A 288,358-nucleotide genomic window follows, 5' to 3' on the forward strand; every position below is an offset into this window, starting at 1 on the left:
GGGGGTCTTGGATCTTTCTTGTCTTCTTATGTTATTTCTTTTACTAATTACTAATTATGTAAAGCTGCTTTGTGAGAACAGTTGTAAAAAGCGCTATACAAATAAGTTTGACTTGACTCGACTAACATTCACTATTGTCATTTTTTTTGTAGAAGTTAAAGGTGATCTGTGGAATACGTGTATTTTAAATTGTGTAAGCTCTTCTCAGAGATGATTAAGATATGTGTAGAATCTAACACTGATGCAGTGCAGTAAATAAGACAATATGCTTAAATAACCGTATGTGACTTCCTATCCTTTTACGTGCTCAAAGGCTGGTAGGAAGAAAAATACAGGAAGAAGGGTTAGCTGTGTCACTTTTGCACTGTATTGTCTAATGCAGCTGCTGAGAACAGAGGAAAACAGAGCAGGAACATGACATGCTCAGAGACAAATAGTTAAAGCACTGTCTGGTGTTTACATAAGTATGCGTCAAATAGTTCAATATTTAAGATATTTAAGCCAAAACCTAAGTGTGATCATCAGACTGTAAAAAGATTTTTGTCTGATTCAGAGCACAGGCGGGTTTGTGCAGATAAAGGCACAATGATAGGTTTTTGCCAGACAAATTAATCAGATAAAGAGAACTGCTACAGTTGTGTTCAAAATAATAGCAGTCCAATATGACTAACCAGATAATCACTGTTTTTGGTATAAATTATATTACCACATGACAAACAATGTACCAGTTGGTGCAGTAGATTCTTAGAAAACCAACAGACTCAGCATTCATGATATGCATGCTCTCAAGTCTGTGTATTTGAATAATTAATTGAAAGGGGTGTGTTCAAAACAATAGCAGCGTGGAGTTCAATTAGTGAGGTCAATCATTCTGTGACGAAACAGGTGTGAATCAGGTGGCCCTTATTTAAGGGTGAAGCCAGCACATGCTGTACATTGTTCAGAAGAACAGCGAACTTTGATTAAAAAGTTGATTGGAGAGGGTAAAACTTATTTTAAAAAGTGCAGACAATGATAGGCTGTTTAGCCAAAATGATCTCTAATGCTTTAAAATGGAGAGCAAAACCAGAGAGATGCGGAAGAAAACGCAAGACTACCATTCGAATGGATCGAAGAATAGCCATAATGGCAAATGCTCAACCAATGATCAGCTCCAGGATGATCAAAGACAGTCTCAAGTTACCTGTGAGTACTGTGACAGCTAGAAGACGCCTGTGTGAAGCTAATCTATTAGCAAGAAGTCCCCGCAAAGTCCCACTGTTAAAAAAAAGACATTTACTGAAGCGGATGCAATTTGCCAAAGAACAACTCCACTGTCCTAAAGAGAAATGGAGAAACATATTGTGGACTGATTAAAGTAAAATTGTTCTTTTTGAGTCCAAGGGCCGCAGACAGTTTGTAAGATGACCCCCAAACTCTGAATTCAAGCCACAGTACGCTCTGAAGACAGTGAAGCATGGTGGTGCAAGCATCATGATATGGGCATGTTTCTCTTACTATGGTGCTGGGCATATTTACCGCATACCAGGGATCATGGACCAGTTTGCATATATCAGAATACTGGAACATGTCATGTTGCCTTACACTGAAGAGGAAATGCCCTTGAAATGGGTGTTTCAACAAGACAACGACCCTAAACACACCAGTAAACAAGCAAAATCTTGGTTCCAGTCCAACAAAATTGATGTTATGGAGTGGCCAGCCCAATCCCCGGACCTTAATCCGACAGAAAACTTGTGGGGTGACATCAAAGATGACATTTCTGAAGCAAAACCAAGAGATGCAAATGAATTGTGGGATGTAGTCAAAGCATCCTGGGCTGGAATACCAGTTGACAGGTGCCAGAAGTTGGTTGACTCTATGCAACACAGATGTGAAGCAGTTCTAAAAACTGAGGTTATTCAATCCACAGTAATTAAATCCTAAAAAAAAGAGTACATATTTTGAGTTTGTAAAGACAAATGCAGACACTGCTATTTTTTTGAACAGCCCAATTTTCATTTTTTGTTCTTTTCTGTAAAGTAGTTAAAAATTATATACATTTCTTCTTTTGATTTGGAAAACAGTATGCAATGTTCCCAATGCATGGTAATAAAAACTACTATAAAGATTTTCTGCTTTACTAATGTTTTTGAACACACTGCTATTATTTTGAACACAACTGTAAAATGCCATTACAAAGCAGCAAACAGGTATTTGCTGGAGTCCCACAAACCTCAAGATGTAGGATTCTCCAGAGGCTTGCAGTTGTACATAAACATAAAAATGTGACCTCTTAATTCTGTAAATTCAACAATTGTTTTTACAACTGAGGTTTGTTTAATAAAATTCCATTTATACTCTATACATCAACGGTTAATGACTTGAAAATTGAACTGACTGTCATTTTCATCAACCATTTGGGAATTATATAATTATATCATTTATAATATAATATGTATATCATATTATAAATTATAAAATGTATAACTTGGAACACAGTGTAGTTCTCAAAAGATTCTTAAGGGAACTAAACATGTTGTATGACATGACATGAACAAAAAAGTGCAGGAGAAATGCTGATTAGTAGATTTCAAAGCTCCCACTGTGGTGGACCTCGTAACAATACCCTGCCAGGGGCAGGATACTCTCTGAAGGAAAACTTCTGCTGATACAATCCATTGTTCAGTGACAGGTTTGATATAAGAGTGTTTCAGTGCTTTTTCAGAATGTGCACCTGCATTATCTGTGTTATGCTGCATGTTTGTGTTTTCTGTTGTTAAGAACACACTCAGCATTTAGCATTTCATTTGAAAGCAGTTACCTGTATCTCTTTTCTCAGCTGTGTCACTCTGTTTTCTGTTGAGACGTACGGTTACAATCAAAAGTATTAAACTACCGTAGGTTTATTACCAAAATGTTTGCAATAAACTAATCAAACAAGAACAATTTAAATAACTCAACACAGCTAATATAACAAGTGGCTTTTCCACATTCAACACAAAATGGCACTTTTAATGAGTACTGCAGAATTATTTAATGAGAGTTTCAGAATTATTCAACCTACTGAATAGAATCCCTTATAACAGCACATATTTGCAAATCAGATAGCAAAACATAGGCTTCATTAAATGCATCAGGTGTGCTTGAGATAAAACATATCAAAGACCTTGGCTGACTTAGTTTGTTGGCTGTAAGCTTTGATTGCATGTTACCTGGCTAAGTTAGCTGGCTAAACAAAAAGTTTAGAGAAGAGATCATTGCCTTGCAATTATTGCCTTGCAATTATTTGCAAACATCGGAACGTTTGTAATTTTTGCTAATAGACCTAATTGCAATGGAGGTTAAATCATTATGATTGCTTTATAAGCTGCATCTATACTTATACAATGTTCATACTACAGGAGTTTTGAATATCAGTCAAGGAGCTTCATTTTGCCTTGCGGTTGAAGATACTTATACAACAATTAGTTACACTGATGTTATTCGCAATGTGATATTATTTGAGATAAAACACTCCATCTCTTGTTCTATTGCGTATTGCGTTCAGTAAGAGGCTTTATTAAGGCTATTTCAAATGGCTTTTACCCTTTGTCTGTATAGTTACTGCGACTGCATTTCATTTGGGTTGAGACCTGGACTTTGACTAGGCCATTGCAACAGAAAATGCATCTGATTCTTCCTCTGATCCTTCTTCCACATTTTTAAGGATATCCCAATCTAAAATACATCACAAGACATCACTGATATACCTCAATTTTAGTTAATAATGTCTACCAACATAGCTCTTTCCAACCTATGCAGCCAGTACTATTTGCACTCTTAAAATAGTTCCTAAAAGGTTCTTGTCTAAGGTGTAAATCTCTATAAAAACATTTGAACCTTTAGTACTTTAACCATATGGAGTATCTTTGGGTCTGTGGTCTAATTGAACATTGTCATCACTATGCCATCTCGTTAACGTTTCCTTCCAGTGTTTCCCATTAAAGTAGGTCAGGAGTAGGAGTAACCCCCTCTGTGATTGCTGCTATTATGCCATTCACAGAAAACTGTAAACATGTCTGGGGTCATGGTGGGAGAATTACATCTCCCTAAGGGTAGACTTAGGACAGCCTTCCACATTATAACTTATCTCATAATCAGCTCACAGTCGTTTTTTTTTTGTTTTTTTTGTTTTTTTACTGTAAATAAAGAAATTACAGCAAAAAGAAATCTCTGAGACAATAGTGGTAAGTGAGCTGTTAGCCACAAATCTTAATGAACTGAATTCCTCCAGAACAATGTGAGAGACAGAAAAAATCCTAAAGAAAATGATTAGTTTTTAGTATGAAAATGATTTAGTTTCTAGTTATTGTTGCTAAAGGTGGTTCTACAAGCTATTGATTCCTTCTAAATTCATATTGATTCACACATGGCTTTTCCACTTTGATTTCATTTTTGTAAAATAAATAATGACATGGTGAAATCTATTGTGTGTTGTTTATCAGAGGTTGTATATATCTAACATTAAGACTCTAAGGACCATATGTTTTTTTATATTCCTGATATGTAAAACCACAGAACTCAAAGAGGGTGTTTTTCAGAAGACTGTATGTGTGTGTCTGGTCCAGCTGTTTCCTCTGTTCTATATGCAGTCTGGACCAGGTGGCTTTGACTAAGCAAGCATCTAATGGCCTTAATCAGTGATGTCAGCTGGATCATGATGACAGTGGCACTGCCTTAACAAACAAACTTTAAGGATCCACTTGTTGGCACTACCTAAATCCCCACCTAATGAGCACACACACTTAAGGGACAGCATAGAGCTGTGTGCTGTTATTTGGGATGAAGAGGATGGTCTTGTATTGTGAGGATATCCTGTCCTGTCTTATTATTTCCTTTTAGACTATTGTTCTACTGGGATGCTGAAGCCAACCATGAAACCAAACCTCCTCCAACCAAATCTTTAACTTTGTATTCTTGTATTTCAACACTTAAAGCCATGTGATATCTAAAATGTCCAAATGTTCAGAAGAAATCTTACTAATAGCTGGGGCAAACTGTCAACAATTAATACATTTTGATAGCTGGCTATCATATTTTTGCACACTTACGGCAATTGAAGAAAATGGAAGAAAAGGCTACACTTACTGACTACATCATGGTGTTCTCCCACTTCAATTACATCATTTCATTTAATTACCAAATTATGAGTCATTTTTGGGGTGAGGACTTCCTCACATTGAGTGTACCCGAAATGTGAATATAATCTTCCGTTCATGACTAGTAGTCGAGTCATGAGGGTGGTTTCCTTTTGCTTTGTGTTTGACTTCTACTTGGGCATTCTGGTCCCATCAACTAAACACTTTAATGACTTTAGTTAGATGGATAGATGCTGCTTGAGATTTCACTAATGGCATTTATTTCCGGAGGGACTTATCTCCAGGAAGCACATGTGGCTAGAATCTTATTTTTCTCAAACTTGTTGTTAGATGGCATCACATGAAAAAATGTAGTCATCTATTCTAACTGCAGAAGTCTTGCTGCTACTTTTGAGGTCCACAGATTTTTGATAATAAGGTTTGGGGACTGTGAGGGCAATGACTCTTGAGGTCCAGAGGATTTGTTTCCCAAGGTTTTTGTCTGATGATTATTCCATGAGTTTATTTCAGAGTGCTAAGCAGCTGCTTAGAGAAGACTATAGGCACTAGCTGCTGGGAAAAGGTTTTGAGGAGTCTTTAAATAGTTACTTATTACAAGGTCTTACAATTTAATTAATTAAGTAATTAATTAGTTTATTAATTAATTCAATTATTCATTCATTAATGAGACCTTGGTTTTAGCATGGTGCTCCTTTCTATTTTTCACTCAAAAAGCTTGAAAGAAAAAAATCTAATATTTTTAAAAATGTTATATGTTTTATGAAGAATGTTTTATGTTAACTTTATGTCTTTTGAAGATCAGTCATCTTCATCTTAGCTTTTCACAATAACACCTATAATGAAAGCATTAGTAATGGACTGGGTTTTGTGAAAACACAACATACATTTTTAAACCAGTTAAGATGTTCTTAACATTAGGGTATTGTGGAAAACTGAACTTTGATTAGTCACACATTGAGTCATGAAAAAAGAATGTATTACCCATTTCTTATGAGAGTAGCTGATAAATGCCTGTGCCTTGGCAAAGGCTGTTTTTGCCAGATGTTAAGGAAAACGAAACGATATGCTGTTTACTTTTTAATTTCCTCTCCTTTTTTCTTCTTCATTCACTAGGCCAACCTCCACTAAGATTGTGGTCATTTCCTGAGCCCATTAAGCACGATCAAAGGATACTAATTGTAAACTGAACCACTGGAATGAGGTGGTATTTTTCTGTATTTAACGTCTTGTCATTGGTGAGAGCTATGATCTAAACAAATTCATATTATTTTTTTCTATCTATCTGTCTGTCTGTCTGTCTGTCTATTTATCTATCTACCCTTAAATTTATATTGGCCTCCCTTCTGCCAGAAGACAGCAGCAGATCTTTTAAGTCCTGTAAGTTTGGAGGTGGGGCCTCCATGAGCATCACTGAGCCTGTGACCCTGTCGCCAGTTAACCAGTTGTCATTCCTTGGACCACTTTTGGTAAGAACCGCCACAAAACCTGCTGGATGTTTTTGAGATGTTCTGACCAAGTCCTTTAGCCATCACAGTTTAGCCCTTGTGTAAGACTTCCAGTCTGACTGACCCCCCTGACAATTCTGCTCTTAAGTTTCTTTAAAATACTGCCGTCAAATCACTTGTACACTACACGTATGTGTGCATAGTGGTACACACACTGAACTGATCTGAGCTGTTGGTTGACCATTGATGTGTATAATAATAATAATGTTTTTTTTGTTTTTTTTACCTTAATTTAACCAGGGTAGTAATTTTCTTTTACAAGTGAGGCCTGACCAAGACTGAATGAGCTATGATTTGCTTCAGCCTCCACGTCTTGGTTCTGAACTCAGTGCGGATTTAGAAAGAAAAAACTGAAAGAAGTGAGGTTCGCTGGTAGAACAGAGCATTTCCAGGATAGTTTTGTGTAGAGTGAACACGGGTGGGAGTATATCTCATCAAATAAATATAATGGAATATAGGTAATATAAAAATAGATATAATGGGAAGACTACACAAGTGGGAGTTTATTATGCCATGGTCAAAAATGGAAAATACAGACAAACCTTTTTGAGAAAGAAATGTTTAAACACAGTTAAGAATAATGTCTGTTTTAAAAAAGCAGTATCCGATCCATAAAAATGCCTACCACTGGTTTAGATCTGGACATCCCTAATGTATCTATTCACAGTATACATATCACCAGCTCACCTGATTTATCATTAAAATCAGGTATATATTGTTGTATTTTTTAATTAAACCCCAATTCCAAAGGTTTATTAAATTAATAATAAATTAAGTACACTATTTCAGCTGCAATAATTATAATAATAATCAATTGAACAAAAACAATTGAAACATTAACATATAACAGGTAGTTTATTGTGTCTAACACGTCTTTTTGTTTCGAGTGTAATATTTAGTAAAACCAAATGTAAAACCAAAACTGCTAGTACTTCCAGACTTCTTTCTGGTGTCACATAGTTTCTAACAAAACAAAAAGGAGAATCACTCCACCCTACTGGTTTTAATTGTTTGTTACCAATAAAGAAACGGGGAAACAGCTTGTACAGAACAATAAATGTTTCCTGCAATGTAACAGGCAACTCTGCAGAGATGGCTCAGAGAACTCTTTAACGAGTCATTGTATGGATGCACGCTCTGAACCTCGTGCTTTCCTGAGGTTTTCCTGAGTTTCCCAGCCAAACCTATTGTGACCCAGAGCTGTAACTCTGTCCATTGTAAGAAACACTCAAAAGTTCGTGACCATGATGTATCCAAAGGTGTCAAAAGCATTCACATTCATTACTCAGGTAGAAGTGTAGATACTAGGGTTTTAAAAGACTCTGAACTATAGAGGAACTATCTAAAGACTTTCAACTACAGAAGCTGAAGCATTAAGTTAATCTTTTTACTCGATACAGTAAATAACAACAAAACTGCTATGTCGCTTTATGAAATCTTTTCTTTGTCACTATCATTGCTTATGCCAAAAAGCTGAAATCAGTTCAACTGAGCTACCTAGGGAAATGAAAACATAAATAGCCTTCCCACGGTGCTGCAATCACTGCATTTACGCAATAAGTCTTGTCTCCTCAATAAAAGTCATATTTGTGCAGGTGTTGCTGCACAGTAGAATAATGCACCATCATTTCAGAGTTAGATACATCTTCCGTTAGTCTACAGGTCTTTTGTAGTCAAGCGGGGGTTCGGATATGTCTGTATAGCAATCCTACCAGTCCCAGTTTAACAGTGTAACAGTTCTCTTGAAAGGTTTTCTTAATTACATTATGAACTAGTACTAGCACTAGTAAAAGTGTAAAAGTACTGGTTTCAAAGCTACTTAAAGTATAAAAGTAAAAGTAATGTAAGGAAAACAAAGGCCAACAGCTTAGGCCGCGCCACAGGGGCCTATAGTGCACTACTCCACCTGCCCAAAAAAACATTTTTTTAAAAGCCATAATGACTATAATGTTAAATTCACACTTAGAGAAAATAAAGTTTGTTTTATTAAGTATGCCGTTTAGACTAGCTGCTAAATATATATATATATATATATATATATATATATATATATATATATATATATATATATATATATATTGTAAAAGACATTAGCAATGTGCAAGCAAGTTTTGGTGATTCAAGGTTAAAAGTAAAGTCATCACTGTTGTTTATACCACCCTGAAATAAGAGTGGAAAATAAGAGGAAGGAGAGGTGACATTAGTAGACCTAGTGACACATCGCACATCACTCCAAGAATTAGTGAGAGCTTTGTAGAAGGAAAGGGCAACAATAGTGGGAGTGTGTCCAGTGCAGTTTGAAGAAGGAAAGGGCCAGAAACTGCAGCGGTTTGAAACTGGAGTCAGGAGAGAACACATCTATGTGGCTGTTTCCGCATGGAGCATTAATTGTTTGACTGCAGTCGAGTAAGCAGTCCTGGAGAATGGGAAGGTGGCCAGGGCCTGCAGCTGCATTACTTCGCCATGTTGATACAGGATTTTCCCATCATTGTTTCCCTCCTGTTTTCTCCTGTGCTGGAGCTACGTGTCAGCCATAACAAACTTCTGAGTCCAGTAATGTGTTTGAATTGTTTTGTTGTTTTATTGTTGTACTGAGCTGTTTATTAACAATAAACCAATAACATAATGATTCAGTGGTTTTCAACTGACAATTTGATAACTAAAATTAGCTGATGATTTTATGGATCCACAGCTTGACAACTCTAGAAAATGAAGGTTTGTGTGCTGAAGCATGCAAGCTAATACACTGTCACACAAAAACCTTGTATTGCCAAAACAACTTTACAGGAGAAGAAAAAAAACACTTACCTTTAAATGAATGTCATAATAATAGATTTATGATTGTGAAAAAAATATATAGCAACAATGTATTTGGGGGTGTTGAGTTTAGGCGAAATATGACAATGTCTTATAACTAATAAGCTACAAGCTAAAACTAATAAGCTACAAAAACCAAGAGACAGTTACACTCTAAGCAAAGGGATCTGTACCAGAAAAAAGGTTTATTTGACTCATGACTATAATTAAATTCTTTTTGGTGCTATAGAGAGACATTTTAACAGGTTCTGTGTAGAACCATGTTATAAATGTTCTTTTAAAAATTCAAAGCTTCAAAGTTTATTTTGATTTAGCTGTTGTATCTGGTTTTACTACTTCAGTGTTTTCCAACTCAGTTTCCTTCTATATTGAGTTGGGAATTTGTGTTTTAGACACTACAAAGCTAATGTGCACATGGTGGAAAGGCAATAAATCCTGTAACCTTGATAAAGAGGCAATAGGGCTATGATCACTTAGAAAGCAAAGGAGGACTGCAGTTTTGATAAACACCCTCAAACATAATTAAACATCCTATGGGATTTGTGATTAAGAGGAAGCTACTACATATAAAAGAATTTAAAGCTGTGGTAACAGGCTGAATATGTGGTTCAACATCAGGGGCGGAGCCAGACATTTTAAACATCGGGGGCTTAGCCCAAATGCCCATAACCAGACTTCGCCTGACTTCCTCTGACTCTTCTATGTAATGAAGTAAGCCCTCAAGAACAAACACAATATATGTATATATACACACACATCCACTCACCAACCACTAGATGTTATTAGTTACACTTGTTTATAAACCCATTATCCATTTTTTCAGCTGCACTGATCATATAGAATACTTTATGTAATAAAGTACAGAAAGTAATAAAGTTTATAAAGGAATGTATAAACAGAATGATGGCATTCAGGCAATGATCATTGTTGTTATATGTAAATGGCCACCCAGCCCGACCTGCTGGAAGACTGCCCGCTGAGGTCCCCTCTACCTGCGCCAAACCAGCTGCCACCTACCGGTCCAACCAGCAGGCCCACCACCCATAGCAGACCAGCGGCTCACCCGCCTACCACTGCTACCTGTTTAATGACCATGTTAAAACCTAAATGGACTCGTAACTATCTGCCACTATTAATATCACCACTATTAACTATCTGTTGTATCCGGTTTGGTCATTTTTATCATTAATGTTTAAATTGTTCTGACCAGAGGAGGATGGGTCCCCCTTGTGAGTCTTGGTTCCTCCCAAGGTGGGGGGTCTCACTGGGGGTCTTTGATCCTTCATGTCTAACTTTATTTCTTCTTTCTTCTTTGTCTTTTATTAATTACTAATTAGGTAAAGCTGCTTTATGACGACAACAGTTGTAAAAAGCGCTATACAAATAAATCTGATGACTTGACTTGTTTTAATATTACAAGGAGTTCATCAAATATATAGTTTCAACACAGTAACTACATCTTTTGTCAAGTTTATTACGTTGTGGTATACATTCACCTCCACTGCGCACATAGTAAACTTCAACTATCGTTAACCAGAGCTGTATCCCAGTAATTCTGATGTTAGCTAGTGTTCGAAACCTCTAAAGTTTAATGCTAAACATGTCCCTCACTCACTGCTGACTCACCTGACACAGTGTTTTCTGTGGGCGAGGGCTGTGGTTAATTTCTTTAAAAAAAAAATCTATATCCATAGTTAGCTACCTAAGCTTGCTATCAAACAGGTGTTCTGTCGAGTTGTTACCCATTGAAATGTTCTACCTATTAATTGTGTGCATTCACTAACTTTTTTTTGTGCTTTATATAATCTGATCTTACTGTTAATATTTGCTTGAGTGTTTCAAAAGAGTAAACTGCGATTTAAATTTATATATATATAGGCCTCCAAACACATGACCTTTAGATTAGCTCAAAAAGTGCATAGAGAGCTTCATGGAATGGGTTTCCATGGCCGAGCAGCTGCATTCAAGCCTTTACATCAGTTTGGGGATGGCCCCTTCCTGTTCCAACATGACTGAGCACTGATGCACAAAGCAAGGTCCATAAAGACATGGATAAGCGAGTTTGGTGTAGAAGAACTGGGTGTAGAAGGACTGCACAGAATCCTGGTGCTTCTGGAAGAATTATAAAAAAAAATTCCCATTAACAAACTTCAAAAACTTTTTGGCAAACTCTGATATTGGCTAATCATGATGTAATGAAAAGCACCCCCCCCCCAGGGATGTTTATTATTAGTTATAAAGTATGTGCCCTCCCTATTCTAGAACAGAACATATTACCAGCAGGTAGTAAAAAAACAGGAGTGAATTTTAAATGTGTACTAGTGAGAGTATCCCATAAAATGTGCCAATATATTCACTCTGTCTTTAAATATCAACGGGAAACTAAAGTTATTATTCATCTGGCTTTGACACATAGAATGACACATAAATACAATCAATACAATCACGTATGTGCTGTATCACAATTTATTAAACTCTGTGCTCAGACTGACACCCTAGAGTTGACTAAAGGCCTGTGTCTGATGTGCTTTTTTCTATAAGTAGAGGAAGCTGTGTTTTCCTGGTTCCTGAGCATGACACAATTTACAGGAACAAAAGATGAAGTGCTAGACTTTGCTACTATAATCCAGCATCTACAGTCAAGCTGGAAAGTCTGCACACCACTTGCACCTTCTCCAAATTTGATTATGTTACATACTTATTCTACTATAGATTTTGTACTTTTTATGCCTCAAACATCAACACACAATCGCAAATAATAACAAAGTGAAAACAGGTTCTTAGAAAATATATAATTCTATTTTACTGAATAAAATATTTATTTATTTAGGGGTTACATATCTGTACACACCCTTAGTCTAATACTTGGTTGAGGCACCTTTGTCAGCAATTAAAGACCCCAGTCTGAGGTACTGAGAGTACTCTGTAGCAGGTTTTCTTCATTTATCATTTTCAGGTGTTCTTTCATTTATATTAATCTTTCCCTCTATCAGGACTCTATCACCGCAGTCCTGCTGCTGAAAAACATCCCCACATTATGATGTTAATGAAACACTCTAGTGCGGTAAGGATGTTAAAAGGAGGCAATATATTTAAAATGTATTTTAAACACTAAAGTGCACTATTTCATAAAGAAATGTATTTATTATATGGGACTATGTAATTTAAATGACTATATTTAGTCAAGAGGTAGATATGAACAGACTGCTTTAAGCATCAACTTTGTAAAAGGTCTGTGCGTGTTCAAGTGGTGTAGTTTTCATATCTAACTGAACGCTATCAGTTTGTAAAGATAAAAGATTTATCTTCAAATTACACAAAAGTAAAATATGGAGTTCCGCAAGGCTCAATTTTAGGTCCGCTATTATTTACATTATGCATGTTACCACTGGGCTCAGTTATAAGCAGACATGGCGTTCATTGTTATGCAGATAATACACAGCTCTATATATCAGCCAAACCTGACGATAAATTTAGACTAAAGAAAATGAAGGACTGTGTAAAGGATATAAAACTCTGGATGTCACATAACTTCCTTCTTCTTAACAGTGACAAAACTGAGGTTCTCTTTTTAGGTCCAAAAGACACTAGAAATAAACTATCAGACTTAATGTTAGACTTGGCTGATGCTTCCATTATTCCTGGACTAGCAGCTAAAAATCTTGGCACCATATTCAATTCAGATTTATCATTTGAGCAACATATAGATAAAATGAGTAGGACAGCCTTTATGCAGCTTAGGAACATCGCCAAACTAAGAAACTCCTTATCTCTACAGAATGCAGAAAAGCTACTACATGCTTTTATTACATCAAGGCTAGATTACTATAATGCACTTTTGTCAGGTTGTTCCAGCAGGAACCTTAATAAACTTAATTTGGTTCAAAATGCTGCAGCCAGGGTCCTTACTAAAACTAGAAAATTTGACCATATCAGTTCAGTTCTATCAGCACTTTACTGGCTCCCAGTTAAATTCCATATTGACTACAAATTTCTTCTATTAACATATAAAGCCCTACATGGCCTCGCTCCTGAGTACCTGCGGGATCTTATTACATATTATGAACCATCAAGAATACTTATATCTCAGGGTACTGGCTTCTTAGTAGTTCCCAAAATTCTGAAAACCTCAGCAGGGGGAAGAGCCTTTTCTTATAAAGCCCCCCAACTCTGGAATAACCTTCCAGATAATGTTCGGGACTCAGACACAGTCTCAATCTTTATATCTGGGCTAAAAACACATCTGTTTAGTTTAGCTTTTGGTAATAAATGTTTCCCTTAGATAAAGGTTGTAGTTCCAGGGGATCGTGTACACAGGGAATTGTAGTACACCGAGATGCTGGAGCTGTCGTCTCGCTGCTTGCACGTGATCACTCAGGTTTGTGGACGGTGGAGCAGATGGACGCTAGCGTTTCAGGGAGCTCCCGTGTCTGTGTTACCTTCTGGCTCTCTCCTTTTAATTAGGCTGTTATAGTCAGACCTGCCAGAGTTGTCAGACACACTCTGATACTGCTCAACATTCCATGCTCTCCATAAAATCCTCTCAGAACTAACTCTGTCTCTTTACCTTCTCTGAGTAAATGGTCACCCAGCCCAACCTGCTGAAAAATTGCCCGCTGAGGTCCCCTCTACCTGGGTCAGACCAGCTGCCACCTACCAGCAGGCCCTGCCCCCACCACCACCCATGCCAGACCTCCTACCACTGCTACCTGTCTAATGACCATGTTAAAACCTAAATGGATCTGCCACTATTAATATTACCACTATTAACTATCATTACTCTGACCATCACTGCCATGACTATATTAAGTTATACTACACCATGATTATTGAATTATGATTATGATCAAAGCAGTTCAACAGTATAGATGGTTTGGTAACTTTTATCACAAATTTATAAATTGTTCTGACCAGAGGAGAATGGGTCCTCCCGAGTCTTGGTTCCTCCCAAGGTTTCTTCCTCCAGCTCTGAGGGAGTTTTTCCTTGCCCCTGTTGCTGTTCGCTTGCTCACTGGGGGTCTTGGATTCTCCATGTCTTTTTACATGTGTAATTACTAATTATGTAAAGCTGCTTTGTGACAACAACAGCTGTAAAAAGCGCTTTACAAATAAATTTGACTTGACTTGACTTGACTACATATAACCTTAACTAAAGTGACAGAAAGGGGCAACGAAAATATTGAAACGGTTTCCTGTTCACAATAGTGTCGTATAATGCTATACCGCCGCCTGGCGTTGACATGCCTACTGTGTAACGGTAATATGTTTTAATGTTTATGACCACTTAAAGGGACGTCTGTCTCACTTATTTTTGTCTATATCTGTGCCAGCACCATTCTAGCCTATACAAAGCAGCGGCTGAATACATTAAAAATAGGTCGTGTACCACACGTTCATCGCGTCTCCTCACAATGATTGGCTGGAAGAGTTTAGCCTCTTGCACTGGGATTGGTTAGTGCTGTTTGTGGGTATGAGCAACCTGCCAATCCATGCTCAGGAGGCGGGACCTAATAGAAAACGGGTGGTGAAAAAAACAGAACGAGACCTCGGCAATAATGACGACCAACAGCAGGTACAAGAGGACTGTAAAATCAGGTAAAAAAAAAAAAAGACATGTGCTGACGGATGGTTCTCGTGGAATCAACAGAAATGTTTTAGAAGATCATTTTAAAAGCCGTAGTTTGTTATAAAGCATAACACTCTCTCTCCTTTCTCTCGTTCATGAAATGCTGGGCGTCTCCATTTCCACTTGCCTTGGGCATCATTTTTGAATACCTAATGTTATCCGATGCTGTTCAGAGGACGGGGAGGTAAGCTAACAACACTAACTATGCCATCAATTCAAATACAATTAAATGTAGACTGTGTTGATGGTTATTGCTGATTAGTTCTGCATTAGTGCGCGATCCCGATAAGCACACCAATCTCGTCTCCGTTTCTGTCCGAATTGTGCAGAATTGCATTTAAAAATGGGTTACAAATCCGATGGTAAGTAGTTCAATGGAGCAATGTAGGTTACAACAGTACCCCAGGATTGAGGAGAAACAGTCTATAAATAATTAGGTTGTTACTTATGACATAAAGGCTGTTCAGATGTGAATTCATTTTACTGACCCATATATCACAAATCTGTTTGGCCAGGTGATTTTAAAATCTGCTTATATCTAAACAACTGCAGTCTCCTTCACGTCTCTTACATGCTTATTTTTATGTCAGCAAAACTGATGTAATATTACACAGTTCATTCATTTTATAAGTGTGTTGCTGCATTTTCTGTGTGTAAATGAAATAGAAGTACACGTTCTGTGCAAATTGCTGCCACATATAAAAAATATAAAAAAGAAATATTTAGCATGTGCCTGTTATATACATTGTATACCTCTTGTGGCAGAAAGCCATTTACAGGAACCCTTCCCAGTTCTCCCATCATGCTCATGTTTTTTTCCTTCTGAGCAAAAGAACTGACTGTCAGTCAGTCTGTGATAAAAAATAAAATCCAATATTTGTGTGATGCAGTGAAGATTTTGTTTAGTCCTGTGAGCCAGTGGTTGTCAACCCCGTCTTTAGGGACATTCAAATGGTGCACGTTTTGCATGTGTTGTGAGTTATGTTTTTTTGTGGTTATCTGGGGATCCATGAGGTCTGGTTTGTGAACCACTGCTGTAGATACAAGGCATACAAAAAAAACAATTTAAAGGTGTTTAGTAGTGTCATTATAATAGAAAAAATATATAAAAAGTCAACTGGCAGAATTATGCATCTCAAACAATACCATTAAAATTCAGTAAAGTTCATTTTAGTTCATAATTGAATTTAAAAAAGGTACACTTTCATATATTTTAATTACATGTGAAGTGATATTTGAAGACTTTTGGTTTTACTTTTGATCAGTATTTGTAGAATATTTCATTAGATCAAACAGAAAAGGATGTACAATACAGAAATGTCCAACCTGTGATAAGTATATTCATTTATACGATCACTGGGGCTCCTTTACCACAATTTACTGCATCAATACAGCATGGCATAGATGCAATGAGCTTGTGGCAATGCTGAGATTTTATTGAAGCTGAGCTTGCTTTGATAGTGGCCTTCAGATCATCTCTATTGCTTTTCGGCAATGACTTTCTATACCCTTTTTGTGGAGGTTGTCGATAATCTTCTTCTGGTGTTCAGTACAGTTGGGTTATAGAAATTATAACTAAGACATTATGTCTACAATACTTTTTGTAATGATATGTAAACTAGGTGATATTTGAAGCTTTGTACAAATATATAATAAGTTTTACAAAAGTATTGAGACACCAGCTCATTCATTGTTTCTTCTGAAATCCAGGGTATTATTAAAAAATCATTCATTAAAAGGGGTATTCACAAACATTTGGACCTATAGTGTTGTTTTATTCGTGTGTGATAACTATTCTGAGACCCTCTGTTTTATATTATAATAATAAAGAACTGTAATAACATTAGTCTTTGACTAATCACATCCCCTTGTATATCATTTTCAATTGTTTCACCTTGCACCATTTTATGGTGCAAAATGGCAACATAATGATTGCTGCTAAAGGTAATAAACATAATGCTGTGCATATATGATGCAACACAAGTCTGAAGATACAACATGACTGGGACACTATTTTATATAAGAGAATTATATTTGTAATAGGTTAAATGTGGAAGTGCACTGTTTAGAGGGTTCTCTCTAACATTCTCTCCACTACGGTGCTGTAGTGTCCAGCTACCAGAAAACCTCCAGGCTGCCCCAAAAGAGGTGATAGCAGATGATACCAGAATTGTATTTTACCTTTTATACCAAGTGTAGTTTTACAGTTCTGAGTACCAAAATTATTTTAAACAAGCATTTAAAACAGTTGTTGAAACATCCAGTGCTTACAGGGCTGTACCTAATTTAATTATCTGATAGGCAGAATGTAAGTGTTCAGTGCTTCTGTTTAAAAGAAGAACTGTAAATATTGACAGTGTAAAATTGTTTTCCATTACATTGTAGTATTTAAAAAAAAACACTTTCATCTTGACCTGTCTTTCTGTTACAGGAGAAGGGCATCACTGTCACAAACATGAAAGCTTTATTTATGTGAATATGTTTCAATGTTTCTGAATGTTTCCCCAAAGAAGATACCTAAAGAAGTATTATTTGTACTTACTACCCAGTATAGTTTTGGAAATCAGTGCTTCATAAATGAAATTTGGTGTCCTGGGGGTGGAGCTAAACAATTGCATTTATGCAATGGCTGAGAAATCTGGACCCAAACATTTGTTCCTCTAACTAGCTCAACTTAAAAAAAAAGTAATTCTTCTTACTTTTTCCTGGATATAAGTTTGTTGATTGCATTAATGCTAATATATTGAGTCTATATAGTAGTTTTAAGTGTTTTCACAAGCCAATACAGACTAATAATAAGATAATTTGCCTGGGTGTGCACAACATTTTGTCAATCCTGTATGTTCTGTGCATATTCTGTCTTTTTTAACCCAGGAGAAAGAATATGTCGGTTTTGCCACCCTACCAAACCAGGTTCATAGGAAATCTGTGAAGAAGGGATTTGACTTCACCCTGATGGTGGCCGGTGAGAATTGCTGTGTGTTTTCTTGCCACAGACACTTAAGCTGAGATGTTTTTTTATTGAGACTGTTGTTATGTGTGTTTCAGGGGAGTCAGGTCTGGGAAAGTCTACATTGGTGAATAGCTTGTTCCTCACAGATCTTCACAAGGATAGGAAGCTGCTGAATGCTGAAGGTTTGCTATAGATTTGGGAGCTTCAGTATTTCTTAAACAAATCTGTCTACTGCTTCTGTGTCATACAGTCCATTAGTGCAGACCATAAATCCATAGTGTTTCACTGTACTTAAAAAAAGAAACTGCTTGCTGAAAACACACTTTTGAGGTTGCAGCTGCTTTAGCATAATGATATCTATTTTTGTCAATATCAATATTAGTTATTTCTTAGTAGGTACTAATACTTCATTTGAACTCTCACTGGGTTGAGATTGACAATTTCCCCACAATCTTTTTGACTACTAGAGCGGATAAACCAGACAGTCGAAATTACCAAGCACACGGTTGACATTGAGGAGAAAGGAGTGAAACTAAAACTGACCATTGTGGACACTCCAGGCTTTGGTGATGCTGTCAACAACACAGAATGGTACGCAGATCTGCAGGAACCTGTTTAGAAGTAAAATTAGTGGAGAGTAAAAATCACAAGAAAACCTCAGTGCTTTCTAACACTCTATATAAAAGCACTTATTATGTTTGTGGTCTCATTCACAATGTTATGCTAAGTATATTATATATTTTTTGTGGTTGTGACTGCCACACACAGCATCTGCAGTATTAAATCTTGCACATTTTAGCCAACAGCTCATTAAATGCAAATTACACAAACGTGCTAGTTACTGTATCAATGTGCTAAAAAAGCTCTTTTTGTAAATGACAAATTGTTCTATATCTATATATATATATATATCTTTATCTATATATATTTATTATCCTTTTAAATTCATGACCAATGATGTGTATATCCAACTCTCTAGCTGGAAGCCCATCACTGATTACATTGACCAGCAGTTTGAGCAATACTTCAGGGATGAAAGCGGGCTAAACAGAAAGAACATCCAGGACAACCGTGTTCATTGCTGCTTGTATTTCATCCCACCTTTTGGACATGGGTATGCCACTTGATGCAAAACTATTTACTTGTATTTTGGAAGATGAAGGGATTTCCAGGATTTTTTTTAGGAAGATCAAGTATCAGTCAGGGGAAATCTACTTCAGCTTGTCTCAAATCATTATTTGTAGTTATTTAAAGGCATTTGTGTAAAGCATCAAATAAAGCTTTGCTGAGATTTTATTTCAGAAAATCAATTAAAAGCATACAGAACATTCCGTCTGTTTACTTCATACCCCAGGCTGCGGCCAGTAGACGTGGAGTTCATAAAGGCACTTCAGGAAAAGGTCAATGTGGTTCCACTCATTTCCAAGGCTGACTGCCTGATGCCAACAGAGATGAGAAAGATGAAGGACAGGGTAACACTCACACGCTCAAATTTGCATCTTTTTATATGAATAAAGTTAACATCTGGTTACTGATTTGATGCGTAGATTTGTCTGTTTTAACCTTGTGCTGAAGGTGAGAGAGGAGATTGAGAAGTTTGGAATCAAAGTGTATCAGTTCCCTGACTGTGACTCAGACGAGGACGATGAGTTTAAGCAGCAGGACCGAGAGCTGAAGGTCTGTACTGCATTCTCAGTTGTTGTTGTAATACACTTACTGACCCATTAGATAAAAAAATAAAACCTATCCAAGGTTAATATAACACAAAATGTTTGTGGCCAGTTAGCGTGAGATCTTTGCCAAGTGTCTTGTAATTTGTAAATGTTCTTTTAATTGGGTTTTTACGTTTTATATATTTTGAAAATGCTGGTTGCCAGCATTTTATGATTATGATTATGATTTATGTATTTTTCATTTTGGAGCCTTTAAATACAAAGGCTCCAAAATGAACTGGAATAAAATCTTGTCATATTAAGTTTCATTAAAGTTTAGAATTTTAATGTAATTCTGTACATGTGAAATTATTATTATGTATATTTATATATTATATATTATTATGGAAATAGAAGATTTTGTTGCAAGATTTTATTGTGGTTACTTTCAGTTTATTTGTTTCATTTTTTTTAAATCACTAAACAAGTTTAATGCAATTAATATTATATATATTAGTTTAGTTACTACTATCTACCAGTCTAGTGTAATGATGTGTGGTTACTAAGATTTATTCTGTGCTTTGTTTGTCAGGAGAGCACTCCATTTGCTGTGATTGGCAGTAACACTGTGGTGGAGGCTCGAGGTCAGCGAATAAGAGGGAGACTCTACCCATGGGGCATTGTTGAAGGTCAGCTCTGCATCTGAACATTTATATGATTAACTATTATCAGACTTGGACGTTTACAACTTGATGTGTAGGAGAAATACTTGAATACCAATCATTGTACTGAATCATTATAAAATATATATTACTGTGAATAGTTTAGTAAGTAGAAGGTGAACTGGTCTTCATAAGCCATGAAACATTTTATATGGAACATGTAAAGCAAGATTAGTGAATGTGGATGTTTTGTACAGTGACAGGAGTACATATGCAAAAGTTTGGCAAGCCCAATAGATTTGAGCTTCCAAATTGTTTAAGATCCAGCTTGTTGTACTCTGGCTCCTCAAACCCTGTCCCAACAATCAGCAGCCATGTGCTCATCTAAGCAGCTACATAGAATAACATTAAATTGTAAAAGATGAAAATAAAAATGTAATGTTTATTAAAAAATTGAAGAATTGTATTCTTCTGCCTTTAATTTTACATGCCTTTACAGGTTTTTAAGTGTATATATATGTGTGTGTGTTGATACAGTGGAGAATCAGTCCCACTGTGACTTTGTCAAGCTAAGGAACATGCTGATCCGTACACACATGCATGACCTGAAGGACATCACTTGTGATGTTCACTATGAAAACTACAGAGCTCAGTGCATTCAGCAAATGACAAGGTACAGTTCATTATTCCACTTTATCCTTCTTTCGTGTTCAAAAAGCGTTTACTTGACTACATACATGTTCAGTGAGGCTGAAGATGTTTGTAGTGGATTAATATAAGCTTGCATCTTCTTTAGCAAACTGACTCAGGACAACCGTGTGGAGAGCCCTATTCCTATCCTACAACTCTCAACTCCTGATGTGGAGACAGAGAAGCTGATCAAAATGAAGGACGAGGAGGTGGGGAAAAATAGTTACAAGCTTAAGAACTTAACTTAAGAAAAAGGCCATTTCACACTAAAAGCTTATAAAGCATTTTGCCTAATGAAACAGATTCTGGATTAAAATGGCACAGGGAACCTTGACTTTGAAAGAAAGTTTGTTATGGAGAGACAGATGTCAGGAGCTGTGGTCACAAGGACCGCCTAGTGTTTCAACAGATCTTTAGGTAAAGTAGCATTTGTTAATTCAATGTAAGATAAGGTTTCTGAGATAAATTATGTTTTGTTTTCTGAGAGCCCAACGTTTATATGAGGAACAGTTTGAAAAAGGAAAAAAGCTACGGAGAGAATATGTGAACAATGTGTGAAAATTCTGTTCTCTTTTCATTTCTGTCTTTCTTTCGTATATGCAGCTGAGGAGGATGCAGGAGATGCTTCAGAAAATGCAACAGCAGATGCATGAGCAGGATTTGTAAAGTACAGCACTGCAGTAATTTGATGTTTGTGGAAACAAGTAGAAAAAGTTGTGGCAAGAACTAGAAATGAGAAGAAGTAAATTTGTCCTCATCTGCATTTTCCTTCATGTAGACACCCACTCATAAAAGCAGAGAAGACTTAAATGTACAATGTACAATTATAGGCTTGACTGATGGTCATTTTCTAGAGGTTAAACAGGGGTCTAAAATGAAGTTCTATGTCTGGATATAATATTTAATTGCACTTCTTCTTTAGATTGGAGTTTTTGTCATTCTTACACTTGAAATGGTACTTAAGACAAATGTTCATGACAGTTATATTAATAGTGGATTAATTTAAGTGGTTCATTCTTTCTCCTAATTTATTCAGTGAATGCTAATTGTGCATTCTTTCTTTAAGAATAATAGAATAAGTAAGTGAGTGGATGAGATAGAGAGAAACAATGCAAGATCATGTATCTATGTATGGAGTGTGGAGTTCTTTCACTATTTTATTATTATAATTCTTGGTTGTAGTATTGTAGCAGTTTTTTGTGTTTTCAGATAAGCCTAATAAGGCTTTACTTCCTCGACATCTGGTTATATTACACATTGTTATTTATTTACATTTAATATTAAATTGTACATATGTCACACGTATATGCTCTGTATGCTGTAAACCTTTTTATTGGTTGACAACCCATACGGTCAAAATATACCAACAAAAAATTCCCATGCAACAGAGACTGTTTTGTCTTTCTCTTTCAAAGAACCATTTTTTGTCACTCTTTGTATATATTTTCCTCTGATGATAAATAGCTAAGCAAAATGTAATATTGGTTTGTAAGTCTGGTTTGATATGACAGTGTCTACCCTTTTGCACTTTACTACAATCACTGATGAAGAAAAGTTTTGTTTGCCTTTGTTATATTGTTAGATTGCTTTTGGAGATATTTCATTATTAGTGGTATATGGTTTGGTATAGGTTTAAATAATGAGACATTTAGTCAAATACAAAGCATTTTTTTCTGAATATAAAGCTGAAGTCTGCGTTAAGTATTTCATCTGCATGCCAAACACCAGCTGTTATGCTTCACTCTTTTTTTTAAGAAAAATAAAAGCCTTGTTTCACATCTTTCATGGACTTTTGTTAATTTTAGGAAACATATTTTAGTACCCTTGATTTTTGAGGATTGAATTATGGTCCAACTTGTTCCTACCCAATCGTCATCTCTGGAGATCACATAAGTGAACACTATTATAACACCTATTAAGGATTTTTCTTTTTCATTTACAATACTTACTGTGTAACCAAGAATCAAAATGGGAACCCATTCTCCTAAGATCGACACCAGATAATAATAACGATCAAAACATGAATAAAAACAACAACAAAACAAAACTAAATTTTGAAAAAAAAAGGGGGAGGGGGTGTCATAGACTTGTATCAGCAGCAAGCAGACAGCAGGGGGCAGCTCAGCATATAGGGGAGAAAAAAGAAAGGGGGAAAAGATGCGTTTGGGAGTTTATAGCCTGATGTACGGCCTGTAAAGAAAGTCGATTAGATAGACTGCAGTACTGATCAGGAACCTGTGAACAGAGAGCAGTACAGTACAAACGTGTTAGTGTTCATACAAGTTACATCAGCAAGGATAACAGTACATTGGATTGATGGATTACCCGAAAGCTTCAGTAAAAAGGTAGGCTTTTAATCTAGATTTAAACACAGAAAAGTGTGTCCCGAACACCAATGGGAAGTTTATTCCAGAGTTGGGGAGCTTTATAAAATCAGTTCTTCCTCCAGCGTTGACTCTCCTAAAGCAAGGAACCGACAGAAGGCCAGTGTACGCAATGGATTGTATGGTTTAAGAAGTTCCCCATGATATTGTGGGGCCAAACCGTTTAGTGTAAATGCCAGAAGGAGTATTTTATAATCAATACGGAATTTAACTGGTAACCAGTGCAGGGATACGATACTGATACGATAATTACACATTTGTGATTATATTAAACAACGGCAGCCCAGTTAGCTTTCTGTACTTCATGATTGAACATCTAAACATTCATAACTGGAAAACAACTCTATTCAGTGATTGACTTGTACGCTTTATTTTCGTATTGAATTCAGTCATCAATTGGTCTTTATTTGTAACCCTGCCTCTACTGCCTCTCTGCTGAGTCAATACGAGAAGCGATGTCTCTCACTTGGCCTACGTGCACATCTAAATGAGTTGACAGAGCTTTGGCGCTTCTTACAACCACAGCTCCTCATCCGGTAGCAAGAAACTGCAAAGCCAGTCCTGTTAGCGTTGTGGGTCAGGGTGACGAGACTCGTAGTAGAGGAGGCGGCCTGTTAAGCGTTTGTTTACTAAATATAGTGACACTGATGAACCGTTGTTCCATTTTTTAACTGAATTATTACTAGGGACAATTCAGTAGTCGCTAGATATTGGTACCCAATTCTACACCCTTGGAATAGTGATTGCTTTGGTATTCCAGATAGTCTGATTCTTATCCTTTATATTGTTATATTTCTTATTGTTTGTGATTGGTATTGTTCTTTTTTATCTGTACTTTGGAATCTTTGTTTTATCAATCTTATTTTGTTGTGGCCCTTGGATACATTGTAAACGATGGTTCCCCTCATTGTAAACCCTATCTTAAAAAAAAGAATGATGTGATAATGATGGTGATGCTAAAATATAAATGTAATTAACTTATGGCCTTTTTAGATTTTTGTACATGCCAGTTGTCTATAGAAGTAAATATAAAAGTCTAGCAGCAGAGTTGACAGTATGACTAATGTCAGCTGACACCAGAACTCCAAACCACGTGTGTTTAAAAAAAATTATATGTGAGAGAACAGCTAGCAGTTGATTCAGTGTGTTTAGCTCGCATCTATCACACCCTACCTCAGCTTGTCACCAGCAGCGAAGCGATGGAGGAGAAACGGGACCACGCTGGCTCCCCCTTCCTCCAGCGGACCTTATGGAGATCAAGCCAAGCCAAGCCCAAGTTGTCTCTGAGCCCCAAGCCGAGCAAGAAGGAGTTGAAAGATGGACTGATGAAGCTGTTGAAGAAGAGAAAGCAGACTGATGGGGTGCGCCCCATCTCCTCCTCCGAACCAGACCTTCGAGCTACACGTCCAAACGAGGAGCTCGCAGAAGAGAGCAGCTCATCTGGCCAGCTGCAGACCTGGCCGGAACCCAACGGCTCACCTCTGCTTGACTTCACGATCCTCCCGGGGGTCTCCCGTTTGGAAGATGTGCAGGAACAGCTGGCAGAGAATAGCGAGGTGAGCGGTCCATCAGAGACAGGCTGACTATGGTCTGAGTGAAGAAAGCTGGAGTTTAATTTTTTTCTAATTCAAAGTTTAATAAAAAATATTAGGGGCAAATTAATGTTAAATGAAGTTCTTAAGGATTAAAATTCTTAAGGATTAAAAAAAGTCTTATAATTTGACAATAAGCGAAGCAATCTTTTTAAAAAAATCTTGTTGATCTCGTTAGAAAAACTAGTTGGTCTTTCTACTGATTACTGATTCTGTAAAGCTGCTTCAGGTGTAAAAAGCGCTTTACAAATACATTTGATTTGATCTTTAAAGCCTAAACAATCAAATAATCCACCGAATTACCATCTGACCAATTATTACAAAAATATGAAATAACACAGATCATATTTGCTCACAGCACATTTTTAAACAAAGTAAAATATATTGAACGGAAAATTGGTTTACCCCTTATATTTTGAGTTACCTTTAAAATGTTACTTAAAAATGTTTATTTGTTTTTCTGGTGCAGGCAACGCACAGATAATCCACCAGGGGGCAGAAAACATCTGATTTTATTTTTTAATTAATAATTTTATTGAGTTTAAACAACTCAAATATGTATCAAATATGAGGCACGTGGCTTGGGTTAAGCACCTGTTGTGCTCAGATGTACTGATATAAGTAATAGTAATGCTCAATCGGTCATATACCATACCATAAGTGTTGATGTATCAGGATGACACAGAGGTTTAGTTTGAAGGAGTGTGGCGGTTGCCAGGAACTTAAGGCAGGTAACTGGTCAGAGGCAGGTAGCTTTCATCAGCAAATTGAATTAGTTCTGTTTGGGTTTAATAGAGTATAGAAAATATGAACACCCTTCACCGACACTGACCAATGATTAACACGAAGTAGCTCAGCTGATGGTTTAAAATTATGTAACAATGAATGTTTTGTGTCCCTCTAGAATGAGTATTGTTTATTTAAATTTATTCTACTGTTCTTAAAAAGCCCATATAAATTGCTTAACCAATACATTTCCACAGTGTATATGTAAACAAGAAAAATGTGTTTACTGAAACGTTTACTGGTGTTGCTAAGTAGTTGCTATATCGGTTGCTAAGTGATTACTATGGTACCTGAGGTGGTTGCTATGTTTCTAAGTAGTTGTTAGATGCTTGTTATGATGTCCCAGGTAGTTGCTGTCATGATCCACACGGTCTGACAAGAATGGGTGAACACTCGCAGGGGATGGACCAAGGCGAGAGAGTTTATTGATCACAATAAACCGTAAACAAAACAGAAATGCAGCAATGATTACCAGGGATAAGGAGGAACAGAAACAACAACCATGACAACCAATACTGGGCAAACCAAAAGAACACACCTGGGGCTGGTGAGGCACTAGGGCTGTGCTAGCTGCCGGGGCTGAGCCAATACCGCTACTCAGAAACATAAACTTCCAAGCCGAGCTTGGAAAAACTAAAAACTAGGACATAAAGAGTAGCGCTAGTCAGGCGCATTGAACTAGACTAGACAGCTGATCCGGTCCGACGATGAGGAGAGCTAACTGCTGAAACGAGCTGGAGAGTCGCTCACTCCCGGAGCTCCTGGACCCAAGCTCGCTGAACCTATGAAGCTTGGCGAGAGATCGCCGCAGACCTGCAGTAGCTCCCTAATGGACCCTGAGACGAGAGCTGCCTAGCTAGTTAGCTTTCCCTGCTAAGCTAGCTAGGTTGAAAGAGTCCTCTGTACGAGGATGGACTCTACAGACTAGACCGATGAATCCTGAGTCTCTACCGTGAACTCAATAACCAGGGTGCATGCGGTGCACTAAGGGTAATCCTCGGCCACCGGCAGCTGACACTAGCCCTCCTTAAATACACCAGCCCACAGGTGTAACACATAAACCAAACAATGAACAGACACATGACAAACACAACCTAAAACCAAGATGGCGACGATGGGTGTCAACACAAGAGTCCTTTTCAACATAAAAGTCCAGAACATAACTAAACATGACATGAACATGACAAGACTTTGAAGGGGGAGTTCTAGATTGCCTGTGAGCCGCGGCCCGAGACCGCCCCTGGGGCGGGCACGGCGGCGCGGGCGTGACAGTTGCTATGCGGTTGTTGTTGTGGTCGTTGTATTTGCGTTGTATTTGTTTGTATTTGCTACATTCTTAGGTCAGCCTTAAGAATGTAGAAAAACACAGTTTAATCTTGCAGTAAACATAACGCTGGTAGCAAGTTTCAGAACTATGTCTGACAATAACCTCAGTGCCTGCTGCCACCAAATCCTGCTGCAGGTTTTTGCTGTTACTGAGGGCTTTTAACTACCTACCTCTGGTGTGCCTGTGATAACTACCTCTTACTGCCATGTTCAGGTAGTGTAGTCAGTGTTCCTTTAACTTTGAACGTGCAAACCTCCAACTGTATCTCTTGTTCAGTGCTTTGCTATTTTTCCTATCCTTTGCGAAAAGCAACCATCTCTTCTCTGAACTGTTTGGACAACTCTCTCGCCACAGTCAACAAATCCTTAGCCAGTCCGGGTCTTTGATGTGTTTTATGCGACTAATGAAGCCCTTGATTTAGCCTAGCTAAAACTGAACTTCACGTAGGTTGGATTTGAATGCCACCAGCATAAAAAGGTTTTCCCTTCTAATGCATTAGCAGAATGAAATGACATTGTGTCAGCTGGTACACAACAATGACTGGTTACACTTTCAGTTGCAAAATACTACTTTTGTTGATGTCTGATAGTAACAGAAAGTCTTGCAAAAGTAGACACTTGTCATTTCCTATTCCGACTGCACAGAATTCTGCTGCTACTTCTCCAGGCCTACCAGGGGATAATCTTCAATATGGAGGTCAGTAGGAAATATGTGATGATAAGTATGAGAATTTGTTAGCATCTCCTTTGAATACATTAGTTTCACACAATATCTAAATGCATTTAAGCTTAATATGGTGAAGTCAAAATGTGCATAGTCAAATTGTTTTCAGGATCCAGTATGACAAGTTAAACTACCAGGTTCTTGTCGATATTGACTCTCCAAACATTTTGTTCAGATGGGAATTTTGCAGGATCTGAAAAGATAACAGAAAATCTCCTTATTTTCATCAATGCTTTTGATCAGTTTTCCATAGGTGATCAGTTGAGTCAACAGCCACTGTGTCAAAACTTCAGAATTATTTTAAGAAACTGAAACTCAAAATGTAGCCCTAAGATAAACTACAACCTCTTGACAGGTATGGTTACCTATTTACCATTAATTAAGACATGTTCAATATCTGTAACTGTAGTAAGTACAGTATATAGCAATTAAAAAGGCTTTGTCAAGACAGTGTTCAGCTCTTCCCTGGCTATTTACATCACTGGATTAACTGCGACTAATCAAGCTCTATGGTACAGATTAGACACAAACCGACTGCTGTGGTCTAGTTTGCAATGCCACATACACTCCTCTGCTCATTTTGTGTGCTGGCCTTCCTTTACTCATTGCAACTATGAATGTGTGAAAAAGTATTTTTCTGGAGTTGTCCAAAGCTGTACGCTTTTTCTTGGACCTTTGGAAGCATTGAGAATTACCAACATATCCATGGAAATTGGATATGGGTTCTCTTGGTCATGCTCCCCTTGGACTCTGTATGAAAAAGCACTGCTGAATACTGCTGCTTAAGGCTGGAAAACTACTGCATCATCTGGCTGCTGAAATGCTGCTGTATTTTTGGGGTTTTCTCAGGGTCAACGCCTTGTGTTTTTTCATATTCTCTGATGCTGTCACTTCGTATTGGTGAGCATGATATTTTAATTTAGTAACGTCACAAGGACCTGGTGATCAGAATTTGGCACTGTCAAACTGCTGTCTACCTGGTTAAGTGGATAGTCATTCTAGTGTGATTGTGATATAAATATATTATCTTATCTTATTATAATATATTAGATCTTATACATTCATTTATTTAATGGTCAAAAATATTGGTTGGTTTTTTCTTTTAGTCAGAAAAAATAGAAAAATCTACATGTAGGTATAACTGTTGGAATTTTGCTCAAAACATCTCACTTAGTGTTTGCATGCTTATTCTGTGTACATTTGTGGCCACAATTTTTTTATTCTTTTGAATTCAATTTAGAAACAGCAGCTGTAATAGAATTTGCTAGTTAAAGAATGTTTAAAACTTAATCTTAAAACGTAAATGTTTATCTGAAGTCATCTCTGAAGCTCTTCAAATAACCTTAAAATGAAAACACGCAGCACCTTTAACAACTTGTGTTCCTTTTTGACTATACACACTGTCTCATGTCTCATATCCTATGCTATTACTTTGAAAGCAGAACCTAAAGTCTTTGTTTATCTATCATAGCATCTGTCTAAACTGGTTTTGTATTTTATCAAAAGTACAACATAACCCTCTGAAAATGTTATCATCAATTGTGTAACTGCTGCTTGTGCAAGTGTACAAATGTGCACACGTGTACATTACCACACCCTGTAGGATAGACAGGGGCATAGTATGGAGCGATCTGCAAGCATTTTTATTGAACCTCTTAAATCATTATGCAGTTATACACCCATGCACTGATGGTACACTGCAATCAATGAAAAGTCAAAAAAGGTATATTTTAAGTTATAGTTTTATAGTTTAAGTTTACATTTCAAGTAGTCTAGTCTCTAAGTATTGCTGGGTGATAAGATGAAATTGCATTTTCATATCGGGGGGGGGGGCATGGAGGACTGCTGCATCACAATGATTCAAACTCATGATCTCTTGAAAATTTGGCACTAATAATAAATGGTAAAACTTGGAATGACTAAAAAAGAAAAATACCACTAAACATTCAATTTTAATATATGATAAGGTAACCATTCACAGATTTTTCAGAGTAAGGTTAGACGTAACTGTATTTTGTAGGCCTAGTCACAGTACTTTAATATGTTAAAAGAACTACAGACTAAACTATGTTAAGAAAGTAAAAAAAAAATTATGCAGAAGATTGTCTTAAAATGTCTAAGTGATGTGTAGCTATGATAACTGAAGATACATCCTTATGCTCCTTAAGCAGCCCTAATGGCCATTTATCTCCTTACTCATGCTTGTCATGTCTCTCTTAAAAGTGTAAAATATTGTTAATTACTTGAAACTTCATTTAAGCATTATTTACTTAGCAATTTGACCTTGTAGTAATTATTATGCCATTAAAAATAGAGCATGTTCTCAGAAACAAGTAGTTTTTAACAGAGCAGCAAAGTTACGTTAATTTGAAAATTAGTTCTTAAAGATTTTTTAAACTATGCTTTTATGTTATAATTTTGCCTGTCAACTCACACCATCCCTACAATGGAGTCAGATGGTGGCATCTTGTTAAGTGCTAAGTCCTTTGATGGATATAAATGTATAATATGTTTAAATAACATTGACTGGTACTCTGTTAGACTGAGCAAAGAAACCTTAAAGACACTTCAGAAAAAATGTCTTTAAATATTATGTCTCATTTTCCACACTAGTGCAACACTGTTTGACAGCTGCTGATCTAAGTATTTTTTTGGGGTTGTGACAGTGTGAAAGGAGCAGGAAGCCTGCCACTGTTTATAACAAAACTGACTGCACTCTCAACAAGAGATGCAGACTCAAAACCACAGGAAAGTGTGTTGAGAAAGTGAGAAAGAAAGCCAAAACTAGTGTCTATCTTGTAACTGGTTTGTGTACATATGTTATATAAGATATACTTGTTTAAGAATAATGGGTTATTAATGGGTATACATGTGGTTATGTATATAGTAAAGGAATACCTCAGTTTTCCAACCTATTTTTTCTACAACATCTGGATCGTATGGTGTACCACAGACAACAGTTAATGCATTGTCTTGTGTACATTGAAAATAAATGTTTACTCAGAACACACTATGAAGACATTGGGCTTACTCTGGGAATAAGTAAATGAGTAAAGAGTCATCACACAGCAGCATATATATTATTTTATATAAGAGTTTTCAGCAATTGTTGATAACATGTATCATCATTGGCCTTTATTTACCATCACTAATAATGAGATGCAAGGTATTACACTCTTAAACAGTTTTAAGGGTTCTGTATTGAAGGCAGTAGTTCTAGATGACAGCTGGTGGCTATATGACACTGACTGTTTGAATGCGTAGAGAACCTTTCTGAGATAAAAATATAAAAATAGGTCTATATAGCATCAATGTCTTATATAGCATCAGTCATTATCACTCACAGGTATGGCCATTGTGATTGCTCTTTAGATCATTAATATGTATTGGGGACATGTATTCAAACACAGAGAAGTATCTGTATTCAGTATAAAAAACCTAAATCTAAAATAAAAAGGCAATATTAAAGATAAAGTTACTTTTTGCATTTTAAAAGAATACTTATAAGAAGAATATCTACCTCTTAAAGTGTATAAAACATGCAGACTCACCATTAAACCCATTACACAGAATCTAAAGAGGAACTTACCAAATAACATCTTTACAAACATTGACGTTCCAGCTAAAGCATGAGTTGACTGAATAATCAATATGATGATGAGTTATTTATTTCAATTTTACTCAGTTCTTTTGAGGGATGATAAAAACGATCACTTCCCTCAGGAGCGGACATGTTTGCCTGTGCTGTGATAAACCAACACAAAATAGCACATAATTGAGAAGTGGAACAAAAATGGTAAAATGTTTTAAAAATGTTAATCAAATAAAAATCTGGAAAGTGTGATGTGCAAAAGTATTCAGCCATCTTTACTTTGATACCCCTGAATAAAACCCAGTGCAATCAGTTGCCTTCAGAAGTCACTTAATTAGTTAATAGAGTCCAACTGTGTAATTTAGTATAAATATATCTGTTCTGTGAAGGCCTCAGTGGTTTGTTAGAGAACACTAGTGAACAAACATCACAAAGACCAAGGAACTCAACAGTTTTGTGTAGAGGTTTAAAGCTGGATTAGGTAATAAAAACACATCCTAATATCCTTTGAGCATTGAGAAAAAATATTCTACAATTGCAAACCTGCCCAAAGAAATTGTTCCACTTCACAATTATGTGCTAATTTTGTAAGGGGTGGCTCTAGGGCAAGGCCTCCTCCTGCCACCAGGGGGAGCTCACTCAGTAGCGCGCTGGCCTGCCAACACGGCGGCCTGGGTTCAAACCCCGCTGTAAGTGAGCACCACATTACAACTTTCACATATAAATCACTTAAAATCTCAATAAAATACATTTAGGTTTGTGGTTGTAAAGTGACAAAATGTAAATACTTTTGCAAGCCAATGTATTTTGGATTAATATAAGCCAAAGTATTATGTATATTAAGTTGCTTTTTGAACATATTATTAAGTTTAGGTGATGACTGTTTCAATTTTGTTGGCTAAAGCTTTACTTATCATTTTTGTTTCTGTGTTTATAAGTAAAAGAGGTCTGTAGCTGTGGGATAGAGTGGGGAACTGTTGTTTAAAGCACTATGAATTTTTCTCTATTAGTTCTTTGAGTATTTGGTTTTGTTGTTTGTTAATTTAGGAAAAATATATATTATATTGTTTAGGAAAGTATTTATGTCTTCTAGTTTTCAAGCTTTTGCAAAAAAAAAAAATCTTCAGGTACCTGCATAGCCTTTCCCACAAGTTTTTAATTTGAATTGTTGTTGTTGTTGTTTTCTTGATAAAATGTGTTCTGCATCTTTCTTTTATTTGACTGTAGCAAGAATGCCCAATCTCTTTTAATTTATGTTTTAAATTTTATATGTACTGTTTTATTGTTTCTGTGGTAACATGTAATGTGGATCTAGGCTGATCAGTCCAAAGATGGGTCTAGAACTGAATTAAAATTGCCACCAATTGAGTTGGATACATTAAAAAAGTAGGGGTTATCAGTAATTGGACCATAGATTAGCAACAGTAAAAAACATTGTTGTTGTTTTTTTTGTTAAAATTTATTGTGATAAATTGTCCATGTCAATTTGTTTTTATAAATTAAAATAGTTATTCCTTTTTGCCTAGAATTGTAACTGGCTGTAAAAACATGTTTCTTGTAGGAAGCATATGTCTGGTTGATGTCTTACTTTGATCCTTTACTCTTGAGAGCCAGTGCCATGTATGTTCCAACTTATAAATCTCAGCTGGGATATATTAGACTATTAAATGTTGCATGTTTTAGCTGTGGACGAACTACTTGTATATGAGCAAAAGAATATATATTGACACACATGGACAAAATTGTTGGTACCCCTCGGTTAATGAAAGAAAAACCCACAATGGTCACAGAAATAACTTGAATCTGACAAAAGTAATAATAAATAAAAATGCTATGAAAATTAACCAATAAAAATCCGACATTGAATTTGAACCATGCTTCAACAGAATTAGTTTAAAAAATAAACTCATTAAACAGGCCTGGACAAAAATGATGGTACCCCTGAAAATAATGTGACCAAAGGGACATGATAAATCAAGGTGTGTTCACTAATTAGCATCACAGGTGTCTACAATCTTGTAATCAGTCATTGGGCCTATATATATAGGGCTACAGATAGTCACTGTGCTGTTTGGTGACATGGTGTGTATCACACTCAACATGGACCAGAGGAAACGAAGGAAAGAGTTGTCTCAGGAGATTAGAAAGAAAATTAAAGACAAGCCTCCAAGCAGCTTAATGTTCCTATGACAACAGTTGTACATATTATTCAGAAATTTAAGATCCATGGGACTGTAGCCAACCTCCCAGGAGGTAGTTGCAGGAGGAAAAGTGATGACAGATCAAAGAGGGGGATAATACAAATGGTAACAAAAGAGCCCAGAAAAACGTCTAAAGAGATTAAAGGTGAACTTCAAGCTCAAGGAACATCATTGTCAGATTGCACCATCCGTCATTGTTTGAGCCAAAATGGACTTTATGGGAGATGACCAACGAGGATACCATTGTTGAAAACAAATCATAAAAAAGCCAGACTGGAATTTGCCAAACTACATGTTGACAAGCCCCAAAGCTTCTGGAAGAAAGTCATATGGACAGATGAGACAAAAATGGAACTTTTTGCCAAGGAACATCAACTCTATATTCACAGACGGAAAAATAAAGCATATCAAGGAAAGAACACTGTCCCTACTGTGAAACATGGAGGAGGCTCTGTTATGTTCTGGGGCTGCTTTGCTGCATCTGGCACAGGGTGTCTTGAATCTGTGCAGGGTACAATGAAATCTCAAGACTATCAAGTGATTCTAGAGAGAACTGTGCTGCCCAGTGTCAGAAAACTTGGTCTCAGTTGCAGGTCATGTGTCTTGCAACAGGATAATGACCCAAAACACACAGCCAAAAACTCCCAAGAATGGCCAAGAGGAAAACATTGGACTATTCTGAAGTGGCCTTCTATGAGCCCTGACCTAAATCCTATTGAGCATCTTTGGAAGGAGCTGAAACATGTTGCCTGGAAAAGGCACCCTTCAAACCTGAGACAACTGGAGCAGTTTGCTCATGAGGATTGGGCCAAAATACCTGCTGAGAGGTGCAGAAGTATCATTGACAGTTACAGGAATCGTTTGATTGCAGTGATCGCCTCGAAAGGTTGTGCAACAAAATTAAGTTGGGTACCATCATTTCTGTCCAGGCCTGTTTCATAAATTTATTTTTAAAAATAATTATGTTGAAGCATGGTTGAAAAGCCACAACAATTCATGTGTATATAAAGGTTCATATTGATACTAGGAAAGAAGGGGAAGTGAAGTGCAAAGACAAACATGGTGATTAACTGGAACCAAGACTGGTTGGTTGGCAAGCAGACACCTATAATACTTCCTACATTCTAAAGCTGCCATGCTGAGAGGATTACATGTAATCACCATTTAAAATTAGCCACAGCTCCCTCTCCTATATAGAGCAACCTTTGCGTAAAGCAATTATTTGAAGGTTTATTGTTGCTCTACCGTCTCCATTCTTTCTACGTTGTTTGTATTATAAGCAGTTGCTAATTAGACTTTTTGGGGATACAGTAGAAACTGAAATTTAAAATTCAATGTTTTTACCAATAGATGCATTTAATTGATATTATGTTGCGAGATATGTAAGCAACTGGGAAACACACAGCATACAGAAATGTCAGCAAGTGATGGTATTTATTACTTTGCAATAACAATGGGTAATGATTCAGTTTCCTTGCAGTGGCAAGTACACCAAACCAATAAGAGTCATAACACTGCATTTTTCTACCTGTGTAACATAGTCAAACAGTTGTTCTAAATAAGTGCATCTGTCAAATGGCATGAATGTAGTTAATTGGCTGAAAATACAATAATTCATGTAATTCTGAAATTCAACATATCTGTCATTGCTGTCTAGGAAGATTAAATGTCAGTTTTTGCTTAACTTTAATTAATACTCTTATGTATTAGCTTGTGCATAACTGTCTATAATTTGCTTCCTCATATAGAACATTAAAGCGAGTGGACATGATAACACACAGCTTGTGCTGCCAAGATCAGGAATGTATAAGCTGGACATTTTACTGAAGAGAGGTCATAATCTAGCAATAAGAGACAGGGGAGGTGAGTCTTCTATTGTTCATCAAGCATGTCAATACACTAAAAAGAAGACATATTAAAATCTACCTCTAAACACTTCATAATATTATACCATTTCTTCATCTTTAGGATCAAGTGACCCATATGTAAAGTTCAAATTAGGCAAGAAAGAAGTTTTTCGCAGCAAGATCATCCATAAGAATCTTAATCCAGAGTGGGATGAGAGCTTTTGCCTGCCAGTAGAAAACCTAAATGAGCCTCTTTACATTAAGGTAATGGAAAAGCAGTGTTGCATTATGCTTTATAAATTCACAATGGCTATAAAAAAACTGATAGTAACGTGATTTAGATCTGAACTACCCTGTGTCGAGACAGTATGTACTTTTTCATGCTGTCAAATGATCCAACCTGTCGTGTGGTAGTATGTGGAGTTTAGAGGTGTGAGGAAATATCAGTATATCAAAGTATTGTGATATTATATTTTGTAATACTGTACTAATTCTTAAAAACACAGTATATTTTTAATTAGTAGTTTACATGAAAAGATTGACACAGTGTTTTATTTTGTGTTGTTTTTAAACCCTGACCATTAGATAGCAATGTTGTGCTTTTCAACTTTTCTGTTGTAATTTGCTGTCTTTTTATTTTTAAGTGCCATGTGAAATCATATTGCTGTTTCACTGCCCAACCCCCCACTTTGTTATAGAGGGTTATAAATGTACACATGTAATAACATTGTAGTGTTCAACTTCAACATCAGTGAATACATAATCAAATGTGAAATATTGACCAACTCTAAATGTGTCTGATGCAGATATTTTATTTTTGTTATGAAATGATATTTTTATGAAATACCTGTAGATACCCAATTTAAATCCAATATCATTGTGCATCCCTAATGTGAACACCTGACTAACACAAGTTGGTTTCAGGGGGTTACCTTATTCATTTATGTTTTGTGTCATTCATGTTTTCTTAAACTTAATGATCTTTCTCTTCACTTCCATGCAGGTGTTTGACTATGACTTTGGCTGCCATGATGACTTTATGGGGTCAGCATACTTGTACCTGGACTCCCTGGAGCACCAAAGGTAGTAATACATATTTCTGAATTCTGTGCATTTAGGCAGTGTTTGTTAGTCTTTTACATTTAGTTACATATTTGATTTGATTTTCTCGGTCCTGAAAATGAAGTGATGAGGTTATACAGTGATCATCATGTGATGCAGCCCAATACAGATTTATTGCCCGTAATAGTGGATTATATGCTTCAGATGTGATGAAGATGAAAACTGGGTTTAAAAACACTTTGCTATAATTTATTGTTATGGTTTTGTGCAATAGTAATACTCCAAACATGTTTTTCTACCTTTGTTCTAGAATTCATGATGTCAAACTGCATCTCCAAGACTCCCAATCCCCATTGGAAGACCTCGGATCTCTAGAACTAGTGGTTACACTGACCCCTAAAGATGGAGAGAATGCAGAAGTGGTAAAAGCAAACGTCATGCCTCCCCTTGTAATTACGAATACAAAATACTGATTTGTGTGTGTTTTCTGTATGTGTATCATCTTTTTATCTAATACAGTAGTCACACGTCTTATTTTAGTAAAGATGTTAAGCATGCTGTAGTGTAGGGGTGTTTAGTTTAGGACTGATGTGGCTGCATGTTTTCGTTCCAACAATGCAAGGAGCACACATGATCAAATGTTTGATGACTAAGACGTGTGCTCCAGCTTGTTTGGTATGAAAACTTGCACCCACACAGAGTCTTCGCAGATATGATTGAAAATCCCATACTCTAGTACATGATCTGGACAAAAAATCCATATTGCGATTATATTGCTATCTATTTCAGTAAAAGTAGGTTAGTTTCTCAAACAGAGATTAAGCATAGTCCTTTCAGTGAATAATCTTCATTCAGTATACTGTGCAGCCTGGAAACCAACCATAGATGTGATGTGTTTAAAAGCTGGCCTATATTTTGCCTTACTAAGTGAATTCATCTTGTCACCTGAAGAGCACATGATAGGTCTGTGATGCTTAGCACAAAATAAAACATTCAGCTGATAATCAAGTCAAGTCAAGTGTTTTTATACAGCACTTTTAAACAACAGCTTAATAGAGATATAGGTCTGGACCCATTTGAACCCCAAAAGTCAATGACAACAGTAAAAGTGACATCTGACACTCAGCAAAAGCAACAAAACCAGAAAGAACTGACTGCAATGCATTTCCGTATATACAGATGCAATTAAAATTATTTACACCGTATTGCAAATTAGGTTTATTAACAAAATTCAGCTGTTTGCAATAAACCTATCGAACAATTTAAACAACTAAACATAACTAATATAACAGGCGGTTTCTCCAAAATTAACATAAAATGCCACTTTTAATGACTACTGCAGTTTCAGAATTATTCAACCCCTCTGTGAACAAATGTCTGTTGTACTAAGTACAGCACCCCTTAGCTGTTACAACCTGCTGGAAATGTGATGCATAGCAAGACATCAGCTTTGGGTAGCATTCCTGAGAAATCTTAGCCAATTCCCCATTAACAATGGAATCCAGTTCACTAATATTCTTGGATTTACTGCAACCACCTTCTTCAAATCCCATCAAATATTTTTAATGGGGTTCAGTCCGTCAACTGTGATGGCCACTCCAGAATATTACAGGACTTGGTGAGTACTCTGAGGTATGCTTGGGATCATTGTTCTGTTGAAAGGTCTAATAATGCCCAAGCTTCTGTTTCCAGTGTGGGATTCTATTCAGGGGGTTGAATAAATTTGGGATTTCAGTAGTCAATAAAAGTGCTAAATTGGAGTGGAACTTTCTTGGGCAGGAAATACGTGTGATTATTTCCAGAAGATTATTGTGATTATAAGTGTGATAATCTGTTGTAATGGAATAAGGGATTGCACTCACTTCCACTCACATTTATTGAAAAATGATCAACAACTGGAAAATTAACCCTTAATGGAATCCCGTGTGTACATACAAATCCATGTGTTGCTGAAAGATCAGGAGCAAACAATGCAGTAAAAATAGTCATAATGTTCAAATCTGAATTAGATTCAGATTTGTTGAGATGTATCATAGTACATCAAAATCACTTTTTAAAAAACACAGTGATTAGACAGACGTTCTTGGTTTATTCTTCCTCAGAATGAAAAAGGGCTTAAAGCTCACCGCTGGAAGCCTTATGTGTCAAAAGTGAGTGCTTCAGTAGAGAGCAATCATGTAGCATTAGCTTCCTTATCAACCTGATCTCACATAGAATTTGCAATAAGCAATAGTGTTGTCAGTTAGAGTTTTGAATTAGATTTAATAAGTGATTTCAGGAGGAGATGTAATAACCACATGTCTTCCTGACTCACTTCAGTGTCCTTTCAGTTGTCCTTTTCTTCATGGTCCACCATCTGTATTGTACACGTTTCCCTTTTGAAAGTGCCTAGTTTTAGAAGTATCAGTTTTGGAATTTACCACAAGGTAAGTGATTAAGTGAGGAAAATTAGATTTTGTGCCCATCGCCTAAAATGTCCTCAGTGTTGGACCAGTTGCACATCCTTTACCTTCACAGTCATAGCTTTTATGGTAGTGCCACTTGCCCCTTTTGCATTTCTGCCACAGTGGTGGGAACTGAACAATGTGTGTTATTTCTAGACCATGCTACTGACAAGGAGATGGAAACGAGCCAGTAAGGTAAAAAGAGAACTGTAGATTATTAATTATATATTACTATTAATTATATAGAAATTCTCTAAGGATTTCTTGCCCTAAAAATGAAAGGGTCAGTTAAATATATTAGCCCTAATTGTGGATGTAGATGTCCAGTGTAGTTATTTATGTATATGGATTTCAGTACAGGATCTTATAATATTGTATCAGTTATATTGGTATTGAGTTGAAGTATTTTCATTTGTTCCAGAAAGTCCATATCTGTTTGTGTCTCAGCTATTAATGTACTTGCTTTTGTTTGTGTTTTATGTAGATGAATGCATGTATATGCTCTTCTGTTTAAATGTCTGTGAACATGACTGCTATGATGCTTCATATGTACAGCAACAGCAGCAGAATCAACGACTGTCTGAAGTGCATAAGAAGTCTCAGCTGTGGAGAAGCACGGTGAAAATCAGCCTCATTGAAGGTCGTGACCTTATGTCGATGGACCAGAACGGCCTTAGTGACCCGTACGTCAAATTCAGACTTGCCAATGAGAAGTACAAAAGCAAGGTATTTATGGCTGTTCCTGCAAAAACTTCAATATAAAGCATGATGGATTTTTAGGCATATACCTCCTTATTACATACATTTATACATTTCTAAATTAAATGTTCTATGATACATGATGACAGATTTATGAAATGTACCTCCAGATGTACCATAATATTAAGAGCTCTGCTCTGCTCACATCTAAGTGCATCAGTGCAGGATATTTGAACTGAAACTGAAACTGCCAGTAAAATGTTTCTGCTTTTTATTTTCTTGCTTTTCTCTTTTTTTGAGTCAGTTATGTCTATGGTTAGATTTGTTACTGTTGACATTGTTTATTTACCCAATTTGTTTTTCCCATTGCTTCCTGATGTACTTATTTTTATTTTATATTTTATTAGAATCCATAGCTCATTTGCTAAGCACTATATATTAATATGTTAAAGTTTATGAACATCTCATTATCCATTTTGTTTGGCTATGACTGAAGTCACATGTAAAATGATGACCATCAAAGTCTAAAAGCAGCGGACTACTAGCGAGTTTTATGAAATGGGCCCAAGTGTGTTTGTACTTTTTACATCTTTTAGCTTACATCTTCAGTACTCTTTTACTGATACTAAACAAAATATTGGCAGTCACAATTTAGAATATCATCCACTAGAGACAAGAAACTGAACCCAGTAAACATTATGCTATATTATACATATACATTAGAAAAAGTTTACAGTAAGCCTTGTAAAGCATTTCTGTTATACTTTCTTTCTCACATATAAACAGACAATGCCTAAGACCTTGAACCCTCAGTGGAGGGAGCAGTTTGACCTGCATGTGTTTAATGAGGATGGAGGAATCCTTGAAATGTCAGTGTGGGACAAGGACACAGGAAGGAGGGATGACTTCATGGGCCAGTGAGTTAAAAAACAGTGGCATCAGAGTTATATTTTGAGTAAAAATGACTATGCGTATTACTGCTTTTAACAAGAATTGAAATTATGCATTATAATGAAAATATATTATAGGACTAGGTTTAATCCCTATCCATAAAACTGACTCATAATGTAATGTAGTTGAAAGTTTTTTGGTACACTAACCTTGTCCCCGCACTTATTGGCCATTTTGTCAGTTTCATCCACAATTTACTGTAGGTATATGCTGTAGGTATACACTTATTGACTGTTGTTCTGTTGCTATGCACATTTCATTAGCCACATCACTGGACCCACTTCTGACATGACCTTTTTTTAGTACAGCAGTGATGCCAGCAAAAATTTATCAAGCATAGTGGTGTTTCTTCAGTGTTTGGTTAGCAATGCTATAGAATTGGAATTCTAGAATTAGAATGTAAATGATAATGACAAATTAGAATGTAAATGACAAATTGTGCATAGCAGCAGGTGGGCTGCAAACAGTAATTGCAGTAATACCTACAAAGTGCACCTTTGTGGTAGATGTAACTAATAAAATGACTGAAACGTGTAGCTAAAAGTAGTTGCAAGTTTAACTAATAATATTAGTGCATGGTTAATTGCAGGTGTACCTTGGATCTGTCCACCTTGAGTAGAGAACAGACTCACAAACTTGTCTTAGATCTTGAGGATGGAAAAGGCCAGCTGGTGCTACTGGTTACTCTCACAGCCTCCTCTGCTGTCTCTATCTCAGAACTGTCCGTCAACCTTCTTGATGATCCAAATGAGCGCCAGAAGATCATGAACAGATATGTGAGTGCAGGAGGTCTTAACTGCCCATGTTAATGTTCTTAAAAGTATGGAAATGCATTAATTCATAGCAGAATCTACTTCAAACGACTAAAAGTAAAAAAGAAAGAAAGATAGATATATTAATGGATGGATGGATGGATTAACATACCATACCATACCATAAAATACACAGTAGCAAATATTATACTTAGAATCTCCTGAAGGTGTATAAGATGGATTAAGTGTGTTAAAATAAAGTACATGCAAATGTCCAGAAAAGGGCACTAGGGTACTGAAATATATTGAAGTATTTGTTGTTGGCTGTGCATTTTGGCCATTTTTTATTTGAACTGAGAAACATGATATATATTGTGCACCATAAAAATATCTAGTGTGGTTATATGTTTTTGTTAAATCATCCATCTCTGCATTCTGCGGTTCTCTGTTCTGTCTCTCTTAGAGTCTGGAGAGGTCTTTCTGTAATCTAAGTGATATTGGGATTGTGCAGATAAAGATATTACGAGCTGAGGGTCTGATGGCTGCTGATGTTACAGGTAAAAGGTGGAAGGGCAAACGCACCTGCATAGCACTTTGACCAAGATATATCAGAGCTAGAATCATCAGGACACATTGTTAAATGTTCTCATACATATTGTTACAGAACCTAAATAACCTTTTCCACATTCTTTAAAAGCCATTAAATTACTGCAACTGGAAAGAAACATTTTTTAATATCACTACTGCTGAGACGTAGAACTAGACATCATTAACAGAAAGAAGTTGAAAACAAATACTTTTGTTTTGCTCCACTATTCATTAAATATTTAATTCCACAGTATGTTCTACATTAAATTACATTGGATTTACATTTTGTATGGTCAGCATATAGTCTGCACTTTTCTTATTTTTTCAAGATGAAATTATAAAAAAGTTTTCCTCAAATTGTCTGGGTTTCTTTGGGTACTCTGTTATCCTCCTTTAGAGCCACCACAGCGTTGATTAGGAGGAAGCGGATAATAAGGTGGATGGCTGGATTAGGGAACCTCGTGGGCACTAATTTCATGCTCCCTCTAAGTGCTACTTCAGGAAAGATAAACAAAGGCCCTTGTTACGCCTTTGATATTATCATTTGTCTTTGTCATTCAGGTTTGTGCATGTACAGTTGAAACCAGAAGTTTACATACACTTTGTAAAAAAGACATATATGCATTTTATTCACTGTCTGACATGAATTTAGAATAAAATTATTTATATTTGCTAAATGCCAGAATAATGAGTGTTAGTATAGTATTTGCTACCATTATCCGACTATATGACTTGGCTGATTTCTTCTACCTATCACAAGCTTCCAAAGACATGACATCATCTTATGGTCTATCCCAAATTGTTTAAAGGCATAGTAATCTTATATGTGTATTTAAACTTTTGACTTTGAAGAAAATAATAAAAAATGTCTTAACAAATTCCCTCTCTCATTATTCTGGCATTTAGTATATACAAATAATGTTAGTAAGCTTAATTGACCTATTATACTTAGAATCTTCTGAAGGTGTATAAGATGGATCAAGTGTGTTAAAAAAAAATACAAACAAATGTCCAGACGAGGGCGCTAGGTTACTGAAATATGAATTCGACCCAATGTCATCATGGTCACCATTAGAAGAGAAAAATGATGGAGGCTGGCTCTTAGCTGAAAAAGAGAAAGATATCTCAGGCATAGTTGAGCCTTGTCTCCACTATATTCACGGTTTGCTGTTGTTCCATATCCTTGGTAAGTGTGTCAGTGTATGCTTTACAGAACTCTCTTTACCAATAGACACTGACCCATTTAAAAAAAAAGAAAGAAAAAGCAAGCAAGTAATTTACAAATACAAATAATTTTTGTAAGCTTAATTTACCTAAAATGAGAAAAGTTTATTTGAAATCATTTCAGACGAAGAGAGAAGAAAATGCATATGTGTCTTTTTTATATAGTGTATGTAAACTTCTGGTTTCAACTGTATATAGTGTTTGAAGGTATGTCGTTTTACATAAATAGTTTTTACATTTTTAAAGTTTTGAATTTTCAGAATATACATAGTAAAAGATAGATGATTAAAAAACGAATATAATACTAGAATATAATAAGCAAATAAATCATTGCTGTCATGCAAAAACCTTGTATCTGCATTTCTATTTTCTTTTTGACTTCATGTGAATCTGTCAGTTGTCCTCCTTCTATTGAAATTGTTTACTTCTCATGTAAAACTGCAGTCTAATATTAGAAAAGCATTATTTGTGTTTAAAAAGCATTGTTTGTTTTGTTTGTTAAAGGAAAGAGTGATCCCTTCTGTGTAGTAGAGCTGTGTAATGATCGTCTGCAGACACACACAGTGTACAAGAATCTCAACCCAGAATGGAATAAAGTCTTCACTTTGTAAGTTACAAATAACAATACTTTCAATATGACTCTATGGGTATATTTAAAAAAATACCAAAAAAGCATTACATTTTCCATATTCTATTATTCCTTATTGTATATATGTTTTATTTAACAGGAATGTGAAAGACATCCATTCAGTGCTTGAAGTCTCAGTTTATGATGAGGACAGAGACCGGAGTGCAGATTTTTTGGGCAAAGTGGCAATTCCGTTATTATCTGTAAGTCTCAGGCTCTACTAAAATTTTACTAAATGTCAGGCTCAAGTCTCGCAAGGCTTAAGGATTCTACATATTTACAGCAGAATGTTAAAAGTGCAGGCTGCTCACACTATTAAACAGAGCTTGTGGTTGGGTAATCATTACCGGGTTGCCGGTAATGAGCCGTTACTTGTCCGAGTTGGGGGGAGTGATGGGGTGGGGAAGAGGAATTGGGGACTTGCTGTTTGATGCTCCTGCTGTGCAGGGGTCAGGAGGAAGGAGGGGTCCTCTGGGGCTCTGCCAGACAGCAGGCTGTCACGTCTTCTTTCTGCAGATTCACAATGGCGAACAGAAGGCATACGTCTTGAAAAACAAGGAGCTGACAGGGCCAACAAAGGGGGTCATCTTCCTCGAAGCAGACATAATCTTCAACATTGTGCGCATGGTCTTCTAACACTCTGTACTCACTCTTTGTTTCCATGGCATTGTGTAATTCACTAATAAATGCAGCTAATTGCATGTGTTTTTTAACACTGGTCTCCCAGGTGAAAGCCAGCTTGCGGACCTTTGTGCCAGCAGAACAGAAATATATAGAGGAAGAATCCAAAGTATCCAAGCGGGTAAGATATTTAAACCCTGTTCAGCTAATCCAACAGGCTGTCACAATTATTAAAATCAAAGCACAAATGTTTTGGAAAATTTTTGATCACTGAAACCTAGGCAATCGCACAATGGGCCAAGCTGTTGGGGACCAAGCTGTGGCACAGGAGCCCAGTGCTTTCCTCCTTTTGCCCTTGCCCTGCCCTGGGTATTGAATAGAAATGTCAAGCCGACCCTAATGAGATGAGAGGGCCACCCCAGAAGGCCAGCCTGTGGCATTACGGCAATGCACGCCTATTGTTATCTGACTCAAGGGGCTGGAATCAGACCAGTCCCAAAGCTGGGCTTTTATAGGAACAAACAAAATTCACAGCCGTATGCGCTGCTGTGTACCCATGCTGCCACACATTACACACACATACCTAAACAAGGATGCCTGTGAGTGGTGAAAATTATTTTCAAGGTTGTTGATTACACAGGTGTTTGCTTTTTCATTTTTAAGAATGATCGAGAAAATACACTGTATGGACAAAAATATTGAGACACTGTTCATTCATTGTTTCTGCCAAAGTTAAGGGTATTAAAAAGGTGTGTTCTGCTTTTTTTGCAGTTACTTATTCCACTCTTACTAAGGCAAAAGAAAAATGGTATAATTTCTAAGAAGGGAAAAATGTACATTGGCACATAACATCTTAAAATACAATATTAAGACATTTTAAAAAATGTACCCCCAGATTTTCATGTAAGGCTAAAAACAAATGCTAACACGTTTATTCAAAAACAAGGATTAGCAAAGTAGACAATATAATCTTTAATCGTTTTCTTGTGCTGTCTCTTCCTTTCTTGACCTTCACTTGACCTTGACCACACAGCTGCTGTTGCAGAATTTTAACCGAGTCAAGCGCTGCATCATGTTCCTCATTAACGCTGGCTCCTATATCAACAGCTGCTTTGAATGGGAGTCTACTAAGAGGAGTATTTGTGCTTTCCTGGTAGGTGGTGTGACACACAAACAAGCAAACACGTGTAAATACACAAATATACACCCTTGGGCCTTTCTACTACCAGGGCCACTATGACTTTATGCACATCATCTAGATGTGAAATGACATCTTGAAGAGTATAGCTACCTTATTTAGCAACTTTCCTCACAACCTGAGATGCCAGGAAGGTTCCTTTCCATAGCCACTTTTGATTGCTTACTTTTTAATGGTGAATAAGATACGTGAGTATGATGAACCTTTTCAAAATTTTAGTAACCTTCTCAGAAAGTTTTTCACTAAAACCTTTATCTGTAAAAGTGTGTCTTTTAAACAAAGATAATTGAGATAATTGCCTAAAAAGACTGAGATTTCATTTATTTTCTAAAAAGGAAATTGAGATAATGTACTAATAAAAGCGGGTGTAATATGTACACTGTCATAAAAGTGGAAACTATATACACCCAAAATGCCCATCTAAAGAGACTGTAATTTTAATTCTATTTAGTGAATTGGTTAGGGCTCTTGTGGAAGAGTTTGGATGATAGTAGAGTGGGCTCTCAGGGGATACTGGAGCACCTCTTGGACTAAACTGAGTAGTTCTGATCTGGTGTAACCTGCTGCTGGACTCTCGCAGTGCCAGCACAGACACTTTCATTCAGTAGGTTCATTTGTTCAACCATAAATTCCATAACAGCTACTTTCGCCGGCTGCTCTGATATAAGTGTCGTTGCCAGGGCATAAGTACTTGAGTACTTAATACTGCATGCTAAAGATTCAGACTTGACGCTGTACATAAGAAACTATAAAAAGTGATTTGTCCATTCAACCTAACAACCATTCATTCACAAATTCAAAGTATTTATTTGAGTTCAATATACCTAGTTCAATTGCTTATTCCCACATGAAGTGATTGTTTTAGGCCAACCATTTTTTACAGTCTATGACTGATGCAGGGAAATTACACTGTAAGAGTGAATGTAGCAAATTCTCTAATTCTATGTTGTGTAGGTGTTTGTGCTGGTGGTTTGGAACCTTGAGCTTTATATGGTTCCATTGTCACTGCTGCTCTTCCTCAGCTGGAACTACTTCCTGCTGGCCTCTGGAAAAGAAACCCGAGAAGGCACTGTGGTGAGTGAATCAGCCATATGGTTATAAGGACATTGGTCTTAACTGTAATAACACAGAAAACAGGTAATTACATTTGTATATATTTTTAACTACAATGTTCCATGTTCCAAATAAAACAAGTTGTTTTCAATATTTAGTTTGCCAGTTTTATCGGCAGGCATGAATAATTTCCATTTAATATGTTTCATGTGATAGATCATATGCATATTTAAAAAAAAGTATAACTAGAATGTAATATTTAAGTTATTTGAGGTAATTAAAAAAGAAACAACGCAGCTTTACAGAATCAGTAATCAGTAAAAGGACAAGAAATCTACAACATGAAAACCTAAAACCCCCTGTGAGTAAGCCAAAAGTGACAGTGGCTAGGAAAAACTCCCTCAGAGCTGAAGGAAGAAACCTTGGGAAAAACCAAGACTCACAAGGGGGACCCATCCTCCTCTACTCTAACTTTTTTATAATTTGTAAATTATAAGTCACAGAACCATCAAGACTGCTGTACTGCTCAGGTGTGCAACATACTCTTAACATGTCTATTACAATCATGTTGCATTATAATGTAATATAATATAGTAGTGATGTTAAGAGTAATGAGAGAAATGATGGTAAATGGTGGTAATATTAGTAGTGGCAGATAGAGTCCATGTAGATTTTAACAAGGTAGCAGTGGCAGGAGGGTGTGCAGCTGGTCTCGCACGAGTCGTGGGGGAGCCTAGAAGTTGAACTGGTGGGTGGCAGCTGGTCAGACACAGGTAGAGGGGACCCTAGCAGTCAGTCTTCTAACAGGTCAGGCCAGATGAGTGGGCGGTTATTTACTCTGAGAAGGTAAAGAGACAGAATTAGTTCTGAATGGATTTAAGAGAGCAGAGAATGTTGAACAGTGTGGCTGACAACTCTGATTATAATAAACCAAGAAAGAGCCAGTAGCAGAGCTACGTGAGAAATCTGCTTCTTAAAAGACTTTGTTGTTGCAAATAGAAGAGGTGTTATATTTTGGTTCACAGTAAGAGCCTTGCAATAATATGTATGGACATTGGTTTACATAAGACGTCTGTGTAATAACTTTAATGCATCAGTGTATTTTAAATATATATTAAAGGTAGTATTAAGTGAATTTTATACTGAACTACAGGGTATAACAGAAAAACATTCTGCTTAAATAATATTCATTGCTGATTCATGTTTCATGTCATCCGACAGCAAGCAATGGAAGATCTTCTTGAGAAAGAAGATGAAGAAGATGAAAAGGTATTTTTGACTATGGGTCTGAAAATAAATATGTGTAAAGAGGTACTGGAAATAATTGACATAGAATGCCAATAATGTGGCTCCAAAAAGAATTGTGAAATGATAAATATGATAATGAACAATAGAGTGATATCACACATCTTTAAAAGAAAAAAGAAGAATTTGGAAGTCAAATTAATACATACACTTGCTTTCCATTAATTCGGTGGTGCTGAACATTTTAACTTGCTATAGTCAGCACTGTTAGTGTTTATGACTGATCACAGCTGGTAGCTTTCTCTGTGCCACATAAAAAGGGTTTGATTGAAAGTACTCATTGGATTGACCAACAGATCTCAGAAGGTTGATTGTAGATGTACACAATTCAGGAATGTCTCGTGAAGTTATTTCTAAACAACTATATTCCAATTTCAAGATCAAGATCTGTAGAAGCCATTTTAAATATATATAAGCTCCAAATAAAGTTACTGGGTGCTGCATTTTTCTAAGACTGAAACTGTCAACCTCAGCTGAGTAGAAATTGGTTTGGAGCAGTAAAAGTAAGACATTCAACCCCAAGAACACTGTACCAACTGTTAAGCAAGGTGGTGCTAGTGGAACTGCTACATTGCACACAGTGGGTGGAATAATAAAGGAACACTGCATCAAAATTATTCCTCGTAATCAACTAGATGGTTGAAATTTAGACACTTAGGTGTTCCAACTGGACAATGATCTAAAGCATACATCAGAGGGGGTTGTAGAATGGATAAAGCAGACTGACATTAAGCTTTTGGAATGGCCTTCCTAAATTCCTGATCTCAACCCTATTGAAAATATTACGTTTGTGGAGCTTGTGGCTACCAAATATGTCTGGGCCATCTAACCAAATATTAGGAAGCATATGTGTATGAATATTGATTTGACTTTAATGAAGGACTGATTAGATAAACTAGGGGTTGAATGGACACTGTCTGATTCCTTGAGGAGAGGTTCAGAAAAGGTTAATGGTTTACACACACTTTTTGTACTCATTCTAAAGTTGGTCTTTGAGGACACAAATAAATGTATACTTCCCAGATAAACAAATTAGCATATAATACAAAATAATATACATAATAAAAACATTAAAATGTACCTCTGTCAATAGAGATCACCTCCAGGGAAGAGCCATAAGGAGTGTGTGACACATCCTTTAATATAGTCAGTACTTTAGTATAGTTCTTATTTGGTTTTAATTGCACCTGCTATATTCAACAAATCACAGATGATTAACCCCAAGTGTGGCCTCTCCTTTCCACTAACCCTTGGTGCGGCACAAAGGAACCAATAACTGGTAAAACTAAGTCCCTTGGGATGCAGGCACCTTTTCTCTATTCTCTATTCGCTATTAGGTAGAGTTGTTGGCTCTGTAAGATTTAGGGGTAGAATAAAATAATCATTTTACGTTCCCTCTGTCTTCCCAAGAGCTTCCTTACAGATAAAGCCTAAGGATCAATACAGCACTCATTTACATTTACGGCATTTAGCTGACGCTCTTATCCAGAGCAACTTACAAGGTGACTTGTATTACACAGGTGGGCCAATGTAGTGTTAGGAGTCTTGCCCAGGGACTCTTATTGGTGTAGCATACGGTCACCCAGACTGGGAATCGAACCCTGGTCTCCCACATGGTGTAATAGCTCACTGGCAGCTAGTGGTTTTATCTGTTGCGCCACACCAACCACTGCCCAGTTATGACCACAGGCTCAAAAAGGCCTTTACTGTCTATGGGAAATTAATCTTTGGGAAAAGACAATGGCTTTAACATTTTTTTTTATCATTTTACTTGCTTTTTTGGCTTGTTCTCTTAGTCATCTTAAGTCAACTCTTAAGTAATTTATAATAAGAGACATTACGGCAAACTTACCAGAGCACAGGGAGAGAACATGAAAGAACAGCTGCTGTGCCTGTCGTAATAGACAATTTTGTCTCATGCTGCCATGTATTTTCAAGTCAAGTCAAGTCAAGTGGGTTTTATTGTCATTTCAACTACATACAGAGTACACAGTGAAACGAAACAACGTTCCTCCAGGACCACGGTGCAACATAGACAGTGCATACAAGACACAAGTGCAACACAAACAAACAAACAAGTGCGGACAGACAACACAACACAGTACAGACCAGAGAATAATAATTTTGTATATATCAAGTTTTTTTTGTTTTAAATTTGTTTATTTTTGGTATTCTGCTTTTGCCTTCTGATGCTCTTTTTCATATAAATGAAGCTGTGTTGGCACTTGAAGACTGGGTGCTATTGTGTGGCTAACCCTTTCTCCAAAGAGGCACTAGACCTTAGTCACCACCCCATCTCTTCTGCTTCTTATGGTATCACCCTTGTAATCAAATCAAATCAAAGCAGCTTTACTCAATCAGTAATTAGTAAAAACACAAGAAATCAACAACATAAGAAGACATGAAAAACCTAAGACCCCCAGTGAGCAAGCCAAAGAGTTAGTTCTGAATGGCTTTATAAAGAGCAGAGAATGTTGAGCAGTAAAGAGAGAGCCGGAAGGTAACACAGACACAGGAGCACCCTAAAACACTGACATCCATCTGCTCCACTGTCCACAAACCTGAGTGATCACGTGCAAGCAGCAAGATGTATTCATGAACCCCTGGACCTACAACCTTTATCTAAGAGGAAACATTAATTACCAAATGCTAAACTGAACAGATGAGTTTTCAGCCTAGATTTGAAAATTGAGTCTAGAACATTATCTGGAAGGTTATTCCGGAGTCGGGGGGCTTCAAAAGAAAAGGCTCTTCCCCCCTGCTAAGGCTTTCTGAATTTTGGGAACGAGTAAGCAACCAGCACCCTGTGATCTAATGAACCTTGATGGTTCATAATATGTAATAAGATCTTGCAGGTACTCAGGAGCGAGGCCATGTAGGGCTTTGTAAGTTAATAGAATAATTTTATAGTCAATTGTATGTCTCTTCTTACCTGTATTGGTTTGTATTGGCTGTTTCCGTCTGTAAAAGTTACAGAACTATTTTTTTATTTTCTTACTTTCTAGGTTTTTGTCCTGGTGTTGTAACATAACCTAAAGGGAGGCTTTGCAGTTCAATTGTCATCATAAATATTGTCACAAATACTGCTTCCTCCTGCTCAGTTTTCATTATCAAAGGTACAGTGTTCTAAATAATTGCTCAATTGAACAGGATTCTGATAAAAAGGGCTTCATGGACAAGCTGTATGCCATTCAGGACGTGTGCATCAGTGTACAGACAGCTCTTGATGAGGTGGCCTCCTATGGAGAGAGGGTAAAGAAGTGAGTCATGCATTAGAATTAATTATCATATCAGAAGAGGCTTCAGTTAACACAGTTCAGCTTAGAGCAATGCTTTGCTACAGTAGATATGTAGTATATTATTATCTCTGCCCCCCCCCCCCCCCACACACACACACACAAACCTCTTTCTCTCCTCTCTGCAGCACCTTCAACTGGACTGTGCCTTTTCTTAGCTGGTTAGCCATAGCAGCACTATGTGTTGTCTCTGTTTTAGTGTATTTGATTCCTCTGAGATACATTGTACTGGTTTGGGGTAAGCATTTTTGACTACATTGACTGTTTTTGGTTAGTATTGGTAAAATGCATTATGCATTAAAAAAAATAAATCTATGCTTTATGTACCAAGTCCCTTTTGGAAGAAGACTGGCTGTAACTATGCTAATGCATTTTATACAGGTATCAATAAATTTACCAAGAAACTTCGTGACCCGTACATTATTGACAACAATGAACTGATGGACTTCCTCTCCAGAGTCCCCTCAGATGTACAAGTGGTTGGTGACCCTTTACTCAGATTTACCTGAAAGATTATTTACATTACAGTCCAGCACTAATACTGTCAAAATGTCGACAGGCTACTTCTAAATAAGTATGTGGTCTGTTTTTCACAGGTTCAGTATAAAGAGTTCAAGGCAGAAACTGGACAAAGCCCTAACAAGCGGTAGAAAAACATGGGCAGCTGTGTAATGCTGTGTAATGAGAGCTAAATGTACCAAGGTTTTATTTGTCTTACACAAATAAAAAATGTGTTTGCAGATTATACAAAAGGACTGCTGGTTAAACTTGTGACTATTTTACTTGGAGAAGACACATTTGTCAGTTTGCTTTGGAAAACCATGCACAAAGGAAAGAGCTAATGTGTAGTTTATAAATGACTCTGCAATGTTTTATGTTGGCAATCCATGTAAATATTCTAGATTCATAACCAAAAACAGGATATACCAAAGATGTTAGTCTAGAACCAGAACATATGTTTGTTATTGGTATTATTACTATTGTCATTTTATTTGTGTATTTTTTTTTCTTATATTTATATTTCACAGCAATCTAGTATATAATAATAAAATACTATTGTATCATAAACACAAAAATATATCTTGAGCAGTAAACATACAGTAAGCATGTAAGACAGGTTTAAATATTTTTATTAAAATTGCTTACCTGTGAAGGAAGCACACAGCCATTCTAACTGTCCAAAACAAATCGTCTTTGAATATTGTATGTGTGACAACTACTGGTATTATTACACATTCTTATGCAGTGATGTGTTTGTAAACTTGTGACTGTTCGTAAACTTCTTATTTGTGTTTGTGCATGTTTGTCAAGAAACAGTCAAATTATTATCTACTAGACAAAAACAATTACTGAACATGAATCAACCTTGATGTACTCAGGAAATTTTGTTTCTTATGTTGAACAAAATGTGAAAATTAAAAATTTGTCACAATTAGTAAAGTTGCATTAATAAATAATGAGTTACACTACAGTGTTCTTTTTCCATCCTATCTCATTCTATAAATTCATGTTTGTGGATGTGTTTGTGCATGTGTGTATTCTTTTTAACAAAGCTCAGAACAAGACACTTCCAGATTTTACAACATTAACTATACTTATTAAATGTTCTTTTTATTTACAGATTTTTTTTCTTTTCAAGTCATGTTTTCAAAAGGCCATCAGCCATATTTTAGTTCTAGGGAAAGGGGTGATGTTGATATTAAATAAAAAGTCAGTACAATATAGCATTATGAGTACACCCATTTTGTACATTTGGGCTGCTGGCAAGCAGAAGAAATTGAAAACTGATCATTTTTAATTCTCATTAGGCTGCAAAGAGCTGAGAGTCTGCTCTTTCTCTCCTTCAGAATAATGTCCTTCATTGCTCAATGTGTCTGTCCCATTTATTTAATACTATACTTTATTAAATAAATCGGACAGACACATTGAGCATAATGTATTACAATAATGTACTAGCAGCTTAGGGTTGGCTGTGTAATACTACATCTGTGTCTGAAGCAATAGATATACATACACGTGTATATATACTTGTGCAAATGACAAATAAAGCATAGTTGTACCTCACACAAAATAATTGCTCTGGTAAGCATTTAGGTAAGCAGTTTAGGGAATAAGTGTTGTAATAAGTCATAAGTTGTGTAGTCATATGAGCTTATTCCAAGTTGATAATTCTCCTAGTGGGTCTATGAGTTCAATAATAGAATAGAACAAAATTTCATTCACAGATCTTATTCACTCCTGGAGAATAATGGTAATTTATATTTTGGTTTAGTCATCACGTGATCTTATTTGGTCCTGGAATTTTATTTTATTTATTTGGATTTGGTCCTACCATTTTATATTGCATTATCTGGCACCTGTTGTTTTAGACTGCTCAAACAGAAAACTCCTAAAATCTGTTTCTTGAATGTTTCTTGAAACTGATTTTGGCCAATATAGCATTTGTAAATTAAAAAGGAATGGAATGGAATGGAATGGAAGTCGTGGAATGTGCTTCACACAGACATACTCATTTGTTTCTGGTTTGGAAAATTTTAAAATAGTGTTAATAATAATTGCATCTCCACGGTTCCAAGAGATATTCCACCTGAATTACATGTCTGTGGAAATCATATCAAGACCATTGGACTTTAGATTTTGCAGTAATAAATAAAACATTACACATATTAAGATAAACAGGATTCACTGGGTCCCTCATTATTCAGAATAGATGTTGTGATTCACAAAACCTGACTAGTCTTTCTTTATCACAAAACAGGCAATAAAATCCATCATATTTGCCCAGGTCTCTTAAAATACTTACACTTAACACAGCTGAGCACACTGCCTTTGTAAATAGAGTTTTGTACTTTTTACAAGAATATACTAGTTCTGTCTTCTGTCTGTAGAATTCCAGACATGTTTAGAGTCCTGCTTGATGTTTTTTGTTATAATTGTTTAACATCAAATACATTTGTAAATTTAAAAATTAAAAAAATTAAAAAATTAACCCATCATGGTCTAAGATTCTTCTAAGAATCATTCTTTTAACTTTCTGATTAGTGAAACTGAACATTGACATTTATTTACCACTTGTTGAAGTCATTGAGATATCATCTAACAATCCACTTTTTCACAATGCAATTTTTTTCTGACTAAAATGTATAAAGGTTTTTCAAAACTGAAGCCTACATATTGAGGGTTAAGTGTTCTCTATTATTAGTGAAGCTGACCTTAATCCAATCCAAAAAAAATAAATAAATAAAAATTATATATATATATATATATATATATATGTATATATATATATATATATATATATATATATATATATATATATATATATACTTTCAGTCTTAAATCTGGAAGTGAACTTTCTTCAGCAATTTTTTTTTCTTCTTTTTCACAATGTTCTACAGTGTATCTGTTATTTAATTAATTAAAAACTGGACTCGTTTTAGAGGATTGAAAATAAACCAAAATGCATCAGTGATGTCAATTCAAAGAAGAGTTTTATATGCAAAGTTATTATATTCACAGATACTTCCACTGCTATCCTCCCTTTGTGAAACTTCAGCAAAGGCAACATGCACTACATCAATCCAATTGAGCTTTTTTTAACCCTGAAAAATCTGAGCTTGAACTAAAACCAGCTTAATCATTTCTGTTGGAAACAGAGATGTTTAGTTATTTAGATATTTAGAGTTGAAAATACTGAATTTGAAGTTGGAGTTTGTGACTGAAGGGTTATCATCTTATGCAAAAATGTTCATTGGGCTGTAAAATTATGCACCCATTCACACATAAAATCATTATGAAAAGTTCTTATCTTTTTAGTTTATGGGCCATTCCACCAAATGGGTGCCATTTGCTTGTTGAAACTCTTCAGAATTAAACTTAATGTTAAAGTGACATTTAAAAAGAATGCTTAAAAGCGTGTCAACTAATTCCTTTGATTTATTTTAATTTTTTTGGTGTTTGTTTCTCCAACAGAATCTGTAATTCTTGAATTTTTTTTCATCTTCTTCTCTGCCCTTGATTATGTTGCCTAAAACACATGTGCATCACATTAAATAACACATTAAAGTTGTTAAAATGCACAGGTTACATTATCTCTGTTACTTGATAAGCTGAATTTCATACTGCAATTCAACCATGTCCATTTCTATTAGCTACTTTCTAAATACATTCTAACATTTGGTTGTTGCAAAATTCAAAGTTGGGACATTTCCATGGGAATTAACTGGAATAAATTAGAAATCTGCAAAAGATACAAATTAGCTTTTAACAAAGACCTTATATGTAGTTTAATTCCTCCCCTGGACTGGTCATTCCTCCATCACATGAACAGATCATTTCTATAATCAGCCACAACACAGCTACAATACTGCATCCTGAGCTCACAAACTATATACAGTCATGTTTGGATATATTTGATATGTGGCATTACACCTGGATGTGCTTGGTTGTGGATCTACAGTTTGCGTAATTTTAACTGTAAAAATAATGTCCACACTAATAAATCAGTAATCAAGGGATCTCTTTTCACTCCTGTTACTGGCACTCATATAACGAGTAACAGGACTGAGTTTTTAGCATAGAATGAGCAAAAACATGAAATATAGCTACATGTCAAATATGCTAATAGCATATGCTAATAGCATGAGGACACTGAGCACATTATAGTGATTTTTCCAAATGTTGTATTTTAAAAATAAACATATATCATCTAATAATTAATTTAGGTAACAGGACAGAATGCTGAGAATGACCTCCTCACTCATAGTTACAGCATGATTAAATATACAGAACAAAAAATGTCTTCCTTACTTTTGGTCTTCCCTTGGCCATCAGAAGACCCAACTGATTCAACTTCCTTTTGAACATGTAACTTGTGGAATGTTCCAATTCTTTTAGCCATTTGACATGTTTTGTTATTCGACAGGTAAAGATATCAAATAATTTGATATCAAATAATTGTTTTGTCTTTAAAACATCAAAAAGGCCCTGATACTTAGTTTGGTCTTCTTTGGTGGTCCTCATGACAGGTGGTCCTGATGAGACATGGATGAGAATGTGAGAGCATCAAGTTAAAGTTTTTCGTGATACAGAGATGTGGCAATGTCAAACATGGTCTGGTAGAAAAATAGCTATCTATCTTGTACCTTTGTTTTTATTGGATAGCTCATTGCAGGTTTACATAAGTAAATTATTTTAGTAAACTCACAGATTCTGAGTAAGGAGTAAACATATGATGATTGAGATTGAGATGAGAAGGAGACTAACATGACTAATTAGCAGATCTTTTCGGGCAACAGTTTATAGTTTGGATTTGGGTAAGCTTGAGAGAACATTGATCAACTTTAGGACCTTTAGTTAAGTTTAGGACCAATTTTGTTGACCAATTTTCTATTTGTTGCTCTAAACAATCATGATGAACAGGGTTTTGTTTATTTTTTGCCCTTAAAAATAGCCTGTTTTAGACCACCCCCTGTTAAAGGCTTAGCATCCCATTTATAATTCTGTAGTGACACCCCTGTATGACAGCCAAAGATTCTGATTCATACAGTGCTGTGTATAGTGTTGAATTATTAGCATAGCCCAGGGTAGAGTTGCCTCCTGGCATTGATTTACTAGTGCAAATTGGGTGTGCAGTTGTTCATTTCTGATATTCTAGATATTGGTGTATACATCATACTTGGACCAAGTTTTATAGTGACAAATGGTCAAGAAAAATCCTAATTTATTGTTAACTGACAAACACCTTTTTCATGTGTACCAAGATGGCGCCCACCGTGGCAGACATCTTTGTGTGTTCCTCCAACAACCGACGCTATTTATCATTTATTTTAACTTTACATGTACAGTTCTCCTCTAAAATGGTTAGTTACCTTTAGCCTTTCCGATTTCGACTTTCTTTTGTGCTCAGACAGCGCCAACACCAGAAAGCAATGCACTCTGGAAAGAACAGAGGTGGCGGCGTCTGTGTCCTTGTAAACAACAGGTGGTGTTCAGACCTAAAGACTACTAACTGCTGATGGTGAAGTGCAGACTCTTTTTATCTGTCAAGAGAGTTCAGTGCTGTGTTTATCCTGGCTGTATACATTCCGCCACGTGGGGCTGCTGCATGACGCAATCAGCAAACAAGAGACCAGATGCCTTGTTCATTGTTGCTGGAGATTTTAACCACAGCAACCTGAGGACTGTCCTCAGGCTTAATAATTTTGATATCATGCTTTTGTCCTGTTTGTGCCTTTCTGCCTCTGCCTTAGCCCCACTTTGTCGTTAGTGTTCCCACCTGCACCTCCTTGTAGCCCTGCCCTCTTTTTAGTCTCAGGGCTTTCTTGTTGGAATGTTTGTATAAGCACTCCCTTTGTTTCAATGTTTCTTGTCTGGTATTGTGCTTTCCACATCAGTTCATTGTGCATGTTGTACGGCAGGTTACTGTGTATGTTGCTTGGCTTGTTTGTTCCTCTCTCTTGTTAGTTTTTTTCTACAGTTTGGGTTTCTTTATGATCTTGTTTGCTTTGTTTTGTTATTTCTAATAAATTCTATCTTTACATCGTTCTCCTCCTCAAAGCTCCACCAACTGTGTGGAAGCATCAACTCTGCTGTGACTAACTGCTCATTGTCCTCCACAGATGTTGTGATGTGGAAAAAGTATTATTGCACCGCAATTGTTTTTATTCATAATGGAAATCATTCATGTAAAAAGTGTAATTCCCGCTTAAAAATGAATAACTTGTCGCATGACCTGTAAGCAACAACTGCATTCAGTGCTTTGGGCATAAACTGCTGGATTGTGGGCTTATGAACTGATCTGCATTGGGTCAAAATCAGGACTTGACTATGGCACTCAAACATTATTTCTTTTCAGCTATTAATATGTGGATTTGCTTTTGGGTTTTGACCTGGCTAGGTATCCAAATTATGTTAATCTATTATGTATTTCAGTTTCAGCTCATGTACAGATGACAACCTACTTAAATATCCGAAGAAGACCAGAATTTAAAATCATTCAGTAAGCCCAATTTGCTACATTATCTATTTAGGTCTAGCAATAAATAAAAGTTAAATAAAACAATTACACATTACACAAATCTTAACAAGCTAACCCCTACCAGTCACAAATAATTGCTTAGAAAAATAAATAAAAATATTTTTTAACAACCTTATCCTAATGGAATGGGTTTAATCAGATTAAATTGTTTATTTATAATCTTACGAAAATGATTTAGGCTAACTTCACTTAACCCTTTATTTGTTGATCTGTTTGTCAAAATAAACGTAAAAATATGGAATATTTATGGACTGTTCTGTAGATTTACAATTTAAACTCATATTCAAATTGCTAGAATTAAGTTGCTTTTCTATTTTAGCAAAAATAAAAGACAATCCGGTCCCTAGTCTACTGCTCATCTAGGAATGCGGAGAATTGTACACTTGGTTAACAAAGCTGTTTATAAAGTAGGTCTACATTAATTCTAAGTAAGTTTAAATGAAGTGCATGGGCAGATCTTACCACCCCCAACGGATTAAAATATTATGACCAATTTGACATTTACGAGCTCGAATCTCCAATGTCCACGAGATAACGTCAGACCGGCAAGAGACGGATTTGTTTGGAAAACTGAGTGGCGCGAAGCGAGGGAGTTGGGAGTCGCGAGGAAAGGAGACACGAGATGAAAGAGGTTAAACTCAGGACAAATGGACTACTGGAACTTTGCCTTGCACCAGTCACAAAGTGTGTTGTACAGCATTTATACTTCTTTTTATTTTGGGCCTCGTCTGATATTTTTTCTAGAAATGATGTAAATTCTTTGGAAATATATCACTGACATTCAAATAAACAAACAGGATTATCCATCTATCCAGTAGGCATGGTCTTATATTTTGTCATTAGTGACGAGTGATCAGAAAATATTCACTCTGTATAGTTTGGGGAAAATTTAAGAATCTACTCAGCAGAGTTTAAAGCGTAGAAACAACGTTTTAGAAAATGTTCAATTTCTTAACACAGCTTGTTTTTAAATGGGAAAATGTGATGATATTGTTTTGTAAAGAGCTCAAACACAGTGATAAGTGTGATAAGTGTACAGAATGTAACATTTGGGACTGGGCTTACCTGATGTAAAAACCACGATCGCTTTGGCGCAGCTGAACTCGACCGAGTCGACATTCAAGGTCTTACGTTTCTCCACCTGTTCTTGAAAGAAACAGATGTGGTCCATGAAGACCATGGCCCGGTCGGCGGCCACTGGCGAGGGGTGGACCCGGCGGCGTCCAGCAGAGGAGCCATGTGCAGAGGTATGGAGCACTGCGCCGCGTTCAAGACGAATAGTTCACTCTACGTAAGTCTCAGCAGAGACACCTGGTCAGTGATCTGGAGTTCCGCGAAGAAGGGGATGTTCCTGGCCCACTCAACAGCACCGAAGAGCAAACGGGCCGCCAGCTTGCAGATGTTCTCAATGCGCGTAATGTTGCCGGTTTGCACGCACTGGTTGCCGTACTGTGTGGCTGGGTACAGCTCTGCCCGAAGCAACAGCAAGATGAACCAAGACAGATAGCAGTGGCCATTCGAATCCGTTGGTAGGAGCGTATTTAACCGGGTTGGAGTGATTCGGAGTCACTCGTCCTCTCTGAACCGCTGGCAAAAATGAAAAGAAGAAGACACCTTTGACCTCTGATCGTGGCCTTCATAATTCCCTTCATTTTCCTTTCAGTTGTTAAACCTGTTCTTTCTACAGTCTTAAAATAAACAAACAAAAGGTTATTAAAGTGATGCCATGGTTGGTTCAATGAAGAACCATTATTTGATGTTAACGTTCATTACCAATTTATAGGTTCTTCACATTCACTCACGCATGTTTATAACAAAAATAAAGATGTTTAAAAATAAAAAAGGATAGAAAAAAATGTTTCGTTATGGAATTAGAAGTGGTTCTTTTATGGCATCGTGAAAACCACTTTTTAAGAATGTTGTAAATACAGAATTCTAATATCAAGTGTGGACACAAATGTGGAAACAAATAAACACTTATCATTTCAGAAATTAAATACTTTATATTTTCCTGAATTAGGAAACAAAACAGCTAGTGTTGAACGGACGCCTACAATAAAAAAAGATTTCATTTTCAAGCAGACATAAATAGCCAGTGTAAAATTGAACTGAACAGACTAGGTGTTTAAAGCACACTTACAGTGATCTCTGTTCAGATGGATATAGATTTACACGGGGTCAGCTCAGCACTGTAGTAATCTAACTCTATGGTGTTCTTTTACACCAGACACTATCAAACTAGAAGGTAATCAACTTAATTCAACATACTCTTCTTACGCACCTTCCTGCCTCATTCCCACTTTGAGGCATTTTTCGAAGCGACAATACTGACATTGGTTTCGGTGGTGCGGGTCCACAGGGCAGCTCTTGTTGGATCGACACGTAGGTTAAGTTGCGGCGGACGCTCCTCTTGAAGAATCGCTTGCAGGTGAACTGGCCGTAGGCTTACCGCTCGACTTGTCCTCACACACCATACACTTGAGGTGTTGGTTTTGACCGTTCTGCTCACTCTGTCCGGGCGGTTTATGCTGGGCAGCTCCGCTTCTCGAGGGTTCTCCTGCGTGGAGTGTGTGAGACACAGGCGATGCGCTCGAGCCGTCAAGATAACCGTCAAGATAGTCAGACTCTCCTGTGGATCTCTCCACACTTCGACCAGCATGGCCATGTGTCTGTAGACGACTACAGATGTCACCAGTCGTTCAAACCTCTTAGCAAAAGAATTCCCGAAGAAGGCAGCCTGAAGAAGGAATCGATTTCTATCCATACAGAGATGCCGAATGTAAAAATCAGCGATGTAATCCAGTGGGTTAAGAATGAAGAAACTGTTTACGGCTTTCAGTCATAATAACATCTCAGACCTTTGGTTTATAGCCTTAGAATGAGTGGGTCTGCTAACAAAGCGCATCGCAGCTCTATAAGCACATGGATTCTAAAACGAATGGAGAGCAATGTTCTCACTCGACTGATATTACCCGCGTTGGGCAAAACGAATGGTGTTTCCTACATATGGCCACACCTTGCTCTGTGGGCAGAAGCCGTCCACCGTGGCTTTGAAGGACACCCATCATGCCTTAAGCATCGAGGGGGAGGATGCTTCTAGATACTCTGGCACTGTCATTGGCCACTTTAAAGTTTAATCTTTACTTTAAAAAACTTTAAAGTAACATATGCAAGTGTGTGTGCACTACATGAGTGATGCTAAGATCTTCAAGGTCAACATACCATTCTGATAATATTATACAGCCAATCACAACATTATTTCTACCACTCACTATGTATGGAACATCAGAGATAGTCTATCTGCATAATGCTTTCAGTGGCTTTTAAAAGCCACATCTATCCATACTGTCATGAAAAACTGAGCTTTGATGGATCTCGTATAATAGCCCCATTCTAAGATTAAGTTCATTATGCCATAATCTGCCATAACATATACTTACCATTCTTTCATTCACCTTCTTATGTGCTTCTTCTCAGGGTCTCAGTGGGTCCCAAGTCTGCCCCAAAATCAATGGGCACAAGACAGAAATACCCTCTGGACAGGGTGCCAGTCTATAGCAGGCTACTATACACACACACAAGACAATTTAACAAGACACAGGGAGAGCACTTCAAACACCCCACACACAGAGAGTGAAGATTGAACCCACAACAGCTAGGTTCTGGATATATAAGGTTCAAAACTTAAAATACTATGCCTTACCACTGTAAACCACAGCATATATCATACATACATGTAAATACAGTTGAAACCAGAAGTTTACATACACTATATAAAAAGACACAAATGCATTTTTTCTCACTGTCTGACATGAATTTAGAATAATGAGAGAGGGTTTTTAAAGACATTTTTTTTTATTACTTTCTTCAAAGTTAAAACTTTAAATACACTAAGATTACTATGCCTTCAAACAATTTGGGACAGCCCATATGATGATGTCTTTTGAAGCTTCTGATTGGCAACATCTTAGTTCATCACAGATACACCTGTGGATGTACAGGGTGGGCCATTTATATGGATACACCTAAATAAAATGGGAATGGTTGGTGATATTAACTTCCTGTTTGTGGCACATTAGTATTTGGGAGGGGGAAAACTTTTCAAGATGGGTGGTGACCATGGTGGCCATTTTGAAGTTGGCCATTTTGGATCCAACTTTAGTTTTTTTAATGGAAAGAGGGTCATGTGACACATCAAACTTATTGAGAATTTCACAAGAAAAACAATGGTGTGCTTGTTTCTTACATGAGTTATTTACAAGTTTCTCTTTGTTTACAGCCATTGACATGTCGCAGAGGTTAACACGTGAGGAGCGGATAGAAATTATGTTGATGTCTGGTGAACGCAGTACCCGAGGCATTACAGCAGATTTTAATGCAAGACACCCTACAAGGCCACCCATCTCCCATGCTACAGTTTGCAAACTGCTTGCCAAGTTTCACTAATGAAGAAACATCCACTGGATATATATTTGCTACATGATGATGTGTTTCCCTCTTTATGCACTGAAGCTGGCACGTTCCCTGAGTTTTTCCAGCAAGATGGGTGTCAGGTCCGAGCATCCTAGATGAACAGTTTCCTGGAAAGTGGATTGGTCGTCGTGGGCTAGGTCCCGATCTGACCCCCTTAGACTTTTATCTTTGAGGTCATCTGAAGGCAATTGTCTATGCTGTGAAGATACGAGATGTGCAGCACCTGAAACTACGGATACTGGAAGCATGTGCTAGCATTTCTTCTGCGGTGTTGCTATCAGTGTGTGAAGAGTGGGAGAAGAGGGTTGCATTGACAATCCAACACAATGGGCAGCACTTTAAACACATTTTATAAGTGGTCAGAAACTTGTAAATAACTCATGAAAAAAACAAGCACACCATTGTTTTGGTTTCTCCACCTGCAATGGAGAAACATTTCACTAGATATGAAAGAAATGTGTACATATCTAAATGGTTTTTGTCTCCACCTTGCTAACTCACATAGGGTCAATGAGTGAGGTCAGATTAGGGTCAGGACCTGCTTTCTGTTCTATTAGTCCTTGTAAATTGGGTACTATAAAACAATACAATTGTAAATAAGAAAGGGTCTAGCACTACTGACTATGTGCACAGTAAGGCCTGTGTTTATTTATTGACCAGTTAAATGTACTGAAACATTATGAAATTGAACTGTATGAAACAGTCTATTTGCTGTTACAAAGTTTTATTGATGTTAAGATTTTATGATTACATTATGTTGAGATTTTTATTGAAATATTCTCTTTTCCAAACTCTAAAATCCCATAGTATAACTGGCATATTGAGGATTTCATGAGACCAAGCTACGCACCCTGATTTTCATGAAATCAGATTAAATTGATTTGCCTTTCTACTGTATGTAATGCCATGAAGCATCCCATGAGAGCAGCACAGACATGGTTTGCAATTTGTCACCAATTCAGTCTTATATGTCTACAGAGGGACAAGGCTGCATCAAAGGTCATAGGGCCTTCTGGTTCACTGTTTGACAGATGAAAGTCTTTACTTTTTCCCTGGCTGTCAGAGATCTCAAGTGTGGGAACAATGTCTCAAAACAGCACACAAAGGGAGTGTTTGCTCTCTTTGAAAGAAAAATCTGGAATGGATTTAGAATCCTGGTGGTAGCTACCCATTAGATTGTGTAAGCTCTCCCACACTTATAATGTTTGACCTAAGCCCTTTGACCTGGAGAGAGCAGACCAGTTCCCACTTCAGAAGACTGAATTCATAAGACAACTTGAAGGTAACTGAGTGAAAAGGTAAGAGAAACATTTGACATTAATTATTATGTGTCCAGAAAAAAAAAAACGTTTTTTAGTGGTGGCTCAAAGGGCGATGACACTTCCTGAGTGTAGGGAGAACCCAGAGGCAAGAAACGCCACCCAGTGCTACAAAATGGTCTGTCTTTGCAATCATTGTTAACATATCACATAATATCCAACTCAAGTGGCAGAATTATGTCATTAACTTAAGTCATTAAATCATAATGTAGTACATGAATATTACTATATCTGTGTATTGATATAGTGAATGCAATCAAGTGGAATTGAAGTGAACGTATTTCATTGTGTCCAGTATGCCATTTTCCTGAATACTTAAGTCAAACATTGGATGTCTTAAATGTTTTGGAAAATGGTTAAAGACAAGTATTTCTTTGGTTACTGAGTAAGCCAATACTGCCCCCTGATGCAATTAGCTGACTTTGATTTAATTTCCTTTAAAAAATCATCTTCATTTGAAAGTTTTAATTAATAAAAAAAAATTCATAATCAACATAACATAAAAATGTTGCAATGGAGCCTTCCGAAAATTGTATTACCTTGGTCAACAGGCAGATGGCACTTCGGAGTCATACAGAAGTGGAAGCAAAAGACTATTAAAAGACATTTCATTAGAAGATGCTTCGAGAAGTAATAGAATGGGTAATCTAGGCATATCCTCAAGCAAATAACACAGAATTTAGTTCACAATTGTTTCATAATGATCATGAGCGTTTAACAAAACATTTCAATATACAGAAATAAATGAATAGTATGTGTATTAGAACATGACATGCATGGTCTCATTTACTCAGACTCAGATGTTAGTATTTCTTGAGATGCTTTAGAGATGCTTTCTTGAATAGTTTTTTCAAGTCAATCCCTAGTCCTCAAAATTAATCAAAGTTATAGGGAGCATCCCATGAGACACATAGTTCCAGAAATATCCTAACGCCCAATTCAATTTCTTTAATAAAGGTCTGATCAGATAATAATCATATTTCGACCTGAAGTCTCAGTAAAGTATCATTCATTGTAGTGATGCAAGTGTAATGTGTGGAGACTTTAATTTATTAAGGAAGGTAGAGCAGGTGATTTGAAGGCAATTGAGAAAAAGCACATTTTGAAATATTGATGTGAATAGTGAACATGTACATCACCACAGAAAATGAAAGCAGAGCACAGCAGATGTCTCTGCTGATATCAGATTTGCCGTTTTTCTCTTTTCTTTTTGTGTTGTTTCAACACAAAGAAAGGAAATAAACATGTAAATACCAAAGCCTTTGGTATCACGTGTGTGACACATGAGCATTGTGCATGATACAAGGTGCACTTGTATTCCGTTTGTCCTTCTTTTCTGACTATAAGTATTTTTTAGATCTGATACCTTTTTATTACTGTAGTCATCATTTTAAGCATTTACACGTTCTACAGTCGTATATGAGTATCTGAAAATAAAATAACTGGGTCAATTTTTACTGAATTCAGAATTTATTTTTTATTCCCCAAAATCTTTGATGATAGATAATGAAGAACATGTCCACCATGATCAGTAGGAAAGCGGAAGACCCAGCAGTCTGAGCGACCGCCTGCACATGCTCAGAAGGGTTGTTTTTCACATAACTAAACCATAAGACCAGGCTGAGCTCAGAAACACAGACAGCTGCGTTTATCAGCATCTCCAAACAGCCTGCAGTGCTGATCCTAAAGGAACTGAAACATCAATGAGTGTACTGTAACTGCGGGACTGAACCAGCTTGCAGATCTTCTGCATGGCATAATAACCGTTCAGCGCATCAAGACCACTCTTAGCAAGAAATATTTTCTTTTCCTTGTTTTGGGGTTTCGAATCTACACAATGGTGCTCGGAAAGGTGAAGAACTTCTTCGTCAGCTACGACTGTCTCAATGACAGTAATGTCCCCGTTTTTGCGAGTGGGGATTATGTCTCAGGGAGAGTGATCATAGAAGTCACCGGAGAAATTCGTGTGAAATCTTTGAACATTCACGCCAAAGGACTGGCTAAAGTTCGGTGGACTGAATCACGCAATGCTGGTTCCAACACTGCTTACACACAAAATTACACAGAAGAGATGGAGTATTTAAACCATAGAGACACCTTAATTGGACATTACAGAGGTAAGGAGCATTTAGATTTGTGCACTTTTGAAGCGAATGAGCTGATAAATTATGCTCATATAGTGCTTCAATGACGGATGCTCCTCATTGTGTGAATGCTGGATTTAATCGTTCTCTAGCACAGCGTGACTTCAGGCCATAATGCCTTAAACGTGTGTGACTTTTGGTAAATGTTAAAAAATGTCAGGTGGATTAACAGCCTGCAGTGATGGAATGTTTGTTCCAAATAATGGATGGCTACCCCGCACACGGTTGCATATTAAAACTATTTCTTTATCACTCAGTCCAATTTTGACGAAAACATTTGTCCAAACTGGCTTCAAACAATAGCAATACAAAAATGGATATGTTTAACTATACTACAGGAACAGTGGTAGATTCGAGTGCCAAACAAACACCCTGCACATCATCTGACGACTTAACTACAATCGACTGTTTTAAAGCTTAGCTCCTAAAACAATTAACTGTTGAATGAATGTATCTCTCTTTTAAAAAAAAACAATTAAAATGAACATTTCTAAATTCTTTTAATTACTTTCCTTTGTGAGGCAGTCCTGTAAGTTTGTGCCCTTTGTTAGAAGCGGTTTAAACCTGTTCAGAAACTGGATGTGGAGAGGGGGTTGCGCGGGCAAGCCTCTGCGCCCTGATTGGTGGAAGTGCTCGTGTGTGTCGAATGACCTCATACCTGCAGAAGTGTCAACCGGTATCGCAATTTAGTTGCAGTGGTGTGGTTTTACAGAAGGTAAAACTTATGTGGGGAAATATTGACTGTAGCATATTTTCTGTCACACAAAAACCACGTGTCTCCATTTATGTGTAATTTAGTTTTTAGTCACTTTTGGTATAATGTGGGTCGGACAGTTGTTTATTACATTTTAGAGAATTTGATGATAAATGGACAAGTAGAAATATTCCAAAATGACTTGGAATAAAACATTTGACATTGACTACCACTGAAAGTAAGTTTTTTTTAAATATTTTTTTTATTATTATTCCTTTTAGAGATACAAGTTTATTGCATTGACATCAATTCTTTGTCTTTTTCATTATATCTTTATGCTAAAAAGACATTGTTGATATCATGCAATAAACCTGTATCACCTGAATTATAGTACTAGTTTTTTTAAACAATATAGTTTTGATTTGAAAACCATTAATGGCTGTCATGGTAATGTTAGCAATCCAATGCCTTGTTTCGTCATTACACTTTTTCTGTAACCTGTATATTTAATGTGTCACACTGTACTTGAGTATTTACCAATAAATGTCAATAAATTGAAATGCATTTCTGTCTCTGTACTTATTTAAGTGTGAGATTATTTTGGTTTGTTTATGTCTGGAAACATATTTTCCATCTAAAGCTTTTCTTTAAAACCATGCTGCAGCACGCATGGCTGCTCCTTATGGGGGCGTTTTAAACCAATTCTGCTAACTGAACCCCTAGTAATAAATGCATGAGGAAATCCGGGCAGCTGCTTACACCGGTTTGGTCCGGTCTCTACTAGCTCTTGGCTGCCTTTGAGTTTCAGCCTGGTGGTTGTTTATAGCAGAGCCACTGCTGTTTAGGCTGCTCTGGATTGCTGAGGTGACAGCAAAATAAGAAAAAATAATCTATAATAATAAGAGTTTAAAACCTTAATTAAGTAGAAATAATTAGCATCATTTAAAATAGTTATAACTGGTTGCATTTTTTATTATTATTATTATTATTATTATTATTATTTTGTATGCCTCTTGATAACAACAAACTCACTAAAATGTCCTTATTTTATTACAACCCAACGCTTTAATGGAATACTTAACTCACTACACTTTATACACTGCTTAATTTGATCATATATTTAAAAACAAAAAAAACAAAACATCTGTTGTTTGTGCTAAATCATGGGACATTTTCTATACTGTACCTGAAAATGGAAAATATGCTTACAAAAGTATTTTTAGGATTGCTATATAGAATTTGATTTTCCTCTGTTCTAGATGATGACATTGGTGACGAGGGTTTTACTGTGCTTCACTCAGGGCGACACGAATGTCCCTTTAGCCTTGAACTCCCTCAGACGTAAGTATAGCTTATGTTCTTGTTAACACCCATTTATGTCAGTGTTGAAAGATTATAATTTGGACCAAATTGTCAGAAAGAGCCTTAACAAAACTGCCACATGAAGTGGGTGCAATGTGCTGTATCAGGTGAAATGCTTTTCTCTCTAGCATTGTCCTCATTCTCCTGCTAGGCCTCTGGCCACATCGTTTGAAGGGAAGCACGGCAGTGTGCGCTACTGGGTGAAGGCTGAATTACACAGACCCTGGCTCCTGCCCATGAAAGTGAAAAAGGAGTTCACTGTCTTTGAGCACATTGACATCAACACCCCACTGTTGCTGGTGAGAGGAATACATTAGACGATCTCAAAAGGCAGATAGAATTGACGTTGAATAGATAGAATTCAGCAATAAAATAGTTTAGAAACTTATTTCTATCCTTTGTTCATTTTCTTATTTAATTTACAGTCACCCCAGGCTGGCACACAGGACAAAACACTTTGCTGCTGGTTCTGCACTTCAGGGCCTGTTTCACTAAGTGCTAAAATTGAGAGGAAAGGCTACACTCCAGGTAAGAAGCAACAACATAGAAGCCAGTTGTTCTGTCTACATATTTACAACTACATATCTGGTAGCGTTATCACATAGCGTCATATAGCAACTCAGAAGTGTTTTCAGTTTTAGAACTGCAGAAGTATTCTTGCAGGAGAATCCATCCATATCTTTGCGGAGATTGAGAACTGCTCCTCCCGGGTTGTTGTGCCAAAAGCAGCCATCTATCAAACGCAGACTTTCTATGCCAAGGGGAAGGTAAAGGACATCAAACAACTCATTGCTAATCTTCGTGGAGATCCTCTACCATCTGGCAAAACTGAGACATGGGATGGCAAGATGTTGAAGATACCTCCTGTCTCCCCTTCCATTCTAGACTGCGGTATTATCCGTGTAGAATATTCCCTTATGGTGAGTACAAGATTAGGTTTGAAGTGTTCTTATCCATCTGATTGCTTCAGTTACTGGTCAGAAAAGGGTCTAACGTGTCTAATGTCCTGTCTCCACACAGGTGTATGTGGACATCCCTCGTGCTGTGAATCTGTCTTTAAACCTGCCCTTGGTGATTGGCACCATACCACTCCATTCTTTCGGCAGTCGCACCTCCTCAGTCAGCAGCCAGTACAGCATGGCCATGAGCTGGTTGGGTATGGCGTTACCTGAGAGACCTGAAGGTAGATCAGTTCAGAACTTACTTCAATTAAATGTAAATTATAGGTCAGCATGATTCTGGTTTTTGCACAGCAAATAGAATGATACTGTGCATAAAGTATGCCATGAATTTACAAAATAATGAAAATTGCCTTGTCCTCCACCACCTCATTAATATATATATATATTTTTTCCAGCCCCACCAAACTATTCTGAAGTTATCTCAGACGAGCAATTGCTGAATAGTCTTGAGCTCCCTGCGGTGCGGGATGAACTGGAGGAACCACTATTTGCTTATATTCAGGAGTTCCGCTTCCAGCCACCCCCCGTCTACTCTGAGGTATGTTGTAAGTTCAACTTCAAAGATACATTGGAATGCTTTGATCAGGATGTCCTGATTCAGTTTTTTTAAATAACCATTTTGTAGTGTGTTTTATGTCTTATAATGTAGTCTGAGCTCCATGATCATTTAAAACGCTGCCGTGACATCATTACTGGATCAGAACAAGACATTCCTACTTTTTAGTAACGCTGTTGAGACAGATCATCAAAAACGTACTATGGTTCAATGTTTTCAGATTGATCCCAATTCAGAGCGGGGAAACATCATTCAGGAAAGAAGAACTGAAACCTATCCATCTCGCTGAAAGAAGAGAGGACCCTGATATAGTCATGGGTTACATATCTGTTGATTCTAACCCACAATCTGGGTTTGTTCTTCTTCTACAAGGAGATAAAAGGAATCGACTTTGCTTTGTAGAAGTTTGTCATAAGAAGATTTGGCATGATGTGCCCTCCTGGATAGGAGTTTCCTTCCTGATCAAATCAAGCTGAGAGACCTACCTAAGCTGTTGAACGTCTCGAGTAATCCCCTCATCTAGTGATTGGGGACAGAATTTTGAAGGAGTATGGCTGTGCCCTTTAAATCAAGATGGACTGAAAGAAAACCCAGAATACTCTCCAGAGGACAGACCTGGTCCTAATTTTCATTGTTTGCTGAAAGAAATTTCACTATCAAAACAATGAAGTATCTGTGCTTGTATATGGTTCAACAAACGTCAACAAATAAATGGCTTTATACCACTCCAGTACCAAAAAGCACAGAAAGAGAAAGGTGCATTACTGTTTTCATTGATGGTTGGGTCTGTAAAGGTCTACTCTGTGGTAAGACAGATGTTGTAGAGTTAGTTCATTAGCTTCATGTTAAGCTTGAGTTATGAAGCACAGTTTGGGTTTGGGACTCTGGTAAAATGGAGTCTGCATGTGGCAAGATAAGTTTTTGCACATAATGAGCAACCCTGGATCGTCTGCTGCCTGTGAAGGGCTTCGATTTAGGCAGTTTACTCATTTGCAACAAACAATCTTTAGTCTTGTCATCTTAGAGTCATGCAACTGCATTATTTGAAGTGGTGAAAATAGTTATCAGAAATTACTTAACACAATAAAGACATTGAACATGAATGACATACCTTTTTTCTTTCAACTATGACTGCAGGTGGCTGAGGCCTGAAAGTTAATGGAGCTGGCGAATCACAACCTGGACCTAATTTGTCAGTTCAAGTAGTACAATTTAAATGAGTGTCACATTTGTTTTTAAACTCATTTAAATTTGATGATGGCCTAATGGAGTATGACTACATTGGCTTAAAATGATTAGCACTTTTTAGTGAAGGCCAGCTTGGGTCTAAAGAATGAAACAGCAACTGATGACATTAGAAGAAGCAGAGAAAAGTTATGAGTTAAAAGTTAGCAAAATATTTGCTGAAGAGTTTACAGGTGTAGTGTATATTACCAGATTAAGTCATATCACAAATATATATTTTGAGTAATGAATTTAATTATTTTGCTGTGGCACAAATTAACATTTCAGATTGTTGTTAAAGTTTTCCAGATTTAAGTTGATACTTTGTGTGTTGTGCTTTCATTTACCTGGTTGAGAAGGGAATATTATATTCAGTGTTAAATGTACACAGATAAATTTGCGTCCTTTTGATTATGTTTGATTGAATGAGTTTGTATATACTGTTGTATAAGAACTCTTCCTCTTAACATTCTGTTAAATGCAATTCCAAGTAAGGATACAATGTACTGAAAATTATGTTGAATATGTAGTGCGGATAGAAATCAAAATATACATTTCAGTCTGGCAGGTGCATAGCTATTGAATCTGACTTCTATCTGTGCTACCTCATGTTTCAGGGGCTGAAAAGGTCTTACTTGAGTTAGGCTTCTCCTAAAACTCTATAAAGGTGCAATATATTTTTTTGTATGTGTGTCTTTTTACAATTTTGTATCTTTTGCATGTTTTTTACTTTTATATATACATTTGTAGTATATGTATATTATGCCACAATCAATGGTTTGTTGTTCTTGATAGTTGAATAAATAAATACTTATTTGTAAACCGGTTTGGCCATTTTTTTTCTAAACAAAATATAAGAAAGGAAATAAACTGTTTACCTGGGACATCTTCTTGTTCCTATCACTATACTGTATAATGAATAGAAATGTATTATTTCAAGAGTAATTTTACAAATATTTAATTAATGATCACATTTATGGTATGTTTAAACCTGACATCCTCATATAGAACCTGGTAGTGTGTCACTGAGGAGGACATAAGTGTTGTCTTTGCATTCCTCCAGTCTGTATCAGCTAGTCTACCTATGGACCAGATTGGACCCCCAATATCACTGAAGCCTCCAGGCCAGGGCCCTGAACCCTTTAGAATTTTCTATATTTCTGTATATTTCTGTGACCTAAACCTTCAGATATACACAAAACCACAACAAATAAATGAGACATAACACTTCTTTCATAACACACTTTTTGGAAGGCAGAGGCTTTTTCCTGGCAATCCTGCCATGCACACCATTGGTGTTCAGTGTTTTCTTGATGGTGGAATCATACATCGACCCTAGATAAAAAGGGGGAAAGGCCTTTAGTTGCTTTGAAGTGATCTTGGGTTCCTTTTTGACCTCAAAAACTTGTACCAGCCTTGCTATATTTGGTCAACCACTCCTGCTCTTGAAACGTTCTCCATTTGTACACAATTTACGTAAATGTGCAAGTTGTTTTTGTGTATAAATACAAAATACTAAATTCTAGTTTATTTTCTAATGATACATTATTACAATTGATTCCACCAAATAGATCCATTGGATCCACAAACTTTATTTCTTTTATTGCTTTTTTTAAACAAATATCACCACTGTAGTACAACATACACATCCTCCTTCATTTTCTTTATGCAAAAGTTTTAGACACGCATGAGATTATATTTTGCAGACTTATGTAATCCAATGGCTCTAAAAATGGGTGTGTAATTCCAGAACACTTTCATAACTGTAACCAAAGATCAGAGCTAGGGAAGTAGAAACAAGAGAATGTTTCTCCAAGTTGGACTGGGCATGCCTGTTTGCATCTGTCCATTGCTGTGCCTGCCAGAGGGGTCAGACCAGATACACGACACCACGGTTCCTTTTCAGCTGAGTCAGCGTGCAAACCATCTCTTTACACAGATTACTGATGAACCCAAGGACTGCTAAATCAGCTTGCCTTTTTTACTGGTATTCTACATTAAGTGTTTAACCAATCTTTCCTAAAATATAAAAGTCAGCTTTGCTCAAAATTAAGCCTTTTGAACCCAATCTGAACAGATGCAGCTGCTACAAATATAAAAACAAATATTTGCAGAAGTAAGAATATTGCATGACATTTATATAACATTTCTTATGTTTTTCTTTTGATACTTTCCATTACTGTATTTACCCTCATACATTTTGAACAGTGCAACATTAGGCATACTGAAGAACAACACATAATTCATTGGCTCCCAGTTAAATTCCGTATTAAATACAAAATTCCTCTATTAACATATAAAGCCCTACATGGCCTCGCTCCTGAGTACCTGCTGGATTACATATTACGGAACATCAAGATTACTCAGATCTTAGGGTGCTGGCTTCTTACTCGTTCCCAAAATTCAGAAAACCTCAGCAGGGGGAAGAGCCATTTCTTATAAAGCCCCCCAACTCTGGAATAACCTTCCAGATAATGTTCGGGACTCAGACACAGTCTCAATCTTTAAATCTAGGCTGAAAACTCCTCTGTTTAGTTTAGCTTTTAGTAATTAATGTTTCCTCTTGTGAGTCTTGGTTCCTCCCAAGGTTTCTTCCTCCAGCTCTGAGGGAGTTTTTCCTTGCCACTGTCGTCGTTGGCTTGCTCGTTGGCTTGGGGGTCTTTGATCCTTCATGTCTTATGTTATTTAGTTTTTTGTCTCTGTCTTTTACTAATTACTAATTGTGTTAGGCTGCTTTGTGACAACAGTTGCAAAAAGCGCTATACAAATAAATCTGACTGGACTTGACTTGACATAATTCATCATCTACTTGATTAAATTCAACTAGCTAAAGCCTTGGGGGTCTGATTGGGAACACTCCCTTCCTTTTGTTTATCCGAGAGCAGCTACTGTTTCTGCGATAAACAAGAACTAGTTTGGACTGGACTGAGAGTGAGGAGGCCAGAAAGGCAATCCAATAGCCACGTGTTCATCATACAGTACAGTGTTTTCAGCATAACACAGTATGAAATGAATACCAGCCATATCTCAGACAGCAAACTATATGCCATAAACCATAAGTTCTCCACAGCTCCAGATCCATTTCAGTGTCTGCAAACTATAATTACTCATTTCAAGCAGCTGATGACGGCTTTAGGATTTTCTATTATTAGACACACACTAGCTCATAAAATCAGTCAGAAAGTGATTTTCTTTTTCTTTATATACATATTTTCAATGTTTATAAAAAAACAATATTAAGAGCACATCTCTCAAATACAATTCTACACTTTTCTTACACAAGTCTCTTTAATCATTTTGATTTAGTGCTACACATATCCACAAGTTTTCATGCTTGTTATCTTACAGCCAGCTGCAATAAGTAGATAAGAATTATATGTGTTGTAGGTGTAAAGAACCACACTGTCCTGTTGATGTTTGGATGTGTGCTCCAGTCTGACCCCTTTGTCCAGCAGAAGAGATTCAGAAATTTTATTGCTGTACAGTTGATCACATTCTTAAATTAACAACCCAGTATGGTTCTGCAACTTAAAAGAAATATGATGAATGTGAAAGTTTACAGTTTCATCATATTTCACCTAGTAGGATACTTTGGCGATTTAGATCAAATGTTTCTCATACAAAAAAACTTTGTATGTTTGGCAATATATAGATATACAGTGGGGAAAAAAAGTATTTAGTCAGTCACCAATTGTTCAAGTTCTCCCACTGTAATTGACATCATAGGTAGACCTCAACTATGAGAGACAAAATGAGAAAAAATAATTCTGAAAATCACATTGTCTGATTTTTAAAGAATTTATTTGCAAATAATGGTGGAAAATAAGTATTTGGTCACCTACAAACAAGCACGATTTCTGGTTGTCACAGACCTGTAACTTCTTCTTTAAGAGGCTTCTCTGTCCTCCACTCATTACCTGTATTAATGGCACCTGTTTGAACTTGTTAACAGTATAAAATACACCTGCCCACAACCTCAAACAGTCACACTCCAAACTCCACTATGGTGAAGACCAAAGAGCTGTCGAAGCTAAATTGTAGACCTGCACCAGGCTGGGAAGACTGAATCAGCAATAGGCAAGCAGCTTGGTGTGAAGAAATCTACTGTGGGAGCAATAATCAGAAAATGGGAGACCTACAAGACCACTGCTAATCTCCCTCGAACAGGGGCTCCACGCAAGATCTCAGCCTGTGGGGTCAAAATGATCACAAGAACGGTGAGCAAAAATCCCAGAACCACACGGGGGGACCTAGTGAATGACCTGCAGAAAGCTGGGACCAACATTACAAAGGCTACCGTCAGTAACACACTATGCCGCCAGGGACCTCAGATCTTGCAGTGCCAGATGTGTTCCCCTGCTTAAGCCAGTACATATCCGGGCGCATCTAAAGTTTGCTAGAGAGCATTTGGAAGAGTATTGGGAGAATGTCTTGTGGTCAGATGAAACCAAAGTAGAACTGTTTGGTACAAACACAACTCGTTGTGTTTGGAGGAGAGTGAATGCTAAGTTGCATCCAAAGAACACCATACCAACTGTGAAGCATGGGGGTGGCAACATCATGCTTTGGGGCTGTTTCTCTGCAAAGGGACTAGGACGACTGCAGCAGGTCTACCTATGATGTCAGTTACAGGCCTCTCTCATTTTTTTAAGTGGGAGAACTTGCACAATTGGTGACTGACTAAATACTTTTCCCCCCACTGTATATGAGCTATATCAGAATATCAGGACAACAGTTGTCACATTTTAGAATATATGACAAAAAAAAAAATCATTTTAAACTGGCCATTTATATATGGCCATATACATAGCTTTTAACTATATATATATATATATATATATATATATATATATATAATTGTTTAATTCTGTCAATAAAATATAATATATTCTCTGTTGCTAGTTGATTTGCTAGAATAATAAAAATGCAGATTCCATTCTGGAGGTGAAGAATGTCAATGTGACAATCATCACAATCAACAGTTGTAAAAAGCGCTATATAAATACATTTGATTTGACTGCTACATTTCAGCTTTCAGATCATACCATTTAGAATGATTACATAGCAAAAGAAGAACTGAGACTTAATCCAGAAAAGACAAAAAAATCTTCTCAGTTGTACCTCTCTTCTCATATTTATATAACCATTGACTTCCCCCCCGCTTGTCTCCCAGCAAGAGGACACAACCAAGAGCACATGTGGTCTTTAACCTCTCTCTCTCTCTGTGTATACCCATATTATATATATATATATATATATATATATATATATACAGTCATGCCCGAAAGTATTCATACCCCTGGCAAAGTTTGACTTAAATTTACTTTTATTTAACCAGAAGTTATATGTTTGCCTTGAAACGACACAGGCATCTCCCAGGAGATAACACGATGATGTACAAGAGGCATCATTGTGGGAAAAAGTATTTCTCAGCTTTTATACACATTTGAACAAAAAGTGGCATGTCCAAAATTATTCATACCCTTTGAAAACTGTCACAGTATATGGGAAAATCCAAAGTTCTATACCATTCCAAATAGTCCAAGCTGTTTTAAAGCATCCTAATTACCCTGATTCATTGGGAACAGCTGTTTTAATCAACTCAACAGGAGAAAAACAGCAGCTCTCTGCAGTTGGTTTGTGGACAGTCATGGCTAAGACAAAGGAGCTCACTAAGGACCTGCGGCTGTGCATTGTGGCCGCTCACAAGTCAGGAAAGGGCTATAAAGCCATATCAAAATGTTTTCAAGTTCCAGTGGCTACAGTGCAAAGTATTATTAAAAAATACAAGAAGTTCCGCACTGTGGAAAATCTCAGAAGATGTGGTCGGAAGCCAAAAGTGACACCTGTGCTGGCCAGGAGAATAGTGAGAGAGGTGAAGAAAAATCCAAGGATCACCACCAAGGCCATCCTGGTGAATCTGGACTCTGCTGGTGGCGACATCTCAAGGCAGACAGTTCAACGGACACTGCACACTGCTGGGTTCCACGGACGCAGGCCAAGGAGGACACCACTTCTCCAGAAAAGGCACACAAAAGCCCGCTTGACCTTTGCAAATGCTCATCTGGACAAAGAAGAAGACTTCTGGTGTTCTGTTTTATGGTCAGATAAAACAAAAATTGAATTGTTTGGCCACAATGATGTGTGCACCATTTGGCGTAAAAAAGGAGAAGCCTTCAACCCTAAGAACACCATCCCCACTGTCAAACATGATGGTGGGAACCTAATGTTTTGGGGGTGTTTTTCAGCCAATGGACCAGGGAACTTGATCGCAGTAAATGGCACCATGAAAAAAGAGCAATACATCAAGATTCTCAACAACAACATCAGGCAGTCTGCAGAGAAACTTGGCCTTGGGAACCGGTGGACATTTCAGCACGACAACGACCCAAAACACACAGCCAAAGTGGTGAAGAAATGGTTAGCAGACAAAAACATTAATGTTTTGCAGTGGCCCAGCCAGAGTCCTGACTTGAATCCAATTGAGAATCTGTGGAGGGAGCTAAAGATCAGGGTGATGGCAAGGAGACCCTCTAACCTCAAAGAGTTGGAGCTCATCACTAAAGATGAATGGGCAAAAATACCAGTGGAGACATGCAAAAAGCTGGTCAGCAATTACAGGAAGCGTTTGATTGCTGTAATAGCCAATAAAGGCTTTTCTATTAATTATTGAGAAGGGTATGAATAATTTTGGACATGCCACTTTTTGTTCAAATGTGTATAAAAGCTGAGAAATATTTTTTCCCACAATGATGCCTCTTGTACATCATCGTGTTATCTCCTGGGAGATGCCTGTGTCATTTCCAGGCAAAAATATAATTTCTGGTTAAATAAAAGTAAATTTAAGTCAAACTTTGACAGGGGTATGAATACTTTCGGGCATGACTGTATATATATATATATATATATATATATATACACATGGGCTTAGGGCGCTCCCTACTGGGCATTTATATGTACGCTTGCATAATGAGGCAACTACAACCTTACAAGTACTTCTCTTTCTGGTCGACAGAAATGTTAAAAATGCATCATAGGCAGGTATGATAAACTGATGGGTAATTTACATGACAGAAAGCATTAAAAGCAAAACTTGTATAGATCCAAAAAGCCCTCTATTAGTAACAACTAGAAAGACTCCAGTTTAATGACGGGTATCTTTGTATTAGCTAGATAAAGACAAAATATGATCAACTGTAAGGAACAGCAATAATGTTCTCGGGTACAGAACCCAGCTAATATAGCTAACTCATTTACATAACACTACTTTAACAACAACTACGTTGCTAAACAGAGGTCAACTTTCAAGAGATAAGTTGTCAAGTAAAATAAGTTTAGTTTAGTAGTAGTGTGGTGTATTTTTGATATAACTGAACCACCAACACAAAATCAATGTTATGCTGGCCAACAGAGAATCTGTCTGAATGATGTGCGATACAGTGGTTATTTATTAACCAGTGTTTTCAAATACATTTCTTTAGAGATTGGCTATTCTAATTGCTAACTACTATAACAGGTTATGATAGTGCACCCCCCATTAAATACTGTGAAAAAGTTAATTTATCATATTCATTACATGTATTTCAAGCCTTTTGATCTTTAATGTTGATACTGCTTTCTGAGTTGTACTAGTATATAGTAGAGTTGTGTGGTATAGTAAGGAATGCATATTCAACATTCTATAATACATAACAAAATCTGTTTTGCAAAATCAGCACAGTAAATGTTAAGATTCTGGCTGTGATCTGTGTCACTCATCAACAAAATAAAATATGAAGGGGGAACAAATCTGATCTCTCGTAATGTGCTCTTGCACAGTATGAAACTGCTGCAGTGCCACTGCCACTTTATCCTTCTTCATGGATAGCAGCCTGGGCTACTACACAGAAACATGTGCTGACTGTTCTCCAGTTCTTAAATTTGCAATCACAGCTGGCTCTTATGACAAATTTGAGAAAAAAAAAAAAAACATAAAATAAAGAATAATAAAAAAAAACAACAACAAACAAACTAAGAAACCGAAAGCACACAAACTCTATTAGGGGTCCCCAAAGTCAGTCCTGGAAACTCCATGTCCTAACTCATTACATAAGCTTGTCAGTTAATGGGTTCATTTAGGTGTGCTCAATTACGGAAAGCACAAAATGTGCATGGTTGAATCCCTAGGGCTGACTTGGGGATACCCTGCATTACATAATGCACACCTTGTATCACTTGGCTCCAACAGGATGCACTCCATTGCCTATACCTAGATGTCATCTCTGGCTGTAATAAACAAAATGTATCATACATATTTGAAGTAATGTCTCACAGTCACTGCTCTCCGAAGTTTACTGTTCAACCTAGGCAGACTCATCTATTGACGTGGGTAGGGTTAAAATATTTTAATGCTGATGTCAGCAACAAGTGCACCCTAGCGCTCAATCACAAGGAGCACCAGGATCATTTTGAATGTAGTGTAACAGGTATTCTAAAACTCTTTATTATATCATTTTAAACACATAACATTATTATTAATTCCTCAGACAGTGTTTCTATACAGGAAAGTCCTGATGTCCATAACGACTTTACATACCATCACATAGAGCTGGGCAATATGACAATATTGTATTGTATCGTGATTTTGCTATCGTACACAATATGCTTTTATGAGTGTATTGTGAATATCGCCAGTGCCTAAAGAGCACTGATTAACTGCATGTTTCATTACTAAGAGTGTAATCAGTCTTATTTAATTTAATGTAGTGCAGCACATTATGAGTCAAAATCACGATAGTTTACATTAGTATGGGAGAGTATTTGGATAGCAGTTTTTAAACATTTTACACTGTTGGTGTATTGGTGTCTATATATTGCAATAAATTTTGCAATATTGAAGTAAATATCGTCTATCGTAAAAATGTCTTTAAATATTGCGATATAACATTTTTCCATATCGCCCAGCTCTACCTCCACATGAAATCCAGTCCTCCCCACCCACTGCCCTGGTTACATTCTCTGTGAAAACAAACTGCACACTTAGTCATACAGGCAAGTGCCAACACCTTTTCACACAGTCCAAGTTAGCCTTGTGGTACAAGTTCCAAAGTACAACATAATTATTTTAGGTAAAATAATTGCACATACCAATACAGTCCAAGTAAATTATGCTGAAAGAGGTTCCATTTATTAAGAAAAAAATAGAGATAACTTAACAATAATTTAAATGGTGCAATGTGCAAAACCAGAAATCAATCACTTCAAAATCCTATACAAACAAAGAGGAGATTAGACCGATAGCACAGTTTACCCTGATGTCAAGGAAGCATTGTGAGCACTCCCCATAACTTGTATGTGGAAAAAAGAAACTTTTTAGCTAGCTATATAAAGAAAAGATTCAATTCCTTAAAAACACAATAAGCACAACTGATTTGGTAGACAAATGAGCTGACCCGACAAAACTATTTTAATGTGCAGGAATAAGCATATGTGTATAAGGTTTCTAAAAAAAAAATGTGCTGGAAAAAATATTATAAAATGATAAAGATATAGCTCTGTGGATTAGATAAGTAATTGTGTAAACAATGCCATTACTAATTATAATGTCTATACTCAATTAGTAAAAGTAACAAAGAGTAACACACTATGCAGAATAAATAGTTATAGCTAAATAAATGAGTGATTCCATCAGATTAATTGTGACGTTAATTAATGTGCAGATAAGGTGCATATTTTACGTTTGCATACCGATCTCGTGAAGTTGGCTTGATAGCTAGCTAAACAACTTGCACTAGTGCTAACAGTCGCCTAGCGAGAAGGTAGCTAACTAGCTGCCTAACCGCTAACATAGCTACAATGTAAGCTAGTGCTACAGTATGACAAAACATACTTACGTTAAAACAGTCCAAGACCTATTCACCTAATACTAATAATTTTTTTTTTTTTGCAATGGCGCACACGTCCGAAATAAAATTGTTTGTACGGAAATCGCTTGCTAACAAATAGTGCTAGCTAGCTTCTCAGTGTTTGTCTGCTGCTACGGCAACAACAGCAAAGGCTTCAGAGTGCATTTCCGGGGCTTGGTGGTGAATTTACATTACACATGCTCAGTGAAGCTCCTGCTGCAACCAGACAGTGCGATAACAAGTTAAAAATTCTCAGAATTTTGACTTAGCAGTGTATTTAGATTTTTATTGGAGTATTTTCAACCGGGGGAAATGAGCTTGTCGTTAAGGTAACGCTGGTGTTTCACTGGCTTTACGTACTTGGGCAACATTTGCTTGTCGTTCTTTTGGTAAGCTAGCTAGCTAGCTAGAAGCTAGCTAGAAGAGTAACGCTAACGTAGCTAACTGTTAGTTATCTATTACAGCTAGGTTACATTAGCTATCTGTGAAAATAATTAAATTAATTATACATGTTTAGGTTCTGTGATGTGTAGCTTGATGGGACGTTTGCGTGTATTTATGTTTTTCTAGCTAGCTAGCACTATCTGTATTTTAGCTTAATTAGGAAATGCAATGCTTGGTATAAGTGACTAAATCATTATGTGTACTGACTAAGCAGGTGGTCTCTCATTGCTTGCTTAGAACGCCAGTAACACTCTTCGCCAGGCAGATGCTTTACATTTGACACAATTTAGCAGTACATTTACCAGTAATTTCCCTTAGGACTGAACTCGCCACTGATAAGACTAAACGAAAAAAGAGGAGAGAGCTAACTGATGAACAGAGGGATGAGATAAAAGAAGCATTTGAACTCTTTGACACAGACAAAGATAAGGAAATCGATTATCATGAACTGAAGGTAAGATATTTTGTGATTTTCATGTTCTCTTCTATTTTCACACCGAAAGTGTGCTAACATGCACATGTTTGTCTAGGTTGCTATGAGAGCTCTTGGCTTTGAGGTGAAGAAAGTAGATGTGTTGAAAATCTTAAAAGACTACGACAGAGAAGGAACAGGAAAAATAACTTTTGAGGATTTCAGAGAAGTTGGTAAGCTTGTTGTCTGTTTCAGATTTAACAGTGCTTAAAGAATTTGTGAAACAATTTTTAGTGTGATGCAATATTAAGGAGGGTTTATGAGCTACTGTAGAGTTTCCAATTAGTGATAGGTAGAGGGGGGTGCGAGTGATATAATATGGGTTAATGGCATTTTGTCCTGTCCACTGATGCAGAGTAATGTTTTAGAAGGAGGCAAAAGTACTGGGATATGTGTAATAATGTTATATGATGAATTGTGCATTATATAAAATGTACATGCACAAAAAAGGTAAAAAAAAAAACCAACTTTTAGTAAGAGTAGTACAGCAGCAGGGAACAGAGAACCAGAGCCCAATACACTGAATTCCCTGCTCTAACACATCTACTAAAGCTGGTAATTAATTGATCGGCTGAGTTGACTCATGGGTGTTTCAGCAGGAAAGTCACCGAACTGTGCAGGAATACCCTTTTCTGTAATGCAGCATATTGAGACATTGTGGATGTTTGCATTTACTTTCTTAGTGACTGACAGAATATTGGCTCGAGATCCAAAAGAGGAAATTCTGAAGGCATTTAAGCTGTTTGATGATGATGACTCTGGAAAGATAAGCCTGAGGAACCTGCGCCGTGTGGCCAGAGAGCTGGGAGAGGACATGACTGATGAGGAGCTGAGGGCCATGATTGATGAGTTTGACACTGATGGAGATGGAGAGAGTAAGTATACAGCATATTGTCAATGGAGCATGTTGTTGAGAAAGGTCAGAGCTGAAAATCACTCCAAACTGTGTGCGAAGCTGGTAAAAACCCATGCCAGCAGTTTTAATTGTTATTGCAGCAAAAGTATATCTTTACCAAATACTAGTATGTCAGGTTAAATTCTCATGCAAGAAACATTTTTAAGCCATTCTGACAAATAATAAATTGCTCCATCCAGTACTTGGATGAGTTGGGGTTGAGATAGGGTGGTGATCATCCAACATCCTGACCTTACTAATGCTCTTGTTTCTGAATGCAGTTAAAGCCTCACATTAGTGCTCTGAAATGTAGTGCAAAGCCTTCCTTGGCCAGTAAAGACAGTTACCCCAACCAAAGTAGGATGAACACTTGATTTTGGATAGAAATATGAATAGGCAGGTGTCCCAACAATTATGTAGTTGGTGAATCCTTGTTGATGAATAAATGTTAGTACAGCATTATTTGCTCTCGACATCACAGTAAATCTAGTGGTGCATTTTATTAATCTATCCCAATATGTCTTAAATGTTTATTTGAAGATGTTATGTGCCCGTTTTAATTGTCTCTTTTTAGATTTTTTTGCAGTCAAATGAGATTTGCCTAATTTTCTCTCTCTCTCTCTCTCTCTGTCTTTCTCTGTCTCTATCGCTATCTCTGTCTACCTAGTTAATCAAGAGGAGTTCATCTCTATTATGACAGGAGAATCCTGAGCAGGCTGCTTTGTGACATGTCACCGAATACACTGTTGTCCTTTGAGGATAATTTATTCTTAAACAGCATACTAATGTTTGTCCAACATGTCAACCATAATGTGCTGCAGTTCTATTTTGTCTAAGATATGGGATTGTTCATTTTTCTATATGAATATAAAAAGATCATTCATCTTATTAATGTGATTTGCTATGATCGATAATATTGCATTGTAAAAAAAAAATAGCTTTAAAGCATTAGGCAATGTGAATCCCGTCTGCATTGTTTTCCCATTAGTCACCAGAAAAAGTAATGATGGGATAGATTACAATCTTACCATAACCAAGCAGTCATGTCGTGTTTGATGGTAATTTAAGTAGTTTTGATTAAATGAGTCCGGCCACCCATACTTTAATGATGTCCAGATCACCACAATGCAGGCTTGAGCTTCCGCTCTAACATGCCTGATTGACATCATGAAGAACTTTGACCATTAAATGGAGGATATTTGGGTATATTAAGTCTGAAAGGAAAGTTACCACAGCACGCTGGTCCTCTAGCAGATATGTTGTCTGCTCTTGCTTTAATTGCTTATACTGCATTTAATATCAGTTCATATGTATACTAACATGTAATGCTCTACAGTGTTCAATTCAACACAAAAATGGTAACAGTATGTTGTTTAGTGTATTGTAAGGATAAGCACAGTCAAACAGTTCAGTTTGATTTCTGCATTTTTTGAAAGAGTTTGTTTTTAATTTTTATATATTAAGTATTTGAATGTTCTATTTATAGTAATACTTCTGTTCTGTTTTTAAATAAAATTTTGTAGGCAAACACTGCTAAGAAGTAATTCTTCTATAAGATAATGCCATCTATTTTGTGAAGTGCACCAGTCCCTCCTGCAGCAAAACAACCCTACAAAATGATGCTGCCAGTGTTTCACAGTTGGCATGATGTTCGCAGGCTTGTATGATTCCATCTTATTCCTCCAAATGTAACGATGGTCATTATGGCCGAACAGTTAAATTTTAGTTTCATCACCCAAAAACTGAGGTCTCTGTCCCTGTGTGCATTTGCAAACACGGATCTGGCTTTTTTATGTTTCTTTTTGAGTAATGGCTTCTTCCTGGCAGAGGAAGAAGAGTGGATAATGACACTCTTCCCAGACTGGTGCAGGTCTACAATTTTCTTCCTGGTGTCCTTCAACAGCTCTTTGGTCTTGGCTATGGTTAGGAGTCTGACTGTTTGAGGCTGTGGATAGGTGTCTTTTATACAGATAACGAGGTCACAGGTGCCATTAATACAGGTAACAAGTGGAGGACAGAAGAGCTTCTTAAAGAAGAAGTTACAGGTCTGTAAGAGCCAGGAATCTTATTTTCACCATAATTTACAAATAAGTTATTTAAAAACCCTACAATGTGATTTCCTGGATTTTTGTTCTCATTTTTCTCTCATAGTTGAAGTGTACCTATGATGAAAATTACAGACCTCGCTCATCTTTCTAAGTAGGAGAACTGGGACCCAAAGTAATGGCGAAGTAACCTGCTTAAGCCAGTACATGTCCAGCCCGGCTGAAGTTTGCCAGATAGCATATGGGTGATCCAGAAGAGGATTGGGAGAATATCTTGTGGTCAGATGAAACCAAAATAGAACTTTTTGGTAAAAACTCATCTCGTCGTGTTTGGAGAAAGAAGAATGCTGAGTTGCATCCCAAAAACACCACAGCTACTGTGTAGCATGGGGGTAGAAACATCATGCTTCAGGGCTGTTTTTCTGCAAAGGAGAAAGGACGTCTGATCCGTGATAAGAGAAGAATGAACAGGACCATGTATCGTGAGATTTTAAGCCCAAACCTCCTTCCATCAGTGAGAGCATTGACAGCATGACGATGATCCCAAACACACCGCTGGGGCAACAAAAGAGTGTTTCTGTAAAAAGCATTTCGAGGTCCTGGAGTGGCCTAGCCAGTCTCCAGACCTCAATTTGTGGAGGGAGTTGAAAGTCTCTCTTGCCCAGCGACAGCCCCAAAACATCACTGCTCTAGAGGAGATCTGCATGGAGGAATGGGCCAAAATACCAGCTACAGTGTGTGCAAACCTGGTGAAGACTTACAGGAAACGTTTGACCTCTGTAATTGCCAACAAAGGTTATGTTACAAAGTATTGAGTTAAACTTTTGTTATTGACCAAATACTTATTTTCCACCATAATTTACAAATAAATTCTTTAAAAACCCTACAATGTGATTTCCTGTATTTTTGTTCTCATTTTGTCTCTCATATTTAAAAGTGTACCTATTAGGAAAATTATAGATCTTTCTAAGTAGGAGAACTTGCACAATCAGTGGCTGACTTTTTGGCCCCACTGTAATTGTTTAACCCCTTAATGTCAAGCATCTTTAGTTCATTAGTAAAGCACTTAGACACTCACCCTCTTAGCCCATTTCTAATGAGGATTGGCCTACAGTTCACCAATATCCACGGGTTTACATGCTGCAACCACCTCAAGATTTTCTATTGAACTTAAGTCAGGCGACTGTGACGGCCAGTCCAGAATGTTCCAGGACTTCTAACTTCTAAGTCATAATGGACTGTGAGATATTCTTGAGATCATTGTCCTGTTGGAAGTACGATGACACCCAAGCCTCAGCTTCCTAACAGAAGTTATGGCTTGTCTGTTTAACCTAAAAGAAATAACACCATGTGGTAACAAGCAGTTGAACCAGGTTTATTTAACTAATGTTAATATTCTGTAAGCATTCATTACTAATAAAATGTGGTCTAATTGTTGTCCCATTTATAGAAAAAACACAATTGTAATTAATTTATCTGGATAAAAAACAACTTACAGTATACTAACATAATTTTGTGACATTTCAAGTTTGCATATTCAAGTGTATATATAAATACGATAAAAGTTGTATCAAATATTGTACAAAATATGATCAAAGCATTTCTTAAAATTAATAATTTGATAATATATATTTTTTTTACATATTTATTTTACCACATATTTTACATAAAGTACATATAATTGCTGGTATATGTGCAACATACTTCATACTTCATCAGACTCATCTCTGACTCATCTCTGTATGTTTTAAGTGCCCTCCAAACAAAAAGTTTGAAGAAAACATTGAAAGCCCAATATAGCCATTTAAGTCCATGATGAGTGTATGTAAACCTCCCACCTCAACTGAGCCTTCATGTTGCTAAGTTGTTATAGCTAGACCTCTTTTAATATATACTATGTCCAATGCACTCCAATAGAACTAACTTTGTGTTTTCCTCTAACTGAATTACTGCTCTTTCTGTCCAAATTGATATGGACAAAAGGCACAAGATCGGGTAAGACTGACCTTGAATGCCTACCCTCCGGACTAGCTCAACCACCATGCATCCACCTGCATATGCCACTCACCCTCCTAGGGTGCTAGAAATCCTCACCTGTCTGTGACACTCACCCTCCTAATGCAATTGTAAGCCTTCAGCCTTTGTTGCGTTTCAAAGTCTCAACTGCATGTCCTGGAGACTTTAGTGAACAGTTCATCATTTTACCTGCCACTGTGTCTGTCTGATTGTCTGATATCTATCTGTCTGTCTGTCCGTCCGTCCGTCCGTCCGTCCATCCATCCGTCTGTGTATCTATCTTTATTTTCTTTCTTATCGCAAGTCCACATCCATTAATGCCAGGCCTGATGTTGATTATAAAACTTGCATCTAAGGATTAAGAAGAGGAAAAAATAGATGAATAACAAGTCAAAGAGGGGGTTATGCTAAGTGCATGGGCAATGCACAAGTTGTATGCCTTTGAGTTGGCACATGCTCAGCTGTTGAAGACTTGGCCAATTTTCCAGTCTACATGTGAGTCATTCAGTAGAGATGCGCCAGAAATAAACAGCCTTGCTGTTCTTCCCCAGTGACAGACCAGTTCACCCTCATGTGTTTTTTCTTTTGGGTGCTGAGAATGTGTGAGGCGACAGGTCTGACTGGGTCTGTAGGGGGAGGCCTTGAGCTAGTGGCCCATTTTGTTTTTGTAGAATTTTGTAACTATTGAACCAAGTGAAGTTTTCATTTGAAAAGAGTAGACAGCAAATCTGAATTTGTCAAGCATGGTCTACATACAATGCTTTTCTTAAAATTATATATTTTTAATCATGCAGCCATGGAGTGTTCATGTTAAGCAGCCATTGTCTGGTAAAACAGACAAAAAATAAATATACACTTTATGTCCAAATGTTTGTGGATAGCCTATGCATTCAGCTACTTTAAAGCCTTCCCTGGACAGGGACAGGTATACCAACAAAAGCAGCATAAACTTTTTTTTTAATTACCTTTTTATAACTACCTTGATTTTGTAGGAAATAGTGAATGAGCAGGTGTGCCAAATATTTTGTACATATAGTGTCTTAGTAGGAAATAATCAATGAGCATGTGGGCCAAATATTTTGTACATATAGTGTATCCACAAAGTTATTAACAACTCTGTAGTGCGACAGTTAAACGGTTACATTACATTCCTCACATACTTTAAGTTTATGTATATATATATATATATATATATATATATATATATATAAAATATACTGTATACTATGATTTATTCATCATGAAGCAAATAATTAATTAAATTAATATTGTGGTGTCAATTGTTTTTCAAATTAAACAAAAAACAAATCAAATGTTTATAATTTGTGTTGCTACATGGCTGTTATGGTGAGTGATGCTTTAAACAGAAAAACATGCAAAAACAGAACAAAACAGGCCAAACTAAATCACTGTAAACCGACATGAGGGGGTACTTATATAGGGACTAACAAGAAACACCTTTGACTAACAAGGCAGCATGGCTACAGAGGAGGCACAGGTAGTGGTGGCTCAGCAGTTAGAGCGCCGGGATATCGATAACAGGGTTGTGGGTTCAATTCCCGGGCTCGGCAAGCTGTCACTGTTGGGCCCTTGAGCAAGGCCCTTTACCCTCTCTGCTCCCCGGGCGCTGGACCGCTCTGGGTGTGTGTGTACTCACTGCCCCTAACACATGTGTGTGTTCACTACCAGATGGGTTAAATGCGGAGGACACATTTCGCTGTACAGTGTACACTGTACAGTGACAAATACGTGCACCTTTAAGGTAGGGAAAAAAACAGACAGAGCCATGTGCGCACATGGTGAGAAAACCGAGGTAGGTGTGACAGAAGCCCCACAGCTTGACAACTCCCAGGAAGCAGAAATCCAAATGCCCCTGGAGCCAGAAAAAAAGGAGGAGGCCAGAAAAGCACACAGCAAACAAAACAGGAGCACAGACTGGAGGCAGAACAGGGATTTGGACAGGAAACTAAGTGGTTGGTGTGGCGCAACAGATAACACCACTACCTGCCAGTGAGCTACCACAGCAGTTTGGGTGACTGTGCTGCACTACACCAATAAGAATAACACTACATTGGCCCACCTCTGTAATACGAGTAACCTTGTAAGTCGCTCTGGAAAAGAGCGTCAGCTAAATGCCATAAATGTAAATGTAAACTGAACTGGGGGCCAGACAAGAGACGAAACCTGGAGACCTAATGGACTGGAGACATATAAACACAGTGACTGGTACAGTGACTAAGACAAAACTAGAAACAGGCACAGGGATAGGGATTAGGCCCAGTTAGGCCCAGGACTGGCAAAGGTTGAGGTTCAGTCTGAGGGGGCAGCCTGGGCACAGTTCTGGAGGAAGACGCAGTGGTTGGGGACCTGAATGAACAAACATCTTGGGGGCCCAAAACTGGAGCGGAGGTGGCATGGACCGCCGGCAGAGTCAGAGGTGGACGGAACCGCTGGCGCAGATGCCACTGCAGAGACAGGAGCTGGCAGACTGGGCACAGACACTGGAGCCGGGTCTCCTTAGGTTCGAGGAGCGCATGCATGAGGAAGTCCAGATTGACCCACGAAAGAGGATAGACGTGCCATGCGTCCCTATTAGTCTTGCCTCACCGGAGACCAATCTATATCAAACACCCCCCCCCCACACACACACACACACAAATTATCGTCACTCCTTAAGGGGAAGTCATCTGATGAGTTGGGAGACTTGGGGACCTAGTCTTGACCATTTTTTACAGCTTGGTGTAGCAGAGGTCTCCTTAACCTCCCACACATAAACAACTAAGCAACAGGTGGACCCAGAAGGAGGGTACCTTATAGCATACCGTGCCCAGGGATTGCCTGCTACGTCCATTTTTAAGGTCTGGTCATCTACTACAGTGGGTGAAGCTTGGAGGCAGAGGCAGACATAAGGTTTTTAAATAAAGATAAAACTAAACTGAACAGAACACAAAGAGATACAAACTGAAACCTGGTTAGTTTCAAATAGACCACCATTGACCACCATAAGCACAGACCAGACAAGACAAGGAAACACCTGGGACTAACAAGGAGGCATGGCTTCAGAGGAGGCACAGGTGGGAACACCAATTAACAGGAGGGGCTAGGACAGCCAAGAAACAACAGAGCCATGTGCTTCTGAGCACATGGTGAGACAAAACAGAGGTAGGCGTGACAGCGGAATAATCTGTCAAATCTGTCTAACATCCCCTGGATCCCCCTTGATTTTGGAAACCATTAATAAGCAGGTGTCCCAATACTTTTGTCCATATAGTGAATATAAATATTCATAGAACTTTAAAATATTTTTAATTATTCCAAACTACTTTCGGTGTGATTGGTACACTGGGTTAACTACACAGTTTAGAGTAAAACATAATAAAAACCTTTAAACAGTTTTCAGTGCTATTTGAAACACATTTAAATACTAAATAAATAAAAATAATAAAAAAATAATTACAAAATAGCTTAAAATAATTGTTTTCTCATTGACTTTTCAATTTTAAAGGGGAACATTTTGAACAAAGCTGTCTCTATCTAGGAAAAGCGCTTTGGCTTTAGGATCTATTGTTTCAACAGAGCATTTTATTCAAGTCTTTCTGTTTACAACGATTTAAGCATGAATGTATCTGTTCTGGATTTGTTGTAACTGAAATATTTAAATCAAAGAAAGCAGATACTGTCACAGGACAATCATCAGTCTTACATTATCTTATGTTCAAATATTAATATATGTATAATCTTATGTTAAAATATTTGTGTTTCTGGACCGTTATGCAGAAAGCAGAGATATAAATAACTAATTAGATTTGTTCTCTGTACTGTAAACAAGTAGTGTTTTTTTTTGTACTTTTTATTGTGGTTTTAAAATATTGCTTTTACTTAAGTATGTTTTGTACTTTGGTACGTTTTAATTCACATCTGATCCGAAAAAAAAAAACCCAAAACATTTCATGCTTTGTTCCTCTGAGACAAACCATGCTGCTCTCCCTCAGACACCTTGTCAAGTTATGTTCCACTACCCAATGGAGCAGTGAAACAATTCTCTCAACTAATGTGAATTGCTGCTGAAGTCCTACTATACACCTAACAGAGACGCGGGATTAAAAAAAAGGCAGATATCCGAGCACAGTCCACTGCTTAACAGAGAAGATTAAAAGAATACAGAGGGAAAGGGTTGAATGACTACCAATGTCTGGAACTGAGAGGGTGTGTACAAGGACAACTGTGCTATCTGCCACTTGTTTTTTCTCAGTAGTTCGAACTCCTAAGTAAAGCACAACCAGATGAATTTAGTAGATATCCCTCAGTCCTCAGTTGTTTAGCCTTCCTGCTCGCTAGTTAGTAATGAGTCTTGCAGACAGATGTTAAGGTAAGCATAATGATCCCACATCTGACTATGACTGTATATGTTATTTCGTCAGCTGTGTGTAGGTTATATGTACTACTACAGTTGAAACCAGAAGTTTACATATACTATATAAAAAGACACAAATGCATTTTTTTTCTTTCTGTCTGATATGAATTTAAAATAAACATTTCTCATTTTAGGTCAATTAGGATTACCAAAATTATTTCTATGTCAGATTAATCAGAGAGGGAATTCTTAAGGCAATTTTTATTACTTTCTTCAAAGGCAAGTTTACATGCATTTCATTAGTATTTGGTACCATTGCCCTTAATGTATGACTTGGGTCAAACATTTTGGATATAATTTCACAAGCTTCTCTCAACAGTTGGCAGGAATTTTGGTCCATTCCTCCTGACAGAACTGGTGTAACTGAGTAATGTTTGTAGGTTGCCTTGCTCGCACATGCCTTTTCAGCATTTTCAATAGGACTGTGATCAGGGCTTTGTGATGGCAACTCCAAAACATTGACTTTGTTATCCTTAAGCCACTTTGTAACCAGTTTTGCAGTATGCTTCGGGTCATTGTTCATTTGGAAGACCCATTTGCGCCTAAGCTTTAACTTCCTGGCTGATGTCTTGAGATGTTGCTTCAGAATTTCCACATAATGTTCTTTCCTCATGATGCTATCTATTTTGTGAAGTGGACCAGTCTCTCCTGCAGCAAAACATGATGCTGCCAAGTTGGGATGGTGTTCTCAGGCTTACAAGCTTCCCCCTTTTTCCCCCATTTTAGTTTCATCAGACCACAGGACCTGTCACCAAAATATCTGTGTCCCAGTGTGCGTTTGCAAACATGAATCTGGCTTTTTATGTTATGTAATGGCTTCTTCCTGGCAGAGTGGCCTTTCAGCTCATGTCGATACAGTACTCACTTCACTGTGGATAATGACACTCTTACCAGCTTCAGCAAGCATCTTCACAAGATCTTTTGCTTTTGTTCTTGGGTTGATATGCACATTTCGGTCCAAAGCATGTTCATCTCTGGAACACAGAACCTCCCTTCCTGAACGGTATGTTGGCTGCACATTCCCATCTTGTTTGTACTTGCGTATAATTGTTTGTACAAATGAACGAAAAATTGCACTCAAGGATTTTTTTTTAGGCCAGACTTGTGCAAGTCCACAATTCTCTTCCTGATATCTTGGCTTTTTTCCCATTTCCCATGATTTTACACAAAGAAGCAGTGTGTTTCAGGTTTGCCCTAAAATGCATCCACAGGTGTGCCTCTAATTAACTCAAATGTTGCCAATAAGCCTATCAGAAGCTTCCAAAGAAAAAATACATATGTGCCTTTTTATATAGTGTATGTAAACTTCTGGTTTCAACTGTTTATGTGGCTAGTGGTGATAATATGTTCAGTCTGTTGCTCAGTCTGACCTCAGGTTATTGTATTTTAGTTATTGTATTTAAATGTACTTGACTACTATGACAACTTTATTTCCCTCTGGGGATTAATAAGGCTAACCATCTATCCATCCATCCATCAAATTATATATCTATCTATTAATCTATCCAGTTGTTGGTAACTACCTATTAATTACTAACTCTTCCTACTCACAACAAACTCAAAATGTAAATACTGTAAATAATTTCACATGACTATATTGTAATGTGTCATTATATAATTTAGTCTCTTCAAATTTGCAGAACTATAGTGCAACCATAGTTACTTTCTTTTGCTCTTTTGCGCATTTATCATTTTGCAATTTTGTCATTTTGGTATCATTTGCATTTGGTATATATATATATATATATATATATATATATAACATAATAGCATTTCCGATGACAAAATACAATATATACTATAAGTACTATTAGGGTTATTGATAATTATTAATAGTATATTTAAAATCAAAACACTATCAATAATCTTTCTGTGTGGTTTTCTGTGTGGGCTATTAATAAGAGGTCAGATACTTTACATTGGTTTTGTCAGGTCCGAGTCGTCGCGCCCCTCTCAGGGGCGGTCCTGAGCCGCGACCCGCAGGCTCACCTAACCTGGGAAAGAACCTTAGCTTACACTCCGTCAGACCAAACGGAGTTAGATAGTTTAACAAACGATCTATAAAATACCCTTAGATTATCTAATTTATAATCACAGGAACATCCAAATCATGGTTCATATAATCCTTAAAATGCTATTGGTTCGTAAAGGTAAAATATTTATCTTCAAATTACACAAAAGTAAGATAGAAGAGTTCCGCAAGACTCTATTTTAAAAATAAAAATAGAGTCTAAAAATCTTGCCATCATATTAAATTCAGATGTATCATTTGAGCAACATAAAGCTTATATTAGTGGGACAGCCTTTCTATATCTTAGGAACATTGTGAAACTAAGAAATTTGTTATAAACTTAAACTTATCTCTACAGGTTGCAGAAAAGCTAGAACACGCTTTTATTACCTCAAGGCTAGATTACTGTAATGCACTTTTGTCAGATTGTTCCAGAAGGAACCTCAATAAACTTCAACTAGTTCAAAATGCTTACTTCTTATGCCTAACTAAAACTAAAACATTTGACTGTATTGGCCTCGCACCTGAGTACCTGCGAGATCGTATTACATATTATGAACCATCAAGATTACTTAGATCTCAGAGTGCTGGCTTCTTAGTAGTTCCCAAAATTCAGAAAGCCTCAGCAGGGGGAAGAGCATTTTCTTATGAAGCCCCCCCTCCAGATAATGGTTGGGACTTTAAATCTAGGCTAAAAACTACTATATTTAGTTTAGCTTTTGGTAATTAATGTTTCCCCTTAGATAAAGGTTGTAGATCCAGGGGTTCACAGACACCGGGAATTGTAGTCTACTGAGATGCTGGAGCTGTCATCTCACTGCTTGCATGCGATCACTCAGCAGGTTTGTGGACGGTGGAGCAGATGGCCAGTGGTGCAGATGGACTCTAGCGTTTCAGGGTGCTCCCATGTCTGTGTCACCTTGTGGCTCTCTCCCTTTAATTAGGCTGCTATAGTCAGACCTGGAGTCGTCATGTTGAGCAGTATCACACTCTGATACTGCTCAACATCCTCTGCTCTCTATAAATCCATTCAGAACTAACTCTGTCTCTTTACCTTCTCTAAGTAAACGGCCACCCACTCATCCAGCCTGACCTACTGGAAGACTGCCCGCTGGGGTCCATTCTACCTGCGTCAGATCAGCTGCCACCTACCAGTCCGACAAGCAGGGCCGCCACCTCACCACACCTATGCCAGACCAGTGGCACACCCTCCTACCACTGCTACCTGGCCATGTTAAAACCTGTTAGACCATGTTAAAACCTGAATAGACTTTTAACTATCTGCCACTATTATTATTACCACTATTAACTATTGTTACTCTCATTACGTTTACCATCACTGCCATGACTATATTAAGTTATTCTACACCATAGTTATTATATTATGATTATGAATATTTTGCACACCTGAGCTGGGGGTCTTAGATTTTTCATTATGTCTTTATATGTTTTTCATTATGTCTTTATATGTTATTGATATTTTTTTCTGTCTTTTACTTATTACTGATTGTGTAAAGCTTCTGTGTGACAACAGTTGTAAAAAGTGCTATACAAATAAATTTGACTTGACTTGATTTGACAATTTAAGTAATTTGTGTCCAGAGTTTGAGCAGAGTTTAATCAAAAATGGAGGTAGCATTTAACACCCACAACATCTAATTACATGTATGTGTCAAATCAAGAAGTGGACTATACCTGCTCTATTTTACAACATCTAACAGACTATAAAATAAAGTAAGTGATTTATTTAGGAGAAACAGAACAAATGTTAACTTGAATTGATAACTGCAGATGCAAATTCCCACATCAACTGATTATTCACTCCATAGCAGGAGCTTACCTCTGTGTAGTCTATGGTCTATGAAAAGATATGCAATCATATAGTCACACCAAATTAACAACTGTGTGAATGTTAAGGTGATGGTAAGTTGAATTGTTTTGTGTGTCTCATATTGGTACCTCATACTTATACTTATAGCTAGTCAGTGTATTATCTATAGTCAACAGTACAGCTCAAACTTAATAGGAAGTTCAGGGAGTTATGCTTAAAACATGCACACATAAAATATCTGTAATGTACATATAGAGTAGGGCACAGCAGTCTTTTTTTTATAGCAGCTGCCATGTGGTTCATTTGGCATGTCTGGATTTCATTTGAAAACCTCTCTTCTTTTGGTCATTTAGGGAAGTCATAACACTTGTGATCTTAACCCATGTTGGATAATAGATTTGCAGTATGACTGATAGTGTGTGTTGTTGAAAAAAAAAATAGTGATATGTCTTGTAATTACAATTTAATTTGTAGAGATGACCCTTTAATTAAAATCAAGTAATTGCAATTTATATTGCCTTTTTGCACTACACAGGAGAGACACCCTGTTGTTGCATTAACAATTGGTTCTTACATATAAGCATCAAAAAGAGGCTCTCTCTCACACCCACCCTACTTTATCCTATTAATTCTGTCATGTGATTAGTCAGATGTGTTTTCTATCAAATCCACTCACAGCTTGTAGTTATCTCTGTGGGAGGCTTTTAGACATACCTTATCTAATGTAAACAGTCATTCAAGATAAGTTAATTCATTCGCTTTACAGTTGAGTGCAAAACTTTTCTGAGTATCAGATATTTTCTGACTGTGGGTGATACACTATCACAACAAGACATTTAGAGTGATGTACAGCAGTTATTAAGATTAAATTCAGACTTACTTATCATCCATTTCCTTCAGATAAGATTTACATATAAGTACTGATTGAGGTACGATCCTATATGACCATAATGACTATAATCTCAAATAATTACAGCTTTCAAAAAATAAATATATAGCATAAATTGCTTAGAAATATTAACTTTTGCAATGGAAACTCAAAATGTAAATACGATTTCACTTAACTATATTGTAATGTGTCATTATATCATTTAGTCTCTTCAAATTTAGCAAGACCATAGTGCAATCATAGTGACTTACTTAACTTTTTTTGCGCATTCATCATTTATATTTTTTTTAGTAATGAAAAACATTTGCATTTGGTATATAACATAATAGCATTGGTGATTACAATATACAATATATACGATATGTACTATTAGGGTAATTGATCATTTCTGTTAAAATCAATATACTATTAATAATCTTAACATAAAAGAATTAAAATAAAAGTTTTCTGTATAGGCTATTATTAAGAGGTAAAATACTTTACATTGCTTTTTTTTGGTCTGCAGGCCCCAGGACAGTTGTCCTGCCTGTTCTAATGGTAGTTTTTACACAAGTGTGAAATGTAATTTGAAGGATATTAGAAGGATAACCACTGATTTGACAATTTAAGTAAGTTGTGTGTGTCCAGAGTTTGAGCAGGAAGAGGAGCTCTTGTTTTTGTTTACACACTGGAGGTTCTTCCTGGGTCTTCATGGGTGCAAGGTCAGTGATCTGTTACTGCTGAAGCCTGTCAGCTATGTAACCATATGAGAATGTTTGCCCTTTTGACATCTAAATAGCATGCATTTTCCTACTCTAAAGTGTTTGCACTCTGTGCTGTTCCCATGGGTCATCACTCAATCTTTTAGCAAGAAAATTACCCTAAACATGTGGCCAAATCTACACAAAAATGGTTCTACAGACACAAAATCAACCTCCTCCCATGGCCATCTCAGTCCCCAGACCTCAATCCAATTGAAAACCTGTGGGGTGTTCTGAAGAGGAGAGTGCATAGGAGAGGACCCAAGATTCTGGACGATTTAGAGAGATTGTGCAAAGAGAAATGGTCGAAGATCCCTATCTTTGTATTCTCCCATCTTGTGAAATGTTATTTAAAGGGGGTTGTACAAAGTATTAACATCAGGGGTATCAATAATTGTGTCATTCATGATTTCATGTAAAATAATTATATATATTATATATATATATATATATATATATAAATATATTCTTAATTATAAATATAAATTCTTAATCCAATTAATTAAATGCACTTGAATTTAAGGTTGGATATTTCTAAATTTTTTGCATAGTTGTCCTATATTATAAAAAAAAAGAACCCCAAGAACACATCTTAACGAGGTGTGGATAAGAGAAACAGGCCTCTGTGTCACATTATATTTATACCACAGAGAAACAGGAAGTGGTGGATTTCTAATTAAGGGTCCTAGATTCTCTGTTGAACACAATTAAAATTGTGGAGGGCGCTGTATTCTAGTTACCATGTATTGCTGTGTTTCCAGTAATGTCGAGGGGATGCATGGCCTGCATGTTCTGATTGTAAGATTTGTCAGACGGGCAACTTTACACTTCCGAAATGATGGACCATCATTTTGCAACCTAGATATACTATCAGGAACATTTGTACCTACATAAAAAATATCCAGAGGCTGTTAACACTATTATGAAAAAAAAAACATTTCCATTGCTTTATTAAAATAAAGAGGTTTCGAGTAATATTTAACTATTGTCAAAGTTTCAAAATATATTGTGCATGCCCTCAGTCTGATTAAGATAAAAAGAAGCAAATCATTTACATATCTCCACCCACTCACACTGCAACTTTTTGAATGAGGCGTATTCACCTTAGGTTAGTCTTAAAGGTGCAATAACAGAAGCAGCCTGTTTAGTTCTAAGGGATGACAATAGGTTTAAAGAGAGGTTGAAGAATTTTGTGCAAAAATAATTATTACAGTTATCACAATTATGATTTTTTTGGAATATATTCGTTTTAGGGGTGATCAGCATTCAAGCAGGACAACAGGGCAAAAGTTCAAACATATCCTTTTATCACTTGAGGTAGAGATAATATATTTGGTAAGGGGAGTCAATGTTAGTTTAACTAAACAATGTTAATTTAGCATTTGGTCTTAATAAATGATATATAGATATAAGAAAAATACAGTTTGCTGAAAATACATGCAATTGTAAGACAAAATTCACCTGAAGTCATTAATCAGGCGGGGGGAATAAGAAAATAAATCTACTAAAACAACACTGAATTTGTACTTTTGTGTTTGCCCAAATATTAAGTTCATGGTGTAAAACTTTGAGACAAGTTGCTGTGGGTAAACACATGTAAGCCATTTGTACAGTGTAAGATGAAGTCAGATGTTACATAGCTGGAATGTGTCAGAGAGCTTGTTCTTTGACAATATCACAGAGTGAGTCAGTCCTGCAGCTGTTACTCATCCTGATAATGTTTATCTCCCTTTGGATTTGTCTGAAGGCTTGTGTGGCCTTCTCAATGGGTGTCCTGCAAACATCTGACATTATCCAACTACCTCTTTGCATGTCTTCCTGTCTGTCACTGGCCAGTGTAGTTGAAAACCATGTTTAACGAATGTTTGAGAAACTTTGGGTTACATGCCAGATTTTACAGATGCCAAATTTTACATTCCCAGGCACTATTTATCAGTTGTTAAAATAGATTTAAATAACAAGTAACATTCTCAAAGTGTGTTCATTATGTTGTTTAAAATAAAGGTGTCAGTGTTTTAAAGACATTTTTCATTGAGTAGTTTTAATTGAATCATTTAAATGACCATAAACTGAGATATTCTTGTGGGGAAACATATGCTTGATCCATTGCATCCCTTCAAGAAACACATTTTTGCACCTTAATTTTTGTAGTTATATTTTAGAGTATGCAGTTATATTTTAAGTATATAAGTTGTGTCAAATTAAAACTTCATTTCAGTTATAAAGTATACACTTTATATACAATATGCTGTACAGAGAATTTGATACATACAGTTTTTCCCATGAAAAATTGATGTGATATTGCGATATTTAGAAATAAGTAGTCTATTGTCTTTTTGCCATTTTTAATGTACATCATATGATTAAATAATTGTGAGCACTCTCAGGCAAAACAGTGGCCTTCTGCAGAACGCCTGCAGAAAACCTTACAGCACATACTGATATCTTAGTTATAACTAGTCTACAGCATTATGAATGATAAAAGTAAAAGCAAAGTAAAAATGTTTAAAATATACAGTGGAGGAAATAAGTATTTGACCCCCCACTGACTTTAAAAGTTTTAATACAAAAAAAATAAATGAAACATCTCATAATTTTATGCCAGCTTTATTTTAACAAAATTACATGAAATGAGAAATAAAAATTAACTTGAATTTCATTGAAGGAAATAAGTATTTGACCCCCTAGTAAAACATCATTTAAAACTTGGTGGCAAAACCCTTGTTGGCAAGCACAGCAGTGTTTGCACACACTTCAATTTTGGCCCACTCCTCTCTGCAGATCATCTCCAAATTCTTAAGGTTTTTAGGCATGCATCTTTGACTGTATGTTTTGGGTCGTTGTTGTGCTGGAAGACCCATCCACGACCCATTTTCAGTGCCCTGGCAGAGGCAAGGAGGTTGTCGCACAGGATTTTGCGATACATGGCCCGGTTCATCTTCCCGTCGATGCGGTGTTGGCCTGTGCCCCCAAAACATAATGCTTCTACCACCATGCTTAACATTGGGGATAGTGTTCTAAGGGTCATATTCTGTTTTTTTCTTCCTCCAAACACGCAGAGTTAAGTTGAGGCCAAAGAGCTCAATTTTGGTCTCATCTGACCACAGCACCTTCTCCCAGTCTCTCTCGGAGTCATTGATATGTTCATTGGCGAACTTGAGGCAGGCCTGAACATGAGCTTTCTTGAGCAGAGGAACCTTGCGTGCACTGCAGGATTTTAAATCATTACGTCTCAGTGTATTACCAATGGGTTTTTTTTGGAGACTGTGGTCCCAGCTGCCTTGAGATCATTAATCAGCTCCTCCCGTGTAGCTCTTGGCTGATTTTTAACCTTTCTAATGATCAATGAGACTCCACGAGGTGATATCTTGCATGGAGCTCCAGGCCTAGGTCGATTAACAGTAATGTTGTATTTCTTATACTTCTGAATAATTGCACCAACAGTTGTCACCTTCTCATCCAGCTTCATATTTATGGCTTTGTAGCCCATTCCAGCCTTGTGTAGGTCAACAATTTTGTCCCTGACATCTTTAGACAGCTCTTTAGTCTTGCCCATGGTGGAGCTGTTGGAGTGTCACTGAGTCTCTTGGCAGGTGGCCTTTTACACAGGTGACAATTTGGGACAGGTGTCTCTCATGCAAGTAACGACTTCACTGAGATTAGGGTGTGTCAGTGGTCTGTGGGAGCCAACATTAGTCATGGTTTTAGGGGATCAAATATAAGTTCCCTCAATGAAATGCAAATAAATTGTTATTTAAATATTATTTCATTTTCTAGATTTTCTTTTTGATATTCCATCTGTCACTGTTAAAATGAAGCTACCATAAAAAGCTTAGACTGTTTAATTATTTGTCCAAACTTTCAAAATCAGTGGGGGATCAAATACTTATTTCCTCAACTGTAAGTGAGCTGTAAAATAAGGCAAATGAGGAACGCAAAAGTCTCAGAACATCAGACTGCAAAACATCAACCACTCAGTCACACAAGGACAAGACCCTCACAGAACCACCACAGAGCATGTATTATTTGGATGGTAGATCTTTCTCAGCACTGCAGTGACACTGATGTGGTGGTGGTGTGTTAGTGTGTGTTGCATCGGTATATCAGACAGAGTAGTGGTCCAACCAAAACTATCCAGCAAACAGTGTCTTGTGGGCACCATCCTGTGACCACTGATGAATAACTAGAAGAAGATCAACACAAACTATGCAGCAGCAGACATCTCTGTCTCTGATTTTATATCTACAAAGTGGGCCGACGTAGTAGATGCACCTTATAGATGGACAGTGAGGTAATATAGTGTTAAAAACCTCCAACCGCTCTTCTGTGTCTGATCTACTTGAACCAGCACAACACACACTAACACTCCACTACCTCATCAATGTCACTACAGTGCTGAGAATGATTCACTACCAAAATAAGTATAAAGTAAGTATACAGATAAACAGATGAACCACAGTCTGTAATTGTAAAATTGCACCTGTATGATAAGTAGAGCTGATAAAATGGACAATGAGTGTAGGCACAAGATCTCAGTACAACTGAGGTAAAGATCAGAACAGGGTGGTTCCTCCATTGTAAATCTTGGGTTATTCCCAAGGTTTCTTCCTTGCAACTGTTGCTTTTGGCTTTGGTTGTGTTTTGTTTTGTTGACTTTTTGTCTTATTATCAGATTTCTGTAATAAGCATTAAAAAGCACTATACAAATACATTAGACTTGATTTGATTTGATTAAAGTTTGAAAAGAACACATTTGTGATTTATGATGCATGTAACGGCCAATTCAAAGAAGATTCCTGATGACATGACTAATAATTATTGCTCAAAGGTGCTCATCCTGAGTTTGAGAGAGGACAATTTGCTCTGCTCTCTCCAAGTGGGTAGATGACACTCTCTCCCCTTATCACTTGTACAGCGATGTTAGCCAGCACAGGCATCTGTTAGCTGGTGGGGTGGTGCTTGTGACCCAGCAATTTCCTCCAGTGAATCCGCTTGGCAAAAAAAAGTAGTGGCAGCGGTAGTGACTTTGCATGTATCAGAGGAGACATGTGTTAAGCCCTTACCTTCCTTGTGTTGGGTGCTATGGGGAGTTATGTACGGATGGGTTAATTGCCATTACCAAACTGGGAGAAAAAGGGAACAATTCCACATAAAAAAAGCCCTATGATGCTAAACTGTATTTGTCTCTGCTAAATAATGAGAGTTTAGTACATGGAAGAAACAAAGCTTTTAAAATAGTTCAGTACATGGACCATGAACCTCAAACTCTGTTCTTCCTTCAAAAGAAAATCCAGCCAAACCAAAACAAAACTGTAAAACGAGCCAGTTCTAAACCCCCCAAACTGTCACGTAACTGTTATTTACTGACTCATTATATTGAATGAATATTCAATATTTACAAAACCCCACCCGCTAGCAAAACATCAGTGTTCTAGGTGGTATCGGGAGGGTAATTTCTGAGTATGCAGAGAGGCCAGGCAGACTGTGCTGAGAGAATATTGAGAGGACAGCAACACTAACTCATTATAAAACAGAAACAATGTTCTTGTCACAGTGCTACAAAACAATGTTGTCATGCAATGCTATGCTATTCTATGCTAACAATGTTTTAATGTGCTTGTAAAACTGCATCTGAGCATTTTTCACTTACACACCTACTATTTATACATCAAACAACAACTTGAAATAATGAATAAATGTTTACTGTGGCACCTTTTAGAGAACATGCAGTGGGACTCTTGTTTTACTGCTTGATGTTAGGTCGGTTCTTTTGATATTTTTGATTAATCTGAGTGTTTAGTTTGAACAGAATCTCTGAGATAGCAGGTGAGCCTTCTTACTCTATATGAAAACATGTTTAGAGACATGCCACTGAGCAGAGGTATGTGAAGCAGCTCCAGAGCAAGAGATTACTTTACCCTTCATCATGGCTTTCACAGTAACTTCATCTAGTAAGCAGCCAAGCCAGCCTTCAGCCTACAGGAAAACAGCTCTCACCAGATCCACATAAACCTAAACACTCTTGACAAGTTACATTTATACAGCTCTAATTGCTGTATTTTACAGTAGTATTTTTTTGTGTTTTATGTTTTTGTTTGTATTGCACAGGAAAGAAAGCAAAATTGGAATCACATTAAATATTGTAACACCAAGAGTTTGTGTTCTGCTCAATCCTAAAAACATGTAAGTGTATAAATTAATTAAAAATGTGTATATATAAAAGGAAGTTGTGCCTGTTATAAATTTTGTATAAATAAATAGATGCCAACATTATTTAGGTAGGTTCATTCAGACAAATGTATCCCACACATAACTACATCACAGGGGGTGGAAAGATAGACTCTCCAATCAGTAACATATTAACCACCACTTCCTCCTGTCACCCTAAGCCACAATCCTGAGGTATTATCCGTCCGGCCTTCACATGTGGGCGTCCATCCACTACCCACCGTGACCTGCTCCCTCTAACATCTAGTCACAGTGACTTCTGTTAAATCTAGTGTCACTCCGTCTCCTAAATCCTAAATATAAATATATATATATATACAGTATATGGATATTTAAATTGCATTTTATTTTAAATCAAGGTTAGCACAGAACACAAGTTCTTCATGTTGTGTAACAAGACAGATGCTACACAGCACCTTGAAAAGGATGCTGTAAAGTAACTGAACACAAGGAAAACAATACATACTCCATCTATCTGGCACAGATCATTCCAAATCAAGAATAATGTATTTCCCCTGTGTTTTCAGTCATGTACATTAATATAATATGTTTTACTCAAATTCTCAATTTGATCATTTAATCAGATTTTTTCATAGTGAACAAGCAACAGGTCTGGAGTGGGTAAAATTTCTTTGGATCAAACTTCCTTGGCATTTAATTCAGAAAAGAAACCAGCTGAGAGGAATATCCTTCCACATTTCCATAGTGTCAGACTTGTCAAAGACTTTTTCAGCCCAGCCACTGGGATTAGCTTAGAGGTTCAGTGTTGAAGCAGTGTAAAAAAAAAACAAGCCAAGGCACTACTAAATTAATCATGCTTTGGTTGTTTAACTTGTAATGATCTATCAGGTTCCCCCCCCCCCCCCCCCATTTTACCTTTAGTTTTCTGTTAGCATTAATTGTATTCACTGACATTCCTCTTGATTTTCTGATACATTCATGAGAGGTAAATTAGAGTGAGTGCTGTGTTTCATCTGGTCTGAACACACACAGGGTGAGCCTATATGGCAGTGCATGCCACGTCTGAGAAACAGCACGGTTGTTCTTCTGTGTTAAGGCTCTATGGAAAAAAAAAGGTGGGGGGGGCTGGAAAAACCTCAAGGCTTTTTTTGTACAGGTCTTGTAAAAGTCACATAAGAACATGAGCACATAAGAACATTTTATACTTCTATAGCCATGAGGAGGAAGGTGACAAAACACATGCAAATCTGTCAGCAAGATGATGGAATAATGACTGGGGACTGGGGTCTGAAATAAAACAAAAAACTTGACAAACTCTTTGACTGATGATTCAGGGGTGCTCTTGATCTGCCAAAGCTAGTCTGGTTCTCTCAGCTTGCACCCAGGCAGATTGGTGCTTACAGATACTCTTTCCGAAGCAAAAACAACCACTAACAACAACAACAGAAAAGAACAGGAGTTTTCTGTTGGAAGCTACTCTCCTGTAGATGTGTCATGCTGCTGGAGCCCCAACTGGGTGTGCCAGACACACTGTTCCCACAAGCTCCTTCTGGCTCTGATACTCTGTCATTATGCCTTGCCACTGGTGCCACACTCCTCCTAGAGCAGTGCAGTACAGAGTGCCAGGCCAGGGGGGACACCAACAGAGGCCTAGCTCACACCAACGCACCATGGACCTGCCCAACTAACTTGTCCAACCTAACTTTACAGGAACTGCTGCAGTGCAGGGAGGTAATAGCTTTTTCTCATTTTGGTTTAATTGTAGTCCTGTATAAACCGCCAGGCCTAGCACTTTTGCATACTAATGTATGTTGCTTAAATGTTTCTTACCAAAAATTCAAGATGTACTGCAATACCAATGGATTTTCCTCAGTGTCCTCACAACTATAAAAAATCAATGAGAAGAGAACAAAACCCAAAAGATTCACAAAAAAAAAAAACAGCACTGATGTTGGATGTAATCATTTCTGAACATGTTCCATGTAACTGAGTGATTTGTAGGGAACATTTAAGGAAAAATTAAAAGAAAAGGTTTCCTGAAATGTTTCTCAAAGCAAGGTTCCATCATGGTTTTAAACCCCCAAAACTTCCTCAGGGATCTTATACTTTTAACAGTGTGGATCAGGTACACACTTTAAGGCAATTATATTCTCTTTTGGCAGTGGAAAATGCACCTTGTCACACTGTACACATTGTTTGGCAATGTCAGGATTGGCTATTCTGTTCCTAGTGTTTGGCCTTCCAGGTGTTTCTAGTTTTTGGTCCCAAACTCTGAATATGATCCATATTTTCATCCATACTAATCTTTGTTGAGTAAACAGTGCACCTTAACATAGGTTCCAGTAAAACTGCAAAATAAACAAGTTTTACAACATGGAAGAAGTCAACACCATCAAAACATCTCAACAGTGACTTGGAAAGTGTAATTTCCTACAAACCAGCAGGGCCCTCCAGGAACGTATGTTGACCAACCTAGACACATGCTGCACCTTCAGCTAAAATCACATACAGACCAGGGATGTTTTCCATAGAAATTATGTGACTGAATGTCTCCTGTCCCTTCCAGTACTTTTGACATATCCAGACCCTGGATGGATTTTACTTGGTTAGGTAAAAGAAGCTAATGTCACAGTTCTAACAAACATGATTTTTTTATTTGTTATTAAATGTTTGTAATTCATGGCGAATAAAAATGAATGGATGTACCTTAAAAGATTTAGTAGCAGTGTATTCGGGTTACATTTGAAAAAAAGATTTGACAATTTTTAATTTCTATATAAAGTGTGATCTCAGAAGGACTGATCATAGACACATTGCAAGTCAAAACAGTTTTTAGCAGGTGTAATGATCAATTATCTAATTATTTTATTATATAATTATATGTGTTTTCTAAGAAATATGTTGTCTTGTACTGTTTTATTATGAATTTAATTTGTTCCACTTTTACAGCTAACATCAGAATCTGCTTAAAGGGATGTTAATCCTAAACACTTGTGCCAAGGCCGACAAAAGCCTACATGTCAGTGATACTTTGCATCTAAATATATCCCAGATTGACAGCAGCAGGTGAAAGAAGCTCTGCCAGACACTTGCACTGAATGATCAAGCATAGACTGTAGGTCACACTGTGCATGTATGTGTGTGTGTGTCCTTTTTGGGTGTGGTTGGGGCTAGGATACCATCTCTCTTCATTGTGGATTGAGATCTGAACCAAACACAACCCAGTTTTGGGTTTCTCTCCAAAGCCAGCTGGTCTGGCTTTATTTCTTTTTTTATTTCTTTTCTTTTTCTTTTGCTTTCAGTTTTTCTTTTTTTTCAATTACTTTAAAAAAGTTTTTATTTAAGATAGCCCACAGCAGGTGCTGAAGGGCAGTGCTTCCTGGAGAAGAAAACAAAAAGGACTGGTAAGTTTTCATACATCTGATTTTACCATGAAAATTATTCCACCATGGAATGCCGGCGATGAACAGAAAAGTGTGTGAGCTTGAGTGACAGGGTGGTTCAATGTGTGTTCTCTGGGATATATGCAGACCTGAGAATAGAAATAGAATGATACAAATTTAGAGAAGGGCACTGTTTTTTTGGGAACATGTTTTGACCTGGTAAAGAGATATGTTTGTCTTGAAACAGTGCATGCCATCATAGGCTAATATTGTCATGGATGTTTAGAGCAGACACATAAAATTATATTGTTGGAAGAAGTATATAGCCAAGTAAATTCAGAAGATTCAGTCTTTCATTGGTAGCATCTGACTTGTTGACAGTAAAATACAAAAATGCTTTCCTTTCATTTTTACATAATTTGTTTATGTGTAAAAGTTTGTTTAACAATTGTCCATGCCGTTGTTGAACACCAGTGACCAAGTGCAGATGAAAGGGTCACTGCATGTTGAAAGGACATAGGGAATTGAAGTGGTCTACTCAGAACCACGCTTCACACGAAATCAGCCAACTGCTTCAGCTCTACTCTCCATTGCTGTCTTGCATGCCACAGCTGTGGGGAATCAATCAGGAGTGGCAAAGATAATGAAAGGCATATCAAGGGCATTTTAAAAAGCCCACAAAACAGCATGTGCATTGCAACAACCACAACAACCTTCTTCTTTTGCAACCTTAGTTTCTAAACTAAAGATGTATTACATTCATACATTAACCTATTACACTATCGTGTGTTTTAATGATTCAGATTCATTAATGGTGTCATTGGCTAGCATTTTTCTGTCCCTTACTATCAAACAGCACTCAAAACTGAATCAACGCGTATAGACTGATCTAAAGAGTGCTGACAACAGTGAAGTAAAGTGAACTGGGGTTTAGAATGTTACACAAGTATAGATTGGGTCTTGTTCTGTGAGTTATTATTTTAGCTTAATAAACAAATTTAGAAACTTGTTGTCATGACCAGAATACTGAAATGAAATGCACTTTTATGATGAAAAATGTATAATATTAATCTTCATATCACACAGTGACATGACTAGCTCATAACTTCATGCTTTGTTGGACGTTTGGCCTTCTTGTGTCAAAATGCAATTTCAATATTTTATGTATTAAACTATCTTGACTCTATAATTTGTTAAACAGGTTGGCTCAGATAAATGTTTTTAACCATATACATCTTACACAAGCTGATTTAATGTCATAAAAATACACAAGCTGATCTGCCTTATCCTAAATTGTATGTTACATGTTAAATTCTCTGCAAGGGAAGGGAGGTGAAGGTCTGTGTTTGTAAGTGTGTAGAACTGTGAACAAAATTTAGATGTGTTTAGTTTCTGTGTTCGGGATGAGTCCACTGAAAGCTTTAGTTAAGTAGACACAATAAGAGTTGCAATAATTGATCCATGACTAGTTACTCATCAACTTAAGTAGGCATGAAAGTGTAATATTCAAACCTGCCACTGATCAGTACTGATGAGCCATGTTAACTCTATTATGTGCTGTATGTATGTATGTGTGTATATATGTATATATGTATGTATGTATATATATATATATATATATATATATATATATATGTATATATATATATATATATATATATATATATATATATATATATATATATATATATATATAATGTGTGATGTCTTTCAGCACAGCTGAAGGTTTGGCAAGTTTAATGTCTGTTATTTTCTGCATTGTATTCTCTCAGGTGCCAAAAGAAAGGCCTGGATGCCACTAGAAGTAATTTGATGGAGACACAAAAACACTGAAGACTTAAACAGAGGGATCAGAGAGTGAAGTAGTGACTGAATGATATATGAAAGTAGTGGGTAAGATTATATTTTTTTTTATTTGTATTTTATGTTGTTTTATTATGTTTATGCAATAATGTTATAATGTTTATTAATACGATCACTATGGTACACAGACATTGGTCTACAGGTAATGGTAAAGGAGAAAAGTGAAATGGTCAGACGAGTCAATCTCTGACTTATTCTTCATAAATAAATGTTATATAGTTATTATATTTGATCTAACCTAAAACTTTAAGAAGTTATCGTGCACACAAGACAAACAAAATAAAAAAAACATTCTGGCCCCTCTCTCTAGTCCTCATTTGTGATGTTCTCACGGAGAGTTGATCCACCCCTTTCCACTGCAAAAACACCTCTTCCCCCTCCTCCCTTCCTGCGCGCCCATGGCGTGACGAAGTCGTGTCGTGTTCGTGTAGAGGAGTGAGAGAGGAGTGTACACAGGAGTGTAGAGAGGAGTCCCACGTCGGGATCTAAGCCGCAGGAGAATATTGGCACTCTCTTTAAGTCCAGTAAGAGAACCTATAAGCACGTTTAGACGTTTGCAGTTCGGCAGTTCAACAGACGTGGACATACATGATCATGTCCTCGCTTTCCGACCGCTGCTAAACTGTCTCCGCTAAGAACCTTCTTCAGCTGGGCCAACAAACATCATTGTTCGATCAGACTGGTCCCAGAGCTCAGACTCATGATCTGCAGAGTGAGTAAGATTCCGCTTTAAATATCGATCTATGATGCTGAGTCTGATCATACTGAGAGATTCTTCATCTACAAACGACAACGTTTATACAATCTGAGGCGTCCTGTTCGAAATGATAACTAAAGTTATAGTAAACGTCTAAATGTTCCGTATACCAAATACATTCATATTATTAGCAAAAAATAATAACTTTATATTGGCGTAATCTGTAAACTACTGACACTTCAGTAGTTAAACAAACGTTGAGCCGTAATAGAAAATGATGGGACATTTGAAAGGGCACAGAAGATCACTTTATTCAAATAAGCTTCTATCCCTCTACTGATGTTCTGGTTAGAATATCTGTTGATAACTGGCTGATTCTCAACAGCAGAACAGTTAGGGCTAAAACTAGGGTTATAGATATGTTTACGTTCAGGTTTGGAGATAAGATCAGAATAAAAAATAAGAGAGGCGACCTTAAATATGATTTTATGACTTTAAGGTGAGAACATGCAGTTCCAGAGAATGAACAGATTGAGCAAATGCTTTGGCCATAAACCAGAGTTTCTGACTTTACATTTCTATATCAGATTAGACCTATATGTTCAGATCAGCAGCTGAAAGTGTTCAGAGGGTCTTTAAGCCAGGTGTCCCTCACAGCACAAATGTGCATCATTGGCCTACTCAAGTACTACTCAAATGCTGATTGAGACTAGTCACTGCATTATGTGTAATTGATTTCACTAAACAAGTACTAACTGTAAAGCAAAATACAGATTATACAATAATTCCTGACTTTTAGGACTCTGATGTGCAGGCAATGCCCATTAGTTCCATTTCTGCGAAACACAGTGAAGCACAGCAATTCAGCCAAAGCATTAGAGTATAGTACACTCTGCAAATTATAGATTTGAAATCCAGATTGTTTTGTGACAGTTTAGTCTGATGGATCGAGGTTTGATTGTTTATTTTTTGAATCATAGCTGTTTTTATTCTTATAACCAGAGCAACATTTTCTCAGACAATTCCCAAAATGTCAATTTACAGTTCAAATTAGCTGTTTTACATTAAACTATGTGCAAGTTTATGTCTATATTTTTGTCTGTAACTTACTGACCACATTTTTGTATATATATAAAAAAACAGAATAGTTCTGCGTCTTACCTACCTGTTCTTTAGGCCAAGATCTCTGCATAAGCCATACTCAAATCTCAGAGCCATGAGCTGCGACAAGCAGTGGATTTACTTCCGCTTGATAAAAAAAACACCTAGAGATGTCATGAGTTCTCAGTTGACAAAAACAAACAAAAAAAATAACATTTACATTCTTAAAGAAATGTGCAATGATTTATTTGCCATTTGTATGTTAATGAACCATATTTGAAATTCTTACTTCAAGAATCAGATGGGCAACCTCATATATATGCATTTTTGTCACATTGTGTTTCATCTATTTATTTTTTATGTTTGTTTATTTATATTCATCTCATTTTACTATATTTAAAAGCTATGTATATTTAGTTGCATTTAGTATAAATGAATAAAATAGAAACAACTTAAGTATGTTTCTATTGTTTAGTATTTTAGGATCTCTGTTTGATTAATTATGAAAATTAGATTTCAAAATCTGTTTTGATCACTAAAAGAATCAATATTGGCAGCCCTAAGATAGACTTAGCTTTAGTGGACCAAACATAGAATTCTGCAGGTTACCTAAAATGCATCAGTGAGTCAAAAAAGAGAATAATGCCATTTGGTTTAATTTGCTAGAATTAAAGAGGGATCTTTGGATGGGGCCATAGAGTGTTTGTTGGCAAATCAAACTGGTTAGTGGTGGAGTGCATACGTAGCCCACACAATGAGATCACATCTGTGACGCACATCTCTACAGCAAATAGAAGCTGTGCAAATTGGTACTCAAAACCACCCAGTGCTGGAACAGGCTCCCCTGAAAAGATGTACGACAAAGTAAAATGTTCAGAGGTATTGTTAAATCGTTGTTGGCATGGTTGATGTGTAATGTGACCTCCATTACCTAGCAGAGTAGAGAAGTAATTCAGCGCACAGACTGTGCTGAACAGTTTGTGTGTTCATGAGTTAGTATGTTTTTCAGTCTTTTCACTAGTAAATTACATTGACATTCTGTCTGTAGAAATAACCATAGCTCTATAAACCCACTGCTAAGCTGCCAGTGTTCTAACTCTCCACACTGCACTGAGATGAGTGGCAGGATCAGGACATGGATCATGCAGTCTACATGATATCAGTGAGAAAGGCAGATATTCTTCCCTCTAATCTCTGTCCTTGGGAAGTTTGTAGGAGAACAAAAAGGGTGGGGCATAGAGAAGCTTGTCCCCATTCTGGCTCTGATTGATACAGCTGCCACTGCTCTGAGCTATAGTGTTCTCCCTAGACAGACTGCACAGAGATATCAAAGTCCTTATCATGAGAAAAAGCAAAGCAAGAGAAATAGACAGACATTACATCAAGCAAAAAATGCTTTTGTTCACTCATTAAAGATCCATTTTTTTAGATACAGTTTGATCATAAATAAAATATAAAAAAATAAAAGACATTAAGAACATTAAGATCAGTTTTCACATTTCTTTTAAAAACAGTCATAGTTACTTATGTCCTGTAGTGGCATCCTGTACTGTAAGATGACTGTACTTCTGTACAAAATACTTTTGCATGTTTACCCAGTGTTATTTCTAGTCAGATCACCAGTTTCAATCACAAAGTGCTATGTAACACAAAATATGAAACAGTGAGAGAATTAATAAATGTTGTGGACAAATCATATTAAAATCATCTAAACCAATTGCATGGCCATTATTAGCACACACCAATAGTGTGGCCATTGAAACTTTTGGACCTTTTATTGTCTTTCCTCTATGATGTCACATGCGCTTCCATGAGCATCTCTGCAAATGTTTCCTGTCACTTTGTCCATCTGTTTAAGTTGCTGAGTGTTGTGTGTGTGAAGAGACACTTCCTTCTTTCAGAGTCTGCCGTCTGGCAACTCCGTGCTCTGCCAAGAGCACTGATAATGTGCTCCAACATGCACTGACAAGTTCCTCTTCAGACTGGCAGAGTTCCCCAGTGCTTCAGATGCCCTGAAAGATGGTGTTAATGAGGTTATATGCCTCAGTCTCAAAGGTGTTGGCAGACTTGGGCAAATAATCTTAGTCTTAACCCGACTTCTTCTAAAGACAAGATCTTCTGCAGTGTAAATTTAACCAATCATTGTAGAATGCTTCTTAGTTGTTGTTTTTTCACTTTAAAAACAAGTATAATCAATTAATTTGGAGAACCAATTGAATATATAGCATAATCTGCTATTTACATTCCTCAAGGCAGGCTTGCAGTGAGACACCAATGAGGTTTCTGCTCTACCCACACTGAGAGAAATCTCAGGCCAAATGGTACATCTCAAGATTTAGGCTCAATGCTGTATAGTTGTTACTATTATATCTCAATGGCGCTTCTCACAACAGCTTCTGAGATCAAACCAGTGTGAAGCACTTTGCTTGGCTTGGCTTGGTGTGTAATACTCCCTGACCTCAAAATATTATTAATTAAACATTGGGTTGCATATTGCTTTATGGTTATGCACTGACCATTAGTGATCTCCAGATAATCTAACTTGGGGTTTTCTATGTTCAACTTTTTAAATCCAGTCAACACATTTTAATGATTAAATTAAGTAATAGGTGAAACCATAAAAATGTGCTTCACAATAACAAAACAATAAGTTTACTATTTAGAACAATCACTAATTAGAAAAAACAGTCACTATTTAGCTAATAGTCATAATGAAGTATGGTTAATAGAAATCTGAACATGTGTGGTCTATGTGGAGAATCAGTTGTGTCCTTAAGTTGCTTTAGCGGTAGCTTAAGGAATGTTTTAAATCCAGGTTTATTGGATTAAAGGTCCTATCCAGTGTTATCTTGGGTAAAGGTTTGTTTAAAGCTGTACAAGGTGTAAAAGTGCAAAAGTTTATTTTTATTTTTTATATATTTTATTTTTTTCTCACAATTTATTCTGAAACGTATCTTGCCCTACATTAGTTATACATTTACATAAAAATAGAAGATACAGATAATTGGTTTTGCATGACTTTTTTTACCTGGGAAAAATGTTTTACTAGAAGGAAAATGTGAATGGATAGTAATTATTTTATAGATGTGATGTTTTCATGTGGTAGCAATTTTTATGAAACATACTGAAAAGAAGTTTTATTTGCTACTGTGTTCTACTTGCAGTTCTACTGCTTTATAGGCATCGACTCAGAGGTTTACTGAACTTCCTGAGATTTTCATCATTTGATATGGCTTTCAAGTTCAAACGTCGAGCTGCTGTTAAAACATTCCAGTGAGCATGGCATGATTGTTGGTTTCAAACATGCTGATTTGAGTATTTCTAGAGTGTCTAATCTCCTGGGCTCCTGGAACAACAGTCTCTAAAGTTTACTTAGAATAGTGTAAAAAAAGAAAATACATCCAGTAAGCGTCAGTTTTGCAGACAGACAAGTCTTGTTGATAAGAGAGATGGTGAGCAAAAAAAAGGAACCCAGAATGCACAGCATTTCCAACCATGAGGAGAATGGGCTACAAAAATTTGCTGTCACACTGTACACTGTTTTGATTCTTACCTCTGTTGCTTAACACGCATTCTCATTTGCATTGTAGTCTTCCCTTCAGTCTGTTTCCCTTTTATATTGCTGCAGTCTTCAGCCCACAGCCTGGCCTTTAAGCAGACACAATGCATTCTGCACACAAATGCCTATAACTAGTTTAACACCACTCAACACTTTTCTTATTTTTTTGAACCATAGAACAAAATCACATTTTTCAAACCCAATCTCTCTCTCTCTCTCTCTCTCTCTCTCTCTCTCTCTCTCTCTCTCTCTCTCTCTTTCTCTTTCTCTTTCTTTCTCTCTCTCTCTCTGTCCTTTTAGAAACAAGTGCCAGAGTCTTTTAAACGGAGAGGAGTGAGTTAGATTGGGAAGACTGCACTGAGGAGAGGAACGTTAAAAGAAGGAAGGAAGAGAAGAGCATTGTTGGAATAGAATCAGAGCAGAACAATGGGGAGGAAAAAAATTCAGATTGCACGAATTATGGATGAACGCAACAGACAGGTAAGAAGAATGGAGATTTGAAATGGAGAAATCATTTCATGATAACATTTCTCTTCAACTTCACAAATAAACTCATTGAGTTTGTGTGTCTCTCTGTCTTTTTCTTTCTCTCTCTCTCTCTCTCTCTCTCTCTCTCTCTCTCTCTCTCTCTCACACACACACATTGATATAGAGAATCATACATTAGACACATCACTTAGGGAAGTGCCGTTAGCTGCTGATGTCACCATGTCACAAGACTCTCACACTGGACTGAAGCTGCGTGTGTATTCTACATGTTATTATGTGCTACTATGGCTTGTAATGGTGATCCAAGGCAGGCTTTGCTCTTATATGTTGGGAAAAGCCATGATTTAAACTGGTAAACACCCGGGGAACATCTGTGTGTTGTTAAATTAGGTGTGAGCAGAAGAACACTAAAATCTCCAGAACAAGTAAGAAATATGTGATATATTTTAAATTATTTGTATTTTTTGTAGGTTTTTTATGTGAAATAGGATTTTGGCAGCAATTTGTAGTGCTTGTCCAGCTTCACATTTCTGTGAAAATCATGTTTTTGGACACAGCATGGATAAAATTAAAATTAAAATTTATCCTCTAACTGAGGAGCAAGAAAGGAACTGGTTCTTAACCACTCATCAAGCCTGCCCAACCACTACTGAAGATACACTATATGTCCAAATGCTTGTGGACACCCCTTCTAATGAATGCATTCAGCTACAAACACACACAGCTACACACAATCTATTCCCTGTAAAGAAGTATTGCCAATAGAATAAGACTTTCTGGAGCAGAAACCGGGAGCATGAACCTATTAAGACCATGGCTAATGCCAGTCATGGGCTAAAAGGGCATAAAGGCCCCAAAGATTGAGCTGTGGAGCAGTGAAATTGCATTCTCTAAAATTATGGTGCTTAGAATTGAATTAAATTAAATGGAAGTTTAGAAGCTGCAATTATCCACAATGTGCCAGTGTGATTTCAAACCATGCATATGATTATTTCTGTCTGCTATTCCTGAGAGTTGAAATCATGGCGGCTTTCTTGTAGCTCCTAGGAATTTAGATATGTGTATATTTAAAGAGTATATAAGAGTGTACACATTTTTGTGTGAATCATAAATTCCTATGCTTGTGCTAATATAGAATAAGCACAGTGAATTGAGACATCAATGATTTGCCCACAAATATTTCTTACAATGTTTACAAAATGTTGGCAAAAATCACAACCTTGGAGTAAATTGTTGTGGACAAATCAATTTTCTCCTCAAAGAACTCCTCGACAGAAATTTAAAGTGCACTGTTTATTATTTTATTTTATGATTAACTATTTTAAATTCCATGTATTTTGTTTGTATGTGAAAGGTTGCTTTTTTAGGATAGATCAGATGTAGTTTTTTGTTCTATAATCAAGCTAATGTTACCATGACAGCAATTTCACTGCCATTTTCCTCTTGCTTAGTTTAGAATAGGTGAAAACTAGGTAGAAATTTTTATTATTTTATGATACCAATAGAATTACTTCTATACCACATAATGGTAAAATGTGATTAATTACAAATTTAAGCTAATCTTTCCAGCCTATAAGCACAAGCACAATGTTTAGAGTATGAAGTGTTCAACAGAGTGGACTATGGCATAATATGGCCCAGCTTTTTAATGGAGAGAAGCTCAGGACAGAAAGGATAAATGAGTTGCTGTCATCCATCTTTTCCTCCCCTTATTCCCAAACCCAGAAGAGGCTAAGCCAGTGTGCAGGGGAAGCCACTGGGCTCTTCCTGTTATGACAGGAAATGCATTGAAATGTGCTTCCTTCTGACCTTTTCACTCTTTTCCCCATACTGTATTTCACTCATTTTCTCTACCTGTATTTTCTGTACCTAACAGAACTATTAGTTGTCTACAGGTTGTGGAGTGTGCTTATGGCTTCAGCTACACCCCAAACTGCTAAATGTGACATCAGCCCTTTCAGTGCATGTAAAGATGTAAAGATTAATGTCTTTAGTAAGCCGACAGCTAATTTGATATGAAAAAAGGCTGGAGACAGAAATGTAAAATAAAATATGAGAAACATAGCTTGAATTAGACAAGTCAACATGAGATCAGGGAAATATATAGGTTTAAAAAGCAGATTCTACTGAGTGAAAATGCTTGCACACCTCAGTGCTTGTAGTAGATGTGTGTGGACCATGGCATGGTGTGTGTCTGTAATCTTATTAATGTGGAGGTGAAAGAGTGTGAGTGCAGAGGAGTAGGAGTGTGAAGCTCACTCTGCTGGAGTTTGTGGAGACTGTGATGTCTATGTGTGATATGAATCAAGAACTTAAACAGACACATGGACACACACATCCAGTGATGCAACAAAGACCTGCACCACAGATTACTCACTAAAAACATACAATACTCCACAAACAGACATAAGCACACATTCATAGAAAGGCACATACAGAATTCACAATTAACACTACTTTTTACAATTAAGATACACATTTGTATCTTAATATGTATTGGTATAACATGTGGATAGACAAACTAAACAGTATTGGTACAAGGTATTGGTGTTATTTATCATTATAATAAAGGTTATCATCAGATTGTCCACCTCTAGTTAAAAAATTCCACAAAAAAGGAAACATTTCATATACTACACAAAGGGAGTGGTGGTCCAAGATGAACCTTTTATGTAAATAGAGGCAGCTCTCTGTTGTCTGTGTGCTTATGTGATGTTATCAGTGCAATTCTATAAACCCTACCACCAAGGGCCAGTCAATTTATGAGACCTGCCAGGCAGAAGTTTACCTTGAAATTTGGCACTGCATATAAGACTCTAACCAGGGTATCTTGTTAGCTGTTTTGTTTGAGACTGGCTGGGGTTATAAAGATCCCCACAAAAAAAGTAAAGCTTTCAAACTTCAGAGTGTAATGTAAATACCTGTGAATGATTTATAGTTAAACATGGAAATTATATAGAAAGGCCAATTGTACATGTAGATGGTATGGTATTTTATTGAATTGTAAATAACTATTATTGGAATTAGAGCTCAAATGATGTAAACAAAGCCTAATAAATTACTGTTTCCCTCAGGTTACGTTCACAAAGAGGAAGTTTGGCCTGATGAAGAAAGCCTACGAGCTGAGTGTTCTGTGTGATTGTGAGATTGCCCTTATCATCTTCAACAGCACCAACAAGCTGTTCCAGTATGCCAGCACTGATATGGATAAAGTTCTTCTCAAATATACAGAGTACAACGAGCCCCATGAGAGTCGGACTAATTCGGACATTGTGGAGGTGGGTTCCCTTTTGGTAGTCTTTCAGATCTAACTTTTAAGATCTAACTGAGAGTACAAGTTAAATAGCTCTATTAAGAGCCATATTTCAGAGACATAGAGAAAACAGAAAAAGAGTGTAGAATGTGAAACTTGTAATGTACTTGGTGTTTGCTAGGCTACTCATCTTTTTGCTATGAATCTAAAGAGTGCTGGCATAATATGGGTCTTGCAACAGAAGCATGGCACATGGCAGCCTGGTGTGTAAGATAGGCTCAAGGCAAGCTAAAGGAAGGCACAAAGACTTTATCTGATTCCTTCACAGCTTTGTTACGCAAGAGTTTTAAAAGGACAATGCAGGTTACAATGTCCAAGCCAGACAGTCTGCAAAGGGATTTAAGATGTTGCTGGCTCATCACTGCCACCCTTTGTGACATGTGAGCACTTGGAAAGGTCATCCGTCAGGTGTTGCACTCAGACAGAGGTTGCCTGTTTATGTTGACCTGTTTAGTTTCTACTCCAAAACCAAACTGCTGCCATGTTTAGTGGCAAAACCGAACACTTCTTCCACTTGGTAGAGGACGAAAGCCAAGTTGAAGTTTTGGGAGATCGACTTGGAAAAGACCTCTTTTCAATTTCAAACAGAGGAACATGGCTTGGTTCTATTTCATTACTGGTAACTAATATGTGACCACTAATAGGTTCCACCTGCAAATCTAACATGGTAAAAAAACAGCCTTGGGAAATTGTTAACCTATAGAAGTGAATTTACACGGTTGCTATACATTACTATAGGGTACTACAGTATGCAATTATGTTTTGTACTTCGACTTAATTAATGCAGGTAAATTGCTCATGCTGGTGTTGTTTGACAGACCATGCAGAAATTTGAGCATAGCCTGAGGGTTAAGTAGTAACACTTTTGTCATCAGTTGTCATTGGGTCACCTGCTGGACAAAAGAGCAACATGGCATGATTTATGAAACTGTCAGTGTCACATCTACACAAGTCAAATCTTGTGGACATTTTGCCAAACCAGTAAAGAGCAAGGATAATCCCATTTCCTTAACCAGTGTAATCGGTAAATGCTCCTTTTAATCTTTAAAACTGATGCAGTGCAACTTTCCCAACAGACACATACACACTCCTTACACACAAAAGACACTGAATTATGAGACAGGGGGATACAGTGGAAAATGAAAAACTCCATTAATTATATTAAAGGTCACACTGTTAATGACCATCTGCCAAGCTAATGAGATTTTGAAAAGCTTTGTACTTATATGACTGACCTCTTGTGTTTTGTCATGTGCTAGAAGCTCCTGGAGGTGACCACATCTATGGCTTCAAAGTTACTTGTCAATAAACTACATAACCTAATACCTGTAATTTAGTGTGCATGGTTATATTCTATCAAATCTGAAAAAAAAGTTCTTGATCTGCTTAATGCACTGGCTGCACATTAATAATTAATAATATAATAATAATATTAAGATTAATTAATTAAGATTATTTGTCTTTGTGAACTTGTATGCTCTCGCATTCTTTTACAGTGAAATAGTTATTTTCCCTGATTCATAGTTTGTCCATAATACAGGATTATATGTATATGTGCTCATAAAGTAAATACACATCACTTCAACCACTTAGGTTGGGATCCTAATATAGCTGTGACCGCTGGTGCAATGTTTGTAAAAAAAAATTGCCATACAAAGTTGTGCTCAGTAAGATTTACACAAAAATAGGTCCTTTGTTTTGCTTTTCTTTTTTAAAAGAGGGGGAGGAGGGTTAATAAAGGTTTACTGCTTCACTTGGTTACACCTTGTTGTATTTTGTGCTCTTGGCCCAGGACCTGTAGCTATTTATAAAATGGAAGACTTTTTGCATTCTTCAGCCTGCTTCCCTTTACCCCCTTTCCGTCCTCTGTCCCAGCCAGAGAGCAGGCCAAGTTCTCACAAAATGTGAGAAAAGTGCAGACTCCCAGTTTACGAGCCAAGAACCTCCTGTACCCCCTGCCTTTTTGTTGTCATCTATCCCCATTAAACGCCTGAAAACTGTTAGTTTTCTAAAAATAGAACGCAGCATAGCTAAGAATAGCAGCTATAGCAGAATAGGTGCACGCATTCCCCTTGGAGAAATTCTGCCATTGATCAAGAGCAACGGCCGACAGCTCCATTCTTCGCTCTAAGCTTAAATCAAACTTAAGATTTCCCACACTTTTATATTTGTTTGTGAGATCTTTCTCCCCAATTCACTCACTTTTCCAACTTGTTTGGCTCTTCATATCTACCATCTCAGCTCAGCTATGTAACCTGGGAAAAAACAGAGAAGAAATCTGAGTTGGCAGTTACTTGCTCACATTTCAGCTATTGTTTATGGAACTTGCTCCTGTTTTTCAAGTGGCCAACATTTATCCCATTCTTTTTCTCCACCATCATCAGTGAACAATAGCAAGGCATAACAAGGCATTACTGTTACATTCTATAACAGGTTGTAAACTGATCACGAGAAACAGAAAAACACCTTTGTGCAGAAGTCATCACATTGATTAATTGATACTGATTAAAGCCAATGTGAACTAAAAGCCAGTGTGAACTAAATGCCAGAAAGTAGGCTTGTAACGGTTGTGTTGTCTTAAGGGTCAAAAATGACCTGCCATCATGTTCAACAGCAGAGAAAATACAGCTTGAAATAGAATGATGTTTCATCACCTTTGTTCATACGTCCATGAAAGCTGCACACCACCAGGGTACATACATTGTTTTTGGGGGTTGTTTTTTTTTTTTTTACACAAAAGTGTACTTCACAAAGAACTGTCTTTTTTTCTGTGCTGTTTTTTTTTTTTTTAAATGTGACAAAGGAGGAGAGTAAAGATGTTAATTGAGTCAGAAATGGAGAGAGAGAGAGAGAAAGAGAGACATTGTAAAAAGACTTTATTACACCTAACTTCGGGCTTGAGAGCACTGCTGCTTTTGTGATTGGTCCAGAGTTCAGTCCACAGCCACAAAGTCTAGTCCTAGTCTGGTGACTAAAAAATTGGGGCCCCGAGGAGTTAAGCCCATTACTGGACAGTAAGGCAAGATGTTATGGATAAACAGTGGCGCGAGGACAAGCCTGTTGAATGGTCACATGGAAACATAAATATGTCTCATTTTTTTCATGTATGGTCATTCTCAAAAAGGCCCTAGAGGAATGCTTATACAATTCGTTTGTCATCGATTTCCATCAGTGTACCATCGGTGTGCTCTCTCCGGGTAAGAATAGGAAATTCCTATTCATGACATCCCTATACACTCAATTGCACCCTTGAGTGGTTTGTGGTTTGTGGCTGTTAAAAAAAGATGCTTTGATTCATAATTTTAGGGAACTTTAGGAGCATCAAAGTCGTCTGAATTGACTGTGTTGACCAGCTGCTGTGGTTCAGCATAGTGGGTGGAAATGGGCCCTTGGAAGTGGGCCAAAGAGGGCCACATGGTGGCCATGTGACTCCCAGCAAGATGGGAGCCTCCCTGCCTGTGTCTGATTGCACTTATAGGATTTATAATATTAGGACATTTAAGAAAGTATAGCTTATTCACTTTTGGAATAAATACATGCTTCTTAGTGTTAAGTGTGCTGAGGATCTCTAAGTGGGCTTGACCGATGCCAGGTTTAAATATGAAACACGTATTTTGTCCTATATGTTTATATGAAATTACATAAAATATTGCTGGTTACTATTTTGGTTTGGGATTCATGCATGCTCAAAATCACACCATATTAATCAGCTTACATGTTAGCAGAGCCTGACAATAATATTATAAGCTATCATACAAGCCTTTTTTTGGGCTCACTAAGTGACATATCCTCCCTGAATGTCTTCACTGAGTGTGTGTGCATGTGTGTGTTTGTGCGTGTGTGTGTGCATTCTAATATTTAGACCACTAAGACACCGGCACTCTTTAGCTATGCCCGTGTTAAAATTCCTGGTACACAGCAGAACAGAATAGTTTTCTTTTGGATGGAGGTGACGGGGACTACCTTGGGGACCACGCGTGTGAGTCAAAAGAAATAGAAACCGAGACGAGAGAAGGCAAGCAGCCAAATGATCAGTAGCTGACTGCAGAAAGCTCAGATGTCACTGGTATCACCAGCCAGTACACACATGTACACAACCAGTACAGAACGATTTCTCAGCTGAAGGTTAGCGGCTATTAGGCAGTATGTAGGTCATCATGTCTGCATTCTGACAGACATCTATGCCAAGTGGGAAAGAGATGCAAAGCTGGTTTAATTAGGAGCAAGCCTCCATAGAGTTGAAATGAGTGAAAGAGAAAGAAGGAACTGAAGGCCATCTCTCTTACACATTTTTCAGTACAGTCTAACCTATAGATTGGTTTTGTGTAATATCTGCTAGCATTAAGATTAAAAGTATAAGAAGGTTGGAGACTGGAGACTCTGAATACAAAATTCCACTAATAATAAAAACCTAACCTTAACATGATGCAATTGGATCTTTCAATGAAAAAACTGATAAATAATAAGAATATTAAAAGTACTATGATTTATTTCTTGTTTATTTGAGTTTATGAACCTGACAAGCATAAAGTAAGTGTTTTGAGAATCGTCAATAATATAACAATTTGGCATCAACAATCTCTCATTCTTTGAACTGTGAGGAGAACTAAAAACTTAAAACTAAAAACCAAATTTTTTGGTCATAATGGATATGGTCATGCTTATCTTATACTGTTTATATCTATATATCTATATCTATTTTGTGGTTTAAAAAACAAAACAATTCCAGTCAGCATGCCCAATCACACAACTTAACAATGTACATCACAGACACAGAATTCGAACTGTGTTGGCACAGAAGTCAAGCTTTATAACAATGTTTAATTGAACTTAGCCTGTACCACTGCAGGCTACAAGCATTCCTTGCTGCTGTCTCCACCTGCCAGGATGTGTAGTCTAATTGTGTCAGGGGCAGGGCCAGGACAAGCCAACATTATTAAAAAGATTCAGCGCTTGTGCTGGAGGTTTCAGACCTGTGCACTTGGTGTGGTGGTGGGGCTAGGGTTGTGTGTTGCAAGAGTAGAGGGTGGAGGAATCGGGTGTAGGGTTTCTGGGACACAAAAATAGCCTTCTACGGCCATCCCTGGGTTTGGTGGCTGTGATTGGCTACTACTAAAAAGTTCTCCTCCCATCCTTCTAGACTATCAACGTTGGATAAACAGGTGCAAAGCCACTGACAGGTGGCGAGGGGGTCTTGAATAAGTGAAATAGCTGTTGGCCAGCAATACGTCTGCAGGCCAGCCGTCAGAGTGCTGTGGCCTGACAAACAGCTGATGGATATAGCCCCTCATAACACAAGATGCAGACCCACTATCCCACCTAGTGGTCTTGTGGGGGTCTGATGTTCATTCTAACCGCAAGGCTCAACAGGGATGCTTATATAAAGTTATTTTTTACATACACCAGCTGGCCATTATATTTTGCTAATATTTAAGAATGAATAGCCTAGTAGAAAGTAATGCTCATTGTCTGGCATGCTTTTTCACCTTATATTTTCTTTAACGAAATTTATCTTAGATTTTACCACAGCTGTCAGAATGACTATGCCTAGTAATTTATGCTTAAAGAGATTAGACAAAATGCTGCAAAATAGTAACCAGCATTATTTACTCAGTGTTTGATCAAAGATTAAACACTCTTCTGTGTTCTCAGACATTCAGGTTTTTATTCAAATATAGCCCTCAAGTGGTATAATAAAGTTGCTGCTTAGCGAGATGCCACTTTTATTTATTCAGTAGTAAAACTAAACCTTTTCATTTGAATATATTTTCACCATTTTATTAGGGTTAATAAAACATGTATTTTGATCATGGTATTTAAAATGTTGCCTTGTATTAGGTTGTAGTATTTTGACTGATTAATTATTTAATTGTTTTATATCTTGCAGACACTAAGGAAAAAGGGTCTAAATGGTTGTGACAGCCCTGACATTGATGCAGATGATTCAGGCCACAGCCCTGAGTCAGAGGACAAGTATCGCAAAATTAACGAAGACATTGACCTCATGATCAGCAGGCAGAGACTGTGTGTAAGTAAACCTTTTTTTTTTTATCGCTCCCCACCTCCCTGCTTTTATACTAAATAGAGATTATAATATACAGTTTATAGACATATTAGAAGAACTCCTTTCTGTGAACTGCACAGTGTGGATTTATTTAATAGAAATTAGATGGTAACTGTTAATGCTGGGCTTCTTCAAAGAAAGGATTGCAAATTAAGATCAAGCAATTAAACATGCAAATCACAATGTATTGTTTATTTGTATTTATTCTAACATTAATGCTTTTTGCAAAGTTACATTACTTTACCTTTCCTCAGCTGTAAAGACTGTTAAAACACTGCAGCAGCCTTACAGAATCAGTAATCAATTAAACGACAAGAAATAAGAACATAAGAAGACATGAAAGCCTAAGATCCCCAGTGAGCAAGCCAAATGCCACAGTGGCAAGGAAATAATATCATCACATTTAATTGGTCTTAGTAAATAAAGAGGCCCATTAACTCTCAGCAGTTAGAGCATCGGCTTGTTGATGACAAGGTTGTGGGTTCAATACTTGGGCTCGGCAAGCTGCCACTGTTGGGCCTCATTAAGGCCATTCACCTTCCCTGCTCCCCGGGCACCGCAGCAATGGCTGCCCAACAAGGCCATTCACCTTCCCTGTTCCCCGGGTGCCGCAGCAATGGTTGCCCACCACTCTGGGCACATGTGGTCACTGTCACTGTGTGTGTGTGATCACTAGTGTGCATGCGTGTCTGCATAGATGAGTTAACGGCGGATGCCAAATTACCATCTGTGTCCAACACAAATGGTGAACATGGTTGTCTTGATATTCATTATAAAAATACTATTAATGTAAATTAATATTAATTATTCATGCATAAGACACAGAACACTCCTTTTCTTTGCATTTCTTTCATTCTTATCCTTTTTGCTCATTTAACCCTTTCTTGACTAGCAGACAATCCCTTCATCAAACTATGAGATGCCAGTCTCCATCCCAGTGAGCAACCCCAACAGTCTGATATACAGCCACCCAGGGGGCCCCCTGGGCAACCCCAACCTGCTGCCTCTGGCCCACCCCTCACTCCAGAGGAACAGCATGTCTCCTGGAGTCACTCATAGACCCCCCAGTGCAGGAAACACAGGTACTGTCTGTACTGCAGGTACTGTCCTCAATCGGGGACTACAATTAGCACTGATAACAATGCCATTATACTAAAAAGCAAATTATACAGTGACAGTGGGGGCAATCATTTCTTATAAAGGGAACCTAGTACATAGTAATATTTAGAATCACAAGAAAAAATATTTAAAAACCCATAATGTTGTTTTTTTTTACTCTTTTGAGGGGTCCAAGTATTATTTGGAAGGGGCAGTATGTTACTGTGTTAATTGTGCTAGTTTGATAAAGTATATACTTTTGGAATATTGCATTTTGTAATTTCAAAGTTTACAGTTTTCTCTATGCAGAACAATGTGTCTCTGTTGGTATACTACTTGTAATAAAAATAATTGTTTCTTTTCATTTCCATTTTGCCTTGATTTTGTGTTTGTGGTTCAGGTCTAGAAAGGAAAAGTGAGCTTAAGATGTATTAAAACATATTATTCTTCTACCTTTTCAATGACCGTTTGTATAGAAAGTGAGCAAGAGGGCAAGTGAGTGACAGTAAAACAGTCTCTGGTGACATATATGTACAGGGCAGAATCACCTTATGTACCTGTTATTATTGTCAAAAAAATGTGTGGTGGTTGGAGTCCTGTTGACCACAACATCAACCTTGTCATTATCCTTAGGGTGTCTTGTACAATTTGCTTTGTATTACAGAAGCATAACTAAATAAAGACTTAATGTGCTATAAACCATGTCTTTACACCTCCACAGGGGTGATCAAGGATTGTAGCATTGTCTAGTTTGCAGTAAAAGGTTTTTTTTCACCAGCTACAGCAGATAGATCACTGCACTGGCCTGAGTTTCAAATGATAAATAATGTTGTCTGGCTTGTTCTTATAGAGTAAACACAGGAAGAAGGTGATCAGGCATTTCATGTCAGTTTGTTTTATGTCTGCTGTTTTAATGTACTCTCTTGTTTTAATCTCAGGTGGCCTCATGGGTCCAGACCTGTCCAGTAGCTTGGGTACCAGTGCTGGTAAGAGCAACTAGTTTGATTTAAGGCCTGCTTTAGTTTAGCTGTTTTTTCAACACCTTTGTTCACACCTTATGAAATGCAGACTTCCCAAGCATAAAGAATTGACTAATTTTATTGCACACAACCTTCTACCGTGGGAGGTTTTACGTTTATGTTTTTGATGTCATCATAAAACATTTCCAAAATGCTATTTTTAAAATGTTTTAATGTATAACTAAAAAGTATGATTTTGAATAATATCTGTTGGTCTGATCTGTCATTAAATGTCCATACAATATAAATGACAGCTGGTGTTTTCAAATATATATTTTTTGAAATATTGGTGCACTATTGGCCTGCAATAATTACATTTACAATTACAATATATTTCTTACATTTACATTTCTCATGTCTATAGGAAATGGTTATGGAAATCACCGTAACTCCCCTGGTCTTCTGGTCTCTCCAGGGAGCATAAGCAAGAGTATGCAAGCCAAGTCCCCCCCACCCATGTCCATTAATATGGGCAACCGCAAGCCTGACCTCCGTGTGTTGATTCCCACTGGCTCCAAGAACAACATGCCTTCTATTGTAAGTTACTTCTTAGATTAGTGTGTGTGTGTGTGTGTGTGTGTGTGTGTGTGTGTATATATATATATATATATATATATATATATATATATATATATATATATATATATATATATATATATTTATATAAATATATATATATATTAGTGTGTGTGTATATATATATTTGGGTTATCACAATAGATTATATTATGTTAATTTCATAATCTACCTGTTACTTTAATGATTATTCAAATAATCAGAGTTTTAAGATTCCAATATTAATTAACCCATGTAGTCTTTAAAAACACTTTAAAAACACTTTTATATAAATCCACAAGCACATGATCAGAAATAAATTACATCAAAATGTACATTTTAATGTATTTAGTTTTTAAATAGAATAATTGATTTATTGTGTAGTGTAGTCTAAAGTATTTATACATTGGCTCACAAAAACAGTTGCAAGAAAAACTACCTAGTTAAACTGCTCTGGGGATGTTTACTTAATGTGCTCAATACAAGACAGGAACAGTACAACGGTGTCTGTGTAATTAGTTTAGTTTGATCATCCTCTCCTATTATTGTGACTTAGATGATCAAAACATTTATTTAATAATCCAGGTAGTAGGGTGGACTTTTTCTTGCAATTATTAATACATTAATTTATGGCTGAACAGTATCAAAAAAATAAGATCATTTATGATCATTCTTTTGCTTTCACCTGCTTCAGTCAGAGGATGTTGACATATTAATGGTAAGTTGCAGAATTTTGTGTTTCAATGGAAAAAAAACAGCAGTGCAATGAGCTCCTTATGACTTAGGCTATGTTCAGACTGCCTGCCCAAATCCATTTTTTTGGATACGTTTTGATACTTATTTTGGTTTGTACTGTGTCAGTCTGCTTTAATTTGATCTTTTTTTGTGGATTTTGCTGATCAAGGCTTTTGCTTCTGGAATCTCTTGTTTGCTTTGGCTTTGTTGTTCTTGTTCTTTCTACTTTTGGCACATGTTTTTGGGTGGGTGGGGCTTAGAAAAAGGCATTTTTATTATGTTACTGTTACTATGTTACTTATTATGTAAGTGTTAAGTGTTTTACTCCAGTTGACGTTTAACTGTGTCCCCTTCATTAAAAAGCACAAACTATCCTAAAGCAGCATTATTTTACTCTTTTATTGCCAAACTGCTTTAGGTGTTCCCATGAAAACATTGAGACCTCCGAGGGGGTGGCAAACAATGAAGTTGGTTGGCTGTTGTTTAAATTGTAATAGTAGAGTGATAATGCATTGTGTGGTCTTCTTAAGCATTTTGGGAGCAATGTCTATGGATCTATCCTCATCTGTACATTTGTCCTTTCTAATGTCTTGCGCTATCTGTTCCGCAGAACCAGAGAATTAACAACTCCCAGTCTGCCCAGTCTTTGACAACCCCTGTGGTGTCTGTTGCAACGCCCACTCTACCAGGGCAGAGTATGGGAGGATACCAATCAGCTGTTTCTGCTTCATATGGTACAGGTGTGAATAAAGTCTTTTTTTAAACCTTTTTCTACCTGCATATTTTCCCTTTTAAGACGAGTAAGTGTTTATATCTGCCATTTAGTATAATCTTTTTTTTTTTCTTTTTTTTTTAAAAAGCAGTGTCTTAATTCTGTTTCACATTTATTTTAATATGTAAAGAATCATTACTGGTTTACTCCCCTGTAATGCCATAGCCAATGACTACCCTGGGGAGATACTTACAAACATCAAAAGAATACAAACAAACAAATAAATAAATAAATGCATAAACATTGGATGTGTGTTTATCCAGAGCTATAGAAATGCAACATGCAAAATAAGCTAGTGGCTAAATCTCATTAGCATGCTCACCAGTGGGGTCCTTAAACTGGTTCAGTATCGATCCAAAAGCAATTAATTCAGTTGAAAATACTTGCAATAATTAGAATTTTCAAACTGCATTAAATGCAAACTGTGCCAATAAAAATTATGTCCATCTCTCTCTGTCTGCAGAATATTCTCTCAGCAGTGGGGATTTGACCTCTCTGTCAGGTTTTAATGGCTCAACCTCGCTCCACCTGGGCTCCATGACAGGGTGGCAGCAGCAGCATCTTCAAAACATGCAGCACCCAGCCCTCGGACACCTGGGGTGAGCATTACCTCCAGCTTTTTAGTCAGATCACTAACTGTAAAACTAATGTTTTCAGGATTCAAAAATATTAGAGATCTGCAATGCTATTTCTTGTCCTCTGGGTAAGCTTCTGTTATTTCTTTGGAAGTTACATTTTTAGCTTTTTATAAGGCTGTCTGGACAATACACTTTATGAATAAAAGTATTGTGACACCAACAACTTACACCTACAGGAGCTTTTATGGCATTCCATTCTAAAACCACTTTGTGGCTGAGTTATTTTTCCAAATAAATAAAATGATTAAATCAACACATTCATGCCTTTCCATTTACTTCATTTTGCCTGATGCTAATGATTTTATTTCATGAGACAATTATGTATATTATTGTATGAAATAAAGTCTGTGCTTTTGTTAGTGTACACTTGTATGGTTCATCAGTACAAGTTGTTGAAAACAAATGAAATATTACACTAGTGTATTTATCTTGAGATTTGCTGCTTTTGATGTATCACATTTTAAGTATTCAAATTCAAAGCTTACTTTTTTGATCGACAAACAAAAGTACTAAAAATGTTTTAGAACAAATATGTGAGTGTGGGTGTATAACCAGCATTCCTCTCTCCCACAGAAACTGCGCTAGCTCTCAGTTATGCCCCAGCTCCAATCTCTCACTGCCTTCTGCTCAGAGCCTGACCGTCAAGTCCGAACCTGTTTCTCCTCCTAGGGACCGGACCGGTAGTGGTTCTGGGGGCTATGACCAGCCTCCTAATCCCCCTTCCCAGCAGCAACAGCCCTTGCTGGTGGCCCAACAGCCCCTGCTGCATCAGGACTCGGGCCGTTCTCCCGTCGACAGCCTGAGCAGCTGTGGAAGTTCATATGAAGGCAGCGACCGCGAGGATCACCGTGCCGACTTCCACTCACCATTAGGACTGCTGCGTCCGCCCTCGCACGAGGAGCGTGAGAGTCCATCTGTTAAACGTGTACGCCTAGCTGAGGGCTGGGCCTCGTGATTGCATTCACAGCTGCCATAACCCACCAGCTACACAATGAAAAATGAAAGAGATAAATGGGTTCTGTGGAGCCATGCCATAAACAAGCACTACTGTTTCCCTAAAGAACCTTTCAAGGGGTGTTTTTTATGGAATTAAGAAATACATTTTCTTCAAAGAGAAATTAAAAAGTTTTAGTCAACGGGTGTTCTGTTTTTACAAGAAAACAGATATAATTTTTTATCTGTTGTCAGTGATTATTTTATTTTCTAAAAAATAAGCATCCATTCAAAGTTCTTTTGAGAAGTAAAAGTGGTTCTCCTGTGGCATCGCTTTAATGAACGCTTTTTGGTATCTTTATTTTTAGGAGTGTAGTGGTGCCCGCCACCCCTCAGGGAGGGCTTTTCTATTGTGGAGATTTCACTTTTAGTATTATTTTCTCTTTTCTTGTGTGAGTGCTATATTAAGTATTACAGTGGTACATGAGAAGAAGTAGGGCATTTGTGAGTGGAGAGGGTCAGGTAGGGGTGGGCTTGGGGGCATGCATTGCTTGTGCTGTGTGTGTGGGGGGGGTTAGTATATACACACATTTATACATGTGTAAGTATGAATGTATCTATACAAGCATACAGGAGAAAAAAAATAATCTTTTAGTACTCCTGTTTGGTAAAAGCTATGTTTTAGTTCAGTAATATATTATGCATAATTCAACTATTAATTCACGCATTGATGTGTCTCAGGGCTGAGAGTTCTACAAGTAATAAACATATATAGACAGGCAGGGTCAGGCAACTCACACAAGAGGTCTCACTGATGTGCAAAATATGTTACTACAGATATTGTCGTGTTGCAGGTTCAACCTATTTATGTATATAGAGGGTCATGGGTTTAGGGTAAATAACCTGCCAGGATTTGCAGAATTATTTACATAAAAGAAAGAGAAAAGAAATCACACGTTTACGGATTACATACCCAGGACCCAGTGCAAATTACCTTATTCAGTTTATTGTACAATGAAAATTATCACTTATAATTAAACTATTTTAAATGTGGTTGTTAATTTGAGGGTCATAATAACAACGGAGAAGTTCTCTGGACTATGTATTGCCTCTCCCCGGTGGAAAAGATGTACAATACATTTTGCTTATATTTTCATAAAAATGCAGAGCATTTGTTGCAACCTGTTGACCACATGTTGAACCAGAATGTGATTTTAAGTTTTGCCAATGTTGAACAAAGAGGTAAAGGCGTGCGCTCCAATAATAAAGCCATATGAACATTTTAACAAAAATTCAATACCTGCCTTTTTGTGTTTTATTTGTTTATACTACAGCCTTCTTGGCTGCTAATATATGTAAAATACAAGTTTAAAGTGACCACCACGATAGCTTACAGTGTGCTGTTCCTTTCTCATTATGATTATAAATTTGTCCTTTTAGGTAAAATCTGTTTTTATTTCACAGTGTTCCATTGATTCTGTTTATTTGTAATCTACACACCCAGAAATAACTAGATTGATGTCGCCAGCGTGCAGCAATACAACAGGGGGCTTCAGTTATTACGTGCTGTGCTTAAGTGAGCTATATGCAAAAAATTATGGCAATCATATTTTCATGTTTTATTTAATTGTGTGTGCAAAAAAGTAGTTTAAACAAAGCAAAGCAACCAACAGTTTCTTTTACTGACATGAATCCACAACCTCTTACAACCTCCTACTTCTAGTCTCCAAATTTTGTCATTTATTCCAGTTTATAGTAGTTTTGCATAGAGCTACATTTCATACATCACATCATCTTTCTCTAATGTATGAGCTTTACTGTTAGTGTCCATTTAATATAAATAGCTCAATCATTTTAGGGTGCATACATTTTTAAACTTGCTGAGAATTAACTAGTCAAAATGATATTGAGAAATGATCTGAACAGATAGACAAGTTAAAAAATGATTTTACATAATACTCAAAAAACAAAACTTGTTTTGCACGACATTCTATTCACCACCTCCCACTGCAAACAAACACACACACACACACACACACACACACACACACATATATATATATATATATATATATATACTGCATACACACACTAGAGGAAGTGTGTGTATGGCAAGTGTGTATTCCTGTGCATGCACGTGTGTACATTTTCTCATTTTAAAAGACTAGCAATTACTTTTAAAGTTGAGATAATGTAAAGGTATTTTAAGTAAATTATACATATCTAATGTACTTTGTGAGGATTTATTTCCACACCCTCAGCATTTCTGATGGGTTAATGATACCGGCAGTAATATAAACTCACAAAAACTTAACATTTATATCCAAGATATTAGAAAAGGCTGTGGCCCAACAACTCTGCTTATACCTGAGTAAGAATGACATGTATGAGAAATTCCAATCTGGATTCAGACCCAATCAAAGCACAGAGACCGTGGTTCAAATCATACCTAACCAAACACTATCAGTTCGTAAAGTTAAAAGATTTATCTTCAAATTACACAAAAGTAAGATATGGAGTTCCACAAGGCTCTATTATAGGACCACTATTATTTACATTATACATGTTTCCACTGGGTTCAGTTATAAGTAGACGCGATGTTAATGAACAGCTCTATTTATCAGCCAAACCTGACAATAAATTTAGATTAAAGAAAATGGAGGATTGTGTAAAGGATATAAAACTCTGGATGTCACATAATCTCCTTCTTCTTAACAGTAACAAAACCAAGGTTCTCCTTTAAGGTCCAAGAGACACTAGAACTAAACTATCAGAGTTAATGTTAGACTTGGCTGATGCTTCCATTATTCCTGATCTAGCAGCTAAAAATCTTGGCATCATATTCGATTCAGATTTATCATTTGAGCAACATATAGCTAATATTAGTAGGACAGCCTTTATGCAACTTAGGAACATTGTCAAACTAAGAAACTTCTTATTTCTACAGGTTGCAGAAAAGCTAGTACATGCTTTTATTACCTCAAGGCTTTTTTTACTATATTACTATATTTGCACTTTTGTCACATTGTTTCAGCAGGAACCTCAATAAACGTCAGCTTGTTCCAAATGCTGCAGCCAGGGTCCTTACTAAAACTAGAAGATTTGACCATTGATCAGTCCAGTTCTTTGAGCACTTCTTTGGCTCCCAGTTAAATTCTTCTATTAACATATAAAACTCTACATGGCCTCACTCCTGAGTACCTGCGAGATCTTTTTACATATTATGAACCATCAAGAATACTTAGATCTCAGGGTACTGGCTTCTTAGTAGTTTCCAAAATTCAGAAAACCTCAGCAGGGGGAAGAGCCTTTTCTTATAAAATCCCCTAACTCTGGAATAACCTTCCAGATAATGTTCGGAACTCAGACACAGGCTCAATCTTTAAATCTAGGCTTAAAACTCATCTTTTTATTTTAGCTTTTGGTAATTAATGTTTCCCTTGAGATAAACGTTGTAGGTCCAGGGGTTCACGGACACCGAGAAGTGTAGTACACTGAGATGCTGGAGTTGTCGTCTCGCTGCTTGCACACGATCACTCAAGTTTGTGGACGGTGGAGCAGATGGACGCTAGTGTTTCAGGGTGCTCCCGTGTCTGTGTTACCTTCTGGCTCTCTCCTTTTAATTAGGCTGTTATAGTCAGACCTGCCGGAGTCGTCAGACACACTCTGATACTGCTCAACATTCTATGCTCTCCATAAAATCCTCTCAGAACTAACTCTGTCTCTTTACCTTCTCTGAGTATATGGTCACCCAGCCCGACCTGCTGAAGCATTGCCCGCTGAGGTCCCCTCTACCTGCATCAGACCAGCTGCCTCCTACCGGTCCGACCAGCAGGCCCTGTCCCCACCACCCCCCATGCCAGACCAGCGGGACACCCTCCTACCTCTGCTACCTGTCTAATGACCATGTTAAAACCTAAATGGACTCTTAACTATCTGCCACTATCAATATTACCACTATTAACTATCATTACTCTGACATCACTGCCATGACTATATTAAGTTCTACTACACCATGATTATTATATTATGATTATTATATTGAGAATTTCCCCACTGTGGGACTAATAAAGGATTATCTTATCTTATCTTATCTTATCTTATCTTATCTTATCTTATCTTATGATCAGAGCAGTACAACAGTATAGATGGTTTGATAACTTTTATCAATGATTTATAAATAGTTGAATGTGTTGTTACTTTGTCCATTCATCCTTCCTTTAATTATATGAAGCGTGACAGTGCTGTATGCTGAAAAACATCCCCACACCATGATGTTCCCACCTCCAAAATTCTCTGTTGATATGGTGTTTTTAGGGTGATATACCGTGTCTTTTAACATGTGGCATCCAAAAAGTTACATTTCCAGACTATATTCTCCCAGTATTTGACAGGCTTGTCTAAATGTGGTTGAGCATACTTTAAATGCACTTCATCATGCTTTTTCTTTAGAAATAGAGTCTTGCATGGTAAGTGGGCATACAGGTAATGGTGGTTGAATGCATTACGTAATTTAACTATTGTACCTGCTGATTCCTTTCTGTCACTCTCCACAGGTGGTCCTTGGCTCTTGGACAACTCTTCTGAATTCTTTGGTCATGGCCAGTTTGTAATGAATTGATGTTCTTTCTACTTCTGGAATATGGCCGCAACAGTGCTCACTGGAATCTTCAGTAGTTTAGAAACTCTTCTGTTACCAATGCCATCAGCATGTTTTGCAACAATTGCACCTAATGAGAAATATTTTAATAGGCCATCAGTTGAACTAGCTGATAATAATTTGCACTAAGTGGCAGGATTTATTTCTAATTACTGATAGATTTCAGCTGGTGTCATTGTCATTGCATGTACAGCCTAGGAAGTTGCCTAGGAACATGAACAGGAAGCGAACGTATCTCGCTTGCCTCTAGAATTACACTACAAATACTCCTGACTATGAACAGAACTCTTGCCAACCTGAACATGTCACCAACGTGTGAGGAATCAAGGAGCATCAAGGAGATTCCTGAAGATTCAATTCATGGCAACGAATGGTATGAGTAGAACCCCTTAAGTACTCCCAGTCCCAAGTGAAACTCATGAGCAAGCAATGAACCGTGGGTGAACACAAATGAACAGCAATGAACACAAACAATATGGAAGTGCAACGGAAGTCTTTATTTGGGCCTGTGGGAGGTGGCGCGAGATACTTTCCATGGCTTTTTGCACCTCTCTTTCTTAATGTGTTCATTACTTTTTCCCATTACTTACATACCTGGAGTCTTTGTAAGAAAATGAGTTTGGAGGTGTGAACTAGAGCTACTTTGATTGATTGAGCTGATTTGATTCTCTGTACAAGAATGGTGGAGGGAACATTTGGGCCTGCTTTGCTGCATCAGGGCCTGGTCAGTCATTGTGGGAAAGATGAACTCCCAAGCATATCAAAACATTCTATAGGATAATGTGAGAGTATATGCATATCAGCTAAAACTCCAGCATCCAGTACACATACAGTGGGGGAAAAAAGTATTTAGTCAGTCACCAATTGTGCAAGTTCTCCCACTTAAAAAAATGAGAGAGGCCTGTAATTGACATCATAGGTAGACCTCAACTATGAGAGACAAAATGAGAAAAAAAATTCTGAAAATCACATTGTCTGATTTTTAAAGAATTTAGTTGCAAATAATGGTGGAAAATACGTATTTGGTCACCTACAAACAATATTTCTGGCTGTCACAGACCTGTAACTTCTTCTTTAAGAGGCTTCTCTTTCCTCCACTCATTACCTGCATTAATGGCACCTGTTTGAACTCGTTAACAGTATAAAAAACACCTGCCCACAACCTCAAACAGTCACACTCCAAATTCCACTATGGTGAAGACCAAAGAGCTGTCGAAGGACACCAGAAACAAAATTGTAGACCTGCACCAGGCTGGAAAGACTGAATCTGTGGGAGCAATAATCAGAAAATCGGAGACCTACAAGACCACTGCTAATCTCCCTCGATCAGGGGCTCCACGCAAGATCTCAGCCCGTGGGGTCAAAATGATCACAAGAACAGTGAGCAAAAATCCCAGAACCACACGGGAGGTGAATGACCTGCAGAAAGCTGGGACCAACAATACAAAGGCTACTGTCAATAACACACTACACCGCCAGGGACTCAGATCTTGCAGTGCCAGACGTTCCCCTGCTTAAGCCAGTACATATCTGGGCGCGTCTGAAGTTTGCTAGAGAGCATTTGGATGTTCCGGAAGAGTATTGGGAGAATGTCTTATGGTCAGATGAAACCAAAGTAGAACTGTTTGGTACAAACACAACTCGTTGTGTTTGGAGGAGAGTGAATGCTGAGTTGCAACCAAAGAACACCATACCAACTGTGAAGCATGGGGGTGGCAACATTATGCTTTGGGGCTGTTTCTCTGCAAAGGGACTAGGACGACTGGTCCGTGTACATGAAAGAATGAATGGGGCCATGTATTGTAAGATTTTGAGTGCAAACCTCCTTCCATCAGCAAGGGCATTGAAGATGAAACGTGGCTGGGTCTTTCAACAATGATCCCGAGCACACTGCCAGGGCAACAAAGGAGTGACTTCGTAAGAAGCATTTCAAGGTCCTGGAGTGGCCTAGCCAGTCTCCAGATCTCAACCCCATAGAAAACCTTTGGAGGGAGTTGAAAGTCTGTGTTGTCAGCCAACAGCCCCAAAACATCATTGTTCTAGAGGAGATCTGCATGGAGGAATGGGCCAACATACCAGCAATGGTGTGTGCCAACCTTGTTAAGACTTACAAAAAACGTTTGACCTCTGTCATTGCCAACAAAGGATATATAACAAAGTATTAAGGTGAACTTTTGTTATTGACCAAATACTTATTTTCCACCATTATTTGCAAATAAATTCTTTTAAAATCAGACAATGTGATTTTCTGATTTTTTTCTCATTTTGTCTCTCATAGTTGAGGTCTACCTATGATGTCAATTACAGGCCTCTCTCATTTTTTTAAGTGGGAGAACATGCACAATTGGTGACTGACTAAATACTTTTTTCCCCACTGTAAACTGCACATTGCATTTAATTTCTCTGTGTAATTCTGTCTTTTTCAATGCTTCATTCAGGTACCTTGTTTGCAAAATATCTGCATGTTACATTTGTTACATCATAATAATCATTTGCACATCAATTTTGCACTTTTACAAATGTTTATTTGCACATCAATGTTACATATATTTATATGTTCCTGACTTTGCAATTCTGGTTAAATGCTAACTGCATGACAAATTAGAATCTAATCTAATCTAATTCAATCCAATCTAAACAGCAAAACGACATTTGACTTTTAGTATGCATTAGGTCACTAGAGTGATATCTATAAAAGCACTTTTTAGGTACCTTTTAAAAAGATACACTACTGTGCCACAGTTTAAAGGTACATTTTAGTGACCCAGGGTACCTCAGTACCTAAACTGGTGCAAAAAAGATGGGCCAAAGAAGGATTTCCACCTATAGGTAATGTAGCCTTTGTACTTTCTCACTCAAATTTGTGTGACGCATTATGTGCCTTGTGGACACCTACAAGACAAAGCTGTCAAAGCAAAAAAGAAAGAAGCTGGAACTGAAAACCCTTATATCAACCTGGGCAATCAATGGGTGTTTATAATTTCCATTGTACCTCACAGAGGTAGGCACAGGACAATTAAATCACCTCTGAAGAGCCCTGCAGCTCTTTGGTGATTCAAACTGATTGCTAAGAGGTAATCTGGTACTACTATAGGAAAAATATGATATCATCCAAAATAAATAGTTACTATATAGAGCCATAAAGTTTTCATTCTAAATAGTATTTCAAAAGTGCCCCCGACCAGCAGCATGAAATTTTAATTGTTTATTTTATCAAACTTTCTTAGACTGATTAGTTTATGTGTTTTTAGTTTATGTTTTTGAAATCATGTTGCTCATCAATTGCATATGCATATGCATATTCATATGGTTGCTGTTTTCTGATATTAATACATTACACAAACAAAACATACTTAAAAACCACAAATAGGGAAGAGCTTTTATATATATATTTTATTTGTATATGTTTGTATTTGCTTAAGTTAAAAAATTCGCTTATCAGTTCCAAGTAGTCTTAACCACTAGCAGCCAAGACCTAGAGCAAATTTACTGTAAATCCCCAGACTACATTCTAAGAGATACACTGCCGACATCTACTGGAGAAGCACAGAACAGCATTTGTGCTATATTTCACTAGTTTAGTAATAAAGGACATTCTCTAGTACACAATTCAGTAACTGCATCAGTAAGATGTTAAACAAAAAAAACCCAATAACAATAAAAAATTATATAACCTGCGTAAATGGGTATCCCCCTCATGGGGATTGGACTCCAGTTCACAATACACTTGGGTAATCGTCTTCTTTAAATCAAAAAAAAAGTTTTCTATAGGGTTCATGTCAGTAAGTTGGTCAGATTTCCAGGTTTCCAGTGCTAAACGAAGCAAAGCCCCAGAACATAAAAGAGACACCACTGGGCTTCACTTTAGGCAGGGTGTTCTCAGAATATGCTTCTTTCTTCCTCCTGCAGACACACTGATGCATGGGCCCTAAAAGCTTAGAAGAAAACTGGAGACTGGATCTCCAGCATTAGAGTTTATCAATGTGCAGACAGAAAATCCATGGTAAAATCCATGGGTTAGTTGATCAACAATCTGTCAGCAGTCTGATCTAGTCCAAAGAATGCAGATTTGAAGTACACTGAGATGTCAAGGAGGAGGTAAGTTTGAAAGAAGATAAAAAGGGGGAAGGGGGAAGGGTAACGTGACAATATTATCAGGGAAAAGGGGGGAAAAGGGGTTATGCAATTATTAATTAGGGGTTATGAAATTTACACAGCAGGTGAAAGTTGCCCAAATATGTTTAACTCAACAAATCAAATTTTCCTATTTTTAATGCAACTTATCTTACATATTAGTCTGAACAGACCCCTCTCCTAAACTGACCTGCATGCGCAGCAAGCACACATGCTTCAAGTGGAACGCTTATCCAGGGGTAAACAATCATGACTGCTAACAGAAGCAGGCCCACGTAGCCTAGGAGTGTGTATTTGGGTCTTCTGGGTAGTAATAGTTGATTTCTGAATAAATAAACCAGGAGTGTGTGCTTTTACTCCTACAAATTTCTGTCGTTGCAGCTGGCTTTGCCCACACTCTGCATTCTCCGCAACCCATTCAGAACTTTTCCCTTTATATGTTTATTCATATAATGTGTTTTGATATTTACATTTAAACTAATGGATACACTGAAACTCAACCTTGTAACATAGCAAACATTAGAAAGAGTTTAATTACTGTATAAATCCTAGTCTAAAATGTTGCTTTAAAAAAGGAAAATAATTGGTGATGGTATTTGTTCTATTCTATGAATCTTAAAGATTAATCCTTATACCAGCCTTGGACAGAATGTTAAAGAAACGATTACAGGAAATCATTAATGCCTTTCTATGTAGTATGAAAGGTAGTAGAATGTTTAGATATTAAAGCTAGAGTACTTTACACCAGCCTGGAAGGCAACTAACTAAAACAGTGCCATAAAAAGAGGCCAGTGATTCCTAGCAGCCTTTTCACTGTAGAATGTAGAAGTCCCTAAGAATGCAAATTGATTGGTATTTTCAGTTAGTGAGGTCCTAATAGTTTCTATTACCATTTGAGAATAGAGCATTCTACCTCAGCATTAAATGCATACAACTAATTACCAACTGATTAAAGCATTATGCAGTTCTAGTGAGCACTACTGTGCACGCTTCAAGTTCCATATTGTAGCGTTCCTGCACAAAATGACAGAGATGCTATTTTTCCGATTGGTGCTATTTTAAGGTACAACTAATACTAGTTGTACCTTAAAACATCAGCTTCAGAATCACATTGATGGTACGCTCACTGTAATAGGAAGAATAGCGTCTCTGTCATTTTGTGCCGGAACGCTGCACTATGGAACTTGTTGAAGCGGGCAGGGTACTGCTCACCAGAACAGCATAATGCGTTAGTGTATTAGAACATTTATATAAATAGACAGTCTTTGTGGGGGTTTTTTTTAAGTTTTGATAAAGTTTTTTTTTTTTTTTGAAGAAAAAGTAACATTTACAAAAAAGGAATATATGAATGTTTTATCAGGCTTATGTTGATTACCTATTATGATTATGTTGAATTTACCTATTAATTCTACGCCACAGAAAGGGTCATTACACCATGTGACCACTGGGCGAATGTGTGAGGAGGAGAATGGTAGCCTGATGGTGTGGAGCTCCATCATCTCTGCAGCAAACCAACCTGCATGATAACCATCAACATCCGAACCAGGACACTGTGGTTCTATTCTGACTAATCCTATCGGCAATTTCACAAGGATTCTGCGGGCAGCAACTAGAAACACTCAGCATCAGAGAAACAAGAGCTGCAGATTTAATGACATGGTGGCTGTCCTACTGTTTATTTTCATCCGCATCGGCGTGTGTCTCCAAAATCAGAAGACAGGTGAGTTCGATTAAAACTCAGACCTGTCAGACCTGATTCAACAGCATTTGTGGTCACCACTGACATGTCCTTAACCATCCGGAGATGAAACCATTTTGAGAACCCATTCAGCAAACACCAAGGTTGTTACAACGTTGTATTAACTTATGTAGTATTAATTAAGTAACGTTGCCATGTGGTATTATAACGTACCAACCTAGCTTAGAATTCTGGCAGCTAACAAAATTCCAAGGTGCAGTCCCGTGTATCTGTATTGTTTGGTAGAATATCAAATATAGATATGCCCACATTTGTTAATAAAGAAGTATATATTTATTGGGGTGTGCTAATTTTTTCACAGGACTGTATCATTGCCTCAAAATTATAGGAGGCCCTACTAAAGAGTATACCATGGAGTCCATGTTCCATGTGAACATGACCTATTCCTCGTATTATAAGTATTAATTTATTATTGGTCCCTTGGTCCAAAATGGAGAATGAATTTTACTTGTTTTCACTGATGTAGTATACAAATGTAGAACCAAGCTATGTAAACAAAAGTCACAAATGATTTGGCAGCAATAACTACAATAACATCCATCAAACCTTCTGAATAATGCTGTTTGGTGTAACTGCTCATAGATTTCATATGTCTTGCTTTTCTGTCTTGTGACATGTTTTATAGCAATATTCTACAAGAAACTTTATGTTACCATGGTTTTACCATGTTTTGAATGGTTTTCATTTGATTAAATTATTTCATTGATATAGGTTAACATGAGCTCCACATGGGCTGTACACTGGATCCCACTCAGGTTACATGTGGGTTTGTTATAGAAGCCTATGTGGTTAATGCACTGGCTTTTAACTGGGTGTACTTGGGTACTTGGTGGTCTTACAAAATTGTGCTACTAACTGGCAACTCAGTGTTAAACATAAAAAAAAGAATATAGTTTATTAACCAGCCTGTATTAAATGGGTTGTACTTTGTTTTGTTCAAAGATGTATTAAAAATGCTGCCTATTTAGTGACAGTTGAAGTAACACTGTTTAGTAACACTGTTTAGTAACACTGAAGTAATTTGTCACTGGTGTTATCTTTAAGCATTTATTTTGTCATCAATGTATATTTTAAATTGAAATTTTGACTGAATGAAGGAACCTATTTAATTAATAATTTACCAAAATATATTTATTTACATAAAAAGGAAATATGTATATCTTTCATAGACTTAAAGGCATCTTCATATCCCATTTTGTTTAAATATAAATACAATGTTGTGCAATAAATATGAAAATAAAAAAGAGCAAACTAACCAGTAACTGAACAAGCAATTTCACTGAACAAACATCAAGTAATACACTAGAAATTAAGCAAAAACATAAATAAGAGATCATGTTAACCATGTAATTTCTGTAAAGTCTGATAAAATTGCAAATGAATAGCTAAATAAATCTAATGCAAACATTCCTCATCTGTTTACTCTCTTAAATTAACAAGGCAGATGGTAAATTTGTTATCAATTCAAACTTGCCCTTTGTGTAGAAACATAGGGATAAATGAAAAAAATATCCTGTGTTTCTTTTTTGCCAAGTCTGCAGCCCTACACTGTCTATACAGTCTCTGTCTCTGCTGGACTCAGTGTGTAACTTAGTGTGGACTTAGTGTAATAAGCTTTTTAGCATTAAGGGGTTAAATTCATTGATCCATTCATTATGATACAATATAAAGAACAGCTGCAATTCACATTCAAAAGTGAAAAAAATGGCAGATTATAAATTGTATGTGTGTTGTTTTTTTGTTTGTTTGTTTTCTGTTGCAAAGAACTTAATAAAAAAATAAAAATAAATGTTGGTCTATTTTGTCTCTAAGATGAAAAACACACAAGGTTGATAACGTTATTAATTTGTTTGTAATTTGTTGTTAATTATGTATTAATATTCTGCAACAGAAAACAAAAACACACATACAACTTATAGTCTGCCATTTTTTCACTTTTGAATGTGAATTGCAGCTGTTCTTTATATTGTATCGAATGAATGGATCAATGAATTTAATGAAGAATGGACCAATTAAAATACTCTTAAAACCTTTCACCTAGACACCTAGCAACAAATCTAGAGACTTTTTGGATATACATTTTTTGACCATTTAGATTTTTTGACCTTTTGTTTTTCTGCATGGTTTGTTTTCACCCTTTGTGTGATTTGTTTGGACAGGTGTGAATACATTAATCGCACTCGAATACCAACCAAAACAATCGTACTAAGGCACTTGAGAAGGGTCTTCTCTGAGGTGGTCTTGGTCTTGTCCCAAACAAACTCTGAAGCAGTTTGTTTGTGGTGAATACGTCAACAAACTGTCAGGTGTACTCTGCAAGTTTGAACTAGGCTTCCATAGCCAAGTCAAGTCAAGTCAAGTCAAGTCAAGTCAAGTGGGTTTTATTGTCATTTCAACTACATACAGAGTACACAGTGAAACGAAACAACGTTCCTCCAGGACCATGGTGCAACATAGACAGTGCATACAAGACACAAGTGCAACACAAACAAACAAGTGCAGACAGACAACACAACACAGTACAGACCAGAGAATAATAAATAATTGACGGTAGTGTGCAAATTGTGCAATGTGTAATAAATAGAGTCCAGTGAGGTAGTAAAGTAAAGTTATTAAAGTTATTAAAGGTATTAATGTGGTGTGTTGCCTACTACAGCTATGAACAAATGCCATCTCTGCCATTGCTCTATACAATATACACTGGTATACACAGAAGACCTTCTTCCTCTATTTCCTTTCTTGCTTCCACCCCAGACAGGTCTGAACGAAAAGTGGTTTGCAATGACACACTTTGGAGCGCTTACATTTTTCCCTGTGTAAAAACAATCCAAACCAAGGAGAAAATGCAAGTGCAAACTCTTTAACTGAACTCAAAAGACAAGATTATGGTTGTAGTCCAAATGTTCATGAAAAATAAGCATTATAATGAATGCAATTTTCAGGATTTGTTGTTTTTGTTCTTAGAGGAGTGTTATTTAGGAAGTTCATGTATTTAGTTTTAGGATACAATCAGTCAAAGCATCTGTAAATTTAACAACATGTGTCCATAATACAAAAAAAAAAAAAGTATACAGTACCATTACAGCACCATACAGTGTACCATTAGTATTCGGCCAACGAGTTCAGGTTAATTTTGTTTTCATTCAAAGGAGACGTATGTGAGCTCATCCCATGTGAAAATGATGCTGACTGCTTCATCACGTCAACAGATGAGGCTTTGTCATGTAAGTATGTTATTGTCATTGTCATTGTAAAAATCTCCCAGATTGATTCAGTTGTATTACTGCTTAATTTGGAAAGCTGAGTCTCTCTCTGGAGTTTATGGGGCGGTAGGAGTCCTACTGAGTTTATATCTGCATTTTGACCTAAATTCTAAATAGCAGCTGCAACTGTATTTAATTAAATAGTCTTTTATTTAGACAGCTTGTCTCCTTCAAATATTTTATTTGAAAGGTGTAAAATAAGTGTAACGTGTATGATTAATATTAATTTTAATAGATTAATAAACAGCATATTCTTTATTAAATATCAACAAAACATAACCGAGATAAAGGCATTTTTTTATTTTAAGGTGGTACAGGAAAAAAAATATTTTAGTTTTAACTAGCAGCCTTTTGTAAGATTTGTTACAAGTAAACCAACTTGTTGCTAATGTTAGCTTCTCTAAAACTAGGGCATGCCTTGGAAATTGCAGCTGGCTCTGCAAATGAATGACATTGGATGGCCCCAGTCCCGGCTCGAGCTTGTGCTTGTATATGGGCTGGTAACTTGGTTACAGATATCAAAACTTCAGTAAATACTAAAGATGTAAAACAAATTGTATAATCTCCAGAAAAGTACCGTCAACAGAATAGGACGCTCTCGAGCAGACGGACACAAGTTTGAGTTCAAAACACCCAGTTGCAGTGGAGCAGCTTTCTCTGAAGTGCTGTAGCTCCATCAAATACAGTTTGCATGTCATTTTTAATTCAGAACATCAGTACCTGACTCTTGACTGAATATAATCAAATCCTAAATGCAATATTACAAAAATTTGGAAAATTTGTGGAAAGTCTTTTCAGAAGAGTACACAAAGACTGCAGCATGTCTTGATTTTGAGAAAAACAATAAATGAGCAGGTGTTCACAAACTTTTGACCATGTAGTGTACCTTAGACCACATCAAATGAAATGCCGTGTGCTGTCTATTATTATATATTGAATGTGAAATAATTCTTATCTCAAATAGTTTAAATCTATTTGATAACTATTGTTTGGCGTCATGCATGCAGAAACCTTGGCATCATATTATTGTCACAGCATGTTAAGATATATCGACAATGTCTATCCATAAGAAGTAGCTTTTAAAAGTAACTCAGTCATTTGCTGTTATGTTCATGTTTATATGTTATTTTCATAAATAGTGGAAATTGGCTTGTTCATGACATTAGGAAACATGATTATTGTATTGATTACATGGTTTTGTAAGAATAATTATATTACAGGTTACAGGCTACAAGTTACAGACATAAAAGAGCAACAAGAAAAGAAGAGTTTTATGTAGTGGGAAGAATTCAGCTAACTGTGGGAAGACTGTCAACAGATTTTATTTAACATACAATGTTTACAATATTATGTTTTGATACCTTTATTCTTGACATCCCACAGTGCCATGCCACCCAAACCCTTGCCATAATGGAGGACTGTGTGAAGGTGGGGCTGCTTTTGTTGGATATCTATGCAAGTGTCCAGTGGGCTTTAATGGTGTCAACTGCCAACACAGTGAGATGCTTTTGTTTTACCTATTTTTTAACTATTATTGTTTATTTACATAATTGTATGTATTTTGTTTAGTGATTCAGTGTGACAACTGACATACACCATTTTCCCATCCCAACATTCCTCACACTAAGCTGCTTGACTGCCTGACTCTGCCTCACTAACGGAAATCATCCAGTGTGTAAAACTTTATATTATAGCTTAAACTTTTTTTGAGTGCACAGCAATGGCTGACTGCCAGTTTTAAATGAATCTGTCACATAAAGAGCAAAAGAAAATGAGATGTAGTTTACTATGTTTTTTACAGTTGCCAGTGGAATGTATATTGTGTTAGAGCAAAAACCACAAGCTAAGTCACAGTCAAAACAATTAGTCATGGGATTTATTAACACTACAGAGATGGACGAAAACAGTTTAATGAGCAAAACACATTAAATGATGTACAGCATTTTTTATTACATTAGCAGCTCTGGAACAATTTAGACTTTGCTTATGATAAATAATTAAATAACACTTAATATAACCATGCTTCTTTTTCTCCTCTTAGATATTAATGAATGTGAGAAAAATCCTTGCAAAAATGGAGGCATTTGCACAGATCTGACAGCAAACTACTCCTGTGATTGCCCTCAAGAATACATAGGAAAAAACTGTCAATACAGTAAGTATTTGTCTACACTGCATTACTCCTTAATGAACATGGTCCAGTTTCAAATTAGCATTTTATTGATAAGAGCATTTTAACCCTTAATGTTGTCTAAACCCCCTTAAAATGTAATTGCTTTTACAAGATTGACCCCAGCATTGGAGAAATTGAACCATTGCCTTTGTTCATTCTTCCATGAAAGCGGTAGACCACCAGGGTATTTAGATTGTCTTTGGGTCATGTTTAAACTTTAGGGCAAGGAGAGTATACAGAATGTTAAGATCACACAAGGGTTAAGTGATATACGACAACATCTAGTCTGTTCACCATATTATAAACAATGTGTAGGGAATAAACAGTAAATGGGTGTTTGTTGCATGTGCAAAGACGCCTAACTCTATTTCAGGTTTTTCTGGAAAACATTTTAGGAGAGAAAAACAGGAAGGTTCCAGTTGAAGGTGAATGCATCTATGAGCGTAAATTGATTTAGCTGACAATTAGTGTCACACTCTTTCTGTTAAGGTTGTTTTTTCTTCAGGAATCTATATAAAGTTGCAAATTCTGATTATAGCTGGGATCATGCTTTCTAAACACAGTAGCAGAAGCTCCCTGAGAGCCAGTCTGAACAGCCTAAGATTCTTATTTCAATCTCCTTTGGAGAAGTCAGTGCAATCCTCGGGAGGAAATGGCTCAAGCACCCTGCTGTCACTCTCTCTAGAACGCAGGACAACAGATACCGTCTCTGCAGATGGAATAACTGATGGCAATGAAACAAGGGAGGACATTTTAGCATTTGAAAGTGAAGATAGCATCTCTGTAAGTGAAAGCAAGGATGCAATATCCATTGATGAGACCAAGGATGCTGTGTCAAAGGGTTTGAGCCTGCCTGACAATTTTGAGAGCAACCCAGTGAAAGACTGCATTTCAGAGGCAGATATTGAGTCAGTGGCAGGGACATGTGACGACAAAAATGAAGATGTCATCTTAAGACTTGAGGACAAGGAACACTGTATTTGTGGTAATCAATACATTTAACATTTGTTTAACAGTTAACACATTCCTCCATAGAAATATTATTTATATTCCCAGCGACCCTGAGTGGACTTATGTTTTTTAATATGTTTTCTCAGAATGTTCTGGACCTTTAGGAATGGAAGGTGGAATCATCTCTAACCAGCAGATAACAGGTTCCTCCACACACCGTGCACTGTTTGGCTTGCAGAAATGGCATCCTTACTTTGCTCGGCTCAACAGAAAAGGGCTTGTCAATGCCTGGAGCGCTGCAGAAAATGATCGTTGGCCATGGCTTCAGGTAATCTGTGTGCAAACATAAGCATATCTCTTTCAGAAATTAACAATGCGTTTTTTTTGTTTTGTTTTCTTTATAACACAAGAGGTGAGTGTCAATGTATTTTGTAAACTGAAGATAAAAAAAGAGTTTTGAGCATTCGCATTCAGTGTCAGTTTTTGCAGTTGCATAGGGCAGTTATACAGATTTCATTTCCTTAGATTGTCAGACTGACTTTAGATAGCAATCAATATACGTATGCTCATTAAAAGTGGTTTATCAAATTTGTAGTTGTTGATCACTAACATTAAACACAAATGAAGTAAGAGTTTTACAGATTTTATGTCTGATTTTTTCAAAATGTTCCTGATATCTCTTAAAGGCCATCCGTCTATATCCTTAAAAAGTTAGACAGTATATTGTAATTTATGAAACCCACTGCACAATGCTTTTCCATTAGAGCAGGTGATCAATATGGAAATGCAGCTCCATTTAACATTAGCTTAAAATGTGGGCCTTTATTAATCCTAACAAACTCTAGAAGTTTCGCTGTCTAACCATCATTAATAATTTACATCTGTCAAAGATTATGCTAGTTGCATCAAAGCATTCAGGAATTACTTCACCATGATGGTAATTGCTGACAATTTATAAGAAGACACAGAAAGAACAGTGTACCCACCAATGTTCTGAGAAAACATAATGACTTAAGTGCTAGATTCACACCACTGCCTGCTTTGCTCACACCACTGCAGTGTTCCTGTGCTTGCTGCTAAAGCACTAACTTAATTTTAGAAAAAAAAACTGGCAGAACACATATACTCTTGTTTGTCGTTTCAGGTTTGCACCAAATCAGGTTAAAGATTAGCAGTATAAGCACTATGGCGAATTCCACCTCAACACTTCATACCCACTTCCTACTTAACACTCAAAAATGGGCATTGCACTGATACATAGCACTGTTTTATATGTATTTGCTATTTGTTTGTGCTGATTGATTCCATCCTGTCCCATCACAGATAAATCTACAGAGACAAATGAGAGTGACTGGATTGATAACACAAGGTGCAAAACGCATTGGGAGTCCAGAGTTTGTGAAGCTGTACAAAGTGGCCCATAGTAATGACGGTAAAACCTGGAGCATGTTTAAAGTCAAGGACACTGATGAGGACGTGGTACGCCTGACTGCTGCACTTATCCTAGATGTGATAAGCCTGAATAGCATTTGTTTCTGAATGAATACACTATTTTCTAAAGTAAAAAAGGAAAAAAACATTTTTACTAGACTACAGCAATATCTGCAATTAATGTAGATTTCCTTTAGAGAAAGTGTCCTTTAGTTCCACAAGACATGATAATGAACTGAAATTATATATATTTCAAATTAACTTCATGTCAAGTAACTTTGTAACCTGCTTGATAGAATATGTCAGTAATTTTTGTTGTTTATTTAAATAGGTGACTGGAACTACATGTCACCCTAAAAAAATTATTTATTTATCAACAGTGTTCATTTACAGCGGTGTGTAAACCATGCATGTGCATTCTTCCACATATAATATGGTTTATCAATGTATTTTTTGTGTGAGAATGTGTGTACTTTTAAAACTGCTCATGTGCATGCAATATCAAAACCCCTAGCGGTAGAAACATAAAACCAGTGGTAACACATATAAGATGGCCAAACACCTGTTAATTTTCAACCATTTCATCATTATGTCCATATATAAATTAATTTGATTGTGCATGAGCAGAGCAGTATAAGATTAGTCATTTATTGCATACCGCTGTGGGTACACAGGATTGATACATATAATAAGCACAGATTTATCATTATTCAGTTTAATAAAAGATCCATAATTCTGATGTTGTAGTATTTAATTTTTTTATGGAACTTTCTCTAGATTTTCACTGGAAACACTGATAACAACACGCCTTCTGGGAATTACTTCAGCCCTCCAGTTGAGGCACAGTATATTCGCATTTACCCACAAGTCTGCAAAAAGCACTGCACTCTGCGTGTGGAACTGCTCGGCTGTGAGCTTACAGGTCTATTTTTCACATTCCTTAGCAATTAGCCCAAAAAGTCACACTATAAACGTGACTATAGTCGTAGTTAAAAATGTTTTTATTATTTTATCAATAATATACATATATTCATAAATACTCTAATTAAGGTCATGTTTTGCAGGATGTTCAGAGCCAATGGGAATGAAGACAGGACATATTCAGGATGATCAAATCAGCTCTTCCAGTGTTTTCCGGACCTTTAACATGAACATGTTATCCTGGGAGCCAAGCAAGGCCAGGCTGGACAAACAGGGCAAGGTCAATGCGTGGACATCTGCTCATAATGACCAGTCCCAGTGGCTACAGGTAAAAGAAAAACTGTACAAAACCTGACAAAGTTATAATTCCTCTAACATATCAACACAAAAATAATAAAACAACATAAATTAAACAGGTTCTATGCACATACATTTAGACATTGACAATTTGTAATGTTGACAGGTACAATTAATGACTCCATTAGAATCTCAATTCGTTTGATTAAACGTGCCAAGAGTGCCAATATTGCGTCATGGCGTGTATGACCAGACAAGAGGGGATGAACACTCGCTGAGATGGAACTAAAAAGATATTTATTAAACACAAAAGGAGTACAAAACAAGGTGCAAAGAAAACAGGGTGCAGCAAACTAAGGGTCAAAACTAGAACGTAAATCAGAAGGAGACAAAGTGGCGAACACAACAAACCTGGGACTGGGAGGAGCAGGGAGTGACTGGGGATGAGTCAGACGTAACTAAGAAACTCTACAGAGGACGGGGACAAACAAAACCACAAGCCTAGCTTGGGATGCAGGGGAAAGTAAAAATTAGTGTAGTAATCAAATGAAACTACACTGAACACAGACAATGTGGGTTTAAAACAGAGCAATATTCATCTGAAGTGTTACTAAATAGGTAGGCAGGTATGGTACACTGCATGATTTCAGTTCTCACGTTATAGTATAAACCCTAAATATCATTGCTTAATTATGTTTACAGTTACCTGTGTTTTAGATAAAATACTTGCAGAAGCTAATGGATGGCATCATAGTATCTGTGTATTCACCTAGTCCATCTGTTGTTTCTTCAAAAATGGCCCAGTTTGTGGATTTAAAGCAGCTTTGCCGTTTCTCCACTGGTCCAACTCTGCACTGCAGTGAAAACAGGCTTCCTAGATTTGAGTCTCTAACTGTGTGTTGGAATAAAGTGAACAAGACAGTCAGAATGTTGAAGAGCTGCCCATGTGACTGTGATAGGCATCTTTAATAATGGTGTAGCAGTGGTACAGAATGTGACATGTTATGTTGGCACTAAATAGATATTCAGAGATATTTCCAGATTAAACCAATCAATCCAGTCAAGCAACAAAATCCACTTGTCAGTCACATGTTTAATTGAAAATTGGGCAATGTTTTATTGGATCGTGATACACAAAATGCTTTTAATTAGGATATCATTAGTGTTTAAAAACAGTTATAATCTGCAAGTTTCCATACAAAAAGAATAATTAGTCGTTAATTGGATGGAGCGCAGCAATTTTTAAATTAAATTACAAGAACCAAGTATGGTAAGTATTAGTATTTTAATGGAATTCTTCCATATCGGTAGTTTGAAAGTAATGTTGTTTTCTCCCAGTGATATCCATTTGTTTGTGCGCTCTGTAAAGCAAACAATAAAACATCCTCAACCTTAAATATTATACTTTAACCAGTTTAAGAATATGTGTTTGTTCTGTAAACATGTTGTATTTATTATAAGCAGAAATAAGTACATTTACTTTGTAAACATATTTGCATCATCACTAGATCGACCTGCTGCTTCCCACTAAAGTTACCGGAATCATCACTCAAGGAGCAAAAGATTTTGGCCATGTGCAGTTTGTGGGATCCTATAAACTGGCCTACAGTAATGATGGAAAGAAGTGGAATATATACCAGGATGAAAAACAACAAAAAGATAAGGTAAGGTCTGTTTGTCATCATAACTGGATTCTAACAAAAATAGTATGAAATGTTTGAAAAAATGTTTCTATTCACATTGTAAAAAGGAGAAGATAGTAAAGCACATTTTAGGTTGTTAATAGGAACAGTGAAGGTCATGTTGAGGTTGGATTTACTCGTAGGATTGCTAGAAAGGCAAATTAAACAACCCACTACTGTGCTGCAACTCCACAAAAAGTATCAGACGTTTTCAAAGGAATATGTCAAAAAGCTTGATGATTTTTGAAAAAAAAAAAACTTTGGATGGATTAAGTTTAAATAGAAGTTTAACATTTTATCAATTTTAACATCATGGGGTGGAAATCTGCATTGGACTTTGAATTCAACCGCAACAACAAATTACTCCACCAACAGGTACCGTCAGGCCTACTTGCAGTTGGTTCCTTTGTTCTTCTTCTGCGTACAATAGAAGCCTCCCTTAATTCCTGTCTACTCATGTATATCCAAACACAAAGAGAGAGTGTACTTTTGTGGCCTTGGTGACAGCCCTCTTTTTCTTTAAAGTTGAGCTTGCATTTTGTATTTCTGGTGCTACTACCACCTGTTGCCTCAAAAGGAACCTACATTTAATAAGTTATGGAATTTGCACCGTGGGTAGTAATGTTTTAAGTAGATTTTTAGTGTTTTACAATAATGGACTGTAGTACAGATATGTCTACTGCTTGTTTGTTTTCTAATGCTATATTCATAATAATTATTTTTGTCTATCGTTCACAGATCTTCCAAGGTAATTTTGACAATGAAACACACAACAAGAATGTAATAGATCCTCCCATCTATGCTCGGTTTGTCCGGATCATTCCATGGTCCTGGTATGGACGCATCACCATAAGAGCAGAGCTGCTGGGCTGCCCAGAGGAGGAATAAAGTAGACTTAATCTTTGTGACAGTTTTTGCCTTGTAAAATCTCTCATTAATATGTACTTATTGAAATCTACTTTTCACAAATGACAGGCTACTCTAAGCTGTTCGTGTTTGTGTTAAAAGAATGGTTTTAGAATCCATTCCATTGCACTTCTTAGTTTGTAATACAGGTGGCAGGGATTTGTCCTAGATAGTGGACACTGCTTAGAAAGAAATCAATGTACCAGAACATCCAGTTGTGCAAAAGTTTGGAGGAGTGGGAATGTTACAAAGGAGTCAAGATGGAGGCTTTTCTGCTTCGTGCATCGCCTTTGCATCAATGGTATTTAATGGAATCCATTATTCCCTTCTGCCATGCAATATTGCCATAGCAACTGGTGGAAACACAACCCCATGCTTCACAGTTGCCACCAGTGCTTTGGCACTGCAGCTGTGCTTCTACATGCTCATTCATCTATTTAAACTTCATTAGTCTATAGTATTTGATTCAAAATCTGATCTGGCTTCACTTCAAATGCTTATGTGACAAAGTTGCAGGTAAGGTCTTCTTCTTATGACTTTAGAAACGACAAAATGAGAACTCCTGCCAGTCCTCTAAAAGTGTTCCCCTGCCTTGTAAGCATTGTCACAAGGTTTGAAGAGCTTAGAAATTTGATTCAACTGACTTTTACAATGATTTTTTATGTTGTGAGGGGCGGTGCATTTAAAAATGTCCACAAATACAGTTGTATGTATTTACAGACATTACAAAAATCCACAAATACAGTTTTACAGTTTATGTATGTTTTATGTTGCTTCAGAGGTTTTTATGCACCATCGTGGTTTAGCTACAATTATACAACTGAAGAATAAAGAATAAAAACCTAGTATTTCCAAAAAATTGCTGAACTGAAAAACGTTTCCCAAAAATAATCTCTGTGATACTTGGTTATGGATATTATAGTGCTTCTGGGACTGCTTAAATACATTTAAATGCATTTAAGTAGCTCAGGTCTTTTAAGTCTGCTATGATAACTATTTTTATTCATCATGCCAGATATTCTTTATATAACTTATTTGTTTTTATTCATTAATGTTGTGTTTTATTCTACAGAAAGTTATGTATTAAATTAATTATTACTTTACTTTTTTTGTTATTGTCACAATTATAGACAAATACAGTCTATCTATACTAATAACACACTGCACTGTTCATGTCTTTTACTGGGAACATTGAGTAAACATCCACAGTGCATCCACAGTGCATGCTAGAAAAGTAGGAGGACACAACTCTTAAGGAGATTAGCAACAGTCCTGTTTTTCCTCCTTTTGTAGACAGTTTATCTGTCCATTGATTTATATACATTGTAGTATTTTGCAATGCTTTTGTAGCCTTGTTGATCTTCATGCATTTCTATAACATTTCTTCATATTTCTTCTATAAGTTGTTGTCATTGGGGTATGGTGCAAACTTACCAGTCTTTCTTGACAACTTTGTCAGTAACCAGGTTTTGTGTGTATTTATTTAATGGACAAAAGCGCTTCCAATCTGGTCTTCTTAATTGAAACGTCTTTTGCCCATTAGCTCTTGGAGAAGTCTATGGAGGTTCACTTACTTTTTCTAGCCTGCACAGTTATTTACTCAGTGTGCTCATAAATGACATTACAGTACAGTGTGTCTGTTATTAGTTTAGTTTGATGTTTGTTCATAATTGTGACTTAGATAACAATTGACCCACATTTTATTAGTAATCACTACAGAATTCCAGGGTTCATTTATGTTGTAGTACAAACAGTGAAAGTCATGAAAATATGATAATGCATATTAGATAATAGACATTATATATAGGTTAATATCTAATGGAGTTTTTTAATTCTAATGGAGTCATTATTTAAACACCAAGGTTTCCATAAAAACAACACAGGCTTGTCCTTATTTATAAGGACATCATAAATAAGGATAAATTACATCTAATGCAGTTGTATTATTTAAATCAAGTTTCACCAAAAAAAAACAACACAGGTAAACTGTTCATTACAGCACATTCATGTCATGCAACATATTCCTCCCACCTCACAACTCTATTCTCACTAGTAGACTGTGCAGAATACAGTCATAATAAGCCAGAGGACAGAACCCTGAGGAATGACCTGATATACTGGACCAGAATATGATTTATCCTGTGAATTTAGTAAAAAACATTGAGGTGTAGGAGAATGATACATGAATAAAACCTCAAGAACCACAATAGATATAACTACTAATGATTCTAAGGAAGATACATATGGAACTGAAATTTGCACAGATAAAATAGAATAAAATAGTCAATAGAAGTTTCAGACAAGCACAGCACATTCAGTTTTATGCCTAAAATATCATTAGAATATTGATTCTAATTCTGAATTAAATGGAAATTATTGGGATACGTGTCTTATTACACCCATTTCCCCTGTGTCTATGTAATGTGTCTTTCTTTTTAACTATGTTCTAAGAAGTGTTTATGACTGCGGGCAGTCTATTTCAGCCCCCCATGATATGTTATTGCACAGCTCACATTTCTCCAACCTTGACTGAGAACTGTACAAATGGCCCATTCAAGCTGAGATTGTTGGTTTTCAAGGCGTGTGCCAGTTTTTCATTTGAATGGGCACTCAGTGCAGTTTGTGTGTGTTAAACAAGGCGTGCCTATAAATGCTGAATCCAACAAGTTAACATTCTCACCAGCTGGATTAGCTAGACCAAAATAGGCAGATGTAACAAAGTCCTTCCTGGTAAAATGCTCTAAAACCTGTGCTGACTAATCAGGAAATGGATCTAATGTTGAATGATATGCCATGTATATCAGAATATTGGTAATAGTGTTTCACAATACTGTTTAGTTTTACCTGTTTATATATATATATACCTTTATTAATAGCTGTTAGACTATGTCAATGATAACACTAAATGTTATTAAATAGTTATTTTCCTGTTTCCATGCTGGTAGAAAAAAAACAATGTAAGGTTTCTTTTCGGATCATATTTGGCAAAACTTGTTACTGCTACAATTACAATACTATTAAATCATGAAATGCATTAAAGCACATTTTTATTATTTATATACAGACTTTTTTATTATTTAGAGAATTTTTCTATACTGCCCAATAACTAACTGGCTCCCTAACTACTTCATGATACAATAATTATACCAGATTAAAATATTATACCAGATTTTTGCTACTATCCCACAATCAGTTTTTTGTGGGACAGTATCAAGGGGGGGGGGCAACTTTTCCCATTTTAGGGGACTCTTTGTCTGCATAGATATCCTCATGCACTGTCAGATAAAGCATGAGAATGTTTGTCTACTCATTGTTAACAAGATTATGGTTATCTCCTGCTTTGTCCTGACTTGTCTCTAACCACTGTCCCTGACAATCTACTATAGTGTGTTTGACAATACTTGATAAGGCATGCTGGTTATTATGTGATGAATGGGTACTGTAAATTGGTACCTATTGTAAATTCCACTGCTGAGCAAACATGCAAACATTTGGGCACCCTTGGCCAAATTACACATTTTGTCTTTTCTTATTGAGCAGTAATAAATACATCATCTGTAGCTAATCAAACATAAGACTTAATATTTCAAATCCAGTTATTCTGTCTTTCATAACAAAAATAATCTAAACAATCAATGTAGCCTGTGCAAAAGTTTGGGCAACCTATGCATTTCAAAGCAACTATGACAAGGTCCCAGACCTTGATTAGACCTGCAGCATTTCAATACGATTGGGGACTGTCAACTGAATCAGATTTCCAAGCTTTATAAATTATCTCTACTCTCTGAACACGTATGTAATTAACGCCCACAAGGCAGTAAAAAAACTAGAAAACAAAACAAACAAGCATTTTCAGCTACAGTTTCTACAGTGTGGACTGACATTAAGAAATGGCAGTTCAGAGGAACTGGGTAGGTCAAGATGAGATCTGGAAGACCAAGAAAACTATTTTTTGTGGACTTAAGTCAAACCGGATACATTCAGCAAACGTATGTTTGGAGGAAGAAACGATGTTTTGTGGTGTTGACGCTAAATTGCTCACTGGGACATCATAACACTTCAATATATTGTGTTGTACTCAATTCCTAATTTCTGAAACAAGTATGTTTCAGAGTGCGATTTTCGACGTCTGTTCACCGGAGAACCAACCGCATTAAGAATCGATAGACAATCAATCTGATCGGGGGACAGATCGATGGAGAGGCAGCAACATCGGGGTTTTTTTCTAGGGTGTGACGTAGATCTCAGAAAAGAGCTCAAACAGCTTCACTCCACCAACAGCTCCAGAAAGTCTCCACGATCTTCTCTGCTTCAGAAGGTAGGAAACTGGTTCCTCTTTGATTCAGACAGAAGAAAACAGCCGTTCTGCAGGTTAAAAAACCCACAGACATGAATTAATAACGAGTTTTTAAATTTGAATTAAATCTGTGTTTGATTTTGTCCTGATTGCTTCCATCTGAAGGTTAATAGTGAGTTTGATGATGGATGTTGTGCTGTGGTCAAAATCTACAGAGCTTCATTATCTACAGCCCACTTCACAATTTACCTAAAATACTTTATACTTATATGTACCTATCTACGTTTTACCTATAACATGTTATAAACACATCTTCAAAAATCAAAGTTAAAAAAACTGTCGACTTGCGTAAGTAAAGGGGAAGTTGCGGAAGTTTTTTTGTTTGTTTCGATTTTTTTTTAGTCTTATGCTCATATGTTTTCTTAAATATTTTACCCAATTGAAAAATATATTATAATTATATTACTGTGTCATTGAATTTCATGGAATTCTGTATTAATTACATGAACCCATGCCTCATTTCTAACGGCTAACATTTCTTATTTATTACTTATAACTTATTTATTACTTAACTACATAAATACATAAACATACTTAAATACATAAACTGACTTTATATAAGATTGATGTTATAGCAGTTCAGTGGTTTTTGTCTGTGTGGCTGGTCTGAATTCAAAGAATGAATTTCTGTTTGTTTTTACACAAACAACTTTCCCTTGTTAATTCTCAGTGAATTATGAGACACTCAGGCTCCACAAAAACCAGCAAGGGTAGCCCACAAGTATTAATGAAAAACCTGCTTGTGGACCTTCTGCAATAACAGAATGTTTTTATGGGGCAAATAGGGTGGTGAAACAGAGAAACAAAGATTTTGATATATGAACATCTGGAGGGAGAAAACAACTGGTTTAACAAATATTGGGGCCTGCTATATTCAGCAGTGTGAAGAAATTAGACTCTTGAATTATGCCACTAGTAAACATTTATTTAAACAGCTGTTTAGTCTGCTTCTACAAAATGTAACACATTCTTACACATATGAAATGTTTTAATAAGAATTTGTAACAGTTGTTTTGGTGTGCTTCAACTGCTTGTCATCCACGCACAAATAAATAAAAATTAAATAAAAAATGAACTGTTTCTCTCTGGAATTACAGGTAAGGAAGTAGTTTGCCAGTTTACAGATCTTCTTCAGCTTGAGTTTCAAATAGTGAAACACAGTTATCTTGTCACTATGAATATTTTCTTAAAGTCCATTGAGCTTGGGAAGGGCAAACTGTACTTTACCTGGTAGTAAAAAGGCTGCCAGCACACATTAATCCTACAGATCTATCCCACTGAGCTTTCCTTCCCCATCAACAGTGCCATGCTGGTATGAATGAAAATGTATAATTTGTAACTTGAAGCTTTGAGAACTAGGACTGGGGTTCAGGTTGCTTGTTCTTTGAGCTAGACGCCCAGACCCCCTTTGATGAATGGGGCTAAGACTTAGAGATATGAGGACATAGGGTGAGGGTGGGTACAGAAACTTGTCAATTAATATATTTATATGAATCATTTAAGGTCACACACTAGAAGAAACGCGTATTTACAGTGTGCAGGATGCTTGCTTCTGCCCACCATGTGATGTGGCGGGTGCAATATTTGGCCATACTGAGGGGTCTTTGTGTGGGCTAAGGTGGTGTGAGTGTGACGTCAAAACCCACAGAGTTCTAATTCAGATCCTGGAAGGGTGAACTGGAGTGAACTTACCCCATTTACCAAAAGGTGGGGTTTATCCTTTTTTAAACACAGACATTATTTGTAATATATTTGTCAAGATAAAATTTCTTTTTTTTTTTAAATAAACTCCTTGCTCTGAAATGTCAGAAAGTGTAGTGGTTTCTCTCCTAGCTACAATAATGGAGGTATTGAAGAAGTTATTGTTAGAAACTTTGCATGCCAGTTCTGGATAAAGTCCAAACTGTGCTGTTAAGAAACCCAGGTAGCTCTGCTGTGTCAAAGGCTCATTATACTTTTACCACAAAACCCTCTTTTGAATGAGGGTATGTTTCCTCCATGCCTACACAGAAATAGTGTACAGTACAAAATTGGAACGAGAAGAAGTATATATACAAAACCTGATTTTTCATTGTGAAAAAGCACCATAAGGTTTTATTTATGCTGCTGTGATGACACCACTGTCACTCACACACTTCTGACCAGGAAGAATTCGGATATATGTGGAAGGGGTCTTAAAAAACGTTGTGATATAAGAAGAAGTGATATAACCTGACTAATTTCATCATTAAGACAAAATTTTTAGAAGGATGCTGTGATATTGCAATACTACTATTGGAATATTGGGATATTGATCTACTATCAGTTAATTAATAGTAAAATAGAGTTGTTGTATTTAGAAAGTAGAGCTAAGAGAGCTAAGTAGAGCTAAGAGATGTAAGGGTTTAGTCCTATTGTAAGTTTACTTTAATGTAAAAATATTTCATGGCTCTATAATTATTCAGTATTCTAAATTAAATGTGGTAGTAGAAGTTCATGACATCAGTAGTATGTATGACATGTAATTATAATTGTGTGTAATTGTGTAATCATGAATTGGCCTTATGTTGAGATGAGATTGGGATTGAGATTGGGGTTCTTCCACATATGTACATGAACAGTTTCATGTAGCCAAGTGTTTGGGAGTGGTTCTTAAGACTGTTTACTTGTGCAGTCATTAGGGCCAGTTTGCTAGAGCAATGCTAAGAGTGACACTCTAAATATTTTACTGTTCATTGATTAGATAAGAGAATGTTTTGAAAAACATCTGAAATAATCATATTCAGTAAACTAATTGGACAGTAAAATATTTTGATTTAGCTGCAAAACAAACAAAATGAGGTTGGAAAATGACTGATTTTAAAACATAAACCCACATAAATGTCATATGTGGATCAAAGAAGAAAGAATAATACGAGAACAAATGTAAAACATGGGCCCTTTAAATGTCTAAATAAATTGGTTTATCACAATTCTGTGAATGGCTAACTGTCAAACACAAAACAGTCCAACTAGAACATTTCTGTAATGAAAGAGAACAAATGAGATTAGCTTCTTTCTAAAAGAATAGATTATTGGAATAAGTCCAATAAAAGTATGACGACAAAAACATTCCCGAATGTTCTTGAAATTCCCGAATGTACTTGAACAAATGCATGTTTAGGTGCCAGGTTGTGTGTGTATTAGTGTTTTGGGATTATATATTTAGATATTATGGTTACTAAGCCGACTAAAGATGTACATTTACTTTAGTCAGGGATTGTTATCTTGAGTTTCTTGTTTCTGCCAAGTTTGTTCTTGCTATATACAATACAGTGTGAAAGAGGAATATGTTCAATCTTTTGTCAAAAGCATGTTTGCTGTTGACTGAAGTCTAAAAGGGCAGTGTGTGGTTAAGTGTCACCATACAAAAAAACTCATATCTGGCAGTTGTTACATCGTAGATGCCCCTGGGACACTTGGGTGGGAATAATCTCCTGCAGATGTTACAGCTGCCTTAGCACTGCAAGCATATTAGAGCATAGTGCTTTCTTGTGCCTAATATTATTTAATATTATTGTTAATAGTAAAACTCCACCTCTGGAGTGTTGTGCTACAAAAGTCATTTGTGTCTAGCTTTGTTTTTGTTGCTTTCTGTTTGTTTCTGCTGCAAAACCAGGAACTCAGCACTCATTTAATCTGAGCATTCTATAACTTTTCTGTTGTGAAACAGAACACTTCAGTGTGTCATTATAGGTCTTATCAGTGGTAAATTCCTGGTATGCATAATGACTATTTGCAGGCTGGATTGAGGGAGGAGGTGGGAGTGACGATGGGTGAGGGTTGGGGGTGGGGGGTGGTAGTGACGATGGGTGAGGGTTGGGGGTGGGTGCTGGAACCGCTCTGCAGAGAGAACACTGTTGTGTTCTGCTGACTGCAGAAGGTCTACCTGGCACTCTCTGCTGGTGCGTCAGCACTCTGAAATGAATGGGGAGGAAAAAAGATCAATCAGTGTGACTGCAGAAAGAGAAGGAGAGAGAGAGAGAGGGAGAGAGAGCTCACACTTCTAACACACATCTTTTGCGTGGTTATCTGCACATACAATACGCTAGTGGCTAGGAGTGTACATTCTGTAAGATGGTAAGTCTGCTACCCTCCTTCCTCTTTAGGCTCTGCTGTGCTGAGAAAAGACGATGCTGTATCAATATGTGTCTGATAAAGTTTTATAATTGTGAGAAGTGCTGTGTAAATAAATACTCTATTTTCTAAAACTGAATGTGTAAAAATGCAATGCATGTTTAGCATTGGTTTGAAGCTTCAGAATAAAGAGGACATGAGCCTGGCTGGGCAAAGGACAGGGTGCAGCTTTATAGCTTCAACGATTTCTGTTGCAACTTGATTTATGTGTGTCTGGAATTGCACAAAATAAAGAATCAGAGTGGCGGTGACAAGGACATCACGTGTGCTGCACTGCCACTAAAAAACACTGCAGAGGGAAATACAAGGAAGTCATACAGGACTAGTAGTCCAAAGCATGGTCCTCAAGAACCATTTGATATTTCCCCTGCTCCAAACACACTTGATCCAGTACCAGGATTGGGAAACGATGGTCTTTAGAGTTCCCAAAGGCTAAGAGGGCGCACACACACAGTTCTTATTAAAACAAATCACTCTCAAGATTTTATTCTTTTGGACTAATGGTGAAGATATGTCAAAACTGGAATCACTGACTCTGTCATGTTCTTTTTTTTGTAGTGATGTACATTGGTGCTATATAGAAAGATGTTCACACTGCTTCTCCTCAGCTTCTTCTCCCTCAGCCAAGCAGACAACTTTGACCAGGCGTACAGTGACCTGGAGCATTACAGAACCATCTACATCTCAGGTAGGTTGTTGTGGGAAATGTGTTCATGTCTGGTAGGTTAGAAGAAGACATGAAATTAACAAGGGACTAGCAGTAGACATATGAACACTCTGACTCTTGTCAGAGAATGTATTTTAGAAATGAACGTTTCTAAGTTTTAATACAAGAGCTCAATGATTGTTTAGGTCTTAATAAGACTGTAGAGTATTAATAAGCTGTAGTTTTAAAACCTTATATGTCAGGTTTGGATAAATAACAGTTTTGCAATACCTATAATGGTTGACAAATCATCTTGGAAGATAAAAAATTATTTTTTTCTAGTAATCATGACTGTAACTGGAAAATAGTTGTGACCTTGAAATGCAAAACTAATTAATGTAAATTATATTTAGACATATGTTTAGTAACACATATACAAGAATAGAAACCAGTTGTGGCATAAACTACAGGCACAATTACTGGAACTGTGAAAATATTAATTTGCTATATAATTCGGGTAAATGTCTGGAACTGACAAATATAAAGCAAGTTCTGAAAAAAAATACAAACACTGCAACTGTAAAGCTTGTGTGAATGAGGTTAGTGGACCTAGCTTTCCGTAAAATGTTTGCTTTACTTTTTGAACAGCTCCTTAAAACTGCTGAAGGATCTGACACCTCAGTGTTTTAACTGGAAAAACATCTAGAAATCTCTGAATGACGCAAACATAGTGGGGTGGTTCTGCTTTTGCATGATGATTCATACATTTGCATTATCACAACAGCCCACAATAAATTTACTCATGACAGAGCACAGTTTGGAGATGCCTTGAAATATTGGATTTTATGTAATACATAAACAAACAGGGAGCAGTTCTGGATGGATGCTCGCCATGGCCCTCATCTAGGGGTAGATGGAGATGAAGTCAAGAGATTTGTTTATCTGAATTTCTTCATGTTAAAGTTGTTTTTTGCCTATTTAGAAAACAGGATTGTCCAGCAAGCATATAAGTTGTTTTTCAGATATATGATATTAGATTTATATACTTTTAAGTGCATACACACTTATTTTACTTAATTAGACTTAAAATTACACATTTTCTTTAGCCAATCTGAATGATGTATTTTTAATATAACATACAGACATAGGTATGATAATACAAAGGACATGTGGAATACAGTATGGTTCCAAAATTTTTGGCAAAAGGAATAAATGTTCTGCAGGCTGAGTTTTTAATATTAACCATCTTTCTTGTTCCTATGGAACAGGGCCATGTAATTAATTTTACACAGAGCTGGGCTGTCTGTCTTTTTTTTCACTGTCCTCGGGATCTAAATACCATCAAATCAAAATTCATTCTTACTTTTCTGTGTTTGTATTATGAAGCTTTTTTGTTTACAGAATTTAATTTCCTCCTACTTGAATATTTCAGAAAATGGGCCTCGACTCTCTGTTGTGACAGAGCAAGCCAAAGTGGTGTCTAGACGCGGGGGCAATGTAACACTGCCATGCACATTTCAGAGGGACCCCTCATCTGCACCCAATCCCAAACTGAGGATCAAATGGACAAAGCTGACTTCAGACTTTCTGAAAGAGATTGACGTGTTTGTAGCTATGGGTTTCCATAAGAAGAGCTATGGTAGCTTTCATGGCCGTGTGCACCTGCAGGGAACCAGTGAGAATGATGCCTCACTCATCATCACTGAAATAACACTGGAGGATTATGGAAGATACAAGTGTGAGGTTATTGACGGCCTGGAGGATGGCACAGGAGTGGTGTCCCTTGATCTGCAAGGTAAGCTTACTGCAAATGTAGAAGAGTAAGATCAAAGTAGATGAACATCAATCAACCAACCTCTATTTATATTTGGAATACACTGAGGCTAACCCCATTTACAACATAGCATGTATGTAATATAAAACAAGTGATATATAAAACAAATATAAAATAAGAATATAATAATAATAATAATATAATAATAGTTTTAGTTTACGTTTCTTGTAGTACATTCCAGCTTGCTAGTGCACTGTAGCAAAAGCAGATTTTCCCAGTTCAGTAAGGGGTTCTGCAGGGTGATCCAGTCACTGGAACAAGTCTGGTAAGTGTAAGTAAAACTAATATTAGATGATCTGAAAATCAGCATAGATTTTGTTTTCTCAACATTGAAAACTGAATAATGATGGTAAAAAACAGCAGTATTCCACTGCAGCACCAATGTGGTCAGCTGAGCAGTATAGAGTTGTGTTCAATATTTAAAAGTCAACAATGTCATTAATGTAGAGATTAAGTAATATTGGCCCAAGAATTGATTCTTGAGGGACACTCTGCTGTCTATCAGAGGGGTAATTACTGATCCAGTCTGTAGCATTATGGTCAAACCTGATTTTTGTAGGCTCTTTAAAAATAGGGAAAGATCAATTGTAGAAAAGACTGTAATGTATGTAATGTGTTCTAATATGACCATTGATACGTTTAAGAAAATACTGTCCAACCTGTCCTACCTGTCCTCCCCTCCCCTAGCTTCTATATGAGGAGAGACCTCTTATAGCAGGGGTGTATGTATTATATTGGGGGGATGTCTGTATTAGCATCATCAAATAAATGTCCAAAAATAAAATGCTTGGCAGAGCTCCCTCTGATCAGAAATGTGATGATTGTTTAGCAAGATATGAGTAGTACTCTTATTTGTTATTAAGTGAGTGAACTGTTTTTGAAAGGGTTTGTAAATACATGCAATTAGTATGTAGTCTGATATAGATTTTCTAATGGTGGAAAGTACATTTATTCCTCAACTGGAAATATGACTGTTGTCATAGTATGTCCAAAATATCATGCAATTGCAATATAAGAATTTCTGTACAGTACACTTTTGCTAGCGCTGACCACACCTTCTCAACAGCTGTGCTAGAAGGCTGTGTTCCCCATTCTGATGGAATGGTGTAGAACTTTACTATTGATTTTACCTCCACCATTTCATAACACAATTGGAGCCCTTAATTTGATTCGGTTGAAGATTGACCTGTATTATATATACAGGTGAAACTGTTCAAAGTATGTTCAAATAGTTTGTGTCACAAAATTCAATATTTTCCTTAATGTGACCCTGATTTTTATATGTGGTTGTAGGTAGAACTACAGTTTTGCTGAAATAATTTGCAAAATGGAAGCATTTAGAAACGAGCAACTCAGCCATGTAAAGTTACACAGCATACAGTATAAACTTCATATTGTGACATATCAATATAAGTATTGTAAAATTATATGTTTGCCATAATTTGTGTATAGTTGTTTCATGACACCATTACTTTTGTTGGATAAAATGGCAACTTTGAGCCTGACTGTTAAGACTCTTCACAGGTATTGTGTTCCCATATTTTCCTCGTCTTGGTCGCTACAACCTAAACTTTCAGGATGCTATCAAGTCCTGCCATGACCAGGATGCCACTGTCGCCTCATTTGACCAGCTATATGATGCCTGGAGAGGTGGCCTCGACTGGTGCAATGCTGGTTGGCTTAATGATGGATCAGTGCAGTATCCAATCACCAAACCTCGAGAGCCATGTGGAGGAAAGAACACAGTACCTGGTGTAAGGAATTATGGGATGCGAGACAAGGAAAACAACAGATATGATGTCTTCTGTTTTACTTCTAACTACAAAGGTATGTTTGTGAAACTACAAAAATAAGATTACTTTTACTTTTACATAGTTACATTACAGATTCCAAAGTGAAACAGACAAAATATTTTTGGGATAAAACCTAGGAAGATTTTAAGGCACTATCCTTTACAACTGGAGTAATTCATTATTGGCAAGGAGAAAACAATTATTTCTATAAACTATTATTTCTATATTCATTTCAAAGTGATTTGTTTCAAACTGTTGATAGGTTTCTGCTTGCAAAAGCACCATACGTGTGGTGAGCTGAGCTGAGGTGTATCCTGCTTCTTTCTCTTCATAACGCACCTCAGGCTGTGGATAGTGTACTTAAAAATGGCCCCGAAACATACAGGCCTATATAACTAATCTTCAGGTTTAATGTAGCTGCTTACCCAGCTATTAAACATGCCATAATCAGCTGATACCCAATATTTATCTTTGAAGAGTGTAAAACTTTGAGTAAAAATATTATTTACCACTGCCATACTTTCTGAGCAAAATGCTTGGTCTATTTGGCTCTGCCCTGATAGGACAGGGTTGACTGAAAAAACTTACTTATATATTTTTTTTTTCAGCCATACTGATAGATTGGCCTGTAGTAAATGTTTTTTTTCAACATTTTTTCTTTAACTGTAGGACAGTTCTATTATCTGACACCTTCATCGAAGATGACGTATGATGAGGCAGTTTTGGCATGTCAGAAGGATGGAGCTCAGATTGCCAAAGTGGGTCAGATGTACGCAGCATGGAAGCTACTGGGATATGACCGTTGTGATGCGGGTTGGCTGGCTGACGGCAGTGTACGTTATCCCATTTCCCGCCCACGCCGGCGCTGCAGTCCTACAGAGGCCGCTGTTCGCTTCTCAGGTTTTCCGGACAAGAAACACAAACTCTATGGTGTCTACTGCTTTAAAGGACACAACTGAAACATAATAATCTGAAGCCTTTCCGTAGAACGTAAGAGTAGAGGACGAGTCAGTATAAATGTTTTAAAACTGTGATACCTTTTTTTCTTAGGAGAGAATTTAGAAGTACAGAAAGAAATTAGGAGGGACTGAATAAGTTTACTAACTAAGGCATCAACACCATCATTATAGTTAAAATAAGCTACACAAAAACACATCTTTAAAATCTTACAGTATCTTAAAATGGATTGTCTGATATAAAATGATCTGCTGTTTGTTGTGAGAGACATAATTTCTGCAGAATTACAGAAGGAAAAGAGACCAGGAGATCAGAACATTTCGGAATTAATGCAATACTCTTTTAGTAAGCATAGAACAATGTTTGAGTACTTAGTTTTCCATTTAGTAGCATTTTATCCCATTAGAACATCACATGTAAGTGACCAGTCTACCATCTGGGCATAGCACAATTTCTCTCTCTCACACACACACACACACACACATGCAGTTTTCTTTTCATTTTCCTTTCAGGGTGCTACAATCTAAAGTCAGTTTTAGATCATGTTTTTTTAATACACACACACACACACACACATATATATATATATATATATATATATATATATATATATATATATATATTGTTTGGACCAAACATCCAGTATTACAAAGTACATGCTAAAGACACTCATTGTTCTATAATTTGTACAATACAGTAAGCATTTATAATTGTGTCTAAACTAAGTATCTTTTTCTTGGAATGTCATATTTATATGATCCCAAATCTATATTCTCTTTATCATGTATTTAGGGGGGTGCCAATCTATATCCACAAAACAAATGAAACGAGCAAAAACATGCACTGATCTTGTTACTGATCTATGTTACAAGGTTGAGTATTAAAAGCACCCAATTCAGGCATACATTTTACATTTTTGTAAAGATAGATTTTTGTTATGTATTGTATTTGTATGTTACATACCTCTTAGGATTATATCCTAAACCCAGAGACATTAGTTTGCCACATCAGCATCCACTGGTTGAATATTCTAGATGCACATCAAAATGTGTCTGATAATTTGTTTATGAACTACATGCTTGAATTTAGAGCCATAGTTTTATTAAATGCATGTAAGTATCTGAAGAGAATAATACGGAGGTGGCTAATTACTGTAGTATTGACAACAATAAAATGAAGAAAAATGAAAACACCACAAGGTAATTCAGTAGTGCACACAAAAATCCCTACAACTAAAGTTTACCCAAGTTATACCAAACAACACACTGTCAGCATGCTGCAGTGATGAATGTAATCTGGTTAGCCTTTAGGATTATGGACCCTGAAAACAGGGTGCCAAGCTAAGACACGTAGTTAAGACAGGGTGCCAAGCTAAGACACATTACATATGGGAATCCATTTACATAAGAATGGCATGTGCTATATTATTTAGCTGTTTATTTAAAAAAGAACTCTGGAGAATAGTCGACTTAATACAAAAACATAGTTTATTAGTTTACTTCAGCATCAACCTGTTCTACTTTTCTCACTGGCAACTGTAGCCTACAGGTGCCTTGTTTACAGTCTCAAGACAGATTCTGAGTGGATTTGTTTTGTATTCATTGCTTACACAGAACTCAAAACACTCTTGTGTACATAAAACATTAAAACGGTGATTTGAATGTATCTCTGTAAGGAGTTCCTTGTCCCAGAGCTAAATAAAAATCAACAAAATGGAGTTGTTTGAATTGTTTAAATGCAGCATTTCCCTAGAATGACTGAATTTATTATTAATAATAAGTATTTAGTTAATTGCATCAGCAGATTCTACTCTTTTCTATTTTTCCCCATTTTATTTATATTAAAAGGTAGAAATGAACATTTGAATAATGTTAATAAAATAGTTTGTTTAAATATAATAGTTTATTGATTGCTCTGGCCAACAGGAACATAGAGATTATATAGGGCTTGTTCTAGGATGTAACTCAGTGGCATTTCCCAGGACAAATTACAACGCTTGAATGCATTGCAATGTCATAGTAATATTTGTAATGTACATTTTATTCAAAATCTCACAGTTCAGTCATTGTTATATGTACTTTCTGAAATAAATAAAAAACATGGCTTGATGTAACAATACTGTCTGACACAGATGTCAGACATCACAGCTACATAAAGTATGTATATTCATCTTTCTATTGTTGATAAAGTTAATGCACAAACACATATTTACTAGATCACAACAAAGACCTTCTCATAAGTCATGTTGGAGAAACTAGGTTTTTGCATGACAGCGATAAAATGCTGATTGATAAATATGTTTAAGCTAAACTGAGATGTTAGGCTGCTGACTGGGGATGGGGATGGTGATGAAGTCATGAGTTGCAGTCCTTTGTTTAAAAGAGAAGACTAGTCACAAGACGAAAGGACAATGCTCAAAAACTGCCTTTTGTTTTGTTAGTCTTGGCTTATTGGTATGCATACTGTAGTTCTGCTCTCTTTACTGAACTGAAGGAACAAAAATCTGAACCTTACACAAAAAGGTTTAAATTCAGACAAAATGTGTTACAATTACCTTACCTTCTCTTTTTTGAACAGGCATTTACCTATATTCACTATACATTTTAGCACAACATAGAATTACAGTATTGTACAATTACAGACAAGTGCACTTTATAAGTTCACTTTGCATTGCTGTAGGTAATGTGTTTGTTTAATACACTCATGAGCATTTAAGATAACAAAAATCAACAAAAAAAAGTCAAAGGCACATCAGTCAGGTTTGTCAGTGTGTCCTCACTGCAGAACAGTTTTTTCTTAAGGTCTGACTTCTGTCTGTGGTTTTGACTGGAGATGTATGATCTGTTTCCCTTCCTTGCTGCAGAACTACTGAATTAACTCACTGTAGCGCTTCCTGGTGTTGTCGTCGTTACTGGCATGGTAGAATTGTGAATAATTCTTCTGGTATGTTGATGCTGCCATAAAAATAGAACACATGAAAACAGCAATTCTGCTGATGCTTTAGTGATTTAGTGTCTGTAGTAACTTGGTTGTATATACTGTCAGTTAATTTTTAGATCATCAGTACATCAACTGTTTAGTGCATAAACACTCATAGAAAGGAGGCTTACGCTTCATGCAGATGATTTTTGGTGTATCCCAGCGGCCATCTGCTTTGCACCTAATGGTGGGTATGTGTCTCTGGATGAAGCCTTCCTTACAATGATACCTTACAAGTGAGTTGATCTCATAGCGTGATTTCATAATGCCAAAGATATGTGCATTTTTCAGAATAGGTGGCTGACTGCAGGCCACTAAGAAAAAGAGAAGAAAAAGTGACAATACTGTGAATACTACTACAATGATACATTTGTCCTTAATGGTGATTACTATAATAGAAAGTACAATATTAACTGTTAAATGGTCTTACCTGTGCCTTTTTTGCAAGTGAAAGTCAGATGGTAATTGCATGGCACATCATTCCACTTGCCAGCCTCGTGCCAGATCATTACCACACAGTCTTCACCAGTGGAGAAAAAGCTGTCTGGTTGGCCCTGTCTCCAGTTATCATATTGCTAGTAGAAATGATATAAAGGAATCATGTTGTTTGTACCAAACTGGAGAACAAAACCTAAATTAGCTCCTTTGAACACTGAGCCAAGTTTCAAGAAAAAAAGATTTCTAAGAATAGTCTAATTACACCTTTTGCTACTTTCATACACAGAAAAGCTGGTATCTGCAACATAACATTGTCAGGTTTCTCTATATAGGTCACTGTTATTTACATACCTTTAAAAAAAAAAAAACTAGCCTAGATAGCTTGTGATCTTCTTACTACCACATGGGGGTGATAAAACCACATGATGTGGTATGATATTGCAAACTCATTGCACATCTGGCAGGGCTGCAAGGGGTTTTTCCCTCATCAGGGAGAGGAAAAAATGCTAGGTTTTTAAAACAAAATGCCTTTGTGCTCCATTTGTCTCAACGGAACACAAATGCAAGCTACATTTCAGGTGGAGAGAAATGGGGTCAACATGTTACTTGTAACTACAGGAGAAAACATTTCTGCAATAAAGTGTTTTTTCCCCCTCATTCTATATCTATATAGAAAAGATAATACATATGAGCTAATACTAACAAATGTACTAGAATCAACTAGAATACAATTTATAAATTAGTCTTAAAAAAATCATGCTGTTTTCAAGAACTCCCAATACTGTTTTTTAAACTCTGAATCACTACTCTAAAGAGATCCAAAATTGAAAGAAACACAAAATATGATCAGCTTGGTAAATAGCCGGATAATTAATTTACTAAAATGTTATATCAATGAGAACAGTATGCTAAATGCACCTTTAGATTATTTTTTTGTTTACAGAGGTCTATGCAGCAACCTACATGATCATCAACTGGATTCTATGTATAATCAAGCCCAAAATTAGCCAATCTAAAGAAAAATCTTTTACTCATTGTGGGCCCATCTTGAATGTGGGCATGCAAAGAAATTAATTACATCTTACCATGGGACTGCCATCTGTCCAGCGGAAGTCATTCTCAAACATCTTGTCATTCAGTCCAATCCACTGGTAGTCATGACCCAAACCTAAAGAAACATTAAATACATATTCATTAAGCTCTACTAAGACAACACATATGTAAAAACAAAATATGGAAGCCATATATAATTCTGTTAACTAACTTAGTTCAGGTTTAAAGGTAATATCCTTTTTATATATACAAAATGTGGAATATGTTTTCGTTTGTTAATAGCCGACTACACTACTCATGAGCTCTATGTGCTTTAACAGTGCTACCTAACATTTCTGGAGAACATCAGGTTCTATCTTTGTAAGGAAGCAGTAAATTATAGTAAATTTGTGTCTTTACAGCTCAACAATTTAAAACTTGTTAGTTTTACACAGACTAAGAATAATGATCCACTTGAATTAAGTAACTAATTTGCCATGACAAAAAAATAAGCAACCTGTACCTGCTCTGTACAGGCTACTAAAGTTGCTCTGAATACCAATATGTATTAGGATTAAATTAAAGAGCAGTCATGTCAAATAACACTTTTGGAAGATACACACACTTTTTTTTGATGTATGTGCACATTTGTTCAACTGGATAGAATTTTCAATTGTCAGGTAACTAAATATGAATTAATCATATAATGTGCAAATTAACAAGGTTATCTCAGGACACCAGCATGTTAGTCTCTCATTTTTAATCCCTTGCTGGAAGTCACTGCATTGAAGAAAAAAAATTAACACAGGTAACTACAGTGTATCACAAAAGTGAGTACATCCCTCACATTTCTGCAGATATTTAAGTCTTTAATCTTTCATCTTTTCATGGGACAACACTGACAAAATGACACTTTGACACAATGAAAAGTAGTCTATGTGCAGCTTATATAACAGTGTAAATTTATTCTTACCTCAAAATAACTCAATATACAGCCATTAATGTCTAAACAACCGGCAACGAAAGTGAGTACACCCCTTAGTGAAAGTTCCTGAAGTGTCAATATTTTGTGTGGCCACCATTATTTTCCAGAACTGGGCATGGAGTTTACCAGAGCTTCACAGGTTGCCACTGGAATGCTTTTCCACTCCTCCAATACGGCATCACGGAGCTGGCGGATATTCGAGACTTCCGCTTTAGGATGTTCTATTGGATTTAGGTCTGGAGACATGCTTGGCTAGTCCATCACCTTTACCCTCAGCCTCTTCAATAAAGCAGTGGTCATCTTAGAGATGTGTTTGGGGTCATTATCTTCCTGGAACACTGCCCTGCGACCCAGTTTCTGGAGGGAGGGGACAGACTTCAAAAGAGGTTTCCTTCTGGGGTGACAGCCATGCAGACCAATTTGATGTAGTGTGCGGCGTATGGTCTGAGCACTGACAGGCTGACCCCCCCCACCTCTTCAATCTCTGCAGCAATGCTGACGGCACTTCTGCGCCTATCTTTCAAAGACAACATTTGGATGTGATGCTGAGCACGTGCACTGAGCTTCTTTGGATGACCAACGCAAGGTCTGTTCTGAGTGGACCCTGCTCTTTTTAAAATGCTGGATGATCTTGGCCACTGCAGCTCAGTTTCAGGGTGTTGGCCATCTTCATGTAGCACAACAATTCGTCTTTTAAGATCCTCAGAGAGTTCTTTGCCATGAGGTGCCATGTTGGAACTTGCAGTGACCAGTATGAGAGAGTGTGACAGCTGTACTAAAAAATTGAACACACCTGCTCCCTATGCACACCTGAGACCTAGTAACACTAACGAGTCACATGACATTTTGGAGGGAAAATGACAAGCAGTGCTCAATTTGGACATTTAGGAGGTAGTCTTTTAGGGGTGTACTCACTTTCGTTGCCGGTGGTTTAGGCATTAATGGCTGTATATTGAGTTATTTTGAGGACAGAATAAATTTACACTTACAATAAATATAAGCTGCACACAGACTACTAACTTTCATTGTGTCAAAGTGTCATTTTGTCAGTGTTGTCCCATGAAAAGATGTACTTAAATATCTGCAGAAATGTGAAGGGTGTACTCACTTTTGTGATACACTGTATGGCTCTGTGCTTAAAAATAAATTTTTCAGTATGGTCAAGCATTTATAATGATTTTGCTTAAATGCTCCATATTAACCCACTCATTTTAGACTTAGTCTAAGTGCCTGACAAACACAGAAGACCCAGAAGTTCTTTGGGTTCAGCATTCACACGGCTTCTTGTCAGGGCCTCGTTCTCATGCTCTCCTCCAGGGCAATCCAAGGGCTCCGCCCACAAGCTCTGTCAGGAGCTAGAATTACGGGGAGAGGCTGTGTATGCGCATTGCAGCCGCTTTCCCCTCGTTAACCTCATGCACAACACCTGGGACTGTGGCTACAACGGCTCTGTGCAGTCACATTGCATTCTCTGCCGTGAATTTGCTGTAACTTTCTGGGTCCAGAGTTTTTCCACAGCCAGCTCAAAGACTGTCATTCAGTGCCATGTTGTTTGTGCTCTGTTTGGCTCTGTTTGGGCTTGTGTTGTTACTGTTTGGTGTTTTGTTAGCTGTGTTGTTAGCACCTTGCCCTTACTTCCCTGGTTGACCTAGTCTTGGTTGCCCTTGTTCCCCTGCCTCTTTGGTTTTGTTTTGTTATTTATTGCTGTTCGAAGTTTGATTTCTCCCTGTCTGTATCCGAAGCGTTGCTTCGCAGTTTTTGGTTATCCTCCTGTTTTTGTACACCCAAGCCCTGCTTGTGGTTTTGCGTTATCATTATTATCTCTGCCTTGTTTTGCACCCAAGCGCTGCTTGTGGTTTTAGGTTCTCCTTCTGCCCCTGTCCCCTCCTGAGTTAGGCTCTGCCCTGTTTTGTTTTATGTCTTGTTTGTCCCTAATATACCCAAGCTTCTGTCTCTTCCCAGTCCCATTTTTGTTACAGTCCAGCCTGAGTTGTCAACTTTGTATTTGTTAGTTTTGTCCATTAGTTGCTTCTGCCTTGAGTTCTCACCTCTTGTTTGTAAACCCTCATCTTGTGTTATCCTGCCTGTGTATATTAAAGTCTTGCATTGTCCATTCCCTGCAAGTATTTCCTGTTTTTTCACTGCCATGGCTGACCAGGCATGACACTTCTCTACTGTGCATGATCTGGTTCCAATTTTTTTTTTAAAAAGCAGCTTCTATTTAGGCCATCTTTTGGCTTCAATACATTCCAATTGGAGTGAACAAGACATGCAGTCTATGATTTCAGCACACTGCTGTACAGCAATGGCTCAATGCAGGGTGGTGCAGTGTAAGGAGAGCACCCCTATCTTTTTGTTGTTGTTTTTTGTACAGGCCACCAATACCTAGATATATCCTGTGCTGCCTGCTCTGTCAACCAAAATATATGGTTCTTTCTTCATTTAAGAACACCCAACTTGAGAAAATAATGTCACAGGAAGGTGTTTAACTACATTGGTAATGTTAATAGTGACCTCTAAGCACAAATTAATGTAACAATTTAGCAAATTAATGTTTTCAGCTGCTTTAAGCAGTGTAATCTCTTTTTTTAATATCCTTCAATAAAAATAACAATAAATGCTATTATTTAATGCTTTTGCACATGACACATTTTTTGAAATATGTTAAATTAAGCAAATAAAGAGTTATTATGCTTCAGAATGTGCATAAAGAAGTGTGTCTACATAGAGGACGAGAGCTTATTTACACTAAGAAAATCAAAAACTATGTAATTTGACCAGGAGTGCCCAAACTTTTACATGACTGCACACTGTAAAGTCCCCCTGCCCCCAAAACACACATTTTCTTAAAGAAGTTGAGGGTTACAAAAACATCTGTGTATCTAATTTTGTTATATTCAGTTATCATTTAACTTTATTTACCATTCTGCATGGTAAATAAGGACATCTCTCTGTAGGAAACTTCAATCAGCTTTGCTTTGATAGAAAATAATTAAGCAGGAGACTTACGACTGACAAAGAGCTGTTCCTCACGGGACAGAACACTAGCCAGGTGGGCTCCATGCAGGCGGCACTCTCTTTCAGCTGCATCCCAAGTCCGCCTGTGAATGAAGTATTTGTAACAGTGGCTCTGGAACTTATGCCAGCCAAAGTCACAATTATCCGTATCTAAAGGTCAGAAACAAAGCAAAAAACGGAGATCACTGACAGTGGGAGGTCCTCTCTCACACAATTGTACAATTTCAGGGTCATTTTGCTGATACTGTCTCTAAAAGACATTTATGTCATAGCAAAGGTAAGTACACAAATATGCACAAACACACGTACACCAACCCAAAAGATGTTAAAGTAAATAGATTATCCCTGTTTAAAAACCTTATAAATATTTGGAGATATATCAAAAAACATTTTCCATTTTCTTCTTCATTTCTCCAGGTTCTTTAAGAACAGGTTGGGCTTTCAGATAAAGTATAAATAATTGCTGTTGCAGAAAACTGAGAGTCATAAAAACACTATTATTTTGATCATTCCATGGATTTGATAAAGATTTATCAAATTTATGTAATAATAATATGTGTAAACTCCCATGTCTCCGGCTACCATTTTTATCCGTTTTCACTGTTTACACTTTTTACAACTTTGAAATAAATAAAGAAATACTTGTGTTGTGCTTAAAAATACATTTTTCAGTATAAAAATGGTCAAGCATTAATAATGATTTTGGTTAAATGCTTCATATTAACCCATTAATTTTAGACTTAGTCGAGGTGCTTGACAAACCCAGAAGACCCAGGCTTTCTTTGGGTTCAGCGTTCACATGGCTTTGCCTCCCTTCTCTACTGCGCATTGTTCCAATTTTCAAGATGGCAGCTTTTATTTTGGCCTCTTTTGGCTTCAATGGCTAGCACACACCACCAGTGTTGTACAATCACATGCTTAAACAGTCAGCTGCAAGACTACAGAGCTCACTGTGTGGGATGTTAGTAAATAGTAACATTCATCAAGGCTGGCCAAAAAAAAAAAAAAAAAACGAGTAAATTAACTGAAATTCAATTGACAAAGACATTTAACTGTGTGTGTGCACATGGATAATGGCAGCATTATTGTTTATGAATCTGGAATGGGTCCACTAAGTATCTAGCACTTAGTGTTATATTTGGGGTCAGTGTTTATCCACACCCTCCAGAGAGGATAAACAATGTTTGGTACATGTATGTAAGTGATCAGATTATTTTTACAATAGAAAACTAACAATCTTGTCACAAGGAAAGTTCTGGTCTTGTGTTGAGAGTGCAGAAGTGTGGGTTCCAGGATGTTTCTTTGTTCACTTTATGCACTGGGTTAGAAAGCGTTTGAGAGTTACACAGAATAATGTAAAAATGATTTCCAGCTGCTTCTGCATGTATCTGTCCAGTTTCTGCAACCATGTGCCTGTGGAGTCTCATTACTACATTGGGGCTAGCCCAACATACTCATAATCCTTAGCAGCATAAGACTTTGCCACAGTTTAGGGTTACATTGAAGAGGTGCCTTCACTCACAAAACAAGCAAAACGTGCCCTTGTAACATGAATAACCGACCCGGTCCTCCTAATCGAAAACACAACCACTATGAGGTTGTTTTCATTTATTACGTGATTTAGTTTTCACTTAAGAGTACATGTTTTTGTGTAATAATCTACACATTATGCACATTATTAAATATTTCGCTTTTGTATCCACATTTTTACCTAACCTACTTTAACAAATGTTTTGGAATCATCATTAACTTTTAAGTTTAAATCACACTACTAAATTTTAAGGATATAGAATTCTTACCTTGTTCACAGAGAGTACCTGAGTAGCTAGGTAGACAAACACAAGTGAAAGAATTAGCTCCATCAATACAGGTGGCCCCGTTATGGCAAGGATTGGACTGGCATTCATCAAAATCTGCAAGAAGTTAAAATTGCAAGTTCCTTATTTTAAATACCTTCACACTCTCATCAAACAACTGCAACAAATAAGAGTTTTAATAGCAAATATACCATTTTCACAGTGATTCCCACTGAATCCAGACGAACAGAGACATTTGTTTTTACCGTCAAAGTAACAGGTTCCTCCATTTTCACAAACACTTACTGTGCACAGTGTGAAATCTGAAAAAAAGCATATATTAGGACCAGAACTGTCCTATCCAACTGTACCATAACATACTGTTTATTGGAGGGTTTGCTTCAGTTTGTACAGTATACCTTTTAAACAATATTTGCTAGAACCATTAAAATACACAATCATTTAATTGCAAATTGGTAATTAAAACACTGTGATACTCTACCAGACAAATCCCTTTCCACTGCTGTTCCATTATCAATCCTAGTTTGTGGCTCTGTTGTAATCACCTCTACCCTATGTGGAGGTGCAGCTTCTACTGTTGATGGACTATGGACATCATCAAACTCCAGAAATGATACAGTTGTAGTGGTCTGAAGTGATTGGGTGAGTAGATTTTCTGTAGTGTCCGTAGTACTCATTTCAGATACAGGTTTAAGAGGTTGCACATGAACATCTTCTGAGATAGACATTGTAGTTTGATTTTCAAATGCAATAAAGACAGAACGTATTTCTGACTTCTTCTCTTTGCCTGTTAAGATGGAAAATAAACTTGTCTTTTGTTCTTCTGTGGTAGAATAAGACAATTGAACAGTCTGACTTGGAATTATAGAATCAATAGTTTCAGATGAAGCAGCGGAAAGAAGGGATGACCTAGTAATAGCAGCAAATGAAGATGGATGCAGGCCTTGTGCTGAGCCATCATTAGCTAAGACAGATTCTTCAAAGACATCTGTGTATGACTGTCTTTCTCTGTCTACAGTACTGTGATCTGTGGTGATTGTGTACTCCACAAATGGTGTCCTGGTAGGAAATTTTATTCCTTGGGTGTTTGAGGTCTTCTCTAACTGTGGAATTTCTGATTCACCTTTAGCCACCCTCTCTTGCATATGAGAAGCTGTTGTTGGCAGCACAATATGTGTAAAGTCTTCCTTGAGAGGTACCCCATCACCTACTGTGGGGTGTCCTCCAGAACCCTCATCAAAAGTAGATGTTCTGTAGACTGGTGTTTTGTCTAATATAAATTCTGTGGTTAGATTCTGAGGGGTCTCTGAAAATGTGTCTCTTTCATGTGAAATTATTTGTGCGGAGCTAAGTTCATCTATCACTGCAAAAGAGGTAATCACTTCCTTCTCGGGTTCTTCCAGATTCTTCTCACATGCTATTGGGCTTGCTGTTTCAAACTGGTCTCCTCTTGCCTCCTGAGTTTGCTCGGTCTCTGGTTTTAATTGTAGCTCATGTTTGCCATTGATGAAAGTCAAAATTGGGTTGGTGGTAACAGAAGAAGAAGGGAATTTATTTGAGTTAAAAGGAAAATCTCCTTTAACAATCTCCGCTATGTGATCAGCTGCAAATAAAAAAAAACACCACACAAACAAACACACACAGACACACACATTAGGTCAAGTGAATGATGTTACTGTTACAGAAACAGAAATGCAGCTGAAATGTTTGTAGTGTTTAAAAGCATATACAGCTAGTTTAGTTTTATTAGGAGGCTACAAACACTACAACACAGGCTGAGATAACTGAGACTCTTTTTTGCATTGGATGCATTTCTCTTTAAATAGTCAGACAGAATGTTTAAGTAGACTGTTTAAGTAGTTTAAGTTCATCATCAATGAGAATTAATGAGCTTGTTCCAGAAACAGCCACGAAGCACCATGCTTAATCAATGTGCTTGCGGGTCTTTATAATTTGTTGCTGCATTGTACCTTCAATTACGTTCATCAATTAGCTTATTTGCTTTGCCAGAAATAGCCCACCGATGTATGTGGCAAGGAATCCAAGCAGCTTCGCAGAGAGTGATGAAAACTGCCTAGTACATTACTGCAGCTGTCCTTCTGGCTTTTGGCCGACATCTCCTGCTGTAGTGTTGCTGTATGGGTATACAGGAACACTACAGCAAGAGATGTCGAACAAAAGCCATCAGCATCTTCTCCGACCCCTCTCACCCCAGCCACTTTTGTTCTAACCTCTGCCATCTGGAAAGAGGTACAGGAAAATCAGAGCCAGAACCACCAGAAATGGGTTCCCTCCAGCAACACCAACATCAATCTGAATACACACACATGCACACACACACTCTGATCCAGTTTACTCACAATATCCACACTAAGCTCCACCAGCTCAGGGACTATATACTCCTCAGTTAAGGGACCTTAACTGAACTCTCTCTCTCTACATAAGCTGTGTACTGTTATTGAACCTAAACACTGCTATTCAGCTATATACCTGCTATACTCATTCCTGCACGGTATACCTTGTTTACAAACCTAATGCTGTTTACAAAACCAGCCTGGTCTACCCTAGCACACACTCCTGAACTCCCTGTTTTACTCTTCATTTTCACGCACAACATATTGCTACAGGTTGCTGGAGGCTCCATTATTAATGTATTGGTCAATACTCATACTGCATGTTTTTACAATAGAATTCGCTTTCTATTCACAGACTAGAGCTTGATTCCACAGAGAGCAGCAGACGAGAGAACAGAACTTGTGACTGGCTAAAACACACGCAAGTAAACACAATGGGCAATATCGATTTTTAACAAAAAATGTGAGGTCATGTTCATAAATAGTACAATAAGTGGATAATGTAATTATGGTGACCTTCTCACTCCACCTAACATCCATTTGCCATTCTCGCCTACTGGCAAAATATCTGCTTGCAGCTCCAGCTTGTTAGCTCTTTTCTCCTCTACATACACATTCTGAAAATGCTCCTCCAAATTTAAACAGATCTCTTAAAACGCTGCCCTAGTATGCCCGTCCTACTGATCTTCAGCTGACTATTATAAAAAATCCTGAAATCCTTCCCTTAGTGAACCTTTTCACTGACATCCACCCACACACGCAAATGGATAAGGACAACCACATGTCACTTCCCTGTCATCCAACTGACCACATCCCCATTTGGGTGAAAACAAAACCCAATCATATTGCTGCTGCCAAATTGGAAATAATAGTGTTACTATTGTTGACCAGCAATGTCATGATCTAATTGTTTGCCTGGCTGGCCATAGGTTTGAACTTATACTAGCTATAAATCAGCAAGGAATTCCAATTTTATGCAACCAAATTGTCAGACCTGAACATTTGTATTTACTGCCAGTCAAAAAGGGGTGGGGGCTGTATGCAAGGGCAGAGTATATGGATGCGTTGCTCTCATCCATCTGCATTTTCTTTCTCCCTCTATGCTTAACCCACTGCTCATCAGCAAGTCTATTCCAGAGTCCATAACAATGTTATCCACATGTGATAACAGTCCCACTAGGGTCTATTCCCCCTCGTCAGCTTGTCAGCTGCCACAGGGTCTGCCCTATTCACAGCAGTCACAAGTTCAACTATCTATCAAGTGAAATAAAACTGGAATTTTTTTACAACACATAGCTAGCAAGTGCCACATACACTGTGTCCTATGCACAAGCATGAATGGCCTCTTTTGCCAATTGGCTAGAATAGTGGGCTTGACCCAAGCCACTTTCTTTGTTTCTCATTTACAGAGCCAGGGCTAAATTGAAACACAAGACTGAACTGAGGTGTCAGATAAGCTAAACATAGTTTAAACACTGAAGAGTAGCTGCTGTTGAAAGATATGTTTAAAAACCATCTACATAAAGTTGCTAAAGTGCTAAACGTATAACAACATTTGCACACAAATATGGCCAGAAAACACTGTTTATGTTTCACCAAACTTACTTGTGTGTATCAGTGTTCAGTGAAAAAAAAAAAGCATAGCACAGCACGTTTGGTGTAAAATCCAAACATTTGTTCTTAAAATAAAGCCATTTTCACAAAACCCCAGTAAGTCAATGTACCAAAGTTCCTTTAGTTTCTAAACATTAAATGTAGTTTTGTAGTAACACATAAAATGTCTAAGAAGGCACAAATAAAAAACCTGTACTATTTGGGACAGTTAATTTCACTTTCACTTAGAGAATAATCACTCTTATGCTTGGAAATTATCTTACCTGATACATTAGACTTAATATCAACTACAATGACACTAATAGGAGGTCCAGAGGCAGATCCTTTTTCCTTCATGTCAGAAGGTGTTCTTTCGAGCTTTGGTTGGATGTTGTACTCTTCAGTAGTCACATTCTTATCCTCCTCTCTCCTTAACGTGGTGGTACGCTCTGCAGTCACCAATGTTTCTTCAGTTGTATTTATTGCAGCTTCACTCATAAAGGTGTGAGATGTAGTTAGAGATGTTATTGCTGCGCTTTTTCTTTCAGGAAAATCCTCAATGTGTTCCTTGTACACAACAGCTAGCTTAGTTGGGTCTTGTTTAGGAACAAAGGGCTCTTTGGTGGCAGACACATTCATGTGCTGTAAAGCCTCTGATACATCAACATTTCCTCTGCCAGCCTCAGTAGACACTGCACTGATATCTGCAGTGATGTCTAGCTGAGTAGACCTGCTTTTCATGGTGGGAAGGGGAGGTAGCTGTGTGGGATAGAAGATATTTCCATGATCAGGCACTGCCTCCACTTGGTTAATTCTCAGACTATTTAAGTCATTCACATCATAGTCGGAATTTGAGGCCATCTCTGTGGGGTCAGTTGCAGGCTCTAGTCCTAAGGAAACAGGTGAGGCAAGATTTTCAATGATAAGATAAATAAAACAAGCTGTATTCAACAGAGATCTAAGAAAATCATTGTGATTCCCCACTGACTATAATAGATAAAATAGCATCTCTATCGTTGCTACTCAGTGCTCAGGACACAGGTACTTGCACTATGGAATAGGTAATTGCACGTTGGCAAGACAATGCTCATGAGAACTGCGTAAAGTCATATTTGTATAAAATTCTGCCTTATTATTATTATTGCCTTAGTACAGAAGTTTCTTTCAATTTCAGTTTTGTATCTCTTAGCTTGTCCAGAAATGCATGGGTAAAGCATGTCCTTTATGCGTGCCTAAAGAAAGAAATACATATGAATTAGAAAGCCTATGAAGCAAGAAATGTGAATTCTGTGTCAAAGCATATTTTCCATTGAGACAAATAAGGGGATGGAGACAAGGTGTGAAATATACCTTGTCCACCTCCCCTTACTTGTTTCTTGCCTTTCTCTCTTCACCTCTCTACATCTATTTCCTTCCTCCCCATCTTTCTCAAGCTACACATACTCATACTACAATGGATACTCTCTCCCTCATTCTCTTTCTCTGGTGTGAGAGCCAGCTGTTATACATTAGGGACATGTCCTCCTTTCTCAGCAGCTAACGATGATGTAAAACATGAGGCACTTTTTCCCCCCATAAAACTGAACTGATCTACAAACAGTGCTAAACTATGGCTTTCCCTTCTTGTTTTTGTATGTAGATTGTCTAAGTACTCTATGTCCTACCTAAGCACACTTACCATGTTTTTTGTTTTGTCTTAAGAATACAAATCCTAATATTACCAATGTGTAAAATAATTTTACCTTTAGCCAGAATTTATCTTTGTGGGCTCTCCATTATTATTCTGCAGCACACTGGGGGTGATGGGCATTTTAATAGGGACAATTGAGTCCCTTTTAATAAAAAAAAAAACTTATTATCTGTTTACATAAACATAACACCTCTCCCCCCAAATTGGCCAAATTAACAAATAAAATAAATAAAAAATCTTTGACCTACACACATCACCTAATGCAATATATGTCACTTTAGACAAATTTTCAGACCTGTTTAAAGGAGCTCAACCTGGTTGACTAACCTGTCAAGAATGTGAAAATACAAACTTTCCTCATTGCATCACAGTCAATTTATTGTTTCTTAAAATCAAAGTCATACACACCTAATGATTTAATCTTAATAATCCGCTTTAACTCAAGGTTAAACCTCATTCCATTTGATATTGTAAGGCTTTGTCTGGTGTTTCTGTTCTTCAACCTCGAGAATGATAAAAATGCCTTTAGTTGTCTGTCAGGTTATTTGCTAATGCTACAATCACCACTGTGATGATCTTATCTTAATCTTATTAATGCAATAAACAGTTGACAGTTTTTGTATTATTTAGTAAAAAAAATAAATAAATTGTGTTATAATATTGTGTTAGCAATATACGCATTCATGTACCATAGGGAAATAACAAATCAGATACATTTAATTCAAACACTAATAAAGTCATGTTTTCATTTTGAATAGAATGATTATACAAAACAACAATTATTGGATCATCAGCTATTAAATATTATCAATTACATTCAGCTAATGACTGAGTTTAGGCAGTGAGTGTAAAGAATATATAGCAGAAAGAGGTGGCAGACAGAAATGGAACTCATAGAACTGGAACTCATGGCTGAATAACTTATGTAAAATAAGATTTTGTAAAACCTTGTTTTAACTGACATACTGTTGCCTGTCTGGAAAGAAAGAAAGTGCTAAAATATAATATCTGGGATATTATCTGATCCTGCTTCCACACTGAAAGAGGGAAAGAGTTCACAAAGAGCCCAGCAGGTCCAGGTTTAAGTCACAGCTGTTATGATCTGTTCACTCACTTTCAGTTGCACACCATAAATCTTTATATCTATAGTCACTGAAGTATATAAGCTTTTGGTCAGTGACAGATTGTTGCTTTTTCTCTGTAATATGACATATATAAAATGTATATTGAGTTAAAGTGCAAAACTTTACCTACATGTTTTGAAGTGAACCAAATCTATGCTTATGGTTGATAATGTGTTATCTTCATGAGTCGTTGTGAATGTGCATTTGTTTGTACATGCATGTACACCTTAACCTACTTGTTTTATTTTAAACTAAAAACAACACAAAATTCTCAATGTACAAATACTTGAATCTCAAAACACTTCCAGTATTTGCAAGTTAAATGTCTTAAGTTGAACAGTGTTAAAAGCGCACCTTTGAAACAGAAGGCTCCAAGCTTCTCAGTGGGTAATGGATACTCTGTCTGGTTGATGAAGCGGTACATAGTCCGGACCCCCAGAAGGCCTCTACCACATTGCATCCTGGGGACAGAGATGGGATAGCGGGCACTGCCGTCTGACAGCCAGCCAAAGTCACAGCGATCAAGACCTTCTCTCCAGGCAGCATGCAGCTGACCTGGTGAGGCCAGAATTGCTCCAAACTTCTCACACTCCTCTTTAGCCTCCTGTAGAGTTAACCTAGTGCTGACAGCAGGATAAAACACTTCTCCTGAAGAACACACACACACATAAGATCAATTAATAGAAAAGGTTATGTTAATTGCAAAAAAAAAAATTATTTGTAATGTATTATTCACTCATTCATGTGAGTCAAGGAGGAAACATTCTACATAACTGATACTAGAAATTATAGAAATAATAAAACAATAAAAGGACACCGTTTCTGTGATCTTTTCTGTATGATTGTTACATAGGGGCAGAACATGTGTGTGTGCAAGCTAGCATGTAGGAGAGTTGTAATATCAGAGGGTGTATCTATTTTTCTACTGTAGTTTGTTTTGGTGGGATGATTACTGTTGAACGAAGTTAATGACTGGTGTCGGTTTATGTTTTTTTGTTTTTGATGGTAACAACTGGGTTTGAAGTTCTGAACTAATCTGTGGAGACAAAACGGATGCGGTATCTGGTAAATGCATTATCTCATCTGGATATTGTGGAAACTTCTGTTGGAACATGGTCTGTTTTACGTTTTGCCTGTGTGGAGAATATCAGGTGTATTACAGGGGTCCATTAATGATTATGTTAATATGACACTTGAATTTCTATATTAAATTTTAGAGCAAGCCATCCTAGATTTACAGGAGTTTGTTTTATTCTACTTTGAGAAAGAGCAACACTGCAGCAGGAGGTGGGGCCAGAGGTCTGAAAGTTATTTTGTCTGGTATAAATTTAATGACCATACTTTTTTTTTTCTCTTGCACAGTGAATCATAATTGATGTTTATACACCCCAGTCTGTTCCCATTTTAATTAATCTTACCCTTAAGTTGGTCCACATAACAGTACACATCGTAGGTTTCTGTGGGATCTCTGATTCCATATGTTCTAATGCCTGGTTTTCCCATCTTGTCCCCATAGCAACCTTCCCTGGGCCTTGTAATCGGGTATCTGTGAAGTCCAGTGTATTTGAAATCATGTGTTGAAATTCTCTAATTAAAATGAGTGAATATGAACCAATATATTTACAAAACATTATCATACCTGACTGTTTGGTCAGCCAGCCATCCAGCATCACACTGCTCAAAGCCATCTTCAAAGGCAGCTGTCAGCTGTTCAACTGTGGCAATCGCTGCTCCTACGTCTCTGCAGGCTTGTTTAGCTCTTTCAAAATTCAAATTGTACCGGCTGGTGTTGGACCGATAATGAAATACAACACCTGTGAAAATAGTGACCTGTGAAAATATATATCTCTAATACATATTCTATACCATTCTAAACTCAGCCACTCAGGTATATGTATGGCATCTGAGTATGTAGAAAAACAAGAACTGTAAACAAACACAGACAATGTTTGACCAAAAATATGTTGAACTATTTAAAAAGTCCTCATCCTACACTGCGATTGTCTGCTCTCCTGTACTAACCCAGTACTTGAAGTTGGTGTAACGTGACTTTATCTATTTTATACATGCATGTATACAACATTTTTAACACTTTTAAGACCATTTTATGGCACTGATGGTATCGCATGATGATAATATTAAGCATAATATTACATCCTTTTAAAAATGATTTTTATAATAAAGAATATTCAGACATCAGAAGTTTAATATAAAAATATTTAAATGTCATAAATAAATAAAAAAAACTGTTTTTAAACAAAATTCACACCAAATTCTGAGACCGTAGAAGGAGCTGATCTACAATGTTTATATGAAAACCACTGGAATCTTAGATATGATCTACACCACAGAAATAACACAGACAGACAAAATAAACAATTTGTACGATAAAAACTGAATAAAATGCTCGTCTGCGCATTAAAAGACCACTGAAGGGAACTTGTTGAAGGGAACACAACAAGCTACTGTGTATCCGAGTAACTATCGAAGACTGCATAAGGCATGTGAAGAGATATCGTGGGACAATGCCCCCTATAATCGCATAATTTGAAAATAATAATAATTTGAAAAGTTTTTTTACCAGTCTCATCAGTTTCAAACTAAACCAAAACTGCTTTAAAATGTTTAAAAACTTCATAAAATCAGAACACAGACACTAACAAAAATGTGACACCAAAATATGTGACCACCGACTTGTTTATGTTAATGGACTCTCGTAGCTTATTCTGAAACACCCGAGTGATGTCACATCAAATGTGTGGCCATGCTAGATTTACTACCATTGTCATATAAAGATCACTTTTTGTGCTGTTAGTGTCTGTGTTCTGATTTTATGAAGTTTTTAAACATTTTAAAGCAGTTTTGGTTTAGTTTAAAATTGATAAGACTGGTAAAAAAAAACAAAAAACTAATGACATTTGTACTAGGAATGCACAATGCAATATAACAGCGTTTCTGTAGGAATGTGTGAGGTCAGATGCAGCATATATGATGGTGTGGAACCTTATCATGGTTTCAGGTAATCTTGCGCTGGAATACAAGCTACAGATATTGCTTAAATAAACTGAAAGACTACAGCAGCAGTAAACCTGCATTCCACACAATGTTTATGCAGTTTATCTGCAGTTCAAATGTGTTTTGAACTGTGGGGCATGTATTGTATGTATGTATTGGTCACACTGCACTCTTCATAAATGATCGATATCGCTCTCTGCACACGCCTCCGAGAGCAGACGAGAGAACAGAACAGCTGGTTAAAATCAACTTCTCTAGTAAGGGAATTATCTTGACAGGCCTATGCAAGATAGGGTTACTACTACTTTTTACGAATTTTACTTGATGTTATTAAATATGAGGATTCAAAGTATATTGAATTGAATTGAATATTTTTTAGTTTTATAGTAAGTTTCCATGTTTTTTATAGCAAACAGATTCTCATTTAGATGTATTTTCCAGAAGACATATTTATGAGGGCCTGCTTTGAAGAAGGCTGCCTTTGTATAACTGCTTCTAAAGCGTGACCGAACAACCATCCATTGTTAAACTGACATGAGGAATCATTGTGGATTTCAGTTTTTTTGGAACCATGCTTTTTGGGTATTTCTGCAAAAGCTTTCATGTCAAAATATATGTCTTAACATGGTATGCAGGAATTTTTAAATATTGTTAATTATCTTAGCCTAGTTTTAGTCCATCTTACTCCAGAGTGACATTGTACACACTGGTTGCCAAGGTATGACACCAATCATCAATTTCTTTAGTTGCAACAGGATAGCGTTTTAGTGGAATAATATACCTAAGTGGTGCAAATTTAAACAAGCAAAGAAATTAACTGATTGCAAGGATCCAATCTACTTCGATAAGCTATATAGAGATCATACCTCTCAACTGCTGCTAACATCTTGGTACCAGATACCACAGGACGTCTTTAGAGGGCTTTGAATGGTCAGATCGGTTGTGGCAGGACAAGGGGGACCTAATCAATGTCAGGCAAGCGGTGTTAATGGCTGATTGGTGTACTAATAACACTCACCAAAAACGTCCAGTGAAACGGTGTTCTGGGTATCTTCAATGCCATGCATGACCTCACAGCGGTAGACTCCAGCATCACTGGCCTTCAGCTTCACCATAGTCAGAGAAGCATCTCCCACTTCCTCAGAATGGTTTGGCACAGTAACTCTGCCTTTGTACTCTGGCCCAATTTTATTGACCCCATTCTGGGCCACTAATATTGTGACCTCAGTGTCACCTTCCAGCTTTGTCCACTTGATGCGGAGGTGGTCTATTGGTATGGGGGTGGCAGGATTGGAAGTAGTGCTTGTGGTGGTGATGGTCAGTGAAGAATTGGGCATTGGCAATAATATTGATTGTTGTGAAAAATAGCAGGGCAGAACTGTCCTTTCTGCCAGAACCCCCCGAACTTCTAAACTTCTCTCTACTGTCATCTGTTGACTTGAGTCTGAGCACAGACACATAAATAGGCAACAAATAGCAAAATATTGGCTAAACTGGTTTGTTAGAAGTCATAAACATGCCAGAAACTCAGATTTCTGATGTTTAGCACAGGCAAATGCAATTAGAAATTATTACATTTAGTAATTAGAGATTAGCTTTGAAATATACCCCAAGAGCAGAGAGAAGGGGAGATTGAGATATTTATTTCATATACTTTAATGCATACTCACAAACACTGTAACAATGTAAATAGCGTATTAAACCTGCTCACCACATAGCCTTTTATAGAAACATAAAAAGATGTTGTGAAATAAATGCAACTAATGTTTTTAATCTAATGTTTTCATTTCTACAATTTTTTTCTATAATTTCCGTCATTATTTGAAAGAGGTAGTCATTCTTCATCACCAGTTTAAAACTTCACTGTATACCTCAGTCCACACTGCAGTGTAATTTGTGTATATTTCTCATAATTTTCCCATAATGCCACAACAACTCTCCCATCACTTAAAATAGGTAGTCCTTGGCTAACCCCAGTGTAAATGTGAGATTTTACTGTATACTTCTTTTAAAATTCCACTATGAAGAGGCCAGGTTTAGGATGTGGGCATAACATTTCACACATGAATTTACCCAGTTCAGCAGCAACAACTATGTTGGATGCATTATCAGTAACTAAAACTAACTCTTTCTTTGTGATCTGCCATTTTACTGCTAAGTTATTTAAAAGTTCAGCCATATTTCCACCTATGTGGCTCTTATTCACTACTCTTGTGCAGTGTGTTTTATAGTTAAGAAATTACAAGATTGTGAAGCAATAGTTGCTCACACATCATGGTACAGCTATCCTACCTGTTTTTTCCCAGTGATTCAGTGAGTCAATGGAAATGACATCTTACATCTGGTATATAAAACTGGAATCTTGGTATTTGTATTTCTGCTGCTCTGGGATAAGTTTTTTCACAGAACTTATAAATGAAGGGCCGCTGGTTAAAATATGAATGATAAGTCTCGTAATGCTTATTTACAAATAAAGTCCCCTCCTTCATTAAACAGAGATGGTCATCTTGATGGTTACAATGAGCTGAGGTGAGTTGACAAACCAGTGGGGAAGGCCCCCCAAAATGTGGAGATCTGCACAAGCGCAGTAGCCAGAAGTTTTTTTTGTGCACTATGTAGTCAAATGCTACAAACTATTCATGGGGTTTCTCAGATTTTATCAGTAATTTAAAATTTGCTTTTAAATGCTAATTTGACCTTCAGTTTAGAGTATTTTAGACTCTTCTCATTAATAGAGAGAGCCTGGTCTTGTGTAACTGGAAGTAACTGCCAGAAGTGAACAGACTTACCTATAAGGACTATGCATCTGACACGATGCAACAACTTCTTTGTTGGTAGTAAGACACCATCGCATTGCATTATGATACACATTGGACATTGGACAGCATACATCGTCTGTACAATACATTTTGCGATGCATTATGGGTGTTTGATAGTGTATAGAGATTTTTAACACTACAAAATGGCTGACACACTATATAGTACACTATTTCTGTAATAGGGAGTGATTCCAAACTATTTTATAAAATAATAACATTTTTCCCTAATCCTACTTTAAAAAGTGCAATTTTGGGGATAGTTTACTATATACTTTTTTTTATTCCATACTGGAGTAATTATGAGAAATTATTTCCCACAATGCCACAATACCACCATGATTTGAAAGATGTGGCCCATGGCTATCATCAGTACAAGAGGAAATTTTAGTATTTATTGAGGTGTAATGTCATTTTTGTTCCATAATATCACAGTTTCACCATTATTTGAGAGTTAGTCCATTGCTATCATCAGTGCCATTTCTTCCTATGTAATTTATTTGAATTTCATGTCATTTTTTTTAAAATGCCACAACATTCCCAGAATCATGTGAGAGAGGTAGTCTTTGAGGAAACTGTATACAAAAAATCCACACAGTCCCATGTCATTTTTTTCTAATTTTCCCAATTATCCCACAATACCAAAACAGTTCCATCATATTTGAATAAAGAAATTCTATGCTGACATTCCTTGTCATTTATTCAGATTTCTCCCATGATGCCATAGCAATTCCAACATCAAATAAGCAATCTAATAATTGTTTATTATTTTCCAATAAAGCAACATAAAATCTACTATTAGCTAAAAGAGTGAGTATGTGACTTTCAGCAGGACAATGATGTGCAAATTAATTGTAGTTTTTTGTTTGTTTAATGAATCTATACATAGTGTACTTTAGAGATGAAGCATAGCATAGTTTTATCATACTAGCTTTCAACAGATTTCTTTTTAATTACTTATTGCTCTCATTTTACTTATTAATTAGTGTTTGTTTTTGTTGATAAAACATAGCACAGTAAAACTAGAAATTGTTTTGTTAATAGCTTAGTCCTGCTTATCTTCAAGGGTGTTGGAATTATTGTTACATCATGGGACATTTAAATTCAATAATTTATTCTAAAGAGGACTTTTTTTTAGTTTTCCCCAAATTGCACTGCACTGTTTAAGTGGTACAGTACAGTACAGATAGCCAAAGACTACCTCTCTTTAAAATGATTCTGGAATTGTTGTGGCATTGTGGAAAAAATAAAATTGAATAAATTACATAAAATATAAGTATGAAATCCTAAAAATATTTCCCAAATTAATGATAGCCAAATATGTCAGTCAGCCCTTCTCTCTGCCTTTGGGGCGTACATCCAGTCTGTGCGTTCATTTACCGTAATATCAAGAGTATACGCACATCTGATTTAAAACACGGATGATTTGAACGTGAATCGTCAAAGCGCGGATAGCTGGACTGAAGAATCGATCCTCATTGAAAACCCAGAATAGATGCATACGGAGGTATTAGGACTAAGTGGGGATATTGTTACGTAATAGAAAACACAAAATCTGGACGAAGCAGAAATGTCTTCGAACTGTATTTTGATAGTACACTTTGTGAAAACTTACCCTCATTTGTTACAGCACTGCAAAAAGAGACTAACCAAAAGATGTGCTTAAAGCCCACCAGCATCTCCATTCTGCAGGAACAATAAAAAAAGTTTTCAATTTTTGGTGAAAAATAATGAAAACTATAAGACGCACGAGTGCCACCCACCCTCCATTCGGTAAAATTACTAGTGTGTGATGGGTTGAACAGCAAACGTAAACTATGAGTGGTGTGCTCTGAAAAAACCTACACATTTTAAAGTTTCAGAACAATGTTAAAAAAAAAATGTATAAAGTACTTCTAATATACCGTAATCCGTTATCCATTTCAATCATCATATCAACAGGGTTTCCTTTCGGGTGTAGCTAGTTGTTAGAAAACATTGGGAGCACTTCTGGCTCTTTGGGAAGCTAGCGCAAACTGAACTAAAAGAGGCGACGAACTACTGAACCTTAAACACTGTTTAATTCTGAATTCTTAAACACGGACAGACCCGTGTACTTTCGGGATTTCCGCTGTTTAATATTTAAAACGACGGCGAAAATCAGTTCGATTGCTATTCCAAAGTATCTAATCTGAACTATAGAACCAGCTCCCCTAACAGAACATGCAGAGTTCTCCAATGGATCTGGACATACTGATGCAGGACATAAAACTGTAGTCTTTTCTATTTTCTACTTCAGAATGTAGAATCAAATCAGGAAAATGAAATTCGTTGCGAGACCTATTTCTCTCATAGTTTTGGAGGTTTAGACCCACAAAAACTAACAGCTTCTTAGCAGATAACTTTGATGAGATCTTGGTGTGTTGCCAGTGCCTCCTGTCCTAGTTCAAGAACTGGTGATCCTATCCACATACCTTGTCCAACTTTCCTGACGCTCCGCCACTCTTTGTGATACCACCGACAGTTAAACAGAAAACTATCCACGTTCCAGTTAAAATTTAATATACATCCATGATTTCGTCACTGGGCAGAGGAGGAGCACCAGAGAGCGACCCCGCCCCTAGAGCTGTTTTCCTCAGCAAACTCACCAGAGGACTGCTACAAGACTCATACGGCTACCCAAAGTGTTTCATTGTATTATATATTATGAGTAATTGTGGGTAAAATGTGTTGATTATACAATAGCGTCCATTTACACAGCTCATATGCAGTTTGTAAAATATTTTTTATAAGCTGATACTTAAAACATTGTAGGCCTATTAAATACACTCAACCCCAGTATTACCTCATACACCAGTGGTTTGTACAAACTTTCTGCAAGGGGGTTGCTACCTGTCTCTGTACCATGACTGAGCATAAAAAAAATTAACTGGTCATGATTTCAGTGGACATCAGTAAAGTGGCTTTTTATTATGTACAGATAAATGTAATTACCACAGAACAGTCACCAATAAAGCTCTTTATTTTGTTTTTAAAAGCAAGGCCAATACAAAAGTCATTCAGTTATAATTCATTTTAAAAATATAATGTATTGTACAGATTAAGTCTCAGACTTCCAGATGGCAATTAGATGTCATCAAATAGGTCGTCAGGATCTGGACTGACTTGTACCAGCTGTTGAAGAGGAGCTTTCACTTCTGCTTTATCTTCTTTAGGCATCTCAGTTCTGTAATTTCAGTAAGTATGCACTGTTAAAAAAGCAACTTCCACCAGGACCTGGTAAAACATTACATATAATTATAACACTGTGTTTTCCCTGTGGTAATATGAGAACAGAAATTTTGACATCTGAGAACTTTTGAAGAAATTTAGGGTAAATGAAAGTTTTAAGTCAAATAGATGCTAGATTTCTATTTTTATGAGCTATAAGCCATACAGATCAAAATGCTTAAAATATGCCACTTTATGTGTAATTAATATAAAATTACAGTTTATTATGTGCCAATTATGAACAGAAATGAACTTTTAAACAATACTCAATATTTGGATGCACTAGTATATTCTATACTACAGAAGAATGAAAAAAAAAACCCAAAATTTTTATTCCAAGTTTTTTTTTTAATTTTAGTTCATTCCTTTTGAAATGTATTTTTAAAAAGTATTTTTGCCTAAAAGCAACACTTCTTCACTTACTTGCTGCTATTTGCTCTACCTCTCAGCATTTTTTGGTTCACTAATTCTGCTTAGAACTTTAACCTAGATAAGAGACATGTCTGTGAAAAAGGAACATGAACTACACAAAAGGACACTGAGTCACTGACTAACTTAAAACTTTACTTCACTTTAAGGAATTTTAGATCTACAGCTCATAAACGGAGCAGAAATCCAAGCCAAACCTGGCTACACCTAGGGGACTTTTTTTTTGGATATGGTCTTTTATTAGAGCAGATGTGCATGGCTCAGTGTCTTGCCATTTATCTATGATGGCGAGTGGAGCTCAATGAGCCACAGATTCTTGTACTGTGCCTATAAAGGCTTGCATTATGGCCCTCCATGCACACATGATCAGACAAGAGCTACTGGCATCATCTTAAAACTTCCAACAGACCATTCACTATTTTCCAATGAATGCCAGACTATAAAAGCCTGGAAGTAGCAGTGTGGCAAGACCTAAAACACCATTCTGTAATGGGACACATTGCTATCCATGTAAATCAATGGCTAGTCACTGGAGACATCACACTGTTAAGTATGTGCTTAACCCTAAAAAATGCTCAGTCTAGTAATGTGAACATTTATGTTACTAATGTGAACAATGTTAGCAATGTAATGCAAGTAGATTCTTTTGAAAATCAGCAGAACATATGTGTGAAACTGGATGTTGGAAAATATGCCATCAGACTATGAGTCTGAGGCACTATACAACTGCTCAACAAATGTATTTCAAATTTGAATCTGAATGCAAAAATAAATATTGAGAACAGAGAGTTACACCTATTTTCCCATTATTAAATAAAGCAGAATTAGTGGGAGGCACTAAAACAGTGATGTTTTAGGCACAGAAACAGATCTTCAAAAAAAGAGATATTTAAGCACTTGATTTGCACTTATTATAACAAGGTTGTAAGTTTTAATAAACTGGGAACTTGACAAATTTTCATTGTCCAAAAGTCTTTGTGTCAGAAATTTGTAGTTAGCTGTTAAAGAGTCCTGCAGAGATAAGAACAAAGTAGTACTCGAGTAATATTTTACTGAATTCAAGACAAAAGCCTCTTATGCACATACAGGAGTTCCAGCTTCAAACAAGGTTTAATGCACTGCAGGACACACACACACACACACACACACACACACACACAAATCAAAGTCCAGATCTCAAACTAATTACAATTCTGAGGTAGGATCTTAGCTGTCTGTAAAGGAATGCCCACAAATCTCAATAAAATCAAAGTAATGTTGTAAATCGGACATTGTATTCACCTAATTTTAAGACCTGCTAAAGGCTAAATTTTGTCCTGATACATTAAACCATAGAATTTAATGAAGGTGTACTTTGTTCAAGCCAAGGGTGGTTATTCCCACTATTATATAGGTGGTCAAAATATTATGACGACGATGTATATTCCTATAAAAATAAAATGTGACTCTAGACAAAATTTCAGATGTAATAAGAGGATGTCTACAGAAGGAAGTAACAATTGATTGCATTTGTCTTATGGTCAGGTATAATCATGAATGCATTATTTAATGCTAGGTGCTGAGTTGCCTATGTCTTACCTTGATCTCTGTCTCTGCTCCAGAGTTGGTCTTTTGGTTTGAATCTGCAGTTGTTGGAGATGACGCTGCCGCCGTTTGCGACTAGGTGCCACGTCTGTGATGTCATGTAGGCTGTCATTCAATGGGTTACTTGGCAACACTTCTAGAAGACAGACCATAAAATACATTTATTAGTATTCTGTTAGGTTTTACATGTTGTAAATCAGTAAATCTTTAAAAATTACATTTTGTGATCTTTCCAAAATAATCAAACCAAAACACCAGTATATAAAGGTAATAAATAATCTGAAGTGATTTGGAAAAACCTTCCAGTCAGTTTTCAGCAACTGGGAATAAGCTAAATATTTACTTGTTTAGTCAAACCTTTGGGAAGTAGTTGTTCCTATTTTAAAGGGGGTTCTGGGGCTTTAAGTGAAATGAGATGCTGGTGCTTTTAGCCCTCTATTCTCATGGGATCACTCAGGCCTTCTTTATCTTCGTATTCTTCTTCTTCCTGCTGCTAATACTACTATACTTTGAATCTTGGTTTCTCTAATTTTTCCCCTCATGCTGTAAGATTTAGAAACTTTGATTTGGTTGGATCCATTTGTTGTGTAAGGTGCCTGCCCATAAAGCTTTGCTCTGTAAAACTGTTTACAGACACATAATTGCTTTATTTGTTTTATCCCAAGCCCTAGCTTGTGACTGCTAAACATTGCCGTGCTTAGTTTAGTATCACAGTAGTATTAAAACAGACTGCTGTTTTAAAATCAATCTACTTTGATTCAGAGACGTTTTGGGGTCCTCCTCCCATTCCTCATCTGTAGTGCTCCCATAGTCGCTCTCTTCTTCCAATTTCTTATCTGTATGGTAATTCTCTTCATTGTCAGCAACTACGTTTTTCCCTCTGAGAAAGAAAATGTAGATCAAATACATACACCACTGTAAAAACGTTTTTGCTTCAAAACCTAATGCATTGAAAAACTGGGACAGGAACAGAAAAACACAATATAAGACATTTAATTAATTTATTTAAATAAAGAAATAATTATATATATACTGCTCAAAAAATAAATGGAACACTTAAACAACACAATATAACTCCAAGTAAATCAAACTTCTGTGAAATCAAACTGTCCACTTAGGAAGCAACACTGATTGACAATCAATTTCACATGCTGTTGTGCAAATGGAATAGACAACAGGTGGAAATTATTGGCAATTAGCAAGACACACTCAATAAAGGAGTGGTTCTGCAGGTGGGGACCATAGACCACAGACCTATGCTTTCTGGCTGATGTTTTGATCACTTTTGAATGTTGGTGGTGCTTTCACACTCGTGGTAGCATGAGACGAACTCTACAACCCACACAAGTGGCTCAGGTAGTGCAGCTCATCCAGGATGGCACATCAATGCGAGCTGTGGCAAGAAGGTTTGCTGTGTCTGTCAGCGTAGTGTCCAGAGGCTGGAGGCGCTACCAGGAGACAGGCCAGTACACCAGGAGACGTGGAGGAGGCCGTAGGAGGGCAACAACCCAGCAGCAGGACCGCTACCTCCGGCTTTGTGCAAGGAGGAACAGGAGGAGCACTGCCAGAGCCCTGCAAAATGACCTCCAGCAGGCCACAAATGTGCATGTGTCTGCACAAACGGTTAGAAACCGACTCCATGAGGATGGTATGAGGGCCCAACGTCCACAGATGGGGGTTGTGCTCACAGCCCAACACCGTGCAGGACGCTTGGCATTTGCCAGAGAACACCAGGATTGGCAAATTCGCCACTGGCGCCCTGTGCTCTTCACAGATGAAAGCAGGTTCATACTGAGCACATGTGACAGACGTGACAGAGTATGGAGACGCCGTGGAGAGCGATCTGCTGCCTGCAACATCCTTCAGCATGACCGGTTTGGCAGTGGGTCAGTAATGGTGTGGGGTGGCATTTCTTTGGAGGGCCGCACAGCCCTCCATGTGCTCGCCAGAGGTAGCCTGACTGCCATTAGGTACCGAGATGAGATCCTCACACCCCTTGTGAGACCATATGTTGGTGCGGTTTGCCCTGGGTTCCTCCTAATGCAGGACAATGCTAGACCTCATGTGGCTGGAGTGTGTCAGCAGCTCCTGCAAGATGAAGGCATTGAAGCTACCTCATCAGGAGCATGCCCAGGCGTTGTAGGGAGGTCATACAGGCACGTGGAGGCCACACACAATACTGAGCCTCATTTTGACTTGTTTTAAGGACTTTACATCAAAGTTGGATCAGCCTGTAGTCTTCCACTTTAATTTTGTGTGTTACTCCAAATCCAGGCCTCCATTGGTTAAAATTTGATTTCCATTGATGATTTCTGTGTCTTTTGTTGTCAGCACATTCAATGAGAATATTTCATTCATTCCAATCATTAATTCTAGGATGTGTTATTTGAGTGTTCCCTTTTCTTGAGCAGTATATATATATATATATATATATATATATATATATATATATATATATATATATATATATATATATATATATCCATCCCTAAAAAGTGAAGGCCCCTTTCCTTTCAATAGTTAGTAACTTACTTAGTAGTAATAAAGGCAACCAAATGCTTTCTGTTGCCTATTCATTTTGGATGTATACAACTCTACCTCTACTAAAAAGCCAGATCCATCACAGAATTTCCAAAGTACTAGAGAGCAAATGCAATTTCTATGAGTCTATAACAAAATGTGACTTGGATATCTTAAAAATATAGAGCTCACCAATTACTTTTACAAAAGTTTTTGACTTGAAATTAAAGCAACTCAATGAAGATGAACCTTAAGATAGCAGCTTCAAAATCATGTTAATGCTCCTATGACTGTAATAAAGACAACTTGCTACTCCGGGCTCGTCATGCTACTAACTGCACATTGGACTAACCTGTACATTGGACATGAAAAACACGCGCGAAAATTGTGTGCGTGATGCGTAATCAAAGTCATATCTGTGTAAAAGTCTGTAAAAATACTCTACTACGTCAGTCTACATGCTTCTTGTGATGGTTCTGTATTTCTCAGCTTGCAAAATGCATTTGTACAGCATGTCCTTTAGGGATGGCTTACAGTGCAAATTAAACTTTGTGTAGGGGAGTAATACAAGAAATTCTAATTTTCACACAATGTAGCTTTTCTCATTGTATTGCCAATCTACTGGGAAGTCAGAATGTGTACAGCAGCAAGGCTGTGTAGTTACAGGTTACAGTAGATCAAAGACTTCTGTACCTTTGCTTTTCTTCTTCTACAATGACTTGTAGTTGTTTGATCCTCTCCTGTAAGGCACTGAGCTTGGTCTTCTTCTTGTTGAGGACCAGCACAAAGCGGCGATACAGATCCCTTTCCAATGTCTCCTTCCCACGAACATACCTCTCCATTCTGTTGTGAAGCGAGAAAAAGGTTTGGTTGTAAAAGTCTGGATTTTTATTGTTTTCTTTAAATAGATCATATCACTATAACCACATGCTTTATTTTCAATTTGGCATTTTGACTGGTTTTAAAATACCATGGACAAATTTGGATCAAAATGCATGGGTAGTAGGATGAGGTCACTGTAGTAGCATCATGACTATAAGTCAGACTACAAATCAGCATAGTCTAGATTTCATTCTTGTTGGTTCATAATGTCATTTCGCAGCATAAGGTGGCTCATGATTTTTCTATATTTTCATCATGGATCTTGACTATTTCAAACATTATGATTCATCATTCAGGGGAAAAGAAATGTGGGTCCTGTGTGCTTGAGTTCCCTAGCAACTGTACAGTTTAGGAATACTTGCTTCATGACCTGTCATTATGCATGGTAAGGACATGGAACATGTTATGCATAATCCCAGAAACAATGACTTATATGAAGTTGTAAGAACACCAATAAGATACTGATACCAACTTTGCGTTCGATACCCGATACAGATACCATTGTTCAATTAATAAACCATATACCTCACCATGTGGGAGAGCCTTAAAGGATTCAGGACTGACTTAAACTTTACTAATCTTATGAAACAAAACATAAATCAACACATATAAATGTACAGAATTGCTAATTATTTGTCACTAAAATAAGTAATTGTGCTGGACCTTCGCACAGTGTTGTCTGGTCTCAGGACTTATTCTGAAAGTGAGACCAAAAAGGATCTAGCAGCTCCTTCCTTCTTCTTATATGGAAGATCAGCTGGTTCAGATTAATGAAGCATAGAATACCGGTGGTGCAGATATCAGGTTCAGTGAATAGATCGGTCTCATGGATCGGCCTAATTATCCAATACCCGACCCAGCTAATTTTGTTAATATCAGGACCAATATCCGATCCTAATATCCACTATGTGGTGACAGATGACTTTTCAAGTGCTTGAGTATACTTTAAAAAAAAAAACTCCCACTCCCCTTGTTCTTCGTGCCATAGAGTCCATTAGACAGATGAAAACAGGGAGTCAGGCAACATTTTGGAGGTAATTTTCTTTTTTGTTTCTTATAGTAACTGTTTTGGGATAGAGGTATAATGACTCTTTCTGCAGCTCTATCTGTCTATGGTGTGGCAATGCAGAGGCAATGCAGGGGCAGAATGAGGTGCAGGTGATGTCCAGGTGATGTTAATAAATACAAAGACAATAGCGGAACATATACATATTTGGAATATTCCTCCATTTTGTTTGACTCATTAAAGTGAAACGTCATAAGGGCTTCATTAGATCTAGTCAAAAAGTGCCGTCTGACTTACTCTGTTGTGATGTGCTCCAGCTCTTTTCTTATTCTCTTGTTCTCGTCAAGCAGGTAGTGGTTTTTGGCCTTCAAACAGGCACTACACTTCAAGCCATAGCTAATGAGTTCCTTTATGACTCCAGTGGACTCCGGAATAGGTAGCAGGTCCACCATGCCAAGCCTAAACTAAAAGTACAAAACAAATGAAAAGAAGGGGACACTGATGGTTCTGTAATAGTTGAATAAAATGCAACAATAATTATTTTTTTTTTTTATGAATAAAATGTTATCTATGACACATATTTAACATCTGGTTCATATTTATTCTGGTATCTGTTACTGATAAGATCTAACAATGTAGTTCAAGATATTTCAGTATGATCAGGTCATTAAATATTTAGACCCAACTGGTTATTTCCAGTGACCTTGTGATTTTATCTTTAATCCTATGGACATTTATAATTTATGGACATAAATACTGAAGAAATGTTCCGATCAAGGTGGATAAGGTGTGTGTAATCAGACTGGCTATTCTTGTGTCTCAGCTCCTTCTTCCGCATCTTTAAGGATCAGCACCTCCACTGAGCCTTTTATTTTTGTTCCCAGTTCCTCTAGAACTCTACAGTCAAATCCCTTAGTGTGCATAAGCCTCCTCCTCTGTTATAAATCCGCCTTTCAGAGCTGTTGTAAAACAGTTTTAGATAAAATGAGCATTGTTCTTTTGTTGGGACAATACGATAGCATTGTTTTTAACCAGGAATGGTGATGGGATGGGAGTGACATTACATCTTCCTAAATGGATATATTAGAATAAAAATATCTTTGTCATTGCACAAATTCAACCATACTGGGTGGTTTTGGCAGCATGTCTGCAGTAGCTGAGGATCATGTCTATTAACGGTACCTAGAGGACGCCACTCTGCAGCAAACCTAAGGATCGGAAGTGGATCAAAGTTCTTCTACGTAGAAAGTTGAGAGAGGTCTGTATTTTTCATCATAGGTACACTTCAAGAGACAAACTGAGATAACAAATCCAGGAAATCACATTGTAAGATTTTAAAGCATTTATTTAGTAATTATGGTGAGAAATAAGTATTTGGTCAAAAACACGTTTAACTGACTGTTTGAGGCTGTGGACAGGTGTCTTTTGTACAGGTAACTCATTTTGTCTCTCATAGTTGAATGATGAAAATTACAGACCTCTCATCTTTCTAAGTAGGAGACCTTGCACAATAAGTGGCTGTATAAATACGTTTTGGCCTCACTGTATTCTAAAAAAAACAACTATAGCACTGGCAGCCTAGAACTGTTATGGTTAGTGCTGTATGGTTTTGTGCAAAGAGAATGGTAGTAAAGTTGCATGTGCAGTATTACGCAAAGCGCATTGCACTACTGTTTGTCATACTACTGCAAACAGTAGTATGACAGCAGCAATATATGTAATAAATGCAGTGTGTCCATATAGTTGAGAATAGTTCCATTATGATGTGTGTGTTTGTGTGTGTTGGCCAGAGCTCAACCAGTAAGAGTGATGGGAAGCAGCAGTGGGCTGATGCAGTCATTCATAAGCCTGATGGCTCACAGCTAAAAACCTTTCTAAAATTTCATCACAGGAACTATTAGGCAGTATTGTTACGGTTGATGCATTTAGTTCAGCAGCTACCTATGTAAAAAAAAAAAAAAACTATGTAAAAAATATTTCTACTCAAGTAAAGTGTAACAAACACTTTATGTAATATCACAACTAACTGAGACCTGCATGTAGAACTCTCTACAGAGCTAGCATTGTTTCCCTACACAGTGAGTCTGGAAAACATTAGTCAGTTACAACTCTGCAATTAATCAACCAACCAGCACAACCGTCAGCAGCATACCCTCCAAGGGAGTTGGGAACCAATTTCAGTTATTCTCTCTGAGAATCTCTCTGAGATCTAGCACATGCTAGACCCAAGAAGGGTGTAATAAGCACAATCTGCTTAAGTTTTCCCTAAATAAGCATTAATAGTTCCTTGTTAAGGGGGTTCCTCAAACGAGATGGTCAATTGTATCTGCCCATTCTATAAGATCACTGCCGCAAATCTACAGTACACCACTATCATTAAACAAGCGCCCTGTTGTGCACTTAAACTCACTGTTTTCATTGTTGAAAATTATAGTTTAATTTCAATTTCAACCATAGATGACAAAAGTATAATTAATAATCAAATACACAGGTACAAATAATGCTATAATGCATTCATGTAAGTATCTTTTTATAATGAAGTAAACTGTTCTAGCAGTGGTTAACTGCAACAGTCAATACCTTGTTGTTGGAACGAGATGAAGTTTCCAACCTAAATATTACTAAATGTTAGCATGTCAGACAGAGTTTTAACATTAACACTAGTCATTAGGCAACTTTCTTTAAAAGGTTATTAAACTTTGTTTCTTCATATAAGGGTTTTGTTGACGACACTGATGGATTGACTAACAAAGACATTCCAATTATTCTCAAAAACTGCAAAATTCCAAGGTAATCAGGGAGAAAACCCAAACTCAGCTGAGGAAACTGGTCCAGATGGCCAGAAACAACCCGAGAACCATCAAAGAACATGCTTTGCACATCTTTCATGAACTGAAAACTGCTGCAACGCCAGTGTCAATTAACACACTTAAAGTGAAATGGATTAAGCAAGCTTTTTGAGTGGCATTCCAAAAGTCCTAACCACAACTTTAACAAGAAAAAAAAATGAAGACTGTGAACTCATGAACTCTTAATTCTACCAATTCTGCCCAAAAGAGGAATCAAATATCCAACCACAACTCTGCCAGTCTCTTAATAGATACCAAAAGCATCTTGTATAGGTGTAACTTGCTAAGGAACAACCAAACATCAGATGTGCTGGATGTATAATTTTGACTCAGAAAGAACAGACAGAAGACCAATCTTACATTCCTGTCCTGATTTCACTCCCCAAGATCTCACTTGCAGTTTTTGTGTCCACCTCACTACTATTAGCTATCTTGTGATTGTGATCATTAGAAGCTAAGTCTTCAAACAGCTGGTTAGTGAAACACAAAAAAGTCAGATATTGTTAAGATCTTGCTGGAATTAGTATTAGAAAAGCAAAAATTGGATAGAAATATTAAACAAAATAATGGTCTGTTTATGCAAGGACCTATTGTCTAAAAGAAAATGTACTTAAAAGCAGATTATACTTAATCTAGGAGTAGTTAACATACTTTGGGCTTATTACTATTTACGTTGGTAAGATGTTTGCATCTTCATCCTCAGTTTGGATTGTAATGTGTGTATTTGTAATAAATAAAAACCACTCAAAAATGGGCTTACTGTTGTCTTCTAGGATTCTATTGGGGAAATGTCAACTCACTATACCATGATACGATATGTAATGGAACTACCTAAAGTTTAAATATGCCGTGATATCCATTTTTACTTTCTAAAATAAAAGTATTTTTGTTTTTTGTCACTCACTCACGTTTTAATGTCATATATTTGTAATTAATGCTGTTCATAGACTTCAGTTCAGCATTCAACACCATCATCCCACAGAATCTCACCAGGAAGTTAAGCCTGCTGGGCCTCAACACCCCCCTCTGCAACTGGATCCTGGACTTCCTGACAGGGAGGCCCCAGTTAGTCCGGTTCGGGGACAGCAGCTCCAGCACCATCACAATGAACACTGGAGCACCCCAGGGCAGTGTACCGAGTCCTCTGCTGTTCACCCTGCTGACTCATGACTGTGTTGCGAAACACAGTTCTAACAGCATCATAAAGTTTGCAGATGATACAACTGTGCTGGGTCTCATCAGCAAAGGCGACGAGTCAGCATACAGAGAGGAGGTGCAGCAGCTGACAGACTGGTGTACAGTCAACAACCTTCACTGGAATGTAGAGAAGACCAAGGAAATGGTTGTTGACTTCAGGAAAACAAGACAAGACCACTCTCCGCTCAACATCAACGGCCAACAGCCAAGAAAGCCCAGCAGCATCTCTACTTCCTCCGGAAGCTAAGAAAGGCCCGCCTCCCTCCACCCATCCTCACCCTCTTCTATAGGGGGACCATAGAGAGCATCCTAAGCAGCTGCATCACTGCCTGGTTTGGGACCTGCACAGCCTCTGACTGCAAGACCCTCCAACGCATTGTGAGGACAGCTGAGAGGATCATCGGAGTCTCTCTCCCCTCCATTATAGACATTTACACTGCCCGCTGCATCCACAAAGCAACCAGCATTGTGGATGACTCCACCCACCCTTCACACAGACTGTTCTCCCTCCTGCCATCAAAAAGGAAGGTACCGCAGCATCCGGTCCAACACGACCAGACTCTGCAATAGCTTCTTCCCCCAAGCCATTAGACTTCTCAACTCAACTCAACTTCTGACCTGATGTCTTTTCTGCTACATGCACTCTCTCTCTCTCTCCAACCATTTACCCCAGATAAAATAGGAAGCATTTTTTTGCACAAAGCATTTGCACTAATAACTTTACTACCTCACTGGACTCAATATTTATACACACTGCAGAATTTGCACACTACCGGCAATTATTTATTATTCTCTGTCTGTACTGTGTTGTGTTGTCTGTCCGCACTTGTTTGTGTTGCACTTGTGTTTTGTATGCACTGTCTATGTTGCACCATGGTCCTGGAGGAACGTTGTTTCGTTTCACTGTGTACTCTGTATGTAGTTGAAATGACAATAAAACCCACTTGACTTGACTATATGCGGATCTGCAGGAAGTGCCAGAAAACCTCAATCAATGGAGATGCTTAAGCTTTTCACTCTCCGTCTCTTGACTTTATGACCAACAGCCTGTACAATATCAGACCAATATTGGATTATATGTTTTATTAATGCTAAACTTAGTTCAACAAAGACCATGAAAACCAAAGTATTATTATCAAGTTAGTTACAGTGTTTAAATTATTAAAAATTATTTAAGACTAATATTAAATTATTCTTGTGTGTAATAGGAAATGTCTTTACATGTAGAGATGTATGTAGAGACATTTCCTATAACACACAAGAATAAATTACCTACGTTTTAGCAGTAAACACAGCAAAAGCATCAATATATATATGTATAAACACTTCATCCATGTTCTCTCTACAGCATACAGCAAACTACACCCAGTGGAACAAATTTTGTACCCTGATCACTTAGATCAAAGACAGAGATAGATGGATAAGTACAATAATTATAAATAATCCCACTCCATATCAAATTCTTTCACTTTTTACCTCAATTAACCTCAGGCACATTCCCTTTTAACACCACAAACATATATTAAGCACTAGACTCACTCACCGAGATATCATTCTCCATTTTCTCATACGATAGCTTGAGCATAGGGCCACCGGCTTTGTCAGGTGTAAGACAGAAGTTGTAACTCTGGGCTGCCTGGCTCTCCCCAGTTAGAGCCAACTGTAGGTTATGAACATACCTCTCCCTCGGCATCTCCATCTCCTGAGCCTCTCTCGTCACATCCTCCTCAGAAACTGTTGACAACATAAGTCACAGATGCATCAATCTGAAGTAGAAAGTAGTTCTATTATACCAAGATGGAAATTCAGTGACCTCTGTAAAATAATCCAGGCCTACCTTCGCCACTCCATGCAGAGACACCATCACAGAGCACAGCAACAAAGCCAGCTCCCAGGTCTCTGGCCCACTCTAACTTCAGAAAGAATGTACTTTCAGGTTTAGAGTCAATGGCTATCTGACGCACAGTAACCTTCATCATTACAAACCTGAAATATAATACAATTGCAGAATTATATCTACAATCATAAGAAACAATTTAGTCATTAAAATGACAAACACACACATTTAAATAGTCTGGAATGATTTTATATCATATTTATTACAGAAAGTAAACATACTTAAGAATTGTTTTCCCTTTTGATTTAACAAGAAAATAATTGCTATTTAATTTGTATTTTGTCATATGTTCGAGCATTACATAAGACACACTTTACGCAGACCAGTCATGATAAATGACACATATTTAATCATCAATAACTATAACCATGAAAAATAAACGATTTTGCTTTAGCTATGTGATAAAGGGTTCAAACGCACATTATGCGCAACGCACCTTTATTTTGATCTCGTTTGTCAGAAATTACAAAAAAATATCTATTTTAGCTAATTATTTATAGAAAACACATGATGATTTAATATTTATGCCAAAATAAATGTACAATATATGAGTTATATCAATTATTTTGAGAGAAAACTCCTGTGTGTATGTGTTTGCGCCTTTTAGTATATTACAGTAAAGAAAATTCACTCTCTTTCTTTCTGTTGTGTACCCATACAGATTTCTGGGAATTTTCTGGAAATGTGCAAGAATAGGTATGTTATGTTATGATATTGTGTGTTTTATAAATAGTTCTGCATTTTGAGAATTTTTTTGAGAAAGTTTTGTTGTGTGGAAAAAGTCCTTATGTGGCGTGTTGCTGTATCATCCTGGCGTTCACCATTTTATTTTCAGAGTAGCAGAAATAGCTACAAATCGGAAACGGCGGTACTAATCAAGAAGACTTCTCCGTACAAGGGAATCTGTCATTTCAGAATATGGATTGAATTTTTGCTCGGTTATGCAGCGCTGGGGTTTTAAGTTTTAAGTATGGGGACATGAACTGCTTTTGAAGTACAACTTATGCATTTTTCGGTCAGACTGTTTTGTAAACATGAATTGTTTCTTCCTTCCATCCTAGGCCCCTAAAACCATTTTGCTAATAAATATATAATAAATATGTGCTTAGGAGAGATCGTGTTACAGATAATGTTCACACTGTAATTGCACAGCTATGCTTTTCTTTGCAATCAGTCTTTTGAATGTGTTCCTTTGAGGGAAAGGGGTTCAAACGCACATTATGCGCAACGCACCTTTATTTTAATCTCGTTTGTCAGAAATTACAAAAAAAAAAAATAATTTTTAGCTAATTATTTATAGAAAACACGTGATGATTTAATGTTTATGCCAAAATAAATGTACAATATATGAGTTATATCAATTATTTTGAGAGAAAACTAGCTAGCACTAGCTATCTACATCTATGTGCTTGCGAAGTAGCTAGCTAGCTAACGTTAACCAATGGAGCTAGCTAACGTTAATAAATTTATTTTTTTAAATATTAAAATAACTGCTTACCTGCTGCTGTCTCACTTCATCTTTAGAGCTAGCTAGCTATAACATGTGCAGTGTCTATTCGTTTAGTTTTCTAGCTAGCTAATAGCTAGATTATTGATACTGTTTACTCTGTTTGGAGACGAGGCGCTGTAGTGTCGTCATTTCCTAAATGTCCAGGAAGTGTGAGGTGGCTTACTGGAGCTGTCGAAATGGTGAGAAAAACCCAAACTGTTTCTTTGTTTAACTGATTCAAGTAATATAGCTAGCTACTGATTATTCATATATATGATTATTTTTAGATTGTCTATGATTGTTATGTAGCTTCTTCCGGAACGTGCTGCGCTTTAGATAGGTCAGTAAACATTGAGTTTAGCCATGATTTAGCCGGTTAGCCGGTAAGCACTGTATTACAGCCTTTTAACTAGCTAGCTGTGTAATGTTTAGAATTAAAACGTTAAATGTAGCGCTAGCTAAATGCAAAAGTTTTTTGTGTCCGTTCGAGATTAGATTGACAATAGAGTAAGCAATACATAGCTAACAGTTTTCATGTAAGTCGTGGCTTATGAGTGTATGATGTTGCAGAGCATCAGTGAGATGTTTCTAAATATTCTAAAGAAGATTTATTAGATTATTTAGATTAATCCAATTAATCAAAATGTTTGATAATAAAATCTAAATAAATAAAGTATACTGCACACATAAGGTTTAAATAATATAACTGAAAAGTGTCAAATTTAAATGTAATTGATTGTCATACTTGTAATTAATTACATATCTTTTTTTTTTCGGAAGTCTGCCATTTTCAATTTCCAGAGTTTACTCACAGTCATCTTGTTGCTCATCTGCACTTGTGCATACATCAGGGCACTTGCACCAAGTCTGCTGGATAAGAATAAAACAGGGTATGTGGCAAAAAAGTTTTTAATTGTATTGTCTGCGTAACGGTGCAAGTTAATGCTGTTTCATTATAACTGTGCCCTGTGGCCCAGGGATCTGCATTTATTTAAAGTACTAATCTTTAGAAAACAAATAGTTTTCACAAAGACAAATGTAATACTTTGTGTTAAAAAGCAAATGTAGCACCGCAGTGTTCTATTTTTATTTTTGGGAGACACATTGGGTTTCTAATTCCATTCCTGTGTACATCATCTATCCAGATCTTTTAAAGTATTTGTTCCTTACCTGTGGTACTCTCCCTAATAGCGCATCAAAATGTATTTACTGAAGTTTACATCAAGTGACTTACATTCACACAGCTGGTAAAAGTGACCCAAATCCAATCGTTTTCATAAAATGTCACAGAAGTCCTGCCTTTCAGCAAAAAGAGCCAATCAGCTTCCTGTTTACACCGCAACAGGAGGAGGACGGCATGCAAGGGCTGAACCCCTCCCCCGTAGGTGAAGGTTTGCCAGAACAAGCCAAAAAAAATACTTATTGTGATTTCTAACTTAATCTTTGAACAAAATACTAGATTCATTCATGAGTTTTTTTTTCCAGATTTTTAAAATGGTAATCTTACCTTCAAATATTATAGTCTCTCCCCATTCATAGAGATCAGAGCCCGGTCTTGTGTGGCTGAAAAATAAATACCTGCTGTAGTTGTAAAGATGGGTGGCCAAGTAAACAGACTTTGCCATAAGAACTTTGTCACCAACAGCACTAAGCACATGCGTGTTGGCAAAAAGACGCATCTGATCTAGGACCACAAAGTGACTCGAATCTGATTTGAAAAGATCAGATTTAATATGTAATGTGGTATTGAAATCCGATACGTATCAATCTCCTGATATCTCCTGTGATGCAGGCATAGTTGAAACCAAAACTTTAAGTGTAGCATTTCTCTTTTGCACATGTGCGTGAACTGTTCTGACAAATGTCGGATATAGGTATAAGATAGTGTGAACAGTCTTAAAAACATTGGATTTGGGGCACTTTGCTTGCTGTGTAAATGGTCTTTTAAAAGCTTTATTTTGTGGTCAGTGAACCATGTTTGCGTCACAGTTTCTTCCTCAAACCTATTTTTTATTTGGTAATTATTTGGTGACCCAAGGATGGTGTCATTCCCTGCAGTGGTCCAGTTGTTAAATGTAAAAGCTTGTCAAATGCCTCTGTATATAATGGTCTAATTTTCTTCTGACCAAAGTATATTTTACTCTAAGTATGCAAATGTAGATAATTTCAGATTATTGGAGTTGTGAAATGCATAATGCATAATATGAACCACAAGTTCATGGATGCTACATTTATTATTGTCTTCAGTTTGTCTTTATCTAGTTATAAGTCCTAGAAGAAACGAAATGTTTATTAATCGTCAAGTGTGCCTTAACTGTTAGGTTTAAAGAAAACAAAGACAAAGATCTTATCTTATATGAAATACGCAGGGGGTTGAGTCATCTTTGTGCAGAAAGCTGTAGTAAGGAAAAAATGTCTAATAAGCTTTTACTCATAGTAGCAGTTGTGAATGTTTTAAAGTGCTGTTATTTACTGGTCATCATGTATAAGTCACTGTTAGACAAAATTAACTAATTAATTAATAACAATTCTGCAAAAAATGTCCTGTGTGTATGTGTTTGCGCTTTTAGTACATTACAGTAAAGAAAATTCACTTTCTTTCTTTGTGTTGTGTACCCCTACAGATTTCTGGGAATTTTCTGGAAATGTGCAAGAATAGGTATGTTATGCTGTATGAGTTGCAAAATACAGTGAAATTGTGTGTTTTATAAATAGTTCTGCATTTTGAGAAATGTAATTTTTTGTTTTGTTGTGTTTAAGGTGAACGAAAAAGTCCTTATGTGGCGTGTTGCTGTATCATCATGGCGTTCACCATTTTATTTTCAGAGTAGCAGAAATAGTTAAATCAGAAACGGCAGTACTAATCAAGAAGACTTCTCCGTACAAGGGAATCTGTCATTTCAGAATTTGGATTGAATTTTTGCTCGGTTATGCAGTGCTGGGGTTTTGGTAAATCAGTTTTTAAGTATGGGGACATGAACTGCTTTTGAAGTACAACTTATGCATTTTTCGGTCAGACTGTTTTGTAAACATGAATTGTTGTTTATGCCCTAATTCTCCTATCATCCTAGGCCCCTAAAACCATTTTGATAATAAAAAATGTGTGCTTAGGAGAGATAGTGTTACAGAGCATGTTCACACTGTAATTGCACATCTATGCTTTTCTTTGCAATCAGTCTTGTGAATGTGTTCCTTTGAGAGAAAAACTGTTGTGCATTAAGTTTCCAACAAGTATTCCAACTAGTTCATAAATCTGCCCATCATCCAACAAACTGCAGAGAAGACCACCATTATCTGATCATTAACATTTAAGACATTTGGCATGGCACAAGGTTGTAACTATTCAGAATAAAAGGTTAGCTCATCACTCGTCAGGGTCTGTTAAGTATGCAGTAGTTGCTGCAAATGCATTTTGTATTGCACACTGGAATACTAGTCTTTAAAAAAAAAAAAAAAACACGCAGGCATTAGCAAATATTTTCTGTTTTTTTTTTACTTTTCAGGACAACTAGTTCCATGTTTCTGAAAAGTCTGTATATTTGTATTCACTGTTTCACCTGATAATTGTGGCAAATGAATCATTCTTAATTGTTATTCCTTTTTATATTACATGTTTTAGAGCTGACATTCAACAAAAGTACATCTTTGCTAAGCATATCATAAAATCAATCATAAAAAAGTACGTCATGCTAATCATAATGACAATGAATCATTTTGATTGGGTCCCAGTACATAAGAGATATGCTTTCTTACTAATCCATAACTAGCAGTCATAGAAAGTAAAAAAAAAAATTATTACTAAAGCTAGAAAAGCTGCAACGGGTCGCTATAGGGACTAACAGAAGGACTGCTGATCATCATAATATACTGTAACTAGGACTGCACGATATTGAGAAAAACTGACATTGAATATTTTTTTTTCCTTGATATATGTTGCAATATAAACAAACAGGAATTTTCACCAGATTTTACTAGAAGTCAATGATCCCACCCACCACCCAAATAATACCTGCTCTGTTGTGTTCCTGACCATTGAATAAAGGGTGAAAGGAGGCTAACAAAAAATTCTGAGAAACAGATGGGCTACAGTCTGTAATTATAGAACTGCAAAGTGCTTCTCTATGGGAAGTAACGCAGATTAAAAGGACAATAGTGCAGAAAAAAAGGAGGTGGTATTAATGTTATGGTTGATCGGTGTATATAACATTTAGCATCTCCCCCAAAGAAATGTTTAAATAAACTACTGCAAGCATACAAAAGATCAACAATATTAGAGGATTATATCAGTGAAGAGACTTGACATAAAAAATGTAATAGCCATGATTTATTGGAAACCAAGTTACATTCACTTCAAAAATACATCAACTTAAGGACAAGCTTGCTTGTGCAAGTAAAAACTAAAATCATAGAATTTAGAAGTTAACACTGTCTTCCGGAAACATTTAGATTGAATGCAGCCACTGTTACCTTATTCCCATTTTTCTATTTTCTGAAAATAGTAGTAATATTATTAATATTACTTTATTTAGCCATTTTTCAGATCTGAACAACCCATAAGTTGTGTGTTTATTGGTGTGCTCTTTCTAGAAAAGGTCTTATATTTACCCAGGGGTCTTCAACATGGCTGATTACAGAGAGTAACAAATGTTTAAACAACTAATAAGGAAAGTGGGAAGCTTTTTTTTACTAACTGTATGTTCAAGCTCACAGCTGCAGTATATAAGCAGCACTTATTTTTTGTTTCTTTAAGATGTTAACATATTGAGAAAGATTCATTAAAAGATTTAGATCACAGGATAAAAGGATGAATAAGCAAGAAGCAATGAAAATACAAAAGTCAGGAGGGACATTAAACCCCCTTTGTGCTAAATTGAAAACAGGGTTCTGCTTGAGCATGCTGCTCTGAATGGACCTTTGTGTCTTTATTATGTAATCGAACCCCTGCAGATTTAATGTTTGCAAAATTGCATAATAAACATCACATAGATCTGAACTGGCAATATGTCGGCTGTCTTTTGCATTTATTTCAGTGTGGTTTAATTTGCCCTCTGCATGGGCACACATCAGTACAGAAGTGCCCTAATTTGAGTGGTACACTCTGGACAATCAGCAGACCAATTGTTTAAAGATTGCTATGTGTATGCTGCCAGAGGGGTATCATGAGTGATTCAGCTAAACCATTTCAAGCTGTTGTTTGAGTTGAGCATTAACCTTTAAGATCCATGGCTCTAGCTGAAAGCAAACATTTCAGATTTTTTTTAAAAAAATTTGTAAAACATTTATATAGTAAGTAAATTACTAGTATAGCAATTTTTCAGACTACAGCCACGGTGTCAATATAAAAGCAATAATAAAAATAAGAAGATGTGGTAGAAGTAGTGTGGGAGAGCATTGTGACACCATGAGAGTGACATTTATAAACATTCTACCATTTTTTCCTATGGGAAAATAATTTACAATAATTTTATGAAAACTTTTTATGGCTTGGTTAAAAAAACATAAATAGAAAAGGTACACAATTAGACAATGTATGTGAAAAAAATAAAACGTGTGGAATAATAAGAAGAAGAAAGCCTGCTGCACAATCACACTAAATAATAATAATAATTATTATTATTATTATTATTATCAATTTTAAGATCAATAGGGCACTAATAATAAGATGAAAAAACTTGTCATGTATGTAATAAAGAAGATATAAAAAATAACTTAAGAACAATGGTGTCATTTTCTACTGCAATCACGCTAACAAGATTTCTTTTTGGTTTTATTAATGTGATGATTTTCCAACATGAAAGTATTATGTAAACACACATTTTAAACTCAAACTAAAGTAACTGTCAGCTTTACTAGGCACTGATTTACTCCGTATGGTTCTACTTCCCCTGATCACTGATCCAAACCTAAGGGGGCATTTTAACAGAGCCCGTATGAATCACCCTCAACACACAGAGAACTGAGGGGGTAACAAAGCACACTGACAGGCACTATTCTGAAATCTTTTAAAATGTTAAATACTTTTTGAGTAAAAACAAAAACTGGTAAAAACAACAAAAATACTTTAATCTCGTTAAAAATCCTATGTAATAGAGTGAGGACACTGAACAGTGATTTAAAATATCCAATATATTTCTTGCTCTTTGTTTCATTTCACCAGGTGAACCAAACTGCTAAGCACTAAAGCACAAAAATGATGTATAGGCTTTAGGTTCTAATAAAAAACATATGCAAAGACTAGAAACCCAGAAGGGAGGAAAAGGACCACAAAAAAAGAAAGCAATCCTGGGTCTCCAAGGGCTTACATCATTTGTAATGCTGAGGTTGTTTCTAGTCCCTATGGGGTCTTTCCTTCTTAAAAATATTAGACATTGGCTGTCTACAGTTTCACAGCTGTCAGTGTGTATTGTTAAAACAATAGAAGATTCACTGAATTTTCAATAGTTTTAATTTGAATACTTTTAAACAGACATGTATTGCATCAGACAGTGAACTAAAATAAAGTTCTTGCTTTTAGTTTTGGTTTGTTTAAAATAATTATGAGTGAAGCTCAGTGACACTCATATAGCTGGTAATGTTTATCATGACGAGGCCCTCTGCTGGTTGTAATCTGAAGCACACTTCTCTTTCACTGTCCAGACATCTCCAGAACGCTTAGGGCTCAATGATTATTAAAGCCCACTGTAGAAACACACTGGTCCATTTCTACAATTCCAGAAGAAATATTTTGGTTCTTACAAAGACTGTATAAAGCCTAAAAATACATTTATATGGATCTGGTGCTGTATATTAGAGCATGTTAGGGTATTAGCAGAATTAGTATGCATACGTTTGCACTACAGAAATTTATCTTATTACCCATTAGTAATGCAATCATGAGTCAATGTCTTCTCTGAGCACAGAATACAAAATGATTTTTTTTTTTACTTGAATAAAGTTGTTAGGGATCATGTTAAAACTGGTCCTATTAATTTGGTATCTGGTAACCAGTAATACTTATATTGCTATCAATAAAACATGAATGATTTTAAATATGTATAGGCTTAAACAACAATACAGTTATTTATGATCTTGTTGATGTTTTAATGCTGGAGTAAAATGCAGACACTCGTCTCCCTGCGTGTACAAATGTACTGGGAGCAGTTGGTGAAAAAGCATCATACCAGTTTACCCTTCACTCTTTTATAGGTAATAGGTATGATAGGTATGGTTTGATTGTATAGATAAAATTATTGTTAGTCTCTCACCCTTGTAATGTCAGTGGCAATATATAAAAGTACTACTCAGTACTATCCTACTGATGATGACTTGTATTTTATTTGAGCAAAGCATTTTCAGGGCTGATCATTTTGGAAGGCTTAAACATCTCATTTGCTCACAAGACAATTCAACACAGTAGTTTTCATTACCACTGGATATATATTTTAGAATATATAATATACAGAATATATTTTCTCATTCATTAAGCACATTTTGGTCCGGCTTTATTTTATTAACAATGATAAGAAATTAAAAATGTCTTATTAATGTGGACATTTGCAATAAGCCTATGTAATAAGCATTTTAGAAACACATTTCAGTACAACTGGTTAAATAAAAAAAATAAATAAATAAAAAAAAATAAAAAAAGCAACTAAAATGTTCTGAGTATTAGAAAATACACAGCCTATTTCTTTCCTTAATTCGAGGGTCAAAAACAACCTTGCAAATTTACCTGTATTAAACTTCATGCAATATATTTAAAGAGAATGGCAAATAGAATAACCCAATTGTTCATTAACACAAAGCACTGTTATAAAACCATAAAAGAAAACCACATGCAGATTGATCGAAGATTCTTTGGTTTGTAAGAACAATATATTGTTGACCAGTCAATGTTTTGTGTTTTACAATAAATCAGAGGTCGAATTTACAACGAAAGTTATGACATTCTTCGTAAAGAAACAAATAGGATATCTATTTTCAATGAGTGTTGAAAAGCATGCCAAACAGGAGAAAGTATCCTTTGAAAGTATTACTGTTTCTCAAACGTTTGGAGAACAACTGAAATAATCTTAACCTTTGTAATCTATACTGTTCAGCCAGTCCTCATTTAATAAAATGTCCAATGTAAGCATTTCTGTATTACCACTGTATCACCAACAGAAGTCAGTAATCTCTTCCATAAGAACAACCTGTTCTGTTAAGATGCAATGATGAAGGACTCAATGATGAAGCACTCAACTGAATTTCACAACTGAGTTCTAGCATTAGTAAAGCCTTGTAATTGTAAACCATAAACTGTAATGTGTGCAATGAAGCACGGAATAGAATCTTAATTAGAACGTTCTGGATTATATGAACAGTTTAGTAAAATACACAATGTAATACCAACAACACAAATTCCCTTTTTAGACCACTACCTATCCAAAACAGCTTACATTAAAATGCTCAACCAGTATGGAAAATACAGCTCTGTTCCTTTCCCTTACACTCACAGAACTCGCTGCTATGCTAAACTTTTATTATATTATTATTATTATTACACATTTATTTTAACAACATATTTGATAATGGAAACACTTCAATATAAGAAGAATGCATTCACAGTTACAGTAAATTCCAGAAAAGTTTGTGCTGGTGTGGATAATATGATGATGTGTGCAATGACTGTGTTCTCCTTTCCAGTTTCCTTTCTACAGAACGAGACAGAAAGTGGATGGAGCTTGATTTCTTGCAGTAGTGCAGGGAGATGTTCAGGCCTCAGGTAGAAGCAGCTTCTGCCATGCAGTAGCTTATAGGTACTTCCAGTTTCACCATTGGTCCTACTATACTCAGCCATGTGACAATGTAGTTTATTCTTCTGCAACAAGACACAAAGCCAATATGCTACCATACACAACTGGCATTGCCACAATTATGTCAGCAGATTCATAATACACAAAAAAATGATATCCTGTAAAAAAACAAAACAAACAAACCTAAACAAATAAAAAAAACAAAGATGCATTGAAATTTTACCTTTTCTCTGCATTTGCCATTTGCAAAACTGGTCGCATAAACTCCTCAGTGTGACAAGGATGGAGCATGAAGAATGGCTGCCCCAGTATAGGGTGTTCCTGCAAACAAGTCATACACAACACACATCCATTTGTTCATTTGCAACCTGACCTGATTCTCTGTTGAAAGCAAGAAAATATTCTCTTTCATAATTATTATTGTTATATTATTATAATATCATTATTATTATTGACAAATAATTGTTTCAAGTTCAAGTTTCAGGTTTATTTGTCATTTGCACAACATGTCAGGAAATTTATGCATGCATGCTTGTGGTCAGGTTGATGCTCTACAGGAGGACAACTATATACATACTAAACATTAAAATAAAGATCTATAAAAATTATATTAAATACATACAAAATACACACAAAATATACACAAAATACAGAATATACAAAGACAGGAGGGATCTGTAGAAATTCTCTGATATGTACATTTATGATACAGGTACAGTCTGAGAGAGAGTGGAGCTAAATATAAATATGTATGTTTATGTCTATTCCTGTTGTATAAAGTGACTTAGTGATGTTGTCCAAAGCAGTGATATATATAGTATTAATAATAAAGTGTCCAAGTGCAGTGGTGTTGGTGAAAGGTTCACAGCTTGTTCAGGAACCTGATGGCTTATGGGTAGAAACTGTTCATTAGCTGGTTTGTTCTGGCCTGGATGCTGCGGTACCTCCTGCCTGATGGCAGTAAGGTGAACAGGCCGTGTGCTGGGTGGCTACAGTCCAACCGGATCTTCTGGATTTTTCTCAGGCAGCGGGACCGGTAGATGTCCTGCAGGTCTGGAAGTTTGCTGCCTATGATGGACTCCGCTGTCCTCACCACTCTCTTCAGGGCCTTGCGGTCGTAGGCAGTACAGCTGCTGTACCAGACAGTGATGCAGGTCGTGAGGATGCTCTCTATGGTGCATCTGTAGAAGTTGGTAAGGATGTCAGGAGGCAGGCCAAACTTCCTGAGCCTTCTCAGGAAGAAGAGGCGCTGACAGGCAGACCTCACTGCTTTGTTGGTGTGAAGTGACCAGGAGAGGTCATTGGTGAGGTGTACCCCGAGGAACCCAACACTGCTGACCCTCTCCACTTCAGCTCCATTGATGTATAAGGGACAGTGACCACCCCTCTGCAGCTTCCTGTAATCCACGATCATCTCCTTAGTTCCTCAGGGTACACCTCACCGATGACCTCTCCTGGTTACTCCACACCAACAAAGTGTGAGGTCTGCCCGTCAGCCCCTCTTCTTCCTGAGAAGGCTCAGGAAGTTTGGCCTGCCACCTACCAGTCCGGCCAGCGGAGGATGGGTCCCCCGTGTGAGTCTTGGTTCCTCCCAAGGTTTCTTCCTCCAGCTTTGAGGGAGTTTTTCCTTGCCACTGTCGCCGTTGGCTTGCTCACAGGGGGTCTTTGATCCTTCATGTTATTTCTTCTTTCTTCTCTGTCTCTGTCCTTTATTAAGTACTAATTATGTAAAGCTGCTTTGTGACGACAACAGTTGTAAAAAAGCGCTATACAAATAAATCTGACTTGACTTGACTTGACTTAGTTTTGCTGATGTTGAGACTGAGGTTGTTGTGGTAGCACCACTCTGACAGGGCGCCGACCTCGTCTCTGTAGGCAGTCTCGTCTCCATCTGTGATGAGGCCTATAACTTGAAGATGACGTTGGATGTGTGTCTGGCTACACAGTCATGTGTAAACAGGGAATACAAGAGGGGGCTGAGGACACAGCCTTGAGGAGCCCCTGTGCTCAGAGTCAGCGTGGACGAGCGTTTCCTACTCTCACCACCTGGTCTACCTGTTAGGAAATCCAGGACCCAGTTGCACAGATGAGAGTTCAAACCCAAGTCTGTGAGATTGGGGATGAGTTTTAGCCGGGATGATGGTGTTAAATGCTGAGCTGTAATCTATGAACAGCATTCTCACATAGGTGTTCTTCCTGTCCAAGTGTGTGAGGGCAGAGTGCACTGTCAGTGCAATAGCGTCATCTGTGGATCTGTTGGAGCGGAATGCAAATTGGTGAGGGTCCATGGTGGCTGGAAGCAAGGAACAGATGCCACCCGGCGTCAGCTGTGAACGCCATCAGGACCAGGTGTTTTGCGTGGGTTAACTGCCTTGAAGGATCTGACCACCTCAGACACAGAAATTGATGAAGCGCAGCTCTCCTGATCTACTGGGAGTTTGTTAAAATCCCCAACCACAATAAAAACAACCTCTGGGTGGGATTTCTTCAGCCTGCTGATGATCTCATAAAGAGCCTTTAATGCATGTGACTTGTCCACCTCAGGAGGGATATAGGCTGTAGTGAGGATGACGGTGCTGAAGTCCATGGTTTCATAATTTAATAAAAAATAATAATAATCACAAGCACACAATGTATACCATGCATTCAAAATATGCTTGCGTGTGTGGTGTTTAGATTGTGGCCACAGTGTGTCTTCAGCGGCATCTTCAGTGTGTGGACTGTTAAGTGTAGCGTGACGTTTGTACAGTTTATGCAGTTTGTTGAGTGTCTGGATCGTGTGTGTGGTTTGTTGAGCGTGTGTTGTATGTAGTGTTTGTTTAGTGTGATGATTCTTTGTGTGTAGAGTGTATAGTATGTAGAATGTGAGTTGTGTGTACAGGGTGATGAGTGTGTGGTGTGGTGATGTTTGACTATTGAAAACTATTGCATTCAAAAGCTGTATACAAGCGCACTATTCATGATCATATATATATATATATATATATATATATATATATATATATATATATATATATATTAACGTCTAGTAAATAAGTTCTAAATGTCACCTGTTGGGTTAATGTGTCCCAAGGCCATTGCAGTAGTTGCTTTTTGTAGGCTGGGTGAATAGTGTTCCAAAGCTCTTCCAGGGACAAGAGACGTCCATCTGTAATAGAAAACAATATCTACTGATAGATATTAGCTTTTTAAATAAATAAATTAAAAAAACTAAACCAAGAACAACAACTATTTAAGGAAGAAGAGTAGGTTAAGAGTCTGAAATCATACCCAGTGTAGATACTGTAAAGAAGAGGATAGGGACCTGATAGCTGCTGGAGTATAAAACATGGTATTCGTAAAGTATTACATCTTGCATCACACACACTGCACAAGCAGTACTGGCATCGTCATCCACCTAGAGAGAATTTAAATAAGAAGGATCATTACTGCATGTTTTTAATATGTCTGCTTCTGTTTATATATTCTGTTGAAAACAATAATACATGAGAATAAAAACAATTAAAAATGAACACGTATTTTAACACATTAACAGTGACCGCTTTTAATCATGCTGAGAAATTGGTGTTTGAGACTCACTGTTTCTGTGTTGAGCTTGTACCCTGCTTACCCATTTCTCTGTTTGTCTTATTTTCTGTAGCGCTATGTAATGCCTCTTACGCGTATTAACCACTGTTAGACTGCATTTACAGTTTATTTTCACGTGCTTATTGATCACTAAAAGCAACTACTGAAGCCCCTGCAACAAACTGCCTGCTTTATTATGGCTGTGTTCACAGCATGACATGTTTAGTGTAGACCCTCTTTCCACCACTAATAATAGTGATAGTGGTTGTGCTAAATATCAGCCAATTCGTTTTTTGGTGCTTAAAGTGGTTTACTGTTTACCTTTTTATCAAATGACTATTTTTGTGAACCTTGTGCAAGATCAGCAGAACCGGCTAACTAGTAGCAGAACTGGCTAACTAGTAGCATGCTAGCAACATCGGCTGGCTAACAAGTAGCATGATAGCTAATACAGTCGAGGGGAATGAGCTCGGCTGTGTAACCTTTAGCAATACTTTCATTGTACTCAGAATACATTGTACTCTTAATATGTTAACACTTAACAAAATGCAGCATTAAATATCCTAGTAAGCAGTTGCTTTGGGTCAATGCTCACTGTATTAGGTCCTAAATGGTCCTTCTGTAATGACACCAGAAAGGAAGGTTAATGCTAGTGCTAAGGCCAAATCTAGCACCCGTTGAGAAGCCTGTTGAAAAAACTCTGGTCAGTGGAAACTCTTGTTTGACACGTGCAAGTAGCTAGTCTTTTGGTGGCTCCAGCAAAAACAGTTAGCTGTTAGCTAGGAGATATTCAAGGATAGCGATTCATGTAGGGGCCAATAATATTTGTCTGCGGCAGTCTGAAGTGACTATGGGTAATATTAAAGAGGTGATTACTGGCCCAGACGATATGTTTGAGGGCAAGCCTGGTCTTATGGGCAGAGATGGTGTCCACCCCACGCGGAAGAAAGCCTGGAAGCTTTCTACCCACTTCCTAGAATTAGAAATAATTATCTCCTCTGCAAATGGTACAAGTTGCACACTTAATGCAATTCCTTCAAAGCTAATAAAAGAAGTACTTGTAGTTATAATATATATATATATATATATATATATATATATATATATATATATATATATATATACACACACACACACACACACACACACATATATACACATATTATACATATTATATATATATATATATAGGATAGGATCCAAAGATTGAGAAGTGAATGTCTCATTCAAGCAAAACGGGTCACAAAGCAGATGTTAATGATTGGCAAAAAGGAGTAATTGCATTTGCTAAAGGCCACATAGTAAAATGAAAGATATTCAAATTTACTTGAAAAACTGTTTCAGTAAAACAGATAAAAAGAAACATAAGTAAGCACAGAAAATGAAAATGATATGAAAATCAAAAGGATCAAACACATTCTTGAGCAGAAGTGAGCAAAGGCCTTGTGCGCCACTCTATTAAGTTCCCTGCGGAGTGTTCTTTCAGAAATTGATTGTGAAGGACCTTCATCTTTCAGCCACAATTCTGATAAACATTTCGTGTAGACTGGGATTTTTGCTACTGCTGGTGTACCCGTATGACTGTACGCTTCTATTAAATTCAGCTACTTCCTTCACACTATGGTCTTTGACACGTCTAAATGCAAACACTTCTTTTCACCCATCATTAACATCTGCTTTGCGACCCATTTTACACACATCAGAGACATTCACGGCATTGTACCGCACCGTCGCACACCCTGCAAGTACATATAGTCTGATCATCCTTGTGCAACACTATCTGCGAGAGCCGGAAGTTACTACCACCTTAGACACAAGGTGACTAAATTTTATATACATACGTTATTATTATTATTATTATTATTATTATTATTGTTGTTGTTGTTGTGGTTGTTATTGTTTCAAAATTAAGACCAAATTCACCACTTTATTTTCAAGTCATATTTGGTGTGATGCTATTTTTTTCTGATTATCACAAAAAAAAAAAAGATTTACCTGGTCCTCTATCAGAGAATCTATGTCTTCGTCATTCTTCTGCTGCCAAAGCTGGTTAGGCAAAGAACATCTTCTGGGTATTAGAACAGTCTTTTTCATGTAGCCTTCCACACCCTAATTGAGAGCAAAGTAACACTCAATGTCAAATAATCACATTCGGAGTACCAAAAGAGTAATATAAATATGCTGAAATACACTGAATGGATATTTTAGCTTTTAGCTTAGAAAAGTATGTATTACAACACCTTAACTTCTGTCCAGCTCCATCCATCACTGATCATATTTGAGTGCTGAAGAAAAACCTGGCAGCAGATATGGAAGCTTTCTTCATCCAGGTAAAAGCTACAAGTGCCCAATTCTTCTTTATGTGACATCTGAGAGGAAGAGGGGAAAACGAAAACCCAAACCAATCACTATTCCTATTCTCTATGACTCTTTCAGTTTCACTAATGACTTCACAGCCATTAGTGATCAACAAACCTTAAAATTTCGTGTCACACTATTACATAAGTATTCTGCTTTATTGTTAATATAGAATAGAATATTATTATAGCCCATCACAGCACTTAACCACTAAATTACAATCTGTCTGGTAACATTGACTATACAAATTAATCTAAGGTATTAAACTGCCAATGATTTTGATACATTTAAATATTTAACATTTAAGGCATTTAGCAGACGAGAGTGGCTTACAAAGGTGCTTCACTGTTTTCTCAGAAAAACATCCTAGTTTGTACAAATGTTACCTCAAGCTAGATTCTGCCAAATACAAAAGTCAATATGGATACCTAGATACTCAACACTTAACATACAACATTTTGCCTAAGTATGGGTCTGCTCTCTTTTTAAAACATTAGCACTACAAACCCTGCTTAAATGTCTCACAAAAGAACTGATAAAAGAGCAGATAATTATTGCTAGTAAACATTTCCCTGCCAGGCTTAATGCCAGCTAATTATAAAATACTAAACTGATCAAATCTACACTCAAACGAGTAGAGTGTAGACACTAAACGTTCAAACGACCTGCGTTCTATTCATTAGTTTTGTTGGACACAGCCAGTCCAGCTCATTGCTAGATAGCTACAGAGTTCAACTATCAGTCCTACCTTTCCCCGGCGGCTCCATGCTACTTCCGCCATCATCTTTTCGAACTACTTATTCCTAACTGCCATCACTGTGCGCAGCATACGTCATGAAATAAGCGCTTTACATCTGTTCTGACCGTTTGGGATTAAGACTATTGGACATTTAGTGTATACACGCGTTTGATTGTAAAACCCATACCTGTGACATATGGGCGTATGGAATAGGGGAGTCACTGAGATTCGCCGAATATATTTAACTGGAAGTAGCTAGCTATCTTACGTAATGTATTGCTGTCCACACTGTCTCAGAACGCATTGTGTGGCTAAAGGTCTATGTAACGGAATTACGACGGCAACAATACGCGATGACGTGGCCACGAAATCACCGGCTCACTGCTAGAAATGAGCTGTGTTGTCTTTACCATTAGCATTTTCGACCAATAAAACAGAAGGCTAGGTTACTTAACTTCGATTCAGACCTGACTGAGTGCCTTCCTCTCTAATAATGCGTCTGAGTGGTCAGCATGTTTCTTACGTTTCATGCGTAGGAAACCCTCTAATGCGAGGTTTACACTGAAAGGTGTATACTTCCGGGATCGTTCTCGCGAAGATGATGAAACCAAATATACACGCGAGAGTGTTTATGTAATATAGGGTATTGCTGTGGGTGAAAATACTGCATCGGCCTGTTTTAAGCTACTCAGTCTAAAAATATATGATATTTACATTGCATGCACTAAAGCAGCTCATTATTGTGTATTAAATTTTGTGATGTTTCATCGAACATCAGACATTAAAGTGCGTTAACCAATGGAAATGAGCAGGAATCAAATTCGCCCGTTTGAAGAAGGACGAGGGTATTCGAGTTAAACGACTAACCGGGGCTGCTAGTGATGTCATTAAGGTGGCTTTTGATAGATCAACGCAAATGTAACAAATTATTTGGAAATAGGGTTGAGCTTGTAAAAGTTTGAATCATGGCACCACAGTGGCATATGGTCACCAGTCAGTGTTAAACAACATCCGTCTTATGGACAAATGAATTAAGTGTTTTCTCGTGAAAGTGATATGACATGACATAACCCATACGATAGTTGGCGTCCTTGACAGATAATCGAGAAAAAGTTTGACAAATGGAAAACTATGAAATACTATTTAACTAAATATAGTCGTGAAAACATAGCTATGTTTATTGTAATTACGTTTTCTTTATTATGCAAAATAATGAGAACATATGAAAAATATTTTCTTTTTTCATAGAAAATAGTTAACATTGTTTTACATCTCTTTTAAAGTTAGAGTTATTAGGATGTTGCAATGTGTCATGTTGACACGATGGACTCAGACCAGTAGCAACGTTTCTGCTCCTCATCTGACCGGTACAATCTGAACCATTGTCATATAACGAGCCACTGTTCTTACAGACTAGCACTAACTCTTCTTCACGCTCTGTGTTACTCGCCTCCATTTTGTGTGTGTGTGTGAGTGAGAGAGAGAGAGAGTGAGTGAGATAGTGAGGGCGGGCGGGGTTGTGAGCAGAGCACAGGCTCATAATGAAAGAACAGAATAAGGCGCTTAGACTTGACCAATCAAATATCGATATAAACTACTGTATATAGCCTCACTTCATATCCCTACCACAGATGGGTAAAATGCGGAGGACACATTCCGCTGTAAGGTGACAAATGCGTGCACCATTACCTATTTTACACCAAAAAGATGGTAAAAGTAAAACTTTGCTTTTCTATTATTTTACTTGTTTATGTATTTCAGGTTTTGAGAGATATTTAACTCCCTCCTACCCTCACACACACACTACCACGGTCCAACATCTTAAGCCTATTTGAAGCCCCTCAGCCACAACATTCCAACCACAACAAGAAGCTTTGACATTATCATATGCAGGCTAGTGTAGCGGAGAAATACAGTCTGTCACTTTTTTATTATAATCTTAATCAGGACAAAAATATAGAAGAGTCGCATTATGAAGGGAATTACATCAGTGGATGTTTGACATTTTCATAATGAGAAAGTGAAAACTGAAATTTAGATGTTTCTGCTAATTTATTAAAATGGAAAAACTAAAAAATTGCATGGACATTTAGACCCCTCGCTATTAAATTTAGCTCAAGTTTGTGCATCTTGACTGGAGTCCAACTGTGGTAAGTTTATTGGACAAGATTTGGATAAGAGACACCGGTCTATATAAGGTCTTACAGCTTATATTCATTTCAGAGCAAAAAAACAGACCATGCGGAGGAAAGAACTGCCCATAGAGATCAGAAACAGGACTGTGTGAAGACACACTGGAGAAGGCTACAAAAAAATCTGCTGCACTGAAAGTTCCCAAGGGCACAATGGTAACAGCAGTGACCAAGAACCCAAATTATCAATCTGGTTCAACAAGATCCTGTTTACAGAAACTTCCAGAATGTACACCACCTCTGAGCTTTATAGTAGAGTGGCCAGACAGAAGCCTCTCCTCAGTAAAAGACACAAAAAACCCCTACAGGACTCTCGGACTGTAACAAACAAGGTTCTTTGGTCTGATGCATCCAAGAATAAACATTTTGTCCTAAATTCTAAGCATCATGTCTGGTGGAAGCCAGGTACTGCACATCATCTGTCCAATACCATTCCTTCAGTGAAGCATCATGCTTGGAGGGGTATTTTCAGTGTCTAGGACAGGGAGACTGGTCAGGGTTGAGGGACAGCTGAATGTAGTATATTCTTAATGGAATCCTAATCCAGCCAGAGCCCTTACTTCAAATCAGACATCTCTGAAGATACGTGTAAATGCCTGTCCACCGACGTTCCCCATCCAGCCTTACAGAGAGGATCTGCATAGAAGAATGGCAAAAAAAAACAAAAACAGGAGAGCAAACCTCATGGCATCATAACCAAGAAGACTGGAGGCTCTATCCACAGTCACTGTGCTTTATTAATAATAATAATAATAATTCATAATCTTAATAAGGACATATAAATCATAAATGTGGCATTATGAAGGAAAATAGCCACTCATTCAGCCACTGGCAGAATGTTTTATAGTAGGCGAATTTGGCAGATGTCATTTAAGCAAGTGAAATCACTTTTACCCAAGTATTGTTCTGACTGGCATTGTAGGAGCACATCTCAACAGCGTAGACTACACCCAAATTCAGAAATCTGAAATTTTCATGTACCAAGAAAGATAGTAAAAAGAACACACAAAAATCAAAATGAACTATTTGCTGCTCAGGAAAGACACGTTATCATGGCCATTATAGGGCTGTGTTCGACAAAAATAACAAAACAAATAGTCAATGATTTACAGGTATATGATACAGAATGTGATGAGATACAGAATTCTTTTTTAGAATGTAGTTTGTATGTATATTTTAACTTTATAATACTTATATGTATATTTAACTAAATACATTGGGCTGAATACCAAAGACTACAGTGAAACATCTGCATCAAAACAAGATGACTGAAATGAGACATATTATGCAACTTTTGTCCAGTCACCACATCAAGTTACTGTTTAAAAAATTTTTTTTGATACCTTAACTGTAAAACAGTAATTACAACACTTAGAAAGCAGTAAGGCATCACCAACTCTTGGGCATAATTACAAAAGATTAAAATATGCAGTTAGGAAACTGTCACTGTTGGAAATGCTGTCAAAACTTTGAACTAAATGGCTGCATCTTTGAAGATATAATATTATCTTTATATGATGAACACATAAGTGCACATGAGAGACCTTCTAAAATTAAATATTCTGTCAGTGTTGTGATATTTGATGTGAAGATTTCTGAACATAGTTTTATTGAAAGAAATCAGTTCAGTGCAGGCATGGACAACTGGAGACCACAATAAGCACCTCCTCCCATGCAGTTATCCAGAGAGAGACTGTGGATTCACTAAAGATTGCGAAAATACCTTCATTGTCCTCAAACGTTGCAATTATGTTGTGATGCTCATCCTAGTGTAAAAATCATTGAGCATTTTTGTTGTTGTAATAAAAATAATATCAACCTAAGAATAGATTCATATTTTTATTCAATTTACAGGGACATTTGTGACACTGACTCAATATCAGGCTTTCAGTGCTGATAATGACACGTATAAGCTAAATTGCAGCTTAAGTGCAACTGGAATATTAATAACTAAATTAGAGTAGCAATATGAGAACAAAACAGTGACTGAATTCTGTATGGTAAGCACCAGAAGCAGTTTGCCATGACAGTACATATTTCTACCAAATTGCAAAAAAACTAATACTAAATCTACGTAGTTATGTCCCAACTAATATCTGATTCTTGACTGTACAGAACATTATTTCCTAGCAACAACAGTTAGTATAGTTAGTTGAAATTACACACATGAAAATTACGCCTGATAAGGCCAGACTGGTTAAATGTGGTTGTAATAATAAAACATGGAGCCTTGCTCATGGTGTGCAAACATTAAATGTTTATTTTCTTAACAACCAAAAGAATGCAATCGGTTAGACACTGAGCACTTAAATCACAGGCAGTCTACAGGTGTTGTATAAAGCTCACCTGCCATGACAACAGCAGCAGAATCAGCAGAAGAACTGAACCGACAGGCTGAGCTCAGAACACAACCATCTTAGTCTTCTTGGGTGGAATAGGTTTTACAGAAACAGGAACATCCTCTTCATCAGCACTCATTTTGTTAGACAGGCGGCTGAGAGTGATTGAACTTGCTGTGTGGGGGGAAAAAAATAATTATAAGAAATAGACAAAAAAAAAATGACTTGTAATATTTAATAAAAGGTCTGTCTTTGTTTTCTGACCATGTCTATCCATCCATCCATGACTAAAAAGGACACTCCAGTCAAAATCTTTTATTGTAATTGTTTACAATAGATCATTTTGGATAGAGTGTCGTACTCTACACTCTACCCTCTCTACTGTACATTCTACAGCAGCGTCACAGTAATCTCAAGTGAGATTTTTAAACTACTTGCTCGGTTAGACATGCAAGTGACAGCTTTCAAATGTAGTATAGAGTGCTCTACCTTTCATTTTCTAAAGCCAGTTGACAGCATATTATTGAAATGCCACTAACACTACAGAGGTCCCAATCTGATCCGGTGATTTGTGCCGGTGAGTTCCACCAGCATGAGAACTTAGCTCCTTTCTTTGGTTCTAAACTAGCTCTGAATGGCACGTTTATGACCAAGGAGGAAGCTAATGCACAAAGTGAATTGACTCTAAAGGAGCTGCAAGCTAAATGGTAAAAGGCAGCCACTATGGATATTAAACCATATTTATTAAGACAACAGTCATTTAAAAGTAAATCAGTTAAGAATGTGTGACAAACTGTTTACTAAAAACAGTGATTTTACTGGTGTTCACTATTGTGTATTAGCACAAAGCTGTGGGGCTGTAACTTATAGAAACACAAATCTGAATTTATCACAAATAAATCACTTTTGTGCAAGTGTCCCAGGTCTCCATGTGCACTACGACCAACCAAACACACAGCTAACAACCACAGCATTGTATTTAAATGCGCATTCTGATAGAAAATATGTTGCCAGTCTCAGTTTATTTTACCAGATCTGAACTAAAACTCAAAGCTGCTGTAAAATGTGTAAAACTAACAAGCCTTGTAAAGCACACCACAGTGATGCAAGTGAGCCAATTGTTGTTGCTGCATTGTTTTAAATAGAACAAAAGAAAGGAAAGTAAATGTATAGTTATAACAAAAGGAAGGGAAATGGTAACCAACAACCTAGGGTTGTTATTGTTTTTTTATATCCACATGCCATCTTATTTGTTTGTCAGGCATTTTTATTGACTCCATTGGCTCCACGCTGTATAAAATTTTGTTCCCCTATTTCAGTCCACATTTTGTGTGCGTCACTGTGTCTTGTTCCCACAAGCTGTCATCACATTGGGACCTAATTAAAACACCCTCAAAACAGATGCTTGCTTTGACTGTGCACTTAGTAATTAGACTGAGATGTGCCTTGTTTTTCTAGATACTGTTTATATTACATTTTTTTTTTTTGCACTTTACAGCATGGTCACAAAGCACTTCATAATCACTTGCCTGGGCTTGCTGTGTAGATGTTATGTTTATTTTCTGATTGTTTATTAATGAAGGAGACAATGACGTTAGCATATGGTTGTTAGCTCAAAAGTTACTCTGAAGTTGTTAATTATTTTGGCCATGGTATTTGGTAACGACCCCTTACAAAACAGAAAGCAATCACTACTCACCAGAGGTCTGATGTTCTGGGCAATCCTTTTGGAAGTGTTCCACTGAACCACAAACATGACAACAGCCTCCTGAACAAAAAGACAACTGCTACATACCACAAAGCACATGGAAAGGACAATAAACTTTCTATATAATATAATAATATTTAGGTTTATGTCTAACAAAGAACACACCTGAAGCATAGAGTCCTTTTGGGTTATCAGGGCAGGATCTGGAAAGGTGACCAGTCTGACCACAAATGAAACATTTGGCATATGGATAATCACCTATGCAGAAGATAATAGCAGCATTATAAAATGTAAAAAGTTTTGATGACAATGAGTAAAGATTTCATAAATTAATCAACACACAAAAAATGTACTTATTAGATTAAAAAGATTATTATGATAACCACGCCTGGTTTGGAATAAACTCTTCCCATTTGATCAGATCCACTGACCATATAGGAGCATTTTTCTCTGCATACTTCGTACTAGGGCTGGGCGATATGGAGCCCCCCCCCCCAAAAAAAACAAAAAAACTAAATAAAAATAAAAAAAATTAAAAATTTCAATTTATTTCAGCTGAATATATGATAAGATATTATACGCATCATTTATATGATACGTAACTGATATAAGTCATTGTAAATGCACAGTTAAATAAAACTCACCTTAACTGCTTAATTCGAGCTTTAATAAATAGAACAATACTGCAGTTAACGGTAAACTTCGTACAGAAGTTTGTGCTGTTATTGTAAGCGGTATAATAGGTTGATAGCTAGTTCTCCTGCATTTTGATACGAGCTACCTCCTTTTGGAAAAAAAAGTGTGTCTGCTCCTCATCTGACCAGTAAAACACAGACAATTTCCATGTAATGATCCACTGTTCTTCTTACAGACTAGTGCTAACTCCTCTTCACGCTCTGTGTTACTCGCCTCCAGTGTGCGTGTGCACACGCGCAAGTGAGAGAGTGCGCGGGTGGGGGCCGGGCTGTGAGCAGAGCACATAGGTGCACGTATTTGTCACTGTACACTGTGCAGCGAAATGTGTCCTCCGCATTTAACCCATCTGGTAGTGAACACACACTCACACACACACATGTGTTAGGGGCAGTGAGTACACACACACACCCAGAGCGGTGGGCAGCCAACTCCAGCGCCCGGGGAGCAGAGAGGGTAAAGGGCCTTGCTCAAGGACCCAACAGTGGCAGCTTGCCGAGCCCGGGAATCGAACCCACAACCCTGTTATCGATATCACGGCGCTCTAACCGCTGAGCCACCACTGCCCCACATACTCATAATGAGAGAACAGAATAAGGCTTCCTGATACATCCTGATATATTTTAATATCGATAGATCACTCAGCCCTACTTTGTACCCTGTACCCCTGTTGCTCAGGTGTCAGGACCCCACAGGACAGAGCAGGTAGTATTTGGGTGGTGGATCATTCTTAGCACTGTACTAACACGGATATAGTGGCGATAGGTTAGTGTGTGTTGCGCTAGTATGCGTGGATAAAACATAGCAGATGTACTGTAGTTTTTAAACACCTGTATCAGTGCTGGGTTGAGAACAGTCCAGCCAACAGCATTGTGTGGCTACTAATGAAGGACTGAAGGATGACCAACACAAATTGTGCAACAGGTGAGCTTCTGTTTTTGACTTTACATCTAGAAGGTGGGCCAACTGGGAGGAAGTGTCTAAAAGATCGGACAGTTAGTCAACCTTGAGCAGATCGACACAGTAGCACTGCTGTGTCTAATCCACTCATTCCAGCACAGTCTACACTAAACACAGCACCATCATGTCAGTGTCGCTGCAGTGCTCTGTGGTGGTCCTGGCCATTGAAGAACAGGGTGAAAGGCTAACAAAGTATGCAAATAAATGTTTACTACAATCTGTACTTATAGAACTAAACACACAACTAAGAGTTTTTTTTACACAAGAAGCGCTGTCTTACACTTCCATTCAAGTCAGACAGACCCTTTCCTTTTATGAATGACACTTTATATTCTTACCCAAAGCAGGATCCACTTTAGCTCTACATCTCTGGATCTCATGCTCTGTGGAGCCACAACGGTAGCAGATCCCTCTGCCCAACTCTTCATCATTATCAGCTTCTGGGCAGTTGGCAAGTCCATGGCCAGGCTTCCTACAGTTAAAGCACACCTAACCATAACAGAGGACAATTACAACATTTCTATAAACACAACATAGCTCCACACAATAAGTGATCAATATACAAAACTGCATACCATGTTGTTGTTTTTAATTTGATGTCTCTTAACTCTACGGTTTTCTCTTCTTTCGTTTTTTTTTAGGAGTGTGGCTACTGCTTTCACCCCATCTGGATCCAAAGAGGATTCTTTTATTGGTACCTTAGCTAGTGGTTGGCCGGTCTGTTTTAAATATTCCATAAACCCATTTACATCAAGTTCTTTTTTTTTGTTAGCTCTCTTTTTATGAGGGCACGACTGAGTCTGCTTTCCAGAAATGTGTGAGCCAGTTTTCCAGAAATGTGCATCTGAAGAGCTCCTTCTACTTTCCCCCCCTCCAGATTCGCTTGCTCTTAGCTGGCTCCATGGAGTGGCCTCAGTAGGTTTGTATTTGTGAACATTGTTGGCTCTGGCCCAGCGGGTCATTGTTTCTCTGCAAGAAAGCACAATAGAGAAAAGGCATGCTAAGGTTTTTTGTGTTTTTTAACGCTACTTTCAACTGCCGTGTAAAAAAATTACAAACCTTAATTCAAATGTGATCTTAGTGGAATGTGACGTTGTCAGACTAGCTATCTCACGAATGAATTACATTTCAGCGCTACGACAACGTGAATAATTCCCAGCAGTGTACTGGGCAGAGCACACAAGGACTACAAACCACCGCCCGAAGACGGAAGGAAATTCGGTAAAATAAACAGTATGTAGCAAACCCGAAGCAGATTTAAAATAAACGAAAGCTCACCCCGAGGAGAGACTATGCTGCGCCACATGAGAAGTTGTGCAGTGTAGAAAATGTCCGTCGCGTTTCTTTACCCACTTTTTTGTTCCGCCTACAGCCAGTGAAAAATAAATGGCTGTGTGATGAAGGCATATGCTTCTTAAACAGAAATATGAGCCCGAGACAAATACAACAAATCTAGGTACATATATGAAAATACTGTTAAAAAGTACCAAAACAATATCAGAAAAACACAGCTAACGTATCTTGTTCAATCAGGCTGAGGTCTCCGGGCACTATGATGGTGCTTTGCTTAATGCAGCTTACACCTCAAATATATTTAATGTCTACATTATTTCTCAGTCAAACAGAGACCTAGGTTATTGCATTTTAAAAATTAAAATAGACTCAGAACTATGTAACTTTACAACTGCAGTTCACAGTACAGCATCATTCTCATAATTCTACACAAGTGATTCCAAACTTATTAACAACAGCAGTTCAAACTGACATACACACCAGAATTCTACAATTGCAGGAACACCTCAAGTATGGAAAGATCTCATTGCCAACTCTGCTAGTGCCATGGACGACTGCAGAGTTGCGCATTTTGCTGAGAACTTGTAACAAGGCGTTCAAGTCAGAGAATAAAGCAGGCCTCAGAACAGCCAGAGCCAAGCTCTCCCGGGCCATCAGAGAGGCAAAGCGTAACTACGCACAGAAAATCCACAGTCATTTTCAAGACACTGCAGACATGCAGGCGCTAGTGGCGGGGCATCCAGGCTGTCACCAACTACAAAACACTATCACTTACATGTGATAGTGACACCTCTTCAGACGAACAGGTACTGTGCTTGTCCACTGCTAAAAACTCGGTTCAGGGTAAACCAACGAAAAGCCCCTGGACCAGATAGCATTCCTGGCAGAGTGCTCAGGGAATGTGCCGAACAGCTAGCAGATGTTTTTACGGACATCTTCAACATCTTCAACACTCCACCTAGCTCTCACCCACCTGGACAATAAAGACACCTACGTCAGAATGCTGTTCACAGACTTCACTTCAGCATTCAACACCATCATCCCTCAGCACCTCAGCGTGCTGGGCCTAAACACCTCTTTCTGTAACTAGGTCCTGGATTTCCTAACTGATAGACCACAATCAGTCAGGATAGGCAACAACACCAGTACTACCATACTGAATAACGGTGCCTCCCAGGGCTGTGTGCTAAGCCCACTGCTGTTCACTCCGCTGACTCACGAATGTGCTGCAAAGTACAACACAAATCACACTGTGAAATTTGCAGATGATATGTCGATTGTGGACCTCATCACCAAGAAAAACGAGACAACATACAGAGAGGAGGTGCAGCGGCTAATGGACTAGTGCAGAACCAACAACTTGTCTCTGAATGTTGACAAAACTAAAGAGATGGTTGTTGACTTTAGAAGAGAGTAAGGCGACCACGCCTCTCTGAACATCAATGGGTCTGCTGTGTAAATTGTCCAGAGCACAAAGTTCGTCACATCACAGAGAGCCTCACGTGGTCCCTTAACACCAGCTCCACCTGCGGAGACTAAGGAAAGCTCATCTTCCTCCTCCAATACTCTCCATGTTCTACAGAGGGACTGTGGAAAGCATCCTGAGCAGCTGCATCATCGCCTGGTTTGGGAATTGTAATGCCTCAGACTGCAAGACCCTACAGCGAATAATGAGGACAGCTGAGAAGATTATAGGGGTCTCTCTCCCCACTGTCACAGAACCTCACACCATACGCTGTACCTGTAAGGCCATCAGCATTTTGAAGGACCCTACTCATCCCTCACATGGGCATCTGTGCTGTCACTGCACAGTTCTGCAATAGCTTTGTCCCACAAGCAGTCAGAGACTGAACTAACACCCCCACCCCCACGACCCATAGCATTTTAAATCTGTCTGCATCCTATTTATCTTATTTACACGTTCCACACTTTACTACCTCAGTGCTGTGTTTCATGTGCGTTGTTGGCTGTCTGCATATAGCATCACAGCATGTTAGATTTCTATGCACCTTCTATGCACCTTATTACCAATACCTACCCGTTAAATATTTATGCACCTTACACTCATTACCTCTACACAGAAATGAGTCATATTTATTGTATTTATTGTACTGTCTTGCACGGTGCACTTTCTGCAGTCTGTCCTGTACTGTATTGTTTTTGTCTGTACTGTATTGTTTTTTGTTTTCATTTTGCTCCATGTGGCAACCTTGTTCTGGAAAAAAAAATTGTACAGAGCTGAAATGATAATAAAAGCCACTTGACTTGTTACTTTGCTTAATAATTTAAACTATTAACAGAGTTGTCAATAATCAGACGTAATTATTGTGTAACAGGACATAAAAACATCTGGCCCTTAGCGGGTCTTAAAATTAAGTAAATACAACCTCAGATGAACAACAACACACAACAAAATCCGCCATGTCATTTTGAACAAAAATGAAATAAAACGGTAAAGCCATGTCTGAAAAACTAAACATATTCCATGATTCAATAACTTGTATTTGTTTTTTTCCCCTTGTTTTCTGTATGGTTTTATCCATGTCTTACATTGTTGTGGAGGAATTTTGTCCCACTCTTCTTTACAACACTGCTTCAATTCATTGAGGTTTGTGGGCATTAATTTATGCACAGTTCTCTAAAGATCCCTCCACAGAATTTCAAATGGGTTGAGGTCTAGACTTTGACTGGGCAATTGCAATACATTGACTTTTATTTTTCAGCCATTCTGTTGTAGATTTGCTGATGTGTTTGGGATCACTGTCCTGTTGACCCTGTTACTTTGGTATGCAGAGGAGTTCATGGTTGACTCAATGGCTCCTTTTAGAAGGAAGAGGCATCTGCCAGCCTCTCCAAACAAGCCATACTTATTTTTTTTTCTAATTGTTCTGTCATTAACCTTAACATTTAACATGCTAACTGATGCCTGTAGAGTCTGAGATGAAGCTCTTGTTTTGTTTTTTGTTTTTGCATTTTTTCTGAGCATTGCACCAACTGACCTTGAGTGAAGTGGCTGGGAATGTTTTCCATTTGTTCATCATTGTAGAATGATGGACTACAAATTGTTTGGAAATTGCCTTATTACCCTTCCCAGACTGCTGATAAATTTGAAATGCCAAGGCCACAAGGAATGATGTTTAGAGAGAAACTATGTTTTTAAGTTTTCTGATAATTATTTACCCAAATTTGAGGCGACTGGAAAAAACTAGTTACCAATTAACTATTAAGAATAAACTAAGCATTTTTAAAGCACATGTATTCACAAGTCTGTCTGGAATACTGTACTAGATAATACACATTTTTTAAATGTTTAAGATCTGAACAAGATGTACTGGATTTTTCTGAATAATGTTTAAAGTACAGTTTACAGTTCAGTAGAGGGGCCCTACATGAACATACCACTCCAGTTTCATCCTGATTGATGAATGTTTAGCCTGTTAAATGTATGTTTTAATATGATTGGCCTTGGATCACCAATTATAGGCTAATCTAAATAGTCCATGCATCATGCAAAATTTCAGCTTGATTGGATGTATGTCTGGTGATGTCATCCAGGGATTATTACAGGGCACTTTTCATCGTACCTGACATTTGCTTGGGAAATGCGTCCTCCAACTCTTAGGAGACCATCCTCTCCCAGGATAGGATTTAGTAAGTAGGGAGCTACCTTTAGTGAGGTTCTCGCCATTCCTAATGCACTGAAGTTCACTTGCATAAACTACGGCTTTAATTATGGCATTCTTGGCATGTGCAATCTCATTGGCAGTACAGGCTGCACTGCAGAGGTGCCATCCTTTACAATCTCTTGACTGTCCGGGGCAATCCTTTTTGAAAAAACAAGCAATGTGTCTCAGATATGCACATCGAAGTAATGACTTCCAGGTGGAAAAGCGCTCAAAGCACCCAGCTCCAAGACAACGATCTTTGGCAATAGTGGCGAACGCTGTTACTTCAGGACACACATCTACATCTTCATCCGGATTCACCAGGTCAAAGGTGTCTTCGCTAGCTTAGCTTTGCCAATGATGAAACCTGTCTGGTGATCTAGGTTTCTCAGACCACTGGCATGATCTTCCAGAGGGAAGGCACTCATGACTTCTCCACAAAGTTTTTTGAACTCTGAGCTTACCAAAGAACGATAACTCTGGTCATCAATGACCGCATATAATTTGATCGATTCTTCTTGGCGCTCGGCTGGGAATATTTTCACTAAAGAAATCTTAGAAGATGATTTACCACTCAGATTATCCCCAAAGACTTCAGTGCAGTTGGTTGATGCTTCTTCTCCAGAAGAAACACTTCTCTCCCCGCCTTGATCTCCAGTAAGGGTGAGAGCCTTCAAAGACGCAGAAGTGGGTCCTGGGTGTAGGGCTGAGTGATGCCATTCACTACCACACTCATTGCACTTCACAAGGCTTTTACAGCTCCTTGCTAGGTGTGTCATTTAAGCTATGCATTTAAAACAAATACCATTTTGTTTCAGAAAAGCTTTCCTGTCTTCCAAACACTTTTCTCTAAACCCACAACATTTATGTAATGGGTGTGGCTTCTTATGAATAGGACACATCTTCACTGGATCAATAGTAGCCTTCTGCATACCTTCATTTGCTGTTTTATCCAGAGAGATGTCCATTTTGTGAACTGAAACAGATGCTCTGTTTGCCATTCTGAGGTATTCAGGTTTTGTGGGGTCTGCATGCGGAAGTAAATGGAAACTAGGGTCATTGCGCATCTTGGCTTGATCCAAAACCGACAAGAACAGAAAATGAAGGAAAGGAGACCTAATGCTGTTGTTTGAACATGTAGTCCAGCATCATCCATCCCTCTTGCAGATTAAAGGGCAATTTTTGTACTATGCTGGATACACCATGTGCTGTATCTAAGCAGGCAAGACCCTCTGATTTCCTCTAATCCTTATTCGAAATCTTTGGAAAAGATGAGCCTGCGGGGTGTTGTCAAGGACCTGAGAATGTTTTATAGGGGAAGGTGGGCATGAGTTGTGTGAGCAAGTTTGAGGCAATGGTGCTGAGTATTTGCAGATACAGGGCTATGGTTCTTGGGTGGCCTGCCATGGCCTGAACAAGCATTCCGACTTCGCTCATTGAAACCTGAACGTTCTGTGATTTGTAAGACCCACCTCAAGAACTCAAGACCCAACTGCCCTCTTCATTGGACCCCCTGCAGTTTGCATATCTTCCCAACCACTCCACGGACGATGCCATCACCACCACCCTTCATCTCTCCATTACCCACCTGAAGAAGAAGGACACCTATGTCAGAATGCTGTTCATAGACTTCGGTTCAGCATTCAACACCATCGTCCCACAGAATCTCACCAGGAAGTTAAGCTTACTGGGCCTCAACATCCCCCTCTGCAACTGGATTCCGGACTTCCTGATGGGGAGGCTCCAGTTAGTCCGGTTCGGGGACAGCATCTCCAGCACCATCACACTAAACACTGGGGCACCCACGGGCAGTGTTCTGAGTCCTCTGCTGTTCACCCTGCATGACTGTGCTGCGAAACACAGTTCTAACAGCATCATAAAGTTCGCTGCTGATACAACTGTGCTGGGTCTCATTAGCAAAGGCGACGAGTCAGCATACAGAGAGGAGGTGCAGCAGCTGACAGACTGGTGTACAGTCAACAACCTTCACTTGAATGTAGACAAGACCAAGGAAATGGTTGTTGACTTCAGGAAAACAAGACACGACCACTCTTCACTCAGCATCAACGGCTCCTCTGTGGAGATCGTTAAGAGGACCAAGTTCCTTGGTGTCCACTTAGCGGAGAACCTCACCTGGTCCCTGAACACCAGCTATACAGCCAAGAAAGCCCAGCAGCGTCTCTACTGAGAAAGGCCTGTCTCCCGCCACCCATCCTCACCCTCTTCTATAGAGGGACCATAGAGACATCGAGATAGAGCAGCTGCATCACTGCCTGGTTTGGGACATAAACAGCCTCTGACCACAAGACCCTCCAACGTATTGTGAGGACAGCTGAGAGTCTCTCTCCCCTCCGTCATGGACATTTACACTGCCCGCTGCATCCGTAAACCAACCAGCATTGTGAATGACTCCACCCACCCTTCACACAGTCTGTTCTCCCTCCTGCCATCAGGAAGAAGGTACCGCAGCATGACCAGACTCTGCAATAGCTTCTTCCCCCAAGCCATCAGACTTCTCAACTCCAGAGACTGAACAGATTTTTTTTTCTGTTCTACACACTCTCTCTCTCTATCTCTCTCTCTCTCTCTCACCAACCACCCCAGACAATTTGGGAAGCATTAACCTTACACAAATAACATTACTACCTAAGTGGACTCAATATTTATTGCACACTGCATAATTTGCACACTACCCCTAAATTATTTATTATTCTTTGTCTGTATTGTGTTGTATTGTCTGTGTGCACTTGTGCTGTGTTGCATGTGTGTTCTGTATGCACTGTGTCTATGTTGCACCATGGTCCTGGAGGAACGTTGTTTCGTTTCACTGTGTACTCTGTTGCTCTCCTAATATTGTAGCTGGATCTACTTGAGTGTCAGCGAGTAGTCAGGCCTGATTTTGAACGTAATCCTTGGTTCGCTGAACAGAATCATTAGAACCGATTCCTGCCTCACTTTTTACCTCACAGCCTGATTCTTTGCCATGCACAAAAGCTGTCGCCAATGCTTCAGCCTTTGCAACAGCATCTGCTGCTGTTTTCTCAGCGTTTAGGACATCAAGTTGTGCATCTAAGCATATTTTCTCTGCATTCAAGCATGTTTTTTGCATCTTAATCTGCATTTCTCTTTCTGCATATTGTACTTTAGCTTTGGCCTCTTCTGCCTCTGCAAAAGCTATGGCAGCAGCAGAACTGGCAGAGGAGCCGTGAGAGCATTCTGAAGTTGTTGACTAACGAGACAGTGTGATGAGACTCCTCTGAGATCCCGGCTTCTGTTTTTCCATAATGTCATAGACGCCTAGTTATATTGCATGTATCTCCGCCGCACTGTACTGTAATGAGAACACTAACCTCCTCCAATGTTGAATATCAGCCGGTTAAGTTACGCTATTTTACTATTCTGCCACCCTCATACGCCCTGCATAAGTCAGCAGATAAATACCTCCTCTCCCAACATGGATTATGATACAAGGAACTCCATGAGGCCCTCCTCTCAATTTTAGCTAAAATACTTCCTGAACTAAGAGTCAAAGACGATAATTATCATCAAAATTAAAGGTCCCTTTGACATCATCATCAAAATAAAAGACCCTTTAAAAAATTACCCCATACAAACACTGACAGCACACATTCTTTAAAATAAACACTCTATTAAAATGTAATTTAAAACTAAAAAATTTATTTGTACATGTATATAAATTATATGAAAATTAAGTGACAGTAAATGGGATAATAAATATGGAACATACTGCAGTTCAAATCATTGCACACATATTTAAATGAATTACTATTATTATTGCACATATGAACAATGTAATTTGAGTATTGCACAGAATGTGCTACTGTGTCTCATCACCGTATTGTAGGAGTGGGTAGGAGCCATTATCCATAATGACATGCAGCTTAGACAGCATCCTCTCCAACACTGCCATTAGGAAGTCCAACTTCACACTCACTAGCCTTGCGGATCAGTTTGTTGAGTCTGTTTCCGTCTGCCACCCTCAGCCTTCAGCCACAGCATGCAACAGCATAAGGGATAGCGCATGCCACCACAGACTCATAGAAGATCCTGAGCAGCTGAAGTCTATGGTATGGTGGGTGAAAGGGAGAGAGGACAGTTCCCTGCGGGGTTCCAATGTTGCTGACCATTCTTTCCGACACACAGTGCTGCAGGCCTACATACGGTGATCTGCCAGTCAGATAGTCAACTTCTACTGAGTGGAGTGGGGACTGTGGAGGACAGAACCTGAACATATTTAGCTCATTGGCCCTGTCCACGCTGCCTTCTACTTTTCTGTTGTTGCTAGACCTAAAGCCAGAGATGGTCCTCATTCCACTCCAGACCTTCCCCATGTTGCTCTGCTGGAGTTTCCACTCCAGCTTCATCCTACATTTATTCTTAGTCTCCCTTAGATGTAGAAATCTGTGGATTTCAGACATTTTGGCAGTAATGCCTGTACTAAAACGAGTGTTGCTGGGAAATACAGTTTTGCGCTGGCACTTTGATAACATAATCTTAATTAGAACACAAATTTTTAACAAAAGTTGCATCATTAAGCAAAATATACAGCTTTTAGCCACTGGCACCATGTTTTATACTAGGTGTCTACAGAAAATCTGTGGATTTCAGACATTTTGGCTGTAATGCCTGTTTTAAAACTATTGTTGCTGGAGAAATACAGTTTCCACTGGCACTTTCCAAGTGTATTGTTTACGACATAATAAACTTGACAACAAAACTGTTTAACCCATATTATTTATTTTGTGTCCAAAACAACAGAGATATTATTTTACATTTACATTCAACATATACGCTGTGAGAATTCAGCACTCTCATCAGCAACAACCTTAGAAATCATCATCATCACAGATGTCCAGATACACATCAAAAGCTTCGCGATTACAGTTTCCATCAGGAGTGAAAACGTATTTATGGAACGTCCCATCAACACAAATAGCTAAAAAAAAAAAGAAAAAAAGAAAAAAAAAAGATGCATGACCCTTTAGAAACAGCATGATCATTATTTCTTTTTATAACAGCTAAGAAGTCTAAAAACAGAACTGATAAAAAAAAATAAAAAAACTCACCAATGACTGAGTTGACATTTTTGGAGGTGTTCTTCCCAAAGGCACAAATGCAGGCACATTCAGCTGGCACTGTAAAACTGGCTAGAGACCACTGACTGTCCACATACTGCCCAATTACTGGCCCCACTTTTCCCACTCGAGCCAAGCTAAAGAGGAAACAAAATAAATGACAAAATGAGTTATTTATTGGGGCATGACAGCGGTACGTAAGTACAGACAGGTAGGAGACAACTTGGCTGACACTGTAGTGCTCCTTACAGCAACGCTTAAAATGTAGTTTGTGGTTGCACTGCGTTATGAAATGTGTCGTTTTTCAGTAGTTTTTCAAACTACTGAAACCAGTGAAGTAAGTTTCAGACCATACATTAAATCGATTGGCTGCACTTAGGCCTGTCTTGTTATCTCATATCATTAGCTCATTATGTTCTCATATCAATTTCACTCATTTAATGTGTAAGAATTATTGATTCCCATGCTGTATAACTCTTTTCCATAAATTAACACATGAACTTTGTTCCATATATATATATATATATATATATATATATATATATATATATATATATATATATATATATATATATATATATATAAACGTGTGTTAAACTGGACTAACAGAAAAAAGGGCACATGTTTGTTTTATTGCACTATACATTTATATTGTTTTCTATGTAAAAGTATCAGGTTAACTAAGGAAGGTTTACAGCTAATATGAGCCTTACGCTGATCGCCGATTCAGTTTGGTGTCCTTGAGTGCAAAAATGTGAACAGTGCCCTTGTCACTAGAAGCACAAAGGAAGGAAGAGTCGTGGCTGAAGTTGATGCTGGAAAACAGATTTGGGACAATGAATAAAATTAAGCATAAGAATTGGGACAGAAGCATTTTAAACTACTAAAAATATTGTTATTGCAGTTAAATTCATAACAAGCTAGATAATGGTGACTTAAATGGTTAGTGCTGTTAGGTATTTAAAAAAAAAAAAAAAAAGATCAAGGTTTCAGTTTTCTGAAAAGCATGTTTCCACTCTGATTAGACAACTTTAAAAATCCATTTAGAGCGAAAACAGGCTGGAATCATTCTTCTTTCAACTTTCTAAAAACCACCGCAATTCATAAATTGATTGCTGGAATTATATTTTTAAACTATAAATCCACATTGGTTTAAAAGATATATTTTTATGATCTGAATTTAATAAAGATTGTGTTATGTACAGTTTGTTTTGCACAATGAAAATGGATAAAAAACTAAAAATGTACAATTGTATAATTAGTTTTAAAACTATGTTATATTGCATTTAAACAGCAGAGTGTTAAACAGACAAAGGTAGTCTTGATCACATTGGTCATAAGTTCTTAACTGGTACCTAATAATAAATAAATAAACAAGCAAACAAACCACTACCAATATAAAGTAGCAGGATCAGTTCCTCTTCGTAGCTCCACAAGCTTGTCACGAGTAGCTGTGTCAAACAGCCGAATCAAGGTTCCCTTCCGGGAAGCAGAGGCTACTACACTGCCAGGCTGGTTTAGAGCTAAACAAGCTATTTCACTCTGATGTGCATTGATTGTGAAGGGTGCAGATGAAGTTCCAGGTTTTGTGTTAGAAAGGTCCTATTAAAACACAAACAGAGCTTGTTTTTGGTAGATTACAGCACAATTTATAACTTAGTTACCCTCATAAACTATGAAAAAGAATTCAGAATATGATTACTTCATTGCTGTCTTATGCAGAATTGTAAGTGGATCATCTTAAGGGGAAAATTGCAGAAAGTGATTCAATTAGGTCTGTATTAATTTAAATAATAACATTATTAAGTCAAACTACAGCCCAAAATGTGTCCAAATGTAAAATAAGACAATCTGTTTTCAATTCCACTGTCTGAAATCAAAGAATCAAAAATATTTGTTGACACAATACATTTATAAGCTACCTTCTAAAAACAAAACAAAACAAAACAAAACCACAAAAAATTACTTCCACTCGCAACTGCATTATTACACTACCTAAATCCTTACAGTTGTTAAAAACACTTAGTACTGAATGCATTACAAGATTTTCTCTTCTTTATAAATTCTTTTGGGTTTATTTTTTTTTGGTGGAATTCCACTTTTTTCTCAGTCCGTCTGATTAACATATTTCAGAATAACATCTTTCAGAGCACACTCCCATCACATACATGAGCTATATTTATTTATTTTAATGCACCTTTGATGTGTGAACTACTTTAAAGTGTGAACTACTTACCACCAACTGTAAACTGCCACATTTGTGCCCAGGGAAAACCAGCAATTGCTTCTCCATACTGGGAGACATGTCACACAGGCCTACAGAGATTAACATGGGTACTTTTGGTTACAAAACAAAATCATTATATTTAAATATTATTATAAATGCAGGCAAAAATAAATACCTTTTGCATTATCTCGAGTATCAAACTCAAACAACTTCACAGGGTTGTCTGGAAAACTGTACACGTAGATCCTGTTTTTCAGGACCATGATGATTCTTTACAAACAGAAAAGGGGAAAAAAACATTAGCTGCAGTTACAATCAGAATGATTTCACTCCCATTGCAAACTGGGTTTACTAGCATAATGTACAAACATTTAGCTGTTTGCAACAATCCAAACAAACAAAATCTATTTAAAAACAGCACAACAAAACAAATTACAAGTGGTTTCTTCGAAATGTAACACAAAATGCCACTTTTTATGACTACCGCAGTTTCAGTTCTGTAACCCCTTCATGATAAACGTCTTTACTATTTAGTAGAGCACCACTTCTTATATAAGTAAGTAATTGTACTAATATAATAATAAACTTAATTTGCAACAGGGGGGGGGGGTGAATAAGTTTGATTGCAACTGTATATACTTAACTCTTAATAACTGTATAACTCTTAACTCTGTATATACTTAACTCTTAAAAAATAAAATGCTTTGCTTTCAGAGGCTCATAAGAGAAAATACTGTCTAGTTCTTACTTGTCATGTCTCATGCGCACAGCCAGAACTGGTTTGGTGAATGTGAATTCTAACACCAATTTGTCCTTGGTGTCCCGTACCTCTTGAGCATCATCCCAAATTAAAACTGTGACAGAATAAATGGACAGTCAGGAACTGGATTAAGACAGTGGAATACGTTCACAAGCCATAAAAGGATTTAGTTCACACTGCGTATAACAATATCTATAAACAGTGTGTACAATCATTGAAAATACAACATTTGGCGGGTTATTGCTTTTATAAAATGACCAAATTCAATAAATTATAAAAACTATACTGTTCTGCTTTTGTGACCCAATTTGTATGAACACAGTTATAAATACATTAATACTGGGGACTGTTCCCACAGCAACTTAGTTAACCATTACTGGACACATGACCTTAGTGCTAAACCATGATATCCTACCGCCTCGGAAGCTGGCAGCTTGGAGGATATCAACAGCTGGTGTATTCATTAATAACCTTCCAAATGTAGCCATCTCCTTCCCATCTGACCCAATCAATCTTGAGCATGTAACAGATGATCTGCTGACTGTGCAATTATAGAGAAAAGCTAGCACCTTGGAATAACAACCCTATGCATACTCTTAAACAGATCACTCATAGCTATGAACATCAATGGCAACACACAAAATTAGAATCTCTATGGTTTGAATGGCATCATAGTCAAGCCTTAATTAAAACCTCTAATAGACAAAAAGAAAAAACTAGAACTAGATTTCTTTTTAATACTGTGACAAAACTCACCACCAGTCACAAACAAACAAACTCAGCAATTCCTGCTGACATTAGCAGTAATGATTTCATGACCCTTTTTGATGATAAAATATCTGACTAAAAATTCAGTAATGCAGTTAGTTGATAAATGATAAATCAGCTTTAATTGTACACTTAGCGTATTTCCATTCAGTTACTGAAAAGGACTTGGTTAGCATAATTAGCATAATCCTTTTCCAACACAGTTGTTTAAGCATGTTCTGCCTAGGGTCATAGAACCAGTACTGGCCATAGTAAACTCACACCTAAATCTCTTAGAATCAGCAACTACCCAGCCCAAAAAAAAAGCCTAACCTTGACCCCCATGACCTTGGTATTATTATGTCCTGGGCCCATTACTTTTTACTCTTTATATGCTGCGGTTGGGCAATATAATCAGGAAACATGGTATTGACTTTCACTGTTATGCTGAGGACACCCATCTTTACTTATCAGTCAAACCAAACAAAGACATTTGTTTCAATAAAATTTCTGTAATGCCGATCTGGTTGGAGGAGTTGAATAAACATTCTGTTGCTGTTCGGGACTCAGACACACTCTCAGTGTTTAAATCTAGGTTAAACTTACCTTTTTGCTCAAGCTTTCAGATTACCCACCAGTGTGCTGTACTGTTATCCTTTCTGATGTAGCTTGTTTCCATACTAACACTGTTCTGTACGGGTCTGATTACAAGTTTTTGATCAGTAAAGCTGTTTCTTTACTTCTTTTACAGGCTGCACATCAGTCTATTTAAACTCCTAAACACTTCTTAATTTCCTCTTTCTTTTCTCTCCCCCGTGTGCTGAGCTGCCCCCTGCTGTCTGCTCATGCCTACCCACTGGATCCTGTCCCGCAGGGTATTTCAAAAAGGCTTTTGACAGTGGCTCCCTCAAATCAGATTTTAGAACATGAACAACGCTCTTTATACAGATACATTATGATAAGAACACCACCGAATTATACCAGATATCTCTGAGAACTTTGGGTTGACGCCTCCACCCACAACAGCCAAAAGGTTTGAACGATGAAGCATAGAGCAGTGAGCAATGCTGCCAACCTGTTCATGGTCTGTGAAATACAAAAAAAAAAAAAAAAAAAATCAATACCAGTTATGTAAATGAAGTGAGCACTCGCATAGAATAACAATTAAATTCAATTAAACATTTTCCAGACATTTGACAACTGAATAAGGATACTATTGGTAGAAATAAGAAATAAAGCCATACATAATTTTTAGGTCAATTATTAAATTGTTTTTTTTGTAAACATTTTATTGGAACAAAGACAATTGGATATCACATTTGTAATATATATATAGTGGGGAAAAAAGTATTTAGTCAGTCACCAATTGTGCAAGTTCTCCCACTTAAAAAGATGAGAGAGGCCTGTAATTGACATCATAGGTAGACCTCAACTATGAGAGACAAAATGAGAAAAAAAAATCTGAAAATCACATTGTCTGATTTTTAAAGAATTTATTTGTTACAGGTCTGTGACAGCCAGAAATCTTGCTTGTTTGTAGGTGACCAAATACTTATTTTCCACCATTATTTGCAAATAAATTCTTTAAAAATCAGACAATGTGATTTTCAGAATTTTTTTTCTCATTTTGTCTCTCATAGTTGAGGTCTACTTTTGATGTCAATTACAGGCCTCTCTCATTTTTTTTAAGTGGGAGAACTTGCACAATTGGTGACTGACTAAATACTTTTTTTTCCCCACTGTGTATGTGTGTGTGTGTGTGTATACACACATATACATACACACACACACACACACACACACACACACACACACACACACTTATACCTAGGTGTCCTTTTTCCATAAGGGGTTCCACATTGTAAATTCGAACTCCAGATTCCATGGCACAACAGAAACAACCTGAAAAAACATAGACGTTGGAAAGCACAAGTAAAATATTTCCCTTGCACATATTTGCACACATTTCTCAATGAAGCATTGGTGCTTGTGATATTCAATCCACTACACCAAGCACTGATGGTGAACACACAAGTCAGTTTTTGTTTTCATACACTATATTGCCAAAAGTATTTGCTTGCCTGCCTTTGCACGCATATCACCTTGAGTGACATGCCATTCATAATCCATAGGGTTAATATGATGTTAAGCCACCTTTGCCGCTACAACAGCTTCAACTCTTCTGCGAAGGCTTTCCACAAGGTTTGGGAGTGTGTTTATGGGAATTAATGACCATTCTTCCAGAAGCGCATTTGTGAGGTCAGACAATGATGTTGGACGAGAAGGCCATGATCGCAGTCATAGGTGTTCTATCAGGTTGAGGCCAGTCATTTTTTTTAAAACAAACAAACTCATTTATAAAGACATGGATGAGCCTTACTTTGTGCACTGGTGTGCAGTCAAGTTGTTCCCGCAAAGGTGGGAGCATGAAATTGACCAAAATCTAATGGTATGCTGAAGCATTCAGTTCCTTTCACTGAAACCAAGGGGCCAAACCCAACTCTGAAAAACAACCCCACACCATAATTCCCCCTCTACCAAACTTTAAACTCGCTAGAACTACTGTTCTCCTGGCAACCACCAAACCTCGTCCACTGGATTGCCAGACGGAGAAGCATGATTCATCATTCTATAGAATATGTCTCCACTGCTCTGGAGTCCAGTGACAGCGTGCTTTACACCACCACATCCGGTGCTCTGCATTGCACTTCGTGATGTAAGGCTTGGATGCAGCTGCTCGGCCATGAAAACCCATTCTATGAAGCTTTATACCCACTATTCTTGAGCTAATCTGAAGGCCACATTAGGTTGGAGGTGTGTAACAATTGCCTCTGCAGAAAGTTGGCGACCTCTGTGACTGAGCTACTGTCGTTCCAAACGCTTTCACTTTGTTATACCACTGACAGTTGACTGTGGAATATTTAGTAGCATGGAAATTTCATGCCTGGACTTGTTGCACAGGTGGCATCCTATCACTGTACCATACTGGAATTCACTGAGCAGTCTGCAGGCCTAGGTGTTGGTTTTATACACCTGTGGCCATGGAATTGATTGGAACACAGAACAGAATTCAATGATTTGGATGGGTGAGTGAATACTTTTGGCAATATAGTGTATTACACACAACATAAATAAATAAATAAATTGGGAAAGCAGGACTAGTCCAAATGTAACAGATTTGCAGGTTTGGAACTGTTTAGTAGTCTCCTTGATACATGACTGAAACATGACTGCTTAATGAGTTCATTTAACGTGGAAGATTATTCCAATTTAAAGCTGAGAGAGGAAGAATAGCTCACTCTGATCCTGGTTGAAGTGCAGACTGTTAACTCCTCTCTGCTGAGCCATGCTTTCAACTGTGTGTGTGTGTGTATATATATATATATATATATATATATATATATATATATATATATATATATATATATATATACACACACACACACACACACAAACAAACACACACACACACACACACACACACGGAGAGGTGCAGATACAACAACGGCAAATTAGCAGCAAGTATTTATGGTCAGATTGGAGGAGATTTAATAAAACACTACGATTACTAATAATACTAATAATAATACAGTTTGGTTAGCAGTGGTAGTCTAGGTCGAGCTGGAAGGTTAGATAGCTAGCTAGCTAGCTTCTTCAACAGATCTTCTCTACCCACCGTTCGGTGAAAACGTCTCTAATGATCTGATCAGTCTTACATGAAGAGGATGTCCCCACTATTAAACACACGAAGAAAATACAGTCGTAAAAGAACCACACGCAACTGTTATTGTTTTCCTCGTCTTCTTCTTCCGTATATTTGTCTGGCAGGTTGCTATAATGAAACGCTTACACCGCCCCCTACCGATACATGCGACCGCAGATATATGGTTAAGTATTTACTTAAGAAAGTAAATGTGAGGTTTTTGGCTTTCTTATGAGAATATCTATATGTGCACAATTATTGGGCAACTATTGTGCAGAATTATTATGCAGCTAAATGAAAAACTCACATTTTTCCATCTCACTTTGTTTCATCTGTTTAAGTGAGAATTATAAACAAACAACTCAAAACTCTCCAATAAACATTGGAGAACAAAAAACTGCCTAATAATTGGCCACACCTTCTCTCATTACACAGACACACCTGCTATGCTTGAATCCATTAAGCATTCAAGTTTAACCAGCTTGAAGTTAGAAAATATGCCTTAGAATGATAATATGGTCAAAATACTAATTATTGTGCACACAGTGTATATAGGCTATATGTATGGTGTCGGATATATCGTTTGTACCACTTGTAAATTGCGCTCAAACAGCCAGTGAAGTTATATTTACAAGTGGGAAACCTGGGATTCTAGGTGATACCCAAGACTGACCTTTTAATGAGCTTGTTAAATCACAATGTGTCCCTCAGTTAATTTCAGGACACATATTTAGGTTATTTTCACACCATATTTATATTGTTATTCAAAGGAATCCTCCAGTTTGCACAGACCATAATTTCTAAAAAGGCCATTTAAATGATTACAGTTTAATTATTTGTGGATTTAAAATGAAAAGGGTTGCATTAGGTATGTGTATTATAACAATACTAACTATTATATTGAACACACATTTTACAGATGTTTTAGGCTATGTTCAAGATTATGATGTCAGGATAGTTTAGATCAAATTTAAATTACATTGAGATAAATTTGGTAATGTTGTCGTTTATGTTTCAGTTTAATTTCCAAAAGGCAAAGGTCATAGTTCTAGAAAAGTGTTCTAAATGAATTTATTAATGTTAGAGATGGTTTAGGATTACTTATAACTGAAATTAAGTTTAATACATTACAATAAGGTCTCAGATTCACATGATACAATTGTAATATTACATAATTAATATTATGATTATTGTTTTCTCAGAAACCTCTCAGCAGTGTGGACAGAGACTTCATGCTTTTGCTAAGGATATTCTACCATTGGCTTGTAAGGGTTTTTATAGAAGAAGGAATTCTGTAGCCTAGGAAGGTCAGTCTAGAGATAAGCGTGGTTGCCCCACATGTACATTAATGGGTCATATCATGAGTAATCCAGTTGAGAACCTGAGATTTTAAGTTGGCTTGTAGGGCGAACATAGATCAGCAATGTAGTGTAGTAGTGAAACTCTAAATTAGTACCACCAAGTAGAATTAAAATAGTCCAAGTGTCTAGAAATAAATGCATGGATAAGCATTCTTACAGCAGAATAAGAAAAGAGAATCAAATGTTTGCAATGTTATGGAATTGGAAAAGACGTTGTAGTTACATATTTGATTAGTTTTACTGAATAAAAGAACCGAATCTGCGAAGGTGTTTATAATAGATTTTTGTCTGTTTACTTTTTTACAGAATGTTCTTTAAAACTTACAGGGGCATTCAGAGGGGGGTTGTTGAATAGTATGGTTTCTTTTTATTGTACATTTATTGTTGTGTGACAATGTGTACAATTAATTGTAGTATGATCTGAGGGTGACTAGGCGTAGTTTTTTAACAAACGTCTATTGACCAGGAGTACACTTTCTGCTGATAGCCTTGAGGTTAAGTGTCAGGGTCAGGCAGATACATCTTGTTGCAACTGCCTAGCTCGTTCAAGTCATATCAGATTGATCAACTGTTCAAAGAATAAACACATGTTGTCCCTAAAGCTGTAAACCTGTAAACCCCTAAAACTGTAAATCTGTGTACTGAGACACAATACTTGGGAGCTGGAGGAACTTGGGCCCAGAAGTATAGAGTAGTATAGAGTTCTTTGGAATGATGGTGTTCCAACCAATACTTCTTTGACGAGTTGGGGAGGTCCAGCCAATCATCCAACATCCCAACCTCACTAATGCTTGTTGCTGAATAAAGTCAAATCCTTACAGCAACAATGAACAATGAACGAGTGGCTGTTTTTGTGTATACACTTTTGTACATATAGTGTATATTAGTTTCATATTGACTGTGTAATTTGAATGTATTGGTGCTATTGAATATACTGTGTTATATATGACTCATATATAAGCTATGGTGATCAATCTTTGGTCCACTACTATTAACTCTTTATATGCTGCCGTTGGGCAAAATAACCTGTAAACATGGCATTGACTTTGATTGCTATGCAGATGACACCCTGCTGTATATGCCAAACCAAAGGAGGACATTTGTCTTAATAAAAGAACAGATAGTCTTAAAGACATTAAGAACTGGATGACTCACATCTTTCTTTTGCTAAATCCAGAAAAACAGAGGTCTTACTTATTAATCCAAATATGGATCCAAAAATGCAAATATTGCTGTAGATTTAGATGGATTCTTAGTCATACTCAGTAGCACTGTAGAAAACCAAGGAATTGTTTTTGACTTGCCAAACTGCGTAATGTACTCTCCTTACATGACACAGAGAAGCTGGTGCATGCATTCATAACTTCAAGATTTAATTATTGAAATGCCCTTCTGGTTGGAAATTCATCAAAAAAGCTCCAACTCGTTCAAAATGCAGCTGCTAGGGTGCTCACTATATTACTACATCATATTAGTCCCATTCTCTTTTCCTGCACTGGTTACTAGTTAAATTCTGAATTCTTTCTGATGTATAAGTCACTAAATGGTTTGGCCCCACAGTATCTTGGGGAATTTCTTAAACCACACAATCCATTGCGTACACTTTGTTCGCAGTAAGCTGGCCTTGTCAGTTCCTCGCTTTAAGAGAATGACCTCTGAAGGAAGAGCTTTCTCTTATAAAGCTCCCCAACTCTGGAATAAACCATTGGTGTTCGGGACTCACACACTCTCTGTGTTTAAATCTAGATTAAATACCTACCTTTTTGCTCAAGCTTTCGTATAATTAATCAATGCACTGTACTGTTATCCTTGCTGATGTAGCTTGTATCAATACTAACACATTTGGACTGTACTGCTCTCATGTTCACAGGTTCCGGATCAGTAATGCAGCCTCTTTAATCTACTTCCTTTACAGGCCGTATATGAATCTATTTAGACTCCGAAACGCATAATTTTCTCCTCTTTTCTCTCCCATATGTGCTGAGCTGGCCCCGCTGTCTGCTTGCTGCTGATACCATGAGTCCATTTATTGGATCCTATCATGCTATATGACAACCCCCCCACCCCACCCCCCACATGACATTTTCCTGCGCTCCTCCTAACCGCTTGTGTTTTCCCTCCTTCCTGTTTCTTTCATATGTATTGAGATGCCCGGTTTCAACTGTTCTATCCTGGTTCTGTCTGACCTGGCTCTCCACTACCCTGCTGCCCACTGTCCTGCCTGGGGTCTTGCATTCATCCTCACCTCACTGCTTGAGTATGCTTGTTTACCTGTATGGACTATCATTCTCACTCACATTTTCATCTTGTCAGGCTTGATGCCACATTTACGTTTACCAAGTTTGGTTCCAGTTGGAAATAGTATGGCTGAGTTTTACCCAAAGAATGTTCGAAGCTCCGCACAGATATATTGAATGATTTGTTGTAGATAGCCCATGTTAAAATGCAAAAACATTTTGGATAATTATTTGCTTGCATACTCCACATATTTTAGGATCAGTTTGAGATGATTAGATGTAAATTGGAGTTTGAAATGTGTCTTTTACAAAAAATGCATATTTCAAGAATAATAGCAATAATTAGTAAATTTGCAAAAAGCATTAGTTGAGTCCAACTTCATGTTTACTACCTAAACTGTATGTATAATACTTGTCCTACTTCAATTGGAAATAGAGTCCATACCTGGATATATTGGGTGTAATTTATTTCCATATTATAATAGTACTAGTAATAGTTTAATTATGTTGAACCAGTACTGCACACGTCATTCAGTCAATAAACTGAAATATATATATATATATATATATATATATATATATATATATATATATATATATATATATATATATATATATATATATACACATACACACACATACACACACACACACGTTTGTGTATATAATTATTTATTTAATATATTTTATAGCTGACATTATATACACACTGGTAGGTAGTCTAATTGTACCTGCCACATCTATATATAGCCTTTGCTTGAGCTGCACAATAGAACATGAAGTAGTCTGGGATTTGCAACCATCTCTCATCATATACCCTGCATAAAGTTTTTAATACATTTTGGGTATTTTCCCCATTTCATATAAATTGTCCAATTATTTTTATTCAACTCCTAAAAACAATCTTGGTAAAGCAATAGAAAGGCATGAGAGGGTGAAGGGCATCGCTCAAGGGCCCAACATTGGCAGCTTGCCAAGCCCGGGTATTGAACCCACAACCCTGTCATCAATAGCCCGGAGCTCTAACTGCTGAGCCACCACTGCCCCTAAAATGTCCAACTGTACAATAGTTAGGCTATTGTACAGTTGGTCTAAATCATGGTCTAAATCTGAACTATTCTGGAGATATTGTTGAGCAATTAAATAGCAGAGAACATCAGGTAGTTAGTTCTTTTTGAATATATTTTATATTTTCTTTCCTCTGTTATTTAAAGGTGCATTTAGGAGAAACTCCTTCATCTCAAAGGCAGCAAATGGAGACATTGAAAAAGGTGGCTGCAACTTCCACATGACAGGGATGGGGACAGAAAAATGAGGCCAAACATGCTCGTACCATTGTAAGGAAACACATGCTAACTTACACACTCACACTGTTGTGTTAAAAGATTTGCCTTGTTTTTCCTCTGCTTTTTATGCAGTCAATACATTTTACTACTGTAACTGTACAATAACAAGGGTGCTGTACAGTAATCAATTTATTTGAACCCCATTGCAAATTAGGTTTATTACAACAGAAAATACATAAATGTTTTAATGTATATCCAAGCTTGTGTAACTGTGGGACCACTGAATAAAATTAGAATTTACCCCTTCTTACAGAGGGCAGAAATCAAGCAGTTCTATCTGTTTCAGTATCTATCTGTGTTGGAAATAAAATCCTGGGGCCATAAGTCCGGTGGACAGTAGCTAGCCAAGAAAAAAATTCTACTGCCTAAAAATATGCATTTTATATATTCTTATCTATCAAGCTATCTATCTATCTATACACACATACGTTTTGAGCTATTTTCTGTAGCGAACAGAATAATGATGCAAGTAACATGCTATCATTCATAAATAATCATAGATGTATCAATCTGTTACACTGACATCACAGAAGGACTAGATTTAACCAGGTCCTGTGAAAGGTGGTCTCCCCTTGTACACTGCTCAAAAAATAAAGGGAATACTCAAATAACATCCCAGATCTGAATGAATGAAATATTCTCAATGAATACTTTGTTCTGTACAAAGTTCAATGTGCTGGCAACAAAATCACACAAACATCAATGGAGCACATGGAGGGCTGTGCGGCCCTCAAAAGAAATGCCACCCCACACCATTACTGACTCACTGTCAAACCGGTCATGCTGAAGGATGTTGCAGTCAGCAGATCGCTCTCCACGGCATCTCAAGACTCTGTCGCATGTGCTCAGCGTAAACCTGTGTTTATCTGTGAAGAGCACAGGGTGCCAGTTGCGAATTTGCCAATCCTGGTGTTCTCTGGCAAATGCCAATGTTGATGTGCCATGCCGGATGAGCTGTACTACCTGAGCCACTTGTGTGGGTTGTAGAGTCCATCTCATGCTACCACAAGTGTGAAAGCAGCACCAACAATCAAAAGTGATCAAAACATCAGCCAGAAAGCATAGGCACTGAGAAGTGGTCTGTGGTCCCCACCTGCAGAACCACTCCTTTATTGTGTGTGTCTTGCTAATTGCCAATAATTTCCACCTGTTGTCTATTCCATTTGCACAACAGCATGTAAAATTGATTGTCAATAAGTGTTGCTTCCTAAGTGGACAGATTGATTTCATAGAAGTTTGATTTATTTGGAGTTATATTGTGTTGTTTAAGTGTTCCCTTTATTTTTTTGAGCAGTGTATATTACAGTTGGAGTGGATAAAAGCACAGTAATGATGTTGGTTATTTTATCTGTGCATGATCATTGTAATAAATGTAGCCCATATGTCATTTCACTGAGAACACAGGGGAAAATGAGTGGTCCCCCTAAAAAATCGTTCCAGAAGTGCTGGAGTTTATTTAAAATTCAACGATCATGCTGAGAACAAAGGGGGAATACCTTTAACCAGTCCTGTTTTCCTCATAAATATTCCAATGGGAGTGGACTGAAGGTATAGTGATCTTGCTTATAAACTATAATTGTATTACAATTTCACTTTGTCAACATGTACCACTTTTACACTTAGAACACAGGGTTAACCATGAATGTGTCTCAAGTGATGTAGTAGAACAATGCTGCCATATGTTCAGTGAGACAACAGCCTATTCAAAGCTCTTGTTTCAAACACACATTGATGAATCATTATACATAAGCCTAACATTTGTCAATACTGAATCTCCGTACCACCTTATCATCAAGTAGTTATTTAACCCACTATCATTATTTTACCAACTGTGATTACAGCATGATGTACACACTCTGGTATTGATCAACACAAAAAGGAGGGGACACCTTTGTTTACTGGTGACTAAATGCTATAAAAACAGGACAACAGGTGGTGCCAAAGAGTTTCTTCCATTTGTTAATAACTTGTATCAAACCCCTGACTTATACTTTAAAAAGTATAAGAATTGCTTGGAGTGTTCTTTTATCTTCACTGTGGAATCTTTTTACTACAATAACTTGAGGCCCATTCACTGCATTCAGGTGCCCCCCATTTCACTTCATCCAATGGGTGTTTTTATGCACTGTACATAAAACAGATGTGAATGTTTAAAACGTCTAATAAAAGTTTCAATTGTAGTGGTTTCGATAACATTACAAAATACTATCGTATCATAAAAGTATCAAGTCCACCCTGAACACACAATAGCACAAATGAATCAATGGTCAGTATCAAACCTGATTTTGGAAGGTTTTTGTATATTTTGAAACAGCATGTTTTCTTCCACACACATTCTGAAAATGTTCTATATTCCTTTACAAGTGATTCTGTCTATTACACCAACATAAGTCTTCTGTCCAAGTATCCCATTGGTTTCACTGTGGCATGGTCTGTCCAAATGCATCCATAGTTTCCATTACCAGTGCTAGGTGATCTAAAAATGAGGCTACTGCTACACGAAGAACACGGGCCTCATCAGCAGTCCACTTTCTAAAAATGCATTAGAGAAGTTCAAGGTGAAAATCATACACAATAATGCTTGATTTTCAAATCTGTATTATATAGTTTACAACATCAATCATTGAAACAAACAGTCAAGTGTAACAAAATGTAACAATTATCATTGAAGACTATATGTAACAGAACAAATACGTGTAATAAATTGGCAGGCCAATTCTAACATGGCCATGCTGACTAGCATCACGATAAGTGAATGGAGAGCAGGAGAATCCCATCAACCCAGAGAGAACAGGTCTACTGGTCACAGATGACCATGGCATCACTGGCCATCAAACTGGCAATCTATCAGTCAAGGAGCCAATGCTTAGATGGCAACACCGCTTTTCCAATATTTCTACAGAATATATTTTTATGAGGATAATTCTTGTGATAATAGATAAACAAAGACATATTTACAAATTTTTTTTTTAATAATTTCAAGACGCTATATGTAATATAGTACTGGGTAAGAAACTTTAATACCAAGTAAATACCAAGCTGGAATTGGAATTGGCTTACAAGAACTTACACAGACAGGATGTTGGCAGAAACACTGAGAGTTTTTGTGATGCCTCCTTTTCTTGGTTCACGATCAGGGAACAAGGACTGGACCGCAATGGAAGCCTCCCTTTGAGAAGGAAAAGGAACTTCTACAGTACTGACTTGGCAGTAAAGGCTAATTACAGATGTACATTTTTAATACCAAATACATTAGGGACATGTTGCCTTAACAGGTATTAACAAAGATAGTATTAACCAGAGAATTGTCACTCATTGGATTTATGCATCTAATTACGCAAATATATAATGAACATAAGCCAATCAGTTCACTTGCACTATATTTGAATGCTTGTGTGCACAACAAAAATTATATTACTTATGCCACATATTTTGCAAACTAAAGGTTCAGGAAGTGTGCTAGTGTTCATTATGCCCACACAGTGCGACTAATAATTCACATTAACAAAGCCACTAATTCGGCTACCAGCCAGCTTTGCTGTAAAGAAATCTGAACCTGCCATAAAATGATCAGTGCACTACTTTGCGTAACTTTCAAGTCAGTTGTAGTTAGCTAAGACCAGTCATACTTTACATAGCTAGCTAGATAAATGTAAATGTACTTCACCTACTAAAACTGAACCCAAGACGAGTCTTAGCAGTGCGTGTTTGGCTCAAGTTGATTTCATACAAAATTAACTGGCAACATGGCATATTTAGAAACAGTGCACACAGGTAAATTAATTTTAAAGAATAAAGTCTTAAAAACACTAAGGAATTCTTTCGGATGCTTCGAATAACTAAGACGCTACGAACAAAGCCCAACGAAGCAGAAAGAATCCAGAGCTGTGAATAAGCACCACAGTGCAGTGTCGTCGCTCACATAAGATACAAAATCAATAAGGATACAACTCCAGACGTGCAGAAACAGCTCCAACACAGAGAGCACCCGCCGCCATCACCATCGTCTTCTTCTGCTTCTGCTTCTTCTTCGATTTTTTTTGCGCATTATATCCAACATGTAGCATCAGCGCCCTCTCGTCGGCAGTTGGCTACAGGCTTTTAAGGATAAGAGCACCGTCCATGGTGGAGTATTTTCTCCAATTATATTCTGCTAAATAAGTCTGTGTATATATAATATAAATATACAATATAATAAAAATATTCCACTCACTAGTTTGAAAGTTGTGCAACTAGCTAGCTAGCTGTGCAATCTTAGGATCCGTCAGTGTTCCTATCTGTTGTTGATGGGAACTTATTATTGTAGCTAACACCAGCAAAGTTTTTTGTAGATCACTGACAGAAAAGGCAACGGTAACGTCCGTACAGCATTTTAACTGGACCTGTTGTTGTGGAATTGTTATCGGAAAAATGAACTCTTCACGCCGCGTCTAAAAGTGGTCACGGGCATATTGAACTAACGTTAATGACTTTACATTTCATTGTATTTGTTAGAAATCTCACCCTTCCTCTTGCTCATGGCTTACTTCACATGTTACAGGTGCATCTCTTCAATGATCGACACGTTAATAAGGTGACAGTGACATTCTGAAGTGTTTTGGCAGTCTCAAAAATAAAAAATAGTTGTGACCAAGCTATACTAATAACATGATATAAGTAGGAATGTACATGAGACTTGTACAAGATTTAAGTCTGTGTTTTCTGAGATAATAGCTACCAGTCAGATAAGAAATGGTGAATAATCAAATCAAATCCACTGGCATTGTCACAAAGCAGCTTCATAGGAATCAGTAATAAGACAAGAGATCAACAAAAAATAAAATCCATTACTGACAAGATCCATTCCTGAACATCATGGCAAAAAAATATCAGTTGTTCACTAATATTTATTTTGTGTTCACTCTGGTGTGATTAGAGTAAAGAGAGAGAGGGTACAGGGCAGGGAGAGCAAGTTACTTGGTAAGTGAGAAAAGGAACAACTGAAAATATTTATAGTGAATATTGACATTACAAGAGAAAATAAAGAGAAGAGTAAAATAGAGCAAAGTAGATGACCCTGCTGCCCACCCAAGTGTACTTGAAGGTAAACAAAAACAATTTACTAAATCTTGGTCATCTGGACTTATCTTCATATAACAGTACATATATTTATGTTTAGACAGTCATGACCATAAATATTGGCACCTCTGCACTTCTTTCAGGAAATGTGTCACTTCTCCCAGATCACTATTGAGTTTATAAATACTTTGAAATTCACTTTATTTCTTTTTGCATTGGAACAAAACACAAAAACAGTCAAAAAGTCAAATCTGATATAATTCCACATAGAACTCCAGAAATGGATTAGATAATAACACATTTGATACAATGGTTCCCCATTTAAACGGGTTGAACATTCTCTATATTGCCAGCACATGCTACTGTTTCAAAAAATAAAAATTATAGAAGCATCACATGATTGAAAATACTCACAACTCTTGGTGGATTGAATGAGAAATTCTTTATACATAACAATTACATTACATTATGGTATTTGTTTTCATAAGTGTTTAAATTGTTGATGGCTATAAAATATACAAAAACCTTAACAAAGTGTCAGACATTATAAATAGCTATATATATATATATATATATATATATATATATATATATATATATGTGTGTGTGTGTGTATATATATATATATATATATATATATATATATATATATATATATATATATATATATATAGCTTTTTTTGTTTTACCCCACTAATGGAATTGCACTTTCAATTAACAATTGAATTGATAAAATTGTACAATTATGATACAAGATAAGGGATTAATGACAAAACAAATGTATTAATTGTCACAATGTAATTGTCACAATTAGTCCAATGAGAAGACTTCATTGAAGCACTAACCTGTGCTGCACTCTACTGTTTTCTGGCTGATCCTCCACAATAACATAGAATACACATTCTTTTTGCACTACCCCACTTCCAACTTCAATCTCAGTCAATCCTAAGATTTATTAATTGTTACACTTTCTCGTTTGTACTCTGTGTCTCGTTTGCACTCTGTGTGTTGTACTGTCTGTAGACATTTGGGGAGAATAAGTATGAGGAATGTGAAATTAATGTCTACATTAATTTATTCATAAATTTGCCAACATTACATTGGTATATGAAATTATAAATTTAGAAGCTAGCTGTTTGCAACCTTTAGAGGACTGTGGCTGTAGCTCGCTGTGCCCATCAACTTATTGCATTCATCATATCTGTTTCACACACACAAAAGCATGCAGATAAAGTTATAAGAGAAGATGGCTATTGTAATCTGGAAGCAAAAACTGTCCATCCATGCATAAGTACTTCCATGTCTGTTGTGTGTACACTAAACATTCATGAAGATTCAAAAATGAAAATTGTTTTGTTTGAAGATTCACATGCAGCTTCTGCACTATATAACATTGCTTTATTGCATTGCATTAATTCAAAATTCGGCACTACATTTTCAGACAAGTATTGCACTACTTAATTTAAATCAAGTCAAGTCAAGTGGTTTTTATTGTCATTTTAGCTCTATACAAGTACACAGTGGAATAAAATTGCGTTTTTCTGAGAACAAAGGTGCAACATGGAACAAAACAATACAGTACAGGACAGACTGCAAAAGTGCAATGTGAGTATTATATGCATACAGCTTATAACACACATGAAACAGGAAACAGCAGGTACTGAGGTAGTAAAGTATAGAATATATAAATATATATATTGCAGAATCGTGCAACGACAGCATGGATGCTCCTGTACCTTCTGCCAGACGGGAGCAGTGAAAAAAGTCCATTTGAGAGATGAGTGGGGTCCTTCACAATGCTGATGGTCTCACGAGTGCAGCGTGTGGTGTAAATGTCTGTGGTGATAGAGACCCCTATAATAGTGAATGTAATTCAATTAAAATGTATATATATATATATAAAATTTTTCACAATGAATGTTGTCATTTTACAGCTGGATATGATCCAAAGAGTGGGCCAACTACAAATGGACTTGCATCAGCATGAAAATTAAACTAGTGTTAGTTTATTTCTAAATTAACTTGTAGCAATACAGAACTTGATAAACATACATTCAGATTCATTTACATAAAATGTACAAAGATGCAGAAAAGAAAACACAAACCAAAACAATGAAACATTTATTTAATTAATTGTTTTAGTAATGTAAAAGTAATTGTTCTAAAATAAATAAAAAATCAATTAAATATTTTTGTAAGATATATTGTAAGATCAAAGCATCATAATTAAGGAGAAATCATTGTAAATGAACAAGAAGACGATTATTATTATTATTATTATTATTATTATTATTATATAAACAAAAGAATTGGGACATCTGCTCATACATTGTTTCTTCCAAAATCAAGGTTACTAAAGAGAGCGCTCTAAAACAAGGTCAGGATGTTGGATGATCACCACCCCACCACATCCCAAACTCTGCTGACTCTTCCCAAAATTATTGGAGGGAGCACTATAATTTTCAGAGAACAGTTCTCTACAGGGTACAGGGACTAGACAAGCTGTGTGTGTGCAACTTAAGGTAGCTGAATGCATTTATTAGAAGGGGTGTCCACAAACATTTGGACATTAGTGTATATCAATGGTTACATTTTTGTTATAGTTTTCTAAAACAAAAAAAAGGAATTATGTTATGAATCCTTATAAATCACCCACTCTGACCTTTTTTTAAATAAATTTACTTTATTTAGATTGTGATTTAGATAATAAATAATTTTCAGTTAATGATGCATATGCGAAAAAAAGCAGGTTTCTTTTTCAAAGTAGTAGTGTTCCTAGTACTGCAGAGTATTTCCCTAGACCATTCCAACAACTTGTGGGAAACTGTGGACTGTGGACAAAGGCAGTTAAACACAAATAGCAGCCTCATTTCCCCAAAAGTGAGCTCTTTGATCACTATCAGTGCAATTAAACCTTTAAAGGAAAATATGTGTATTTGCGGTAATTTTATTCATCATGGAAAACAACTCACTTACTCCTAATGCTGAATACATCAACAACAGAATGAACATAAAAGGATGGAAAAAGATTATGTAGATGTTGGCCTTGAATTTGACCTGCCTTAAAATTAGAAAAGGATGATGTCACGAAGCCAGTGTTATTTATATGTATAATATGCCTTGTCGCACACTGTAAGATGTGTATGTAAACAAGTATGCTTTTATGCTAATTAGCTCATTGCTAATTAGCCTGGTGCAACTGTGTACAAGGCTAGCAAAAAGTCTGTAGAAAAAAAATAGTTTATTTAAAATGCAACAGCCATAACAGAAACATGAACTAAAAGAATGGCTATTATTATTATTAGAAATAGCATACTGACTTTTTGTTTTATGTTTTATATTAATTTTTTTTCTTATGATAATAACAACAAAGGATGCCTGAAATCTGATGTTCTTATGCTGATGTTGATACACAATAGAGACAAGAATTTGCTCCTCACACAAGAAACACACATTCAGAAACATAAATTTTTCAGAATTATACATTCACATGAAAACGCCTTCACCTTGGAGAACAGATTCCACAAGCCCTCCTAAAATAATTTTTGTGTGCTTAGATAATCAAAAATCTATTTTTTTTTCAATGTGTCTCTGTATTCATGTTGTTTAACAGCATCATCACTGTGAAAGACAGGAAGTATAGTTTTTAGCCCACAGTTTAGAAAATGCAGTTCTTCAGAGGAAAGAAAAGATATTTCTTATTTTTGTCTAACTGATCTCAGAAAATCTTATTTCACTGGTAAAATCATTCTCCTGAAAAAACCTACTCATGCTATTTTTAACTCTTTACTGCAGGTTAACAGCGGTTTTACCAGTTACTCACCTCCTCCAATTTTTACAGCAACGTTCCAGTAATCCATCTAGTGTAAAGTCTTTCCACAGGCTGTTACTGCAGCAAAAAGCAAATGTACATGCTCCCTATTTATACCCTTGATTTTAAAACAAATGTTGGATGTATAGATGTATAAAGCATTTCATTTGTAGCATTGTTTAATAGTAATAAAACCTGAACTTTGAGACTGATGCTTAAATATGTTTAGAAACCTGTTAACTGACAAGCTAAAACACAATATTTCAAAGACAACTTACTTATTTGAGTAACTGACAGCAATTTATGAGAGTCAATGGGATACAATCAGCCTCTACCACTGTCATCTGTGGTGTTTTATTTAGTATTTTGTACTCCCATTTGGCTGTAATATATATTATTATAGCTTCAGCTGTCATTTGAATATTAATCTTACTCAAATTAAAGTTACGTTTGGGCACCACTGGTCACAATTCCTGTTACAGTAAATTAAAAAGCTAGTCCACCTGATTTCCAAACAGAATCATCAGTCCACAGGACTTGTTTTCATGTTTTCTTGCAAACATCTGATGTGAAAAACGGGGTTATTTTGATTGGCCTTTCTAGCAACCCTATGAGCAGTCTCTTGGAAATTGTTTTTGGTCCTCCATACCTCAACCTGACCTCCATCATTCCTGTTAACTGCCATTTCTTAAAGCAGCCAGCACATTATCTGGCACTTCACCTAGCTGCAAGGCACCAGCCAGCACTTTAACTGGCATTTCAACCCGGCACATCCTAAAGTAGCCTGCACTTCCCTACCATAAACAATATAATATAACATTTTCCCTGGAGTAGAAAAAGAGAGTCTGCTCATGAGACCAAAATACATTTTGACATTGGACTGTCTTTCAACTAGAATTCTGGCTTTGTAAAACAAAGTTGGACATATTCCCAGCTATATACTTGATGTGTTTTAGGCTTTACACCCCACACATACTATATAATGTGTTAAACGTTACTACAGTACATTAAAAATCATAAATCATTTGAACAATTAAAACTTAGAAATTGTATAAATAAAATACTCCTCTTACTCAGCCAATTCCTGTTGCAGTGCAATGTTTTCTAAGGGGTTTATAATCATAATAAAATGTGTGTATAACATTTGCACACTTGACATGTTCGGGACCCAGTCCTTGTTCAGGAGCAGTAAGAATATTTTGTTTGCAGTTTAATTATTTCTTTAAAACAAATCACATCATGTTAAATAACAATGAGAATGCGGCCATCTGAGGAAAATACCCTTCGATGAGCCATAAATGCGAATCAAAGCTGAGGATGCATCCTCAACAACAAATCATGATATGTATTAATCTTTGGGACTAAACTTCTAAAATCCTGTGGGATGCAATCAAAGTATATAGAAAGCATCTTGCAATTTTGTTTGGTGGCCACAATATCTATTGCACTGCACAAGCAACCTCCACAAGTACATTGAAAATGTAATGCTCATAATTGAAATTATCTTTACATGCTGTATCTCATAAAAAGTCAACTAGAATTTCCAGACATAAAATAACAAGTATCATTGTTTTACTCTACAAAACATAATATCAGTACATTATTTAAATTAGCCTTATCTGTAGCCTTATCAAGTTGAAAAAAATAGTCTTTAAAGCATTTAAACACGCAAGCATGTTTTTTAGTTCATACATACTTTGTATGTTGTTAACTCTAACTCAAAAATTTAGTCTACATATGAAAGGTCCACAATTTAGGAAACTAGTCAAGTGCTTTCTTCTGAGAGATAAAATCATGACTCATGAATATTTATTAGAGCATGGAAAGTTTTAGGACCCATACAGGCTTCACTTAACTGAAAGACACTGGCTTCTGATTGGACTGAGTGTCCAAATCGTAGGATTTATGACTTGTAGACTGTATAAATAGGAGTTTTCATCCACCTTCAGCAAGAACTAAGAAGCAGAGGGTAGCCGTTAAAGCTTTAGGACTGAGACATTTTGTTTACAACTAAAAAAAAATGCTTCTAAAGAGTGGATTTCTTATGCTCCTTGTCCTGGCTGTGTCTGCATTGGAAACAGATGAGTATGAACCTGCACTAAGACAAACTCGTTTCTTAGCCAGTAGTCCATGTAAGTTTCCCACTCTAACTTTTAAAATATGTTACATACATTGTTTAGTTTTTTATCAGATCTATTTTTTTCTTGGCAATTTTTTAATCTGTTTTTCTTCCCTTCAGCCGAAGTGGCCCGCTGTCTAAGCAGTGCTCTGCAAGTAGGCTGTAGTGCGTTTGCCTGCCTGGAAAATTCTACATGTGACACTGATGGCATGCATGAACTCTGTAACATCTTTCTCAATTCAGCAGCAGTTTTTAACACAGAGGTAAATAATTCTAGGAACACAATACAATAGGAATACAGAAAATATTTCATATATATGCATAAAATATCTCAACTGTCTTGTAAAGGGCAAGACCTTTGTCAAAGACAGCATCAAGTGCATTGCCAAAGGCATCACCTCCAAGGTTCATCAGACAATCCGGCGCTGTGCTACCTTCCAAAAAATGATTACTGAGGTGCAAGAGGAGTGTTACAGCAAGCTTGGTGTCTGTGGAGTGGCCCGTTCCAACCCTGATGCTATTGGAGAAGTGGTTAAGGTGCCCAGACATTTTCCAAACAGGTACATCCAGTCAGATTCTGTTAATATGTTCTTGGTATTGGTCAGACCTTACTCATTATATGTAAAATAGGCCGAGATCAAAATCTTTTTAAATAAAGAACAATTGTTGATGTGGACTAGCCTAGTATGTGTAGTATGTAAGGAAAACACATAAGGTTTAATTGGAAATTTCTATTATATTTTTAGTTTGAGCATATTTCTTTTGTAATCATGAATTATATGCAACTGTTCAATTCTACTTTGTGGTAGGTACTACAGTACTCTGCTGCAGAGCCTGATGGAGTGTGATGAGGACACAGTGGGGGTGGTTCGATCTGGGCTGGTGGCTAGACTGGGTCCTGACATGGACACTCTCTTTCAGCTGCTGCAGAAAAAACCATGTTCTGTGGATTTCGATCCTGGCCATGCTGAGACAGATAGTCAGGACAGTTTTCGCTGGCCCCTGGGTGCTCCCATGTTCAAGATCCAACCCAGTTTGCGCAACAGGGATCCAAATCATCTTTTTGCCAAGAAACGTTCAGTTGAAAATGGAATACCAAATTAATAAGATGACTAGACATTAATATTAATGACATTACATTCCTATACATTGTTAATTGTGCTTATATGTTTAACTGAAAGTTACATTTTTAATATTTGCTGATATCATAACTTAATTAAGTAGCACAAGTCTGTATTTTTATTCACACAGAACATTGGTATTATTGATAGTTTTCTTAGTAAGTAGTTTATTTTGTGGTGTTTAATGTAAATTTTAAATGCTTGTAACCGCGCAGAAATAGCTTATTCCTTATGCTGGACATAGGAAGTATTAAGGCGAGGTGGTTTGGTAACACATCTATAGTTTTATGTTGATTTATGGACATGAATTACTATTAAAAAGTTATTAAATGTGTATTATTTGTTACTACCATTAATTAAGGTGTTGATAAGGTACTGATGAAGTAATGACACTTAACCACTTTAAAGTGTAATTTTAAATGTATTAATTAATAGTTTGTATCTGTCAGTTTTTGCTTAAAGACGTTAAAAGGATCCATATCAAGGAAAACAGTAACTTGGTGTAGTATGTAAACATTAAGATATCTGATAAATAGAAACAAATCTGAAAAAATAATTGTATTTAAAAAAAATAATTCAAATAATTGTTTTTGTGATGTAAAAAAAAAAAAAAAAAAAATATATATATATATATATATATATATATATATATAGAGAGAGAGAGAGAGAGAGAGAGAGAGAGGGTGGGTCATTTATATGGAAACACCTAAATAAAATGGGAATGGTTGGCGATATTAACTTCCTGTTTGTGGCACATTAGTATATGGGAGGGGGAAAACTTTTTGAAGTCGGCCATTTTGGATCCAACTTTAGTTTTTTCAATAGGAAGAGGGTGAGAATTTCACAAGAAAAACAATGGCGTGCTTGGTTTTAACATAACTTTATTCTTTCATGAGTTATTTACACACTTCTCTTTGTTTACAGCCATTTAAATGACCAGGGTCATTGCAGCAGTTTTCAATGCAAGACACCCTACGAGACCACCCATCTTCCATGCTACAGTTAGCAAACTGCTTGCCAAGTTTTATGAAACTGGTTCAGTGTTGGATTTGCCTAAATGTGGACGCATGAAAACTGTCACTAATGAAGAAACATTAGTGGCTGTCCTAGCTTCATTCAGCAAGAACCCACAGCGTAGCAATCGCCGCATGTCACTGGAGAGTGGCATCAGTCGAACATCCCTTCGGCGGATATTAGCTACTCACAAATGGCACCCTTACAAACTCCAGCTGCTGCAGCATCTCAACGAGGATGACCCAGATCGGCGCACTGAATTTGCAGAATGGGCAAAACAAAAATTGGAACAGTTTACACAGAATATTTTGTTCAGTGATGAGTCAAACTTTTATGTGAATGGTGAAGTTAAACAAAACCATCGCTATTGGTCTGACACTAACCCACATTGGATAGATCCCTCCAAGACTGTTGGAACACAAAAATTTAATTTAAAAAAAATTATGGTATGGTGTGGTATATGGGGTACAAAGATAGTGGGGCCATTCTTCATCAATGGAAACCTCAAGGCCACTGGATATTTGAAATTGCTACATGATGATGTGTTTCCCTCTTTATGCACTAAAGCTGGCACATTCCCTGAGTTTTTCCAGCAAGATGGTGCACCACCACATTATGGGTGTCAGGTCCGAGCATCCTAGATGAACAGTTTCCTGGAAACTGGATTGGTCGTCGTGGGCCAGTTGAATGGCCCCCAAGGTCTCCCGATCTGATCCCCTTAGACTTTTATCTTTGGGGTCATCTGAAGGCAATTGTCTATGCTGTGAAGATACGAGATGTGCAGCACTGGAAGCCTGTGCTAGCATTTCTTCTGTGGTGTTGCTATCAGTGTGTGAAGAGTGGGAGAAGAGGGTTGCATTGACAATCCAACACAATGGGCAGCACTTTAAACACATTTTATAAGTGGTCAGAAACTTGTAAATAACTCATAAAAGAATAAAGTTACCAAAAACCAAGCACACCATTGTTTTTTTGTGAAATTCTCAATAAGTTTGATGTGTCACATGACCCTCTTCCCATTGAAAAAAATAAAATTGGATCCAAAATGGCCTACTTCAAAATGGCCACCAAGGTCACCACCTATCTTGAAAAGTTTTCCCCCTCCCATATACTAATGTGCCACAAACAGGAAGCTAATATCACCAACCATTCCCATTTTATTTAGGTGTATCCATATAAATGGCCCACCCTCTATATGTGTGGTGTGTGTGTGTGTGTGTATAGGTCAAATCTACAAAGGCCAGGTTTACTGTGACATTAAGATAAAATAGCATCAAAGCTCAGTAGTCTCTGAACATGATGTAATTTCTTATAAGTTACATCTGAGCCAAAATGTTTGCAGTTGTCTAAAGTGCTCAATAACACCATTAACGGTCCTACAGTTTATTTAAACCCTTGTTGGAACAAAACAGAGTGTGATGGATCTGTCTTTAGCACTACGAATGCATGCGTAAACATAAAGGGCATGGAGTAAGGTGTCAGCTTGTCCCTCCGGGCCTGCCGGAAGACAAAACAACTTTAGCACATTGCATGCATTTTAAATGAACTAATACTACATTAAAAACAGTTACACAAAAGTGTAAATGGTTCTACATATGATTGGTAAACGATTATATAATATGATTAGCAAATTATTATATATTATTGTGAATAAGTAATGACCTGGGGTGGATGTAGACCATGCATTTCTCTTACGGGCCCCCTGAAACGTACTCAAAGGTAGTGGAGAAACACAAGGTCTACTCACAATTGTTTGGAAGTCGCATTGACACGGACACCCATAATGAATTGCTTATGGGTCTTCAGATATCAAAACAGAGCCACAGTCAAACACAAGTGAAAGCGGACACTATGGTACAAATCTTAAAAACCAAATCCCACACAGTACCCTGCCACAAAAGGGGCTGGGGGTTACGGAGTTCTTGCATGTTAACCTAACATAAACACACTAAGCAGTTTTTTTCTCTTTAGAGTTCAGATAAACGATGCTGTTAGGAGAAGAGGGGGTGGTCTAGACTGACTAGTGGGGTAAGAATTCAATTGGTCAGCATGACTTCCGCTTTCCCTCTTTTGTTAGGCTGATTTTGTACAGCTCATCCACATTTGTCCACAATAAGAAATGGACCGGTCCATGTTTGCCGCCCATGGTCCTCCCTGAACTTTGTTGCATTTGGCACACTGGCCCGACACTGTGGTCAAAATAGGCCTTGTTATAAGCCTGCAGTCGTCCAATCGATGAGCTGCAATGAAACATTTCATTAAGGGATTTCTGCACAGACTGCAGACATTCTTGGCATGTTCAGCCTGCTACCATTGTGACATTTTACACAGAAGGTGTTCCAGAAGTCTCACTGATCTACCAGTCATCAGTTCATGCGGTGACCGTAGTTTGATGCCCAACCTTCCTTCCTTCACCAATCCTTCATGATCTGTGCTGTAAAATGTGTGCCTCTGTCTAATTCGATGGACAGGACTGTTTTCGCCATGGTTTGTGCTGTGTCTGTTCTCATGGGAAATATTTCTGCCCAGCATGTGAACATGCACACAGAAACCAAGATATACCCTATATCTGCCGTTGAGCAGGACCTAATTGGGCTTGCTTAAGGGGTAGCTTTGCCCCCTCAAAAACAAACGTCCTTAGTTCATTGAAGGCTTTCATTGAAGGACTTATGTCGGACCACCCAACTTCCGCGTTTACCCCCATTACTGCATAAAATGCCTTCTTCCTCTGCTTCTCATCTGCCCTATTTGTGTCAATCAGCTTGGCATAACACCAAAATGTCTTCATCATTTACCAAAATATTCACCAAATAATTTTAAGTAACGGTAAATAGAATTTACAGAAATGTTCTAAGTTGTAGGTTCTTATAGACAATTGGGACATGATTACTAGTTTAAACAGGATTCAGCCTTAATGTCTTCTGAATAACCAGAACTGCCAGTTACTTCAGCAGGTGAAGCAGGGTGATGAAGGCAAGACCCACTGGACTCAATCTCCCTTGTCCAGTCCGATGTTCCACATCGTCCAATTGTCTCCTGTCTACTGGCGCAATAATTTGTAAGGGTTTTTGAGTTTTTGGTGAAAAAATTATTCAGTCAAATGAAGACCAAGTGTGAAGATATGTTTTGCCAGTTTAATGATGGAGAAAAAAGTTTTTGATAATGAAAAAAATTATAAATCACATCAGTATCGGCTGTCAACTTAAAAAGTATGTGCGGCCTCAAATCGTCAGGCGGGTGGCCAAAAGACTCCGTCCCCAGTGCACTTTTGCTGCAGGTTTTATATCTTAACAGGCGAGGGTGCATCACCTCATCGCACCATGACAGGCAGTCAGCGCCCTGCTAGAGGGCCGGCATGACATCTAAAGATAAGTGTCGCTTTAGCAACCTTTGTCATGAATGTTTGGTACCTGATACAACAATTACAAACAATAACTAGCAATTAACTTGTCCACCAAGAGATAGTCCTTCCGGCAGGAACAGCATGCAGGAGATCTGTGATGTGTGAAAGGGAGGAGAAATAGACATATGTTGTGGAATGTACATCTGTGAGGATGGGGGTTGTACTGATCAAGGCGGGTGTCGTGAGTGTTCTTGGAAATGTGTGCATGACGGTGTGTTGTAAGACCGAAACAGAGAAATGTGTGTGTGTGTTTGTGAAAGTGTGTTATCTGTGTGGCCAGTGAGTATGTGTATGAGGCCTTGTAGGAATGGAACAGAGCGTGATGGATCTGTCTTTAGCACTGTGAATGCATGTGTATCCATAATAAAGGGGATAGAGTAGGGTGTCAGCTTGTCCCTCTGGGCCTACTGAAAGACAAAACAACTTTGGCACACTGCATGCATTTCAAATGAACTAATACTACATTAAAAGCAGTTTGGTGATTGGTATGATTGGTAAATAATGATATAATATGATTAGCAAATGATTATATAATATTGTAAATAAGTAATGACCTGGGGAGGATGTAGACCATGCCACAAGAGGAACAATTTGAGAAAAGTGTTTTCCCCTTGTATATTACAGCTGGAGTGGATTTAAAGTGCAATAATCATGCTAATAAATATAAATGTGTTCAACCATTTCATTTCATAACTTTTAGTCAACCTTTACCATCTTCACATTTAGAACACATTTTTAACCAGAGCCCTAAAAAATGTCCCCTTGTATATCACAGCTGGAGTGGTACAATAATTAAATTACATTTACTAAGCATGCTTATTACAACAGTTTTAATCAGATACCAAAGAAAGGTGGTTTTACCTTGTATGCTATACTGTTATAATAATAATAATACATTTACGGCATTTAGCTGACGCTCTTATCCAGAGTGAATTACAAGGTTACTCGTATTACAGAGGTGAGCCAATACAATGTGAGGAGTCTTGCCTAAGGACTCTTATTGGTGTAGCACAGCATAGTCACCCAGACCAGGAATTGAACCCCAGTCTCCCACATGGTGTGGTAGCTTACTGGCAGGTAGTGGTGTTCTCTGTTGCGCCACACCAACCACATGGGGGACCCATCCTCCTCTGGTCAGAACTATTTAAACATTAATGATAAAAATTACCAAACCAGATACAACAGAAAGTTAATAGTGGTGATATTAATAGTGGATATTAATAATAACAATAATCATAATAATAATGGTTGTTTTGAAAGTGTATTTCACACTTTATTTTTGCGAGTGCACTGACGAACATGATACGCCTACACCCCGGCATCATCATGGGCTTTGTATAATCTTTGTATACTTGACACTGATTTTGTTGACGTTGTCATGTCCGCGTCACTGCGCCCGCCCCGGAGGCTCGTCCCGAGCCGCGGTCCGCAGGCTTCCAGGACTTTTATGTTGATAGTCTGTTCATGTCAAGTTTCACGTACTTTTAGTTCAAGTTCATATCTATTATCACGGACTCTTATGTTGACATTCATGTTCATGTCTCATGAACATTTCTAATGAAATAAAGTGCAAAAGTGCAAAAAAAATTAAATAAATAAAATAAAAGTTACATTTAAGTTAAATTTAAGTTAAAAATAAAATATAAAAATATGAAAATATAGAAATATAGAAATATAAGAAGCAAAAAAAATATACAGATGGAATAGTGCGTGTCTGTATATATAATATATATATATATATATATATATATATATACATATGTACATATTTATCTGTATGTGAGTGTATGTGTGAGTTAAAAAGAAATATTTGCATTATTGTCCGTTGTAAGTTGTCCGTGAGCCATAATTGTGTATTGTAGTAAGTGAGGGTCCAGTTTGTGTATGTAAATATTTTAATTTAGTGTCCTAGTCCCTGTCCCCATTCAGGGCACGGATGGCTTGTGGAAAAAAGCTCCTCCTCATTCTCTCTGCGTTAGCCTTCAGGGTTCTTAAGCGTTTCCCCGAGGGCAACAGAGAAAACAGTCCATTGTTGGGATGACTGGGGTCCTTCACAATCTTCTTGGCCTTGGTCCAACACCGCTTCTTGTAGATGGACTGCAGGTCAGGAAACTCCATCCTAGTGATTCGCTCTGCTAAACGTCTCACTCGTCGTAGCGCTTGCCTGTCCTGAAACCAGACTGTGATGTTCCCCGTGAGGATGCTCTCGATGGTGCAGGAGTAGAAGGATCGCAGTACCTTGGAGGGCAGTCTGAAGTCTCTCAGTCGTCTCAGGTGGTATAGGCGCTGACGAGCCTTCTTCGTTATGGTGTTGATGTGGCAACTCCATGACAAGTCCTGAGAGATGGTCACTCCAAGGTATTTTAAGCTTGCTACCCTTTCCACTGCCGTTCCACTGATGTGGACAGGTTGATAGCACCTCTGCTGTTTCCTGCTAAAGTCCTCCTTCGTTTTGCTGGCATTTAGCTGGAGATTATTATCCTGACACCAGTTCTCCAGTGTTCTAATCTCTTCCAGGTAGGCCTTCTCGTTATTTCCTGAGATCAGGCCCACCACAACTGTGTCGTCAGCAAACTTAATGATGTTGGTGGAGCTGGAAGTGGCTTTGCAGTCTGAGGTGTACAGCGAGTACAGCAGAGGGCTAAGGACACAGCCCTGAGGGGCTCCGGTACTGAGGGTGAGGGTGGGTGAGACATGCTTGCCTACCCGAACAGCTTGTGGTCTGTTTGTGAGGAAGTTGGAGATCCAGTCACAGATGGATGGGTGGAGACCTAGATCTTCCAGCTTCGTGGTGAGTCTTGAGGGAATAATAGTGTTAAAGGCTGAACTGTAGTCCACAAACAGCATTTTAACATAATTACCCCTCCCAGCATCCAGATGTGTCATCAATGTGTGGAGAAGGTGAGCGATGGCATCATCTGTGGAACGGTTTGGATGGTATGCAAACTGAAATGGGTCCAGGGTGTCGGGCAGTGCGGATGTGATGAAGTCTCTCACCAGCTTCTCGAAGCACTTCATCACGACTGATGTGAGGGCGACTGGGCGGTAGTCGTTGAGGCAGGCTGGCTGTGGTTTCTTTGGGACAGGAACAATGATGGACTGTTTGAAGCACGATGGAACAATCCCCTGCGTCAGTGAGAGATTAAAGATGTCCGTGAATACCGGGGCTAGCTGGTCTGCACAGGCTTTTAGGACTCGACCACAGATGCCATCGGGTCCCGCAGCATTCCTGGTATTCACTCTCCTGAACACCCGCCGTACATCTCTCTCTGTGATGATGAAGGCTCTTTGTTCTCTGACATGCTCCTCTATATCAGCTATATCGCCAGAGATAAGTCTGCACTTCCCAGTCCACAGGGTGGGCTCCTATAGTCCGTTATTGTTCTCAGTCCCTGCCACAGGCTCCTAGAGTCGTTTTGCTGGAACTGGGACTCTAGTTTTCTCCCGTAGCGCTGCTTCGCCTCCTTTACCGCCTTCCTTACTCCATATGACGCAGACTTGTATTCCTGCATATCTCCGCTGATCAGTCCCGTGTTGTAGGCAGCAGTACGGGCATTCAGAGCCTCCCGGATGCTTTTATTCACCCAGGGCTTCTGATTGGGAAAAGTTTTGACTGTAGATTTCTGGACGGTGTTGTCCGCTACTTTCCCGATAAAACCCACGGCCGCTTCCGTAAACATGTTGACGTCATCGGAGCTGCGCCGGAACATGTCCCAGTCCGCGTCATCAAGAGCGTCCTGTAGCGCGGCCACTGATTGGTCCGTCCATCGCTCGACCTCTCTCACCACCGGAACCTCTTGCTTCAGCCTTTGTTTATATTTTGGTAGGAGAAAGATGGCGGCGTGGTCTGACTTCCCAAACGGTGGTACTGATTGCGCTTTGTAGCTGTCTTTGTGTGTGGTATAGCAGTGATCTCTGAGAAGTCCGGTGGCCCCAGGTGGGGCAGGTGATGTGTTGGTGAAAGCCAAGCCTTACATTTACATTTACATTTACGGCATTTAGCAGACGCTCTTATCCAGAGCGACTTACAAAGTGCTTTGCTATTTACCCAAGAAAACCTTCGCTAGTTAGAATAGGCTAATAATTCAAAAGATACCTCTAAGCTTAGACATTACTAAACACAATACAATAAGGCGACCATAGAACTATTCGTCCAAGTACTCTCTGAAGAGGTGGGTCTTCAGTCTGCGTTTGAAGACAGCGAGTGACTCGGCCGTTCGGACACCCAGGGGCAGCTCGTTCCACCACTTTGGTGCCAGGACAGAAAAAAGCCTGGACGCTTGTCTTCCGCGGATTTTGAGGGATGGCGGGTCAAGCCGAGCCGTACTTGAAGCTCGAAGGGCTCTTGGTGTGGATCGGCTTTTGACCATTGCCATCAGATACGGAGGGGCTGGTCCGTTCTTGGCTTTGTAGGCCAGCGTCAGTGTTTTAAATCTGATGCGGGCAGCTACAGGAAGCCAGTGGAGAGAACGCTGCAGTGGAGTGACATGGCTAAATTTTGGGACATTTTGGGACATCACCAAACATAATGCAAAGCGGCGGATGTGAGTGATGAGTTACGCTTCTCTGTCTCCGTCAAGCCAGGCCTTTTCAGAACTAACTTTCTCTTTCTCTTTTCACCCTTCTCCGAGTAAATGGCCACCCAGTCCGACCTGCTGGAAGATTGCCCGCTGAGGTCCCCTCTACCTGCGTCAAACCAGCTGCCACCTACCAGTCCGGCCAGCGGGCCCACCCACCCGCTGATCAAAAAATCCTATAAACACACTCCTACACCTTGTGGAAAGCCTTCGCAGAAGAGTTGAAGCTGTTAGAACTGCAAACCCAATGAATTCAGAATAAGATGTCACTCGAGTTCATGCCAGAGGGTGTATGCATGCAAAGGCAGACAAGCACAGACTTTTGGCAATATAGTGCATATCCACACACACAAACACACATTCTTAGGCTTAAAACATCATAGTTTTGCAATTCTCTAGTGCAATGCAATTCTCTAGTGCAATGTCATATTAATCCAGTACACAAATGGCACCTGCCACTGATGCCTGTTATCAAGTAGCACTAGCCACTAACCCTACTGGCTAAAAGCGCTGGCTAAGAGACCCAGAATGATTAAACGGCCTTTTGAATTGAGATTGAATTTAATTCTGAACCGAACTGCAAATAAGGGTAAGCTTTATTTATGATGGAGTAAAAATTGAGACACCTAGTACTTGAATTCTATAATCCTGGGTGAGATTCCTAAGTGGTGCCCCATTTATTCTGGTCATAACTAATTGAACCAGCAGTAATTCAGTAATAAATTTTTAAAAATCAACGCGACGTGACAATAAATAATTAATAAGTAATTCTTGGTTTGTTATAGCGCTCCCATTTCCGCTACACCAATGATTCTGCACATCGGCTACTCGGCTGTGCTATTGGCTCATTATAACTTCATAATCAGCCGCTGGACGTCGCAAGACTGTACACTGTGATCTTATTACATATTACGAACCATCAAGACTACTTAGATCTCAGGGTGCTGGATGCAGGCGTTTTCAGGGTGCTTCCGTGTCTGTGTTACCTTCTGGTTCTCTCCTTTTAATTAGGCTGTTATAGTCAGACCTGCCGGAGTCGTCAGACACAATCTGATACTGCCCAACATTCTCTGCTCTCCATAAAATTCCTCTCAGAACTAACTCTCTCTTTTTACCTTCTCAGAGTAAATGGCCACCCGGCCCGACCTGCTGGAAGATTGCCTGCTGAGGTCCCCTCTACCTTCGTTAAACCAGCTGCCACCTACCGGTCCAACCAGCAGGCCCCCCACCCATGGCAGACCAGCGGCTCACCCGCTTACCACTGCTACCTGTTTAGTAATGTTAAAACAATTTTTAACTATGTTATACCTGGTTTGGTAATTTTTTTATCGTTAATGTTTAAATAGTTCTGACCAGAGGAGGATGGGTCCCCCTTGTGAGTCTTGGTTCCTCCCAAGGTTTCTTCCTCCAGCTCTGAGGGAGTTTTTCCTTGCCACTGTCGCCGTTGGCTTGCTCACTGGGGGTCCTTGATCCATCATTTCTTATGTTATTTTCTTTCTTCTTTGTCTCTGTCTTTTATTAATCACTATATATGTAAAGCTGCTTTGTGACGACATCAGTTGTAAAAAGCGCTATACAAATAAATCTGACTTGACTTGACTTGACTTTTTAGGTTTGTTGGTAAGTTGCCTTTGTCATTCCTAATGAGTAGTTTACACATTTGTCCTTGATTCACACAGACATTTAACTGGCCATTATGAATGTATTTGTGCTAATTGTTGACTGAATGGGAACAATTGATGTAAAGGTGAGGACAGCTGAGAGGATAGCAACCAGCATTGTGGATGACTCCACCCACCCTTCACAGAGACTGTTCTCCCTCCTGCCATCAGGAAGAAGGTACCGCAGCATCCGGTCCAACACGACCAGACTCTGCAATAGCTTCTTCCCCCAAGCCATCAGACTTCTCAACTCAACTTCTGAACTGATGTCTTTTCTGTTACAAACCGGATTCCAAAAAAGTTGGGACACTAAACAAATTGTGAATAAAAACTGAATGCAATGATGTGGAGATGGCAAATATGTCAATATTTTATTCGTAATAGAACATAGATGACAGATCAAAAGTTTAATCTGAGTAAATGTAACATTTTAAAGGAGAAATATGTTGATTCAAAATTTCATGGCGTCAAAAAATCCCAAAAAAGTTGGGACAAGTAGCAATAAGTGGCTGGAAAAAGGAAATTGAGCATATAATGAACAGCTGGAAGACCAATTAAAACTAATTGGGTCAATTGAACATGATTGGGTATAAAAAGAGCTTCTCAGAGTGTCAGTGTCTCTCTGAAGCCAAGATGGTAAGGGGATCACCAATTCCACCATTGTTTCGCAGAAAGATAGTGCAGCAATACCAGAATGGTGTTACCCAGCGTAAAGTAGCAAAGACTTTTAAGTTATCATCATCAACCGTGCTTAACATCTTCAAAAGATTCAGAGAATCTGGAACAATCACGTAAGGGTCAAGGCTGTAAAACTCTACTGGATGCTCGTGATCTCCGGGCCCTTAAATGTCACTGCACCTCAAACAGGAATGCCACTGTCAAGGAAATAACAGAATGGGCTCAGGAATACTTCCAGAAATCATTGTCAGTGAACACAATCCACCGTGCCATCCGCCGTTGCCAGCTGAAACTCTACAGTGCAAAGAGGAAGCCATTTCTAAGCAAGCTCCACAAGCTCAGACGTTTGCACTGGGCCAGGGGTCTTTTAAAATGGAGTGTGGCAAAATGGAAGACTGTTCTGTGGTCAGATGAGTCACGATTTGAAGTTCTTTATGGAACACTGGGACGCCATGTCATCCGGACCAGAGAGGACAAGGATAACCCAAGTTGTTATTAACGCTCCGTTCAGAAGCTTGCATCACTGATGGTATGGGGTTGCATGAGTGCTTGTGGCATGGGCAGCTTGCATGTCTGGAAAGGCACCATTAATGCAGAGAACTATGTTCAGGTTCTAGAACAACATATGCTCCCATCTAGACGTCATCTCTTTCAGGGAAGACCCTGCATTTTTCAACAAGATAACGCCAGACCACATTCTGCAGCAATCACAACATCATGGCTACATAGGAGAAGGATCCGGGTACTGAAATGGCCAGCTTGCAGTCCAGATCTTTCACCTATAGAGAACATTTGGCGCATCATAAAGAGGAAGGTGCGACAAAGAAGGCCCAAGACGATTGAACAGTTAGAGGCCTGTATTAGACATGAATGGGGGAGCATTCCTATTTCTAAATTTGAGAAACTGGTCTTCTCTGTACCCAGACATCGGTTGAGTGTTGTAAGAAGAAGGGGGGATGCCACACAGTAGTAAAAATGGCCTTGTCCCAACTTTTTGGACGCCATGAAATTTTGAATCAACATATTTCTCCTTTAAAATGTTACATTTACTCAGATTAAACTTTTGATCTGTCATCTATGTTCTATTACGAATAAAATATTCACATTTGCCATCTCCACATCATTGCATTCAGTTTTTATTCACAATTTGTTTAGTGTCCCAACTTTTTTGGAATCTGGTTTGTACATGCTCTCTCTCTCCAACCATTTACCCCAGATAAAATGGGAAGCATTTCTGCACAAAGCATTTGCACTAATAACATTACTACCTCACTGGACTCAATATTTATTACACACTGCATAATTTGCACACTACTGCCAATTTTTTATTATTCTCTGTCTGTACTGTGTTGTGTTGTCTGTCCACACTTGTATTGTGTTGCACTTGTGTTTTGTAAGCACTGTCTATGTTGCACCACGGTCCTGGAGGAACGTTGTTTCATTTCACTGTGTACTCTCTATGTTGTTGAAAGGACAATAAAACCCACTTGACTTGACTTGACTGTTGTATCTGGTTTGGTAATTTTTATCAATGATGTTTAAATAGCTCTGACCAGAGGAAAATGGGTCCCCCTTGTGAGTCTTGGTTCCTCCCAAGGTTTCTTCCTCCAGCTCTGAGGGAGTTTTTCCTTGCCACTGTCGCCATTGGCTTGCTCACTGGGGGTCTTTGATCCTTCATGTCTTACGTTATTTCTTATTTTTTCTTTGTCTTTTACTAATTATTAAGTATGTAAAGCTGCTTTGTGATGACAACAGTTGTAAAAAGCGATATACAAATAAATTTGACTTGACTTGACTTGACTCTCGAGAGTATAGAGACTAAATATGTGTACAAAAAAATATAGACATGTTTTTATGTGATTACATTATAATAAGCAACCGGCATATGGAATGGTTTTACAATATAGTTCATCAATAAATGTAAGCCATATACTCATCTACCTGTGTTAAACACTTGTAATATGTTATTAATAAACTCATCTTCCCATGTTTTTCACATGTAATCACAATAATATTGCCAATGTAAAGACGCGTAATGTTTTGATTGTAACATAAAGTTACGATAGGGTGGAAATGATTGTAAGATTTGCATAAAAGCATTTACAAAACAATATAACCAACCAGGCCTTAGGATGATACAGATACATTTGGGATTTAGGGGAACGAGTCACTTGGGGTATTTGATGTGAACAAGAGGGAGGGCATGCTGACATCTTTTGACTTTCTGTTGTTTCATGTACAGAAAGTCTTTTCACACTGTCAGAAGCACCAAAACAACAATTGAGCCCTTTTGTTCAGTCTGTGCTTAAAATATCATGCTCGTGCTTTACCTTTGAGTAAAATGTTTTGCTTTTACTGTTAGCAATATTGGGAGCATTTCAACCACTGTAGATAGTGTGAAGAAAGTCTTTTCACAGTGTAAGAAGCAGCAAAACAACAAATCAACGCATTTGTTCAGTCTGTGCTTAAAACATCATTTTCGTTCTGTACCTTTGAGCAAAATGTTTTGCTTTTAGAGGTAACAATATTGTGAGCATTTCAAACGCTGTACAACATGTACAGAAAGTCTTTTCACACTGTCAGAAGCACCAAAACAACAAATGAGCCCTTTTATTCAGTCTGTGCTTAAAACATCATGCTTTACCTTTGAGTAAAATGAGTAAAATGTTTTGCTTTTACTGTTAGAAATATTGTGTGTTTCAACCACTGTAGATAGTGTGAAGAAAGTCTTTTTACAGTGTTAGAAGCAGCAAAACGACAAATCAATGCATTTGTTCAGTCTTTTCACCCTGTCAGAAGCACCAAAAATACAAATTACAACTTTGTTTAGTCTGTGCTTAAATCATCATGGTCGTGCTGTACTTTTGAGTTCAATGTTTTGCTTTTACAGTTAAAAATATTGTATGTGTTTAAATTATTGAGCAGTTTGTGCAGCAAGTCTTTTCACACTGTCAGAAGCACCAAAATGACAATTAAACGCTTTTGTTCAGTCTGTGCTTAAAACATCATGGTCGTGCTGTACTTTTGAGTAAAGTTTTTTGCTTTTATTGTTAACAATATTATGGGCGTTTCAACCACTGTTACAACATGTGCAGAAAGTTTTTTCACCCTGTCAGAAGCACCAAAAGGACAAATTAGCGCTTTGTTCAGTCTGTGCTTAAATCATCATGTTCGTGCTGTACCTTTGAGTAAAATGTTTTGCTTTTACAGTTAATAATAATGTATAGGTTTAAATAATTTAGCAGTTTGTGCAAAAATTCTTTTCACAGTGGAAGAAACATCAAAACGACAAATTAACGCTTTTGTTCAGTCTGTGCTTAAAACATTTTGTTCCTGCTGTTCCTTTGAGTAAAATATTTTTAACTACGTAGTACAGTCAAAACGAATAAATGGTAAAGGTTTTAAATCAAAACAGGTCTCTTTAGATTGAACCATATTGTAAACGTTTAAGTAATTGAGCAGTTTGTCCTGAAAGTCTTTTCACAGTGTCAGAAGCACCAAAATGACAAATGAGCGTATTTGTTCAGTCTGTGCTTAAAACATCATGTTAGTGCTGTACCTCTGAGTAAAATGTTTTCTTTTTACTGTTACCAATATTGGGAGCATTTCACCCGCTGTAGAAAATGTGCAGAAAGTATTTTCACATCGTAAGAAGCACCAAAATTACAATGAAACACTTTTGTTTAGTCTGTGCTTAAAACATCATGATCGTGCTGTACTTTTGAGAAAAATGTTTTGCTTTTACAGTTAACAATATCGTATAGGTTTAAATAATTCATCAGTTTGTGCAAAAAGTCCTTTCACACTGTCAGAAGCACCAAACCGACAAATTAGCGCTTTTGTTTAGTCTATGCTTAAATTATCATGTTCATATTCAGCTCTGAGTTAAATGTTTTGTATTTACTGTTAAACATTTTCAACTGGTGTAGAACGTGTGCAGAAAGTCTTTTCACACTCTAAGAAGCACCAAAACGACAATTAAACGCTTTTGTTAAGTCTGTTCTTAAAAGATCCTGTTCATGCTGTACTTTTGAGTAAAATATTTTGCTTTTATTGTTAACAATATTGGGGGCATTTCATCTGCTGTTACGAAATGTGCAGAAAGCCTTTTCACAGTGTAAGAAGCACCAAAACGACAATTAAACACTTTTCTTCGGTCTGTGCTTAAAACATCATGTTCGTGCTGAACTTTTTAGTAAAGTGTTTTGCTTTTACAGTTAACCATATTGTATAAGTTTAAATAATTGAGCAGCTTGTGCAGAAAGTATTTTCACAGTGTAAGCAGCATCAAAACAACAAATGAGCGCTTTTTTTCAGTCTGTGCTTAAAAGATCATGTTTTTACTGTACGTTTGAGTAAAATATTTTGCTTTTACTTTTAACATTATTGTATAGGTTTAAATAATTGAGCAGTGAAAACTTTTCACACTGTGAAACCGTAAGAAGCATCAAAACGACAAAACGACAATTAAACGCTTTTGTGTAGTCTGTGCTTAAAACATTATGTTCGTGATGTACTTTTGAGAAAAATTCTCTGCTTTTATTGATAACAATATTATGGACATTTCAACCTCTATTACAATATGCACAGAAAGTCTTTTCACACTGTAAAAAGCATCAAAACGAAAATGAAACGCTTTTGTTTAGTCTGTGCTTAAAACATCATGTTCGTGCTGTACTTTTGAGAAAAATTCTCTGCTTTTATTAATAACAATATTATGGATGTTTCAGCCTCTATTACAACGTGTACAGAAAGTCTTTTCACACTGTAAAAAGCACCAAAATGACAAATAAACGCATTTGTTCAGTCTGGGCTGAAAACATCATGTTCGTGCGTTACTTTTGAGTAAAATGTTTTCTTTTTACTGTGAACAATATTGTATAGGTTTACATAATTGAGCAGTGGAAAAGTCCTTTCACATTGTCAGAAGCTCCAAAACGACAAATGAGTGCTTTTCTTCAGTCTATGCTTAAATCATCATGTTCATGTTCAACTTTCAGTTAAATATTTTGCTTTTTCTGTTAACAATTTTTCAACCGGTGTAGAACGTGTGCAGCAAGTCTTTTCACACTGTCAGAAGGACCAAAACGAGAATTAAACACTTTTGTTCAGTCTGTGCTTAAACCATCATGTTTGTGCTGTACCTTTGAGTAAAATGTTTTGCTTTTTGTGATAACAATATTGTATATGTTTATATAATTGAGCAGTTTGTGCAGCAAGTCTTTTTACACCTTCAGGAGCACGAAAACGACAAATAAGCACTTTTTATTCAGTCTGTGCTTAAATCATCTTGTTCATGCTGTACTTTTTAGTAAATTGTTTTGCTTTTATTGTTAACAATATTGAGGGCGTTTCATTTTGCTGTTACAACGTGTACAGAAAGTCATTTCACAGTGCAAGAAGCACCAAAACGACAATTGAGCGCTGTTGTTCAGTCTGTGCTTAAAACATCATGTTAATGCTGTACCTCTGAGTAAAATGTTTTCCTTTTACTGTTACCAATACTTTGATCGTTTCAACCGCTGTAGAACATGTGCAGAAAGTATTTTTACACAGTAAGAAGCATCAAAACGACAATTAAACGATTTTGTTTAGTCTTTGCTTAAAACATTATGTTCGTGCTGTACTTTTGAGACAAATTCTCTGCTTTTATTGATAACAATATTATAGACATTTTAACCTCTGTTACAACGTGCACAGAAAATCTTTTCACACTGTAAAAAGCACCAAAACGACAACTAATTGCTTTTGTTCAGTCTGTGCTTAAAACATCATGTTTGTGCTGTACTTTTGAGTAAAATGTTTTGCTTTTACAGTTAAAAATGTTGTATAGGTTTAAATAATTCAGCAGTTTTTGCAAAAAGTCTTTTTACACTGTCAGGAGCACCAAAACGACAAATGAGCGCTTTGTTCAGTCTGTGCTTAAAACATCATATTCGTGTTGTAGTTTTGAGTAAAATGTTTTGCTTTTGCAGTTACCAATATTGTATAGGTTTAAATAATTCAACAGTTTGTGCAGAAAGTCTTTTCACACTGTGAGAAGCACCAAAACAACAAATGAGCGCTTTTTTTCAGTCTGTGCTTAAAAGATCATGTTTGTACTGTACGTTTGAGTAAAATGTTTTGCTTTTACTTTTAACAATATTGTATAGGTTTAAATAATTTAGCAGTTTGTGCAGAAAGTCTTTTCACACTGTCAGAAGCACCAAAATGACATATGAGCGCTTTTGTTCAGTCTGTGCTTAAAACATCATGTTCATGCTGAACTTTTCAGTAAAATGTTTTGCTTTTACTGTGAACATTATTGTATAGTTTTAAATAATTGAGCAGTTTGTGCAGGAAGTCTTTTCACACTGTCAGAAGCACCAAAATGACATATAAGTGCTTTTGTTCAGTCTGTGCTTAAAACATCATGTTCGTGCTGAACTTTTGAGTAGAGTGTTTTGCTTTTACTGTGAAAAATATTGTATAGGTTTAAATAATTGAGCAGTTTGTGCAGACAGTCTTTTCACACTGTCAGAAGCACCAAAACGACAAATGAAAACTTTTTTTCAGTCTGTGCTTAAAACATCATGTTCTTGCTGTAACTTTGGGTATAATGTTTTTCTTTTACTCTTACCAATGTTTCAACCGCAGTAGAACGTATGCAGAAAGTCTTTTCAAAGTGTAAGAAGCACCAAAACGACAACTAAACGTTTTAGTTCAGTCTGTGCTTAAAATGTTACGTTCGTGATGTACTATTGAGTACAATGTTTTGCTTTTACTTTTAACAATATTGTATAGATTTAAATATTTGAGCAGTTTGTGCAAAAAATCCTTTCACACTTTCAGAAGCACCAAAAATGACAAATGAGCTCTTTTGTTCAGTCTGTGCTTAAATCATCATGTTCATGTTCACCTTTGAGTAAAGTGTTTTCTATTTCTGTTAACAATATTGTATAGGATTAAATAATTGAGCAGTTTGTGCAAAAAATCCTTTCACACTTTCAGAAGCACCAAAAACGACAAATGAGCACTTTTTTTCAGTCTTTGCTTAAATCATCATGTTCGGCCTGTACTTTTGAGTAAAATGTTTTGCTTTTACAGTTATCAATATTGTGGGGGTTTCATCTGCATTTACAAAATGTGTTGAAAGCCTTCTCACACTGTCAGAAGCACCAAAACCACAATTAAACGCTTTTGTTTAGTCTGTGCTTAAATCATCATGTTCGTGCTGTACTTTTGAGTAAAATGTTTTGCTTTTACTGTGAAAAATATTGTATAGCTTGAAATAATTGAGCATTTTGTGCAGAAAGCCTTTTCATACTGTCAGAAGCACCAAAACGACAAATGAGCGCTTTTGTTCAGTCTTTGCTTTAAACATCATGTTCGTGCTGTAGTCTTGAGTAAAATGTTTTGCTTTTACTGTTAACAATGTTTCAACCTCTGTAGAACGTGTGTAAAAAAGTCTTTTCACACTGTAAGAAGCAACAAAACGATAAATGAGCGCTTTTGTACAGTCTGTGCTTAAAACATCATGTTAGTTCTGTACCTTTAATTAAAATCTTTTGCTTTAACTGTTAACAATATTGTATAGGTTTAATTAAATGATCAGTTTGTGCAAAAAGTCTTTTCACACTGTCAAGAAGCACCCAAACGACAAATGAGCGCTTTTGTTTCGACTTTGCTTAAATCAACATGATTGTGCTTTAACTTTGAGTAAAATGTTTTGCTTTTACTGTTAACAATGTGTCAACCGGTGTAGAACGTGTGCAGAAAGTGTTGTCGCACTCTAAGAAGCACCAAAATGACAATTAAACGCTTTTGTTAAGTCTGTGCTTAAAAGATCATGTTCGTTCTGTACTTTTGAGTAAAATGTTTTGCTTTCATTGTTAACAATAATGTGGGCGTTTCATTCGCTGTAACAACATGGTTAGAAAGTCTTTTCACAGTGTAAGAAGCAACAAAAAGACAAATGAGCCCTTCTGTTCAGTCTGTGCTTAAAACATCATATTAGTGCTTTACCCCTGAGTAAAATGTTTCCGTTTACTGTTACATATATTGTGAGCGTTTCAAGCACTGTAGAACATGTGCAGAAAGTCTTTTCACAGTCTACGAAGCACCAAAACAACAAATAAACGCTTTTGTTCAATTATTTGCTTAAAAGATCATGTACGTGCTGTACTTTTAAGTAAAATGTTTTGATTTTCCAATTAACAATATGGTATAGTTTTAATAATTGAGCATTTTGTACAGAAAGTCTATTCACAGTGTAAGAAGCACCAAAACGACAATTAAACGCCTTTCTTCAGTCTGTTCTTAAAACATTATGGTCGTCCTGTACTTTTGAGTAAAATGTTTTGCTTTTACTGTTACCAATGTTACAACTGCTGTAGAACATGTGCAGAAAGTCTTTTCACAGTGTAAGAAGCACCAAAACAATAAATGAACGCATTTGTTCAGTCTGTGCTTAAATCTTCATGTTCATGCTGTACCTTTGAGTAAAATTTTATGCTTTTATTGTTAACAATATTCTGGGCATTTCAACCGCTGTTACAAAATGTGCAGAAAGTCTTTTCACACTGTCAGAAGCACTGAAACGGTAAATGAGCGCTTTTGTTCAGTCTCTTCTTTATTGATCATGTTCATGCTGTACTTTTGATTCAAATTCTCTGCTTTTATTGTGAACAATATTATGGGCATTTCAACCGCCGTTACAAAGTGTGCGGAAAGTCTTTTCACACTGTAAGAAGCACCAAAACGACAATTAAACGCTTTTGTTCAGTCTGTGCTTACAAAATCATGGTCGTGCTGTACTTTTGAGTAAAATTCTCTGCTTTTATTGTTAACAATATTAGGGGCGTTTCAACCGCTTTTACAATGTGTGCCGAAAGTCTTTTCACACTATCAAAAGTACTAAAACGACAAATGAGCGCTTTTGTTCAGTCTGTGCTTAAATCATCATGTTCATGCTGTACCTTTCAGTACAATTCTCTGCTTTTATTGTTAACAATATTGTGGGCGTTTCAACCGCTGTTACAACATGTGCAGAAAGTCTTTTCACACTGTCAGAAGCACTAAAACTATGATTGAGCGCTTTTGTTCGGTTTGTGCTTAAATCAAAGTGTTCAAGCTGTAACTTTGAGTAAAATGTTTTGCTTTTACTGTTAATAATGTTTCAACCACTGTTAGAACATGTGCAGAAAGTCTTTTCACACTGTAAGAAGCACCAAAACCACAATTAAACGCTTTTGTTCAGTCTGTGCTTAAAGATAATGGTTGTGCTGTACTTTTGAGTAAAATTCTCTGCTTTTATTGTTATCAATATCATGGGTGTTTCAACCACTTTTACAACGTGTGCAGAAAGTCTTTTCACACTGTGAGAAGCACCAAAATGACAAATGAGCACTTTTTTTCAGTCTGTGCTTAAAACATCATGTTTGTGCTGTAACGTTGAGCAAATGTTTTGCTTTTGCTGTTAACAATGTTTGAACCACAGTAAAACGTTTGCAGAAAGTCTTTTCACACTGTAAGAAGCACGAAAACGACAAATGAATGCATTTGATCAGTCTGTGCTTAAAACATCACGTTCGTTCTGTACACTTGAGTAAAATGTTTTGCTTTTACTTTTAACAATATTGTAAAGGTTTAAATAATTGAGCAATTTGTGCAAAAAGTCTTTTCACACTGTCAGAAGCACCAAAACGACAAATGTGCGCTTTTGTTCAGTCTATGCTTAAATTATCATGTTCATGCTGTACCTTTCAGTAAAATTCTCTGCTTTTATTGTTAACAATATGCTGGGCGTTTCAACTGCTTTTACAACATGTGCAGAAAGTCTTTTCACACTGTCAGAAGCACCAAAACAACAAATAAGCACTTTTTTCAGTCTGTGCTTAAAACATCATGTTTGTGCTGTAACGTTGAGCAAAATGTTTTGCTTTTGCTGTTAACAATGTTTGAACCACAGTAAAACGTTTGCAGAAAGTCTTTTCACACTGTCAGAACCACCAAAACGACAAATGTGCGCTTTTGTTCAGTCTATGCTTAAATTATGATGTTCATGCTGTACCTTTCAGTAAAATTCTCTGCTTTTATTGTTAACAATATGCTGGGCATTTCAACCGCTTTTACACCGTGTGCAGAAAGTCTTTTCACACTGTAAGAAGCACCAAAACAACAAATGAGCACTTTTTTTCAGTCTGTGCTTAAAACATCATGTTTGTGCTGTAACGTTGAGCAAAATGTTTTGCTTTTACTGTTAAAAATGTTTCAACCACAGTAAAACGTTTGCAGAAAGTCTTTTTACACTGTAAGAAGCACCAAAATGACAAATGAACGCATTTGTTCAGTCTGTACTTAAAACATCACGTTCGTTTTTTACACTTGAGTAAAATGTTTTGCTTTTACTGTTAACAATATTGTAAAGGTTTAAATAATTGAGCAATTTGTGCAAAAAGTCTTTTCACACTGTCAGAAGCACCAAAACAACAAATGTGCGCTTTTGTTCAGTCTATGCTTAAATTATCATGTTCATGCTGTACCTTTCAGTAAAATTCTCTGCTTTTATTGTTAACAATATTGTGGGCGTTTCAACCGCTGTTACAACATGTGCAGAAGGACTTTTCACACTGTCAGAAGCACTAAAACTATGATTGAGTGCTTTTGTTCGGTCTGTGCTTAAATCATCATGTTCATGCTGTACCTTTGAGTAAAATGTTTTGCTTATAATTGAGTAAAATGTTTTGCTTATAAAATGTTTTGCTTATACTGCAATATTGTTAAGGATTAAATTGTTAAGCAGTTTGTGAAGAAAGTCTTTTCACACTGTGAGAAGCACCAAAACGACAAATGAGCGCTTTTGTTCAGTCTGTGCTTAAACATCGTGTTCGTTCTGTACCTTTGAGTAAAATAATTTGCTTTTACTGTTACCAATGGTTCATCCGCTGTAGAACGTGTGCAGAAAGTCTTTTCACACTGTAAGAAGCACCAAAACGACAATTAAAAGCTTTTGTTCAGTCTGTGCTTAAAAGATCATGTTTGTTCTGTACTTTTGAGTAAAATGTTTTTCTTTCATTGTTAACAATATTGTGGGCGTTTCATTCGCTGTAACAACATGGGTAGAAAGTCTTTTCACAGTGTAAGAAGCAACAAAACGACAAATGAGCCCTTTTGTTCAGTCTGTGCTTAAAACATCATATTAGTGCTTTACCCCTGAGTAAAATGTATCTTTTTACTGTTACAAATTTTGTGAACGCTTTTGTTCAGTCTCTTCTTAAATGATTATGTTCCTGCTGTACTTTTGATTAAAATTCTCTGCTTTTATTGTGAACAATATTATGGGCATTTCAACCGCCGTTACAACATGTGTTGAAAGTCTTTTCACACTGTAAGAAGCACCAAAATGACAGTTAAACGCTTTTGTTCAGTCTGTGCTTACAAAATCATGGTCGTGCTGTACTTTTGAGTAAAATTTATGTTAACAATATTAGGGGCGTTTCAACCGCTTTTACAATGTGTGCAGAAAGTCTTTTCACACTATCAAAAGTACTAAAATGACAAATGAGCGCTTTTGTTCAGTCTGTGCTTAAAACATCATGTTTGTGCTGTAACGTTGAGCAAAATGTTTTTTTTTATTGTTAACAATGTTTGAACCGCAGTAAAACGTGTGCAGAAAGTCTTTTCACACTGTAAGAAGCACCAAAACAACAAATGAGTGCTTTTGTTCAGTCTTTTGAGTAAAATTCTCTGCCTTGATTGTTAACAATATTGTGGGCATTTCAACCGCTGTTACAACATGTGCAGAAAGTCTTTTCACACTGTCAGAAGCATTAAAACTATGATTGAGCGCTGTTGTTCGGTCTGTGCTTAAATCAACGTGTTCAAGCTGTAACTTTGAGTAAAATGTTTTGCTTTTACTGTTAACAATGTTTCAACCACTGTTAGAACATGTGTAGAAAGTCTTTTCACACTGTCAGAAGCACTGGAACAATGATGCTTAAAACATCATGTTCGTTCTGTACCTTTGAGTAAAATGTTTTGCTTTTACAGTTAACAATATTGTGAGCGTTTCAACCGCTGTAGAACATGTGCAGAAAGTGTTTTCACAGTGTAAGAAGCGCCAAAACGACAAATGAACGCTTTTTTTCAGTGTGGGCTGAAAACGTTAATTTCGTTCTGTACCTTTAATTAAAATGTTTTGCTTTTACTGTTCAGAATATTGAAAATGTTTAAATAATTGAGCAGTTTGTGCAGAAAACCTTTTGACAGTGTAAGAAGCACCAAAACGACAAATGAACGCCTTTGTTCAGTCTGGGCTGAAAACATCATGTTCGTTCTGTACCTTTAATTAAAATGTTTTGCTTTTACTGTTCTGAATAATATAGAGGTTTAAATAATCGAGCAGCTTGTGCAGAAAACCTTTTCACAGTGTGAGAAGCACCAAAACGACAAATGAACGCCTTTTTGCAGTCTGTGCTTAAAACATCATGTTCGTTCTGTACCTTTGAGTAAAATTTTTAACTTTTACTGTTAAAAATATTGTGAGCATTTCAACCGCTGTAGAACATGTGCAGAAAGTGTTTTTGCAGTGTAAGAAGCACCAAAATGACAAATGAGCGCTTTTTTTTCAGTCTGGGCTGCAAACATAGCCGTTCTGTACCTTTAATTAAAATGTTTTGCTTTTACTGTTCAGAATAATATAAAGGTTTAAATAATCGAGCAGTTTGTACAGAATGTCTTTCCACACTGTCAGATGCACCAAAACGACAAATGAACGCCTTTGTTCAGTCTGGGCTGAAAACATCATGTTCGTTCTGTACCTTTAATTAAAATGTTTTACTTTTACTGTTCTGAATAATATAGAGGTTTATATAATCGAGCAGTTTGTGCAGAAAACCTTTTCACAGTGTAAGAAGCACCAAAACGATAAATGAACGCCTTTTTGCAGTCTTGGGCTGAAAACATCATGTTCGTTCTGTACCTTTGAGTAAAATGTTTTGTTTTTACTGTTCAGAATATTGAAAAGGTTTAAATTGTTGAGCAGATTGTGCAGAATGTCTTTTAACACTGTCAGAAGCACCAAAATGACAAATGAGAGCATTTGTTCAGTGTGAGCTGAAAACGTCATGTGCGTGATGTACGTTTGAGTAAAATGTTTTGCTTTTTTGTCAAAAATGTTTGAACTGCTGTAGAACCTGTGCACAAAGTCTTTTCACACTGTTAGAAACGCTGAAATGACAAATGAACGCTTTTGTTCAGTCTGGGCTGAAAATGTCATGTTCTTTCTGTACCTTTGAGTAAAATGTTTTGCTTTTACTGATAACAATATTGAAAAGCTTAAAATAATTGAGCAGTTTGTGCAGAAAACCTTTTGACAGTGTAAGAAGCACCAAAACGACAAATGAACGGCTTTGGTCAGTCTGTGCTTAAAACGTTATATTCGTGAAGTACTTTGAGTAAAATGTTTTGCTTTATTGTTAAAAAAGTTTCAACCGCTGTAGAACCTGTGCACAAAGTCTTTTCACACTGTAAGAAGCGACAAAACGACAAATGAACGCTTTTGTACAGTCTTGGGCTGAAAACATCATGTTCGTTCTGTACCTTTGAGTAAAATGTTTTACTTTTACTGTTCTGAATAATATAGAGGTTTAAATAATCGAGCAGTTTGTGCAGAAAACCTTTTCACAGTGTAAGAAGCACCAAAACGATAAATGAACGCCTTTTTGCAGTCTTGGGCTGAAAACATCATGTTCGTTCTGTACCTTTGAGTAAAATGTTTTGTTTTTATTGTTCAGAATATTGAAAAGGTTTAAATTGTTGAGCAGATTGTGCAGAATGTCTTTTAACACTGTCAGAAGCACCAAAATGACAAATGAGAGCATTTGTTCAGTCTGAGCTGAAAACGTCATGTGCGTGATGTACGTTTGAGTAAAATGTTTTGCTTTTTTGTTAAAAATGTTTGAACTGCTGTAGAACCTGTGCACAAAGTCTTTTCACACTGTTAGAAACGCTGAAATGACAAATGAACGCTTTTGTTCAGTCTGGGCTGAAAATGTCATGTTCTTTCTGTACCTTTGAGTAAAATGTTTTGCTTTTACTGTTAACAATATTGAAAAGCTTAAAATAATTGATCAGTTTGTGCAGAAAACCTTTTGACAGTGTAAGAAGC

At 37.2% G+C, this 288,358-nt stretch overlaps 16 protein-coding genes across 31 annotated transcripts; 9 read left to right on the top strand and 7 right to left on the bottom strand.

Moving 5' to 3' along the window:
* Nucleotides 1-14,953: 14,953 nt before the first annotated feature.
* On the top strand, nt 14,954-22,808 carry septin5b (septin 5b). Its single transcript, XM_072658349.1, has 12 exons — nt 14,954-15,037; nt 15,242-15,252; nt 17,943-18,033; nt 18,117-18,203; nt 18,489-18,612; nt 19,001-19,135; nt 19,376-19,493; nt 19,597-19,698; nt 20,266-20,362; nt 20,873-21,008; nt 21,132-21,234; nt 21,629-22,808. Exons 1-12 carry the CDS (start codon nt 14,998-15,000, stop codon nt 21,689-21,691), a joined length of 1,107 nt encoding a protein of 368 aa, XP_072514450.1. The 5' UTR covers nt 14,954-14,997; the 3' UTR covers nt 21,692-22,808.
* A 1,768-nt stretch (nt 22,809-24,576) lies between these two features.
* Nucleotides 24,577-52,978, top strand: mctp1b (multiple C2 domains, transmembrane 1b). 2 transcript variants are annotated; one of them, XM_072658690.1, is made up of 21 exons: nt 24,577-24,965; nt 35,379-35,493; nt 35,599-35,741; nt 36,481-36,560; nt 36,850-36,961; nt 39,140-39,178; nt 39,539-39,709; nt 40,469-40,599; nt 41,223-41,409; nt 41,849-41,942; nt 43,702-43,804; nt 43,926-44,028; nt 44,342-44,443; nt 44,553-44,627; nt 45,480-45,599; nt 46,599-46,718; nt 47,919-47,966; nt 51,153-51,262; nt 51,427-51,536; nt 51,680-51,777; nt 51,895-52,978. In XM_072658690.1, the coding sequence occupies exons 1-21, from the start codon at nt 24,609-24,611 to the stop codon at nt 51,946-51,948; spliced, it is 2,472 nt and encodes an 823-aa protein (XP_072514791.1). In that variant the 5' UTR covers nt 24,577-24,608; the 3' UTR covers nt 51,949-52,978. The 2 variants fall into 2 exon arrangements, with proteins under 2 accessions (XP_072514791.1, XP_072514792.1); XM_072658691.1 differs by lacking the exons at nt 51,153-51,262; nt 51,427-51,536.
* A 5,707-nt stretch (nt 52,979-58,685) lies between these two features.
* On the bottom strand, nt 58,686-60,996 carry nr2f1b (nuclear receptor subfamily 2, group F, member 1b). The gene is given in 8 exon segments (XM_072659570.1): nt 58,686-58,696; nt 59,403-59,549; nt 59,552-59,859; nt 59,861-59,924; nt 60,619-60,719; nt 60,721-60,781; nt 60,784-60,949; nt 60,952-60,996. Coding segments are annotated over 8 exon segments (903 nt in total).
* Nucleotides 60,997-65,743: 4,747 nt separating this feature from the next.
* Nucleotides 65,744-71,893, top strand: arrdc3b (arrestin domain containing 3b). The gene is made up of 8 exons (XM_072659042.1): nt 65,744-66,246; nt 68,227-68,308; nt 68,481-68,628; nt 68,755-68,857; nt 68,993-69,249; nt 69,350-69,512; nt 69,687-69,829; nt 70,068-71,893. Exons 1-8 carry the CDS (start codon nt 65,967-65,969, stop codon nt 70,134-70,136), a joined length of 1,245 nt encoding a protein of 414 aa, XP_072515143.1. The 5' UTR covers nt 65,744-65,966; the 3' UTR covers nt 70,137-71,893.
* Nucleotides 71,894-81,139: 9,246 nt separating this feature from the next.
* cetn3 (centrin 3) lies at nt 81,140-84,294 on the top strand. The gene is made up of 5 exons (XM_072658346.1): nt 81,140-81,284; nt 81,718-81,853; nt 81,930-82,044; nt 82,555-82,746; nt 83,434-84,294. Exons 1-5 carry the CDS (start codon nt 81,268-81,270, stop codon nt 83,475-83,477), a joined length of 504 nt encoding a protein of 167 aa, XP_072514447.1. The 5' UTR covers nt 81,140-81,267; the 3' UTR covers nt 83,478-84,294.
* Nucleotides 84,295-108,588: 24,294 nt separating this feature from the next.
* mef2ca (myocyte enhancer factor 2ca) lies at nt 108,589-129,634 on the top strand. 4 transcript variants are annotated; one of them, XM_072658096.1, is made up of 11 exons: nt 108,589-108,859; nt 113,805-113,984; nt 114,157-114,246; nt 117,068-117,271; nt 123,194-123,334; nt 124,263-124,452; nt 125,407-125,454; nt 125,852-126,024; nt 127,388-127,517; nt 128,013-128,148; nt 128,761-129,634. In XM_072658096.1, exons 4-11 carry the CDS (start codon nt 117,098-117,100, stop codon nt 129,140-129,142), a joined length of 1,374 nt encoding a protein of 457 aa, XP_072514197.1. In that variant the 5' UTR covers nt 108,589-108,859; nt 113,805-113,984; nt 114,157-114,246; nt 117,068-117,097; the 3' UTR covers nt 129,143-129,634. The 4 variants fall into 4 exon arrangements, with proteins under 4 accessions (XP_072514197.1, XP_072514194.1, XP_072514196.1 ...); XM_072658093.1 differs by lacking the exon at nt 114,157-114,246; XM_072658095.1 differs by lacking the exon at nt 114,157-114,246 and having other exon boundaries at nt 125,903-126,024.
* A 9,741-nt stretch (nt 129,635-139,375) lies between these two features.
* On the top strand, nt 139,376-158,504 carry edil3b (EGF-like repeats and discoidin I-like domains 3b). Of its 2 annotated transcripts, XM_072658090.1 has the most exons (11): nt 139,376-139,634; nt 142,823-142,897; nt 144,320-144,433; nt 144,978-145,091; nt 145,795-146,094; nt 146,207-146,388; nt 147,384-147,539; nt 148,269-148,413; nt 148,556-148,740; nt 150,218-150,373; nt 151,130-158,504. In XM_072658090.1, the coding sequence occupies exons 1-11, from the start codon at nt 139,571-139,573 to the stop codon at nt 151,277-151,279; spliced, it is 1,641 nt and encodes a 546-aa protein (XP_072514191.1). In that variant the 5' UTR covers nt 139,376-139,570; the 3' UTR covers nt 151,280-158,504. The 2 variants fall into 2 exon arrangements, with proteins under 2 accessions (XP_072514191.1, XP_072514192.1); XM_072658091.1 differs by lacking the exon at nt 145,795-146,094.
* hapln1b (hyaluronan and proteoglycan link protein 1b) lies at nt 155,548-166,756 on the top strand. Of its 2 annotated transcripts, none has more exons than XM_072658098.1 (5): nt 155,548-155,615; nt 160,368-160,497; nt 161,888-162,250; nt 163,814-164,116; nt 164,752-166,756. In XM_072658098.1, exons 2-5 carry the CDS (start codon nt 160,395-160,397, stop codon nt 165,039-165,041), a joined length of 1,059 nt encoding a protein of 352 aa, XP_072514199.1. In that variant the 5' UTR covers nt 155,548-155,615; nt 160,368-160,394; the 3' UTR covers nt 165,042-166,756. The 2 variants fall into 2 exon arrangements, with proteins under 2 accessions (XP_072514199.1, XP_072514198.1); XM_072658097.1 differs by lacking the exon at nt 155,548-155,615 and adding an exon at nt 159,529-159,752.
* vcanb (versican b) lies at nt 166,509-190,398 on the bottom strand. 2 transcript variants are annotated; one of them, XM_072658089.1, is made up of 15 exons: nt 190,354-190,398; nt 189,516-189,586; nt 186,103-186,528; nt 183,709-183,883; nt 183,488-183,615; nt 182,424-182,717; nt 179,540-180,145; nt 175,790-176,911; nt 175,500-175,610; nt 175,291-175,404; nt 173,483-173,641; nt 169,542-169,624; nt 168,449-168,593; nt 168,150-168,332; nt 166,509-167,993 (listed from the first exon to the last, which is right to left on the bottom strand). In XM_072658089.1, the coding sequence occupies exons 2-15, from the start codon at nt 189,583-189,585 to the stop codon at nt 167,905-167,907; spliced, it is 3,705 nt and encodes a 1,234-aa protein (XP_072514190.1). In that variant the 5' UTR covers nt 189,586; nt 190,354-190,398; the 3' UTR covers nt 166,509-167,904. The 2 variants fall into 2 exon arrangements, 1 of the variants encoding a protein (XP_072514190.1); XR_011977611.1 differs by lacking the exons at nt 166,509-167,993; nt 168,150-168,332 and having other exon boundaries at nt 168,504-168,593; nt 173,483-173,574.
* Nucleotides 190,399-190,883: 485 nt separating this feature from the next.
* Nucleotides 190,884-205,143, bottom strand: xrcc4 (X-ray repair complementing defective repair in Chinese hamster cells 4). 3 transcript variants are annotated; one of them, XM_072658639.1, is made up of 8 exons: nt 205,012-205,143; nt 203,454-203,529; nt 203,160-203,350; nt 197,868-198,034; nt 196,376-196,525; nt 193,915-194,042; nt 193,157-193,298; nt 190,884-191,105 (listed from the first exon to the last, which is right to left on the bottom strand). In XM_072658639.1, the coding sequence occupies exons 3-8, from the start codon at nt 203,313-203,315 to the stop codon at nt 191,006-191,008; spliced, it is 843 nt and encodes a 280-aa protein (XP_072514740.1). In that variant the 5' UTR covers nt 203,316-203,350; nt 203,454-203,529; nt 205,012-205,143; the 3' UTR covers nt 190,884-191,005. The 3 variants fall into 3 exon arrangements, with proteins under 3 accessions (XP_072514740.1, XP_072514739.1, XP_072514738.1); XM_072658638.1 differs by having other exon boundaries at nt 197,868-198,029; nt 203,296-203,350; nt 203,454-203,602; XM_072658637.1 differs by having other exon boundaries at nt 203,454-203,602.
* Nucleotides 204,174-210,002, top strand: tmem167a (transmembrane protein 167A). Its single transcript, XM_072658647.1, has 5 exons — nt 204,174-204,209; nt 205,130-205,202; nt 205,783-205,892; nt 207,627-207,661; nt 207,763-210,002. Exons 1-5 carry the CDS (start codon nt 204,196-204,198, stop codon nt 207,831-207,833), a joined length of 303 nt encoding a protein of 100 aa, XP_072514748.1. The 5' UTR covers nt 204,174-204,195; the 3' UTR covers nt 207,834-210,002.
* A 2,295-nt stretch (nt 210,003-212,297) lies between these two features.
* Nucleotides 212,298-223,822, bottom strand: atg10 (ATG10 autophagy related 10 homolog (S. cerevisiae)). 4 transcript variants are annotated; one of them, XM_072658645.1, is made up of 7 exons: nt 223,193-223,822; nt 219,584-219,712; nt 219,339-219,452; nt 217,047-217,173; nt 216,827-216,924; nt 214,000-214,097; nt 212,298-213,841 (listed from the first exon to the last, which is right to left on the bottom strand). In XM_072658645.1, exons 2-7 carry the CDS (start codon nt 219,710-219,712, stop codon nt 213,742-213,744), a joined length of 666 nt encoding a protein of 221 aa, XP_072514746.1. In that variant the 5' UTR covers nt 223,193-223,822; the 3' UTR covers nt 212,298-213,741. The 4 variants fall into 4 exon arrangements, with proteins under 4 accessions (XP_072514746.1, XP_072514744.1, XP_072514743.1 ...); XM_072658643.1 differs by lacking the exon at nt 223,193-223,822 and adding an exon at nt 220,628-220,955; XM_072658642.1 differs by lacking the exon at nt 223,193-223,822 and adding an exon at nt 220,450-220,955.
* Nucleotides 223,823-224,869: 1,047 nt separating this feature from the next.
* Nucleotides 224,870-229,715, bottom strand: zcchc9 (zinc finger, CCHC domain containing 9). 2 transcript variants are annotated; one of them, XM_072658641.1, is made up of 6 exons: nt 229,611-229,715; nt 228,908-229,301; nt 228,671-228,821; nt 226,845-226,937; nt 226,671-226,739; nt 224,870-225,145 (listed from the first exon to the last, which is right to left on the bottom strand). In XM_072658641.1, exons 2-6 carry the CDS (start codon nt 229,292-229,294, stop codon nt 225,033-225,035), a joined length of 813 nt encoding a protein of 270 aa, XP_072514742.1. In that variant the 5' UTR covers nt 229,295-229,301; nt 229,611-229,715; the 3' UTR covers nt 224,870-225,032. The 2 variants fall into 2 exon arrangements, with proteins under 2 accessions (XP_072514742.1, XP_072514741.1); XM_072658640.1 differs by lacking the exon at nt 229,611-229,715 and adding an exon at nt 229,392-229,604.
* An 8,314-nt stretch (nt 229,716-238,029) lies between these two features.
* wdr45 (WD repeat domain 45) lies at nt 238,030-245,951 on the bottom strand. Of its 3 annotated transcripts, none has more exons than XM_072659124.1 (11): nt 245,797-245,951; nt 245,420-245,476; nt 243,948-244,022; nt 243,102-243,206; nt 241,362-241,467; nt 240,789-240,883; nt 240,623-240,702; nt 239,780-239,988; nt 239,100-239,201; nt 238,378-238,523; nt 238,030-238,247 (listed from the first exon to the last, which is right to left on the bottom strand). In XM_072659124.1, exons 2-11 carry the CDS (start codon nt 245,466-245,468, stop codon nt 238,138-238,140), a joined length of 1,077 nt encoding a protein of 358 aa, XP_072515225.1. In that variant the 5' UTR covers nt 245,469-245,476; nt 245,797-245,951; the 3' UTR covers nt 238,030-238,137. The 3 variants fall into 3 exon arrangements, with proteins under 3 accessions (XP_072515225.1, XP_072515227.1, XP_072515226.1); XM_072659126.1 differs by having other exon boundaries at nt 245,837-245,950; XM_072659125.1 differs by having other exon boundaries at nt 245,903-245,943.
* Nucleotides 245,952-253,047: 7,096 nt separating this feature from the next.
* Nucleotides 253,048-254,786, bottom strand: LOC140536609 (L antigen family member 3-like). The gene is made up of 3 exons (XM_072658522.1): nt 254,716-254,786; nt 253,838-253,966; nt 253,048-253,299 (listed from the first exon to the last, which is right to left on the bottom strand). The coding sequence occupies exons 1-3, from the start codon at nt 254,769-254,771 to the stop codon at nt 253,185-253,187; spliced, it is 300 nt and encodes a 99-aa protein (XP_072514623.1). The 5' UTR covers nt 254,772-254,786; the 3' UTR covers nt 253,048-253,184.
* Nucleotides 254,787-261,656: 6,870 nt separating this feature from the next.
* Nucleotides 261,657-262,859, top strand: stc1l (stanniocalcin 1, like). Its single transcript, XM_072658902.1, has 4 exons — nt 261,657-261,768; nt 261,876-262,018; nt 262,104-262,315; nt 262,565-262,859. The coding sequence occupies exons 1-4, from the start codon at nt 261,657-261,659 to the stop codon at nt 262,857-262,859; spliced, it is 762 nt and encodes a 253-aa protein (XP_072515003.1).
* The last annotated feature ends 25,499 nt before the right edge of the window (nt 262,860-288,358 follow it).

Source organism: Salminus brasiliensis, chromosome 16 (assembly GCF_030463535.1).
Source record: "Salminus brasiliensis chromosome 16, fSalBra1.hap2, whole genome shotgun sequence".
Taxonomy (NCBI): domain Eukaryota; kingdom Metazoa; phylum Chordata; class Actinopteri; order Characiformes; family Bryconidae; genus Salminus; species Salminus brasiliensis.

Bases quoted from the DNA above. Each gene is read 5' to 3' on its own strand.
- atg10 (XM_072658642.1), bottom strand. From the start codon at position 220,485: ATGATGGCGGAAGTAGCATGGAGCCGCCGGGGAAAG. The intron at 219,713-220,449 runs GTAGGACTGATA...TCTTCCTCTCAG, and splicing joins CATGGAGCCGCCGGGGAAAG to ATGTCACATAAAGAAGAATT. The intron at 219,453-219,583 runs GTGTTGTAATAC...GCTCTCAATTAG, and splicing joins GGAGCTGGACAGAAGTTAAG to GGTGTGGAAGGCTACATGAA.
- cetn3 (XM_072658346.1), top strand. The intron at 82,045-82,554 runs GTAAGCTTGTTG...TTACTTTCTTAG, and splicing joins TGAGGATTTCAGAGAAGTTG to TGACTGACAGAATATTGGCT. The intron at 82,747-83,433 runs GTAAGTATACAG...CTGTCTACCTAG, and splicing joins CACTGATGGAGATGGAGAGA to TTAATCAAGAGGAGTTCATC.
- tmem167a (XM_072658647.1), top strand. The intron at 205,893-207,626 runs GTATGTGGCAAA...GTACCCCTACAG, and splicing joins CTGGATAAGAATAAAACAGG to ATTTCTGGGAATTTTCTGGA. The intron at 207,662-207,762 runs GTATGTTATGCT...GTTGTGTTTAAG, and splicing joins CTGGAAATGTGCAAGAATAG to GTGAACGAAAAAGTCCTTAT.
- xrcc4 (XM_072658637.1), bottom strand. From the start codon at position 203,595: ATGATGAAGGTTACTGTGCGTCAGATAGCCATTGACTCTAAACCTGAA. The intron at 198,035-203,159 runs GTGAGTGAGTCT...TTGTACTTTTAG, and splicing joins AAATGGAGAATGATATCTCG to TTTAGGCTTGGCATGGTGGA. The intron at 191,106-193,156 runs GTAAGACATAGG...CTGAAATTACAG, and splicing joins GAGCAGAGACAGAGATCAAG to AACTGAGATGCCTAAAGAAG.
- septin5b (XM_072658349.1), top strand. From the start codon at position 14,998: ATGACGACCAACAGCAGGTACAAGAGGACTGTAAAATCAG. The intron at 19,136-19,375 runs GTATGCCACTTG...TTCATACCCCAG, and splicing joins ATCCCACCTTTTGGACATGG to GCTGCGGCCAGTAGACGTGG. The intron at 21,009-21,131 runs GTACAGTTCATT...CATCTTCTTTAG, and splicing joins TGCATTCAGCAAATGACAAG to CAAACTGACTCAGGACAACC.
- mef2ca (XM_072658093.1), top strand. From the start codon at position 113,931: ATGGGGAGGAAAAAAATTCAGATTGCACGAATTATGGATGAACGCAAC. The intron at 123,335-124,262 runs GTAAGTAAACCT...TTTCTTGACTAG, and splicing joins TCAGCAGGCAGAGACTGTGT to CAGACAATCCCTTCATCAAA. The intron at 124,453-125,406 runs GTACTGTCTGTA...TTTTAATCTCAG, and splicing joins CCCCAGTGCAGGAAACACAG to GTGGCCTCATGGGTCCAGAC.
- arrdc3b (XM_072659042.1), top strand. From the start codon at position 65,967: ATGGTGCTCGGAAAGGTGAAGAACTTCTTCGTCAGCTACGACTGTCTC. The intron at 66,247-68,226 runs GTAAGGAGCATT...CCTCTGTTCTAG, and splicing joins CTTAATTGGACATTACAGAG to ATGATGACATTGGTGACGAG. The intron at 68,629-68,754 runs GTGAGAGGAATA...TTTAATTTACAG, and splicing joins TCAACACCCCACTGTTGCTG to TCACCCCAGGCTGGCACACA.
- zcchc9 (XM_072658641.1), bottom strand. From the start codon at position 229,294: ATGACCCGCTGGGCCAGAGCCAACAATGTTCACAAATACAAACCTACT. The intron at 226,938-228,670 runs GTAAGAATATAA...TCTTCTGCATAG, and splicing joins TAAAGTGGATCCTGCTTTGG to GTGATTATCCATATGCCAAA. The intron at 225,146-226,670 runs GTGAGTAGTGAT...CCCCCCACACAG, and splicing joins CCCAGAACATCAGACCTCTG to CAAGTTCAATCACTCTCAGC.
- hapln1b (XM_072658098.1), top strand. From the start codon at position 160,395: ATGTTCACACTGCTTCTCCTCAGCTTCTTCTCCCTCAGCCAAGCAGAC. The intron at 162,251-163,813 runs GTAAGCTTACTG...GACTCTTCACAG, and splicing joins GGTGTCCCTTGATCTGCAAG to GTATTGTGTTCCCATATTTT. The intron at 164,117-164,751 runs GTATGTTTGTGA...CTTTAACTGTAG, and splicing joins TTTTACTTCTAACTACAAAG to GACAGTTCTATTATCTGACA.
- mctp1b (XM_072658690.1), top strand. From the start codon at position 24,609: ATGGAGGAGAAACGGGACCACGCTGGCTCCCCCTTCCTCCAGCGGACC. The intron at 35,494-35,598 runs GTGAGTCTTCTA...CTTCATCTTTAG, and splicing joins AGCAATAAGAGACAGGGGAG to GATCAAGTGACCCATATGTA. The intron at 44,444-44,552 runs GTGCGCATGGTC...CTGGTCTCCCAG, and splicing joins CAGACATAATCTTCAACATT to GTGAAAGCCAGCTTGCGGAC.
- vcanb (XM_072658089.1), bottom strand. From the start codon at position 189,585: ATGGAGATGCTGGTGGGCTTTAAGCACATCTTTTGGTTAGTCTCTTTT. The intron at 183,616-183,708 runs GTATGATAATGT...TGGACTTCACAG, and splicing joins CTGGCTGACCAAACAGTCAG to ATACCCGATTACAAGGCCCA. The intron at 168,333-168,448 runs GTAAGACCATTT...TCTTTTTCTTAG, and splicing joins CACTTGCAAAAAAGGCACAG to TGGCCTGCAGTCAGCCACCT.
- edil3b (XM_072658090.1), top strand. From the start codon at position 139,571: ATGGTGGCTGTCCTACTGTTTATTTTCATCCGCATCGGCGTGTGTCTC. The intron at 146,095-146,206 runs GTAATCAATACA...ATGTTTTCTCAG, and splicing joins CAAGGAACACTGTATTTGTG to AATGTTCTGGACCTTTAGGA. The intron at 148,414-148,555 runs GTCTATTTTTCA...CATGTTTTGCAG, and splicing joins GCTCGGCTGTGAGCTTACAG to GATGTTCAGAGCCAATGGGA.
- stc1l (XM_072658902.1), top strand. From the start codon at position 261,657: ATGCTTCTAAAGAGTGGATTTCTTATGCTCCTTGTCCTGGCTGTGTCT. The intron at 262,019-262,103 runs GTAAATAATTCT...TGTCTTGTAAAG, and splicing joins CAGCAGTTTTTAACACAGAG to GGCAAGACCTTTGTCAAAGA. The intron at 262,316-262,564 runs GTACATCCAGTC...ACTTTGTGGTAG, and splicing joins CCCAGACATTTTCCAAACAG to GTACTACAGTACTCTGCTGC.
- wdr45 (XM_072659124.1), bottom strand. From the start codon at position 245,468: ATGGCTCAGCAGAGAGGAGTTAACAGTCTGCACTTCAACCAGGATCAG. The intron at 244,023-245,419 runs GTGAGCTATTCT...ATGTTTTTTCAG, and splicing joins GCACTTCAACCAGGATCAGA to GTTGTTTCTGTTGTGCCATG. The intron at 238,248-238,377 runs GTGAGTTTTTTT...TTTTTTTTTTAG, and splicing joins AAATGTCAACTCAGTCATTG to CTATTTGTGTTGATGGGACG.
- LOC140536609 (XM_072658522.1), bottom strand. From the start codon at position 254,771: ATGGTGATGGCGGCGGGTGCTCTCTGTGTTGGAGCTGTTTCTGCACGT. The intron at 253,967-254,715 runs GTATCCTTATTG...CTGCCAAGTCAG, and splicing joins GTTTCTGCACGTCTGGAGTT to TACTGTAGAAGTTCCTTTTC. The intron at 253,300-253,837 runs GTAAGTTCTTGT...ATGCATTTTTAG, and splicing joins TCTGCCAACATCCTGTCTGT to AAAGTGGACTGCTGATGAGG.